Source organism: Coloeus monedula (assembly GCF_965178545.1).
Source record: "Coloeus monedula genome assembly, chromosome: 4".
In the NCBI taxonomy this organism is placed as follows: Eukaryota; Metazoa; Chordata; class Aves; order Passeriformes; family Corvidae; genus Coloeus; species Coloeus monedula.
In genome coordinates, this window is record NC_138784.1 from 33,304,473 (window position 1) to 33,592,830 (window position 288,358).

Below are 288,358 nucleotides of genomic sequence, written 5' to 3' on the forward strand. Positions count from 1 at the left end.
GCATTGATCTAAGGCAGTTTGTGCCTTCTTTCTACCAAGGTACAGTGCAGGATGCTTTCAGGAAAGATGCCAATCCTCTCATAATGGATAATTGTTTTAGACTATTCTGTTGTCTACGAGTGCTGAATCTCATCTTAATGGCAGCTTGAGATATGTGGTCTGCTACATAATAGGACATTATCTGAGAAGTTCATTCCTCTTTTTACATTCTCAGTAGGCTTTGGGGAATAACAGATGCAGACAACTGACAGAAAAACATTTTTGCTTCCTTTGCCCTTCCTCCCCTCCCAAAAGAACTGCTGGGAAGACACCCATTACCTCAGTTTGCAAACACACAATTGCCTCAGTCAACCAAGCGAGATGGAGAGGAAATGCAAGGGCAACCCACGAGTCTGAAACATAAGCTGTCCTTTCTCTGGCTGGCTACGTGGCAGAGATGAGAAGCTGTCTGAGACAGACATAAGTGATATTTCAGTACCATGAGCTCGCCAATCATTGTCACCTCTCTAAGGCAGGTTTACAGTGTATGCCAGAAAGCTGCTTCTAGTGACTGAACTGGTAGGTCCAGTGCAATGGGACTAGTTTGGAATTACTGGCTCAAATCCAGGACAAAAGTATTTAATCCTGAACTATCTCCTCTTAGTCTCTTGCCTCTGTAATGTCTTTAAGTGAAAGACATGCACAGTAGCAACATGTTCAGGCCTTGCTGGTGGTTAACGCCATGAGTTTCTAGCTCAACAGAGCTCAACACTAATTCAAAGACAAGCATTAGATACTGCTGATTTACTTTTCTGAGCATTTTGCCTTCCTTAAGGGAATGTCAGAAAATATCATTGATAAATGAATGTTTTTTCTTAATGCTCTAAACTTCCAAGGTGATTAGAGGTTCTAGAGAATATTGTGGACATGTCAAGAGCAATGCCAGCAGCACTGCATAAAGAAGCACATCATCCAAATCAGTAAAGACCTTTAACCAAATGCTTGAGTCTCTCAACTGTGAGGAATAAAGAGCTAGAGTCATGATACTGGAGGTGAGAAGGCTACTGAAGGCATTCTTGGGGATGATCTTTTATATTCTCCTAGAAAATAAAAGACTTCCAGGGAGAGGAAACAAAAGACCTGAACAGCAGGAATATTTTGGGACTGAAGCCAGGAAAAAGAGTCAGTAACAAAGACTGGTAATTTTGCATGAATTGCTGTTTTGTGTTGTTGAGCACCAGGACACAGCTGGTGTACTGGCGAACCTGAGGTTTTGTATTAACTGTATTGAAATGATAATGAAGTTTTTATTTTATGATTGCAGATGTTAGTGGATTATTGTTATTAAGCCTATTAGTGTAATAGTACAAATATGAGTTTCCTTTTTCTTACCATCTTATTTGTTGTAGGCTAAATTAAATTTAGATAGGTATTAAATATTTAAAAACAACATAAAGGTCAATTAAGGAGATAAAAGCACAGAGAAGAAGGTAGAGTATTTTGTTTCAAATTCTTGAGAATTTGGAGTGAACTTACTGCCTTCTGCTATTTCACACTGGACATGCACTTAGTGGTTCTGGATGGTGATCCCAGGGACAGTTCAGGAAAAAAGGTTATTTCATGAACCATTGAAAGAGCAATGGTCTGTTTTGCAAACCTCTTCCTCCCTGTGCCTCATTTGAAAAAAAACAACAAAACAACTAGAACTGCAAAGTATCTAACTTCCTGGAACATCTAGATTTCTGCCTGTCTAATGTGGAAGATCTCAGAGCTGCTCCATTTTCAGAGAGGAAGGTCTTCCTGTTCACATTTTCAGTGAATCAGTCTTTGTCTGAGTATCTCAGCTGAACACCCAAAAGGCTAAGCCTGATTGTCAATATTAGCTTATTTTCAGAATAGAATCCCAGAATCATTAAGGTTGGAAAAGACTTTTAAGACCATTCAGTTGAGCCATCAAAATACATCACTTATTATTCCAATTATTTATTGGCATTATAATACGTAACTCATTAGTCACCATGGGTATAATATAAAACATGTCAAATGGATGTAGCATGACATTTGACTTGCTATGTATGTTTTAGGTATACATTACTTACATTAAGGCAATTCACTACCCTTATGAACTTGCAATCTCTCTGACCATTAGACAACAGTTAAGGACTTTCCCTGTACAACCCAGTGGTTGCTCCCCGCTAAGCAGCAGGATTTTTTTAAGACAGTACTTTCTGCCAAGTTACACTTACAAATGTGAAGCTCTGTTTTTTAATACACCTTTCCAGGCTGTCATATATGGCCTTTGGCAGCTAACCAACCAGGCAGTGACAGGTGGTGGGGCACCAGAAGAAAGTCATGCTGCAATACAAGTAAGCACTGCGCTCTGACATGGGAATCTAGTACAGGAATCCTCAATTATGTTCAGAGCAAAGAAAATTGCAAAAGGATAATTCCACCCCCTTGTTTGGCTACAGGCATTTGGCTGTGGCTGATCCAGTGTCTGCTGATTCCCCTGAAGCCTTACCTCGGGCACAACACCCAGACAACATGTAACTTAAAATGAGCCTCTCTCTTTGCTCATGTGTGTGATCAGCCAGTTCAGCCACAAAATCACGATAACTGATTTCTCCCAGAGAGTACTATGGTTTACTCTTCCTCTGAGCTGTAAATAAGGCCTCTGCTTTCAAAAGGAGGAATAAACTCTTGGTTTTGAAGACCTTGGGAAAGAACTTTAAACTCTTGTCTGTCTATGTGTGTACCTTGAGACATATAAACAAAATAAAACAGACACCGAAAACCCAGTTCTTGGAAATCATAAAATAAATATTTTCCACTTCCTTTTAACTATAGGAATTTATCAGATGTACTTTGTACACCACTCTCTCATGAAGAAAATTCGTAATGATAAATACCTTGAAAAACATCTGGTTAGACATGAGGTTTACAATTCTTAATATTATTACTTTGTTTTTAGCAGTTCTTAATTAGTTTTATTCACTTTGCAATGAAAAAATGTTACTAAAAAAAAGAAGTGAAAAGGTTGATTGAGAGGTGATAGCTGTAAGGTGCAGGAAAAGACTGGTCAGACTATTTTTATTTTCTTGTGAATCCCCCTAGGAGCAGAGCCACATAGAAGAGTCTGTATGTGTGTGCTGTGCACATGTGCATGCATTTTATGTATACTTGAGCATTTGTACAGATATGCACAAACAAACTTTTATCCATTCTTAAAGAAGCTGTAGCCCAGTTTGCCACTTGAAGGCAGTCAGAATAAAATAACCATTAATCTTCCAGCACAGCATAGGCAGTGACAGGGTAAGCTCCCACATTATGCTGCCAACAAGCTTCCTGGACTGAGAAGTCCTTTCCTTTTTTGCCCTCTTGGCTGAGCCTACCTATAGACATGCCAACAAGCATTAAGAGTTATAGTGTTTTCTGTTATGACACCTGACTCATCAAGGTACTAAACCACCTGCTTGATTTTGAGCATGGGAAATATTTAATTATCCAGGCACATTCTCAACTCCCGTAGCTGAGCAGGCATGGGATTAGTCAGAAAACATAACTGGCAGCACTTACTCTCTCATTTCACACAGACTAACAAATGGTGACAGCAAAGAGTCACTGCTTTCCTGGCCTGTATCTGGATTGTTGCATTAGAGCCAACAGGCAAATAAACATTTTCTGTAAGTCTTGTACTCTCAGATTTTTTTATACATTCATTTTAATTCAGGCCAAATTTCTGTTTCCAATATGTACAGGCAGTTTCCATTGCTTTATAAAAGATTGTATTTGCAACCATGGAAGGGATGTATATTCCACCTCTTACCATCAGTGATGTTGAAGCTGCACTTTACTGTAGCAAAGTTTATGGCTCTTTAGCAGGTCAAAGCCTAACAGTAAAGTCCTACAATCTTAGTGAGAAGATCATGTTAAAATGCAAGTGGAAATGGGAATAATCCTTTCCTTCAAAGTACGGAAAGTTATACAAAAATTATTGACCTCAAAAAATGTGGACAACTTTGACCTTTCCCTGAAGTATATGTCTGTCAAGAGGCAAGGTTGAAAAGGATTATATCAATTTATTTTTGTTTCTTTCACTATATCAATTTATTTCTGTCACATACTCAGTACTGAGAAGCAGAGTGCTGCTCCAAATGGTTTCAAAACGAACAGAGGAGCTTAGAATCCCCACACTGCAGACAAAAAGTAAAAAATAAAATTGTGAGATGAGCTGTAAGGGCATGCCAAGGGATTCCGTTGAGTATTTAAGGTGGTCTTGCATTTGTGTCAACAGACTCTGGTTGATTTAGCATGATTATACTGATACGTAATTTAGTTGATGGCAGTTTGGAGCTAAAAGTGCCTTGTGATTTCAATGCATATCGTAGTATTGAAGCAAGGCCAACAGAAGATTCACATACCAAGCAGTTCTGCAAAATCAAGTTTTATTGGTTCATTTTGGAAGTCCAGAAGACATTCAGTGAAAATATAAGGACTGCTTTCCGAAGCTGATGTTACATGACTCGAAACAGCATGTATCTACCTTAATATCAAACCCACGCAAACGTTCTCTGTCACCGCTTAAAATTATACTGAAAAGCTTAAAAATTAAAATCTTACAAACAAGTCAAAGTAAAACCTTGACATTAAGTACATAGCTATTTCACTCTTCAGTTGATTTGGTTATGGATGCTAGGACAAAAACATGGATCTGACTAACTAGAAATAAGTGGATTTCTTATTAAAACACATTCACAGAAAGTTCTGCAAGGAGCTAAACCTGCCCAAATGCAATCTTGACTTGGGCACATGTCCAGTAATAATTGAACAAGAAAATGAACAAGAGATTAACCTTTTAGAAACAGTCTCTGAAAGCAGAATTTCCAGTTTCATACTATGGCAACATGAATCAAGGGACCACCCCTCAGTTATACCTGTAATGACAGTGCTGCTCTACCTTTATCATTAGCAATGACTTCTCTTCTGCAAAGGGTTTAGATTTCAGAGTTTGCTTCTGGCAGAGTTCACTGCCTAGCTGGAAGTACTATCTTCCATAACAAGGAAGATGCACATCAGACTGTGCATTATTAACTACTCATGACCCTCAAAAGACCTGCTCAAACTTTTCAGATTGATACTACATCTTTGCCTGATTTCTACTAATTATAGTAGAATAATTTGCTTTACTAGCACTGCAAAATTAATCTTATATTTGAAAGAAATATTGCAAATTCAACCAGATGCATGAGAATGTTCTGTGTCACATATATATAACAAACTTATCAAACAAATATATGTTAATTATCTTTTAAAAACTGCTTGAATCATAATTTTAAGCAAGTACAAATAAGAAAATTAAATAACAGCAGCATCAACAATCCAATAAGAACTGGGAAAAAATATTGTCAGTATTGTTTTCTGCTAAATTAGCATCAAAAATATAATCCAGTTTTTAAAAAACAAGACAGAAAATACCCAGTGCATGGTGTTCTTCAAGACCCAGGGCTCAGAACAGCAGCCAGGTGAAAGAGATGTTACAGCACCCTGGGATGCCAAAAAGTTCTGTATTTACTTCTTCTCTTTCTGAATAGAAATTTCACACTGGATATGAGCTGCCCTCTTAGCAAACGTTTTTCTCAAAAGAAATGCATTTTATGGATTTTTTCTATATTGATAATTTAGTATTTTCCGGTTTCAAAGCATTCCACTTACCTCTCTGCAGTTCAGCACGGTTTCTTGTCAGCCATTTCATCACAGTGCCAAAAACCCAACCAAACAGGTGGCCACCACATCAACATGGCACCAGACCAACATTCCTCAGGCCAAATGTCAGCCACCAGCTTATCTGAAGTCACTGTGACATCTAATCTTCTGAGAAATCACCTTTACTTGTTAAAATAGAGAGGGTAATGTTCTACCCAATTCTCAAAGATTTGACAATGACACTGCTTTTAAATTTTTAACTCCCAAGTTTTGTATAACCATATCTCCAATTCTTTGGGAAATTTTAGTTTATTTAGAAGTATTCTATAAATTTTCTTATACATATTCCTTCCAGAGCTGATGCTAACATAGAGCTACTGGATATGTGTGAATTTTTACAGTTTTCTTTGAGCAGTTTCTGAAGGTTGAGTTTATTTTGTTGACAGGAGACTGAGCATGTGCAGATGTTCCTGTTTTATATGAGTAGCAGCTTTGGAGTGTTAAGACTAATTCCAGTTGTGTGAAGGATACAGAGAAAGCAAAACAAAATTGCATTTTTTAATTCACTGCAGGCAAATTGCTACTGACCTTGGGGAAACTGTAAGAGAAGTGAGTTTGTGGGAAGTAATTTTTACTTAACCACCATGTGTAATTCTGCTTACATTACTGCAGAACCCTGTGAGGAAGTCAACATGAACCAAAATTTAATACACAATATGAGAACTATTAACATTTAATTTGGGATTATTTTATATAGATTCGTTTTGTATCAACAGTAATGAGTGCTTTGTTTCATATTGTGGCAGTATTTATTCTTCACTGTACGCTGACTGTAGGGTGATTGACAACTTCAAACTAAATGCCAGTAGCCCAAAATAATGTACTCCCTCTCTCAGCTTGTGCTTGAATATTCAAAACTGCAGATGTAGGAGTAAATTAGAAGACAGAGAAGTATAAAAAAGATTCAGATCTTACTGAGATTCAAGGTGCCGGATGTTTGACATTGGTTCACCTCAATGAACTCTCTCTCCTTGGATAATTGCAATCGGACATTATCATGCCACAGAAAGGTTTCAAATTTAAGATTCTAGGCTTGAAAATTCTGTTCCATAATAATTCCCATAGAGTAGACCAATGAACTACTATGCTTTTCTCACCCTCTATGGACTTGCTGGATTAAATCCTGAACATGCATTTTTAAGAGATCCTTATTCAAATAAATAAATAAATAAATAATCTAATTATTTAAATCAGAGAGCCCAGTGAGGCTGATTCCTTCAATGTGAGGTTTTTGACCAGAATTGTATCAGCAAGGTTCATTGTGCATATGCCTCTCCACATGTCCAGTAGGCTGCAATCACAGCATTGAGTCCACGTGGATATGTCAATATTAAGCAATATTAATAGGTGCAAAATGAGTTTAAGACCCTATTATCCCACTTGCATAAGCAAACTACGTGCTTGTGCAACAATTTAGCATCTGGTTTTACAGCAATAATAAATAATTCATGTTCATTACTGCACTACTGCAATGGATAAAAAAGGAAAACCCACTTCAAAATGAAGACAGTCTGCAGTTACATCTTAACAGCCTTACACTTAGCACAGAAGAATCTGTGATACTTACCACTTCTGTTAAGTAAAATGGAGGCTACTCAAAATGAAAGAAGAAATGTTCCCCCACCCTCTATCATGGCTGATCACCTAGAGAAAAGGCTTAACAGACTTAAATTTAATCATTCATGAATGTGGAGCATCAGTCAAAAGCTACAGCCTCCCCCACTGAAAATTAACTAACAGATATTTTTGCACATATTCAGGCTGTTAGGCTTTGCAGAAGATTGCAGAAATAGTATCAAGTGACTTCAGCGATTCTGTAGACTCCATGGTCATGCTGTAAGTATGGAATATTTGAGTCTTTCCAGTCCCTAGTTAATATCTCCAGGCAATAAATATCAGTCTGTAAAGAAAGGATAGAATCTGGCAAGTACAGTGAGGGTGCCATGGATTCCTTCTCTGAATTGCTTCATAATGTTATGGAGACTAATAAGACATTGTGAGACCTATAAAAATAATTTCCATCAATATATTTTTTCACTGCCATGAAGTATTGCACCTTTATGATTAATCCCTTCATCACAAAGAAAAAAATTAAAATGCTGACCTGAAACAGATTTACTGGTTTCTTTGACATGTCAGTATGTGAGTAGAATAATGGTTGTTTTGCACAGTAAGAAAAATGCCAAACTATTTCCTTCCCACTTCTGCATTTCATTCTAGGTGTAGGATGAGTGAATGTTCAGTACATAGAGAACATGCAAAATACAGGTCAGATTATCAATATATGATATCTGGCCACAGCCCAGCACAATCGAGAATTACTCCAATTTACACTAACTTAAAAATATGTCCTAAAAGTAGAACTATCTAAAAGATTGATATCTCTGTGCCAGTGGCAGAGGAGAAAACAAATAACAGATGCAAAACAGATTAAGTGTATATCAGACTTTTTCTGACATGTGAAAATTTAGTGAATTAAAAAGCAAAATGTTTCAGAATGGGGATTTTTTTTCGTATTTCAGGTCATCTTTAGTGTAGAGCTAAATGAAATTTGGAAACCAGCCTAGAATTGCAACAGAATAAAAGAGAAACAGAACAGGGAGGTGGCAGAACTGTTGATGGTGTGATAACTCCTCCCCTGGAGCCATGATGAGGGTCTAAAGACCAATCAAGGAGGAAGTGGTAAGTGTTCAATGCCCTAGATAGCCCAATAGAAACTTTATGTAAGCTAATTTTTCTCTTTAAAATGAGCAGCACTAGAGTGTTTCCTTTCTTCACAGGTATGCCATGATTTGGGTGATAGAAATAGCAGTAGCCATGCTAGAAAAACAGGAGGCCAGGTGGGTTGATTTTTCTCAGGAAGAAATTATGGGAAACAAAGAGATCTAAAAAAATAAGTAGTAGTGCTACCATAGAAAATGACAAACTAATAGAAAGTAAAGCATAAATCATAACATGGCACAGAGTGCTTTACGTTTACAGTTGCAGGGGTGCAATGCAGCCCTTGCAGACACACCTAGTGTAAATTTTAAATTTTATTTCAGGTCCTGATCTCAGCAGTAGAAGAGGCAGTCAACAGCTCAAAGGAAGCTGAAAAATACGCCCCAGAAGCAGACCAATACAAGGGCAGCTAGCTTGAGCTGTCATGATGATGATAGCAGGTCCTGAATTAGCCAGCTTACAGGAAGATCAGTTGTTTGGCCACAGCTACTATATCTGAGCATTTGAAAAGGTCAATGCAGCTGTGACTCAAAGCCCACCAGGCTACAAAACAATTCCTCTCTCAACTAAGTACTGTTTTTACGTTTTGTTCAGCTGTTGGGTTTTCATAATGGTATGTATGAGGAAAAGGGAATAAAAAAGGTCAACTTGAGGAAGTAACCAGTTATGAAGGATTAAAGACCTGATACTGTAACGTTTTAAGTCAAAAATGTTTGCTTCTTTGGGTTTCAATAAGTAGCAGCTCCTAGGCACGAGTCAGCACGTACCTTTGCCTTGTGCAGTCCTGTATTTCAGTGTCCCCAGGATAAATGGTAGAACAACGGCAAGGCGAATGATCTGCAACTATTCCATAGGTTGTACCAGGCACAAGAATCCAAAGCAGAGTTTCAATGTGATACAGTATGGCAATGCCAGAATTTCTGCATCTTCTAAGCCCTACATCAGATCTGGGCCAGCATGATTTGCAAGAAAAAGCAGCTGCAGAATATGTGCTCTCCTACACTGTTAAGTTTATTCTGAAAAATACTCTATTCTTTTTTTTTTCCCAAAATGAAAAACAGCAACAACAAAAAAACCCACCAAAAAAACAAAAAATCAATCAAACAAACAAACAAAAAACATCACAAAGTGGTGAGGTATAGGAAGACAGCATGCATGTCTCAGGAATGATCAGTTTACAAACAGGAAGAACAAAGAACCAGTCTTACTTATACAGCTTTAACAAGCAGACTCCAATTCACATAGTTAATCTAGACTTGTCAGTGTACTTTAATTCTTGAATAGAAGTCTCAGCTCTCTAGAATCACAGGTCCTGACTTAGTGGGTTTGAAAATTAACACTAAAGCACTCAGCTAACCTTCTTTTCCCTGTTTTTAAGAAACTTTCAGTTCTACATCTCCAGGAAATGTGACCAGATATCTTGAAATGAACATAATTCTTAATTATTGCACTGACAAGTTGACATTTTTAATGAGTTTGATATTTCATTTCCATGAGCCTGATGTGCTGAGAGAGGCTATGTCTTGTCTTTATTTCAGAGAGCAGGGGTCATCATCCAATCACCAATACATCCCACACATAGTTAAATAAGTCCACCACAGATCTTTCTCCTATAATTATAATGCAAGGTAACTATGGTAACGATAGTTGGCAAATCTTGCCTTTTAAATGGCTTCTGTTGCACAGGTTTTTATATCTTCTTCCCCCTCCCCCTTCCTACACACATTTTCTTATTATAACAAGAAGATATGGGTAACTATTATGAGATCTATGGATTCCTGTCCTCAGCACTACTGAAGATCATGGCTTCATCAAGATTGACAATTGCATTGAACCCAGTCAGTTTAGATTGCCTTCATATTTTCTGTTCTCAAAATTCCTACATCTAAGATTCCTGCTTATTAATACCTTCACTACATCAATTTGTATTCCCCTTTTTCACCAAGTTCTAACATTACTGAGCTGAATCAGCTTCAAAAAAGATTAAAATCATGACATTTCATGAATGTTTGGCATCTCCATTTAGAATTAGAATGCATAGAAATTTTCCTCTTTATGTAATTACGGGTGCTCATACTCTGTCTGAGCTAAGGAGAACTTAAAAGAAGGCTACTCAGATTCTGTAGAGAGTGTTGTCACTTACTAGTATTTTGACCTGAAGGGAAGACTGTGGTAAAACGCTGCTGCACCCAAAGGTCTGTGTTGCCTGTGAGCTCACTGGCTGCATCTCCTGTCTTAAACTTTTTTCCACTGACTCACCTTTGATTTTTGGCAGATTCTGAACACACTATTCATTATAACACTGGTGATGTGATCATAGTATATATGGCACTACTTGCTTTTTAGAACAAAAGAGTACTTTGTTCTTCTGACTAGTTTAAGATGCATTATGCTTCTTCTATCCGTCTAATCCTTCATTTTAAACCTGTACATGATGTCAAATTGTGCTTAAAAATTTTGGCTGCACGTTACTTGTAGTCAAAAGTACAAAAATTCAAGGGCAGACTTAAAGGGCTAAGAAGAAAGCCATTGATCTTCTAATTATAAAATGCAATGCTATCAGTTATCAGTACAATGTTATCAGTTCCCTGATTATTGGAGGAGTAAAGCTGAAAAACATAAAAATAAAACTAGAGCTCCAGTGTGAGAAGAGATATGAAAAAAAACATAGGTACACAACCTGATCTATTAAATTATCTCTATATTTGGGGTTTAAAAGGCTTAAAATTACAATGATAAAATTCCATTGGGTTAAAAAATTAAATCTATGGACTAAATTCAGCTGTGATATAAATCTAGAGTAATTCAGCTGTAAGCAGTGGTGATGTTCCAGATTTACACCAGTGTAATTGAAACCAGAATCAGCATCATTTATTAAACTCTAGAGGCCATGTTCGTCTCTCAGTATGTTTATTTAAGTCTCATTAGCTACTGAGAAGGAACTGTATATCTAATGGCATGCAATGGATAGCAGGCAGAGAAGCAGGGAAGGCAGAGGGATTTTCAGGGCTCAAGAAAGGCGGTCTGTTCCCCAGGAAAGGGATAGTTGTCCCTCTCTAATTCAGTCATGTTATTTATTGCCATGGTTTTGTTTGGAATAGAGTTAAAGCTGGTAGAGTGTGGTGATTTGGATTTAGTATGAGAATAATATTGATAACACAGTGATGTTTTTAGTTGTTGCCAAGTAGTGTTTAGACTAAGTCAAGGACTGTTCAGCTTCTCACGCTCTGCCAGTGAGAAGCTGGAGGGGCACAAGAAGCTGGGAGGGGACATGGCCAGGACAGGTGACCCAAACTGGCCAAAGGGATATTCCATATCATATGGCATCATGCTCACCATATAAACTGGGGGGAAAGCTGCATTGTGCATCACTAGTTTTATATATTACTATTATTATTAATTTTATCAATATTTTATCTTCTTCCTGTTCTGTCCCTTTAAACTATCTTTACCTCAATCCACAGTTTTTCTCACTTTTGCCCTGCCAGTTCTTTCCCCCATCCCGCTGGGGAGGGCAATGACTGAGTAGCTGTTTGGGGATTATTTGTCAACTGGGCTTAAACCACAACATTTACGGAGCCATAGAAAAATAGCAATGACAACATACAGGGAGATAATAAAGTTACAATTATTATATCTGCATCTATCACATTAAAGTGTAGCTAAAGAGTTCTAGTTTACTTTGATAGAACACTGCCAGTGAAAAGTGCAGCCTTTTGAGAGGATTTTGGTCTCTTCTCCTACCTATGCCTCTTCTATTCAGACCTATAGACACCTATGTTTGAGGGCCTATGTTGAGAACAAGTTCTTCTGGGAACAGGACAAAAGATGCAATTTAACAGTTGCTAGATAGGCTCTGTGCTCTTGGATCTTGCTGCTAGAATCATCGCTCTCAATAAAAGAAATAGAAATCATTTGATATCTGTACTAGTTACAAATACAGCTACAGTAAAAAGTAGAGAACCCAAGAAAAGAAGAGAGAACCCAGGGAAATGCAAAATTAACAAGCCTATGTGGCTAAAGAAAGACTCAAATTTATCATAAGAAATAGTTCACAGCAAATCCAGAGTTTCTTATTTTATGGACTCAGAGACTTCAATTCCTGTATTTCTGATGTAGATCTCCCCACATTGAAAATCATTCTCTCTGAATTTTGTAAATATGCACACATTTTATAGCACAATCTGAGCACTAAATTGGAGAGATAGAGAAGCCTTACATACCCATCTCCTTCATCGTGGGATTGTCTTGTCAGTCTGAGTTAACCTAAAGATACCCTGATGTTGTTGCAGAAGATAGTTCAGCCTTGCTCTTTCTATTACACTAGCCAAAAGATCACTCTTATCTGAAGATTTGGAAACCTCTGAGGTCTAAGTTTTTCATTTGTTTTATGTGAAACTCCATGCTTCATTGCAACAAAAATCACAATAGACGTGTCTCAGCAATGCACTTTCCTTTCCTTGGCTTAGGTTACTTTCACCTTCCTAGTACTAGCCATTCAAGAAGACCCCTAGTTTATTTTACTCTAAGTCATAATTTGCAGCACCAAACTGAGGGTTTTAGTATATATTCCTTGAGCACATATAATTCCTTATGCATGAAAATTACATGCAGTCACAGAAGCCAAAATGTAGTCTTGCAGATGTAAATTCCTTAAGGAGGGCATTTTACTTTGCTTTTTGTACAGGCCAGAAAGTAAAGTCCTAGTTCTTCTATAAACCACTCATATTGGTGAAAGGTCTCAGAAATTACAAAATATATACATAAAAAGGTATTTTAAATCTTTCCTTCCCTCCACCCTCTCTAAAAATTATGTTTCTGAGCAGTTAAATCTTGTTGGCCAATGGTGGAAGAGCTGCGTTTTGAGTTGCCTTCTGGCAAGGCCCAATGAGCAGAGAAGTTCTAGAAAGACCATCTTAATTGGCCCAGCTCAGGAGAGCCTTTGGTTCATTTTAATCCTGAGATCAATGGAAAACTTTTCTTATTTCAGTTTCTGCAACAAGTATAATTCAGCTAAAATGAGAGTCTGGCCAAGCAAGAAAAATAAAGGCTTTAAAAGTACAATTCCTCTGCCACATTGTTTGTCAGAGAAAAATCATTTTATAGGAGATTCAAAATCAGCATCATGCTTAATCCAAGGTTCTTTCTAGATTTTTAAAAGCCGAAATAATATATAACAAAGAGAAAGACTATGGATCTCTGTACAACATGTAAAAATGTCAAAGCTGGTATTTTGGTTTTGAAATAACAGCATATCTTAGCATAAAGCTGGTGAGTTATCCACATGCTAAGCATTTGGAAAGTCCAGATGCTCTTGAGAAATTTGTTTTTAATAACAGGAAAGATTTTGTTTCCTTTAATTTTTTTAAAAGTGGAAATAAGAATTATTCCTTCTACTCCAGGTTCTGAACCTGGTTCACTGAGTTGCTATTTTTTTCTGAGGTATCCTAAGCACCTTCTTCCAACACTTGAGCAGAAACTGAAGCCATACTAAAGTCTGCCTACGAAATGGATTTTTTCACACTCACTTTGACAAGAATAACGTCAGCAACCAGATTGAACTAGAACAACATCATTATTTTGCTGTTCTTTAGACAGTATTCCCACTTAATAATAGGGAGTCCTAAAGATAAAATTATTCCTGGGGAATGGATCTTCTGGTGCTACGTGCAGCACTCTTACTTCAGCAATCACATTGATGACTTACCATACATTTTTTCATTGCCAAAAATGCAATTGGAATATTGCAGGACTCATGGGTTTTGGATTATACTCACCCAATTTTTGATTTGGCAGTTTATCCAAGTAATAACAGAGATGTACAGATAAGGGATGGTGAGAAATAAGATAAACTTGTTAACCTCAGTACCTACACTGTACTTCTGTTACGTTGATCATTAATTATTTCTGCCTTCATTAATTAATTACTTGAGACAGAAACATAACATCCAGTATTTCTAGCGTGTAGGCTTCATGCAGGAAGGTAGGCACAGCCTCCCAGGGCTCTGCTCAAGGCCTTACACAACCAGCCCAAGGCTTCCTCAAGCAACTCCCATTCTGCTGCATGGCACAACACTATACCATGTTCCATGGCTGGTGTGTGCCTGGCACCGCCAGGAAGATAAATAGATTTGGAATTTAAACATTTTCCTATTGCATTTATCGTGGAAAGTTTATTGTCTCTAGGATAAACTATTTCTTAGATTACAAGAAAGTAGAAAATAATCAAGGAAGGAGATACCTTCTCAGTGGCATGGACACAGGACACAAGTTGTCCGGATTAAGGAGATATATTGAGCTGTTATTCAGGCACATTTTTCACTCACTCATAACCAAGCCTTGATTAACATTAACTTTTAAAATGGATGCCTTGCAGCCATAGGTCCGAGAAATTGTATGTCAGGATTTACAGTCATTTTATACTATTGGAGAACTCACATACAGCACATGAAGACTTCCTCCAATCCATTTGGAAAAAAAATGCACCGGTCTTTCAAATAACAGTTATACTTTCTCAGATTCTAACGACTGTTTTGGTTAATGCTCCAGGACTTAACTCAGCCACCTATTTATTAAGAAGTCAAGCCAACATTTTCTACTAATGGTAGATGAATGAACAACTTTCAGAATTTCATCACCATTCACCTTTTGCATTACCAAATTAAAAGAGATCACCATTTTTGTACAGTGTTTTTTGACTTAGCATCTCCAAATGCCAAAGATGAAAATGAAACCTTATCTCCCAGAATACACAGTAAAATATTTCAGTATCTCTCCTGTACCTTTAGGATACAGATAGAGGGAATTGTTTTCCCTGCTAAGTATGAAACACAGTAAAGGTTAAATTGGCTAGTGGCTTGAGGTGACACATTTTTCAGATGTTCTGGATGAGATCGTCCCTGAAATTCTATTCTAGAGGTCAAAGTCCTTTTTTTCCTCATGGTAAATAGGCAGTGACTAACTGAAGAACAAGAATAACGCTCAGGTTTATTAGGTGTTCCACAACTACTTGGAAAATGTTTACATCTTTACTTTAAGTGAGTTTGATGGTGACTGAAGCCAGTGATCAAGCAGAGGGTTTGGTAATGCAGAGTGCACTCTGAAAGAAGAACTGCACTGACTGGAACATAAGTGATCGCTTGTGATTCTAGCAGAGGAACTGCAGTCATCATTTAGTCAATGATGTTTATTATTAAATGTGAAGAATGAGCTTTAGGCAGCGGAGTGGGAAATCACTGTGGGTGCAGTGGAAGTAAATGAAGATTTTTGTCCACTCAAGATAGGTTCTTAGATATTTTTGTTAGATATTGATTTTAAGCCTGAATAGAATAAATTATGTTAAATTCACTCTGGCTTCCTATAAATATCATAGCTGCTGTATGGTTCTGTTCCTTTCTTCTACCAGCCCTTTATTGCTCACAAACCTACATGCAAAATAGGATTGATAAATAAAGTATAGCAATTATGAAACAGTAAAATGGAAAAAATTTTCCTGAATGTTACTGTTAAGATAAGAGAACACAAGATGGTCTCTGCTTTAGTGACACTGTCAGCAATTTACTGTAGGATAAATAAGTTTTGGGAAGGTACTATAGTTTTTTACATCTTTCTTAAGCCATATACTATTTACATCTAGTCCACTCAAGTGCATTCCATGAGTGCTGGGGGACTTCTAGATTACTCCAGAAGGTAAAAGCAAACCAACAAAGATGATGTTATGCACTTTCCTTGAGCTTCTGTCCTTAGGAAGCATGAAAGTCAACTTGTGCCTGTGCCTCATTCAGAATCATTTTTCTTTTATGCTCCACTGTACTCTAAGCAATTTCAGTTATAATGTGATACATTTTCTCAAAGTCAAGGTGACATAAAACAGTAAGTGTGTTTCATAACAGATAATTCCTGTCCACTGTAATGTCATATTAACATTTTGGTTATCTACCTGAAGTTCAGGGACCCATTTAAATTGAAATGATCCACCTAACAAGATATTAATCAGTGGAGAAGAGATACCAGGGTCTAATATCATTCCAATGATTTTATGTTATAGCAGCTTTATTACAAGAAATATTTTAACTGTAAATGTTATGCTCTCAACTAAAATTTTGTAGAAAAGTTTTTCTGTTTATATTTCAAACATTATAAATAAATAAACATTATAAACAATATAACTCATTTTACAACAAAAGTGATTGATAGAATTATAGCTTCACAATTACTAAACTGCCATGGTGGCAGATACTCTAGAGATATATAAAACCCACAAAAATGTAAAAAATTATAAGATTCAGCCTTAGTATTTCTCAATTATTCATCAAAAAATCAAAGCTACCTCCTCTTCAGGTTTGTGTAAAGAAATACTGCCCTAACAGGAGTCACGGAGTTTGCTGTGGAGCACTGTAAGTGTACCTTAAAACAGATGGCTTCTATAAGTTGCTCCCAAAATCATATGAGTTCTCATGCTGTCATGTGATTCTCTCACAAAAGAACAAAGCTGGATATTTATACAAAACTTGGGAATTACTTAAGGCTACAGTCTCAGGACTTAACAAATCTCAATCATTATACCAAACACATGATCCAAATAAAAATATATCAGATGTTTCTTAAGCACATGGTTGGCAGGCACCATATGGGAAGTGGGCTTGCCCATGTTCCCATTAGTTTCAATGGGCGTTTTGTCCCTTGGTTTCAACTGCAGCAGGGGGAGAGCCCGCTCCAACCAGCATGAGGAGCACAGACACAGCACATGTCCTTGGGACACTTGTTGGTGCTGCCTGGAGTTAGGAAACAGTGACCCCAAAGTGATGTCTAAAGCAGGAGCCTGAGGTTTCTCAGCCACTGCAGCTGCAAATGAAGTGCCACAGAGAAGTAATGACAGTAAGCCATGACAGCCTCTGGCAGACACGTCTCACTTCACACACCGCACAAGTTTTGTGACTGACTCCTGCCTAGCAGCATGATCTGCACTGCTCCATTTATGCAGCACAAAGCCAAGGTCTCTGTCCCACTCCATCACTCTGTGCCGCTGTAGGTCAGTCTAGTCTGCAGCTGCTGACCAGCTGCTGGCATCACTGAGCAGAAGCAGATGTGCTGACCTGTTTAGTACATGCATACTTAGGAAATCAACAAGGTCAAGTGCAAGCCCCTGCATGTGAGCTGGGACAATCCCAAGCACAAATACAGTCTGGGTTGACAATGGATTGAGACCAGAAGAGAAGGACTTGTTGATGTTGGTGCATCAATGAGAAGCTCAGCGTGACCTGTCAATGTGCACTGGCAGCCCAGAAAGCCAACCATGTCCTGGCCGGGTAGCAAAAGAATTGTAACCAGCAGGTTGAGGGAGGTGTTTTTCACCTTCTACTTTGCTCCCATGAGTCCCTACTTGGAATACTACATCCAGTTCTGTGGCCTCCAACATAAGAAAGACATCAGCCTGCTGGAGTAAGTCCAGAAGAGGGCCATGAAGATAATCAGAGGGCTGGAGCACCACTCCTATGAAAACAGATTGGAAGAGTTGGGGTTCCAACCCCTGGAACAGGGGTTGTTCAGTCTGGAGAGGAATAGGCTCCAAGATAACCTCATAGCAGCATTACAGCACCTGAAGGAGGCCTACAAGAAGGCTGGAGAAGGGCGTTTGACAAGCATGTAGTAACAAGACAAAGGGAAATGGCTTTACACTGAAAGAAGGCAGGTTTAGATCAGGTATTAGACATTCTCGACTTTCTGAGGATGGTGAGACACTGGTTGCCCAGAGGAGCTGTGGATGCCCCATCCCTGGAAGTGCTCAAGCCAAGTTGAAAGGGGTTTTGAGCAACCTGGGCCTGTGGCAGCATTCCTGCCCATGGCAGAGGGGCTGGAACTAAGTGATCCTTGAGGTCCTTTCCAACCCAAACCATTCTATGATTCTGTGCCTGGACACCTGCGCAGTGTGGATGCCACCTTACCTGTGGCTGCCCATTTAATATACAGCTGAGGTTTTCCATACCATTGAGGCAGAACCAGGTTTTTTTCCAGGATGTACCAGTGTGGCAAGAGCCCTGGATGCAAACTCTTGAAATGTGCCTTGAAATGCCAGCTTTCACTCCATCCGTCAAAACAGTACATATAAACAACTTCATGTTTGCTCAAGATGCATAGCTGCAATAAGCAGAACTTGCTCGATTTGCCAGGAAACAGCTCAAAGCAATGAGAGCAAATGTGACAAAATATGTTTGGCACAAAGAGCAAAGTCAAAGACTAGAGACCCTATAACAGACCTACCCCTTTTTCTCAAAGTGAGAAAAACACTTTGAGTTCTTGTTTGAGAGTTGTAAAACATTTTGCCTTGTTTTATAAATTCATTCAAGTATCAGAAATGTTTTTCCTTTCCAGAAACAATGCTGTTGAACATATAGCCATCGAGCATGTTTGCCTTCAGTATGGTTTCTGAGAAATATTGCTTTAAATATGAGGGCTAGACTAAAAAGACAGGCATTTGTATAGGCAGCTATTGCTTCTCTCTATCTTTTGAAGAATTGCCTGTTGAAAATACATTAGGCCTCTATTTGCTTGCACCTTGAGTCATCATAGAGGAAGCTCAAGTTTTATTGGGCAGGTTCATGTAGGAAATATGTTGGCACAACAGAGGTAGAAGGTGATAGTAGGAAAGGGACAGATTTTATAGCATTTTAAGAGAACTGAGACAGACAGTGAATATCAGAGACTTCCACTGGTGGGTTAATTTCCAGCTTTGCCAGCTCAGGTTGTTAAAAGCCCTTCTGAAGCTGAACTCCCTCAGCTTCTGACCTGCCCTTCTATTCTCCTTTCTTGATGTCATACGAATGTGATACCTGGTGAGAGGACATTGGCCTACAGGCTGTTCTGACATATCTGACTGAGATGAGTCAAGGCACATGGGCCAGACAGCAGCCACGCCACTCTTCAACCTCATCTGAGTTTTACTTGGAGTAGTGTACTGAGGGCAAGGCACAGCAAATAGAGCTTCTGCTCATCAACAGTTATCTGCATGTCATGCAGCTTCAAGGCTGAAGCAGGAGAAAAGAAGCTTATATAAACCTTTCTGGGCTTGGTCCCTTCTTAAGAATACTGAGGTAGGTACCACCATGGTCCACAGGAGCTGATCTCTTCAGCACAGGGGGATTCCTCAGGAGACTGATAGCAGTGATTCTAGCCAGCATATTTTTCATTCACAACATGTGGTATCTTCACAACACACACGTGTACATCTCATGCTTCACTGGTTTAAATTTTTTTTTTTTTTTTTTTTTTTTTTTTTTTTTTACCATTTGGCATTAATGTACAATGTCTACCCTCAGAAGTCCTCATAGGGCTGGAAGAAAATCTTTAACCAGATGGCAAACTCTGTGGGTAGCAGACAAGCAGTTACAGTGAAAAGGAGGTTTCTAGAAGGCTGCCAGCAAAATAACACTGAAGCTTCTTCCTCGGCATGTGCTTAGATTTGCTTCCCACAAGGCAGTACAAGCAGTGGTGGAGTGGGCTGGATTAAGAATGAGCAACAGTGAGTCACTAATCATTGTCAATTCACTGATAATCACCAGAGCACCACTCCACAATGACAACCTGGCACTGCCATTGATGTCTTACTGTTGTTGAGGGGATCCTTCACAGGACTGCAAGCAGCTTTACTGCAAATATCAGGTAGCTGCATAGTAAGATTAAAAAAAAGACCGGCACTTTTTCTAGCCAAATACAATTCAATTATAATGAGTTCACTTTGTGTGTCATTGCTAAAGGAAGGAACAGTCTGCAATGTGACACGTGCTGTATCCTACTTAGCAGCCTAAAATTTCTGGCTAGTCTTCCCTTCTGCTTTTTTTTCCTGTTGTTTACTCTGGTTTTACAGTAAGTGCATGATGAATATACCCCCAATTAAGTACTTTTTAACTGCCCCACAAAAAATTAACCACTCTTTAAAAAAGATTTTCCTGGAATCCTAGCCTTTATCCATTCTGAATTTAACATAAACACCAATATCTCTGATGTCATCTTCTAAACAGTGTCAGACTGGGGCAATGCTTTAGTGAGAAACTTCCAAGAAAAATCTAAGCGCTGCAGTGACTCATTCTCTTCCCTCTGACTCAGTACTAGATTGCTTTCCTAAGATGCTCTCCTGGAGGTGTTATCTTCCAGATGAGATAAAAAACTCAGAATCTGACCACATACAGGAATTTTTTTAAACAGGGGGAGGAGATGTATGCTGCATTTTGCTATATATCCCCCATATCCCAACGGAAATTAACTCAGAAACTGTCTGGAGCGGATAAGGCACTAACACTCCCACCTCAGATGTTTGTTCCCACTCTCTCGTTGGAGGGTTAGAGGACAGAGGGATAGCGCACATACTGCTTAATCTCCTTCAGCCAGAGGCAATTTTAAAAAACAAGAGTAGGTGATTGTTAGCTATTCCAGCTTCCTTCGGGTGAGTCAGATAGGGAGAGAATTCACAAGTCCTCCCACAAAGAGAGACCGGGGCAGGATGACCCTCAGTGCTACTGAGCACTGATAATGGTGCAGAACAGTGATGTGAGAATGAATGTCACTCCGGAGTCTCCTGGATGTATCCCAGAGGAAATTTTCTATTATTTTTGATTTCTTTGTGATAGTACGTCACACCATTCACATAATTTCTTTCCACAGGCAATCAGGGAGTGAGGAGTTGCCTGATCAGCTAAATCATAATAACTAAATAGATTTCATTTTTACCTTCTCAACCCATATGCCTTTCTTCCTTACCATTTCTAATTTGCTTTTTACCCAAGCCCCCACAAAGTATCTTGCTATGAGCTTAAGGCTTCCAGACCATACCTAATGAGCCAGATCACAAAACATCAATGAGCTGCAGTTCAATGAAGATTCCATTCCATGGTCCCAGATATTTTCCTTAAAAAAAAAAAAAAAAAAAAAAAAAAAAAAAGTCACAAACAACCTTTTCTACTCCACCATCCCAGAGAAACTGAATAAACCTCCAGCCCTCTGAATTATGGAAAAAAACCCCTCATGGTCATTTTAGAAGTCAACTGATAAACTGATACCTTTAATTGCTGCTAATAGGCTGAAAAAAAACCCACTCTGAAAATGGAATTAGCTACTCAAGCTGTGACAATAGGTGATGATGATGATGATAATGTCTTGACTTTTCAGTCTGTGTTTGCTAATCATTGTACATGCATGTACATGGGAAGAAAAAAAGAAAAAAACAAACCCTAGAGGTGTGCACAGGTTTTGGCACTTCCCAGAATTTTTCTGCTTGGGCAAGCATTGCTATTTTCCTTTACTGCCTCAAAATTTTACCCAGGACAGCAATGCAAGAGGAGACCCTGGTTCACGGGTGCTGCAGCACCCTAGAGAAGGGAACAATGCTGACGAATCCCCTTCCCCGCCAGTGCCTCAGGGATCAGTCTCTGCCCTACTGAAAAGCAGCCAGAGTATCTATTCACCCCGCTGCGTGTGACTCCTCAAACAGGCAGAAAAGAAAGAACAAGCAGAGTTTGGCAGGGTAACCTTGCCATTTGCACCTCTCCCAGTTCAAACTTAGTAACTATGAAGGCTGCATTTCTGCAATGAGTAAGGAAGACTGTGCTGTACACGATGATTCATTTCTTAAGTCTGCCTGCAACTTTGAAGTCTTTCATTAACTATGTAATATGCATTCAACAGATTAGCTAAATGATCTAAGTATTATATAATTAATCAGCAGGGTGCAGGATTCCCCATCTGACATTTAGTTGGGAGCATAGAGGTGCTTGTACTTTATGGCCTTGTACAGGAAACTCAAAGCAAATATTCACTAAGTGAATAAAATACCTTGCCTAATTAAAACAGCTCTGGTAGAACTCCTAATGTATCACATTGCATCAGTCTGATGTCAGGCACAAGGCTAATGTGATGTAATGGTATGCCACAGAACACCTTAGGTGCAAAATAATTAATTGTATCCAAGGCAAATAATAGGAATACTTTCAGATAAATACAGCTACACTGTGTGGGTAGGCAGAACCCTTTTCCAGTTCTGCATTAAAGCAAGCTACTAGCAGCTTCACTGGTCTCCAAGGAGCCTGGAGGAAAAGTGTTTCTCTCATCTGCCTCCAGTTTTTCTAAGTACAATTTTATGAATAATGGCCTTTTAGGTTTCATGAAAAAGATTGGTTCAGACTGGTTCAGAAAGCAAATATGTTTATGTTCTTGTTTGTGGAATCTCTTTTCTTTGAGTAAAAAAACCTTTAAAATAAAATAATTGCAAAATGTAAAGATTTACAGACTAGAAAGGTACACATAATTCTTTAACTATTGAAACAAGTATTTTGGGCTTTTCTGTCCCCTCTGAGACTCTTCTGTGAATTTGACCCATAATTTAATTCCCACCAATATTCCCATAGTGGTTTTTTTTTTTGTCATAGAGTACAAAAAAGTAATAATTCCTCTCCTGCATTAGTTTTGTGAGGGTTAACATGACCTCTTAAAAAAAATATATAAAAATATAATCCTTAATATTCACTATTATATTATATTCAGGCATCTTTGAGAGAGTGAAAGAGAGATTGAGGAAAAAGAGAACCATGAAGGATTTACTCTTCACAAGGAGCAAGTGGCAGTCAGAAATTAACTCTTCCCATAACCCTCAAGCCACATCCCACCTCCTGAGATTAGTTATTGAAATGACAAGAAGGCCTTTAAGTACAATTAAGTTTCTGAGGGAAGCAAATTCCTTCACGATATTTCGTTCCCTCTGTTCCTAAGGGAGGCAGATGCCTACTTGTACTACCTTCTACTAATTGCTACTTATCACAGTCTTTCAAGTAAGTGGCAAATAAAAACTGCAGCTGGACAGATGAACAAGGAAAGAGGATTTATCCCTGAGAACACCTGGTCTGGAAGCAGGTGTTCCTTGTTTTTTTCTCGGGTCAAAGCTAGCTCATGTCAGAGACACCAGAAGCAGCAATCAGCAGAGGTGTCAGAAAGGCCACAGGCTCAGAGCATGGATTCCCTGTGCCAGAGGGCTGGAGACCAGGCTGCCTGCTGCAGCCAAGGGAGATGTCAGAGCATGGGGGGAGAGCTGACAGGAGTGAAATGGTGAGATTATTAAGCCAAGTCCTCTAAATTTTCCGACCCTGCCTTGTTCCTTCTTGTGCTGCAGACCTTGCTCTGACTGTTCTTCCCATTACACAGAAATTTTCAGTTTTGCCTCAAACTCAGAAGCTGTGACTCAGCTCTGGTCCAAGACTGGCACACAGAAGGAGCAATTTGTGCATATTGAGTGAGGCCTTTCAGAAGGTGCATTTTCTTCAATCCTTACAGACCTGACACTAAAAAATAGGACAGAGTTGACAAAATGCAAATATCTATAATATGCACATCCCCATCTGAGCTTGTAGGCTAAATGGGCTTTAGAGTTAAGAGGGAGAAACAGGCACTTACAGGGCATAATCTCTCCCATCTGAAAGAAAATGGCTAAAATAGGGCAGTTCTTTTCATTGACTATAAAAGGAGTAGCATAACTTGGTCAAAGGAGATATCTACAGTGTGGGTGTTTACAGTTAGGTGAGATGTCTCATATCTCCATCTAATAAAGAAAGCAGAGTAGCATTGATTTTAGTTGCAAAAATCATCCACACTTACATTCCCTTTCCATGTGAATGAGTATTCTAGCATTTCAAATTTATGTGTTTCTCTAATGGTATTGCCCAGGCTAAAGATTTCCACAAAAAAATTTGCAGTCAGGAGAACAGTAGCAACCTACTGGTATACGCACCAAAAAACAAAAATCTTCTCTGACGTCTCTCAACCCATATAAAACCCTTAGAAAAAGCTGTTATTGCTGTATGAAAGTAGTGTCCCATGTAAAGACAGAAAAGTAGATGCTAAAAAGAATGAAAACAAACAAACAAACAACAACAAAAAATGGCAAAAAAACCACAGAAAAATTAACTACCTTGCCTCCAGAAAGTTACATTGTAAATTTGTAGTATTCTGTTTTTAAACTATTCCTTCATGTGATATGTCATCTCAAACATTAATCTAATTGTTTGATATGCTTCTTTTGTCATTTCTGTCATGAGTCCTGCAAGGGCACAACTTGCCACATTAGAATGATACTTTTTGCTTGGTTTCATGACGATATTTAGCTCTTGTTAAAAAGGTATATTTTGTAAGGAAAATAAGTGGGTGGTAGACAGCAGAAAGCAATGAAATAGCAGGACTGTGCTGAAGCATTGTTCATAATGAGTGTTCTGGTCTCTCTTTGCTTTGTTTGTGTTGGTAGGACCCAGGAAAGACAATCTCTCATTAAGAACAGGCACATTTTTACAATACTGCACTTAATTGGAATGCCTTTCTTATTATGGTAATGCCTGAGGACAAACCAAGATTAAGTCTCCATTATTTGTACAGCACTTAGCTGAAAACACTGCTCACAGTGTACGGTCCAAGTAGACAGTACAAAGGAGAGGAAAAGCATGAGGTATGTAAGCAGAGTTAGCAGCAGTAGCAACATCAGGCCAGGTGGTTTGTTTTTTTTTTAATTTTTTTCTTTTTTCCTTTTTTTCTTTTTTCCTTTTTCTTTTGTGGTAATGATAAACAAAATGAAAATTTATTCAAGAACTGAAGAGACCAAGGAAATATGGCAGGTCAAGAAGGAAAAAGTGAGGACTGTGAGGATAATAGTCGGGGAAGTTTGGATCATAACATCTTTCAGCACGGGGCACAGCAGGACAAGGTCTCAGCAAGCCTTCAGCTTCCGTCTTCAATTGCTCCTTCTGCACATTGCTGGTATCTAGAGTACTCTGCCTTCACATTTCCATCAGAGGCTTTACTGTCGGGGGACCCTAGTGCCGCTGATGGTGAAGGGAGGGATGGACTTGAACTGGGTAACCCTTCCACACCTAATGGAGTGGTTGCTGCTTTAATTGTTTCTGAGCAACTCCAGCAGGTTAAACATACCTATTTAACCAGGTGCCTGTTGGCAGGTTCGAGTACTTTAGCAAGCATAAATTAGCATAGCCTTAATGACATTAACAAGATGGGACTGATTTACAGTCACTAAGGAGCCTCAGCTTTGTATCCAAGTAGCCAGTAACACTCCTGCACCTTTCCATAGGAAAAGAAAGCTTGTCTGCAGGAACTCCTTCAGAGAGCATTTGTCAGTAAAGAATTGTTTTGAATGTTAAAAAGTCTAATTTGTTGTTCAGGGCTGCAGGGAAGAGTGATTAATCGAGGATATGTACAGCATTTTTTTAATCCTCATTGTTCTGTTGTCTCACTTTGTATAAAATATGTAGGTGATGGGGTTACAATATCTCCATTGTCATGTGGGTTTGAATCAAAGATACTTCCATTTTTTTCCAAATATATGACTCTTTTTTCGTAATTTTTGTGAACACTCTAAAAACAATAGCAATTTCTGTCCCTCCACTCACACTCTCACCATACATTTAGCACAGAGAAGAGCTGGAGCATGTCTCTGCCTGTGCGCTTATTTCAACAGATGAAGTGTAATAACAGGCCAGTTGCACAGCAAATTTACTATTGCCAGGGTAAATGCAATGCTTTCAGAACCATCAGATGGTGAGGCTCAACGAGCAAGTAGCCATCTATAGGTACAATACAAGGGGAGTTGTACAAGCACCCCTATGCTCACCTGCAGTAGCCTCCCAACGTGGACTAGGCGGCAATGTCTCTGGAAGGAGAAAAACACCATCAGACAAGGAGTCCCTTCTTGCATTTTGCACAGGTATGAAGTTTGTGTGGGTGTGTATGCCACTTAGTAGTTTGCAAGTCCCAGAGATTAGCTAAAGCCAGGACATTTTAGAATCTACTGCTATTATTGTGTCATTGTTTTTTATTTGACAGTCACAGCAGTTTCCTATCTCTTTGTAAATTAGTAGTTAGCATCTGAAAAACTCTTGAACACTGAGTCTGAGTGTCTGTATGATTCTGAAGAGACAGGAACAAGACTGTCATTGACAGACTCTGGTTCCTCTTAATTCATTCCTGGGAGCTGATGGATTCCTGTGGTTATGGATAGGAGAGGTTAGCATTAAAGTTATGGCAGCCACTGTGTGTGTCAGAGCCCACCTTGTGCCTCTGTGCTGCCGGTTTTCAGTCTAGCCTGTAATCATTTGGCACTTTAATCACAGCACACATGAGTTCCTCTCGCTTTGGAGTCCATTCAAGTTATCGAAGTGTGCTCGGTGCTACGGATGCACATGTGCTTCTCGGTCTCACACGGCTTCAGTTTTATCTCTGGTACTTTGGGACACATTTTATATGTGAGCACAAAAGGGATCAGAGCAGCCCTGCAAGTGAAGCACAAAATTCAGTGGTTCACACATACCTCAAGCACATTGCTGCTCGGAGGTCTTGGCAGCCAGCCGGCTCCTTCCACGGCAGTCCCATGTCATGCAGCTGCCTTCACTCCTGACATCTGCCATTCAGGACTTGTCTTATCTCACTTGTGTGAGCTTGGCCAGCCACTGCAGAGTCTTAGCCAAGAGTGCTGCTTGAGAAAAGGCATTCATGATAATAGGATATTCATGCAGGAATAAATGAAATTCTTTTACCAGACCTTCATCATTAAACAAGGTCTATGCAAACTTGACATTTCATGGCCTGTAACAAAGTAGATGCATGAGCATTTTGGTTTGTGGTCAGTAGCCTAAAGTAGTGTTGGAAAGCTCAATCAGTTCACTGGATGGTTTTGTAAAATACTCCCTTATTGATTTACTTACAAAAAAAAAGGGAGAGTTTCTTTTCTGCTTCCATCCCTTTAACCCTTGCCACTTTCTCTATAATGATGAGCATTTTATACATATATGTAAAATATATAATTTCTTTCTTCTTACATATAGAATAAATTATTCTTGTATGTTTGTACTTCCTAAAGGACATTTTTACATATTTTAGGACACTTCTGCAGTTAAGACTCCTGAACCATATAGAATTTATTGCCAGAGACCTGTAAATGGTCAGTCAGTACTCACTTGACTGCATCTAGAATGCAAGGTGTTTGTGATTTCTTGCTTCAGCCATTGCATTATTTGAAATTTTTGCAGCCCACATTAGTCAAACAAAACTGTGTACCCATACAATTTGAAATTAAAGGGGGAACTGTATTTAAGGCTGCCATTATTTTATCTGATTGGGATAAACCATGGAAACTTCTTATCTCTATATATCTATGCTCTCCAGTAGACTAATAACATTATACAGCCACAACAAACTGGCAAGTTAGCAGTAAAGGAGAAGACTGACAACTTATATCAGCCCACAACATTTTGGTTCATTAGAGGATCCTTGACTACACAGTCCTGAGTGATGGATTTTGAAGAATCATTTTGTCCATCTGCTCATCACCTTTTTTTAAGGTGTTCATTGAGGGAAAAATAGCTTTCGGTGACCTGGAACATTATAAGCAGAGTTCTCAGCTATCACTTTGCTAACAGCAAAGGGAAAGTACTTATCTCCTAGGCTATTCCAGGCTATCCCAGGTGAATTGTGATTACAGTTCACACACTTCCATGACATTATTAACAATGATGTCTCTGTATCTAGAAGGCCTCAGTCTTTCCTATGTGAAGTGATCTAGCCCGATGAAGTGTCAACCCATGATCTTCCCTACCCTCCACATCCATCTTGTCTGGAAGAGTGTCAGGGTTACCTGTACTTCATGTGAGAATCCCAAAAGCAGTTTTCTATTACCTCTTTCACTACAAAAAATTCTAATATCACATGGTCAGACGTTGATTATTTGCTACTCCAAGTGCTTGATGCCTGTGCATGAAGTCCAGCATAGGACACAGGATGAAATTTCAGTAAGATGCCTAGTAGATATCTAAAATCTACTTTACTGCCAGCTTTCAGTGTCACAGGTTGTAATTTGGTTGTAATAAGGATTAGGAAATACCTTGTTGCCAAAATCAAGTTTGATTTGTTCATTCATTTTATAGCAGTGCCTATCTTTTGGAACAAGCTGCACAGCACTGCAAACTGAAAAGCCAGCAAAGATCTCTAGCTTCAAAGCCAGCTAATGAAGGAAGAAAAGCATGGTTTAGAAAGGAACTTTGTCTGGATAAAGTCTAGGAAAGTTTGTAACCTTCCAGATCTATCATCCTCCTTAATGCTTATCTTCTGACTTGATTACAAATGGATCCATTATCTACAGGTTTTAGCTCCCAGACTCACTGTCAGGGATTGCAGTTGTGGTTTGCAGATATTGAGGCAAAAGGTATATTAGTAATTTTGGCTTTCAAAGTGTGTGCTTTATCAGAAATATAGTTTGATTAACTGATTTCAATACCGTCATCACATAAACTCATGAAAATAAGATTCCCAAGATTTCACTTCATGTCCCTGGAGTTCTTCAGTAGGCTCTTAGTGGCCCAAAATCCAAGTCTGATTTTCATAAATTACAGTAAAATGAAGATCGTTTAATTCCAATAAGATTATAAAAGACGTGTTTCTAACTCCAGCATCCATCTGACATCCATCCTTGACTATAAGTCTCAGGTATGTAACAGGTACTAAGAGCATTGGTGCACCACTGGTCTCACCTTGGAAGGAGAAATGAACAAGTCATTTTGTAGACCTAGATAGGAAGCTTTTGGACCATTCCTCATGAAAGCACACCAATTAACACTATCTAATCTTCAAATGGTACAAGAAAATTCTTCCAGACACTTGGTGTTGGTTAAATGGCTCTTTCCGTTTAGCTGTACTTAAACTTTATTTATGGAATAAGACCTCAAAAGGTAACCAATCCCTAGTCACACTGGATCAGCACAGATGTTGAAATCCTGGCATATCATTCAACAACTGCAACATTAAATATATTACATTCCACATTTACAGAAAAGAACAGTCACACAGACCTCTTTTGTAAAATGCTTTGAGGACAACTTTGCGTGAGTACCAGGTATTGTGCTTTTAGTAATAGATAACCTGTATAACAGGTAACCATATGAAACAGAATAAATTATTCTTTTCGTTAGACCACCTCATTGGAAAACTTGACAAACCACATGTTGATGACACACCTATGTTTTAGTTGTTGTCCAGTAATGCTCACCCTAAGTCAAGGAATTTTCAGTTTCCCGTGCTCTCACAATGAGCAGGTGCATAAGATGCCAGGAGAGAGCATGGTCAGAACAGCTGGCCTGAACTAGCCAGAGGGATATTCCATACCACAGAACACCAAACTCAGTATATAAACTGTGGGGAGTTGGCAGGAGGGGCTGATCACTGCTCCGGGACTGGCTGGGTATCAGTCACCAGGCAGTGAGAAATTGTACTGTGCATCATTTTTTTTTCTTGGGGTTTGTTCCTCTCTTTTTGTTATCTCCCTTTTCATTACTATTATTACTAGTTGCAGGAGCTTGGGTGGGTTGGACGGTCGGGATGGATGGAGACGAGAGATCTCTGTAGTCAGATCTTGGAGCATGTGGTTTATTGCAAAGGGCGTGGGTACAGGGGCACTGCTTAGAGCTGCAGCTGGCAGCTCGGAGCAGGCCCAAGAGAGCAAGAGAGTAAAAGTAAGAGCAAGTAGGTAAGAGCGGAGTAAGAGTGAGAGAAGAGGAGGTAAGTAAGAGAGTAAGGGCAGAAGTCCTGGTTACAATACAATAAATCATCTTCTGTACTGAATATTCTAATTTTCACTAACCAATCTTGTACAAGATACAAATCCTATCGCATTTACATACAGCCTATAAGAATTATATTACCATAAAGTGTTACATTTTAACTCCTAAAAACTACTCTTTGGACCCCTTCTGCTGAGCTAGTAGGGTCTGCTCTGACCCTTGGACCTGCCTGCAAGCAGAGGGTATTGTTCAATCAAGAGGGGATTACCTTCAGTCGGCCATACCATTGTTTTCCAGGTGTTCAGTAACTAAGACTTGGTATCTCAAAGGTGGCTTTCATTTCAATGTCGCTTATAGTTTTCATATTCCCAAAATCTTTTGTCAGGCAATCATATTTATAAGGCTTTCCTGTTTCATCTTCCCCAACAACTAGTATTACTAGTATTATTTTTGTTGTTATTATCATTATTACCAGTATTAGTATTATTTATATATATAGTTTTCTTTAAATATTTAAGCTGTTCTTAACTCACGGATTTTACCTTTTCCCAATTCTCCTCCCCATCCCACTGTGAGGTAGGGGAGTGAGCAAACAGCTGTGCAGTGGTTGATTGCCAGCTGGAGTTAAGCCATGACACCACATTGTATTATTATGATTATAAGAAATACATACTTTTACTGCAAAAATAATTTCTTTCGTGATATTAACCATCTCAAAAAGCACAGGGTTGTTCAAATCATCTAATCATCTTGTCATACTTTCCAAACTGAAGCATTAGTAGCTTGATCAAGGGTCTGAATGCAGCTGAGACCTTCAGCCTTGATTTAATCTGACTCCCTGCTGACATTGAATGGAAACACATAAATCTTATTAGACTTACAGTGATTTCCTTCAATCATTAATTTAATAAAGCAGGTTGGTTTCTTCTGGTGTGCCAAAAACTGTAAAGTTCCAAAAGCTAAGTACCTTTCTCTTAAGTAAACAGAAAGTCAGTCTGAAGGAGTATATATAAAAGTACAGTATACAGCACCAAGACTGGAACTTGAGGCATCATTTGCAAAAATCTGAACCTATTATGAATTTCACTTCTTGAAGGGAAATACTTGTGCATTGGCAATAAAATCCTGTTATCATATCTGGAAAGATATGAATTTTTTATTAACTGTGCCAAGTTAGGTTAGTATTAAAATATAGTCTAACCTACACAGTTGTGTGCACCATTAGAACAGGCACACAAATGTTTCATACTCATCTACGATGTAGGAAATAGCAGAAGAAGTTGTGCATTCAGTGATCCCAATCTGCTCTGCTATAATGTGGGACAGGTTTTCCTTCTGCTCAATGCCCCTGTAACTTAGAAGGTCATGTAAAGACACAAGATGCTTGCTTGACTGGAGCTGAAATTTCTTATGGAAAACCAAAGCCAATCTTACAAATGCAGACGTGAAGAGATAGAAAAATTGTTTTATATCTTTTCCCCTTTAACCTCAGAAGAGAGTTGCCATGTGTGTATCTGCAACTGCTATACCAGGTGACAAAAGAGACTGATGCCTTTCTGCTGCTTGGTCTGTTACTATAAATGATTCTGTATTTGAACTTTTAACTGGAACAGTTAAAGTTAACCTAAAAATCCTTACAATTAATTATTAGAGGACTCATTTAATCCTCAGGTGAGCTTCATAAGCCCCACTGAAATCAGATGAAGTGGTATGTGCATGTCCCAGAGGGAAGCTGTATCCTTAGCTAAATACTGCTTTTATTTTCCAGAAGAGCAGACCTACTGACAGCCAGAAGGAAAAAATTCTTCACAGTTCATGACCTCTGAAAAAATGTCTGATAGATTTACCATTAAAACTTCTGACCTATTTGAATGGATGCTTTAGCAGAAGTTTTATCAAATCTGACATAAACGCCCTGAGCAGTTTTCTTCATCATGAGTTGCTGGAGCCACTGTGGATCTAAGTGGGTGAATCCTATGATGTGTAGTTAGGTTAGAAGATTGCTTCCATATTCTGGCTGCATCAAAATTACCATGGCCAGCAGGTCAAGGAAGGTGGTTTTGCCCCTCTATTCTGCTCCTCTGAGACCCCACCTGGAATATTGCATCCAACTCCAGGGTGCTACACACAGGAAAGACGTGGACCTGTTGGATTCACAAAAATTGTTAGAGGGATGCAGCATGACTCCTATGAGTAAAGTCTGACAGAGTTTGAGTTGTTCAGCCTGAGGATGAGGAGATTCCAGGGAGACCTCATTGCAGCCCGCCAATATTTACAGGGGGCACAAAAGAAGGATGGCTGCAGACATTTTAGTAGGGCCTGTAGCACTAGAAGAAGGGATAATGGTTTTAAGCTAAAGGAGGGTTGATGCAGACTAGATATCAGGAAAAACTTTATATTGTGAGGGAGGTGAAATAGTGGAACAAGTTGCCCAGAGAGGTAGATTTATCCTAAACTTTTTCCTATAAAATATCTTAGAAGATACATTTATTGCAAACATATGTAAAAACAGGCCTGCATAAAACATGAGAATACATATTTGTGAGTGCTGAAATCTTGAATTCAATATAGAGTGCATTAGATACATTCAAAATGACCACGTATATTACATCAGAACACAATTTAGAAAACCTTGCACACAATTAAGTGTATATAAAAGTATGATTGCATTGTTAAAATGAGGGTACAATATTATTGATGACCAGTTACTGTCATCAATTACTGTTATTTTCAGTGAAAAGAAGGGGCACATATTGCAGAAGCTACCTACAAGTGTGGGTAGAACCTGATGAAAAATGTTAGATAAAAATATAAATAGAGTTTTTTAAAAGCCAAAGGATTTCTGAAATTTTTATTTTGGAAAGGTCAGAATTATTTCTTTGCTTTCTATGCTTTCAAAATAGAAGAATATCATAGTAGATTAAAATGAGGAAGAAAGGGTTAAAACTCTTAAATAGCCCACAACCAAATGATATTTTATTTTATATTAAGATTGTTTTTTGACTGATATGAAAATGAAGCAGCATGGGATTTCCTTTCATTTTGCAGAAATCCTCTCTTATCATGCCAAATTTATTTTGACTTGAACTGGCTTAATTTTTTCAATGTTGATGTTTCAATGACTGTATATATTCATAAGAGTAGGTCATATCACATTACCATTACAAGACAACCGTGAGTAGTAAATTTCATATCTTTGAGAGTCTAAAGATTAAGGAACGACATATTCTTCATTCTCTTTTCTACTGAGTGTTTTCCTTGGACCACAGATATTTGCTTTTTGTCTTATTTGCTGTTTTACAACATAAGTGAGAAATAAGTAGCTCAGACACTTCTTCAGAACATTATCTGTTTTAAAATATATATGTATTAGTTTTCATGATGTGCTAAGCCCACTGCCATCATCCAGAAATAGTTGAATGCTATTCCAAGATGCTCAAAATCTAACAGCCAAAAAGACAGAGAGAAGGATGGGAAAAAGAAAGGCTGCTTTAAAAGGAAACTTAGTGGACATATTAAAAGTGAAAATATAAATTGCCTTATCTAAAGACTCCCTCACTTTACACATGGATGTCAGAACATCTAGTGTCAGTGAAAAGGTATCACTGAACATGTAGGCATAAAAGAATCCAAGATGTTACACAGGCAAAACTGCCTTCAAGTTGGAACAAAGGAAAATAAGAATAATCTCACTATTCTGCTGTGAGGATTATGCAAGTTGCACTGTTAGAGAGCTACAGTCAGATTCAGGCCCACAGCTCCTCTGGCACAATTTGACAGACTGAGGAAGGAAAGTAGCAAGTGCAATGGGAGCTGTGCTTGTGAGCATGAGCGATACAGTGCCTCAGTGATTCACATGTACACCATGTGCGCACACACACGCAGAGCATGAAAGTCCCTGGCCAGATCCAACTGCAGCAGCCATGTGCATGCCTCAGTCACAGCACCATTTTATTCCCAAGGCATTTCACAAACTGTGCCCATCAGATCTGTGTGGGTAGTACATGTGGAGGAGGTTCTTTTTCTTCCCAGTTATTGGTATGGCAACAGTTAGTTATGTCTTGGTTGCATTCAGAAAATGATAGAAATTCTTTGGCTGGATCACAAACAGGCAAAAAAATGTGACAAATGTTAAAAAGTGTTTTTATCAGATCATTTTTAATTGGATAATAGCCTACTGCATTATGGCAGGGAACTGTTTTTTTTCCCCAAATGTGTTTAACTGCTTGCTGAATAGTGTCACCCCTGTGATAGAAAAAGACATGTCAACCATGTACTGTCTGAGTTTCTATTGATAGATTAGGTTTACTCCATACAGATAGTTTTTAAGATTCACAGAAAAAAAAAATTAGATAACTTTTCTGCTTTGAACTTTGGCACCTCTTGGAAACCATGGAAGAGAGCATCCAAGCAGAGTGAAACCTGAGCTTCAGCTTCCTCCCCTCCTCACATAGTGCTAATGAATTGAAGCAGATCCAAACGTTCTAATGTTATAAGAAACTGAGCATTTTTTTTAGGCCAGAAGTAGCATAAAAATCCTCACAGAATCATAGCAGATATATAGTTTAGGAATAAAGTCTCATAAAGGACTGTGTTGTACATCTTGCTTTCTGCAGATTCAATTTTCTGGAATGTCTCTTCTCAAGAAGTCTCTTGACCATCCCAGTCTGAGATAACAACTTGAAATATGTGACTGTAGTCAACCCTGACGGAGCTGAAACAAAACATCCATGAACTCTGTGGAGGGTTGGGTCCAGGTATAAATGCTATCACTGGGAGACACTATGCTAATTTTTGCCCAGACATGCCCTGATAGCCACAGTGCTGTAAACTGCAAAGCTCGTGCAAGGCTACCTTCCCTCGACCATCAGGGCATTTATCTACTTCCATCTTATAACACTTTGGGAAGGCTGACTCTTTTCCAGTGATTACATCCTGAATCTTGGGATATATCCAAAATGCATGGGCATGTATGTGTGTATAAGACATTTAATCTTAGTCCCACAAGCTGTTCCAAAAATCCTTTCTTAAGAGAATGTTCTATCTGCAAGGAATCATCTTGCTTTCTGATTCATTCTGTGAAGCACAGATTGGCTAATCAAACTGTAGATTTTTATTTTATGATTAAGGAAGCAGACCCTTGTTTTTTATGCCTAATAACACCCTTTTTAGATGATACAGTAAAGTCTACCTTCAGAATGAATTAGGAAAGAATGAGGAAAATACCACATATCTTCTGCAATGAAAATTCTTGTTCTGATACAAGCTGTTTATAGTATTATACATCTTTTTAATTATATGGCCTTCAGAAACAAACACAGATTTATTTTCTTCTCCAATACCATCCAGCACTCCACAGCACTGGTTAAATTCCAGGCTTACTGATACTGTTTCTGGCATCACTTCTGCACTGCAAAATATATCTGTTAGATGTTATTTCCTAGACAAAATGGTGCTGATCTGCTACAACCAGTCAAAATCATAAACTATGACATAATTAGTTGAATGCACAAGTTTTGCTGATTAATCTTCCCAAAATATGTGAGATGGATGTATTATTTTTAGATAATCACTTTTCAGCATATCTAGATACTCAAAACATCAGAGACTAAAACTCAAGTGAAAAATAATTCCGTATTTCTGGAAGCCAGAGAGTGAAGTCTAGATAGCAGTGATCAGGAGTAGCAAAATCTGTGTTTAGAGAATCCTTTACTTCCTACAGAACTCTTGATCACCTCTAGTTATAACAGTAAATCAACTGGCCCTCTGCAGTGTTCTTCAGGCATGGTTTACAATTTTTTTCTTGAGTAAAACATTGCTTATAATAGACAACAAAGGGTGTTTGTGAAGGGTGTGTGGTGAACAAAAGTTACTTCCTAAGCAAAGTGGAAATCAAGAGAGAGGTCATTCCTCAGATATGATTTTTCATATTGTTAGATCCTTGATTACACATGCTAACAAATACAATTTTGTAAAACAAGAAGACAATACCAGACGATATGATAATGGGCACTGATCATGCAGGATGGTGTTAGTTTTGTAACAAAAAGGGTTGGTGAGGTCTTTACATCCTTCTCACATGGAAAAATTGTCCCCATTTCTCACAGACCTTAGTGAGAGACCTGAGGAAGGTTTCTGAAGTGATTGAAAACCAGGTATTTTCTGAAGAACTTGTCTGTGTAACCCAGACAAAGGAAAATCTAAAACAGCTTCCCATGTGTAGTGTTGCTTGTAAGGGTTCTCTGAGGAGCACAAACTCTGAGGTACAGCACAGCTGATAATGACATTGTTTTCTCCTGAGCTATTTCAAAACAGCTTAGGAGATCAGTCAGGTAACTGTAACTGACATACATATGTTTGTAAAGTATTCCTCCCTTATTCCTATCAAAAACCTTCACTGATTCGTCTCCTGCAGAACTGGTTGAGAAACAAAATTTTCTTCCATGGTAAATTAGTTTCTACTTCAAAACAGGATGAAAAAAAACAAAGTATCAAAAAAAAAATAAAAACAAACACAAAAACCTAGGATGAAAAACTATAAGAAGTTTCAAAATGAAAATGTCAAAGTGAAACATTACCACACCTCTGATTGGAATAAATGTTCCTGAGCAACTTGACCTGGTTTTTTGTTTATTTGTTTTTAATTCAAGCAATTATTTGGAAGAAAAGTATCTTTGTTTCAAACTGTCACTTTGAAATGTGGAGGGTTTTGTTTTGATTACCCAAATTGTAATATAAAAAAATATGCATTGAAATTGACGTTTTCTCACAGAAAGTTCTTATTTCAGCAAAGCCACATTTTCCAAGAGGAAAATTTTTCAACCTGCTTTACTTGCTTGCCAAGAAATATGAAGCTGTCTAAAATCAGCATCTTACTAAAATTTTTCCAACATGAAAGCTGCTGCAATTTTTCAGTTGAAACTTTTAAAATGTTCTGTTGATGAAGAGAATTTGGCCACGAAACAGAACAGTGCTTATTATAGCACCAATGCACGGAAGTCAGTTTGCACACTTCATGGCTATCACATGTTCAATTACAGTGGCAAATTCGAAGCATGGGTCAAATGCAAATAAACCCAAGCATTTAAATTCCTGCTTCTTTAAACATTCCAGATGTAGGGGTTTTCCATTTACTTCACCTCAGTCAGCCGAGTTCAGTACGGTGGGATAATTAATTCCCTCAAGTGTTCTGCAAATATTTCAGTCCAGATATAGCTTTACCTCTTTGTGAAAGTGGATATACTTTCTAACAAAGGTATAAGAATAAAGTGATCTAAATCCAATTGACAGATTAGGATCAATACAAAATCTTACCAAAAAGTCTGCAAAAAAGCAGAATATAAATAACATGCTTTAGAAATATTTGTTGTTACTACAAAATGCAATGCTACATAAGCAAGATTGTTATATAGTCTTATTTGTAATAATTTTCTGGGCACTAGTTGTAATCAAGCAGAACTAGATGCTTTGGTATACCTCAATGTTTTGATATCCACACTGATAATTTTACAGATGTTAGTTTTCCATAAAGTCATGAAGATCTACGCTCAAAAAAATAGGTCTATTCAAGGATCTGAAAGTAGTTAACGTCGAAATTACAAACAGCATCATTCTTCCAATTTTACAGTTTTGTTTGTTCTTAGTACTTTAGCTCCATATAAATGACTGACCAATACTGTCACAAAGGACTTTATTTTAAAAACTAGGCTAATATTGGAAAATTTACATTCTGAATTAAACGTTTCAGTAGTTACTTAGGTACACTGAGATTCATTAGCCTCCTTTGTATCAAGGTTTATGATTCCACCACTACTCAGAAGCATGTGAATATCTTAATATGCACATACACACATTTACAAACAATTCTACCAGTATGAATTCCAAATCCAGCACTTAAGACACCAGTATAGGAAAGAAATACATATCGCAAAATAAAGCTTTGACATTTCTGGATAGAAGCTCAAGTGTCTTCTACACTAAAAGGCTGCCTTTATGCCATGTTAACATACAAGGTTAAAGAAGGACTTCTCACAGTCCTTTAACATTTTTCTTGTGGTCAGAGCACAATTATATGGGCAATTCAAACATATAATCCTGGGAACACCATGAGTGATGAAGTGAGATCCTGCCTTGGAAGAGATCTTAAAACAAGAATCCTATGCAGTATAGGATATTTTGTCTCCAGCATACTGAGATTTCTCACTCTGAACCAATTCTTCCCACACAGTTACCTTAATTCTCTCTCCTGTGAAGTCACTAGGTTAACCTTTACAACATGAATAGAAGAAGAGGTGATCTTTGACAGCAATAATAAGCACAGACCCTTAATTTCAATTATGCTGAGAAAACCGTAGAAACAGCGGAATGAAGCAACCTTAGTCTAGGTAATATCAGGGTCAGTTGGTACCAAAAACATTCAATTTCTGCTTCCATAAAATAAAAAACTTCATGAGGAAAAGGCTGGAAAATTAATAGCAATGGAGTATGGAATACTAGGGGAATGCTGACTACTTTCTCAACTGGTCTAGAATTACTTAAAGAATTAGAATACATTCAATTGCACTATAGTTGGGGCAAGTTCTACATAAAGGTAAAGGAGTAACTTGTCCACAGTAGTAGAGCCAGGGACAACAGAGGAGTATTAAAGTCACAGAAAGGCAGGTCTGCAGCAGTTGCTAAGAAGGAAGCATCAGAGTATGCTGGTCAGCTGCGGCTGCAATCATGAAAGGACGGGAGAATCTGGGATTAGGAACAGAAATATTTGTGGCACCTTTTCCAGGCAGAAGCAGACTCTGGCAAAACTGACACTTTATAATACTCCTTGCATTAAAAAAAGGCGCACTGACTTCAAAGCTCTCCTCTGGCATCTTCCCTTTACATGGAAGAACTGTCCAAGTCTGAATGCTTCCAGGGGATGCAATTCAGATATTTCCACATTCCTGAAGAACTTTGAGCTATTTGTGATCATGGTTTACACAAGAACAGGCTCTTAAATCTCCTTTTTGATCTTCCTCAGTCTGGGGTCACTTTGGGAATAACATTTCTCTGGCTGCCCAAGACTACAGCAGATTCACGAGGACCACTCCACCAGCCCAGAATAGGATGAATCCATAAGGCTGGGGCTCAGATTTCCTCATAATCCAAACCTCCAATTAAGACAGTTCCTTTAGGCAGAATCATGGGGATGAGTGCTGTAAAAGCTGTCTATTCCTGATTTAGCATTTTGCAGCTGTAAGGAGAAGGGAGTAGGAGTCTGTAAAAACAGGGATTAGATTGTACTAAGAGCAGATTCCTCATTGTCTTGCTCTGCTTGAAAACCTTGGGGCGACTGGACATGAGGCCAGGGACCTGACCTTTAAGCACAATGGAATATTATATAATTATTTCTCTGTGTAAGTCCACTGCTTCTCTCCTCCCAGCTTTTCCACAAGCTTGGCTGACTAAGGATCTACTTTGAGATTTAACATATTTTAAAAATATTGTATTGTACCTTACACAGAAGTTGATTTACTCACTTTGACTAACTCATGTTCATACTATTAATTTGCAGGTCCAAAGCTATCTTCTAGTCAGACTGCTTTTTAGGGATCACCCATTTCCAGTTGGAATATAAACTAGTTTTCAATTACTAACTAATGATTTTTTTATATAGATTTATTTTTATATCTATATATATGAAAGTAATGTTACAAAATAAATTGTTCAGACTTTGCTAGCTCTGAGCATACAACTATGTACAACTCTGAGTATATCAAGATAGACCCTGCCCACAGTGGATGAGAATTAAAAATGTCTACTCAAACAAAACAAGCATACAAATAACTCCAAAACATTCAGAAAAACATTTGGAAATTAACAAGTCAGAAAAGTAAAATTGAATTAAATTGCTATCCCTTCCTAAAAAAAAAATCTTTGAAATATCTTAAATTTTTAAAATTACATATTTAATATCCAAAGACAATAAAGAGAAATAAAAAAGAAACAACAACATATGAAATTATTATTATGAGTTAGACAACATTAAAACTCAGTGCATTGTCACCTCAGTGAGTTAAGATATGGAATATTTTCTCTAAGAATAGCAAAGGACCAAATAAAGTACTCGTGGTTCAGGTCTCATCATTAGTTTATCTTGATTATTAATTAAGGACCTATACACCTCGTAGGTCCCTAACTCATCTGAGGAGCCTACATTCCAAAGAACTGGCTCCTTGTTAAATCACTAAATAGCCTTAGGAAGCCATTGCCTTAGTTTATGGGTCCAGGTTGGAGCATAAGAAGCAAACATGCAGTGAAAATTTTTGGACCCAGTCAGACTTGCTGTTATGCAAGTTTTTATTGCAAGCCCTAGGTGAAGTCAACACCCTTAAGGACAGATGGTGGTGTAAGGCAGCAGGCGGTGTTGGAAGGAGCCTATTCCTTCTGTTAGAATCTGTCCTTTGTCTCCTACTGTTATTGGCTACTTGCAGCCTCAACATGATTTAAAAACTTTGTTTCGAGCCTTTCACTGTAATTCACAACTGCATGACTTTCACAGGCATTAAAAAAAAAAACCAAACAAAAAAAACCCCAGACAAACAAAAACGCAACAACAACAACAACAAAAAAAAAACAACAAAACCAAAAACCTCGACTAACAATCTTAAGTGGTTTCAGGATTAATGGCTACATTGTTGACCCGCAGCCATGTCCTGCTCATGTCATCTGAACTGGGTGGCATCTGTTCTTTTCCACATTCTCCGCAGATGAAGAAGCATGTGTCTAGAGTACCCAGATCAGTGTATTAATCAGGTGTGTTAGTGACAGCACTACCAACCTCAAGCATGTAAAATTTATGAATCGCTTCTCTCAAAAAAAAACCCTCAACTATTTTTTTCTTAATTATGTATGTGCATACTTTTATCTATCACTTTCTGAGCCTTCAGGGTGAAACTGCATTGTTTTCAAGTTTCTCTTTGAAAGGAGAAGGTTAGGAAGATATTGGTTTTTCTGTTTTAAGAAAAGTTGAAAATTCCAATCATTGGTTTTCAAGAATTTTGCTTCTGAGAAAAATACATGCAATGTCACTCAGACCCATGATGAAATATTAATACTTGCCGTTGCTTTTGTAGCAACAGAAATTAGTGGCTGATCTCCTTATTCATCAGATCCATCACCCCTGTGGGCTGAATAGGAACAGGATTAACATCCCTCTCTACCCCCACATTTCTCCTTGGTATTATTAGGAGTTATGCAGGCTAGGAATCGTCTAGCAGTCTGCTAAGTGTAATGACTGATACTTCTGATCCCTGCTAGGCTACAGGACTTTTCTCAAATTGTTCCTGTTTGAATTACAGCATGTTTAAAAGCAAAAATCAAACCAAGCAAACCTTCTCAAAAACTATCTAATATTTAAGCTTTTGTGATGAAGAATCCACCTTGGTAAATAATTCTGATATCTAATAATCTTTTCTGAAAAAAAACCAAAACAAAACTAAAAAAAAACCACAAAAAAACCCCAAACCAAACGTGTTCATTAATTCAGGACATGTTTTACTTCAAATGCAGACAAGGTGTCTGCTGAAAAATGCTTTGCTAACATATTTATCATCCTCTCAATAACTATTCCTTTCACTTGTTCTCAGTTTCCAATACTTCTCTTGACCTCTGAACACATGAAATGGATACATGATTCCAGAAGAAGTTGCTTGCACCAGCACCAAGGTGATAGAGCCTCCATGGCAATGGGATTTATTTCTACTGTTAAGAGCCACACCAGAGCTTTTAGCTACACTGTCACATTGGGGGTTCATCTTCAATGCCTATAATTCCATGTAAAGAAAGCCCCTCTCCCTCTTCTCCATTCCTTCCCTCTCTCCACCCAGGATATCAAAGTAATCTCCAGGACCATTTGAATAATTTCTTACTTTCCTTGGTCTTTAAACAGAGTATGATTCTGTTATACATTACCTTTAATTTGAATTTCAAGTGGAGGTCTTCAATAACAAAATCAAGAAAACAATATCATTCCTGTCATGAAAAAGTCCATATTTACAAAAAAATACCACTAAATAGCAAGTTTTATTTTGCCTAAACACTCATTTCATGAGTGGTTAATCTAATCAACCAGTTTGCAAATGAAATTGCAACTTTGAACTTATCTTACACTGAAAGCAAAGTACATGGTGAAATTCTTTAGCATAGCTCTCCATAATGACTTTATAAATTTCTGAGACAGAAGCCATGAAGTGTTGTAACAAATGTTATTATTATCACAGTTCTCTTCAGTTTGGGTAGCAACCATTCTTGAAATTGAAAAAGAAAAGAAAGATCACGTCAGGTATCTCGGAAGCAGAATGATGTAACATATATTAGCAGAACACCTCTATTGCACTGTAAAAACTTGTGTTTAAGCCAGCATTAACCTACTACCTATTTTAGTTGACAGTAGTCACCTCAATAGAGGGGCATAGGGCTCAACATGGTACTCTTGATGAGGTAATTAGATTATTCTGAGCTCTGTGCTTCTGTGATAGGTTTTACAAGAATAGGACCAAATACCTGATGAGACAAATAGAAGAAAACTCATTCTGTGGCACTGAACAGGACAATAGAAGAGAAGGTGTTATGGATCAGCTGTAATGAGAAGAAGAAGAAGAAACTATGACAAACTATAGTTTTCTTCATCTCAGCAGGCAAACCATTTGAGAGGAGGAGGTTCTACAGATTCCAGGCAGAATAGAAACATGCTATCAATGCTATCTCTTATTTCTCTGATGAAAGTAAAATGGACAGGAATAGCTGTCAGGTAATCAGGCACTGACATGAGGATAGCTGAAAGAAGAAACTAATTCCATACTAGAATGGGTAAATTGCAAGACTTTGAGTATTACTGGAGATTCGGTGAAGAGACAGGTGGTTCACATCACTGAAGAGGACTCAGTCAACAAACAAGGAACAATTGCACTCTGTTTTGTGGCATTTTTTACATATGGCTTTCAGAGGGTGAGAGGTGAAGAGAGTTTTTTTCAGTGAGTTTTGACTGTAAACAGAGTTTAGCATGTATGAGCCCAAAGATCTCTGTGTAGAGCCACTTCTAAGGAATGTCGGCTTATGAATTTAAAGGCTTGGCTTAGTTGAAATATGGATGTCATATGTCTCTAATAACCAGACATCTAGCTAATCATGAAAACTTTCCACAGGCAGAACAGTCTTTTCTATGCATTTGCACCCACAATGAATGAGACACCAGTCCTGTTTGGAGTGCATATACTATTCTAATAACTAACCATAAATAAATGTGATTCTCACCTAGAGCTACAATAAATTGAAAGCAAGTTTTTGATGACATGCCTATCACAGATGAGGGTGTATAAATGATTGGCACAGTAAGTTAGCCCTTCTCTAAGATAGAACATGATTTGATCCTATTGCTGAATCAGTCTATGTATTAAAAAAAAGAAATGAAGGCCTTTTCTATTAAAAGAACAGATTTAGTTAAAGATGATTTTTTTCAATGGGGCATTTTGAGCACAAGTGTGTATATTATAGAATAAGTGAATTGAAAACCTGTGAGGACCATGTCTTCACAACTAAATTCAAAATAGAGTGTGGCCCAAGAGATTTGAGCTAATTCACTCTGCCACAGATTAATTGAACAACCTTGAGCATTTAATATCACTCTTATCTGCTTAATGGTGCAAGAAGCACACAGATATAGATGTTTGTTCAGAGAGAAATTTCCTCTGAGAAACATCTTAACTATTGTAATCACAGCCAGAGCACAAGTAATGGCAGAATAGTCTCCCATTTTTCCTTTGTTTAAGTTGGGCTTAATTTAGAGTTCAGTATAGGAAATGTGTTCATCCATGTAGAATCAAAGAATCATAAAATCACAGAATAATTCCAGTTGAAAGGCATCTCAGGAAGTCTATAGTCCAAACTCTCACTCAAAAAGGATTCACCTTTGAGATCAGACTGTGTTACTCAGAGCCTTATATTCAGTCAGGCCTTGGAAACCTCACAGGATGGAGACTGCACAACCTCTTTAGGCAAATGCTGCTTGGCTGTCCTCATGGTAAAAAAAAATATTTATTAGGTAGAAACCTTTGATAAATTGCCACTGTTTTTTGTCCTTCCACCATGCACCACCATGTAGGGCCTGGCTCGGTCTTCTAGATACTTTGTAGGTACTGAGCATTGTGGGAGAGGAGGCAGCTATTAGGTCTCCCTGAAACCTTCTTTTGAAGCTGCTGAACTAGCCTTGGTTCTTCGGTCTCTCCTCACAGGCCAGGTGCTCCAGCCCCAACCAACTTGGTGGTCCTCTGCTGAAATTGCTCATGATGTCTTTCCTGTATTGGGAGGCCTAAAACAGGATGAAATATCTAGATGTTGCCTCACAAGTAAGGGAAGTAAAGTAAAGGAAATAATCAGTTCCATCTACTGCCTGTGCTCCTGTTAGCACAACCCAGGATGCTGATGGCCTTCCTTGCAAGCAGGGCATTCCACTGGCTCATCCTCAATACTGAACTGTTTGATGCTAAATCTGTTTTCATCTGTCAGCCTGGTACATCTTCTCATACATGCCAGGACGTAAATGCAAGTGTGAAAACAGGTATGCATATACAGGTTTAAAAGCACAGGTTTCCATCTTTCTGATACTTCCAATACTATCTCTCTCAGCAGCATTAGTAGTGCCAGTGGAGGCCCATGGGATTACACAAGGAAAATGTGAAGCAGTTTCTGCTTTTATATCTTGAGTATCTGATATAAGACAGGGTAGAGATAGTAAATATAATCAACTGTTCTTAGGTAAGGACAGCAATGTGGCAGCAACAGGATTTCATTATTCCTTTGGCTGGCTACGGGTATCATCAGCCAAGCTAGAAGCATGTAAGCCAAACATGATATGGTTGAATCAGTGTCCATCTTCAGTTGGATGATGGTTTTGTTAAACTTCATGGTTGACCATTTAACATCCAACTGCTCGCTGTCAACCCAATCCAGTGATAATCTAGTACAACATTTTTTCTTCCTCTGGATTCATTCTTTAGGCATGAGTGTTCATACATCCTTTTAGCATAGTTCAAATGAACTCAGCTACCAGCTGGGCTTGAGGAATTTCTGTTCACAAGTTTAAAGATTGTATACACTTCTGAGTAGTTCAAGATGCTGACTATTGCAAAAATAATTTAAAAAAATCAGTAAGGGGAATTACAACTTCATATGAAACTCCAGTTCTCATGCCTGTCTCATCCATAGACAATGCTGTTGATGTTAACAGGAAAAATAAACAAGGAAGTAAAGATGAGAATAAGAGGAAGAGAATGTTGGGTAAAAACGAGATAAGTATCGAACTACTTCGTAAACACATGGGCCATATGGTGCAGACATAAACAGTGTGAGCTTTCTTTACCAACATTATGCAGTCTGTAACCTTCCTTTCAGATAACTCCTCTCTGCCAAATGTTTTTCGTCTTTAATACTGCAGACTCTACAGACATGCATGCTTATATATACCAGACCTAGATTAAGCAGACAAACTTTCCTAAACTACATCCATTTTCTTTTGAGTACCAGTAACAGCTGGATTGCCTCAAAAAACAAACAACCAAGCAAACAAAATGCTTCTGCCACTTTAAAAACAAACTAAAACATTAACTTTTACTGAACTGTGCAATGTCTACTAAAGGTATAGATTTTTTGCATAGATTTCAATTGTAGTATAACCATTGCCAGGTCTGATGTTTGCCATGGATTGCAATTGCAGGGACACATTAAGATTTTTATCTGGTTTTACTGTACCTATGGGTTTGAAAATCCATGCCCAGCTATTTGGCAGCCTATTTTTGATCTCTAGACTTTTGTGGCTAATTTGCTTTAATGGCTTTTGAAGACCCAAGGATTGCAGGAGAGTACTTTCAGAAGCAAATTGCATGCCTCTCAGTCACTATGCTGATAAATATATAGATGATGATGTTGAAATATCAAGTGTTCTTAATGTAGCAAGCACCTGGTTTTAATTTCATCATCTAATATATCATTTTGTCATTAGCCCATCTTTTACAACTCATTTTAGTAGTATGTACATGGATACTTTGCAAAATTAATGTAATAATCTTAAAATGTTTTGGCTTTTTTTTCTATTGGCCTGTCTGCATTTTTTCCCAAGAGTTTTGCAGCAATGAAGACTTCTGCAAGGTTTTCTTTTTCAAATGACACCTTCTGCATAAATCAGCCTATTTCTATTTCAGTCAATGAGTGTTATACCAGTTTGCACAGTACAATGGCCTGCTGCAAAAATGCAGCAGTCCCTTTTAGGACTGTAGGAGAAGTCTAATGCTCCATTTACTGTGCTAGTAAGAATGAGAGGACAGTTCTAGAGTAGTGCCATGTTATTACTGTCTCTCTACAGACAGATAGAATAGATAGATACCTTCATCCCAAGTCTGGTAGCTGTATGGTTGAACACATTATGACAGCTGGATAATAAGTCAATGTTTTCCCTGCTAGCAAGCAAATTTTAGGGATCTAGTCAGGCTTTGTATAGTTCAAACCCTCATAAATCAAAGCCAATGTAGAAGTAAGGTTTTGTTAGACAGGTTCTGTACTTAAACACCTTCTGAGAGCAGCCAACAAACTTATCAGTGACTGCAATGAGGGTGAGAGCCATCTGGGAATACCATTAGGATTTACACAACAGTGTTTGTGACATTTTGTCCTGTTGCCTCACTTTCATTACAGCAGCTACTCCATTTTGTTTCTAAGTCAACAGCATATTGTTTGAAGGATTACAATATCATCTGTTTCCAGGAAACTTTCTGAATTTTACATTACTTTTTATTCCTGCAATGTACCCAGCAGGGAACTGAAGCTGAGTAGCCCCTTCCCCCTCACAGGATATTGTGTTAACTACCAAACTGCATGTCCCTGCATGGGACTTTTTCCAGGAAACTTAGGTTCATTAATAACTTGAGGACGCTGTTCAGGTAATACAAGTCTATTTCTGTATTATTTATTTTAATTTATTCTATTTACTATAGATACCTGAGCCTAGACTGCATTTCAAGTGCCAAACTTCTGATACTGCTCTTTGTGCCCATTTTTTTGAAGTTACTTTATTTTCAGTCTGTGAAATACTTTTAAGTGGAATCTGCTGTATCATGTATACTGAATGCTAAGCACATCCAAACCAGGTTAACCTAAAGGGCAGGTATACTCTAAGGATATGGTGACTCTACCCTGTTATCAGGGTTCAAGATACTAAGAATATCCAGGGACAGTTCTACACAGTTTATGTTCTGCAATTGCTATTTTAAGACATCTTTCATTCCCTTTTTCCCCTCAAAAATGCGGACCCAAATCCCATTAATGCCCCAATTACATCTTACATTAGTAAGATGTAAATATTATTCTCATTTCCAGCATATAGAACTTACTATTTCAGTCATTCCTTTTCATTTTTGATCAAACTCAACAGTTGTTCAGCAAAACACTGATTGTGGTTTAAATCTCTGTTCACCTGCACAACAGTTTCTAGAAACTGTACCTAGAAACAACCTCACAAGACACTGAGAGCTGATAATAATGTAAATCTTTTTACCCTAGCAGACATTAAATGCTCACAGCCCGTAACCATGCAACCAAATAAGTGTTGTCAGTTTCTAACCACAATTCCTCGTTTGTATTTTTAGCTTTTTTTAGAAGACAGGAAAGGTGTGGTCAAAACTGATCAAACAGCATTTTGCAGAAAAGAGTTCACACATCTGCAAAATGAATCCTCAGTCAATGCATGTTTTCTCTATTCTTTCTAGCACCAGTACTCAGGACTAAAGAAACCATTAAAGCCAATGAAGTCTTAGTAACTTGAATTTTTTGCTTATGAGCATGCACTGTGGTCTTATTTTATACCCAGCTCCCTCTTCTGCACGCTGCTCTGGAGAGGCCACAAACTGTGGACTTTACGTCTGAGGGTAGAGATCACAGAACTTACTGCAATCAAGGAATCGTACTAATTTATATATGACTTACTTTATACTGTTGTAGACAAAGCCATATTGAACATTCAGAGGTGACTCAAACTCACAATTCTGTGTCAGCTCAAGTCTCACTTCTTTCTTCATAGCTTTTATTATGAGAAGTAAATCATGCCAGAAAAGAGGAGTGCTCCCCTTGGGCATTGATCAATTATACAGTTTATGCCAGTCAAGTAAAACTGTTACAAATATATTTTTCACAATCTCTTGAATCTGACCTTCTGCCTTCTGACCACTTTTTTCTCTCAAGTCTAAACAAAATTGTGTGATCTCGTCAGTAAAACACACAGTAACTGAAATTCCTTTGCTATCATATGGTTAGGATGCATTTCTAAGAGTAGGGAAATATGCAGACAATCTGATAATGCAGGAAATATACAGATAATAACAGGAAAATATGCCCTGATATAACTTTTAAATTATTATCTGATATATTAGTTTTTATCAAATCTAGCTTTATTTTATTTAGCAATATGAAGCCATGTAAACCCAGATTAATCAATCAGTTTTGCATTGTTGAAGAGCAGTGGTCAAGCTGGCTTTGCACATTAATTTCCATACCTTACTTCTGTCAGGGTGGCACAATTCACATACACTTACAGAAACATGGTTTAATTCACGGTTAAAAGTGACCAAACACATAGTCACTCAGCTGAAAAGAAGCTAGAACTGCATCTCTTTTCAAGCTGATTCCTGCCCTGTCATTTTACAAATCTGAATGCTGCTGTGTGACATTTCAGGAGAGCATGAGAAGAAGAAAAGCTGAGCTGCTGAGTTTGCATGTTACATGCAGCCAGAGAGGATTCTCTTACCGCAAAACATTCAGCTTAAGAAACAGATGCAAGATATCTCTCAGCAGTGTCAAACAAAATGGGGGAAAACCCCAAACCACCTAGAGCTGAAGGCTAACATGCAAATAAACCAAGAACATGGAATTGATTACAGACAAGCTAGATTTGTCTGCTCTGTGCATGATACCATCCAACTCTCACCCTGCCTTTCCCTCTCTCCCTGTCAGACACATGCCAAGTGGAAGGGATGGTAGTGGTCTTCAGGGCATTAGCTGTACCAGTTATTTAGTCTAGTGGAAAACTGACCCAACAACCCATTCCCTTTTTGTTTGGAAGCCCAGAATTCTGTGACTCCGGTGCAAGATAATTCCTTTATTGCCCATTTTTCCTAGTACAGGATATCCAGGCTTCACTCAGCCTCCTTTCTCTTGCTTTTCTCAGATCTGCTGACTGACACAATTGGCATTCAAATGTTAGGCTTTCGTTAGCACTGACAAACAGATTTGGTGCTGGTGACGGGTCCTGAGGTCCAATCTGGAGCCCAGGGCAGGAGCACCCCCCTGGACAGTGGGGTGTCCTGGCATCCCACCTTGCATGGCAGTCCCACAGAGCTCAGCCCCAGGCAGCAGCAGGTACACAGTTACCTCTGCCCTGAGCCTGCCAGTGGCATGCAATCTCAGAAACCATTTTACAACTCATTGCATCTTCAATTGCAATGTGTGGGCATAAAAGATACAATGGAAAAACTTACTCATGAGAAGCTATCAAGTAATTTTTTCCCTCCATAGCCAGTGATTGCTGTGGTAAACAAAATGAGCTGGTAACCTTTACTCCTTGCTTTTGATATCAATATTCCATATGACTTATTTCTTTTTGAAACAGTGTTTACAACTTGCTTGTGATTCACTGCAAACCTGTGCCAGTTTACATCAGAATAGGTGTACTGACTTCAGGGATGATTTTTGCAGCTTGCATTTATGTTTAGATTTATTTTATTTAAACTACGTTGATGCCTGCCTATTCTTTGCAGCTAGATATAAGCAGATTATTGCATGGACTCTGTTTACAAAACAAATATATTCTCAGTGATAATCTAGGTCAATTTTAATCCAACCAATTTCTGGATAGAGCATCTGATTGAACTACAGTATCTATGAAATAGAAAAACAGTCTGTAAGAGCTGAACAAAAAATCCACTGTCTCTTTTGATAAATTATTCTAATAGTCCATCAAGCTTGCTTAACATGTATCTCTGTATCTTGGATTAGTTTTGCCCTCTTAGGGAAAACTAGTAGATCCAGTCCAGCAGAGTGCATAAAATGATGGCCAGAGCAATTCAAGTGCCTTCTGAAAGGAGGGTGGTAGGAGGCTGTGGTTGTATAATCTGTATGTTTCTCAGTTGTATAATCTGTGTGTTTCTCAGTAACTTGAAACTGCACCAGATTCAAGAAGCTTCCTTTTAGTAAGTGGATAACATCTGCCAGGATCTTCTATATATAAGAAGTGGTTATATGTGATATGACATAGGTGTCTCTAGTGCTGCAGATGACAACAGGGTAAGCCAAAATTACTGTATGCACACAGTAGAAGCAAGAAGAGCTCTGAGTGGGTGGCTATGGGAAGATATAAAATGAAGTTACATATGCCTATGCATTCTAACATGCTTTTGGTGTCATATACCCTTGCAGTAGGTATTCATGATACAGCTTCATGCTCTCATCTGTGTAGCAGTCAGAACCACGCAAATCTACGCTGATTTAGCAACATGCAAACTTTATCACCATGACACATGCGCCGCCTCTCGAATCGCTGTCTGTGTAGGCATCCTGAAATTTACATTCCCATGAACTCGCAGCATACTGATATCACTGAGAAGTAAAAAAGTGCTGATTTAATTCTCTCTCTCATGATTTCATTAGAAGAAACATGGGGAAGTAAAATGGAGGCAGCTCTTCCCCTTTCCACTATACCCCAAGTGAAATCTGCTTTGCGGTCATGTTACAAGTGACTTCAGTTGTGCAGTTCCTGCATATCCATCTGCGGGGCAGCAATAGCCAACAGCAGCCAAGTTACCTGTTGTAACAACCTCAAGACAGGATCTGACCCTGATTTGGGAACCTAAATACATGAGCAGGACCTTGCTTATCTTCACAATAGCTAAAAATGGTACTTCTAAACACCTTAAAATTGTTTCCTCTCAGCCTTCCTTCTGCTTTTCCCTAGACTCTGATACAAATACAAAAGAAAGTTTATTAATTTATTGAAAACAGGAAAATCAAACCTAAGAACTATACACACAAGCAATTTTTTTTTCATTTAAATCACCAGAATATGTTTCACTAGAAAGCAAACATAATGCAAACAACTGGAACAAGACTGCAGATTAAATCCATGTCAAATGTTGATGTCCTCAGTGTTCATATCCTAATGCATTGACCACACCTAGCATGACATTTATGCAGATAGTTTATTAGACTGTGATTTAATTTAAAGCATCTCTAAAGAGACTGGAACAAGAAATCTGATATCAAAAACCCCACAGCTTTTAAGCATCATTAACAGTACCAGAATATATCCATATTGTTCCAAACACACTGACAAACTCCTATCACATATAAACAAGCTGTTATGAACTTCTGACTTCAACACTATCTGCAAAAAATCCTCCCTGTTTAAAACCTAGAGGAAGCAGCATGCAGTGTAAACAAAGATGATGTTTGCGTATCAATATTTAATGAAAATGTAAAACCTGCCAAGCCAAGTCTCAGATCAATGTATTTTTTTTTTCCCAGCTAAAAAGGAGTTGCTATTCAGGTTCTGAGTCACAAGTCTCAGATCTCAACCTTGTTCATTTTGGCTTCATGAACAGACAGAGAAAATTGCTTTTAAGTTCTCTTCCACTATTGAAATAAGGAAAAGAGGGAGTAGAATTGGTACTTCCTAGTGGCTTTAAACACATATATATTGAAATTAATTTTTAGTACATAATTCATTCCAAAAGGAAATGAAAGTGGAGAAAGACAGTGAAAAGTTTGATAACTGAAGAGATGGAGATTCTGACAGGGTAAAAAACATGAATATTAAGTGTAATAGAACTGTAAAACTTCAAGTGACCCTTTGTGTCCCTATACTTTGGCTTCTTTCTTCATTTCTTTTATCTTTGTGCCTCTTTCAACTTTAAAATTCTGTAATGTTGTTTTGTACTTCACTCATTGTCAGCCAAGCATCTTTCTTTGATTTCAAGCCCTATTTAAAACTCAATACCTCACTGCACCTTTACTACCCTACCCAGTTTTTGTTCACGCCTTCCCCTTCCTGAAATTATTCCACAATCTGTGCTTTTCAAATCTCACCTTTGGAAGATCTCTGTGTTTGGAACCATGCTCAGGTTTTTTTGGTTTTTTGGTTTTTTTAATTTATTTTTTGCAAAGCATGGAAGAACAAACCAGTTACTCAGCCGTCTGGGTGCTCGAGGGTTTTTGTGGAAGCATTCTGCTACTCACAGCATATTCCTGAGATTAGTTGGTGTGTCAATAAAGGGGGAGGGGAAGTCAACTGGTGCACATTTTTGCAGGTAAAATATCCATTCATCAGACCAGCTAGTGACCTTTTTTCCCACTTCTCCATTGTTTTCCAACATCTATTTCAGGATGAGCAAATTGACGGCAGCTACCCTGAGGTCTTACCAAAATCTTTGCACAGGCTATAAAAGAGATGTAATTTGCTCCTTCCACATCCTTGTCTGTCTTCTACAACCATGTAAGGGAGAGCAAGACTGCCTCTTTCTCATCTTCCTTCCTCCTACCCATATTAAGTATTTTTGCAACACAGCTAATACCTACAATATGTTGCCAGAAATTAAATACTGCTTTAGTACTCCACAAAGCATGCTTAGAACTATTCTGTTTTCAATCATTGCACTAAATCTAGTCAGAACACAAAAGTACATAGAATAAGTGAAACAATGACACCATATACGGTGGTGGGAACTTAGCAACAAATTAAACTTGAAGAGAAAAAAGAGACAACTCTGCAGTACTTTGAACTTGGCAGAGTAGCAATACAAAAGGTCAGTGAAAAATAATTTCTGCCTAGACTAAATCTCCATTTTTAGGAATGTTATCCCAAACTTGAAAGAGAAATGCCAGTTGAAGTGAACTGAGAGTTTCCCCAAGAATCTCACTTAACACACTAGAAAGGATTCCAATCAAGATTTGAAAGTTTACACTCAAGCCTTTAAAGTTTACACTCTGATGATACTATGACAAAATATAGTGTGAAAGACATACAAATAACATAAAGGAAACTAAAGCTTAAAATTAATTTATTAATATTAAAAAAAAAAAAAAATGCAGTAAAAGTAAGACAACCCAAAGCAAACATAGCAAGTCAGTCAAGGTACTACCAAGGGCCTTCACCAAGCTTTCTGTCTTTATTACCCTACGTTAAAATATATTTTTATGTCATGTAAGGCACAACAGAAGGCACCATGCAGTTTTCCAGTTGTGCTTTATAACAATAGTTTTTCCTTATCTCTGACTCTTAAAAAGATTTTTTCTACTTTGCAGTACAATGCATATTGAAAAAAAAAGTGGTTTACAGTGCAAACCAGCATGTGTGAGGATTTACAGATCAAAATATGATTTATGTCACAGAAGCTAAGACTTTGACACACAGAACACAAACAAAAAGTTTTAATAAAGTCATCTATAGTTTAAAACTGTGAAAGTTTGTGTGTTCTGACCCAGCTGAAATCCACAAGGCTGTATGTATGCCGTCTGGTTCATTATCTAGCTTAAGGTTAGGAAGAGCAGTTAATTTACTAACTTTTAATTGAAAAAATATATATAATCATTTTTATTCTGCTATGACAGAAGATTTGTGTTACATCACTGGTGATGATTGATAGCAATTCTCAAACAGCAGCCTCCTGCCTAGATAAAGATTATGATCAGGTTTTCTACAGGGCTTACCACATGACACCCCTTGCATTCCTTCCAAACCTCCTATGCTTCTCACCATCATCCCGGTTCTTAAGGAGCAGCTAAATGTGTTACTACACTCTGTAAGCTGCAAAGGCTCTAAACCATGTCAAAACCTAAAATCTTGACTGATTTGTCTACTCAGAAAGCTGGGAGCTGTAGCACAAACAGAGCACAGAGTGCCTCTGGCATTTTAAGCAGTGTTGATTAGGTCTGGTCTAAGTAGATAAGTGTTGAAAATACTGGCAGCTTTGTTTACCCCAAGGCCTCTAAATGCTGCCAACACCTGAGGACCAAAACAATTGTTAGCAGCACTTGGGACCAGTTTGAAGCATTTGCCTGTGCTGAGGAGAGCTAGATCTCTAAAAATGTTTGACCCACCTCTCTCAAGCAACATCTGCACCACCTTGGAGGAGAGTTAAGAGTGCCTGCAATCCTTTCATTTAGATTGGATTGTGTCTTCTCTCAACTTTATTTTGGTTTTGAATGAAACACTAACCACTTATTTATATAAACATAAGGAAATAAAACAACCTATCCCTAAAAGAGTAATATTCCAGAATACTTTAAAAGCAAATTTAAAATCTTCTCATCATTACAACAACTGAAGAAAGCCACTTTTGGGAAACAGGACAAGGAAAATCTCATATCTTTTCTGAGAAAAATGGATGAGTTCAAAAACTGAAGCACCCCAAGTAGAAGGAGCCCCCCTTATCAACCTGGGAGGAGAGTCACAACATATGTTCAAGCATCGACCAGTGCTGCTGGCACCCTGGATGTGGCCTCACCTAGGTGAATGCTGTGTTTCCACAGAATTACTTTTCGTTCTTATTTTTCATCTGAAGAGGCTACAAGGACCCAACACCAAATATCTTAGTGGTTCATCTTTCACCAGGAAGTAGCAGGCTGAAATCTCCTGCAAATGGAAACCAGAGTCATGTGCCCTATCTAGCAGGTAAGGGGTTTAACCATCAGATTAGCAGTTAAAGGGGACCCTTTCATCATCACAGCTGGGGTTTAGACTAGGTTTTCCTCAGTAGGGTTCTCTGAACAGGTGCAGTGGGTTAGATGATTTGGGGGCCAATTCCTAATTTATGCATTCCAGTGACTCTTTCAGTGCTGTGAGTCTGTCAGTACCTCTGAGCACACTCAGGTCAGACCTATGCCCACTACCAGAACTCTGCTGGTAAGAACAGACAACACAGGTGACAGGCAACGGCAAGTTTGAATTTCCATATTTTGGAATTAACTAGCTACACTTGCAGCCTATAAATAGCACTTCTGCATTGATCTACTTTCCAAACTCCACAGGAACAAGGTCAGCCCCTGGGAAGGACATTCACATCCTACAGAATGAATCTAGACTCTGCTAGAGTAAACCTTAGGCATATGTAATGTAAATGGCCAGCAGATCTTAGCTGGGGGTCACCAGCGGGGTTAAAAAAACTATCAGTGAAGACACACATAAATACATGATTTCTGGATCTAGGGTCAGGTAATGCAAAGAAAGGGATCTAGTTAAGATAATTATTGCATAAGATGCTCATTACTGCAAGCCCATTTCAAGTCTGTCATGCTACATACTGTTTAATATGTCATATAAGGTAACTATCATGTAACAGTTTCTTAAATTGAAGGTTTCCAAGTTATGGTCTACATATTCTTCTTAAGCTGATGCCAGTATCTTTAACAGCAGCAAACTGCTTATTGACAGTCAGCTTAAATCAACTGTGCAAGACCTACACTGCCAGCGGAGCCAAGAGCACAAAGAAATAGGGGCTGAAAATCTTTCACATGAGTGACTGCTTTGGATCACAGGCAGGAGGGTATGTTCAATCTGACATTCCAAAATCTGTTTAAAAGGAGTTCTGACTGCAAATGCTGAAGCTCAGGGTATTTGTTATACTCACTGTGCAGAGAAGATGATCTACTAAAAGAAAGTGCTTTTAAGCCTGATCACCAATGAGATTGCCACAAAACTTCAAAGCACAAAGAAATGTAAGTCATTTAATTGGTGCAGATATACCTAATTAGAGCACATTTACATCAAACCAACCTGCATATTAAGACTATTATTTAAAAGAATTGACTCTTACAGAAAAGGCTGCTAGTAGACTAAAGGCATTTCAGACTGTCAAGATGGATGGGTCCTAACCCTGTCTATTTTGTCAGCCACAAAACCCTGTGCAGTATGGATAACAAGGTTTCATGCTGTCCTTACCTAACCTAAAAAATTCCATTTAAAACTGGTTTCATTTTCTTTTCACTTCTCTATTGGCCCTTTTCAATGATCTCAGCTCTTGTACTCACTTCATTCTGTCTGAAAGTTGAAAATAAGAGTATGTATTCCCCCTCCTATCTGTTATTTCAGTCAAACTTTCATTTCATAGTTCCATCTCAATTTCTTCTTCAGGATACAAATTTTAGGTATTTTCTTTCCCACTAGTACACAAATATGTCACAGATATTCAACTTTCAGTTGCACTGATCTAAAAGTAAGTGTTACTACATAGATGGAGAAGACTTTGAAGAAAAATGCATTGATTGTAGAATCACTTTTTTATCAATATGACAAAGCCACCATTATTTTATTATTGCATGTCCCATCTTACATCTCAAACTATTTTTTTCCATAATTTCATGTTTAAAAGAAAATTAAATTTGCTTTACCATCATATGACTGGAGGAGACTATGTAATCTTGGTCTATTAACCCTAAGTGCCTAAAGGTTTTGTTTGTGTTTAAGTATTTACATGTTTGAATTGTGATAGTTTCCCTAATTTTCTGCAGGTCCTGTCTTAAGGCACTTAAGCTGGTAACATGCTTCTTCAAGTACAACCATACAACCCTTACAGACAAAACAGAATTGCAGTCTGCAACCCAGTTGTGTACAGCTTCCAGTATTAGAGACATAAATCATCACAGATACATGCTTTTATATGTGTACTTGAAAATTAAATGCAGGAAAAAAACAAAAAACAAAAAACAAAACAAAACAACAAAAAAAAAAAAAAACCAAAAATGTACATGATTATTGGAGATATTAACATAAAACTGAGATCCCAAAGGGAATTTCATAAGCCCAATGATAGAAGCAACAGAATATATGGTACAATGAGAGTTCTCACAAAGGACTGCTTATCCAATTTAACTGCTCTATTGTACCTTGTAGGGGAACTGTCAATCAACCTTTCTTTCCATGAAAACTGTAAGTAGGGTAAAAGAAGACATAGATTCCGTGCAATAGCAAAGAATGTGCAGATACAAGCTGCTTGCTCTTTTCCAAGGAAATTGATCTTAAGATTGCTGTGAAAGAACAGTGCAGAATTTGGGAAGTGGCAAGCAACCAAGAACACATTGTAGCCCACTTTGCTTTGTAATCCCTCTGTCCAGATGAACAGGAATAACTAACACCAGAATAGGCTTTAAAAAGCAGGTTGGGAAATGCAAAGTTATCCTATTAAAGAATTAGTGATGCAGAACTCAGAATGAGGTATATTATCCTCCAGATGAAAAGTACAATGTTTTTTCCTGCTATGCTGTCAATAAAAAGATTGTCCAATTTATGGAGTTATTTGTGAAATTATTTTTAGAGCGTTGTGGTGAGAAATATTTTTCATTGCACTGAAATATTGTTTCCATGGAAATTTTCTCACTAAACGTCTTTTTTATTTGCCCTGACACAGAAGAACTATTATTTTAATGTCTAGTTATATAGTTACAATCAATTCAGAAATCTTACTGAATTCCTTAGTGGTTCTACAGACAGGGAAGTAGAGAAGAAAAAGAAAAGAAGAGAGGAAGGGAGGAAATGTGGGACAAAAGGGAGAAAGAAGGAGAAGAAGGAGGAGGAGAAGGGGAAGAAGAAGGAGAAGGAGAAGGAGAAGGAGAAGGAGAAGGAGAAGGAGAAGGAGAAGGAGAAGGAGAAGGAGAAGGAGAAGGAGAAGGAGAAGGAGAAGGAAGGGAAGGAGGGAGGCCTGCTTTTAGACACAACTGATTGAATTCCAACATCCTTCTTCAATCTCTACAAATGAAAAGGAAAAAATACAAAAGCACAGGTGTGGCTACAAGTAAACAGTGTTCTCTGTCGTAATGGTCCTAATGCTATGCCTGATGAATGAGCCGGTTGGAAATAAAAATGCAAGAAAATAATGGCTTGAAGAAAACATTAAACTAAATAAGAAATAAGATCACAAGACTTAAGAAAATGCAGAAATTAAAAATGAAACCTGAAAGATGGGAAAGTCACTGAACTTTCCTGTCACAGATAAGGTATATCAAACAGAACTTTATGTAAAGCCTTGAACTCTTGAACTCCTCCTTAATGTGGTTCTGTTTACTGAAACTATAAAATCCTGCAGGTCAACAAGTTCATATAGGGTTCATTGGGGTACTTGAAACTATGGGTTTCAAGTACCTACTATGCACTGAAGTGCTGCAGAGCAAAGAATGAACCAGCATGGTTCAACTGCCCCTAAAGAATTTTAGGATTCATTTGTCATACTTCTTTCCAAGGGCTGGGAGAAGAAAATGCCTTATCACAGCCAGACCTGTATAGTAAGCATCCTAAACACACGTGTGCACCAGCCTAGAAGGAGAGCTGAGTCTGTGACTTGCTAGCTGGGCAGCCCTGGGTGAAAGATTTGTGTCTGGTTCTGGTGAGTTGAGCCCAGCTGGATGACAGGTGCCCATCAAGTCATTCTATCACTCCCTTTCCTCAGCAAGGCAGGGTAGGAATTAAAAAAAAAAAAAAAAAAAAAAAAAAAAAAAAAAAGGTGGAAAAAACAGGTCAGAAGAACTCAGTTTATCACAGAATATTCTGAGTTGGAAGGGTCCCAAAAGGATCACTGAGTCCAACTTTTAAGTAAATGGCCCATACAGGGATCAAATCCACAACCTTAACATTATTAGCACCATGCCCTAACCAACTGAGCTAATCTCAGGGTTGATAAAGCAAAAGTAAAGGCCATGAACAGAACCAAGGGAAAACAAAACACTTCTTCTCTACTTCCCATCAGTAGGAGATGTCCAGTCACTTCCTGGGAAGTAGGGCTTCATATGTGTAGCAGTTGCTCCAAAAGACAAACCTCATAATAAATGCCTCCATCCCCTTTCCCTTAGTTTTCATTGCTGAGCAGATGCCACAAGTTATGGAATATCCCTTTGGTCAGCTTGGGCCAGCTGTCCTGGCTGCATCCCCTCCCAAGAACTGGCCCACCCTCAGCCTGCTGGTGAGGGGGAACGCTGGAGAGACAGCCTTGGTGCTGTGCCAGCACTGCTCTGCAGTAGCCAAACACTGGTGTGTTATCAACACCTTTCCAGCACCAACACAGAGCACAGCACCAGGGGAGCTGCCATGGGGAAAAGTAACTCCATCCCAGCCTGACCCCATGTAGCCATAAATTCTGTCCCCTCGTATGTACTGATCGGCCAGACTGAGTCTTGTGCAATTGAAACACTGTAGGCAAGGCTGGGGACTTCTGCCTGGGAACACTTTTAATGCCTTAAAACACAGGGATGTTGCATAAAGAAAATAAATGTATCAGGCCAAGGATACATAAGCACAGATTAATATTGCTACATTTCACTAGTTGCAACTTCTTAACATTTCCTGTGTTTAAGTGTTTCAGTAGTTCAGATGTGCTTTTCGTGGGTTTTTTTTTCCACCGGAGTCCACCCATCACACAAGACACTTACTTAAAAAGTGATCTAAAAGGGTCTCCAACAACACCTATTAGAACTTTGGCAATTCTGAAAAATTACCAAGCAAGTATGGATTTTGTTTTCCAAATTAGCAAGGAAATGAAACAAGGAGTTAAATGAACCAAAGAATATATCACAGGACAAGTAACTTGAGAAGTACTATTTAAATCAAAAGTAGTATTTCATGCTAAATAGTAACTTTCCTAAACTGCATGGAATAAAAGTACTAAAATCTCATCAGTGACGCTTCTTTTTCCACCCCCCCCGCCCCCACCCCCTATTTTAAATATATGATGAAAAGTGACAGAGCCATTGTTTGTGTGGAAATTGTGAAGTGTGCTAATTTGCTAAGCATGTAATAAAGAGGTTATGAATTCCCAGCCAGCTGACAGAAATTTAGGTGTCTGAAAAATACATTGCAGACTTGTGGCTATGAGTTTTCATTTCCGTTTCTTATTTCTTTTTTTTTTTTCCCCTATGATAACTGAACATATGGAGATTAATTTAAGTGTGGGAGTGACAGTGTAGATGCTTAATGAATTACCCTAGAAAATAAAAAATGTTTCTGCCTTACCCATAGAGGCAATTTGCTTAAAGTAGTGTCTTACATTATCAAAATCTGGATGCAATATGCAGTATTTTATGTAAAAACTGGGCAAAAGGCAGGAAAATGTAGTTAAGAACCCATCCTAGCCATTTGCAAACATTTCAAGTTGGGGTAGGTAAACTGTGCTGACATATAAGTGGTTTGATTACTGCTTGTTTGCTACTGAAGAATTATGAATATGAATAGGTACAAGTAAAATAGCAATGAATTTATAAATAACAAATATTATGATCAAATGGACATGTAGGTGAGTTTTCCTTCTCAGCTTCAGCAGAGGATGTTTTCAGGAGAGATAAGGGTGAAACAGAATGTGGTTTGCTACCCTCATATAGCTCTGGTAGATACCAGGTTTACATTTTCAAGATTTAGGTCTTTATGCTTTGTCCGTTCTTGCCTTATTCTTTCCGTAACATTTTTTCCCCCATAGCATAAACAATCTGGCAGATAGTTTTTAGTAAAGAATTTCCTGAAAGCTCTTCAGTGTGATGTTACCTACACTATGGGGTCTGGTTGTTTTTTTTTTTTTTTTCTGAAGAGGAGCTGATGGATGTTGTCATCACACTGTACAAGTCCCCTCTCCTAAAGGGGGAATACTCTGTAAAGATTTTCAAGCTGCTAGGGGAGAAAAAGGTTTTTCATGGATAAAGCAGCTCTGACAACACACAAGGAGAGAGTGTCTGAAAAACCTCAGAAATGTGCAGTGGTCTCTGTCAGATAGGCTGTAAGGCTGGTGTGACACCGCTCTCCAAACCATTATACAAGTGGTGGTGATTACAGATTTCATGAGTAGATATTGCTCTACAGACAGGACACTTGAATGACTACCTAAGTTTGTAAAACTTACAAAACTTAGTAGTAAAAGACCACGTAACTTATTTTATAAGACAGGTGCAATTAAAGGAAGACAACCATCCATCATCAAAAATAGAAACTTGAATTACTGTACTATAAAGCATCTCCTCATTATCCTGCAGAGGCATAGCCCTCATATGTTTATATTGGCTATGAAAGACAACTTATATTTGATTCAGTCTTCAGAGACAACATTATTTTTTCTTATGTGTTTTCCATTTCCAAAGGGCAGCGCCCAACGAATCAAATGTTTCGAACCTTGCAAACCTGTCATCCAATGTCCAAAGTCTGGGAGAATGCTTAAATCAGCACTAAAGAAAAGGATAAGAGAGTGATGAAAAAACAAATAGTTTCACCTAAAATTTGGCAGCAATTCAGTGGACTTAAAAAAAAAAAAGAAATCATGGAAACCTTTTGTGGGTAAAGCAAATTGTTTAATTGCAAGGTTATGCTATCACTAAATAGGCAGTAGCAATTATATCAAACTATATTAATAAAAATACAACAATGTTATTAACTTGAAAAATTAAATTTAATGAGTGAACAATATATGAAACAAAGTGTAACAAAGAATAATGAATATCTCTTTGGAGATTAGATTTCATCTCTAGGAAAAAGGATTTTAAACTTTATTAAGGACACTTGAATTTTATAATTTAGAGAACAAACTGATATTATAAATGGTTGATACATATTTTCTTTCATTATATCTTCTCTTTGTCAAAGCAATATGAAACCCATTGTTGAGATAAATATTAACTATGAAGAACAGCAAATATCAGAGGAGACAATAATAAAATGTGGATATTTTTTCCCCAGCATTTCAGACTGTAGGAAGCTTGACTCTGCCATGTTCATTCTGGTGAATATTGCTTTATTTATTTACCACCTAAACTGGTACTATCTAGCATTTAGTGAATTAGCTTTTTTAAAATCTCTTGCACAGACAATCCATTAGAAGGCTCTTGTCTTTTCAACCACAATAAGAAGCATATTGTCTTTTCAATGTACACAAACATTATTTAAGCTCATCTGAATTCTCATGAAACTTTGCTATGTCTTCCACAATTTTCACAAATATCACCTTTTATTCCTTCTTGCATTTGATTTTGACAATATAAAGTTCCTCCTTATTATATTTTGACACCTAATTATATTTTGAATTTTTTTTTACTTTGTAATCAGATTTATACATAACAGATATCATAATATAAGAACACTGTAGAAGTATAAAATGAAAGCATCAAATAATAAAAATTATCTCTCCTAAGACATCTAATGTACAGCAAAATTTGGCAACTATTCTTTAATCATTGTATTAATTAAACAGATCCTCCAGTCATCAGCTAAATGTAAAAAATTTAGAAATAACAATAGAAAAGCAAGCCAAAAGTAGAGAACAGATAGTCACTATCAGGAAGGAAGAAACATTGTCTAAGCAGCACACAGAAACCTTATGAGTAGTGTGTAAAACCAAAAAAAAACCCCAAAACCCCCCAAAAAACAAACAAAAAACCCCAACCCAAACCAAACCCCAACAATACTCCAAAACATACGTCACTAAAGACAAGTGGAAACATACCATACCATACAGATTATGGCATAAAAATGAAACATTTTTCTTAAACACTAATAAAATATTTTTGACATATAATTTAGATACATTTGGATGTACTATACCTCTTATTTCACTGCTGGTCCAAAATACAATCTAAAGGAATTGTAACACAGGTGAATGTGTTTTATATGCTTAATTATTTGTACTTTTTGCTCAGTTAGTTTTTAATTCCTGTAGACTAATAGAGTTCCTTTAAAGACAGCCCTGAAAAATAGGAAATGGCTGGATTGCAGCAGTCCACTAATGAATATCTAAGATACAATGACTCAGGATCTGCTTGAGATACATTACCACTCTAATTTCTCCTTACTCTGAAAAGTTAATAAATGGCTATCTAAATCCCTATACTCCAATAGGTCAACATACACAAAGTGCTAACTGGGTAAGGGTGTGTGGAACCAGGACTTCGTTATTTAATTATCTTTCTTCCTCCCTCCCTTCTTCCTACCACTTCGGGAAAGAGGTGAGCACTCAGCAAAGTTGTTCAGCCTTTCCACCCAGTGAGCCATAGGTAAAAAGTGAGGAAGTTGAACAACAAAATAAGTTGGACCTGATTGGTGATTTCTATTCTAAAAAATACTTGCTGATCCTTGTAACCCTGCTGAAAATGACACACACTTATGAGGCTTCAGATCAGATGCTTCTTCAATGTATTTCAGAATTGCAATAAAGTTGAAATATATTAAGAGAAAAACCCCAACAAATATTCCTTTTTCTTGTAAGGATGGCAAATAAGTGCACTTGTTTAAATTTTCAAAGGACAGACTGGAGTTCTGGTAAATGCTTTTTAATATTGCACATGGAAGACAATGTCTATACTGAGAGAGAAAAAGAAGCTCCCTGACACAAGTAGTATAATTTCATGAGTTTCTTTAGGCAGTTTATGTCCTAAACCTGCACAGTCATGTACAAGTTAATTTACATACCTGTTCTGTTTGGAGTTTGCAATACAATGATTTAAAAAAAGCCCCATCTAATACAAGTATGAGATATATATTATATTCATCGATTTTTCTCACATCATTGTATTTAATTTTGTCAACCATGAAACCAAAAATATTATAAGGATATCTCCCAACGTGCACATTGCAGGAGAAAATAGAAGTGTTGTAGTAAACTATTAAAAAACTCTACCCCTCAGCCTCAAAACAAAAGTTTTTGAAGGGAGGCAAAAAGTTGTTATTTTTATCTGTCTCAGTCAACAGAGGGAAACTCCACACAGTAAAAGTACTGCAGTATGGGATAAGAGTATTATTATAGCTACATCTCTGAATTTCCTGGCATTAAGGGTTTAAGAGAGGTACTTTATCTTAGCTTTACTTGCCTGCCAATTTAATGTTTCATGGAGTTCCTTATCTAATTTAGAAAAGAGGAATAGATCAGAGGAAAAGAAAAAAAAACCAAACAAACCTTATCTGTACAATACTATCTTTTTTCTGGCTCTAGAGGTCTTAATTAACTCCTGCTGATTTCACTTCTTATGGTTAGCATCCATGGTTTACCATAAAAGTTCTGGTTCCTTTTTAAAAACAAACAAACAAAACCACAAACAAACAAACAAAACTCAACAACATTTTGTATGGATCCCATCTAAAACCATCAGATTTCCTAACTTTTTTTCTAAAATGGATATTTTTGCTTAACTTCACAACAAAATTAAAATGGATAGGGATATGCATGAGGAAAGAAATATAATAAGGAAAGGAACAATTTTTGGTTTAGGTAACAAGGTGGATTTTCTAATACTGACAGAATTTGTGGTCATTTTACTGTTGTCTCACAATTTAAATTTTTTTTTTTTTTGCAAATTATAATACTGTTCTAGTTTCAGCTGGACATCTTTTTAGATTGGTTTCCTTCTTAAGCAACATCTCTATATGTATTTGTATATTTTTATATTTGTTTATACATACCAACACTATTTTTGAGGGGGATTCTTGACCTTTTTCCAAGTGCTTACATTTCCCTGTACTTTGACAGAGCATCACAAGCTTAAACAGAGCCACATAAAGGTCGGAGGCAGATAAATATACGGTGATTACAAAGATCAGAGCTTAGGTCTCAGTGTCATTTTCAAAACATGTTGTGAGAGTCCTGTCACTTGGACCCTGCAACTCAAACTGTATTCCTAAGAAACTCCATGCACCGCATCCATTGCAGGACCCACAGTTGTTTTCTTCCTATGGCCTGCTGGTCATGCAGCACTTTTAAAGGCCACTCACCTATGCTGTCAAGGACGTCCCGTACAATCACTCTTATCTGTAGTTTCACAGAGCAGCTGTGGGCCCTTTCTGCTGTCCTGGGGGCCATTCTGAGTATATGGCTTGGTAAAAAAGGCACTGCCCGGGCTTGGGGGCTTGAACGTGAAAGGCACTGAGAATTAGTTGAACAGTGAAAACGGCCTGGTTGTTTTTAACATCAAGCTGAGCGAAACACAATAAATAAACAAATTTAAGTTTTACTGTAAATCTAATATTGAATAGATCTAAACACCTTATACATGTATCCACTTTAAAATACCTTCTAATAATCCAAGATATTTTAACTAAAATAGGCATCAGCTTTAGTAATTATTAAGTATGTGCAGCTCTCACCGAATCCAGTCAGAACTGAAGATAACAAATTGTCAGTGTTTGGACTGCTGACACGTACAAAATATTTTTTTTATTTTTTAATCCACTTCTCTCCTAAAACAAACTGCCTTTACTGCTACCTAACATGTTGTAGCCTGAAGATATCCTACAGCAGTACTATTACTAGATGTACCCTTAACATGATATATTCAAGCTTCAGTAGCTCAAGACAAGGCTGCCGTGTTATCATATTGAGAAAAGAGAACTTAAAGGAAAATTCTATTGATCTTTTCTACTAGAACATAGTAGAAATGTAGTTTATGTTATAAGAACTTAGTTAATTTTCCTCATTTTTATGAGTTGGCAAGCAATATTCTGAATTATTTTTAAAACTTTGTTTCCACTTACCCTAATATTTATGATTCTATTATTACCTGATAATAGAGACAACACCCAAGGCAAGATTCATCTTTTGACTGCTCATAGTCTACATTTAAACACTGTAAGCATACTTGATTTTATGTATACAGAAGTATAAAGATTTTTTTAAAATACTTTTGTTATAATTTATACTACTGTGGAGAGTGATTTTTTTTTTTAAGCTTTGATACTAGATATTTTATATCCTCACCTTTTCATAGATATCCAAATTTTGACCTTGAAAATCTTCAGATCTGTATTTGTAATCTGAAAAAGATTATTTCTGAATAAATCTTACAAGGCTGAGCCCAGAGGTTGAAACTATTTAAAAATGCATGTGAAGTAGGTCATTAGTAATATTCTTTAAATGCAATTTTAGGTAGGTGGAATAATTTTCTGAGTATCTTAAACCTAGACAAGATGATTTAGAGCTGTATGTGATTAACAAAATAAACAATTTGTTCCACTGTGTTCTGGTCATCATTTATCATTTGAATGATTAATTCTTGACTAAGGTAGTAGAAATAAGGTAGTGCTCTTTTCTGTTACTCCTCCTTAAAAGAAATGCAGAATGGGAACTGTTACCTCTAATGACTCTTAAATGTTTCAAACCCGTCTTGAGCAATCACCAAGGGGGAGAAATGCTAAGGTTGGCTGAAGGAACCCAAAGCGTAATTGAGTTATCTATTTTCTTATCCAAAGGACTTTGAACTAGCATTGTTAAGAGACATTTTGCTCCTTAAGAAAACTTCCCAGCACTGATGAGATCAGGGAGGGGCTACTCTTTATAAGACCAATTTTTGTGAGTCAGGAGTGTGACTCAGACTGGTCAGTGATGTTGATTTTAGTTAGCATCAGAGAGAGATAGCTTGGTTACCCCTTTTGCTTCTTATCTGGCAGAGAGGAGGAAAAACAAATAACTCCCTTGTCACTTAATCACATTGAAGAGGAACACAACAATTTACAAACCAAATATTCAGTCAGCATGAACTGGAATAGGTCACAAAAAGAAGTGAAATCAATGAAGCCTCACTAACATCAGCTGAAAAGAGGGTCTCAAAGGTAAGGCCACAACTTCATCAGACAAGTTAGAAGGCTTAAAAAGCAACACGTCTAAAAGTACACACAGTATCATAAATCTAATGAACTAACATTTTTATTTCAGTCCAGAATTGTACATACCATGAACCCCCAAAAGGTCCTCTGTAGTTTGGTAAGTAAAATAGTCACTCCTACATTTTGAGTCTTGGGGTGATAGGTGAGCAGCAAGAGCAATGCATGTCCATACCAAGGAGTTGACGTCTAACAGCAGCTCCTGGGAAATGGAAACAGTAGCTTATTTTTAACAAACCCTTCTAGTCAACTGGACCAAACTGCCTCCAGGACAGCCCTGCTTGAAACTTTGGCCATCCTTTAGGGATTAAAGAATGAATTTGCCTTGGGGCAGAAAGTATCAGCTCCAAACTGGGGAAGTACTACATAGGAAGTCACTTCCATGGAGGTAGCTGGATGCTCGCTAGATGCATTTTTAGTAGTTATTTACTGAGTGATAGCATGCATCCATTTCCCAGTCATTTCTCACTTTCTAAGAGGCAAACATGGTCATACTATGTCACCACCATACATATTTGGTTCTAATGATTTATGTTTTCTCATGAAAGGCTTCCCAAATGGTTTTATTTTTTCCTGCTCTTTATAAATGTGTCAGTTATTGCTATCCCACCCTGCTCTGTTTCCCCCTTCTCTCTCATGCCTGCTCAAATTCCTTTAACTGGTCAAATTCTTCATCAATTTCAGGATTTATGCTTTGTTGGTTTTTTTTTTTTTTTTATATTTGCATGTAGACATTGTGCCCTTGTTCATGAAATACCTTTCCACTCTTTCATCTGCTCTAGGACTGTAATTTTGCTGGGCTACAGAGGTGCCTGAAAAGAACATAAAAAGAAGAAACAGTTAATATATTAAGTCCAGTGTATCTTTTTTTTTAGATATATTTAATATGCAATATCCATGAAAACCAGTTTGTGCAATAACTGTTACTCCTCACATTGCCTTGTTTATTCTTTTAATCTTTCACCCTCCTGATCCTACAGTATCACAGTAAAACATAAAACTGAATGAAAAAAAAATTATCCAAAATTGTTGAGGGGGAAAAATAGAGAAAATAAAATCAACTATTTGAAATTATCATATGCATTCTCGAGGGGAAGCACATTATGTACAAATCCTGAGCTCCAGAACAGTCAAGAGAAAGAATTTTGAGCTCATAAAAATGCAAATGTTTACAGATAGTCATCTTTCCTAAGGGCGGGGTGGAGTATTTCAAGATTAAATGGTGATACTGTTTTGTCACACAAGGTCATTGCTAGGCTGCAGGGGTGAATAATAGAACAATTTGGTCATTGTGCCACCTACAAGATGAGTGAGTGGTCTACTGTTTGTCAATCTAGATGGCTGTTTAGTCTTTTAGGCAACGATTGATCTTTTAGGATGCAGGATACTGGAACAATCACAAGATGCAGCCTCCAGGGCCTGTCAGGAATGAGCTCAAGGCATCAGCCAAGAGCATGGAAAACAGGAATCTTCTCCGCGGTGGACTGAAGAGATTGGTCAAACAGCAGTATTGAACTGAGAAAGGCAACTGGGAGAAGTGTACCTGGTACAGAAACACTTGGTTCTGCAAAACCCGTGGAAGCTTTAGACACTCGTATCACCTTGCTCACACACAAATATTCCCCTAACTTGGCATGCTTATTCTGTGCTCTCCACTTCCATCCAATTTAATAAACTGACTGAGTTTGAACAGGATTAACACTAACAGAATAGTCAAGAAAACAGTTTCAAAAAAGTTAAGATGTAGACACATATTATGAAAAGCCTGTTTTCACTCTTCTCCGATCAAACCCACCATGAGATTTTGCCAAAAGTCCCCTAGTTGATACAGGATGGTGAGGGGGGCACTCAGACCTTGGTCACCTTATTAATTTTTGACCAAATATTGTAACGATCCAAATACCCTAATTCTTACTCTTATGTTAAAAGTCTCATAGTAAGGAGATTAGACACAGGCAATCCGCTTACATTTTCTGTGACACATTTTCTGTGTCTATTAAAATGTGTGATGCTTGTGTCATTAACATGTTGGTCATGGAACTGAGCTGAAGTACTGGCACTGATTTGTCAAATCTGGCCTTTCCAAATGGTCTGCAAACCAGTCTGAATTTTCCTGAAATGGTATTGTTTCCTCAAAAGTTAAATGAAAGGTTTCCAGAAATATTTCTTTGTGCATCTTGGTTTTGCTTGCTTTACACCATTAGTGACCTACATTATATGGAATGTTTTCTGTTAGTCAATTATATACACTAACCCCTAGAAACAGCAGAAGCATCTATTTTGTCACAGAAGAAAAAAATTATGAAATCTGTTGGATATTGAGGATTAATTTGGAAAAATTTTAAATCCTCAGGAAGAAGATTCTGTGGAGATATAAGAAATTTCTCCTTATTTTCAGTCAATGTGTTGCATGTTTTTGTGCTATCCCTGTGTATCAATGCAAGAGGAACATTGACTATTGTGTGCCTTGAAAAATGTATCCACTTAGAGAATTCTACCATAAAAGATAATGATTATATGTACCCCTCCCACCTTTGCTTCCTTTCTGTGAAGAAAATAGGACATTATTCCAATTTCATAGAAAAAGTACTGAAGCACAACCTACCTACCTTCCCTCAAGACAAACGGAAGCAGGTACAGATATGTACCCAAACTGCAGTGCTTTAAACACATCATCTCCTTCTTAGCTGTACCAAAGCTAATTTTATCTGCCCGAGAGCGAGGAGATATGACAGAACTGTGCAGAACACATCTGCCAGGCTTATAAAGCTGTACTGAGAAATGCAATTTCCAAGTGCCTGGGGAAAGGAAGCCTCACTGAACTACAGCCATAAGTACAGAGGAGGATGCTGAACTGCAAACAGAATGCAAGAGAATTTGTTTTATGTATGTTCAGGTAGTTTTATATTCTCCTTCTGGGAAGAAATGCAAGAAATGTCCTCAACAGAACAGTCTGCAGGATTGCTTACCTCATTATTTTGATTTTTCAATTGACCTCTAGATACGGAGAGGTAAGGTAGTATTTTTAGCAACATCCAAAATGGGCAGGAGCCATTTACTGCTCACAGTCTCTTTTGATTGCTTCTCTTGAACAAGGAGAAAAATGTAACAGACATTCAGGTAAGAAAGAAAGAGACAATGAACCTCAGGCAAGCCATAATAATAGCGTAGTTAGGATGATTTATTTATTTGCCAGTCCTTGTGGGCTGCTTTGTGCTGACTTCATCCTGTTGCTTTAACCCTCTAGGCTCTGCATCATCTCGGGTACAGCTGCATAAGCTTCTCCATTCATTTCCTTTGCAGCACTGGGATTTGAACGATAGCGAAGGTGAAGCAGGATATTTATGGCAAGCTCAAAGAACCTGACAGCTTGGGACACAGCTGGCCAGTCACTCCAGCGAGATGTCCAACAGGGGAGGGGGGAGGATGTCAAAACACAGCTCAAAACCCCACACAAATAGGTTATAGAATGGCATACAGTTTACGGATGGGTATTTTTCATTGGGCGGGGGCGGGGGAGCGGGAGCGGTGAGAGATCTACTGCACTGGAAGAGAACAGAAATCAGGGTTTTCATTTCCAGTTTAATTCCCAGTCCTGTTATTCATTTCCAGCATCTCCCCGGACAACTCACTTGGGCTCAAACGTTGATAAACCCATTTGTTTTTCTTTCTCCAATCGAAGAGCCTTCGGCTGTTGACTGGGAAGCGCTGAACACCTGCGGCCCCCCCCCACACCCCGTTCTCCAGAGGGAGCTGCCAGGGTTCTCCGAGAGGCGGACACGCCTGACGGGAGGCTGGACCCGGAGCTCCCTGATCCCCACCGTCGGCAGCGAGCGACACGCTCGTTCCTGCCGCTCCGGACCCGCCAGCGGCCCCACGCAACAGGGACCTCCTGCCGCAGCGCACCCCGGCAGACACAACGGAGCCTCGTCCGGGCTCCACCGCGCTCCCCGCGCCCTGTGCTCAGCGTCGCCAGCGCGGCTCCCACCGGCTGCTCTCGGGAGGGGGAGGCCGTGGGGGGACACCGCCCCGGGCCCCGGCGGGCACGGCACTGCACGGCGCCCCCGCGCCCCCTGGGGCAGGGGAGGACCGCGCCCTGGGCGCCCGGCGGTCCCTTAGGGAGCCTCCCCCGACGGCGTCGCCCCCGCCTCCGGGACGGCTCCGGCCCCACGCACGGCCCCCGCCCACCGGGGCAACAGACGCGTCCCGGTCCGGACGGTGGCCGTCCCTCCCTCGTGGGACCGCGGCCTCTCCCGCCGCCGGGGGATCCCCGCCCCTTCGAGGCAGCCCGCGTCCCCGCTGGCGGCGGCCCGCGACCCACAGGCGGAGGAACGCGACACGACAGCCCGCCTCGCCCCGCCCCCGTCCCGCCCCGCCGGAGCCGCTCGTGGCAAAGTCACCGACCCCCGAAGCCCGCCGGGCTCCATCAAACGCCGCGGCCCCGCCCGCCGACGTCATGGAAACAAGCGCGTCAGCCTCCCGCCCGCCAGTGGCGGCGGCGGCGGCGGGCGGGCATCCGCGCGGGGCCCCGCCCCCGCGGGCGCCGTGCCTACCGGGGCCCCGCCTCCGCCTCCCCCATTGAAGACCCCGCACGTCGGGTCCCCCCTTCCTCGGTCGAGAGAGGGGCCCCGTCACGTGGCCCGCACTCCGCAGGCGGCGAGGGAGGCGGCGGGGACCGGCGGCCGCGGCGCCGGGAGAGGAGGGGGCGGTGGGCGCGGGCAAGTGAGTGACCGCGGCGGGCGGGCGGAGGCGGGAGGCGGGCGGATCGCCGCGCTCCGCCCCGCCCCGCCCTGCCCGGTGGCGCCCGGCTCCTGTAGCGGTTGCTCTGCGGCGCAGGGGCTCGGCGGCGCGCTCGGCGCTGCCCGGTGCGTGCGGGGGAAAGGAGGCGGGCGGGCCCCGGGGAGCAGCGGCGGCGGTGGCGGCGGCGGTGGGAGCGCCCGCGAGGAGGGCGAATCGCTGATTCCTGCCGGTGAGGCGACGGGGGCGGGGCGGGCGGTCCGCGCCCCCCTCCCTCCCTCCTTCCTTCTCCTCCCCCGGCTCTCCCCGCGCCGGTGCCCCCTCCCTCCTTCCCTCCCCAATTCGGTCGCCGCTTCACCCCCCCCGCCCCCTCTCCCGCCCTCCTCGCGCGGCCGCAGGGCGGGGGCGGCGCGGCGGGGCCGGCCGGCCGTGGGCAGGGCGGGGAGCGCGGGGACCTTGTGCGCTCGGCGAGCGAACGAGCGGGCGGCGTCAGGTTCACGGGCGCCTCGTCCTGGCCCCCGGCTGGCGGCTGTGTCGGCCCCACGGCGCAGAGGTAAGTTCGGCGGCCGCGGCTCGGGGCGGCTCTCCTCCCGGCTGGCCGACCGGGGCGGGCAGCAGCGTAGCGGCAGGTGCAGCGCTGCTCCGCTCCCGCCGCGGGGCTGCGAGCAGTGGCTCGGGGGGGCGGCGCGGCCGGAGGGGCTGGGTGCCGCGCTTCCGGGCTTTCGCCGGTTCTCCCCGCAGGTAACCGGAGCGTGCACCTGGCCGCCACCGTGCAGCCGGGGCACGGCGTGACCTTGAGGGCAGCAGATGCGGGGCTGAGCCGCCGCGGGAGCGCACCGCCATACCGTCGGGGACCCCGCGGCTGGACACGGGCGGCACGCCACGGTCCCGCAGCCGCCGGCGGGCGGGCGCGCACACGCCGTGGATTAAGGTGGTGCTCAGCCCTCGCCGCCCGCCGGGTTAAGTAGCTGGGATTAGCCCGCTGCGGCAGCACGACACCGACATCCCGGGCGCTTCGCCGCCCCGCGGGGGCTGGGAGCCCGGCACCCGCACCCGCGCAGCCTCCCCCGCCGCTTGCCTCCCTACCTCCCTCGCCCGCCCGCCGCGCCCCCAGGGCGGTGTTTTTGGCCGCGGCTGAGTCGTACGCAGCTTTCCGTCGGAGCGGGCGGGCTGCTTTGATTTATCGATGCCTGGCCGGGCTGCTCATCGACCGGCGCGGACGAGGAGGGGATGCGGCACCACTTCGGGTGCCGGGAGAACGAAGCCCTTGCGGGCGTTTCGCCGCGGGTGAGCCTGGCCCCGCGCGGGTCCGCTCCGCGGTGGGAAGCGCCTCTACCGGCGCTGTCATCCTCGTCCCAGGGGTGCGTGTAACCTTTGGCTGTCGCACCACGTGAGTTTGGGAGCGGACTGGAGCCTCCGCCGGGGATGGCTGGCCGCTGCGAGCGCGGGAGGCAGCGCTCGCGGTGGGGAGAAATGGGGTGGGTGTCCGCGCCGCCGTCTGCCCGGGCTTCCGGCCGAGCCTCTCGGTCAGTCGGTAAAGGCTGAAGTCGGAAGGGACTTAGGATTTCGAGAGGAAGATCTCATGAGAAGCTGTCGGGCTGAAGTGGTCTGTGGTCCTGAGGAGCGTTTCCTTTAGAGCGGCCGTGCGAGTGGTGTTTACCGGGGGCAGGAGGGGGCTCAGCCTGAGCCCGGGGAAACGTTCAGAAACCGAGAGCTGTGGTCGAGTCCGTCCCAGGGTTCGCAGCCTGGGGGGCAGTGTATTAGTTCAGCTGTAATAGGCGTTTATGTAGTACTGTGCATGTTCCATACTCCACAAAAATCTTTTTTACGTTTGACTTTTTAAACGGTCGCGGGTGGTGACGAGAGACACGAACAGTAACAAAATTTCGGGGACTTTTTTTCTCGTGATTTTGAGATCCGCATTACAGAAATCCGTAAATATCTGTTATATACGGCATTCGTAAATTTGTAACTCCAGATGCGGGGGCTTTCTTCTCAAGGTCCGTTCAGAAGGAACTGGTGATAGTACCTTTTGCTGTGTCTGAAACCGTCATTCTGAGAATGTTTGCTGGTATCTTGCCTCACAGTGCTTGAGAGGTGACTAGCTAGGTGGCCATTCAAATCATATCCCTTCTTAGAAGTCAAGTTCCAAGCCCACTTGTGAAATATCTTCCATCATTAGTAGCTGGCAATCTTGACTTCCTGGGGAATGAAGTGGGTGTGCCTTTGGAAAACCACTGCCTGTAGAAAAGCTGCTGCATCTCTGAAACATTCCTGGGTCCTAATGAATTTGAGTTAAAATAAAGGGTTTAGGTGCTTGAAAAGGTGTTGGTTAGATAACTTGCTAATTCCTTGGTTCACCATACAGTGTGTTCAGAAGGTGGTAGCTGTAGCTATAGCTAGGGCCATTTTTTCCCCCGTTTGTTGGTGCTTTTCAAGGATTTCTTCCAAACACCACAAATCATGAATTCCAATAGAAGTAAACTTGTGTATCTTTAAGCTATTGGCTCTTCTGGCAGGAATAGCTTCCAATGTACTAGGACTTTAATACTTATGGCATAATGAATGGAAACTCTCGGTGTCAGTGGAAAAAGTGGTCACTGAATTCAGTGAGGGGAAAAAAACTCATACACTTAAATGTGAATTTTCGGTCTGGAACAGCATCACTGTGTGGTTCGGTTAATTGCTGCTCCCACTGTTGATTATGGTAACTGACCCAGGTTGGGTTAGCTGAAGGAAATGTGAATCCTGAGTTGTGTACAGACACTTGCAGGTTTTCCCAATCAATGTTCCTATGTCGGTGCTAAATTGCAACATTATTACTTCTATCCACTCAAAGAAAAACGCTGCTTTCCATGTGGATCATTAAAATGATACAAGTCAAAAATAATTTTAAAGGGAATTGTGGATGTACTCTTTGTAAGAACACATACTGTTACTACTGCATATTAAGCAAAAGTGTTTGGGAATTCAAAGCAGAAAACAAGACTTCTGTCACATTAGCATTGAGTAAACTGTGTATCGGTTTCTTACACAAAGTTGCATTACATACAGATAGTGGTACAAGGAAAGGATCCCCATTCATGTAATATATATTCAGCTAATAATCTGGGGGTAATCCTGCAAATTAAAATCCACTGTTGTCTAAAATTAGAGTGTCATTTAGAAAGTCAAAGTGTCCTGTAGCAAAGGCACAAAGGTCTATCACTACTATTATCTTTAACTGCTTGAATTTATTTGGAAAGAAGAATATGATAAATGAGGGGCAATCATGAGATGATACTAAGAAGGAAGAAACATAGGCTGGATCTGCTAAAGCCACCTCAAAAACAGATGCTTTGGGAGAATTAACTTCACCCACATTTAAGATTTTAGAGCTGGGAGCTTACTATTAACTGCCAAGTTCAAAATGGACCTGCTGAAACAATCAATAACATGCCATAGCAAGCAAGTCTCCCTTGACATGAGGGTGGACAAGATAACCTAAAGTATCTTCTAACTCGAATTTCTTCCATTAAGGTAGACTAAATATTAATGGCATTCTTTACCACTGAAATATGACCTCAGTAATGTCTTTCAGTGTTTGAACTGTTTATTTTAATATATGTTCTCTTCTATTTTTAAAGAGAAAATAATACTAGTGCCACACATTTTGCTCAAAGTCAGGTTTCAGTTAGCAAAATTTAATGCAGAATAACGAACAGCTATGATTAGTCCTGGTCGTTTAAAGGTAAATATCTTTTGAGAAACAAGGGGGACTGCTTGAATCTCTAAGAGATCTCTGTTATAGAAGTTCGTGCTTATTTTATTACAAAAGGATCAATACCATTGCAGTAATAGTCTTAAATTTGTATTCTCTAGTATTCTCTACTTGTCTTAAAATGAGTAATAATAATAAGACTTGTTAAAAGTTGCAGTTCAGGTGATAAGGATCTTTCTCTATAAGGTATTTTAATTAAAAGCTAGATAAAATCTATGAGTTGCAGTATTGTGTCTAAAAAGCTAAGATTAGCTCTGCCTACTGCCTTTCTAGAGTGTGTGCAATGGTCTCAAGCAGGTTTTTGTTTTTTTTTTTTTTAATTCAAACCTGTTAAGTTTTTTCTGAAGACATTTTTATTTCTTCTTGCAAAATTTAACAGATTGAAGAACAAGGGAGGCAGGAGAGAGGAGGTGATACTCTTGCTGATTTGAAAAAGAAAAGTGAGCCTATGATGCTTTATGTAGAGGATGGGTATTTCTCACAAGCATTAAGATTTACTAATTTAATTCAAAATAGCTTGCCTTTATAAATGTTGGATTCCTTCACTTTTCACTAACTAATGTTAGTGTTCTCCTAACTTAGGTTTCAATTAGCTGAAATGACCATGTTCATTAATTGAACAGCAGAGTGATAAAAAAGTAAGAATTTTTTGTTAGTGAAGCCCCCCAAACATCTGTTATTGCATGTAAAAAATAAAAATGTGTTCAGCAGTTTCACACAGAAGATGTAAGCAGTGATAATGAGCAGTAGAGAAGGAGGATTTCCAGGAGGTGACATGTACAATGAAATCAACAGGCAAAATATTAGACTAACCCATCTTGAAACAGTTGCACCTAGTCACACTGAATGTAATTTCTGCACAAATACATGGTATTGTCCAGTTTGTCTTTTATTTTTAAATTATCAGGCGTTTAAATACAGTTAATTAAAATGAATTTCTAGTTTTCATGACAGATTTCACTTGATATGAGCAGTATCTTTGAAGGATCTGTCTGTTCAAGCTATTCATATTCCAATACATGTTATGAAAATTATTTCTGCTGCCACTTATAAGTCTTACTCTAACTGACAGATGACAGCAGGAGGTATTATTAGTTTAATTTTGGTGAATTGCAAAGTAGGAATGAGGCTTTCTCCACTGGTATTGCAAAGGTCTGCTGGGAGAAGAAATCTAAGGAAAATGTAGGAGGCATTTAAAAAAAAAAATCAGAAATAGCTCTGAAAATAAATAATTTTTTTTTTCCAGTAAGAGATAAAATGTAATTGCTGTTACAAAGCAGACAAATAACATCTGCCTTGCCTTTGAAGGGTAATGGACTGAGAAACAGAATATATTCCTCCTTACTGGTGTTTGCAACAGTACTGTGCAGTTAAAGAGTGCATGGATGCATTTGGAGGATGACATTTGATAAACTTTGTTGCTGGCCACTAAGTCTGGCTGGTTCTGCCATTTACAGCATAACCTCTCTCAGCACTAGGGGTAGCCCTGGCTTATTGCTGGCCATAATCTGATGCTGCTTTGGAGAAGAGAGTTAGGTAAGTTTCTGCATGGCCTCCTATTTACAGTGGACTTCAGTGGTTTGTATGTCCAGTTTTCTTAATATTGTGTATGAGCTGGCTGTCGCCTTAATTCCCAGTGAGCGCAGGAAACACCATGTTCTTAAAACACACTTTGGGGAGCCTATCACTTGTAATCTGCTACCCTTACTTGTGCCCTTATATTCACAGAAAGATAAGGTAGCAGCAGGGAAAACAACACTATTGGGTTCTCACCACTTGGTGTACAGTGTCTGGTCAGAGGAGCCCCAGGATGTACCATGCTCTGCACAGTTGATAGCAATAAACCCCAGCTCAAGGCAGGAAAGATGATTCAGCCCACTCTGCTTTAAGCAACTATCTAACTTCTGGGGCTCAGCCCAAGGGTCATAGTGGTGTGCTCTTTTTCTGCTTATGTCTGCATTAAAACTTAAACTTTAATATTGACTTTAAGATTTTGAATCAAAGATGAACTTAATCACCTTTACATTAAATACACCAGGGAAAGAAAACTCAAGTGCTGTTTGCTGGAGTGTTACAGATGTGCCCTTATGTAGAAATCATGTAACTTTTCTTCCACTTGTTGTTTGACCAGTGACTGGTGGCTTGTCTGCATGGCTCTTTCAGGATTGCCCCTGTGTCTCTGCAAATACAAGGATGTGTTGCTTGTGGTGTGTATTTTGGCTTCTGTCTGGATTTTAAATAAATCAAAACAACTGGTGGCTCCTTATGGGGATAGGAGGAAGAGTCACTCGCTGTGTTTGATGGAGTTTTTCCACTGTAGAAAGAAATAACCATAGTGCTATGGTCTTTATTGAAATAAGTAGCTTAGGCCACTCGCAATAAAAAAGTCTTGTAGTTACAGCACAGGTTTTTTTTTTTTTTAAATACTTGTAGAGTGTTCTAAAACGTTTAAAGGTGTTCACTGTGACTCTCCAAAAGCTTGGAAAACGTTTGGTTTTGTATGGTAGGCGTTTCAAGAGATAGGGATTTAAGACTCCTATCAAATGATTGGTTAGTAATTTCTGTTAATATGCTTGATGCTTTTTTAATATTCCAAAGTTTTGTCAGGCTTTTATGAAGGCCTTCTAAAGCTGCCTATTGATCAGCATAATCCAAGTGACTGAGGACAGAGAGAGCATCATTTGTAATTGCCTATTTGGCTTGTCACTGTGAGTGTGTCATGGGCTGGCTGAGGTGGCCTCATGGCTACTTTCATTTCCACCTTGGACTAACTGCAGTAATTCCCCCCTCCTTTGTGCCATCTCTGCCACTTTGAGTCAACTCAGTGCACCACTAGATGATTTTTTACACAATCTTTGTGCACAAAGTCTCTTCAAGGTGAGAAGTGAGGCTCACGTGAGGGAAGCAACATGAATCTTTGGATTGGTGGTTGGGAATGTTCCTCCTTGTGTCACATGAAACAATTCCTCGGAGAGTATTAACCTTTTCACATAGGAGAACTTGAGGTTATTGTTCTGACAGTAGATGGGAGAGTGGTTTGAGTGCCAGCCTTTAACTAATGGTGTTCCAGAAAAGTATATTTGGGTTAAGACACATGAATTATATTCCTAGGTGGTTTCTGATACTACAGTGGAAGAAAAGATAATGTGCTTATTGTGTTGTGCATCCAGACTTTCTTTCAGATGTTTTTACACAGACAAGCCTGAGTAGATAGTAATAAGAAATGAGTAGAAAAGGTGGCAGGTATGGTTAGCCCTTAAACTATCTGAGAAAGGGTGGTATTTTTGAATCTCTTCTGGTTATTTAGATGTAGTAGAGAGTAGATCAGTATCTTAATATGTATGTTGAACAGGAGTTTTTTCATTTCCATCTAGGTGCTGCTGCTATCGGTGCAGACATTGCACTTCATATTACTTTACATTGCTTGGGTCTGCCAATTTTTCTCTAGGGAATGAAGCTGGTGCAGAACTTCATGAAGCCTATGGAATACAGTGCAAATCAATACTTAAATTAGAGCAGTGTCTAGCAGCCTCACTCGGTTGAGGTTGTATGAAATGTGAAATGATTTAAACTGGCTGCCAGGGTCTGTGCCAGATGGCTTTCAAATATGCATAGTTGAGAATGACAGCTGGAGAGGGTAGGGAAGGTGCTTTACCACTGCTATCACAACTGCTTTACTTCTGCTTTATTAATAACGCAAATCATTTCAGCTTGCGTTCACCTACTTCTGCTCCGAAGTCCATGTAGTTAACAGTGATGGTGATTTTTCATATTCTGCAATGAACTTGCTTTGCACAGTGAAACATCTTGATGTCTTCACAAGAGTCTGCTTTCAGATGCATTTTGATAATAGGCAGATCTTGTTGTGGTGACTGCAGATCTAAGGATTTGTTCCTGAACTAGAGCTGTGTTTCTAAAGTGAGTTGAAAGAGATTTGGGAATAAAGGACTAAATTCTCTAGGATTTGAGGAAAGCATGGCCTCTTTTTTTCCTGGATTTTTGTGTATGTGTGTTGTTTACTGGTAGTAGAGGCACTTACAGTGGAGTTATCCTTCATATAGTCAGCCACTCTGCAATGCATACCAGGTTATGGGAACCATTTGGAAGAACTTCAGTACAAACACACATATCAAAAAACCCCCCAAAAACCAGCATATACAGCAGTGGTACATACTAAGTCTTGCTTGTGAGTGATCAATTTGTGTATGGCTTTCTTTTTTTCTTATTGATCCTGGTGTTGCAGGGCAATGGACAGCAGCTCCTCAAATTATATTAGTAAAATAGTTTAGAAAAAGTCTTGGTTGTGTGAAGTCTGACACCCTAAAGCTGTGTTGTGCTACCTTCTAACACAGAAAATTGGTTACCAGATGGAAAAATACAACGGATGTGTGCTTGAGGGGAGTACTTCATATTTTCTGGGAAGATAGTAATAACATTTTTGATAGGTGGACCTCTCATTTCAAAACTGCAATGCTGAATTTGCATAGGCTCAAAACTTTATATTTACCTTCTATTGATAGTCAAAACTAAGGCTACAGAAATGAATATGGAGAATAAGGTTATATACATAAACCCTGGGCAAAATGCTTTGAACTGGACAAAGTAAATACATGTTACCTTAAGGCAGTGATTGTAAAACAGGCCAATTTCAAGCTCCTGATGGGGAGCTGCCAAAGGCTCCTCCTGAGCATTACTGAGCTGACAAAGTAAAAACACTTCTGACCCGCTTTCCTCTTCACTGTCACAGCTGACAGTAGCTGAAAATGGTGCCGTGGTGGTAGGGCTACTGCATGGCCTTAGATTCCTGGAGTGAGGGTGAACAGGAGACCTGAGGCTGCCTGGCACCTGTACCCTGCTGTGGGGAGGAGGATGCCTGTAGGAAAGGTCTTGGCCATCCTGCAGACAGAAAGCCTGAGCCAGCTGCAGGGCTGTCCTGTGCTGGCAAAGACTGGCCCATGCTGGGGGCAGCATGAGCAAGAGTGTGACCAGTGGGTTTTAGTCATGCTTGTGAGGCCACATCCAAAAATGGTGCCTTGTTTTGCACCTCTCCTGACAGTTGATGAGGTGCCATCCTGCAGTGTGTGGGGAGCAGTAGAGTGAGGTGGCTTTGCTTGATCTGGAAGGGGGAAAGCTAAAGAGGGACCCTGGTGATGGTCTGTAGTGGGGCCTTGCAGGGAAGGTGCAGCTAGGCTTGTCTTTTTCCCAGGATGAGCGTGGGGGTGTGGAGAAGAGCTTCCATGATTGACTTGAGCTGGTGAGGCCTGTGCTGGCTGGAAGGGGCAGTCCCGACACCGTGTGACCTTCAGGAGGAACCGCTGGTGTTGCTGCTGTCTTCCTTGTCACCAGTTCTCATCTAGGCTGTCCCCTGACCTTGAGGTCGGGAGAGCAGTGGTGCTGGCACAGGGCTGTACCTTCTGGCAGTGGCACAGGCTTGGGTATTCCTAAACTAACTGTGAAGCCACATCCTTCCTCTTGCTCTGACATGGTAGTGCAGCTGCTTGATATGTGAGTTCAGCCCAGCCAACTGTGCTTAACTTTGGCAGAGCAATCCTGGCCACTTACATAAGCATCTTAAAAAACTGAAACTAGTCACTCTGGGCTGCTTCTGTTGCCGAAGCGACACAAGCGCATCTAAGATGAGATTCGTGTGACTATTTTAGATCATGTCCTAGGTGGCTAAATTCAATGTTTTGATAATTATGTTTGAATTTATCCATTGCCTATTTACAAAAAGCGCCTGAAGTGCCTACCTGAGAGGTAGGTGTTCCCATTTGGTCACGTGAATCTTGCATATGATGGGAGGAATGTAAAGTTTTAACCCGTGAAATGCACACAGGCTTCAGAACTTGTGATAGACCCTTCAGGTGGTGAAAATAGGTGATGGGGAAGAGTACAATTTCAACACTGACTTTTAAAAAAGCTCTTACATCAGCTGCATGCTGTCTATTACCAATTATTGAAGTACTAAATCTTGGGGAGTGATTAATGCTAGAATCAGTAGTTGTTCAGCTGTGTACTAAATAGAACGTTTTCAGGTTAAAAACTGAGATAACAACAAACCTCTGTAGATCCTTAAAGACAGCTGTAGTAATTCTAAAGTGTAAAATTCTGTAGAATTTGCTGTAGAAACTTAACCAAGAGGAAGGATGTTCATGTTTCAAGGGGCTTTTCAGCCCTCTCCCCTGCACCCTACTTACTTTATATAAATGGATCATGTGTCTTAACTTGCTGATTAGAAGCCTAATGTCAGCCTCTCAAATGTAAAGTGTGTTATAAACATAGTTATTTGGGAGCTTAGCAAGGGTTCAGTTGCGGAATGAATTAGAATTTGTGGTATATTTCTTGCGAGTATGGTTTCATATTTGCTTAACTCAGGCAGGTTCACTGTAGTTCTGTGCTGTGTTTTGAGCTGGCACTGGTATTGGATTATCTGTATGGTGAGTCTGGTTAGATAACCAGTCTGCCTGAAAAAAAAAGCATTTTTCCTATCTGTATAAGCTTTTCATGTATTTGCAGGAACTTCACTGTTGTCACAAGAGACTGCAATAACCTGGGGAAGGAAAGGATGATCAGAGTGGTTGGGATGCATCCTGATACTTGATCATCACCATGTTTGTGATGGAAGAAGCATGGCTTTCCTTGCTGTGGTTGCTCTGCATAGAACATAGCTGGGGTCCTGGGAACCACCCAGGCACAGCACACAAATAGCAAATGCTGCAGGAGCCCTGATTTTCAACAGCAAAACCGTGAGATGGCCTTGTTGCATGATGGGGGTAAAACTTTTTAGTCAGCTATAAAATATCATGTAAGCTCTGTAAGATGGCAACCAGTTCAGCCCACTCTGACTTACTAATTTTGTGAATCTGCCACGTGAAAATGAAGCTGAGAAGTGAACACCACTTTCTTGTAGATGGGGAAAAGAAACAGCTATCTAACTTGCTGAAGGGTGGTTCTTCTATTTTTAAAACTTGAAACAAGTGAAGGCTAAATTATGTAGCTACAGGCACATTCTTCTTTGGTAGGTAGTAATCAAAATCTAATGATTCAAGCTGTCAAAGCTTTTTAAAGTTCATGTGAAGTTTAAAATGATGGGAATTTATCTTTTCTTTGGGAGGAGGAGTGTTTTGCTGCTCTTCTAGAGGAAACTTTGAGACAAAGGCATTTATTGCACTTGCGTGAGTTTCTCATATACAGACTTCTAAAGAGTGAAACCTAGAAATAGCCACCCAAAAATTATTTGATAAATGCTTAAGATTGGATAGAATTTCATATTAGCTTAGCCTCTTACCAACAAGTTAAGAATTGCTGACTTTATTTAAGAAAAAAAATCCAGTCAATTTTGTAGACTAAAAAAGCAAGTGGGTGTCTGTCTGTGGAGTTTTTGCAAGGAAAGTATGTTGTCTGATGTTGGCCTAGAGTTTTGGGTTCACCTCCATGAGGTGGCAACAGAATATCAATCTGCCTGCTCAAAGTCTATTCCTCTTTCCAAAACTATTTCCTCAGCCACCTCTGTGTCAACACCGTTCGGTCATAATTGTCAGCTCCAAAGCAGGCTGATCAATGGAAATGCTAAATAAAGCACTAGAGCTCTTGCCTCAGAGGCTGTGTAAAACCAGATTTGCTGGTAGGTGTGTGCCTCCGTGAATGCCATCAGAAAGGTTTGCTGTTTGTTACCTTCTAGTCCAACGCTGCTATCTGCCTTCCTGGCTCCTTTGCTTGTGGTCGTCTTGAACTCTGAGTTTTTCCGCCTGTTTTCCATGTGAGGTTGTTTTTTAAGAACTGGAAAACCAAAAGTTTTAGCTTTTCCAAAACTGAGAAACAGCAGAATCCATAGGAATAAAAACTTGAATTGCAGCTCTATAATGGTTATGGTTGTTGAGTATTTTGGTTGGTTTTTTTCTCTTTTTTTACACATATGAAGCATCAGGCCTTATGGTACTTGTTAGTACTGTTAAAGTTTCTCCTGCCATTTGTCAGGTATGAGACTTTTAAGATGTGACAGCTGGTTGAGGATCAGAAACAAAACACCAACTCTACTGCCCATTGACATACATGTCTATGAAAGACCGAGGAAGTTCTTGGCATGCTTTAAACCAAGTGCATTAGATTTGCAGGCACAGCTCTTTTTGTGCTTTCTTACAAGGTATCTTTTTCACAGCTGATAAGTGAAATGATGTCTGTACTCCCTCTGCTGGCTCTGCAAATGTAGCTTTCATGAGCTTAAACAGCTGAGTAGCACCTCTTACATATATGCCTGTGTGAAATTCTGAGTTAAGAACAGTGTAATGAATGGAAGAGGGATTTTCCTGAAAAATGGGTCAACAAATAGTTGCTGAAAGCTAATCAGGTGTCTCAGATGCTATCTCCTGCTATAAGGGTAAGCACCGGTGTTGTGTATACCTTTGTAATTGTAGTCTGATCTGTTTTTGTGTATCAACAATTGGATGGGGCTATCCATTAAAATACTTGTACATCTAGTCATACACATAAGCCCTACTTCTATAGGTATTGTGTGCTATATGTACTTGAAGAGCTATGATTAGAAGCCTCGCGTGGGGGAAGAACACTTATCTGCTTCCATAAATTAGAGTGCCATATGCATTTATTTGCTTATTCTGAGACTACTTGTTTCTTTCTATGTGAACAGATATTCAATATAAAAATTCTCCGGCACAATGGAAGAAGTTTGGGCTTGAACAGTCTTGGTATAGATAGGGATTATGTACATAATCAAAACCATTGCACTTGGAAGTCAATAGACATCTTTACATGCCAATGTGGTTCATTCTGTTATCTTGTTTTCTGATATTATTATTCTATTATATTATTGCTCTAGTTATTTTTAGTCTGTGGAATTCAGTGACAGTTTAACAGTTTTAGAGAACCAAAGGGATAACCCACCCTAACATACTGGTCAGTAACCGAATAAGTGGAGAAATAAGCCAAACTGGCTTTTTACCATTTTCTAGTTCAAACTATCTCTGAACAAGAGCCCTTGAGCCTTGTAATGTGGAGTCTGGATCCTTGTTGTGAAGTCTGAGGATATTTTGTGGATTTTTGACCCTGCAAGGTGCATTTCCTGGAAAGCAGTCTTTTGTCCAGATGCTTTACTTGTATAATTCATGACTGTCAAATATTTGAGAACAGTAAAACTCAATTAGGAATTCAGGGCAGCCACTGTAGTTTCTCCTGAGGAATTTCTCTTTGGGTGTACCTGTGGCTGTCTGCAGATGTCTTCAGGCATTGCTGTACTGAGAAGGGACTGTTTGGCTGCAAAAAACCAGGCAGTTGACCAGGTCTTCACACAGAGGTTAGAACAAGTAGTCTTCTCCTAGCAAGTGTGTTCCCCCTACTTAATATCCTCCTCTTCCCCCTGCTATTGTGGATTGAGTTTTTGAGGTTTATCCCTGTGACTTGGCTTATGATCAGAATTCAGAGTTTTACTGCCATGCTCAATATTTTTTTTTTAATGTCCAAAGTACTGTTTTAATAAGCATGTAAATTGACAAGTAAACCAAAAATTGTGGACCTCCATAATATAGGCCATTACATTTAACTTAGCAATGTCTGCCTTCAACCCTGGTCTTGTCAAACAAGAACAATGGAGGATTCTCAGTGCACAGGGAAATGCATCAATTTTTTTGGAACATCTAATAGTAATGTTTCAGAAATCTCCAAATTAAGGAGTCGGAGTTTCCTGATCTTAAAATAATAAAATAACTTGGTTTAGGCTTCCTGTGGGTAATTTTACCATGACGCAATTGTTTAAATACTTGAAAATATTTGCTCTGTGAAAAGTACTTTGTGACAGGTAATGGCTTATTTTAATAATAATTGCTCAACAACAAGGTAATGTTTTAGTAACTACCTGCTTTTTCAGTTTTAAGGAAGAAAGCTGTCTTGAACGCTGTTTAGCTTAATTATGTGCCTGAGGCATCACACATCAAACTAGATTGTGACTTTGACAGACAGCTGTGTAGCTGCCTAAAATTGTTTGTTCCTTTATACTTAGTTTGATTCTGGATTCTGACTCTACTCTTTGATCACATTGCTGAGTTCCTTTATAAGATAACTGCTCTACACTGTTCAAATACTAACAAAATTAGTTATTACACCACCACCCCACCCCTACCCCCTCCCTCCCAAAAAAAACCCCAAACAGAACCCCAAACAAACCAACCTCTACCCTAATTTCATGCTGTATTGGATAGAGCAAAAGATTTCAAAGGCAATGGATACATTTGCAGAAATCTGACTCTTGTAGCAGGAATATGACACACTAAGTAGCAACTTGCTATTAGTAATCCAGAGCAAGCTATGAGCTACTGGTAACAAGTCTGAGTGCAAGATACAAAACTACATCTAAATGTTCAGTATAATGCATGGGTTTTTTTCTGAAGGTGAGCTGGGAACATTGTTAATGAGCTGTGCTGCTATGTCTGAATAAACATGAAGGAGATTTAGGCATCCGTTGGTATAAATTTTTGTCTCTCTTAAAGCACCCCTTTCCTTGAGAAAAGGAGGAAATGGAAAACAAATGTTGTAAATCAATGGAAGTAAAATCAAACTAAGAAGTTAATAGGTTAGAGACCATTGTAGAACCTGGCTGTCAGTCTGCTTGTCATGGTGTACAGATCTGAACATGTGTGTAACTTAAATGAGCCAAATTCGTAACACCTTTGAAATAAGGTGTGTGCTTGGTTTTCACTGTGTAGGACAGTTCAATAAGTTTCACTTCATCTGCCTTACCAGTGTTTTCCTTACCTCAGATCTCAAAGTGTGAATAACAAGTCTGCCACTTGTTACTAGCAGACTTCATGCTTGCACCAGTTTTTTCTAAGTCTTGTCTACCTCAGGTAGATTTTTTTTTTGGAAAGGCTACTAAAATAGTGCTTAATTATTGAGGTTTTCAGATGGCTTTTTCTATACTCCCCTTGACAAACTAATTAGAATAAATCATCCTTAATGGGACTGAAAAGCAGGATTTTGGAGAGCAGTCCTAGCACAGCTGCTTCCTAGTAGTCTGCTTCCTCTTCTCCTAATGCTAGATGTCCTTCAAGCTTAAGGGTCTATTGACAGTGCTGAGAAACCAGTTGATGGCATCCTTTGAGGAAAACAGGGATACAGGAGTTTGCTTAGGAAAGTCTAGCAATAGGAACAGAGAAGGAATCTCCCAAAATTACCTTCAGAAAGACCGAGTCCCTAACTGTGGGAGATTGGGTAACTCATGTTATATTTTGCTTCATGGTGCAGCATAATTTTTTGTTTATTTCATGGTACTTTATCTTCTCTGTCACTTCCCTCCACTGGGGAAACAGGCATTTCCCTGAGTGTTACTAACCTCAGGCTAGAGAAAGCTCTTGTCTTCCTTACTCTGCTTTACCTGCCTGCTGCATAAGAGAAATTTGTGAGTTGCAGGGTTAAGATTAAAAATACAGTTGCTTTCTGACTTAACAAGGGTTTGTCTGTGAGCCCCTACTCAGCTGTTTGGTCAAAGAAACTCATGCTGAGCTGAGGCATGCTACAGTCAGACGTGCAATGGTGCTGGTCCTTTGAGGAAGTTGTTGGAAGCCATGAGCTGAACATACAAATTTAGTTTATTTAAAGAGTTTGTGCCATGAGCAGTGATGGCATGCACAAATACAAGCAGGATGCTTGAAGTTTGTCACCTAAATGGAGAAGCTGATACTCCTTTCCCAATTCCCTTTCTTCAGAGACACTGTATGCTTTTGGTATTGCTAGAAACAGAATGACTGCGAAAGTTGCACACCGTTACAGTGTGCCACTGTAAAACAAACACTTGTGGGAAGTAGCTTTATGCAGAAGGAACAAAGTATGTCTGACTTAGCTGAGTCAGAATAATGATCTGTAGTCTTCATGGGTGGATAGACTCTTGGCCCTGAGGGTCAGCTGCAGCTGAACTATGAGCATTTAGCTGAGCTAAATTCACTTGGCTGTCAATCTAGACACCATCTTTTGGAAGGAGAAATACTAAGCTTATCAAATCCACTAGCAATTGCTGCTGAGGATTCAGAGCTACCTTAGCAGAAGACTGACACCTCGCTGTGTTTGCCAATGGTGTTATGCTCCAGGTATCTCAGTGGCTGCTGATTTACCACATCAGTTCTGCTAGCCTTGCGCTTTGATAGGGCGGGGGAGTGAAGGGAGTCTAATAGCTGATCCTCAGCACTGAATAGGTTCAGCTGGTTGCAATGAAGTTCTTCAAGGCATAGCATTTCCCTACCTAGGGCAGTGGTGCCAGAGCTAAATTAGACACCTAGCTCACCTCATAAGTTGAATGCTTACTGATTAGACTGGAAGCACAGCTGTTTGCAAAGTCCATTAGGATCCATTGATGCTGGTGAAGACTTAAGACCTTTGGTTTATGGGAAACTGGAGAAGGGATTTCCTTTACTGGGTGGCATAGGACTTTTAAATATTATCATGGAGCATGGTTTCATTTGCATTTTTCCTGAGGGTTTTTTTTTTTTTCTAATTAATTAATCAATCATGCACTGATGTCTTTGTAATCTCAGAAACCTAAAGAGCCATGCACAATAAAGATCTTCACACCTGAAAACTTCAGAAATGAGTATTGTTAATTGCACATAGCCAGTTTGTATAGCAATTTTATATAGCCCACCAAAATGGAGAAATTAATTAAATTTTCTAAATCTGCTTGAGCCATTGTCTGACAGTCAAGTGAATTTGCTGTTCAGTTCAAACAAAGTGTCTGCCTTTCACCAAAAAGTGATGCATCTTGCTATTTGTTTAGTGGCAAGTCACTTGACAACAGAAGGGAGATGAACCTTTCCTTGAGGGGAAATTTAATGCCATCTTAAAGGTGGCAGCCACATAGTTCCACGATAAAGATGGTTCTAGCATTAGCTGAATGTGTGTCCTGTCCCTTAAGCTGGCATATGCACACTGCTTGTATGACTTCTACAAATAAATGAGCCTTTCTGGTATCTTGTGGAAAAACTTGTTCAGGCAGTAGAAATGCTGCTATTTAAATTTTTTCACGGGTGGGGGGGGGTAGGGGGGAGATCCTTTTTGGATGACAGCTTTCTGCACCACACAGCTACAAGTAGCCCACTCACAGATGTAGAGATACAAAATGCATGGCTACCATCGCATCTAGTGGAAGGATGGAGGCTTGTGAACATGGTGCTTTCTTGCTCCTTGGATCCTGCAGGGGGGGCAGATTTCATGGCTAAGAAAAAACTATGTTTTTAAAGATCATAGAAGTACATGGAGAAAGCAAGGCCAGTGAAAAAAAAACCAAACCAACATTAGTAAAGGAAGAAGTGCCAAAACCATTGGAGTACTGTATAATGCATGAGAGATGGACTTAGAGCAGACCCAAAATGAAGCACCTTCTCTCAGTGGCTGAGGTGCTGTAAAGAAGAGTAGAAAAGCACACAAGAAGTTACCGTTCTGGGCCTGGGGTTGCCTGTGTGTCTGTTCCAACAGCAGACTTCCCATACTCTATTACTTCATTAATGCTGCTGGCAGAGTCACTGGCTTTTCCCAGTGCAAAAGGATAAGGGTGGCAGGTGTAAGTTGCAGTGTGGTTAGTGTCAAATAGTGAGAGCTGCTTCAGGACCCCTGTGAGTGGGAGTGTTCTGCCTAGTGGGAGTGTGCTACCTACTGTAGCACAGCCGTGCCTTTGGTCACCTGAGGATGTGATGGAATTGCTGCTTTGCTAGATTTACTAAGTGCTGCTAAAATCTCAGCTTTGTGCTTTCTGTCTACTAACACTGCTTACACATTCCCTGTCTTTATTAAAGAAACAAACTGCTGAGAGAAGTATTTATTACCTTATATTAAATGATGGACCAGGGATTGTCATGTGTGTGCTGATCACAGAGCAGTTAATTTACCATCATTCTACAGGCAGGTGCTGATAGCTATATTGCAGTAATGCCTCAACGTGTATAAAACAATCCCAGACCAGCAACCAACCCTGCATAAATGAGGAAGTTTGGAGTAGCTAGAAGTGTCTGACAGTGCAGGGTGCATGACAATTTAGGCTTGAAGTGGGCGTCAGACTTCAGAAAGATGGAAGAGTATTATCATGAGGAAAGACTAGTTTTGAAACCGGAGAAGTTCCTGAAGTATAAAGCAGTATGTAGCCTCACTAAATGGTAAAATGTGTCAGATAATACCATGAGATGAAACCTACTGAACATGCTTCTTACCCTGTACCAGAAAGAGGAGGCCAGTATCTAATCCAGTAGAATGGATTAGTGAGCTAAGCTGTCGTAACTTATCAAAAAGAGCTAAAGGGATGACCAGTATAATCATAATGAAGAATTTTGCAAGAGATTTCACACTTGCATTTCTGCAAAGCCACACACTGAATTCTCAAATTCAAGTATTGAGGTAAAAGAAACATAAAAAGGACCCCTGAACTTCTTGCCAGAACCAGCAGGAGCAGCAAACTTGTGAAGTATTTCTCAAAGTGCTGCTCAAGTGTGAGCTAGTTATGATATTTGAATTAAAAACCCCTCCGTCTCCTTGGAAAGAGAAGACAGCAAACATAACTGCAGTTTTTGAAAGGGATTTTCTCAGAATGACTCTTTAGCCAGGTTATTTGGTGTGTTTCTGGCAGGCAGGAATTAATGACATGCAGGGGAAGCTAGCATAGCTTTCAAAATATGGGTTTCTGAACAAGTAAGGCTCTTTGAGGGTTTGAGGATAAAGGTATACTGTGGTCTGGTATTTCCACAAGACTTGTGAAAAATCTGAAGATGAAGGTTCTCAAACTGGCTTGTTACAGGATGAGAGGGAAGCTTCTTAAATTTTGGCCACAAGAGGACAAAACATATATCCAATTTTAGCATCATAATGTGGGCTCATTGAGATGGGTTGCCAGAGCTGAGGCTTTGATTTTTTTTTTTTTTTACATTCCAGACCATTTCTGGGTGGGGATGGTGATTTTGAGGCTCATAAATGGATCCTTTACCACATTAATATCACTATTTGTATATTATCTGTTTACAATTCAATGAACATATAGACCATATTTTGTGGTACTGTTTGTACATAGTAGTAAACTAGTCCAAAGTAGCAAGAAAAGCCTTAAAGCTTTACCTAAGTTTATTTTACTGCCCTAATAGAAAGGAATTGGTTATATACAGAGTGACTTTATGGAAGTAATTAGGCTTAATCTCATAGGCATAAATATTTCCTAGTAGTTTTAAGACTAATTTTAAATTTCCCTTGAAGTTCTCTGAATACAAGAAAAATTGGGTAAGAATGGACTTTTGCTTTAGCCTGAAAACTCATAAATCTAAAACCTCTTGATATCATAACGCATGGTCACAGTCAAAAGCATACTGCTCTGCTTAAATGGACACAAGCATGAAAATTCTTCCTGAAAGGAAAAAACGGGGAGTGTTCAAATCAGGATGAAATGGTAAATATAAGTTCTGTGAAAAAAAGGTAAAAAGATTTCTCAAGACAAGTCATATACCTGTAGCTGATAAAGTCAGCTGCTGTTTGCTGACATTATTGTCAGAACTGACCAGCTGGATGCATTGCACTGAGCTTTAAATGCAACAAGTAACTGAAATCCAGGAATCCGTTCCAACTCTGTTTGATGAAATTTGGTGCCATCTCACTTTACCTTTACTTGAAACTTAGTTGCATATAGTGATGTCATGTGCCTCATTTAACACATACCTGTCAGGGTTTGTGACCAGAACACTTTTTGCATTTTGGGAATGTCAGTAAACTCTGTTGTAGTCTTATGATGCATCATTTTAGTGAGTAGGTTGCCATGCTACCATCCTATCTTTCTTTTTTTTTAAGAAGTTCAGCTTTGTCTTGTAATTTTTGTCTATGGATTTGATAAATGTTGATGAGAAAAGCGTGGTAAGTTGTTAATGAACTTAGTAATGTTAATGGATGACTTTACTACCTTTTAAAAAAAAAGCACTTTTAGGTTTATATATTAAGTTATTAATATGACATCTGATAATAGCACTTAGTTTACAGCATAATTATCCCAAACTGTGCAGGATTAAGAGACTTGAAATCCTCAGTCATTTATTTAGGACTCAGTGGATCTGAAGGGAAAGAAAATATTGATGGCCATTGGGCAAACATTTTTTTCTTGCATTTTGAACCAGCAGCAGGTTTGCCTTCAGCCATCAGCTGCCTTAGTCCAAATTTTGGCAGCTTCACTCACCTCAAGTTAGATGAGGAAGCTGACACACACAGTAAATGCATTCTAGGTACTTGAACACATTCAAAATTATTCTGGAAGGGACTGAGTCCTATTTAGAGGTTAAAACTTTTGGTTTTCACTGGGATTATAGTCTTAAACTGGAATAAGCTTGTATCGCAAACAGTCCTTTTGAATGTAGCCTTCAGTTTATGGTGTCATGGAGCAGAAAGTAGATGAACCTAGGAAAAGGAAGCACAGAGGAGGAAGCTGCAGGGCCTGTGGGTGGAGAAGAGAGAAGCTGCCTGAGTGTTGATCAGAGCTGTGCACTGCAGGAAAGTTTTAAGTGGTTACGCTTTTGCAATGTTGTCTCTTAAAGTGTTTGTCGTCTTGTGGACAAACCAGCAATGTAATATGAAATAGGACACTATAAAAGCCTAGCATTCTAAACACATGGGATACTTGATGCTTTCTTTAATGATGATCACGTGGTTTTGTCCTCTGGGGTTTTCCAGTATGTCTCAAAGTCTGATGCTACTTGAAAATGTTCATAGGTTTTCCTGAAGCCCTTCCTGTTGTCTCAGTCTGTCTGTTTTTGGATCAGTAATAACTATTTAGTTACCTCAGAAAGCTAATAATTAGTTATAACTTTGGATAAAATGGTTTCCTACTCAGACTATTCTATACAGCACTTTCTCATCTTTTTTCTTAATCCAGCTGTCACTACAGCTGGAGTTAAGTTGTGTGGTGAGTGTGGAGAGGCCATGGCTTGGACAAGGCAGGGCAATACAGGCCTGTGCAGATGGTCGATGGCATAACACCATGTCTGCTTGCTTACTGGGCTCCTGGCAGAGGCTGTGGACCAAGCTGCTTTGTAAGAGGAGCTCATGTCCTTCATGCCATAATAACTCACCTTCAAGATTTGTACAATTTTTCCTTCCTGCTACCAAAATAGGAGGGAAATGATGCAGAAACCTGTGTGAACACTGCTAATTTGTACTACTACCAAACTGACTTCAGACTACTGAAGTCCTAATTTATTAGCTATCATTTCAATATGAAATAAATTAGGCGTCTCAAAGGAAAGGAACCACCAATGGATGAAACTGTTACTACAACTGTCAGTCACAGTAGGCAGCAGCAATCCCTTAGATTAAGTGCCATAAATCACAGAATCACAGAATAACTTGGGCTGGAAAAGACCTTTAAATGTCATCTTGTCCAGCTTCCCTGCAACGAGCAGGGACAATACCAGTGTTTAGACCCAATGCAGAATCTAGGCCAGTTTTTATTTCAGATAGGTAAGTACATCTGCTTCCCAGGAGATTAAGCTTCAGGATGAAATCAGATTTCTCTTTGAAAATGAAGCAGAAGTCGTGACCTTTGATGAATTTACCATTTATAGCACATAAGCTGTGATAGCTGAAACTTGTCATTACAACACTGTTGGGCATATTTAAGGCTGAAGATGATATGATAAAAACTTTGTGCCCTTTCTCTCTTAGCTCTTCAGTCTACTTGTACTCATCTCTTCACAAACCAGGCTGAGATGTTTGCACTAAAACAATAGCGTGGCACAGAAATGATTTAGCTCCTATTTGTTCGGTTAAGCACAGTTTAACTTATGGAATAGTGACTTGTAAATGCATGCTGTTCTGTGTTAATATTTTGCTTTATCAGCATTTATTCCTTTTTCTTGTGAAACAGCTGGTGAGTTTCTGTCTCCTGTCAAGTAGATGGGAGGGTCTGTCTTACAGTAAGAAGGCTGACCCTGCAGAACAGACCTGAGTCAATTGCAGCGTGATTTCCAGGTTACTTTCTCAATTACAGCTACTTTCCATTGTAATAACATTCCATTATAATAATATTACAGACAGCTTCCCTTTCTTTCTTCCCCCCACCCCTGCAATGTTATGTGATGACGTGAAGCCGTGGATCATACCCAAACTGAAGTACGCAAAAGCATATTATGTTTTTTCAGTATATTCAAAGCTGCAAGCAGGTTAAAAGGCATGACAACTGAAACATACGGGGACAGTTATTATCACAGCCACCTCTTGGTATGCAGATCTGTCTGGTATTCATTGAACTAATTAGATTAAACAAAGGCTTTCCTGAGATAATCACTTTGCAAGCTCTTTCCTATATTACAGTGTCCAGTTCTAGTGTGTTGTTGGAGGTCAAATGCTAGTACCAGTTAATGCTCAATATTTGAATGCATACTGTTGTATAAATTAAAGATGTATAAGTTAAATTGTATAAAGATGTATAAATTAAATTGAATGACACAAGATTTATATTTGCTGGAGCTTTGACTCTTAAAGTATGAGTTTGCTTAAGTGTTTTAATATTGATTAAGAAAATTGCATTTCCTTGTAGGTTAGTGAAGCAAGTATTAAATGTAAATGTAATCATAGGAAAGGCTTGGATAGGGGTCTAAGGTATGCTAGGTCCTGTGCATCTGCGAAATAGTAATTGTGCCACTTTTGATCTCTGCTGTTCACCCTTGTCAGTGCATAGCCTCTGTAAACTATCTCTTCAAGGCAGCCTTAATTTTAATGACTGTAGAACACAGATTATAGCTTTCTTTAAATAGAGGGAATCTCTACTAAACACTAAATCACTAATTATGAAATACTTTCAACTGTGAAGGATGTTTTCTGGAGGCCTTGCTGAAGCATAATTAATGTTCAAGACTGCCTCTATAGTAGCAGCTTTTTGGGGCAGGAGGTTAATGTGGGTCTGTGTCTAAAGTGTGGTCACAGGAACACTTCAAGAAACATGTCACAGCTTCTAGTTTGGTCAGCACAGAATGTTCTGGTAGCACTAAATAGACAAGTAATCTATAGTCTCTCCATGCTTTGGTAAGCATCTCTACATGTAGACTTCTGTTTAGAGCTTTTCCTTTCTCCAGTCCAACTACAGAAGCTTATGAGGTTGTTGAAATTCTAGCATTGGCAAAATTATTTAACCTTTGTTTCATGGGTGATGAGTTTGAATTAGTGTCTTTGTCTGGTAACAAAGCACACTCCCATAGCAATCAACAGTAATTTGATTTGGGTAAGGAAGTTACTCCTCATAAGCAGCTACAATGAGGTGATGTGTCAGTGAAGTTACTACAGCCAAAGAGCAGCAAGGTCTTCTTGAAGGGATTTACACAAGTATCCGAATCCTACCTGTGAGATTATGTGCTGCTACTGAAAGGTGCCTCTGCAGTTCAAGTTTTTTTGTCACTTGAGTGTGACAGAGAATAGCTTTTAAAGTTATTCCTAGTCTCAGTGGTATACAGTGGTAAACAAAAGTGTCATTGGTAAAGGATTATCCAAAAGTTGATGTGTCTAATGAAAGATAGACATCTTAATTATTTTGTGTGCAGGTTGTTTAAGCTGGACACTAGCATAAAACTTCAACTGAATTAAACTTTAAATAGGCTGGAACTTCAGCAGTGTGTATAAATGAGTTTTAGCTTGATAACTATTTCTTTAATTTAAAATTTGAGATATTAACAGATTGGAAGTTGGAGGTGAGTTACTTTAAACTGTAGTGCTTCAGAGCTCATGCTATTCAGTTATTTCAAATGGCTGATGCAATAATTGAGAACTGGAACATTGGTAAAAACAAATAAAATATTTCATTAATTGGGAAGATCAATACTATTAGATGGTCTGTGTAGCTTAAAAGTGCACTTTTTTATGCTACCGAATTTCACTGTTGATAGTTTCATTATGCATCGCCACTAATGTTACAGAAGTGGACTGTTGGAACTTGCTGTAACAGGAAGTGATTGGATGTTGTGAGATTTGACATCAAAACTGCATTAAGAATATTTCTTAAAGGAAATTTCTTTGCTGATTCCTACAGAAAAATCTCTGTTAAACTAAGTCCATCCTGTACCTGTATGACAAGAAGGTATTGTGCCCTCTGTTGAAATGTCTGGTAAAAATGGGCTACTGAAGCAGATTCTGGTCTGATTTTGCGTAGCAGCTGATAACGTTTAATCGAGTTTTTATGATCTGGAGCAAAACTGCGCTCATGGAGTATTCAGAATTTGAAGTCTTCACACTGTTCCTTTCAATTTTCCTCAGTTCTTTCCTAAAATGGATGCGCCAAACAGTTCGTATCACTACTAGAGCTGATCTGTAGAACTGCACTGTTTTTGTAGTGTTAATGCATGCTTATTGAATTTGCCTGTGAACCCTAGGGGTCCATTGGTGTGTTAGCATGTCATTTGGAGCGTATGAGAACCCCCTTCAGTATAAACTTAGTAATGACCAATCACTGGATTATTATTTATTAGTAAAAATTGATATAGATGCATAAAGAGGCTAAAACTGGAGTGCAAAGCACGTTGAGTTATATTAAGCAGTGTTACTACTCTTAAGTTTACTTACATATGAAAGCAAGTCTTGCTCACTCTACACATATATATATGGAGAGAGAGAGAAAGTCTTAAAATGTTTGATGTCAACTGAACGGTGACTAGAGGTGTAGTTTTCCTATTCTTTTCTCTTGGATTTGGGTGTATTTGGGCATTAAGTACAGAGCTCCTGCTAGAGGCTTGAACAGAGCTTTTCTTAATTAAAATTGAATCAAGTTTGATGTAATTGGTTGTGGGGCCTTCTGCTTGGTCTATTTTTGCCTAATTAGCAGCTGCAGCATCTTCTCCATAGCTATACAAACTCATTTGCCTGATCTGCTTCTTGTTATACTGTCATAGCTTATGATCAGATGCCAGCTGATAAATCCTCCTAGGCTACCAGCTGGACAACAACATCCAGCTTTTGGGCATTAGATAACAATGTGGCATGTCTTTCATACATGGTTTGCATGAATTTCTTCACTTGCAGGATACTCTTAACACATTACAGTCTTAATCATAACTACATCCTAGCATGCAGGCTAACAATATCATCATGAACTCTTCAACTGTTGTAACATTTCCTTGCAAGTAACAGAGAAAACAATGAAGATGTAAAATTAATTTTTACATTAAATGCTTTGTTGATGTTACAGAATGTTGGAAGATTTATGCATGTGAATATTGATTGCTTTATGTGTTTTGTCTCTGGAAAACAGCCATGGACAGTGGTTTTCTCAGAATCTCCTGTGATGGGAAGAGAAGAGCAGTTGTAGTTGCAGAAATTGTAGTTCTGCCAGTGATGGGACTGTCACTTGTGATTGTGTGGCATCGGTTAAGGGACTTAGTGTCAGTGGTTGTTCTCAGTGCAAATGAAGTACTGTGGCATGGTGCTTTAAATGGTGGATTTAGTAGAGCTGAAACTGATTATTTCCAGAGCAGAAATCTGAGTCCTTCCTGGAACCCGGACCTCAAATTTCTGGTAATTGGGTTCTTATACCTTTACTTCAACATAGACTCAGCAGTTCAGCCAAACAGTCCTCTAACCTGTCAGGGCAGTAGCTAGAAATCTTTTGTTTGCTGATGCTTTCCCTTTGTATTTTTGCCTTTGCTAGGCATATGACACCTGAGGGTCTTGTTGACCTGGAAGTGTCCAAGTTATTGTTCCTCTGAGACTGGGAGTCATAATGTTTTGTGGGGGAATATATTGTTACACATGCTCATCGCACTCCATTATGTCAATAAAGCTGACTTACATGATCAGATGTCTGTTTTTGGCACACAGCAAATCTTCACATTGTAATGAGGAGTTTGTGTGTGCACTTCACTGTTGTGTGGGTACGTGTGTATGTGCAAAATGCGTCACCTGAGCAGGGATTATGTATAGAATGCCTGTGCAAGTTCAGAGTCCTGTGGCTAGATGGCAATTTCTCAGCTACAATGCATTGATCATCAGATGGAAGAGCTGCTCTCAGTGTCCTTATCCCTTCTGTAAGAAGGTGGTATTGTGCAATTTTCCCCTCTCTTCGAAGAATTAAATGGAGATACTGTGGGAGGCTTGAGTTGTGATGAAATAGGCTGGAACAGGGCTAAAACTGTATGGATGTGATAAATTTATTAAGCGCTAGGTCTGCCTGAAAATATAATCCTCCTTGGAGTGCAAAAGTACTTCATATGTGGGCTAGATTAGTGTTGAAGTGTTTTTTCTTCAGGTTTGCACAAATGAATTAATGGGAACACACAAAAGCCTGCTCTTCCCAAACTCTGAGGTGAGAGTGTCATTGGAAAGTGGGGATTTTTAACTTAAACATGTTCCTTTCCCCATGTGACACCACTTGTGGATGTTACAAGATCCATTTCCCTGGAAACAGATTTAATTTTAGGTATTTTTAAAGGTTCCTGCTTGATGATGAACCATATGGGCATGTGAAGGAAAATGCCAGTGTTAAAGGCAACAGCTGTTAAAAAGTTAATGACTTAAGGAAATCCAATAATGCAAGGTTGTTTTGAGATGGGAAACATTCATTTTTTCCCTTGTCACTCTTGCCTGCGGAATGCAAACTAAAAATATTATAGGAAATTAAGAAATTTGTTCTGTAACCTCAGTACAAAGAATTAGGGTTGTCTTGCAATGCATTTCAGTATAGTTGTTATGTAACTGAATGTGTGTTTATTCTCTCCCTAGATTGTACATGCCTTTTGGCTTTGGGGAACAGAACGCGCCATGGGACAACCTCAAAGATATCTCTCCAGACGGGGTCTCTTGCTTGGGTGATGTGTCTGCTCTCCTGACTGTCTTCATACCCAAAGGATTTATTTTCCTTTTGGAAATATTTTAAGTTGAAATCTTGTTCCTTACTGGAAACTGTCTGCACTAAAGACTGCATGCATCATGGGTGACATGGCAAACAACTCAGTTGCGTATAGCGGCGTAAAAAACGCAGTAAAAGAAGCTAATCATGGAGATTTTGGAGTTACTCTTGCAGAGCTCCGTTCTCTTATGGAACTTCGAGCTGCAGATGCACTGCATAAAATACAGGAATGCTATGGCGATGTACATGGCATCTGTACAAAGTTGAAAACTTCACCAAATGAAGGTAAGTCAATTTTAACACTTATTGAGGAAACTCCATTTAGGAAAAGCCTTAGTCAGCAAACTGCTTTTTTTAATAGAACAAAGTTTGTAAAAGTATTTTAGTTACCATAACAAAATATTGCTTCTTGTTCCTCTAAGACAGAGGTATTCCACGGTAATAAGTAATCTAGAGCTTTTTTCAGTTGGTCTAACTGCATGTGAGATGATGTATCAATGAAGTTGCACTTTGAAACACACTTCATTGATGTAGGCACCCATATATGAAACAGCAGTGCGACATAGCAGTGTTCAGCTCACTGTGAAAGCTGTGTGAAAGCTGATGGGAAAGCATCAATTTTGTGAACAGTTCATATGACGGATAGTTCACAATTCAGATCATGCTGTTGTAGACCCAAAGGTTTTAGTAATCTAATGCAGGGCTTATTAATGCTTCTGTGTGGCTGCTTAGTTCTTGCATTTGCTAATGCAGCAATTTTTAAAACTGGTTACGTGTTTTCTATTTGTGCTACATTGAATTCTTAATAGCAGGATCTAGTTTTTAAACCTACAGTATTTCTGTAGATTCCGTTTAAGCGATGCAAAATAACTATGAATATGACTTGAAGCATTAACATGTACTCTTAGTGGAAGGTTTGCAAAGTGACTACAGGATCTTATTCTGTAGAAATAAGTATCTTTTGTGGAGTCATTGCCATGTTGCTTTTAGTGGCATTCTGTAAAGTGTGGCTACATGATGCTTTTGTTATCTAGAGTTATTACTCCAAGATAGATGGTACAAATGTGAAGAAATAAGTAAATAAATTTGTTAAGTCTCCTTCTTGAGAACATTCCAGAAGTTCTCCTTAAGACTTGGCTGTTTCTTACTGCTTTTTTCCAATGTAAATGAAAGCTATTAAGTGTATTTGTGAAAGATAGAATAATATACTGTATTATTTACAGTAAACTGTACTTAGATAAAAATATGTAAAAACATTAACTGAAACTTATTGTGAAGTCCTGCTGTTAAGAGTAATTGAGAATTACCAAAATCAAGATTCTGGCAAATTGTAGTGTCTCTGCATTGAAGGACTCACATAGCTCTTAAACAATGTGGTGTCATGTTGGTGGCAGTAAAGTACCTGCTGTCTTAATCCTGGAGAGCCGTTGCTTTCTGTTCTTCAGAAATGCTATGGAAAGATTTGTCTTCTTGGACCAAGAGCAGCCTACTAATGCCGTAAGGTACCTCTGGGTACATCTGCATTTAGCATGTTTTGACTTGATCTGCTTTTAAAGCCAGACTCCTGATTTCCAGACTCCTGAAATTATCAGTACATGAACTGGGCTCCTCTTACCAAACTGAAAGTAGCCAGCTGACATAGCTGAACTACCAGTGAATGGGAGTAGACCAATTTCAGGATGAAGAAGTTTGTAAAACATAAAGAGTACAAACCTCTGTTCCTTGGCAATTGTAAAGTACAGTGCATGTGTGTGAAGCACACAGTGTAACACATCTCAGATAGGAGCAATAGGATCTCATTACCCTGTTGACCTGTTGCATAATATTGAAAGGCAGTTTCCTTTCTCCGTGAAAAGGGATATAGTTTTGTACAACTGGGAATTGAACCAAGAGTTGAATCTGTTGTACAGTGATCTACAAAGTTAAAGGTCCATTACTACTGCAAGCTAGGTGGGCATACGATTTTAGATAGCCACAATGCACTAAGCACCAAGTTCCTCATATACTGCTGGATTCACTTTGTCTCTTAATGTAACAAACACACAGGCTAACACATGGGAGTGATGAGTGTCAGTGTATTAATACTCAAAAAGGTTGGATGCCCTTTCCTGCAGATTTATTGTGTTGTACTGAGGGCTGTGTGATCAGGGCCTCTCCCTTTCAAAAGGATTTGACATTTCGATGTACACTGCAATCAGTTAAATGCAGTTGCTGACTTGATAAAAGGGCACCATTTTTTTAAAGTGTGAGAGAAGCTCATAAACACACCAAAGCCTCAACAGTTGAACATGGTAACTGGCTCAGAAAAGGCTAATTAAGATGAGTTGGAACATCCAACAGAGGTGTCATTTTGGCTGTAAATCACAACATGAAATTTTAGAGAATCAGGTAACCTGCTATAAATTTTTCAGAGGTAGTGCTGGAGAGCTCTTGTAAAGGTAGAACTAGGTCTCTGCTTTTGTCAAATTCAAATCTTAGGTATAGAAAGGGAAGCAATACTAATGGAAAGAAAATCTAGGCAAGATCTTGCAGGAAACTGTTATGTGTTACACTAGTACTAGCTCTCTAAAATCTTGTGGCCCTATGACACTTTTTCCTAATCAGACACTTTCTTTATGACATGACACTCTTGCCACTATGCAATTACCAGGAGCTTCACAGGAAAAGTACAGGTACTTCTGACATGGTACTCAGTGAATGAGTTCAGCTTGTTCTTTGCTGTGAAGTTGTTTACAATGTAAGGCAATGTCTGTTTTCAGGCAAAATTTGAATCAAACTTATCTGATTTGAAATGAGAAATGGGAACAGTCCTGTACCAGTATTACTTAAAAAAAGGACACCGAGCAGACTTTACTGCTTACATTTATACAAATGTGCAAAATGAATGTTAGACATATTGTTAGTAGCAAAATCTGTCTTACATTCTGGACAGATACAGATATTTCCATAAGTCTACATAATTTTGATTGTCTAGTAACTTATTTCTAATAAAATTTGTATATGAAGCATAAATAGTCCCTTGTCTAATATTTTTCGAGCTTAACCCCAAGTAACATAAATTACCCTAGTTAAGACACATAATGAAGAATATAATGACAGTAGTTTTGACCTCAGGACTGTAGATTGTGAACTGTGAAATTGCCAGCTGTGTGGTAAATGTAGCAAGTTCAGTAATGGTGCATGGTGTATTATGGTGTATACTAAAAATACAAATGGTTTTTGTCTTTGCTAGGCTTATTTACTAATCTTCACTAAGTGGTTCTGATAGTAGCTTGACTTTATATAGCCTCATTGGGAAACGCTTTTCATTCTTCAAAGACCTTTGCTGTATACTTCTGATGTTCTGCACTGTGGTACCCTGTGAAGGGAGGAAAAAAGTGATGTTGCTATGCTAACATTACGTAAATAAATTTCCAAACTCTGCTGTGTTAAAAGAATAGAGAAGTGGTATCTATTGCACAATAGCAGTATGGCCCAGCCTTTTGGAATGACCACACTGTCCTGAGTTTCTCTAGATCCAAGTAATGGATAGCTTGATTTTGAAAACAGTCTTGCAGTGCTCTTTGAGTTGAGAATGAAAGTAAGCACCTTAAAGCTTGAACTGCAAGAAGTGTAGGGTTATGGCTAATGAGTACAATCGCTCCTTTGTATTAAACATGAATTCAAGGTGAATTGAAGAGTGTTAGAATAAATGTAATTCATTATATACACAGAGTATGTTTAATTTGTTTCACTTTTGAAAAGATCTCATAATTTGCTTTTCGGTTACGTGATTATATAACAGTTGTTAGCATATAAAATTGAGCTTTGCAGTTCAGTAGTCTTTTCAAAGTGTCTTGAAATATGTGATGATTCTAGGAAATGTCTGTTAGAGGTGTTAAATAGCTCCCTTGTTATGAAAGCCAGCTGCAGTGACTGCTGTTCGTATTTATTACCTAGTATGTTTGCAATGCCTTTATCACTAAGCAGTTGGGTTAGCTACTAAAAAAATTTCAACTAAGAAAATAGTTGTCTTAAGCAGGGGTTGATCACAACCTTGGGCAATATGGTTGAAGTATCCAGACCTTTGCTCTGAACATGCCTTGAAGTTTGGCAATTTTGCTTTGAAAAATGAGCTAGTAGCTTAATTCTGAATGGTGGGTTAGTTAACTGGAAACTTTCAGAGGAATAAACAGGAGGTGTGCTCACAGAAGACCTTGAGTGCATGACCTTGCACTGAAAATACTTGGTATTCCTTTATTTTTAAGATCTTGGCAAGTTCTTGAAACATGCAGTAGCCTTTGGTGTAGACCCCTCACTCTTGTCTGCCTTGTTTCCCTTAAGGATGGTACAAGAATTGAGACAGAGGAGGACTCAAATATGCCATATAAGAAAAAAGATAGATACAAAACTGAGGTGACAGACCCTGCGTAGTTCTAAACATGGGCTCCTCTCTGTGTGAGAGGAGATAAAGTGAAGCTTCAGAAGAGCAAATAACTACCACCAATCCAGGTGGAAGCAGCATCTTTCCACATGATGCCTGCATAGCTTCAACAACTTTTAATAGTATTTTATATAAAAATTAATATGGAAATATAATAATCATAATAGTTACATTATTAATTATAATAAATATCTCATTATAAATTTACATTACTTTTAGGATCCTAGGATGTTGTCTCTGAATACAGAATCCCTACACTGGGAACCAGAGCTGCCTTCACAGGCTGTGGTCTTGCTAAAGCTTTATGGTGCTACTCAGTCTCAATAGTAGTAACTCTACTAATGATCTTGTCTTGCAAACTTGTTTACTTTGAACAAAGGTATGTGTGTTATTATTACTCTGTTCCTATGTCATATTAAGTGACATATTAAGCAGGTAGACCATCAGCTTTATTTCGGCAAGGTGAGAATTATAAAATATAGCTGGCATTCTATAGTGATTCTGATTTAAGGATATTACTTATGTTATTACATTTGAGATATGGCTTTTTGGTATTGTTACTGAAATATGGAGTGGGACTTGATTCCATGAGTGGGAAACCTCAGTCACTTCTAATGTGAGGGTGAAATGCATGTAAGTGTCACTAACTTTGTCTTATTGTTAAATAGGTTTAAGTGGAAATCCAGCAGATATAGAAAGGAGAGAAGCAGTTTTTGGGAAAAACTTTATACCTCCTAAAAAGCCAAAAACATTTCTTCAGTTAGTATGGGAAGCACTACAGGACGTTACACTAATTATATTAGAAATTGCAGCCGTAGTATCCTTGGGCCTTTCTTTTTACCAGCCTCCAGGAGGAAATGAATCATGTAAGTAAACTTCTTAAAAAGTAGGTATCTACTTTTATTGTACTACTGACTTTCCTGGTTCAACATGTCTATACTGTAAATCTGATGGGAGACAGTAAGTCAGTGGAAAAGCAGCTTATTGTTCCTTATTGAGAGCACATTACTAAAACTCTAGCTTGCCTTAAAAGGGCAACATGAGATTTCCTTGGTCATGATCTGGTATTATTCTGACCAAAATAATGCCAAAGGTAAATTGCAAGCAGGAGGAACAAGGGGACTTGTTTGAAATCCAGTCTCTGTGCAAGTGGTTTTTTTTTTTTTTTTTTTTTTTAGCTTTGCCTCAAATATTTAAGCAATTTATAATTTGCAGTCATGGGCTTTCTTTGTGGAGTCAGCAAGTCCTTAAATTTTCCTTGATTTGCAATATGACACTGGTAACTTTCTAATTTAAGAAATGAAGCTATGTTTATACTCTAAACAAAAAATAGAGGGATTGGGCCTTCATTTAACTGAATTTTTGCAATAACGTCTCTGGCTTGCTAAGACAAACGTAAAGTGGGATATGTTGAGAAAGCAGAAGGTTGTTAACCAGTCTGGCATTCTTATGCCATCATTTAACAAAATAAGGACAGGTAACTTTCTCTATATCAACTTCTCATGTGTTCAGATAAGCAGGGTGGTTTAACTTCCTCAAGTTGCTCTAGCTTTCAGGTTCTTTAGCTTCTTTGTGTGCTACCCTTATGGAAAATGAAGGTAAAATTGCAAAGAAGGGTAGCATGGAAAGTGTTTAGCAACTATTAGTTTTTTCTGTTTGCTAAAACTTTTCATTGTTGAAATATCTTTGTGAACTTTCTTAAATCTATAACCTGTTTTCTGCAGTATGTGGATCAGTAAATGTTGGTGAAGAAGAGGAGGAATCTGAAGCAGGTTGGATTGAAGGAGCAGCAATCCTCCTATCTGTAGTTTGTGTGGTATTAGTAACAGCTTTCAATGACTGGAGTAAAGAGAAACAATTTCGGGGATTGCAGAGCCGGATTGAACAAGAACAGAAATTCACAGTCATCAGAGGTGGCCAAGTCATCCAAATACCAGTAGCTGACATAATTGTTGGAGATATTGCACAAGTGAAATATGGTAAACATATTTTTAAAGTTGAACTTTCTTTTATTTTTAAAAAAGGAACTGCAGTCAACATACCCAGTGATCTCTCGTAGGTGACCTTTTACCAGCTGATGGTGTACTCATTCAAGGGAATGACCTCAAAATTGATGAAAGCTCACTGACTGGGGAATCCGACCATGTTAAGAAATCTCTGGACAGAGATCCTATGCTGCTGTCAGGTGTGTAGTATTTGTCAATTTTTCAATAAGGTAGTTTGTTTCCGAAGTAGGCTGATTATTTAAAATTCTGAGGTTAAAACTAGCAAATTGTTTTTTTGTCTAGGTTGACTCCTAAAAGTATCCCAAACCAGTGCAACAAGTACAAAACTTTGTTGGAGTGATCAGACCCATAAAACTATCTTTTGTGTAGTTGCTTATGGGTTTACTTTCCAAATAGCTTTGGCAGCTAAAGCTTTAGGGGAGCACATGTACATATACACATCTCAAGGTTTCATCAAAGTCAAGTTTGGAAACTTATTTCCTTGTGTCCTCTGCCATATAACTGCTCAAGTCTCAGTGGAAAACCGGATTCAATCTTTCAGGTACACATGTGATGGAAGGCTCTGGAAGAATGGTGGTTACTGCTGTAGGTGTGAACTCTCAGACTGGAATCATCTTTACCTTACTTGGGGCTGGAGGAGATGAAGAGGAGAAGGAGAAGGAAAAAGAAAAGAAGGAAAAGAAAAGTAGGCATAATAATCTTGAATACTTTGGCGGGAGAGTGGGGATGGTGGTGTACTTTTGAATGTTACTGGATAAAGGCATGTTCCAGTCATCCAAAGCCAGAAATCTTTTTATAAAACTCATACCTTCTGTAGGTTTCACAGGAAAAAAACCAATGCAGGTCCAGTGACCTGAGAGTGCACCACTACTACTAACTTTTGTTACATGGAATTTAATTAAACTTCAGATCTCATTGATCAATCAGAGTTTGGAAAGTTTGCAATTCCTAACCAGCCATACATACCGTGTATAAATTGTTAAAACTGTAATCTTGTGTAACTTCAAGGTGCACTGATGTCTAATAGCAAATACTTGTTTATGGAAAACAAGTTATATAGTTCAACCTAATAAGTATCTAGTTCTGCATTTGACAGATAGAAAATGCCCCTTATAGGGAGTTTTTCCATAACACCTGAAGGCGAGAAGCTTAGGTCTTTCATACTGCTGAGCTTGTGGGTAACTTAGACATATCTGACTGATGTTAAAAAATGAGCACACAGCTTCTTCTGCCATTTCTTTTCTTCAGAGTAGAAATTTTAAATGCTCAGAGATATATGCAAGGCAAATTCCTAGTGGCACTTTCCTGTAATCTTTATTTTTGGAAGGATGAGAGGCTTGTAACTGAGCATATTTTGGAGCCCTTCTGTGAAGAGTGAAATGGGCTGTCTTCCTTATTATAAGGTTACTTATCTAACCTTAGCCTTTATCCTGAGAATCAAAGCTTAGAAATGTTATGCAGTAATGTTTTGGTGCTAGTGCTCACAAGGCATGTTCAGGACTGAACTTCATGGTGAAAATTTTTCATGAAACGGTTATGAAGTCTTCTGGATGGAACTGAGTCTGCGGCTTCTTGGCACTAGAACCAAAAAAATAAATATAAACCAAAGTATACTATCTTTTATCAGAGAGATATGAGACAATAATGGAAAATTCATACAGAAATGTGTTTAAAGATCTCAGGACCCTTCAAACTCAACAGGCAATTGTTAAAATGTGTGCTCTGTGCAGGAATTGGGACTAAAGGTTTTTTTGTCTTGTCCTAATCCACAAATACTTTACAATTCTGACCCTTCTTGAAACTTGAAAAAAAGTAGTGAGTTTCTTCACAAGTTAGAAAAACTGTTACAAGAAGAATTGAAAATTCTAAGTTAGTTTCAAGCTCAAGTGTGATAATGAAGAGTAAAAGCTGACCTGCAATGCTTGCAGGCATTAGTGTGAAACAGTTGGCATCCTGTGCTCCTCCCCATACAGAGGAAGGAGAAGGAAACAAACAACAGTACCAGCTGCTACGGGAGATATGGAGAGGACTATAGCTTTTATTAATACTCTGCCAGGGTTTATTGAATAGTAAAAGCAGAAGTCTCTTTGACAAGTAGTGTTTTGATGTATCCTAGGACCCAAACACTTGTGGGGTTTTTTTTGTCTCCCAAGATAGACAGCTTCCTCTTTCCCTTAGGTTAGGTGCCTAATAAGATTCTCCGTGATAAAACTCAGGTTAAACTAAATTACCTTCTCTGTGAATGTTAAGGAGATTAAAGGGACTATATTTAGCTGGCTATGCACGGCCTGGTTCAGAGTGAAAGCAAATGTATGTACACGGAGTTACAAGTAACTCAAATGTAGAACTTCACTCTTGTAAGAGGAAGAGGGGAACTAGGGGAAAACAAGTACAAGATTAGGAAAGAATGATGAGTCTTAAGAAGTCTGAGGTGTCATCTTCTGGAGAAAGTGAACATACTTTTTCTTCTGTTCAGCTGTTGTGAGAACGCTGGGAGAAATCTTATGTATAGAAATCAGACTGTGTCTACAGCAATACTGTAGTGGGCATATTAAGTGTCATGCCAGACCAGGCTGCTTGATAATTTGATCTTCTACCTGAATACTCTTGTAAATTTCAGTCTACATAGCCTAAGGCCAAAGACTTGGTGAATTACCAGTGATACTGAAAATGTCTGGGTTTTGTTCTAAGTTCCTCAATTTTGTGCTTTCATTTCAGGTTATCACAAACAGTAGTTATAACCCTTGTTCTCTCTACTTAGAAGTAAAGTTTTTGACTTGCTAAGCCCCAAAAAACAACATATGATGTGTTGGTCTTCTAATTACCTTTAATATTTCACTTGTTAAATTCTTCCATTATTTCACTGTCTTTCTTTATGATCTCTTGTTGAACTCCATTTCTGAACACAGGTAGGAGTGATATTTTATATGAACTTGAGCTGTTCTCTCAGTGATATATGGTATGTCACCTACAGATTATGCTTATGTTTTTGTAAATAGGGTTAGCATAGATCCAGTAATCCAGTGCTGTACCTCTGCTAAGCTTTGCTGTGGATTTATGAATATTTTATACTACAGTGGCTTCTGCAATGTTGTACAAAAGCACTGATTCCCAAAGTGACATCCTGTAGTTTATTTACAGAGGTAGTCAGATACTAGTGCACATATTGGAAGAACAGAGCAAGGTGGAGGCCACCAGAATCACTTGGCACAAATATCTTTCCTAGAAAGATGTGTCTTTTGTAACGCTTTCCTCACAAGCCATAAGTGTCAGTATCAGTAATTTGTACAAACTTAACCATGGTAGATTAACGCTGCAGCTGTGTTCTATGGGAAAACTAAAGTCCAAAAAGTGACGAGAGCTGTTTCTGTGAGCTGACTTACACATTTTACTTTTTTTTTTAATGCAGTTTATTGTTTTAGCAGAGTAATGTAGTCATTATATAAAAACATATATAAAATAATGAATTCTGCACAGCCAGCTTAAAACACAACTTGTTCCCCTCTCTGACAGGTAAAAAGCAAGATGGAGCTGTTGAAAACCGTAACAAAGGTAAGTGCAGGTGCTCTGACTCTTTCTTGCAAGTATCTGTTTTCTAAGAGCGTAGGTGATGAATACAGACTTTCCTATAAAAATGCATATTGAATCCTTAGATCCAGAGTGCTTATGGTAAAGATGGCATAAGTGAATCTGCCCAAAGCAAATGCTTCACTGAGCCTGGTATTCAAGCACCTATACACAATACACTTCTTTAAATATTCATGTGCAATATGGCCTCTTTGGATACAAGACAATATTCAGTACTATTATATTTAGCGGAGCTGGATATTAAGCTCTTTAGGTATCCTTGATTTGTGAGACTCACCAATGACTAAACTTTTTTTTGATCTTAATTTCTAGCTAAAGCTCAGGATGGTGCAGCCATGGAAATGCAGCCACTGAAGAGTGAGGATGGTGGAGATGGAGATGAGAAAGACAAGAAGAAAGCAAACTTGCCAAAGAAGGAAAAGTCAGTTCTCCAAGGCAAACTCACAAAGCTCGCAGTTCAGATTGGCAAAGCAGGTACAATGTCTCAGTACTCTCCTTATGCTGATGTCATGTTAAAAAATGTTGGAACATGCATAGTTTGCAAGGACATAAAATTATCAAACCACTCAAGGCTGACTACTTAAGTGCAAAATCCTAATGCATGCAAGTATGCTATTGTGCCTGAGTATGCTGATGGCCTCTCAGGCTATGTCATGTGGATGGCTTTTATTTCTCCTTAATTTAAATAGATTTAGGCTTTCAAGTATCAGCTTCTAGGAGAGGAAATTCCAGCTTCATAACATTTGACAACTGTTACGAAAGACCTTTTTAGGTCAGATATAGTATTTAGCAACGTACCAAGAGAACCGTAAGTTGAGTGAAGTTTGGAAAATGTGGTACTGTTAACCAGGTTATCTCTAGTACTTTCAGAGGTTTAGAATTTTCCACTTAACATGTGCCTTGCTGATATGTAACATTTTTATTGACTTCCTACATTTTTATCAGCTAATTTTCAGCTGCTTTGTCAAAATATTTGGTAGGTTGAAAGTAGACTAAAACAGCAATGAAGTTCAGTGTAAATTTTAGGCTATATTATCTAGTGTGTAGTGGTTTAATTCAAATATTTCAGGATTTATTTTGGTCCATGTAAAATTGATGAAAGATTCAGGCTGGAAGAATTTCAGGAAGATTTGGAGCCCAGCCCCCACAGCTCAAGAAGGGCTGGCTTTAGCATTTGCATCATTAGACAGTTACAGCCTGAAATGGAGCAATTGAACTTTTAGCTGTAGCACTCTGCACTTCTGTATGGCAGTGGTAATTTTTCAGTGACATTAACAAATTCCATTATATGTTTACTGTAAAGTACTCTCCTTGTCAAACATTATTTTTTTTTCCCATATCTTCCAAGAGGTCTTGTTTTCCTTTATGTACCTTTTGACCCATTGTAGTTCCCCACACAGCTTTAATACTCATCTACTTCATGCATTTATTTTCCTGTCCCTCTGCTTTGAGACCGCACTGAAGCACTCTACTGAATCAGTCAGCATAAAACTGGTGAAGGACTCCTGAATTTTTTCACTTCTTACTCTGCTTAGTCAATTGACTTTATCTATTGGTCTGTCCTGTTACTAATTAACTCTATGCTTTTCAATTGAATTGAAGAAAAAAAGATTTCTGGAAATTTCTAGGTGAAATGCATGAGGAAATACTTGCATTGGAACCTGGAACACCTCTGAGAACTACCTCAATGTTTCGACTTGCCTGTTTAAAACCTTAGTTCTAAACTATCTTCTATAATGGCAGAAGTATCTGCATGTATCCCCAGTCTGTATTGCCAAATATTTGAGATAATTTCTTAAAACTGTTTATTCTCTTTTTAACAAGGTTTGTTGATGTCTGCAATCACAGTCATTATCCTTGTGTTATACTTTGTAATTGATACCTTCTGGGTTCAGAAGAGACCATGGCTTGCTGAATGTACCCCAATTTATATTCAGTATTTTGTGAAGTTCTTCATTATTGGAGTTACAGTCTTGGTGGTGGCAGTACCAGAAGGTCTTCCACTTGCAGTCACTATATCTCTGGCTTACTCTGTTAAGGTAAGTGGGTAGAGGGCAAGTAGATTTTAAAGGCAGGTGGGTGTATTGATCACCTGTTTAATGCAAACTGAGTTATGCTGCATCACAGATATATACATATATAAATAACAGACTGGAAAGAAGCTTTTCATGTTTCCATGAGCTGCATGAGAATTCTCCTGTAGTACTTTTCTTCATCTTTGAATGAATTCTCACTAACAAGAACAGTGAGCACTGCCCGCCTGTTGTCACCAACTAAAGATGAATGGGTTCAGTATGTAGCATTGTACTATTTGTTTACAATAAATAGATGTCTTAGAGTTTGTAAATAACAAATGCCTCTGTAAATCTGAACTTCTACCTAGCTGATGTGTTAAGCAACTGCTACGAAAGCTTCCAGATTGTTTTTTTGAAGACTGGATAGTGTAAAACATTTAGCTTTCTGTTTATTACACAGTATGTTTTTTAACTTAAGCTCTTTGTGTTCTTAATTTTCTTACTGCTTCATCATGCTGAGACTTATTATTTATCTAAAATCTAATTGTAAAGGCAATGGATACTTAGGCTGTGTTTTAAATTCTTAACTTACAGCACTTACTAGGAGTGGCCTTATGGTATTATTTGAACTTCATCTTCCTCTTAGAGGTGAAAATACTATACAAGTCTGTTAAGAAAAGAATTTAAAGTGATATTTAACCTATGAAACGCGTGTATTTTAGTTGAAACATTAGGCTTCCAGTTGGTATTTGATAAGTCTGAATCTAGGATCTTTGAAATCTGTATTATCTGATCGTCAGATAGATCAGATAAGCTGTGTTAGACTTTTCTTGCAAGCAGAAAAATTTTCTGAACTTGTGTCTGGTAAAGCTCAAACCTTACCTCTCCTCCTTTTCTAAATATCACCATAAACTGTTTGGTCCTAACAGTCTGAATAGTATCAGTAGTCAGTGTGACATGCAGTTACAGGAGATTCAGGCTGTATTTATGTACCTTGTTCAAAATTAAGTTGACAGCAATTTAACAGACTTAAGGGAATCTGTACTGAAAGTGGCAGCTGCAAGTTCTTCCTCTGAAATATGTCAGATGACTTCATGACAGAGTATTTTCTGAAACTGCTGTGTAAGACTGGACTCCATAAATGAGAATTTCTGAAGTAATGGTCATGGATTGCTGTTAACTGCTTTTATTTCCTTAGAAAATGATGAAAGATAATAACTTGGTGAGACATCTGGATGCATGTGAAACTATGGGCAATGCAACAGCTATTTGCTCAGATAAAACGGGAACATTGACTATGAACAGAATGACAGTGGTCCAAGCCTACATCAATGAAAAACATTATAAAAAAATTCCAGAACCAGAAGCTATTCCAGAGAAAACTATGGCTTATCTTGTGACAGGAATTTCTGTTAATTGTGCTTATACTTCCAAAATACTGGTGAGTGGATTTCTTCATTCCAATCAAGATAACCGAAAAACTTCCTCAAAAGATGCAAGTTGTCTGATAGCCACATAGCAGTTTCAGTGTAAATGTGTGGCACAATGCAGCGTAAAGTATTTTGTACCTGCTCTAAATTGCTCAACCATTCATTTGAAACTCAATGGAAAAAGTAGCTTATTTCAATTAGAACTGATAATTCAAAGTTACAATCTCAAGATAATTTCCTTTTAAGTTCACAGTTGTTTGTTTTTGTAAGTGAGCCTGTTTACCCCACTTAGAGAGTGTCTTGGCTGGCTTTAAGTGCTACTTGAAAATAAACATTAAACAATAAATATTTAAGAGTAGTACACTAAGTAGAATATAATGAAAAAATGTAAGTACAGGTAAGGATTTTAATGGATTTTTATTCCAGATGCTGTTGTATAAGTTTGTAAGCTTTAGAATTGTAACATATTTGCTAAAATCTTGTTTGAAGCTTGCAAAATATTTTGAAATAAAAAGAATAATAAACTGTTAAACATTTAAAATAGTGGATTATTTAACATTTTCTGTGCGTTTATTTTTTAAAACTCTAAATATAGCTTCCTTGCTGTAGTTATTCCAACATGTTGTATAACTTTCATTCTTTAAGGCAGTAAAAATAATAAGTAGGATTTAGTAAATGAATTAGCATTTCAAGGTTTTGTAGAAGCCTCCACTATGGATGCTTTGTACACAAATAGCAGTGAAAACTCAGTTCAAAAGCTACTTATCAGCCAATAAAAATGGTACCTCTGCAAGAATTTCCACAATAGCAGTACTTGAGGCAGCACATAAAGTTTGATTTCTCTGAAACAAGATGGAAATACTCTAATGAGTTACAGTGTGCTAGGAGGTTCACAGTGTATTTTCTAAAGCTCTTTCTATATCAGGAAAAAGGTAGCTGCATGTAAACTGACCAAGTCCCTTATTACTACAATTTTAATTGAATTATGTCCACTGCAGTAGAGTTAGTCTACTTTACAGAATCAGAGAGGCCTTCTCTTGAGAGAACCTCTGATCCACTCGTCCTGATCAAAGCAGGGTCGTCCAGAGTACGTTGCTCTGTGCTATATGTACTCAGGCTTCAGAATCAAGAAGTATGGAGACTTTGCAACCTTTGGGCAGCCTGATCAAGTATTTGATCACCCTTTGAGTGATAGGTGTTTCCTTATCTTAAAATGGAATTTCAAAAGCTTCAGTATGTATCCATTGCCTGTTGTCCTCTCACTGGGCACCTCTAGGAAGTCCGCCTAGACAGTCTTTGCCATTGTTCTACCCACCTGCCTTATTCAGGCATTTAAAAGCTTCTCTCCCAGAGTGTTGTCTTCTCCTGACAGAAAGGCTTCCCTTTCAGCTTCTCCTCATATGTCAGGTGCTTGAGTCTCTATTATCTTTGTGTGCCATGGATGTACATACTCCTGGATGTTGATATCTCTCCTACTGGGGAGCCCAGAACTGGACATCTTAAACTGCATGTTAAAGGGAACATTTTGAAAGTGCAAGTATTCAGTGCAGCCAAATTCAAAATCTTGCAGCTCTGAACAATGACAATGGACCACTGTCTTAGGATTAATGTAGTTCAGCTCTAGCCACCTGAGACATATCAGTTTGAGTAAGTGCTTCTCCCTATTTTGCTGCAAAAAACCCTGCAGTGTTATAGCTAAATAAACTCAAATATTTTGAGAGAAATACTCCTTTACTTCTAGGACCAGTATGTGCATATTCCACATTGTTGAGATAAGAAACCTTTTCTGGTATTAAAGGGTTGGAAACTTGTTTCTGAACTCTTTTCAGTTAAATAGGCCATGGCCTGGGAAACAGAACTTGTAGTGAGACTTAAGAAGCTTAAAGACTTAGTTTGTTCAGAAGAAGGCTAACAGGTGATGTGATCATAGTCTCTAAGTCATTGAAGAATTATTACAGGAGAGGATACTTTAATTTAGCAGAAATAATGCCATTAAGCTTGCTAAAGTCAGTATATGCGAACTTATCTGTACTTTTAAAATCCAAAATAATTGTTCAGGTTCTACACTCAATTGATCAGATAAATATTTCAAGTAATGGAAAATGCCTTTTAGAAAGGTCATGTTGGGATTGATACTAACTTAATGGGTGATTTCCGAAGGACTGAAAGATCCTAAATAGGTACAGAAGTTACTTCGGTATGACTTTGGATCGTGACTCATAGGAATTTATAAAGTAATTACTGAAAAAATGAAACTTCCCCACCCCAGAACTAAGCTTGTCCTTCCTTGTTTTCTAAGTGCTGTGCTTCAGTGGTTTATAAGTTAAGCTAATCAGTGATGGTTCTTACTCTTCTTGCAGCCTCCTGAAAAAGAAGGTGGCCTACCACGTCATGTTGGAAATAAAACTGAATGTGCCTTGCTGGGATTGCTCTTGGATTTAAAACGTGATTATCAAGACGTAAGAAATGAGATACCAGAAGAGGATTTGTACAAAGTGTACACCTTCAACTCTGTTAGAAAATCGATGAGTACTGTGTTAAAAAACTCTGATGGCAGTTTCCGGATATTCAGTAAAGGTGCCTCTGAGATAGTTCTTAAAAAGTAAGAACGACTACTATTGTAATTGATCTCTTAAGTCTGGCTAAATGTCGTGACACATGGGGAGTCTGACATGCTGAACAGCATTGCGACATAATCTGTGAAATACTTGTCTCTCTAATCACAGATAAGCGCAGCAGTCCTACCCTTGTGATTGCAGCTTCGAAGCTTGTCTCCTTCAGTTGTTTGACTTTCTACAGAAAGATGGGCCATCAGCACTTTAGTTACTTTACTTCAGCCCTGCCCCTCACAAAAAAAGAGATGGTCTCATACTTTAGTTAAACTATTTTACTTTTAGGTGTGGTTGGTCAAAATGCTCACCTGTCTCCTAGTAAAATCCCATCAGTTGGTATGCCTAAATTCCAGGAAGGGCTTGTACCTTCCACAAGTGATAACTTTTAGCATATGACTGCTTAAACTGTGCAACTTTATGTTCAAGTTGATCATTTTAACAGGAGGTTGAACTTGAATGTTCGAGCAACTTGAGGGGTTTTAATGTGACAAAGCAAATGCTTCCTTATCCATCTGCCCATCTATAAAGGATTTATTACAATGAGATTAGGCTTAGTGAGTGATTAGGCACCACTGGGACAAACCTTCATAAGTGTGATGTCAGCTGTGGTAACTCCTAACTAGGTGAGGAGAGACGTCAAACATGTATGCATCATGTTCTCTAGGAACAGCTGTTGGTAGCCAGACCCATTTTGGTTCTAATGTCAAACTGGTTTTAGTCTGAGTGGCACATAGATTATATTCATCAATTTAACTTACTTTTTTTGCTTGCTAATAGCTCCCCAAATCATTATCTAGGAAAGTACTAATGTACTAAAGAAAAAAGATTAGATCTTCCTTCTCCTCAACTTTTGTGCTGAGAGCAAAAAGTCAGTCTTTAAAGAGCTCTTGTTCTTCTTGGTATGGAACTTAAAATATGTACTTTTTTTGTGTAGCTAAATTTTTGAGCAAACCTCATTAATGAGGTTGACTTAATAACTGAGATAAGAAAATAAATGTTAAGGACATTTGGCAAAGAACAAGAAAACCTAGACTGACTTGGATATTATTGTAATACTATCCAAATAGGAAACTACTTCAGAGTATGCACTGAATGGGAAAAACACTTAGCCATCATAAGCTGCTTCCTATGCAGTACTTGTAACCTGGTTTTTCTGTTGTGCTGCTCCTTCTCTATTATAACATATATAACTACACTTGAATACTGAAACTTAAACATGAACATTTATAAGACATAAATGAGTCACTAAGAAGTGTAGAAGAAACTTTGCAAGTAGAGCAGTTTCTTTTTTTTTTTCCTTATCACTGTCAAATATTTGAAGTGTTTCAATGCAGTCTTTGCATAGAACTTACTTACATGTACTTAGTCATTTTAGAATGTTTGAATTTGTCACCAAGCTTTATGATTGCAGCTAACACTAGATATCCTTAATGATTGCTGACATTTGAACAGATAACCAGAATCAGAAAATTCACATGGACTTCAAACTTCAGTTATGACATAAATTTTGAATCTCTAAGGGACTGCTTCATTTCAATTTTCTGTATGAGGTGGAAGCTTTTAGGAAACTCCCTAAGTCCTTGCACTAAACACTTAACTGTAACAGTAGTCATCTTTGCAGATCTGCAAGGTGTGAACTTGATATTTAATAAAAGTCATGAATGCTTTTTTTTTTTTTCTGGTGCTGTATTAGTACTAATTTGTAAAACTAATGCATAATGGTGTTACTTTATGGCAAAACTTTGTCTAGGACACACAAACAAGACTAAATTTCTCGTTCAAAATCATCTGTAGTGTAATATTCAATATTGGTAAAGTATATATGCTGTCTGTGAAAGCAGTGGCATCTTTGGCGTGAAGAAACGTAACTAAGAGAGCCTGTATTGAAATGCTAGAGTGCATAGTGGTGCATCTAGTCTCTTATACAAACATTTTATTCAGTTTAAGTATCTGGTTTTAATTTAATATTTCACATTGTCTCACATACCAGATCCTCTCTGAATTCTCTGCACTTCGATTGCAGGGGGTAGGGGAAAGGCTGCAAACCTTTCTGTTCTGAAGGGCAGCAGTCCTTGAGGTTTGTTTATTGTGCTGCAAGTTTAGTGCTTGCAGCTGTTTAAGCAGCATGTGCATGTTCTGAAAGTATACTTAGTTCTGAGACTGTTGCTGTTAACAAGGTGGGATTATTTTGTCGAACTTGAAACTGGATTGCCTGACTCAACCAGTGCAGACACCAGTCTGTTTATGTACAATGGAGAAATGGATACTTCTGGGATGTTTGTATGTGAAATTCATTGGGCATTACTTTCATCCTAGGATGACTGGCTCAGCTAACTTTCTACAGAAAGTATGTTTTGCAACTGAAGAAATAAGGTATATGGAGAAGATTACCTTAGAGATGCCACTACTGGCTTTTTGTGTGTGTGTAGCAAAAACAAAGGTTATAGAAACTTATTGGAGTTCACTAATAAGCCAAAGAGTGGGTTGAACTTCTGGTTAAAATTGGATAACTCTTTAAACCTTTCTTTCCAGGTGCTTCAAAATACTGAGTGCTAATGGAGAACCAAAGGTATTTAGACCTAGGGACCGTGATGATATTGTGAAAACTGTAATTGAGCCAATGGCTTCTGAAGGTCTCAGAACCATCTGCCTGGCATTCAGAGACTTCCCAGCAGGGGAGCCTGAGCCGGAGTGGGACAACGAAAATGATATCGTTACTGGTCTGACATGCATTGCTGTTGTTGGGATTGAAGATCCTGTGAGACCTGAGGTAGGGTCACCAGCTAAGCTGCAGTGATTCTGTTACATGGGATTCGTGTTTTTCATCATGCAGAGTACAAGAAGCTGAACTGCTATTGTATGCCTTAAGCATAGTTAATAAATGAAAATCTAATTTCTTGAAGGGAAAGTTAATGGAGCTATAAAAGCTGATTAAAACTACTTAATGTCACTTATGCTGTGTTACTGAAGCTCTGTACAAAGTAATAACTTAAGGTGCTTACTATGCAGGGTCTCAGCAAATGAAACAACTTGTTATGTTTTTACCACTTGAAATATTAGGACTTTTAGCTTGGATAAGATTAGCCATTGTGCTTTTTACCAGCTTCTCATGGGGAATGATGGAGGGAGGTGAGCTTGTCACCTGAGAACTGAGGGCAAGGAGTTTGGCTTGTGGTTGAGGTGTAAGGCTTTTCAATAGTGAAAGCTTTAATGTCCCATGTACGAGGAAATCAGGGCTGATCTGCACAATTGTCACTTCACAGTAAAGGTCATGGGTGAAGCAGTGGAGTATGAGCTGTAGTTTATTTCACATAATCATAAATAAAATGCCAGTATTCAGTACAGTCTAATATGTTATGAGGATTTTTGTAGTATTTTTGAGTACTGCAGTATTTGAAAAATTGCAGAAGGGAGGGGAACTGACAAAACAGAGACACGAAACCTCTTGCCAGAATTGCCAGTTGTGTGGCTTTTATGAAAAGAATTGTGGTCTGTTACTTAATTTTTTTTTTAAATATTCCATAACGGCAGTTTTTATTTTAAAATAGCAGTTATCCTGTACTGAGCCATAAAGATTCCTTTCACTCACATGTCTAGATTTATTTAACTAATGTACAGTCTCTGAGCCTGTGGGGTTTTTTTCTTGCTTACAGGTACCTGATGCAATAAAAAAGTGTCAACGTGCAGGCATAACTGTACGTATGGTCACTGGTGATAACATTAATACTGCTCGTGCTATTGCATTAAAATGTGGTATTCTGAATCCTGGTGAAGACTTCCTGTGCTTAGAGGGCAAAGACTTTAACAGGAGAATACGCAATGAAAAAGGAGAGGTAAGCGTACTGACTGTGTCATCAAGTGGATCAACAGATATTCTGTCTCCTAGCTGTGTGAAATACAACCAATGTTCTTTCTGCAGATAGAGCAAGAGCGAATAGATAAAATTTGGCCAAAGCTTCGTGTTCTTGCAAGATCTTCACCCACTGACAAACACACTCTAGTAAAAGGTAGGTAAAAATTCTCTGAGCTTCTAAGTAAAGCTAGATTTTTTTTTTTTTTCTCGTGCTTCTAGGAAAAAAAATTAGGGCTGAACCATGAGAAATGTCTATGAAGTTGTTTCCAACAGATTTTTTTCTTCCTGCTTGAGAAATGGAGCCAATGAGACCTTTTTTTGGTGACTGTTGTTTTTGTTTGTTTGTTTTTGTTTTATGACTGACAAAGACAAAAACTGGGTTTCTCTTTCAGGTTAAGTCTTTGCTGTGTTTCAATTTACAACTGTAACACTTCTATGGCATTTTATTTTAGGTATAATTGACAGCACTGTCTTTGACCAGAGGCAAGTTGTAGCAGTAACTGGTGATGGTACTAACGATGGTCCAGCTTTGAAGAAGGCAGATGTTGGATTTGCTATGGTATGATTTTTTTTTTCAGTCTTCAATATTTTATCAATAACTTATCAAATCACTTAAGATTAAAGAACCTTATTTCATGAGGCTTATATACAACTGTGTTAATTAAGTCAAGATTCCGACCTAATAATGTTTTTATTTGATGGAAAATAAATATGAATGGTGAATGTCCTTGTGGCATTCACCATTGAATAAAACTTTGAAAAATGCAGATTGCCTATTACTTGCAAATTAAAAATCTTTTACTCAAAACCTTGTTGCAAAGTATTGGAACAGAATACTGAAGATTTCTGAAACATTTTCAACATAAAACAAAGTCACTTTAGGCAGTAAATAGCATACTATGTGTTGACTTTGAGCAAAGCTTATATGCAGTATGGAATGAGCTTAATCACCTGTTTCCCCTTAAAGGATACATAGGTACAGGGGGACCATAGTGAAAGGGACTGCCAGTTGATGTTTAAAATGGCTTTCGAGGCCATATCTAGTACATCTGAAGTACAACTGAAGCAACAGAATTTTATGACAGTGTAGGATCTGCACTTGTCTGGATGATTCGTTAGATTACATGGCTTTCTCAGCTACCCTTTCCCATGGCTGCCAAACCATGTCCTGGTTTTAAAGTGCTAATACTGGATGGCCTCATGCCTTAAGTATGTGGGTTTCAGCTTTCTTTCAAGACACACGGTTAGGACAGAGTCCTCAAGCTTCTTTTTGCCACAGGATTCCTCCTCAGCCTTAAATGTAATAGGTACACTTTGGTCTTGGCAGGTAACCGTAGCCTTAAAGCATTTGAAGGGAAAGAAAAAATGAAGACCACACTCTTCCTATGCCACATGCAGAAAAAGAAACACTGAGTCAGATTCTACTCCTGAGAGAAAAAATGGGAAAGAGATTTCACATCATTCTCAAGGAGCTTTCTTCAAAAACATAATTTAAAAATTTGACAGCTGCATATGAAATGTTTTCTAGACTATAGCAATCTTGTCTTAGCAAGTATTCTGTGCTCTGGTATGGTATAGCTGCTGTAGTTGCCACTGTCAGGGGCATATTTGTTTATCTGTTTTAAATGTTTCCTGCAGTTGCTGTGTTCATCCGTGTAAGGAACTATCTTCTCCAACTGCTTATCTAAATAGCACTTAAAATATACCACCCAGTATATGATATCTAAAGGTACCTTTTAAGGTGTACAAATAGCTATGCAGGTGACTCATTTCCTTGACAAAATAATATATCAAGAATAAGAATTATTAAATTTGCTACTGATTTAGTGGGTTTGGAATGCCAAAAGAAAAAGAAAATCTTTGAAGTAGCTGTCTTCAAGCGACATTACACAGAACACAACACTTTGGATACTGTAGGAGACTAGAGGTGCTTAAAATTTAAGAATGTCTTGTTGCATTGCAATGCCTATGCAATGACATTGCATATTCTACTGTTCAGTGCCAATGCCCTTCTGCAAAAGGTTTTCGGTAATGTTTATCTTTCTACTGTGTTGCAAGCACAAGTGTTGCCTGCTGCTGGAATCCATACAACAAATGGATTAGGGCAGAGCCTGAACTGTTGCACTGCACCATCTGGTGGCCTTCAGCTTGAACAGGGTTCAGTAACATTTCTTCGGGAGAACTTAATATGTCTTTACTGTCAACTCTCAAATTCATATTATGGTCTTTATTTTAAAGACAACTTAATTTTGTTTGCTAGTTTACATTTTCCCATGCTTGAGCAGAACTTGCAAGTAGAACTTGTTTCAGTAGGCTTTTAGATGCTTACATTAAAGGAGTCCTTCAGACGTGGTGCATCCAAGTGAATGCTGATTAAGGACATGACAGCTTTTGTCATAAGAAGTCAGTGCATCCTGTTATATTTCGTAATGTTTTTCCTTTTCTACCAGGGTATTGCTGGAACAGACGTAGCTAAAGAAGCTTCTGATATTATCCTTACAGACGACAACTTCACCAGTATTGTTAAAGCAGTTATGTGGGGACGAAACGTCTATGACAGTATCTCCAAATTTCTTCAGTTCCAACTTACTGTCAATGTGGTAGCAGTAATTGTTGCTTTCACAGGAGCTTGCATAACACAAGTACGTGCCAGTGGGGGATGGGTTCAGCTAATAAAGTTTAAAAAAGTCATGATTGATTTGAGTTCAAACTTCCAGTTCAATTGTATCAAAGAACATAATGCTCTTCAGAACATGCCAATATTGTATAATAAATGCCTTTAATAGCTGTAACCTGTGCACTTCTATTGGAGAGTTTATGTATCTATCTTTATAGGATTCGCCACTTAAAGCCGTGCAGATGCTGTGGGTAAATCTTATAATGGACACATTAGCTTCTCTTGCCCTGGCAACAGAACCACCCACTGAAGCTCTTCTGCTGCGGAAGCCTTATGGTAGAAACAAACCTTTGATTTCTCGTACAATGATGAAGAACATTTTGGGTCATGCATTCTACCAACTTGTAGTGGTCTTCACGCTCCTGTTTGCTGGTAAGAACACTGAGGCTTTACAGAGTTATTCTGAATGCTGTAGAGAGATGAGATCTTAAAATTATTTTTTTGTTGTAGTGTGTGTGTGTAAAGAAACTAATTAAGCTGTTCGCAAATGCCTTTTATATACAGGTGAGAAAATTTTTGATATCGATAGTGGAAGAAATGCGCCTCTGCACGCTCCTCCTTCAGAACATTATACTATAGTATTTAATACATTCGTGATGATGCAGCTTTTTAATGAAATTAACGCCCGAAAAATTCATGGTGAAAGAAATGTTTTTGAAGGAATCTTTAACAATGCTATCTTCTGTTCTATTGTGCTGGGGACGTTTGTTGTGCAGGTAAGCAGATTCTTGGAGAGGTGGGGGAGCTGCATTTAGTACACTGATGTACTTGCTTACCTGGGAAATGCCAATCAGCTAGCACCAGAGATCTAATTTCTGCAATGTGGAAAACCTTCAGGGTCAAGCACACAATAAGTTAGTCGTAAGTGCAGTTTGATGGGGTTTTCGGGTAAGAACTCTTTAAAATTGGTAATGCTTGAATGTAGTATCTGTAGTTACCTTTTGAATTTTCTAGTTCTTCAATTTTATCTTAGTCTTCTAGTCTCTTGGCAAAATATGAAGACGTTATATGTGACAGCTGTTCATTCATCCCTTGCCCCTAAATCTTCCTCATAATATTTGCCTGTGTATCTGAATGAGAGTCCATTTAAACAATTAAAAAAAAGGTAAAATTTCTTTTATTTTTTTAATGAGGTTAGGACATGAATAAGCTTTAGAAATTTAAGTATCAGTTTTTACCTTACTGGCACAGGAATCAGTGATACCTACTGTTAAATATTGTAGAGGTGCTGTTTTAGGTGAAAAAAACCTGATGCCCAGGGACATTCTGTTGGGGCACGTAGGGGAATTCATAAAAGCTAGTTAGTTAACTCAGTATATGCTAACAAAGCAAATGAAATTATCTTCCGTTGATGGGTTCACATGCTGGTGTTTAGAAACACCAAGTTAAAACTGAATCTACAGAAAATCATTTACAAGAATTGTTTTCACTCTCTAAATAGCCTTTGCTTTAATTAATCAGAAGAAATAACAAACAAATCAGTATAGCCATTTTCATTTTGGATTAAGTTATTTGGGACATATAACCTAAACATTAAGCTATTCCTTAGACTTGATAATTCATGAAGCTGATGGAAATCATTTCAGTTCAGACATTGGAAATGTATGCACTGCTGTTCCACATTAAGCCAGGGCACTTTCTCAGGTTTAGATTTTTATAGATGACACTTCTTCAGAAAGCTACTCTTGTTTTTGGGGTTACATATGCAGCAGATTGACCATTGTTTTGCAACACTGTGTTCCCTTTATAAATTTGGCAGACTGAATGCATTCCCAACTCCTGATTTGTCATTTCAGTGTTTTATTCTGAGTTAATAACAGGAGATACTCTCTGCCTTTTCAGCTGGCAGGTGTCCTACTTAATGGTCAATACTGTCTCCTTTTCATGCCTGCCCTGCTACTTTGAATTGTTGATTCTCCAGGGCAGACTTTCATGCATATAATTCCCATGCAGAGAGACACCTTGCTCATTAGGGCCCATACAGCTTGTTGTAACAGCTAAGTCAGTAGGACCTCATTTAATTTAGCTTTTGAGATCTCTGCCCCCTTCCCCCAAGGTTTACTACACTTGGTGATTTAAAGTCTGATATTTAACACTGATGTGATACATAGTAATATCCTGTAGAATTACTTCTGAGATATTTCGTGTCTTATGGATCTGTGAATTCTATTAATACAAGTTTGTGAATCGACTTAGTTCCACGATGGGTGTTCATAGCAAAAGTAATCACTGTACATTTGTAGCACCGAATACGTGCTGTAATTGCAAAATCAAGGGGAAAACACTGCAAGCAAAATTAAAGAGTCAACAGGTTTTCATGAGTGTGACATTTGAAGAATAAATGGGTAGTTCTTGAAATACTGAAAAGCGTAAGATTATGGCTTAGGTTTGGAAACTTGCTCAAACTGCTGAGGCAGTGAAAGAGTATGCTTAATAAGATGAGAAATCCTGTGTCCTCTTGCAGAGCTGTCTGTCATGATCTTAAAGCATTAGGGAAATTTCTAGTAACAGGTCACTGATGCATGTTTAATTATGTTGTTCTTCACAGATAGTTATTGTGCAGTTTGGTGGAAAGCCTTTCAGTTGCTCAGAACTCTCAATTGAACAGTGGCTGTGGTCCATTTTCCTGGGCATGGGCACACTACTTTGGGGCCAGGTAAACTAACATTTTTCAAAATGCCAAATGTCTACCTGCAATAGTATACTTTAAATGGAAAATGCAAATACACTATCTTTAGCATTCAGATCTTTCAACTGGACTATATGAATATATGTAGCCTAACAGTAAATATTAATTAAAATTGACTCATTCAACAGCTAGAAAGTCCTTAGTTGAATATTCTTTTCTCGGAGTTGGTAAATTATTTACATTTCATAACTAGATGCTGTGTCTGGTTTGTTCAGCAATTTTTAACTAGAACCAGCTGTAGTTACCTTTTAAACATGAAATTATGTCTTCAGCCAGATAGGAGTACCAGAAAACATTGGAAGAATACACGATGCAATGAACATGCTAATGTTAAAATATATTTAACTTGGCGCTTAATGGTTTTCTTGAAAAATCAGAATTGTTAAACTTGCCAGTATTTTCTTGATTTAAGAGCCTCCTGGAGTAGCAAGAAATTCAGCAAAACTCCAACCAACTTTCTCTTTAATCTTCATTTGCATAATTGTGATATAATTGAAAAGTCCTCCCACCTATTAAGCCATTACATTTGGACTTTTATTTCCTTCCCCCTCCCCCCCCAGAGTGTCATTACTATTGCATGCACAACAGTGCTTGTAAGCAGCGAGCTTATTTACGTGAAACTTTAGAGCTACAGAGTTTTCTATTATTTAATGACATAGTTGTCTAAACTTTTCATACCACATGAAGAGTTTTCCATTACAGTTTCTTTCCTTCCACTAAGTAAAAGACACTTCATGTTTCACCATCAAATTGGTAGGATGAATTTTAGTTGTAAATAGCTACACAGGCATATATTCTAAAAGTGACTAAGCTTTTTAACAAGGTTCTCTGGAAAATTAATTATTTAAAAAAATCAAATAGAGTCACTCTGAGGTTTAAAAGCAGCCTAGAAGAGAATCGAGATGGCTTGAAATACCTTTGACCCAAAGTGTCTTGCAAGGGCAAAGCTTCCCTGCTGCAGTTCATGCTGCTCTAGCATCTCATTAAAGTTGAAGAGCTTCAATTTTCTGAGAATAATAGAAACTGAAGGGTGAGCTGGGAGCATTCATAGTAGCAGTTACAGCATAAAGGGCTGTTTATCTTGCTTTTGGAGCAGTCTTTTTTCCTCTGCAGCTGCAGAAATGGTCGTCTAGGTTTGTGATGATCAAGCAAAGCAGTCTTGGAATTGATCTGGATCTCCTAGATATAATGTATTAAAAGATGACCCCCCCCTTAACCACATGTAGCTATTGTTTAATTTAATATACATAAACTGCTAGACATCAAGTAGCAAAGTAACAGCTTGAGATGCATACAATTTTGGAAACATCACTCACCTTGCAAATAGATTGATTATCTTGCAGGTCAAAAATGAATGAATGTCTCTTCTGTATTTCTGAATTAATTGTGGTTACTTTAGGTGATGGAGGCCCCATGTGAGGTGACACATCATGATCATCAAACTGATGAAACTCTAAAAGCTCTAGATACAAGTATAATCTACAGGATTGATGGCTTTTGTAGCTTCAGTACTTCTCCTTCCTGGCATTTTCAAGTAATGTTAATGTGGAATTCTTTGTCCCTGGCAAGGTTGTTTTGTAGTCCAAGTTTAATTTCACACCTTGGTTGAGGTAGTAAGTATATTCACAGCTATTCAGCTGGAGTGATTGTTTTACATTGATACACTCATCCTGTCTATGTAATTAGTTTTTTCAACTTTGCTAATTGTATGCAGGATATCATGTTAAGCCTTAAGACTGGTATTACTCTTTTTTTTTATTGCCAAAAAAAGAATAATCCTGATTTATATATTTCATTCACTGTTAGTTGATTTCAACAATTCCAACCAGCCGTCTGAAATTCCTTAAAGAAGCTGGTCATGGAACACAAAAGGAAGAGATTCCTGAAGAGGAACTAGCAGAAGATGTAGAGGAGATTGATCATGCTGAGAGAGAATTGCGTCGTGGTCAGATCTTGTGGTTTAGGGGCCTAAACAGGATACAAACTCAGGTATGGCCTTCAAAAAGGTAGGATGCAGTGGGTGTTATGAGGGAAATCTCTCCATTTCTGACTAAGGTGGCCATTCTAACTGGTGTGACTGAGACTGTCAAAAGGGGGTATGGATGGATGTGTAATCCCTCAGGGTCTTCTGTTTTCTTCAGCTTTAAATGCGACTCTTGCCTGTGTATCTGCTCTGTTTTTAAAAAGTGCCTTTTTTCTTTACTTTTTGTGTGTTATAGATGGGATGGTCCTTTCTCTTGTTCTCTCTCTCTCTTGCTGAGCAAGCTGTCACAATCTCTGATTCCTTGCAGATGGATGTAGTGAATGCTTTCCAGAGTGGAAGTACCATTCAGGGGGCTCTAAGGCGGCAACCCTCCATCGCCAGCCAGCACCATGATGTAACAAATATTTCTACCCCTACACATGTAGTGTTTTCCTCTACTACTGCTTCTACTACTGTGGGGTGTGAGTGTGTGTTCCTAAAGTGCATGAAATTAACATTTCCTAATTCACGTACCTAACGTTTCTCATTTTCTCCTTAGTACTTAAAATCATCGTTCAGGCTTTTATAGAGCTCTTCCACAAAGTGGAGTCCTCAAGACTTTTTTTTCTTAGAGGGCTGAGAACAGGTGGAACAGTTTCAACAAAAGACTTAAATGCGAAAGCTGTGAGCCTGCACATCCTGTGCCTTCATCCATTTGTGTACAGAGGGACTATTAAGATAAAATGGGAAAACTGTTGTAAATTTTCGAGTATATGCCTCTTAGGGTGACTTGCATTGAATAAGTGAATTAACTGCATAATCATGGACCCAGGTCAACAAAAATAGATCTCTTGCACTTCAGCACAAACAATACTTAAGTAAGCAAGCTGATTTGAAAGCAAATGATATGTTGAAAATATGAATGTAGGTAGAACACTGAGCACTAAATGCATTTTCTTTGTAGCCTGTAAGGAACTTTTAAGAATCTCTGCTTTCCTTGGACCCTATTTACTGAATAACGACTTTTTCAACATCAGGATTCGGGTGGTGAAACAAGGCTTCTAAAATGCATACAAGTCAGAAGAAATATGAATTAGCTAATATGAAAAGGAAAAAAGTTTTAAGCAATAAATGGTGAAACTTTCATTCGAATCTGAAGGGTTCTTTTTCCTCTCTAGGTTCTTCTGGGAGCAGTTCATAAGCCGTCAGTGAAAGAGAAGTTTGCCTCACCTCAATTCTACCCTCTCTATATTGTGCTCTAAGTGGCATTTCAGTTTCAGCCTTCCTCTCTGTAGAGGCTAGAGATTTATTTACTCTTGGATGTAGGCCTAAACTATGGAACCAGAAGATGCATAGTAGTTGTAGTTGAATACTGATAGCCAATATCTTTGTTCAGAGTTTTCCATCTTAATATATGTTTAACTTTCTTCTCTAACTTCCTAGGGAGTTCCTAGGTTTTTAAAAATAACTCTGAGAGGGCTGCTGCTCCCCCTTCCCCTCCCTGCTTAAACTTTCAGATTACCAGATGGATGAAGACCCTTAATTTCAGGAGCTGTCTTAAGTGAAATGGTCTCTTCAGATTTTATTTTTTTAATTTATTTTTTATTTTTGGGCTTGGTCAGAATTCATGTGTGAGCTTGCATAAGTATTTACCTCTGTATTTGTTCCATTGGTGAGACAGCTATTTCCCTACCTTGCAGTAGTACTGAGAAGCTCAGCTCACAAATTTGCATACCTCAAGAACACAAAATGAAAAATAGATTTAACACTTAAGGATGCACAGGATTGCATCTCCTAGTTAAAATGCTAATTAGTAACCTGTATCCCTAACTACTCTCCAGAACATTAATTAGACATTCAGAATTCTCTAGAGAGCAATGTCATTCCATGCTGCTATTTGAGCAGAATCTACCGGGCACTGCAGCATCTCATTGCATCAAATGACCAATGCAGATACAGAGCTACCATAGCAGAGAACTAGTTTTTTTATCCTCACTATTACAGCCTTCTGCTGCACCCTCCAGAAGAACAACTTTTGAGAACTAATATGGATTAATGGGAAGCAGATGTGTTATTGTCTCTTTTTTGGAGCTGTTTGTTGGAAAATACTTCCTATGAAGTAAAGTTGCAACTCTTAAGCAGCCATCTGTTTAGGAGGATTTGGAGTGCCAACTGCATTCCTTGCTATTCTGGTATTAATATGAGGAAGGCCTGATGACAGTATGAATTACGCTTAACAAATTGTCTTGTTTGCACCTCAGTTACATGATTTATTTATAGTTATCCCTCTAGTTTAATTATCTTGACTGGTTGAAAATAGAGCTTTCAAAACACTAGATTTTCCCATTTAAAGCGCTGAAAGTTTGATTTCTGCCTTTGTGGTTGGACTCTGAGGGTCCTGGTCTTGCTGGAGTGTCTAGTCCACTTGTGTAGTATGCATTCTGCATGGGAACCAAGCCTTTATTGTGGGTATGCTTATAGTCCATGATAATTACAGCTGTCCTCTTAAGCCAGAATTGTTTTTCATTGCTGCTGATGTTCTAAATTCTCATCTGTAGGCAATGAAAAACCAGTCCCATGAGACATTCATATTTCATTTTGCCACATAAATGGCACAGTGGGATGCAACATGCCAAATAAAGTCACTGCGAACTTTCAGTCTGGCATTGTCACTGCTGATTTTCTTGGTAAGTGCCAAGACAGTTTAGGCAGCTGGCTGGACTTATTTAAACCTCATAGAACGCGCCAATGCCTTGACAGCATGCTCAGTTTTTTCATGTGATGAACAGTAAAGCACTAGGTGCTGTTGTAATCTTTTCTCCAGCACATTCACTCTGTTTCTTGTCCTCCCCTTACTGGTAGTTACATCCTTCCCCTTGAGTGCGTGCCCCATCCCTGTGTCCCCTTATGCCCTGTGCCCTCTTCGCTTGCCTCCACGGTTAATTGGGCTCAGCATGTACCTGTAGTATGAAAATGGGGACATTATAGCTTTGGAGTAAAATTCTTTGTGCAAGTAGTCTGAGGGAACAGAAGTGGGAAAACAGTGCTACTTCTAGAGGTCAAAGAACACAGTCAGGACATAAGACTTTATCATGTGTGGTGGTTCTATTTAACCAATTTGATTTAACACATTGCTTTTGGGAAGCCCTTCTCTGTTTACAATTAACTTCCCTGGTGTATCTTAGCTGTTTTGAAGTCTCTGCTTTTGATCTGCTGACCTTCCAGCTTCATTCCTTTACCTGGAAGTCACTTTATTTTTTCTGTCAAGGAACTCTGGGAGCACAAGTCATGATGTATTTCTCAGCTTGAAACAAGTAATCTTGGATGCACTAAAAAAAGCTTTAAATTTGACTAGCTGTTTGTAACAGCAAGTTCTTGTTTACTACAGAATTGCTCTGCTGCTCACTATTTAACACTATTTCACACTGCTTTGTTGGAGACATGCTCAGGGTAGGGATGTTGAGAATTGAGCAGGGAGTCAACAGTAGGGGGAAACTATCTCTGGAAAAGTGTTGGACAAATGGGTCAATGACTTCTGCCTCGCCTTACTTGTTTTATCAGTTCAAGGATGAATCCTGAATTTCTCTAGTTGGTCAGGGAAACATGGGGTATGGGAGAGGGGGGGTGTGGGCAGCTGGTTTCATCATTCAAATAATAGTTTGGAAGGCTTAAATTCAAGTCAGCCTGGACAAGCACAATTTGCAAAACAAAGCTGTATTTTTTTTCGATCTAATTTAACTATGAAAGGTTTATTTATGAATTCTCTTAGCTTAGCTTTCTTATTCAAAAAATATTTAACAACAAAAAGACACAAAACAGTCCTCAGCCTGGGAATTTTGTCCATGAATTCAATGTGAATTGAAGACTCGCGCAAAGGCTGATCATCCTGCTTTTCTCATACTTGGCGCTACTTAAGTACTCTCTTCAAAGTTACAACCTGTCCTGGCTACTAAACTGTACAATACAGTATTCAATTTCCTAGTTCTGGTCTTAAGTTTCCAAAGCACATTCACTAAGGAGCTTTCTCTAGCATGGTAAATGGCTATATACTCGAATATTTACAGCTGTTACAGCGGTATCCTTTTTTTGCATGACTTTGTAAATGTTCGTTCATTGTGACATTGGCTTACAACTTGCTTGGCTTTTTCATAGTCAGTTGACATCCTAATTCCTAGCATGAGAATTAGTGACCCTTTTATCCCCTAACTTATTTTCAGCCTCTCCCCTCCTTCCCTCCCTCCAATCTCACACAAATATTCAATAAAAATCACTCATTGACATATATTTAATTTGTGAATAAGTAAATATTTGTTGGCCTTACTTCTGAAGAATGCTTAGCCCATGTTACATAATTAAACAATTCTAGTGCCATGTCTGAATTTTTAGGGCCCTTCAGCTTTTTGCAGTACTTTCACAATTTTTATTCCTACTGTGTACTGGCAGTGCTCTACTGAAATGCTCTTCATTTTTTACAGTTTATTGCAAGTTCCACTGCATCATACAAATTTGATTCACTCATGTCTAGCTGTTTGTGGATTCAAACTCATAAGAACCATGCCATTATCAGTAAATCTGCAGCATTTTAACAACACTTTTTCTTTGTTTACAGATCCGAGTGGTGAATGCATTTCGTAGCTCCTTGTACGAGGGGCTAGAGAAACCTGAGACGCGAAGTTCAATTCACAATTTTATGACGCATCCTGAGTTTAGAATAGAAGACTCCGAGCCTCATATTCCCCTTATTGATGATACTGATGCTGAAGATGATGCTCCAACAAAACGCAACTCTAGTCCCCCTCCCTCTCCCAATAGAAATAACAATGCGGTTGACAGTGGAATTCACCTTACAACAGACAAGAACAAGTCTGCTACCTCTTCATCCCCAGGGAGCCCACTACATAGTTTGGAAACATCACTCTGATTGTAAGCTGAATGTTAACACACTAGCTGCATTGTAAAGAAATCGAAACTGGGTCTCTTCACACATTATGATGGACAAGATGATATTCTTGTCTTGGACTTCAACAGAAGAAACACTTGTACGAATGTAGATTTATTTTTTTAAAAAAAGCTTTCTGCCAGACTGGAGGGTGCTTTTCTGGGGGTGGGAGTAATAATGAACTCTGACAGATAAACAGTAACTCAGCATAAGTGACCTGTGGATCATCTCTTGTACTAAGAATGGTCCTGAACAGTGTGTTAGCAGAGCTTTAGTTTATCATGATCCTTTTCTGAGGGGAAAGCTGGGATGGGCAAGGAGGCCCTGGATCATTGAATTGATACTTTAATTTCTGCTGTTGGCTGTTAATAATTTGGATTATTTATGTTTATAAATGATACAGATCTGTTTACAAGGTTTGTAGATACTTTTTTGTTCCTGTTCATAGATGGGAAGCTTCCTTATAAATGATGCAGAGAAGAAAAAAACAAAAACAAAAAAACCAAAAAAACTAGTCCTTCAAATACTGCTGTATTTTCAGGAAAAGGGTGTTTCTATTGAAACTGTACTAAATTTTGCCTGCAATTTACCTTGTTAAATATTGTAGATAAATTGCTACTACTAATAGCCAAATAGATAACACTAATGCTTTGTAAAAACATGAGCAGTGGTGTTCTAATGAAGTTATGGCCTCTGTCCTAATTAGTTTCTTAAATACATTTACTACTTAATGGTTTTGAAACAACTGTTTAATTTTTAAAAATTTTGAGAAACTTAATGAATAACTTTTGTTCAGAACTTAGTAGGATTGTTTAATGCAGGACATCGATACGTGATGGAACTTGCTTGAAATATTTCTGTTATCTCGGGCAAAATGGATTAAATCAAAATACATCAGAATCTTAGTCCTTTGTTTTTGTCTAATCATGTTAGTTTAGTGCTGTCTTGGTGAACTGTGAGTGGAACTGTGATTTTTTTTCTAATCTATAGAATCCTTCATGCAGCATGAGGGCTGTTGGCATTTTGAAAGGTTGTTAGTGGGTAGCATATGTGTTTTCCTTTTTGTTTTTGAAACTTGTTTGTAAACATGAATAAATCTGCCCTTTTGTTAAAATAAAATTGCAGCAATGGTTTCTTACAGATTTTTTTTTTCTCAGCTGCCTCACTGGAAATACAGAAAGTACTCTTGTGTTACTGGTTACCTTTAAACTGCAATTTCAAGATGGTAACAGCCCCACTCCAAATAGCTCTTTGCATAAATGGAATGATGGTGGCTGCCTCCAGAATGAATGTAAGTTAAGGTTCTCAAAAGCCTTCACTGAGCCAAAAGGATACTCCTGGGGAATTAATAGGTCTGCCTGTAATTCTGAGACTTACTGTGAGTACTGTGTAATAAATGTCTCCCTGATTGCTTAAGTGAGGGAGACTGAGAACTGACATAAAGCACAGGTGAAATGCACCAGAACTGACCGACTAGAGATGGACTGAAGAAGTTATGATCTGCCTCTGCTGTATTGCTCAAACAGTGAAGGACAATGAAACAGTACTTGGTCTGGTACTTCCTCATGTTTTCTAGGTACAATACTACTTAAAAGAGCAAGAGAAGACATGAGTTGTAAGATTTTCTTTTTCCAGCTCTGTACTCTTTAAAATAGCAAGTGAATCTTTTTGTCAAGTAATCCGGAATTATGGACATTTTTAAAGTGGTCCCTTCAAAGGACTGCAAGGATTAAGTTGGTAATGAGGAAGGAGATGATACTAGAGCAAACTGCAGAAATGAGCAGGTTGGGAAGCTCAAGCACATCTTTCTTTTGTGGTGGGATACATGCATGCTTGGGGTTGTCCTTCAGTGGATATTGTTCAACCTGTAGCACTGTATCCCACTGTCAACCACTCCAGAATTCCATCTTTTCTATTGTACTTCAGTAAATACACTGAATTCTAGGCAAGGGGGTCGAGGGTGGGGGGTTGCACTTGACACTTTGTATAGTAATTTCTCCCACATGTTTCTAGCACTTTTCTTACATCATAGTTCTTATCTAGAGCGCTTGGTAGGGGGGTCAATTTTTATGTAAGCTATTTTCTCTTTACTACAAAAGTCAGATGAGCATTGGCTTAAAATAAGGGGAGTTTTCTTTACCTGTAAAGTACACTGCCATGTGAAAAAGTATCTTCATTTAACTTCATTAATAAGTAATAATTTGACTTCATTTCAGAACAGACTTTAATTTTCCCCTCTTCTCTAGGTGTGATCATGACTGCATGTTATCTTTTTTGGAATAAAATCTACACTTAAGCCTTTTGTGGGGGGTTGGGAGGGTGAATGTAGGCTTTGTACATCGGTGGTCCCTCTTGATTCTGTTAACATCAGTGTGCTGTTCTTACAGGAAACTTCCTTACAGAAAAAAGGAAAAGTTGTTTAAGAGGGGGGTATGCTTTCTTTGTGATCTCAAGAAATCATAACGTTGCCTAGATAATGAAATGGTTTTCACTAAGCTCATGAGGCCTTCATTGCCTTGCTGGTTGTAAGGTTTACTTGTCTTTCTTCTTGTAACTGAAATAAATAAAAGTGCTGTTCATCTCAGTCTGTATGGGGACTGAAATTCTTGTATGTCAGTACAGTACTGATTTAAACCTGAAATGCATGCCAGTTCTATGAAATAGCTCTTACTACAATTTTACTCTCATTAGCTTTCAAGAGGTCATGGTATATAGTGTACGTGGTGGAGCAAGAGTGACTTTGAACAGAAACTCATTTCTAGATTGACTACTATTTGGACTGGCTTAAAATGTGGTTTCCTGGGTGGGATGTCTACTGTAGTTGTGTATATGTTAGGGCACCTCATCTTGGCCCTGAAGGAGGGGTGAAAATGGTAATACAAGAGGACTCATTTTTTTTCTTCTGTATTGGCCTTAACAGGAAGAGGAAAATGCTGCATCATGGAGTAATCTGGAGAGAATAATGGAAACAAATGCCTTAATGCTAAATCAGTGGGTAAATGCAGGGATCTGTAGCAAGTACAATCAGCCAAAAAATATGAAATAACATACTTGGAGGCTTTCTTAGAATAACAGCAAATTTTTCAATGTGTTTTGAAGTAAGCAAGCAAATGTAATATTCATGGAAGGATAACTTGTGTATGGCTGAGTATTGGAAAGTGATTCCAAAGGTTTGATAAGTTCGATTTTTACTGCTAGTGGTTCTAGCCTCTGTAGAGCTTTAAAACAATCCAGATCATAAATTTATAAATTATAAATCATTAATTAAAGTAGAATATCTTAATGTCTGTACTACTTTTCTGATGCAAATACTTGGTTTTAAAGCGCTCCTGTTTTTTTCCACCTGCACCGTCTCCCCCAGCAGTGCATCTCTTCTGATGTTACAGATTTCAAGCCCTCACTGAAGTACCTTAATTTTGTTGGATGAGCCTGGCCAGCATGGAGGGTCCAGCTCCAACGTATCTCCAGAGTGATTAGGCCTGCTTATTCAGGGCCATATCATGAGAAATTCTGGGCCAGAATAAAGAGCCTTAGAGCTGTTTCTGCCATCTTCTCCCCAGAACTGTATACAGAAATACCTAACCACCTTCCTCAAGAGTTTGCAGCATCCATCAAGGAGGTGTGACTTAGTGTCTAAAACAGAAGCCTTCTACAAGTACTACTTGTCCATTTTGCTCCAAGATGAGGGTTTGCTTAGAAAATGATGGGATGGGCTTAGACAACTGAAAAAAGACAGCATTTAGAAGGTAGTCACTGGATAGGGACTCTTTACTTCTGTTATGGGCACCTAATGTAGAGTTTTCTACAAAATCTATACAATTATTAGTTTGAAAAGGGTTCCTTGACTTGCCCCAAATGGAAGACAGTGGGACTTAAAGCTTGGAAAAAAACCTAACAGGAGTATTTCTGGGAATTCCGGAATAGCTTTTGATGGAAGTGTACATTCTGGAGCACTGGAACATCATCTCACATTCTGGTGTAATGACAAGCGTCAATCCAAACCCAAAGCAGCAGCTGCTCACTAGAATGGAAGTCTGCATTCTGGATCCCTTTAAGCCCTTGCACAGGTAGTAGCATCTAACTATTCTGAACATCTTCATCTGCTTTCCTAGGCTGCCTCTCTTGCAGGGCATGAAGCTGAAGTATGCTGCAAGACTGTAAGTATGATCATACAGTAAACTTTTCTATGGCTTCCTCCTTAGCAAAGGCACGGTCTTGGATTCACTCTATGGCAACTGCTCAGGCACCAAGTGAATACTGGCTTTTCCTGTTTTAAAGCTTTCAGTCTCTTGTAGAGAATCAGGGTGTACAGTTCAAATGCTTTGTGTGAAAAGCCTCCCAAAGCTTTTGATTTAAGCTACAATGAAAACCACAAAGCCACTCTACAAATAAACCCTAGGAGATATGTTTGTTATCTTTGACAATTCCAGTTTTACAAATATAGGATTTAACTTGACATTCTCGGTTTTCCACAAGTTATTTGCTCTGATGGCTCTTGGGTACAAAGCCTGTTCAGCTATGACCTAAGGTAGTGGCAAGATCTCCTGAAGGTAAGCCTGTATTTGGCAGATGTTTGTGGGGAAATACTTAGCTTATTTTGAATATGGTGCTGGCAGCTAGTGCATAGTGGTTTGTGCTATGTATTTTAGGACAGAATCTGCAAAATGAACAATTTACAAAATTCAGATCCTTGTCATAGGATCTGTCAAAGGATACACGAGTCAGGCACAGAATGCATGAAATAGGAAATTCTCTGAACCCATACTTTGGTAGAAATGGGGATTTGGTTTTGGACAACACTGCTTTAGAGATGGGAAGATCTGTCTTTAATCACTTGCCATGTATTGGTCATTAATATTCTGATCAGTGCAACAGTTTAATTCATTGAGGACCATCATCTAAAAAGCCCTTGAATAAACAAGTGTTTTTAAATAAAAAGAAAATTCTGGAAAAGGTACCTTTGGTCATATTTTAATTTCCGCAAAAGATGAGTCATTCTTAGCTTCTTTCCTTTTGCCAAATCAACTAGGCTCTGTTCTAATAAATCTAGCAGTATATAGACATGATTTACAACTTGGTATCTTCTTCCTGTCTTCCCCCTTCCAGTCTGCCAAGGAGGATTTTAGGGAATCAGTGAAGCACAGATGGGATAAGACGTGCAGTTGTGGATTTATCTCCTTTATCATACTTCTATCTTGCCTTTTGATCTTCTCTTCTGCTTTCTTCTTCAAGATCTCACTCACTATCAGTAAATTTTGGGAGTGCTTTTTATATGGTAGCATCTTTCAGTGCTGTAGCCCAGAGCAACTCATAGGAGAGCTCTTTCAACAAGATGTATGGAAAGAACTAGCTTTGGGAAAAGGAAGAATTAAAGAGAGAAGGACAGCTTTTTTCCCAATTAGAAAAACAACAGTATGAGTTTCGTTGCAAAATTTTTAAGCCCAAAAGAATTTGAAGCCCAAATAACACCAGAATGGCTTGGCTGGTTACTTAACACATAAAGAGTCTAGAAAGCCCTTCATGTCTTAGCAGAACATAGCTAAGTTGATGCCATTTTAAGAAATCAGTTTTCTGATTTTCCCAGCCGGGCACAAGTGACAGCACATGAAACACTGCCTGAACACAAGGAAACACACAAAGTTTATGGAGCCTTCATCCTTGGAGACACTTGGAACTTAGCTAGACACAGCCCTGAGCAACGTGCTGTAGGCAATGCTGCTTTTAGCAGGGGTTTGGACTAGATAACCTGCAGAAGCCCCTGTCAACCTCAGTAATTCTCTGATTCTGAAATTCTTGAGCAGGAGGTGTACTTCTATAGGGTTTCTCCTTATCCTCATGGATATTATTTCTATACATAGATGGAATTCAACAAAGAAACCAGTCACTGGAATGATCAAATCTGAGGCAAAACAAGAAAGCCACCGACTATTTTCCTTCTCTTATCTTAAACTGGCCTGACCAAAAGGCTTGCTGATATTTGCCTGCTGTAATGCTTACTGTGATAGCAGAGCTTGAATCACTTCTGCTCTAGTAAACCTTTTTGAACAATGACTGGCTATCTGTAGTTCATAGAAAAGCCCACAGATTTTAACATGATCTCCAAAAGCTGCAGACCTGTGGAAATCAGCTGCTTGTCAAGAAGGGAGTTTCTCATTCTGTTATTTGATTCTTTCAGCTGTATTAAAAAAAAAAAATTGTAGCTGTTTCTAAGAAAAATGAAACTCTGGTTTATTTGAAGATTTGTGTTGTTTAATTGCCCTGCTCTCTACTTAGGACTCTCTTAAAAAAACCCGTTTTTTTCCTGGTTTTAAGTGTTTAAGATCAGCTTCCAAAAAAAAAAGAAGGTTCTCTTGCAGGCATATAAAGTTAATGAATTCAATATTATTCTAATGGATCATAAGAACAAAGAGCACTGAAACGTATGTTTTCAGTCATGGAAGACTATAATTTACATGGGATTGAGAAGCTGACTTTTCTTCTTATTTTAGTTCATGGACTGGTGGTGTTACAGGCTTCTATTTAATTGAGCAAAGTATTGGTGAAATTAAATGAAATGCCATATCAGTTCTTATGTTGCATACAAATGCTCCCTTCTTCTGCCTTGAGTTGCAGAAATACTTTGCTACACTTAAAGAACTTAGTGTAATATCAGGGGTGGATTCTCTTTTTATTGGTTCTCACATAATTCCCTATAAAAGTTTAAATGCTAATGTAGGAAGACTGACATTACAAAACTGCCATTTTGATCTTAAAAATGTTGCAGTGGGAAAAAGTTTCAAAGAGTCCACATATAGGCTGCATAGTAAAACTACTGGCTGGCTGATCAAATGTTATAGTAATGAGATGATTCAAACTGAAATTTGACATTCTAACTGTTGAAAAAATAGCTGAGTTTCAGCAAAATGGAAACATGGTCTTTCTTTTTGTTAGAAATAACACGTTGCTTTTGAAACTAAAACACATTTCACACAAGTATGTTTAGAGGATATGGGGGAGTGCCTACAACACTAAGTTCCAATATGCTGTGTAATGGCTCTACCTTAAAGGTGCAGAAATTTTCTGAATTTTCATCTGTAGAGTCAATATATTGAAGCATGTTTCATTTCAGAAGTATTAATGATTCAATAAAAGATAACTCTACAGCAGGAGGTTAAAAGTATTGTGAACTGCTGCTTTTTAAAGAGCTTGGGCTAGCAGGGGTGCCCAGCCAATTCTGTAGGTATGTCAGTATTTGAATACATTTATTATAGCTTTAAATCTCACTGACTTCAATCTTTTTCACAAGGGCCATAAACAGTCCAAGTCCAAATATCAACTAAATGATCAAGTGTCAGCTTGCTACCAATCAACACAATCAGCATTTTATATGTTTGACTTGAAGAAGTGCTACAGGTTTTTTGATCACTGGATGAGGAGTGTGAGCTGATAAAATACCACTTGAGAACACTATTTCACATTGGTTTTCTTCATTACTGTCCCCAAAGGCAATCAGCACAACCAATAGACCCCTCAGTGTCTGTTTTCCAAAGTCACTGCTTCATCTCTGACAACCATTGTCAGAGACTTAAATGCTGGGACACACTCATGTGTGCTGTCATAAACCCAATTTGAAACATTGCACTTGGAATCAATCCAAGTCCAACAGTTAAGCCATAGATAGCTGTTTCCAAACTGACTACATTTGGGATGTTGCCAAATACAACAGAAGTGCTCCTGTGGCTTTCTTGCCTTGTTTTAGTCCTGTAGGGCTTGATGATTGTGCTGTAACTCAGAAATCAGGCCTTAGAGGAAACTTCATGGAAAAATTTATTTAAGTACTAAGCATCCCAATAAATATGTACTATAAATAAATAAATATATAAAGCTCAAGAGGTTTGCTTTTGTGTTATGAAATGAAAGGATTAGCCATTTTGAAGAATGAAAATTGTTATTTTTCTGTTCATGCCTATTGCTGTTGATACTCTGCCATCTCCAATCTTTTGAACAAGCTTTGACACCTGTCAAGGAGGATATCCTGTTGGTGTTGGGGATCTCTTTTGCTATCCCAGCAGAGACCATAGACAACTTCAACTTATAAGTATCTATACAGTCAGCCTCATCAGCTTTCAAGCAAAACTGTAGCTTTTCTAAGCAAACTGCTCTGCCACATTGCAGGGATGTGATTGGGTTGCAGCTGAGCCTTTTACACAAGTGGGGTTTGTAGTATGTGATGCTGGCCCAGGTTACAACTCCTCTCTTCCTGCAGTGTTCCCTCCGTTGTGCCATTTCAACAGCTTCTGTGACAGTGTGGTCAGCCACACTGGAACCACTTCTGGGTAGATTGCTGCTGCAGGCTGGTGTTGGGAGCTGTTCTCTGCACAGCAAAAGCTCCAGCACAGAAGTGCTCCCTCTGTGACTCCTGCTGCCCCAGCCTAGAGCTGGAGGAATGAACCACCACAGTACTGTAGATGAAGCAAGCAGGAGTTGAAAGGTGAGAGTGGAATGAAATATATGAGCAACGAGAAGGTTGCTGAAAACTTTGGGGGAAGAAAACTAGGGTAACAGGATAGGAATAAGAGGAGCAAAAGGCATGAATATACAAGTTGAAAAGCTTGTGTTTTAAAGCAGATTTATTCAGGCTGAGGCACTAACGTCGGGAGCACTACAAACTATGCCCTCTATCAGTTCATACTTATGCTGTGTACTTATTTCAGTCACCTTTACTTCTTGTTTCGGTTGGGAGAAGAACCTACTATGATCTGTGCTGGGAATCTGAATACCAAAATTTCACAACTACTATGGATCATTCTAGGACTTCACTTAAGGGATGAAAGGTTTGAGGGAGCGTAACAAAACTAGAACACCAGCTATTCTAGGTAAACTGATATAAGAAACTTAATCTAATGATTTTTATTTAAAATACAAAATTAAACATGGATAACATAATTAAGTGGTGTGTCACAGTAAAATGTGCCTATCTGCAAGTGTTCTATATTTTTGGTGAAGACATAAAGTTTCACAATCATATTGAATACTAAGGCAGGAAAATGTCCTTGCAGCAGGAGTGATCTTGAAGGCAGCTCTTGTAGCAAGTATGTAGAACCCTTTTCTGGCAACAGCTGGGAAGTTCAAATAACAGTGTCTGTTTTATGGATGCAAGAACAAGCTGCTTACACTAACAACAGGCTACATTCCTCAAAACAAAAACCTAGTTAAAGATGAATTCTCTTAAACTAGAGTAAAAGTAGCTAGCAAACAATTTCTACGTAAGAATTAGGGAAAAAAATGTACAGAGGGCACAGAGTAAGTCAGTGCTATTATCTCCAACAGGCTTCCTTCTGATCATTTTAGCCTGAATTTAGTATTTTGTCTCCATCAGAAAGATTGTGTGGTGTGAAAGCACTTTTTAGGCTGCAGCCTCACAGCATATTGATGGAAAACTGCCTGGGTCAGTTCTGAACAGGCAGAAGCCACCAGACCACGCTCCCTGGGTAATTCATGCTACTGCACCTGCAAAAGCTGTGTCACCCAGGTATTCCTTTTAACTTTGAATGGGAATTTCAGGGATTTGCTGCATATCTCATCTGCTATGTGGCCCTGTTGACTCTCCCTGCAGCTGGGACCAGTCTCCATGGTACCTGTATTGCTAATTGCCACTGTAAAACACCCTGTGGAATTGCAATTGGATTGTGATGGAGATTCTGCATATAGTGTGTCTGTATGCTGCAGCCTTGCAATTAGTAATCTGCAAGATGACAAAATCAGGTAACGTTCTGTGATACAACAGAATGCTACTGGGAGCCTAGGGGGTTCTTCGTAAACTTGTTCTAATGAGAAAATCTGGGGCATTCTTCCTGGCTGCATATTGTGATACTAAGCAGATGCCTCCTTCTGCTTCACTCCACTCTATGGTACATGGCTTATTCAGCCATTCAGAAGTTGTCCTTCTCTGAAACAAAACCTGTCATTATGTTCAGATCAGCATAAAATTTCATAATATTAGAGTCCCTGCAAGAAGGCATTGACACAAGCTGACACACATCCAGCTATGTATGTATGCAGCCTTCCTGCAAGAGAGGAAAGGGAGTTTAAAAAAAGAGTGTGTGGAATGGGGAAGGTATTGGCAGTTTAGACTTTCTACCCCCAAAATGACCCACTATATGTGCATAGGTGGAATAGGGCCTATTGATTAGATTTTAACCATTTTATAAGCATAATTCGACAAGATGTAACAACACCACTCATTTTGGAATCAGACAAGTGTCTCATCTATGGTGGCAGCTTTTGTACTTGATACAAGCACACAAGCAGAACAATGTATTTAATTAATAAAACGAGAGAGTCTGAAACTATTACCACTCCATTTTTATCTGTGCATCAGCCACACAAGTAATATTTAAGAGAAAATCTATATGGTAGCAGCAGGAAGCATCTGTGGTAGTCTGTCATGTTGTGGGTTTTCCAACTGTCATGCTGGAAAATTCTTCCTGCCCAAGCAGCCAGCACTGCAACAGAAAAAAAGAAGCAAAAAAAAATGAGTACAGATGAAGGCTTTCCTTGTCCAGACACAAGTCCCTGCCCTGCTCTGGTAAAGCAGTGATGAACGCAGATGTAATTTGTAATATTGTCTCTCTCTCATGTCTTCTCTGCAACTATCCTGAACTGAAGCAGCTGTCACTGCTGCCTAGAAACACCTTGCCTGACTCCTGTCCTGATGGACGGGTAGCTAACTTAGGAGAATCCAGTTCTCCTAGTTCATTTAAACATACTAACAAAAATCTAGGTAAAATAAACTGGTGGCTCAGTCCTTAAATAGATGCCACAAAGCAGCAGCAGAGGAGTGAGCAGTGACATGTCTAAATCAGCGTCCAAGTTATGTCTGGACCAGTCATGAGATACAGAGTCAAGGATCCTTTTAGAGGATGCATGGATGGTGTGGAGCTGGGAGACTTACATTATGACATTGCCAAACAAATGCATAGAGCACGGCTCTGTGCTATGCACCTGGAGTCCCTGGTGGGTCAGACCTTGCCCTTCAGAAAGCACTTAGCAGAAAAAATTGACATCACGGATCACATGTGATATGTGCACCAGGCTGTGCAGCTGTTCTTCAACTTTCTGGACACCATGTTTCCCCTCCTTTGCCACCATAAAAAGACCTGTTAAACAGGAAGGCATAGTGGAGGACCCAGAAGATACTTGGCCCACTGATTTCCTGTTGTGATTTTTTACAGTTACATACTCTCTTCCTCCTCTTGTAGCTGCAGTTGTTCAAGAACCATTAGGTTCCTTATTTTTCAATAATTGTGGCATATAGTTTTTCCTCACTTGTCTTTGTAATTACAATTGTTATAATTTGTCTTATTTTGTACCTGACATTTGTAGACATTGGTTTCAAGCACTTGCTTTGGCTTTACTACTATTGGAAGACTGCTGTTGAAAACGTACCCTGTAAAGAAACTAGTTTTATGGAGCATTATAGAAAAATCAGAAACAGGATTAATGTCTAACTCATAATTCTCATTTCAGTGCTCCAAGAAATTACTAGTGTGCTCCCAGGGAATACTTACCCCAAAAATTATGTATAAATAAAATCCAGAGTTATAAGAGTTGTTTTTTTTTTTAAAAGGCCGCTTGCTAAAATTACATATAAATGTGCATAACATAATTCCACTTGGCCAATTACATTTTTTTCCTGAAAATTTAAGTGAGCTCTGATATCAAGAGCTCATTTTTCTAGTTAGATTTCTTATTTTAGATTCCTTGTTCCTGTTTATTCTATCCCCTGGATCATTCTCCTTTAGGTGAAATGTCGCCTTGTAGTACATACCTAAACAGCTACTCTACCAAACTAGGCATCTCCATACAATTCACCAGTTTTCATTGACTCACCCCTCGCCCTTGCAGTTAACATCCACATTGTAGCAGATGAATGATGCTGTTATAAGATGTACTAAATGAAGAGGCTCTAAATCATTCTATATAGCATCTGCTGAAGGATTAATAAATTTGTATTAACCTTTGCTACAGTGTACTAAATTCTTCCAAACTTGTTCTAGCTCTCATGAACCCGGTAAGACACAGGACTAGTTCTTGATTTTTAAGCACACATTACCAAACAATTTGCTAAAGTAATTTGATTCCAATACATAGAATTTTGCAACATGACAGAATTTCAGGTATCGTATGGCAAAGACACCATGCTACACATCTGTTTAGAAAAAAACTGCTTTACTTATTTTTAGAAAAGTTGGATGCAAGTGCATTAAAATAAAAGTACATTTACCAACATACCCGTGTTACTGACAACACGTGAACCTTACTTGTATTGATCATCCATTAAAACATTAGGGGGAAAAAAAAAGGAAGATGTTCTTTAATTTGGAATTGCCTGTGGGTATTCATCCACATAGTGATGCTACTGATACAAAACACCATAATAGGATTATCCCAGAAAATTTCATAGTAAAACCCATTCAATTATCTGAAAACAATCCGTGACTGCAAACTTTCTGAGATTCAAATAATGCACATACATTATAGAGGGCAAGAGTTATAGTCTGACATTTAAGGCAATACTAAGACACTTACATGCAGCTTAGCACATGCTGCATATTACTCTGTCAGTGTTTTTATTGTGCTGTTTGGGTACTAAGGGAGGAACATTAGGGATTTAATCCCCACAGTCATTATAAAGATATGTATCTGTTACACAAAAGCATCTAATTAAAAGGAACAAACAAAAAAGACCTTTGGATAACACACCCACTTTTATACAAATTCTAATGACTTTAAATTCTTTGGCAGAGTAATTGTCACTCTCTGCTTCTAATCCAGATGGTTATTTGTTTTAAAGTGCCGGTTCTGATTTATGCAGTTTTCTTTCACACGTATTTCCCTTCAGGCATCAGTAATAAGAGATAAGTTCTCTTATTTATCCTTCAGTACAGATACAATCCCTACACTGAATAAGGAAAAATCTCAAACATCTACCAGCTTCAATAGCCTACTCATCATTATTGTGGCCCTCCTCTGGACCTGCTCCAACAGGTCCATGTTCTTCTTATGTTCCTAGAGCTGGGCACAGCACTCCAGGAGGGGTCTCATGAGAGCAGAGCAGAGGGGAGAGTCACCCTGCTTGATCCAGTGGTCATGTTACTTTTGATGCAGCCCAGGATACATTTGGCTTTCTGGGCTGGGAGTGAACATTGCTGGGTGTTGTCCAGCTTTCATCCATGGGTATTCCCAGTACCTTCTCCACTGCTTTCAATCCATTCATCCCTCAGTCTATTTGGATATTGGGCATTGCCTCAAGCCAGGTGCAGGACCTTGTACTTGGCATTATTAAAATTCATGATGTTTGTACAGGCCAACTCCTCAAGCCTGTCAACGTTCTCTGTATGGCATCCCTTCCCCAGTATCAACTGAATCACTCAGCTTGGTGTCACCCACAAACTTCCTGAAGGTCCATCAATCCCACTATCTATGTCATTAATAAAGATGTTAAATACTATAGGCCTCAAAACAGACCCGTGGGGGAGATACCACTCAGCACTGGTAGCTCTTTGGTTGCAGTCATACAATTCCTTGCCATCTAATAGTCCAGCCATCAAATTCACATCAATTTAGAGGCAAAAGTATTGGGAGGAACAGTATTAAAGGTTTTACAGAAGTTAAATGACATCACTTACCTTTCCTTTGTCTCCTGATGCAGTCACTCCATCATAGGAGGGCACTAGATTAGTTTGGCATGACTTGCTCTTGCTGTAGCTGTGTTAGCTGTCTAATCATCTTCACACAATCACTTCTCAGATGCTTTGACATAACTTCCAGGGGGACCTGATCCATGATCTTGTCAGGCACAAAGGTGAGGCTGACTGGTCAGCAGTTCCCAGGGTCTGGGTGTGATAATCCCTTTCCTCCAGTGCCTGAGAGAGTTACAGGTAGTCAGCATCACTCCAGTCACTGAACGGTAGTTACAGCCTGATTATCATGACTTTTCAAATATGATGGAGACATGGCTCAGCAATTACACCTGCCAATTCCCTCAGAACCCCAAGATTTTTCTTAGACTAAAAGTAATATCATATGTATTCCAAATTGCCCTTGTATTTCAAATCGTTATGCACCTAGTTGATATTCTTTTCTTCTCCATTTTCTTGCTGCTGTTGGCAAACAGACTTTAATGGGATTTTGACAGGAAAATTTCAACAGAAGCAAAAAACCAACACTACTCTGCAAGTTATTTTATAGGTTTAATATTTATTTTATTTTCATAACCATTTTGATGGAGGAGAAAAATTTGTAGGATCAGAGGTTGGAAAGATGCCGGGTGCATAAGGTACAATGGTTCTGCAACAGCAAGAGAGCCTGCAATTGAATCTTTGTGCCCTTGGACTACATTCTCTTCCTGCATGTAGGCGGATGAATGCCCAACACCACGCTGGCAAAGCAGATCTCACACTCCCCTCTAGTGACAGAGTAACACCTCCTGCCAACAGCCCAAGGGCCAGAGGCCTCTTGGCAGCCTGGACGGCTCTGCTGCTAACACAGCTGCTCCCAATAGGATCCCACATAATCACAGTTTTATTTTAAAGTAGGGTTAACACTAAGTTAAATGACTCATTTTAGACATAAAACAATATTTGGTGGGCTAGTATATTACTAATATATTTGCTCCTTGTGCTCATGTATTGTTTTACATCAATTATTATGAAATCATATGTGATCAGTGTAAGTAATGTGTGCATTGCAGCATACATGCTCTGAATTTACCAAGTTTGTCCATGTGTCCTTGAATTCTACACACCTTTTCCTTCAATGACCATGCAGTCAGCACAGGCCTGGAATTACCATCTTAAAGTGTTCTTCTTTAGACACAATTTTTGTTTGGACATTTACTACCTAAACACAGTGTCTGAGGAAAAAAAACCTCCATAGCTGCTGAAACAACAGCCTGTTGACACATGATGCTTGGAACATATTTTCTGAGGCACCATTTATCATTGTCATCACAGTGCACAGCAACTTATTACAGTAAATTGCTCCTGCATATCACAACATTAAAAAGACAATGCCAACTCACAATTTTATTATTAGGAGTTACAATAATCTTAAAATAATTTAAAAAATAAAATCTATACACACTAATGAGGGAACATAATCATCATAAAAACTATTACCTTCCAGCTTTATAACTACAGTCACTATAGCTAATCACATGTCTGCAGTAAAGGAATACTTTGCTTCCTAAGAGCATTTGGGAGTCCTCAAAGCACTTTTGGGAGGAGAAACAGCAAGGAACAGACTAACTTTGTAAGCCCTACAATTTGAGAAACACTCGTCTATCAATTTGTAGAAAGAGAGATGCCACCCCCCTTCTATCTAAAATCACAGCCCTTCCTTTGCTTTATGCCTATCACCTGGAAATTTATAATCCAGGAATTTTGTGGGCAGCTAGAGATTCCAATCTATTGCTAGCATCCCAAAATTAGTAAAATATACTGAGCTGCTGGAAGAATAGCAGCTCTAAAGAAGGCAAGAAAAGGATTCTGTAGGACTGGGAATTGTCTTTCAGCTCAGTTTCTAAAAAAAATAACATGTTTCTGACCACTGGGTTTTAAGGAGCTTCCAGAACAGATCCAAACCTGAAAAGACAAGGTACAAGAAATACCAAAATACCGCAGCACACTTTCTCTCATTCAGGAGATGAGAAAACACAGAATAAATTAAGATCACACGAAGTTTGGTACTAACCCAGAGGGATAGAATCTAAATGTAGTCTCCCTGAGGAAAGAAATCATTCTCAGCTGATAAAACCTGGGTTAGAAAGAGGATAGTTGGAAAAAAGGTTGAGAAAGGCTGGAAGACTTTAATAGTGGTGAAGAGGTCAGTTTAAGTTTAACTAGTTAACTTACTGTTCCTGCAGTGGGGTAGAGTGCAGAACATTTAAGTCTTATCATTACCAACTTTCTTTAATGCTACATTTTACTTTGTGATCTAAACCACAGGGAATAAAATGAAAGGATGGGAGGGTGTAGAAGGGAAAAAAAAAACCCCAAAACAAAACTCCACCAGCAAGCCAGACCAAAACCAAATAATGGCAAAAAACTGTAGCTTTTGCTAGGTCCAAGTCAATGTGTCTTGTCCCACAAAGGGTTTCATTTTGTGAAGTCAAAATGGCAAATTATCAGCCTACATAACCTCAACGCAAGGAATGCTAATAGATTTTCATGGAAACTGCCTTATATACTTGTGATAATCCTGCTTTTTTCACCACTTGCAAAATTATTATTTCAAATGTGCATTTCCTGGTTAAACACAATTTATTTGGAACTGTCCTGTAAGTGACAATTCTTATATGTTGGCCTAATTACTGACCTGATTCTGTAGATGTAAAAGTTTAATGTCAGAACAACCAGTAAAAGGCAGACTGGATTTAAAAAAGAAAAAAGGGTAATTGCAGTATGAATTACTTCTTCAGGAACACTTGCATATCGAATGACAGCTTTGCCATCACAGCCCTTCTTTTTGCTAATTGCTGTCAACTGTGGTTTTACTAGCATAGCTATGGGAGCAGTGAGGTTGGTTCCCTCGCCTAGCTTTCCATGAAGCTGCACAAACATTCACAGCACTACTAACACTAACGTTACAGCGCTGGGGTTTTTGGAATGTTTTTTAAGGTAGGTGTAGGTTTTTAGAGCATTAAAGGTCTGTTTAAAGACCAGTCTGTATAACACAAACGTGTGTGCCAACTTAGGAATCTAGAAAGTCTTACCAAAATAAGAAACAACTGAAGAAAAAAAAAAAAAAGACAAGAGGCCAAGCTACCTAAAGGGGCTTAATACAAAACCAGTCTGACATTTTAAACGCAGCTGTCCTGTATGAATTTGTAAGCCACAAAATCGAGGTATCATGGGCCAGACCTCCCGCTAGTCGAGCGTTCCACCTATGTCTGCGGCGCTCCGCAGGCTCCAACACCCGCACCTCGCGCTGAGAACAGAGCCCTCCACAGCCACTAAGACGCCGTGTCCCGATTACCGGACAAACTCGGAGGGTTTAATTTCCCCGTCTTGGCCGGGGCAGCCTCCCCGCCGAGCGGGGCACGCGGGGGCGCTGCGGCTTTAAGGGCGATCCGCGCACCGGCCCCGCCCCGCCCCGCGCAGCGCGGCCGCGCATGGGCGGATGGGGAGCCGCGTCTTGGCGCGGCGGATGAATCCGGCGCTCGGCCGCCCGCGCCTGGAGCGCGGGGCTCTGACGGGCCGCTCCTCCCCGCTCCGCCCATGGCGTCCCCGCTGGTAAGGGCTCGGCCCCGGCAGCCAGGGCGGCGGGCGGGCGAGCCGCGGCCGGCGGGTATCGCCCCGGCGCCGAGGGTTCCCCGGCCGCCGCCCCCCGCTGGTGGAAGCGCTCCGAACGTCGGGACCGGCGGCTCCCGCCGCGCGCGGGGCGTTAGCGGCCCCTGAGGGGCGGGGGAGGGTGAGCGGGGCCGCCCCCGCCCGCAGCCTGACGGTGCGCACCCTCTCCCCAGGAGGACCCCGTCCTGATCCGGTCCTTCCGCGGCCACACGGCGGCGGTGACGGGCGTCGCCTTCAGCGCGGACACGGCGGGGCTGGGTGAGTGCGGGGCCGGGCGCCGTTTGCTTTCCGGGCGGGGCGGTCCGCTCCCTCCTCCCTCTTTCCCTCCCTGGAGCCGCCGGGCGGTTCCGGGCGCAGGTCCGGGTGCGGAGGCGGGGCGGGCTCCCGCGCCTTCGGGCGGACTGGGGAGTCTCTGCCCCTTCCTTAAGCGACAACTTTTTGAGCAAACCACAAGGCGGGAGGAGGGGTTTGTCCCGCGGAGAGAGAGGAGGAGGAGGAAGTAAGTGAGGGGAGCGCCGAGGACGGAGGGGTGGGGGGGCTGCTCCGTGCCTCCCCTGCCGGCCCGCTCCCCCGCGGTCCCCCTGGAATCTACCGGGCCCGCCACGGAGGGCTGGCTGCAAACTCTGCCGGCGGCCCGAGCCCGAGGCTGGGAGTGCCTGCAGCTCCCTCCGCCCCGGGGGCGCGGGGAGAGCCGGCAGGAGTTCACGGAGCCCCTCTCTGCTGGGAGCTGCTTTTAACTACCCACGATGAGGATCCGTCTGGCGAGAAGATGGACGTGGGTCCGCAAAAGCTGCGTGTTCCTCGGCTTTTTGATGATCGCTTACTTTGTGGTCGAGCTGTCGGTTTCGTCCTTCGGTGCCTCCCTCGCCGGCGAGAGCATCACTAAAGGGAAATGGGAGAGGCGCTTTTCTGACGGAGCAGAAAAAGCTGTCGATTTGGCTCGTCCAGTTTATGACAAACCCCCGCCTGATCCTTATGCCCCAGGAGAATGGGGTAAACCCTCTCGCCCACAGCTGAGTCCTGAGGAAAAGAAACAGGAAGAAGAGCTGATTGAAAAGTATGCAATAAATATTTATTTAAGTGATAGAATTTCTCTCCACCGGCACATTGAAGATAATCGACTGAGTGGTTGTAAAACTAAATCTTACAACTACAGAAGACTGCCCACAACATCTGTTATAATTGCTTTCTACAATGAAGCCTGGTCAACACTGCTAAGGACAATACATAGTGTTCTTGAAACATCACCTTCAGTGCTTCTGAAAGAAATTATACTGGTGGATGACCTGAGCGATAAAGTGTATTTGAAGGCTGAACTCGAAAAATACATAAGCAGTCTGAAAAGAGTTCGTTTGATAAGAACCAACAAACGAGAAGGATTAGTTCGTGCACGCTTGATTGGTGCTACTTTTGCTACCGGTGATGTTCTCACATTCCTAGATTGTCACTGTGAGTGTGTTTCTGGCTGGCTGGAACCACTGCTCGAGAGGATTGCTGAGAATGAGACTGTTATTGTTTGTCCCGTCATTGACACCATTGACTGGAAAACATTTGAATTCTACATGCAAACGGCAGAGCCCATGATTGGAGGGTTTGACTGGCGGCTGACATTTCAGTGGCACTCAGTGCCTAAACACGAACGTCTCAGGCGCAAATCTGAAACCGACCCAATTAGATCCCCAACTATGGCTGGTGGCTTGTTTGCTGTCAGCAAGAAGTATTTTGAGTACCTGGGAACCTATGATACAGGAATGGATGTTTGGGGAGGGGAGAACTTAGAATTATCATTTAGGGTTTGGCAGTGTGGGGGCATGTTGGAAATTCATCCGTGCTCCCACGTGGGCCATGTGTTTCCAAAGCGTGCGCCCTATGCTAGACCAAATTTCCTTCAGAACACCGCACGTGCTGCTGAGGTGTGGATGGATGAGTTCAAAGATCACTTTTACAACAGAAATCCTTCAGCAAGGAAAGAAAACTATGGAGATATTTCTGAAAGAAAGATACTTAGAGAGCGTTTGAAATGCAAGAGTTTTCAGTGGTATTTAAAAAATGTATTTGCTGAGTTACATGTACCAGAAGATCGTCCTGGCTGGCACGGTGCTATCCGCAGCACAGGAATACCTTCAGAGTGCCTCGACTATGTCTTGCAAGAACATAATCCTACCGGGTCTCACCTTTCTCTGTTTGGCTGTCATGGTCAGGGAGGCAACCAATTTTTTGAATATACGTCAAATCAGGAGATTAGATTTAACTCTGTAACTGAGCTATGTGCTGAAGTCCCTGAGCGGGAAGACTTCATAGGTATGAGGAGCTGCCCAAAAGATGGATCTCCTATCCCAGAAATTATTATCTGGCACTTCAAAGAAGATGGGACTATTTATCATCCTCACTCGGGGAAGTGCCTTACTGCTTATCGTACGACTGAGGGGCATGCTGATGTGCAAATGAGAACTTGCAATGCTGGAGATAAAAATCAGATTTGGAAATTTGAGAAATAATCGCTGCTGGTAGTATGAATCGAATGGACTGTGTTTGATCTTCAAGCTTTTTACACGTGTGAGCAGATAGCAATGTTTGATTGAATACCTTGGAATGTTTTCAGATGTGTCTGTAGTGGTGTAGAAACTGTCTACTGTGATGAACTGTATGGAAAGCAAAAGTAAATAGTGGGGTTTGGTTTCTAAAACATGGATTAGAACATCTAATGCCTTTTATTTTTGTAAAATTATGATCCATTATTACTTTGTTCTGTCTTGATTATGATAAAACAATGGCTTCTGAGTGGATTGAGGAGGGATTTTTTCATCTTAAAATTATGCAATAATCCTGCAAGATAATGTTACATGTAAACAAAGAATTTTTACTTACAGAAGTTAAAGCTAAGGTTCTTGCAGTGGTATTAGCTGACCCATGTTCCAGATACATTATAAAATATGTATCTAAAACCCTAAGTAATGCTACAGTAGCATGTGATTGAATGGACATTGATGTGGGAAGCCGAATCTAAGCCTTGTAATAGTCTGCATTTTTCTGGGAATGTACATGCTGTTAAGGGTACTATATTATATAGAAGAACAGGAAGTTTATTTAATTAGAAGGACTTTGGCACTGCTTTGCAGTGTTGTACTATTGCAAAAATCTTACCCCATGGGGGGTTAGTCAGGAGCTCTCATGCATTTAGAGGAGAGTGTGGTAGCAGTGGAACCGAGGACATGTTGGTGATACCACAAGTGGAAGAAATAGGGATGGCTACAAGTAAGAATTCTGTTTAAAGGTAATTGAGAAGGAAAGGAACCACGAAATTGCAGTTACTGCTGTTTCTTAGCTGTATATTTAATGTATACATTGTCTCTGTGTAAGCTTTTCCATGTTCAGCCCCACATCCTAGGGACACAAAAGTTATGTAATCTAGAGCGTGTTTGGGTTGTTTGTTTCTTGTGGGTTTTCTTCATGTGGTCTGTCATCAGGGTAGAGGAAAATAACACAGAGGAACATTTGGGCTGTTTTATTTTGCTTTTTGTGTTTTGGCAGCAGCTGGCATGGGTCAGCCCTAGGTAGAGTTTTGAAATAATACAGCATAAGCTGCCTCTTTCTAGTCAAAACAGTACCACGGGAGACCTTGGGTAAGGCTGGGAAGCTGAAGCTCCTGACATGAGGGGAGTTGAAAAGGCAAAGGACAGCTTGGAGGAAACCAAGATTTGTTGGTAAGGTGGTTCACAGAATTACTTATTTAGACTGTTTTCTCTTTTCTGTTATGCTGAGGTTTGAAGAATACTGATTCTTGAATCATGTCACTAATCTGTTTTGATTGTGATTATAGATGGTAGATGTGATAGATATATTGTGTACTTGAAAAAAAATCTTGTGTTAGTGTTTGTATTTTAGCTTCATATGATTTAAGTTGAACACTTTTTCTTAATGTTTTGGGCATTCCAGCTTTTTTGATTACTCTCACTGAAGTGATAAATGTTCTTCAGTAACCACAGTGTAGTAAGTCTTGACATGGGCCTGGTAGGTACAAACTTAAGCTAGCGAGCAATAGGAATCTGGATACTTGAGGAATGTAGTAGATGCACATTTGCTACAGGTGTTAGTAGGTAGAAGGGTTAAAAAGGGACACGTGAGACCTGATGTAGTGGAAGTTTTGCCAAAAATAAAGTAAGAGTAGGTTAGAACATATTCTTAAGTCTTAGTGGCTTGAAAGTTTTGAGAGGTTTGGGTGGAAGCAGGCTAAGATAGAAGATGAACAGAAGAAGAAAATTTGGAGCTTGGAATGCAGCATTGAATCATGCAAAAAATGCTTGCCACTGTGTGGCATGGGTTCTTTTAAGTCTTTAATTTATTTTTAGGTAGTTACTTGCAATATGATTTTTTCCCCTTTTTTATCTTCTTTTTTTCCCCTAAGTTGTTTTTTTTGTTGTTGTTTTTGGTTTTTTGTTTGCTTAAAAAAAAAAAGAAAGGGAACTTTTTACTATGTAAGGAAAACATTCATGAAAAATTCCATTCCACTTTGCAGCAGGAATTCTTTTGTGGACCTTCAAGTTATGAACCATTTATCAAATTTTAAGGGGCAACCAGTCATTATGTACTGGGGCAATAAATTATATAAAGTATGTGCTTTTGTGAAAAGCTTGCTGTAGGCTGTTACATTCAATGGAAATGACAGGAAAAAGGCCTAGGTTCTCCTGTATGGCAGATCATAAATAGTATGTGCAATGCATGTTTCTGAAGATGAAAGTAATTAAATGGTGTGAATATAGACTATGCAACTTTTATACAGTTAATTTTTTAGCACTTGGCAAAAACTGCATTTCATATAAAGAAATACCTTCAAGTTAAACCTGACATTAAAGTGTTCCTTATCTATGTAAGCAATAATTATAAGTGAATCTGCCTCTTAGTTTGAAAAGTTATTCTCTCTATATGTATCTGAACCCTTCCTTCTCCCCATGACCTCCCTTTCTATTTTTGGAATTATTTATAAACAAACTGGGAAGAACAAAAAAAACCAAATAACCTGTCCCTAAAAAAAAAATTTAAAAATATTCCCAATGGGAATAAAAAACATGTGAATAAAAGGAAGAGGGACTAGAGAAAGAGAAAGAAAGAAGGAAAAAACAAACAAACAACACCTTGCCATTTCAATACTCCTATCCAATTATTTTTCGGTATGTCCAGATTTCTGAAAAATCTGAAACTGAATGGTTTTCTATTCTGTTAGACTTTGAAGATTTGATGAACACTTGTATATATTTTAAACTACTGATTCTAAGTGACTTAAAAGAAATTGAATGTAAACTTAACACTGAATAAATGTGGAGGGCTTTGGGATTTCTTTTGAAAAAATAAAACCCAGAAAATTAAATGTTGGCTAGTGTACTGACTCTTCTCAGTTCTTTTCCTCTTGTGTACATGCATACAGAATGCAACAAAAACTGCCATGAACTTGAACTTATGGGAGTTATTAAAAGTTCTTCATATTTTATCCATTGTGCTTAGAATTCCAGATTGGCTTTCTTGACAGAGGTTCAATTAATAATAATTTTTCTCCAAGTAGGAAATCTTGCAATTCATTGCAAAATGTGTTTGTATTGTGACATTGCACCTTATCATTGAGAGCTGCAGGGTTCCTGTGAAGTGTTTTTGGTGGGTTTGTTTTGGGGGTTTGTTGAGAGTGGTGGGGTTTGAATATTCACACACCCATCATGTGCACTGTATTCCATCTGCCCTGTAATTCTTGCACTGAGTGATTAATTATATTGGGGATGCTTCAGTATTTTGAGAGATGTACATCACACCGTTAAAGCCTGTCTCTGTTTGTCTCTTCTGAACTTTGCACAACTTTCTTAGTCACCACTTTGTTATTGTGGGAAATGAGAGTGAAATGGTAATTCCGTATTATAGCGACTTGTGTTCGTGTATTTGTGTGTGTATATATAAAACTGTGTACCATCAATAATCAAAATTCATAAATGGAGATTTGTTTCATTGCAAATACCATGAAATCTTTTTCATGGCATATGTGAAGCTCAGGTATCTGTTTACACACCACTTTGCTGTAGATCTCTCAACTTGGCCTTTGCATAAAGGCAAGTCTTTATTCTTTGGTGTTCAGTCCTGTAATGACTCATTAGCAGAGAAGCAAATTACCCAGTTATGTACCTGCTATATGTAGGTGTGTACAGAAGCATTGATGTTTAAAAAAAAAAAAGGCACTCAGGTTATAAACTGGAGTAAATTGTGTATTGGAGTCAGCTCAGTGTGAATTTTCAGCTTTCTACATTTTTAGTTACATTTTTCAGTTGATCAAATGTTTTCATAGCAAGGACAAATTGTCTTTTCACCTCTAAATATGGTTCTGGTTATGTCATGTATTCTCTGAGGAGCAACAGGCCTGTTTGTGCTATGGCACATCTTTTTTTGTTTCTGATCCAATACTTCAGCGTTGGAGATCTGTTGTGAACTATTTACTGGTGATCTGGTAATTGAAAGTCCAACTGTAGTGTGCTGGTATACTTGGTAAGTGCTGTCAGAATGCATCATGTGTGTCTGGTCTGCATTCCTGTAGAATCTCATGTGTAGTCCATCTTGGAAGGTTCTTGTTTCCCTCTTTTTGAATGGAGAGACCTTGAGGGGATAAAAATGCATAAAGGATTAAGAAGTAATCCTTAAAGTACTGTGCTAGAGTAAACCGAAGAAGCAGCATTGTTATAAAGTAGGCAAATCCCTTAGAATGGAATAAAAAGAAATAGTGAAGTTTACTTGATAATAGTACATTGTCATGAACAAAGCTGTTTTTAAGATTAGTATTTCTGGCAACACAATTACCCTATGGCTTCTTGTATTTTCTGCTTGTGGTTTGCTAAGGTAAAGCAGTTACTATTACAGTGAAATGCTTGGGTGCTAGCTTAATGCACCAAAATTGTTTTCAGTTTGCTTGAAGAGGGAATAGCTTGGCTTAACTGAGCCTCATTATTGGTAAAGGATAAGGGCCAAAGCTCAATATAGATGCAAAATTTAGGCTTAGAGTTTCTTTTTGTTTGCCTCTCCCATGCTGTTCAAACATAGTTACGTCAGCCTGTGTGCCTTAGGAAAATATTTCTACAACAGGTCTGTCGGTTACTCACCCTTTCCTGTGCAAATTTTGAACTTCTTCCCTCCATCACCCCTAGGGTGGTGTTGGCTGGGCTGGAACTGCGGCATTGGAGATGGAAATAGACTTTGTGTGTCGAGGTAATGGGCTGGTGGCTTCAAGAGAGAAACATACTTAAGGATGGAGAGAGGATGCTGTGGAGCATAGGCAGCAGGGAGTCCAGAGGGAAAACAAGGAAGATGGTCATGGATGTCCCACGGAAAGGAGAACTTCAGGTCACTGCTTGTGTCTCATTTACCTTGGGATAGCCTATCTATGAGAGAGCAAGCTACAAGAAACCAGGCTTTGAATGTATTGTGCTGTCATCTTTCAAAGAATATTTCCCTCAGTTTTTAGAACTGAAAGCAAAGGCAGCTTGGTAATGCACAGCCTTCTTGCAGTTCTTAAGATACCACAGGTAGTTCGTCAATGATTTGTTTTAGAAACCATAAATCTTGTCTGTTTCACATTTCCAGCCTGATGCCTTCAAATTATATTTTAGCTTATGTTTCACTTTTTCCTTTTAGTTTTATTCCACTGTAGGTCACATTTTTCAGAATCAAAGGGAAAAAAGAATTCTTTCAAGTACAATTAGAAAGAGCCTGCTGTAAAACCGGGTTTTGAAAAGTTGAAGTGGAGGGAAAATACCCTGTATTTCTTTGTCAAATATAGACCTATTAAGGGGGGCATAGAAATAGTCTGGTCTCACATCTTTTAGCAGAAGCTAGTCTTTTGGGAATAAAAATAATATCTTTGTATTACATTAATTAAGGGAATTTAATAGTTAATATTTAGTATTCTAATATGCTAATATTTTGTTTGAGGCTTGCCTTGACATGTGATAATAAGGAGACTCAATTTCTTTGCGCTATGTTGGGGCTTGAAAGAGACTGGGAAGAGAAAAGCCATTCTCTTCATGTACTCTTCCAGCTTCCAGGAGGCCCCTGTTCTTCCTCTCCCTTCTTTTCTCTACTAGGGTTAGGAATTTGACAACTGAGAGATGAGAGTGTGAATACCTTGTTTTATTTATGTCTGCATACTAGCATTTAGCAGAGATGAAGATGATAGGGCACTTAGGAATATCACATGTACCAGTTTAATTCAACTGCTTATTGTCTTCTTATAGGTTCCTGAAAATGATCAAGCTCTGTTAAAAGAGCCTTTTTGAGTGTAGATAGTGTAGTTCATCTGTAAAGTGACTGCAAAAAACTCACCCTCCAACATGCTCTTTCTATTTTCAGACTGACAACTTTATGTTCTCTTTTGTACTAGACAAATGTTAGTATTATAAAGTCAGTACTTAAATAGGATTACAGAATTATCATATGTCGATATCTTCACTCAAACATAGACATCTGAAGTGTTAGAAATCATGTCTTGAGTTTAAGTTGGCTTGTTTTTTCAGAGTTAAACACTTGATGCTTGAAACAAATTCCATCTCAGAGATCAAAATGAGATTACTGAAGAATTTGTCTGTTGTTCTTAGGATCTGGTAAAACTGAATCTGGATTCATACTTAACTGATGTGCGTGGTGTTTGGCTTTGAAATTTTTGCTCTATGTCTTTAGTTGGCTTAGTATGTAGGAGAGCTACCTGTTAAGAATTATCCTTTACTCTTCCCAGTCTTGTGACATCCCTCCAAAAGCCTGGTGTTGGCATTACTTGCTACCAGGCTTCTGCTCAGGCTGAGTATCCATTAAAATCTAATAACTCCTCCCTCCCTCTAATACTCATTAAGTTCTCTGTGAATCCAAATCAGTAGTCATTAGCTCTGACTTTCATAAGAACAGTGAGCAGACTCCTAATATCTTTTACTTCTTGCCAGCTACCTGCTCTGTGGATAGGTTTCTTATGTTGTGGAAGCTGAAGAATCAGCGCAGAGCTTACAGATTTGCGGGCCACGCAGAAGCGGTGACCAGTGTAGAATTCTCACCCGATGGGCAGGTGCTGGCTTCAGCTTCTCAAGATCACACGGTCAGGCTATGGATTCCTTGCATGTGAGTATAACTGGGCAGTGCTGGCTACGTGTTTTGTAATTGTGCAATGTGAATATTGGAGGCTTTACTCAAATTTCTTTTTCCTTCCCACATGCCTGGGCTTTGACAAAACAGAGATTGGGGAGCACAAGCAACACAGTTCTTTACTGTATTACTTTGTTCTTTTCTGAATATTTGTAGTTTCAAAAGAAAAACAGAACAATTCAGAGGTCACAATTTCATGTGTGTACAACTATGCTTCGTAATATTTCTCTGGCTTATATTTTAGTAAGTACTGCATGGCTGCACTTCATTTGGGGGAGACAAGTGATGATGCAAACAAAAAATAGTTTCTTGGGAAAAAAAATTTAATCGACTTGCCTTATTAGACTGTTCTTGAGTAGTAGTGATTATAAGTTATTCAAAGTGATCTTAGACTGATGTTACTTGAACTTTCAAGCATTTTGTAGATTACTATATTAAAAAAATAAGTTCTCTTTCAAATACTGGTGCTAATGGGCCTAAAGGCCAATGCTGCTACTTAACTGCACTGTTCTCTAAAACTGGTCATGTTAAACACAACTTGAGAAGTGTTATTCTAATAATATTTAAGTAAGTAAAAAAAGTAATGGTGGCATTATGATTTGGCCTCTATTATGCTGCTTTTTTGTTTGGGTAAGATTCTAAATATGCTAACATTGAGTTTTATGGATTTAAACTCTTTACGTCTAATATAATTGTGATTTATGACTTGATATTTGGAATGTTGTTTCATTTTCTTTACCCCCCTTAGTCACGGAGAATCATCAGTACTGAAAGGTCATACAGCATCTGTTCGGAGTGTGAGCTTTTCCCATGATGGCTACTCTATAGTTTCAGCATCCAATGACAAGTCAATAAAAATATGGAGTGTTTGCTATCAGCGCCTTTTGTTTACCCTATTCCAACACACTCGCTGGGTTCGCTGTGCCAAGTAAGTGTTTTTATTCTCTTGGTAAAGTAGAATTCCTAGCAAAGGGAATTTTATATCTCAGGGTAGAACTAAGAGAAGAAAAGTCTGTGAATGACAAATTATGATCTCTCAGTCATAATTAAATTTTATTAAATGAATCTTATGCACACAAGTTTTGTATATATCTCCTAGCTGAAGTATGAAAGCTTGCTTTGTGGTAATATATGTACATATTAAATCAGTTGCTGTGTGTTCAGTCTATTACATTAAAGGACAAATGGGTTCTTCTGTATTTATTTTCAGTCAGTATCCTGTCTTTCCTCAGTTTTGTTTGGTTATTTCTTTGTATTAACTTACTTCCCAGCATTTTCCCAGAGGTATCATGCATTGTAGGGGTTTTCTGAACTGTTCTTGGAATAGTAGTGGCGTAAAAGAATGGTCATGAATCCAGATGAGTTAAGCTTACGCAATTGGAAAAGGTGAAATAAGTGGCCTTTGGACTGCAAGTTAGGATTCATGCTCTTTAAAGACAGGACAGCTCTTCAAAGACAAGAAAAGATTGTTTGCCAATTTTTTTTTTTTTTTAATTTTTCCTTTCCTCCATATTAATGAAAAATCTGCAGCTAAGAGAGGCCTGATATAAATCTCTTGGGAAAGAAATTTCACACTGGTGAAGTGCAGAGCCCTACAAAGTTTCAACGTATCTAATTGTTGAAAAGAAAAAGCTCTAGGAAATCACATGTGGAAGTTCTTGAACAGTTTTCTAATGTTGTTGTGCAGTTGCTCAAGAAGTGAAATAATAATGCTCAAGGAAGCTATAGACAAGTCATTTTTCTTGTTTAAAAACCTAGTCTGCTAGTCTAGGAATAATTGTGAATGCTTTGCCCACTATTTGTAAATCTAGAGAGAACTCAGAGAACATAAATATAGGTTAAGATTGAACACAAGATTCTACTGTGTCCTGTCTTTTTACCTATAGTTTTCTGTAATATCTGTCATCCTTAGGTTGCTGATACCTTCCCCCCCAACTCCCTCTCTTTCTCTTGCTTGATTTTTAATTTTAGTGTATTGTGAAATGAGGCAGGGTGGAATAGGGGGAGAAGCTTTTCTTTTCAATTTTATTACTCCATGAGAAATACTAGAAGTTCAAATGTCCTTTAAATGTTACGCATCCGTATTTCAAACAGGCTCTCTTGGTTCTGGTGTTTTGCTACTTATGTCTCTAATGCTAATCTAGGCAGTATCAGTTTTTTGGTAATGTATACACTTGTGTGTTCCAGATTTTCGCCTGATGGAAGAATAATAGTATCTTGTGGTGAGGACAACTCTGTTAACATCTGGGATACAAGAAGTAAAACTTGTGTTAATAGCTTCTCAGATTATGAAGAGTAAGTTTTACTAGAAAAAAAGGAGAAATGTAATAGAGTAATTTTATTTACATTAATTTAATGTTCTGTGGTATTAACATCTATTGTGTTAAATCTGAAAACAGATCAAAATTCTACCACCCATGTGAAGTAAAATGATTCATATAATGTTTTTCTAAAGAGGTTAACTGTCTGCACTTATCCAGATGTTTTCCAGCAATCAAGAGCTAATCCAAACAGAAGTGAGATTATTCTTAGATTTTGGAATGTTTCCATGTTTTTCCTCAATTTTGATAATATTATTTTGTATTGAATGCTTCAACATGAAGAAAGCTTGAAGGCTTTTCCACTTGTTGATTAAAACAATGTTTTGTTACCTTCAGTGGTCTGCCTTATTTAAATTTAAAAAATATTTGCTTTTATTTATATGCAGTTTTCTTGAACATCTTGGATTCAGAGTTTTAGTTAACAAGTCAGTGGAGTATTTATCTTGCATATGTGCTTTGCTGATTTCATGGCTGCCTTCATCCTTTTTTGAGTCCCAAATGTTGTTATAGCTAGATGCTTGGTTCTTAGACAAAATTATTTTACTTGTTGCTTACAAACTCTTTGTAGCACTATCTTCTAGGAACTTTGTACTCTAGCACAAACTCTGAAGATTTGACTTGGATCAATTATACTGTATTTTCAACAAAAGTGAGATTATGATTTATCATGCACATCTTGTTTTCTTATGCTTATTTCAGTTACTTGAAATGCCTTATTTGAGTTTCCATACATGTGGATTCCACACAAGCAGCTCAGTGTTAATATTGTGGGCTTTATATATATACACACACCTAAATATTTCTGTGGAAACATATTATAAATCAGTTTTCATTAATTATATTTAGATATGCAAATTTTGTGGCTTTCAACCCAAGTGGAACATGTATAGCTTCTGCTGGTTCCAATCACACAGTGAAACTATGGGATATTCGAACGAACAAGCTACTGCAGCATTTCAGAGGTAAAAAAAAATGTAGTTTGTTTTATTTTCTTTACAATGGGACTCTTTACAATTAAATGTGATTTATTAAGAGTATGTTATTTCATTCCTTACTGGGGAAAGTGGACAAACAAGTCATATTGACGTGTTGTAAGTATCTTTCTGTAGTCTAGCAACCCTAAAAATCCAATCTGAATCCTTTTTATTTCTTTGCTTCTCTTAAGCAAATACTTTGAAGAGTCTTTTATGCCGCAGAACTTTGGTTGTTTTTCCCTTAAATGAAGTAGTTCTTTGGGAAGTAGAAAAGAGCAAAGAAATAAAGTGCACATTTCCTCTTAGTAGATATCTACAGTCTTTGAATATTGTCTTCTGTAAATTAGTTCACAGAGCAGGGGTTAATTGTATATCATTCCATCCTTCTGATAACTACCTCATCACTGCTTCTTCTGACGGTACCCTTAAGATTCTGGACCTCTTAGGAGAAAGACTTATTTACACTCTTCATGGACACCAGGTATACACAATAATCCTCTTTAAATGGAGATCGTATTAGGTTGTTATCTTTACAAAGGGAAAGTAACATTTATGCCATTGTCTTTTATCTTGCAACTTGCAGATAAAATTTAGTGGACAGCAAGGTGTTGTATTAATGCACCTTGTCACAAGTGGTTAAGGAAATTCATCAGTTTTACCTGTAACCATGCTTTTTAGCTGTCAGTGTTACATGCTTGATGTTAAGTAATAGCTCATGTTCTGAATTCTTTAATAATTCACTTGATTTTCCAGATCATGTTATTTGGCACTTTAGTGTTTTTGTCTATTGAAAAACAGTGTCTTCTAAGGAGGGGGAAGCTTACAGAAGATAACTTTTGTGAAAAATGGCAGAAATTTCCTCTTTTTCCTGTTAATGCCAAACAAACCCTATTTTTGATAATAAATCATTCAAACATATTGCCTTGAGTAATGCAATATATATTTTGTAATCTTTCATTGTAGAACTAAATATAAAATCTAAGGATAATACTCCTATTTTCCTAGTATAGATTGTTGTAATTGTAATGCAGCATTATATGAAAATGTGCAGTATTAACTCTTCAATCAAGTTTTGCTGAAATTCCACTGTAGTAAAATAGTTACTTATTTTATTAAAATTGAAAAATCTATTTTATTTGGTAACGGCATCAGTGTTTTTCTCTTTGCACTAAAATACCATGCTTACAGTAATAGCCTAACTTTACTGTATGCTATTTTTTTTTTCCAGGGACCTGTACTTTGTGTGGCTTTTTCAAAAGGTGGTGAAAAATTTGCTTCAGGTGGAGCAGATGCTCAGGTTTGTGGTATTATCTCTTTAAATTAAATGTCTTAGTGTTTGTTACAGTGGAGGGGAGTTAAATATAGTATGTCACTGTAACATGCTAATTACTCACATGCATTCTGTCTACTAGTGTGTTATATAGACTTTCCATTGGATGCTACGATGAGGAGGCCACAATACTAGCCACTTCTATTTTACATATTAAAATAAAGAAATGATTTTTAACTTAAAATATTTAAAGTGTTGCAATTCAGTGTCAATGAAGTTGTTGTGTTGCAATTGAAATTAAGGTTCAGCTGCTTTGTTAGGTTTTCACTTCTTTTAAAGTCCTTACTCTGTAATTGTAGAAATTAAGGTGTATTACTGGGAAAACGATGGTTAGAATTGGGGAAAAAACTCCTGTGTTACCTTTACTAATTTACTTTGGTGAAATAGTAAAGTACTGGATTTTATAAAGGGAAGAATCATTTGAACATTAAAAAAAAAAAGTTAACAGTAATTCTTATAATTAATCTCCATCTACTGTAATAAATCTCATAATTAAGAAAAACTACTATCAAGCTTGGAATCATTTCTTTAAATTTTCCAAAAAGAATGAACTTTTATAGTACAAGATTTAAATTTTCAGTCTGAAATGTTCCTTAATATTAGTTGTCTTTTTCATTGTTTCCTGTTACAAAAAGCTAAAATTAGCTCAATGTAGGTATAAAAAGCTGTGGTGTAGAAATTCAGATCTTTTGAGTTTACCATAAGTCATGGTTATATTCTGTTTTGTGGAGTTTGAAATAAATTTCAGCTGGTAGCAGAGATGGTCTTGGGAAATAATAAAAAAAAAAATTACTTTCTATCACAAAGTGTTAGGTAAGAAACACTGCCAAGACTGTTATCAAGCATCCAATAGTAATTTTACCAGCAGGGAAAAAACCCACAAAAACCAACCAAGAAAGGGGGAAAGATATTTATTTCTTGACCCACTAGTATGATCTTTTATTTTCCATACTAAAGTTTTAAATAAGATTTTAAGTTCCAAAATGTGACTTAGGTCCTAAGTAATTCTGAATTGTTGGCCTTACCTTCCATGACTATATTATTTTGAGTTTTATGGCTGTTGGTATATTATTCTTAACTTGAGAGGAACTGAAGTGTGTATATTAACTAGGTCACATGACACAAGATTAGTCTGAGAAGCTCTGATGGGGGCAAGGACCTACTGAATTAAGCCTAACACAGCCTCCCACTTGAATGCCTGTCTTACTTCAAAGTTCCTTTGAATTTGGGGCCTCCTGAATGACACGTGTGTTCAACGCAGTCATGTCATTGCCTTTTTCCTGCCCTAATTTAATGTTGTAGAGCTGCTGGGGCATGAGAGCATGGAGAAAGTAGGTAAAATCTATGTCTCGTGTTCCTCAGCAGTTTGATATAGTGGGTTCATGCTGAATACATGAGAGGGAAGATGCAGTTTCATCAGGAAGCACTTTCTTAGTTAAATGTTGAATTTAAAAAGTAGTCATAGCAGGTCTTGTAACTGTTTAAGTTACCTTAAAAATGGGTCTTCCTGTGTTTGTTGAAGTTTTTCTCTTTGCTTTATCGAAGTTTTGGTGGGAGAGGAGTACTTATTTTGCTGCAGCTTTTACTTTTCTAAGTTTTAAAATGTGCAGTGCTAACCACTGTTGGGTAACTACCAAGGTGTACATCTTCATCTATAGTAAACATAAGAACTTTATTTTTCAGTGTCCATTTTCTGTTGGTGCATACACACATGTTCTTCTGAAATATCCTGTTTTGCTGACCTGTCCACAGCCTTCTTTCAGGTGTGCTAGGAGGATGGTTGTGGGATTTCTTCTCAACTCACTGTGATTGTTGGTTTACTGTAATTGTAGTGTGTATTTGTAGGAAAAGTTCTGCTGGCAGATCACCCATGTCATGTTTATGGGCAGAGGCTGGCCATAAAAGTATCATCTTCTATCCCTCATTCAGTATCCAAAATATATTGTCTGTTGACAGCATGAGTTGGAGGCAGCTGATACATTCTAAGTTTATGGAAGACTGCTTCTTTCATGCAGATATTATTTCAAGACTATTACGTTTTCAAAGAAGAGATCCTTCTGTACCTTCCCATCAAAGAAGGAAAACCAGTATCTGCTTCTTGTATCAAGTTTCTGGTTGGTGCAGAACCAGCTGACAGCTTTGTTCAGAAGCACATTAAATATTTGAAACAAACACTGGCTACTTTTGTTTCTTTCTATTTGCTTCTTTCCTCAAACAAAAAAAAAAATCTCAGTATGCAGTGTTCTGAAGTTCATGTTCCTCACATTTTTTGCTATATGTGCATGTGGTAATTTATTTCATTAACCTTCTGCCATGGAAAACATAAGACCTTTTATGTGAAAGGAAAATTATACCTATTCATTTGGAAAGTAGTAGCCTGTGCTGTTAATTCAGTTACCATATAGAAGAGACAACTCATTGTGTTGGATGAAGGCCTTGATGTGAAGGGAACTACTTCTTTATGAAATATCCTTTTTTCTAGGGTTGTGCATATTTGCATTTACACTTTCGCATTGCAGTTGAGATACTCAAGGCATATATGGATGTTTCCATTCTGGTTTTATTCTTACTAATTTTTTTTAATCTGTAATGATCAAGCTGCAGGAACATGGCCCTTCACTTTAGAACAAAATTAAATATATTTAGAGCTTGAGCAACTCAAAAGCTCACCACTGTTGGAAGGTGAGCTGCCTCCTGCCTATACTGTTGTTTACACTCGGTGCTGAAATACTTCAAAGTACTAAATCAGCAGAAAATTAGCCTGAAAAAAAAATGAAGGGAAAGTACTAAAAAAATGTGAGTAACTTTATTCTGGACTGAGTAATGGAAGTAGTAGAACCTACACAGCTGAGGAAGGAGAGAAAGTAGGAGCTGCTGTGAATCAACTAATCTATCACCTAGCAGTCCTGCAAATGCCAGGTTTTAAGGAAAGTTTAAGTAGTTTGGCTGAGATCTGTGCATCCTCTTTTACTGTTACTAATGTCTGAGTTAGTTTGGGTTCACCTTTATTGGTGCACTGTCTCCCAGTGTATATTCAGGGTCTTTGACTCAAGGGAGTCATGAAAGATGTTGAACCTGAAATGAACTTGTAGCAATGCAGGTCTTCAGAAATATATTAAAAATATGATTTAGTGCACTTGAAATTTCTGTGAACAAATCTATGATTTGTGTTGCTTAATAATTATTAATATATAAAAAATACTTTTAATGTCTGTCACAAATATTATTGGCTGGACAGGGAAGTAATTTTAAGTCAGATTATGGTCCCCTTTTTGTTTTCTTTAATTTAGCTAGCAGGTGTAGATATCAACATTGGACTTTTGGTAACTTCCAAGTGTCTCAAACTTTTTTCTCTTCTCTTCTCTTCTCTTCTCTTCTCTTCTCTTCTCTTCTCTTCTCTTCTCTTCTCTTCTCTTTTCTTCTAGTACAAAAGAGCTCACAGATCATGTAAACTTAAATTAAATATGCAATTATTTTGTGACAGGAGAGATTATAACATTGTGTGTTATAATTTCATTTCCCAGAATATTCATAAGACTGGGTAGAATACCTTTGGACTACCTCTACATCCTATGACCTTCTGCATTAGTGTGACTGTTGTTTATTGTTTCTACCTAGAATATAATTGGACAAAGTTCTGAAAAGAGATTCCTGTTGCTAAAACACTGGAACTGGAAGGTGTTTTAGAGTTCTGTGGAACTCTCTCATTTCTCTTATTTCTTCAAATTTTCTTGTTAGACCTGCAAGCCTTTTTAGGGGGCAGGAACTTAATGGTATATGATCCCTTGATCTGGCAGAAAAGTAACATGGGACAATTCAGTGGGACAGGATTTTGCTTTGTTTTATGATTGTAGACGTATTGTAGAGGTTATTTTTTTAATAGATTGAACCACATCTTTTAGATTTGAAGTACAAATACTCTGGGGAAGTGCCTGTGTTGCAGTAGAGATCAGACTAAGACATCACTGCAGTCTCATAATGATGCAGTGATCTACTAGTAATAACAGACTTTACTGAATAGTTATGTTTTGAGCACTGAATAGCCTTCAAGTAGTTACTGAGGTGAGGATTTCTTACAGGTATTACTATGGAAAACCAACTTTGATACTTTGGATTATAAAGAAGTTCTCAAACACAATTTTAGAAGAACACATATTGATGATCCTCCTCATCTGCTTGATATTTACCCAAGGTCACCTCATCTCCATGATGGAAAACTTGAGTCAGTTGAGGTGAGTGCAATAAATTGTCTAATATAGGAAACAAGAAGCTTCTGTGAACACTGTCTGGCATTTATAGTTAGATATGTTTTATGTATACCAGAGAGCTTTTTATTGTTATATATAATACTTTGAAAGCAACCATAATTTATGAATCCACACTAGAGTTACTAGGCAAGCTGGTGCTGGCAGGTTTATGCTGAAATTACTTTCATGCCTTTGTATGTCTGTACTCTACATCTGATTTAAGCAAAACATAGGTGATAATCTGGTCTCTGAAATAATGCTGCAAGTGTTGCAGAAGGCATCTGAATCTTCAATGAGCTTTAGAATACTAATCAAAAGACTTCATTATAAGCAGGACAAAGTGGTGTTATTACTGAAAGTTTAATACTTGGTTCTCACAAGCTGTCCCTCTTTCCAAGACCTTTAGGTATTGTGAGGAGATCTTGATATCTATCTAAAAGTTTAGGAAGACTTTCTAGGCTAGCAGTGTGTTTTATGTCACTATGTAGTCTGATTTCTTGATATTTCATTCTTGAACTTCTTTACTGTCAAACTATCTATTGGCATCCCTTGAAAGTGTCAGAAATTAGGGAACCAAAGGACAATGTCAAATGTTCTGTGTCAGTATTAGGAAAAATCCTGTGTTTGTCAAGTTGTCTGGAAGTTATGCTCAATAGGTAAACAGTGCTATGTCGTCGATGAGGCCATTGTTTACGCTTTATCTGTGACGGTTTGTGATAGAGCTGGCTAGCTTCTGCATGGTGATTACCTATATTTTTTTCTCTTTTTTGATGTTCTCCAGGTTCCTCTAGTGTAGAAGAACTGTATCTGAGATAAATCTGGGAACATTCTGATAACTGATATATGCTATCAGAGTACTATAGAAATTCACCACTGCCTGGGTGTGTCCATAGAAAACATAGATATTGCTGCCATGGCATTTGTTTCCTGCTCAGTTTTAAAACATTGACTTTTGTTGATTTTGAGCTTTTTTTTTTCTTTGGTGGATGGGTGTGTATGCAATATTAATATATGCAACATGAATATATGTAACATGAGTAGTATAAAGATTGAAAACATTTTCTGGAGGCAGGGAACGCTGATAAAATCCATGAGCAAGACTTCTTTTGTGCCTGGTTCTATTGTAAAGTTGGATGTGCAGCTTTCTAATGCTTAGCATTTTGGTCAGAACAGGATGACTGCATCTATGACAAGGTTCATAAATAAACTTCCCTACTGGAATTTCATACTTGTTGTAACATAAATGAATGAACTTGTTTACTGATACTAGCCTTCAGTGTAGTTGGTCAGTGCCAGAACAAACTCAATCACAGCATTTGCCAGCAAATTTAAGCCACTCTTGCTGCAGCAACATTTTGCTTCAAGACCATTCAAATTGCAATAGTTATAACATGTGCTAAACGAACACAGTAGCTTATAGCTGCAGGGTTCCATTGCTTGCTTTTCAGGTCAACATTTCCAGACCCCTCTGCTGCTTACATGCCTGGCAAAGATGGGAATATACTTTAAAACAAATTTTCAGCATTTTTTTTTCCTGGTCCTGAGTAATGAGAAGCTTTGGAAAAACATTAGTGAGTTCAGGCTAAAGTTAAACTAAGGCTAGGAAGCACCTCATTATCAATACTGAAAGGGCTCATCAAGTAAATCAATAGTTGAATGTCAAGAAATTATTTAATAGTTAGCTTTGACAGGTTTAATTTAGCTAAATGTCTGCATTTATTCATGGCTGCAGTATTTGTAGCAGCTTATAGGCTCCTGGGTTAGCTGCTCCATTGTAGTGAAAGGGCTCTGTGGCTTTCTCATAGCAAAGTTTTGGACTCTTTGTGGTATATTTACTGGCCTGATTTCAGGATTTTAAGAATAGAGTTGCTGTAACCTCTTTCTAAGCCAGAGGCAGTAGAGAGAATTCTAGCATTAGGCTGTTCCACTGCAATCCCACCCTCATCTTTCAGTGACTCATCATGTTTCTAATAAATAAGGGAAAGGAGGAATAGAATTAGGCATGTCAGAGGGAGCTTTTGGAGGCCATCTATTCTTCTCATCAGTGGTGCATCAGTTCAGCTGTGTCTGGTTAGGGTGCCTTGAAGAAGGATGGAGATTCCCCTATCTTTCTGTGTGATCTATTCCACTACAGCACAGTGGTTGTAATATTTTCCTAATATCTTATCTACACCTCAGATAATAAGCAGAACTGCTTCCTTTCTCGTTATTGTCTTCCTTTCTCTTCATATTTCTGTGGGAACGGGTAAGGTGATTGATCTTAACAGAAGTAACACTATTCTAAGAGACTTGGTAACATATGCAAGAGTTACACGCACACAGAGGAGGCAGTTCAGCTGTGGGATTTTTAAAAGTATCAGTGACTGCTTAAGGTTTGCTACAAGCCACTACAATGTCATCTAAGTGTATCAGTGGCTGCTGGAGGTTTGCTACAAGCCGCTACAATGTCATCTAAATTCTTGAGCTGTGTTGTAATACATTGCCTTCAGTTATGCTTAGCTGGTTTAGTCACCTCTGTAACAGGAATGAAGATGGATTGCCTTAGGATAAAATTAAAGGTGATAGTACACAAAAAGTTCAATAGATGTGCAGGCAGAACTCAAGAGGAAAGTAATTATCTCCCTATTTTTTAAAATTCCTAATGTTTCACACCTTCACACCTCTCCTTTTTTTTTTTTTTTTAATGCTTTTGGTTAGCTATTGCATCTCTATCCCTGCTTGTCTCAGTATGGCAAAGTCCCTGAAATTCCAGAACATGATTCTGGGGAAGTAGTATACACAGAAATTGAGCTGGCTTAGAAGTTTTTCATCTGGGATCAGAGGCACAATTGCAGTATTTTCACACATCACCTGTTAGAAATGCTGCTTTGAATAAAGCAGCTTGCATAAGGGCATTAAGAATTGCAGGTGTCACCTGCTGTTTTCCCTTCAGGATAGTGACAGAAAGATGGAGCTTGACTGTATTTTGCCTTTTCTCATAACTTTTAGTTATTCACTCTTCAAAGCTATACATTTGAGATATCTTGGCTATTTTTTTCTCTCTACCAACCTGTTTTTTTGAGACATAATCAACTTTTACAAGAAAATTATTAGTTGTGTCTCCTCTTTAGCCCAGCAGTAGCCTGAATTTTAATACAGTGTTGAATTTCATGTTCTTGACTTACAAATCTTTACAACTGTTCTTCAACTGCACTGATCAATGTGATTATTGAATATTCCAGTAAGTAGAGATTTAATGCTTGTAATCATTGCAATTTTTCAGACAACTTGGAAATGTAAGTAAATGATTTGTTCTCTAAAGACACCTACTTTTTTCTGTTGATCACAGAGGCAATCTTGGGTGATAACCAGCTCAAATACAGGTGTCTAGCAGTATGTCTAAATTTAACTGAGATAAATCCTAGTTATTGTCACTGTTTGACATAAGGACCTTGTGGAGTTATTTGAAAACAGTATGTTTAATCAGTTATGCAGTTTTAGTAAAATATAATAAAAAATGCATTCCACTTGATGAGAGCTGTATTTCTGAATTTACGATGTTTGTACACAATTGACCTTTTCATATGCTAGAGACTTCTTTAAAATAAATGGAAGATTAGGAATAAGTTTCTTTCAAAACATGGCTTTGAGGTTTGAGCATATTAAGGTGCACAGAGTTTATATCTTGTGCACAAATAGCTTCTGTTGATTTAATTTCATCTTAAAATTTTCAGTGTAATTTCAGTTGTAAATATTTTCTTAGATGAAGGAAATTTAAATTACACTAGGTGGCAGTAGAAAAAAGAATATATGGCTTGCTTGGCTTGAGGGCCCTAGTCTAGAACAAAGAAGAGCATTTAATCAAATGGAAAGCTAATTTTTTCTTGCTATGTTTGGAGAGACTATTTCACAAGTAGCTACATCACTTTGCTAGGAAATACTTTGTGTGAGTCATTTAAAACTTCTTCTTTTAATTTTATTAACTTAATTTTTCTAATTCATGAAAGATTCTGTGCAAACCTTCCCTTCAAATATATTTTGTTGTACTATGGATCAAAATGTGATAATTGTATTATTGTATTAGAAGATGATAATGAAAATACTTATGTATCAGCTTACCAAAGCAGGGCTTTGAAAGAGTGTTTTTGAAAACCTGTAGTACATGACAGTACTGCTGACCTTGCTTTTTCATGTTCTGGTTTTTCTGTCTTGTTTCTTAAAGCTAAGTCTTTCCAAAGACTTCTTTAAGACTTACCATGGTAAGATTATTTTACAGCTAACTACATCACCTTGTCAGGAAATGTCAAGTAATTTGAAACTTTTTTACATTTAGCTTCATTCCGTTATGTCATTCATTTTTAGTGCAATATTAAAACTAATATTTGTATGGAGGACTTAGATACAGCCTTTATATTTTTGTGCATTTCTTTAGACACTTTTTAGATGCTATTTCTGACTTCTTGCTTAATAATTTTATATTTAATTTTTTTTAGTATGGCTTATGACAGTTCCTTCACTCCTAGTCAGTGTTTACAGTTCTCCTCATCCTCCCCTTATCTCCCCTGAAAAAGGAGTAGGCAGAAGTATAGACAGAGGAACTTCCATTGTAGCTCCAGGATATGACACTTCCACAAAAAGGGCACATTTTTTAAATTTAATAATACCATGTATATATTTACCAACCTGTATCAAGAATTTGACTCATTCTGCAATATCTCTGATGTATATAACAAAGAGATGTTATCTCAAAGATGTTTCAAGAGCTATTAGTAATAATACTACAGTAGTTCCTCCACATTAGAGTACTGATAGGTAATAGGCACCTACTGTTCCTCTTCTGCAGACTCCTGCAGGTGCATGGTCCTCTCTTCGGTACCCAAATGATTCAGGTCAGAAAATTACTTTAGTCTTACCTGCCCATAGTATGGTTGGCACTTGGAAAATGCATTGATTGTGTTTATTGTAGGGCTGACAATGTCAGAAGCAACTGACTGGTTATGCTGGGCACTGAACAAATGTAAGCTCTTTGGGACAGTTGCCTGTTTAATCTCAATAGACATGGTATATATTGAGGCGAAACAGTAAAATTTGCAGTTCCTCTCTTCCTCACCTTAGCAGTGAAGAAGTGATAAGATATACTGTATTCAGAGGAGATTTTGATTAATTGTTTGCAGGGAAGATGCTAAAGGAGAAGTCCAGTTAAAATGGTAGAGTTTTCAGCTAAATAGAAGGTTATTACATAGACTGTGTTACCTGGTTTTGGTTGTCCTCTCCCCCTTTCTTTTCTCCAAGTCTATTTGACAAAATTGGAAGAAAGGAAGACTTGATCCTAATATCTACAAATGAGGGAGAATTTTAAGTGTTCAGCTGTGATGACTGTGTAGCGGAATGGGTTTTCTTGATTGTCCCTGAGTCCCTGCTCATTCTCGATTGATGCACCTGTAATCTGAAGACAGAAAAAAAAAGAGATCATATATGAAGAATGGCTTATTGAAACTGAATAAAAGAAAGAGCTAAGCACTGCTAGTCAGAGAACTGAACAAGCTTAAAATCAGTGTTGAGATCTCCCCTTAAGGAAGGTTTGTCATCTCTGATTTGTAAGTGCTGCAAAGTGTGAGAACCACTTTCACTTTGAATAATCAGGTAATGTTTTAAAATGTTTCTTTACCTTCTAGCTTGCTAGTAAACTTTGGTCATTTTCTTCCACTTGTATTTACTGATGAAAATCCTGCTTCTATTAATTTAAACCTAAATGTCTGCATGTAAGTTATGGAAATCTAAATAAACTGAATGAAAAGGCTTCAGGCAGTACAAGGTACTGTTGCCCTCCTTCCTTGGCTACTAATTCCAGATACAAGATTGTATTCTAGCTGCTTAACAAACATGTCTCTGGCCTAAAGGTTTTTATACCAATGTATGGACCCTAGCATCAGGGATTTTTCCTTGTGGAAATAGCACTGAAGCAGTTACTGAGTGAACAGCTCTGGCTGAGCCAGAATTTTGATGGTCTTCAGGTGAAATAATAGGATCTTCCTCTTGAAAAATCAACATAAAGTGACCCTTGTATCTAAGAAATGTTTAGTGACTAAACTTGACCCTGTCATTAGGCGAGTGTGAGATTTGGGGTGTCTGTTATTCTTTTGCACTTTCAATAAGGTGTTTGGAATGAATACTGTCTCCGGATTACTGATAAAAAGTTGGAAGGAGAAAAGTTAATTTCTCTTTATTACATGAGACTTCTTGGTGATTTGAAAGTCATCTAGTCTTTCTGTAAATTTCATCAGTTCATAAAATAATAAGAATAGTACTTCCATGCATCATGCTGAGAGGGCAAACATCTTAGGCTGTGATACACCTAGATAACATAATGGTAGGGATAATATGCACACAGATTTTTATAGGGAGGTTATTCTGATCCTTATGTGAAACATAAGATAAAAGCAGCAGCTTTCTCAAACTTCATATTCTCTAATACTTTCTTAATGCTTCACTTTCAGGAAAGGACATTAGCAAAGTATTGCTGAAGTTACAGACTAAGTCCTATAGCCAAAAATAAGCAAGTAGTAGCTGTGATACTAAGAGCAAAATTTCAGGTATTGTGATGACATATCTGATCACTCAGCCTCTGACATTATTCCAGTATAAAGCAGTTCTTCCTGTGGTTTCAGGAGCAACATAGTTTGTGTTTGGTCTATTAACTTATCACAGATTTCAGTGTTACCTCCTACCTGTTTTCCACAAAAGTGCTTTTCAAGTTATTTGGCAATCAGAGTTGGTACAGAAGTGAGCATATCAACAGTCTGTTAGTGGTAGATGGCTTGAGGAACTTGAATGGGGGTTGGGAACCGATCAATCTGGGCTGCTAAGTGTGTTGTCACTTTTTATTTCAGTCTTATTTCCCTTTTTATGTTGGTGCTGAAATAATAATATCATAATTCATTTTCAACAGGTCAACCCTACCTTTGATGTGCCTGATACGCTAACACCTGACCCAATTATCATAGGGATTAGACCCTCTTCAACTATCAGTACTCCTGTAAGTTGCTTCAAAAAAAAGAAAAAGGGTAGGATATAGCTAACATGTTACAGAAATGTGCTTTTACTATCCATATAAATGAAATAGATTTTTTAACAATTGTCAAGTGCTCGGAGCTCAATATTCTACATTCTCAACTTAAACTTTCTATCACAGTTCCCAAGTCTAACCAGAAGATGGTGTAATAGCAAAGCTTTCATTTTATACCTGTAATTTTACCACTATACTAAGCACAAATTCTATTTATAAGCCCATGCTAAATACATCTAACTATTACTGTTAAAATTTGTGGCCTATTCTCAAGCACTTCTTGTAACTCTGTCTTTATCTGCAAATAATGGGAAACCTAAAGAATCATTGTCTCACTGAAACTATTCTAAAAGTGATGTTTTATGTTTTCTCTTTTTAAGGTATTTAATAGTTTCCTAGAAGAAAAAAAAAGTAATACATTTTAAGACAGATTAATAGGATTAGAGTCTTCTGGTGTTAGCTTTACATGTGACATTGGTATGGCATGTGGGAGGAGAGGAAGGCAATGTTTTAGCAGTAGTTTCGTAGGAGGAGAAATATGCTCTCCTGGTATGAAATCTAAAAGACATGCTGTTCTAGAATTAGGTTAAAATGAGAATTTTTCTTTTAGCTCTGAATCTGCTCCAGTGAAGGCACAGATTGTGTCTTGAGCAATTTTATTTACCAAAAAAAATTTGTGTGGTTGAAGGGTTAATATTTATGAAAAGGCAGCAGGTGTGGTTTCTGCTGTTCTATTTTGCATGAATGCTTTATGAAAGCTATGTTGTGAAGGTACTGTGTAAAGTTCTTTAAGATCATTTATCGAAGACCATGATACACAGGTTGATGAGAAACCTTTACTTCAAAATAAATAATCATAACTTGTATTTGAGAGGTGATAATGTTATATATTTTAAGGTTTATCAGTTGTGTCATGTTTTCACAATGGAAATATGTTTTTTTGTAGACTTATATCTGTTTAGTAGGCTTCACAGATAGTGGATTGTGGTAGATATAATTTATTGACTACCTATCACTTTTAAATACTCTGTGTTCATTACTTACTGCTCATCACAGAGTTCAAACGTATGGTTGCACTGTAATTCTGTATTACATGCCTACAAATCACTTAGTTTCCACTAATTCTTTTGATGTGAAAGCAGCTTATAAAATGTTATGCCCAGAACTCGGAGGAATACATTGACCCAAGAGATACAGCGTTGTTTTGACTGCTGTCTGTCTGGCTTTACAATGTTCATTATAAAAATTACAATGTTGCTTCAGAGTTTATGCTTTTTGACTGTGTCAGTAACCACTACTCTTTTTTTTCCCCAGTATCTTAATCTACCATTTATCACTGATTCTCATCACTGTTGCATTTCTGCATTCTCCATCTGCATATTTTTCCATCTAGAAACATTTTTATACCCTTGTGACTTGGACTGTAGCCTTAAGGGCAACTGTCCTGTTCGACACACCACTGTCCACACAAATTCAGGAATCATTTTTCCTGTTTTCTTTGCCACTAATATCCTTCCTCTCCAACTTTGCCAGCCTATCTGGTGCTCCCTGCTTTTTAATGTCACCTCATCCTTTAGTATCACCTTCTTGTCCAGTGTCTGCTGCATTACCAGCTTCTGTCATTTGTGGAATTAACACCTGTTTCTTAATCAGGCCAGGCACCTAGACTCTTTGTGTCTTGTTTCTAGAGAGTTCTGGATCTCAGTGAATTGGTCCTTTTCATCTGAAGCTGTCTCAGTTTCCCTAATGTATGGAGACTGTCTAATAGAGGCTTGATGTGTTCTTCGTAAGAAACAAGGGGAAAAGGGCAGATGCTGGCTTTATTCCCATCACACCTTCACTGACAGATTTCCTCTTGATACAGTTTGTCCTCAATTGAATGATACTGCTTTTATGCATTATTTGTATTTTTTTTTTCTTAATCCTTCTCCAACTTGAGGTTGCCAACCTCTAGTCCTAGTCTAATTCATCATCCTATCTCATACATATCCCTGATTCCAGCCCCAATAGGTTTCTCTTTTTCTACTGATTATCAAAGATGTTACCACTGTGCACTTATTTTTTCCCCGCAAACATGTCAAGACCTATTTTAAAACTGTTTATGGCTTTTTGGCACTACTTCTACTGAAAGAACGCTGTTCAAATGACAAAAATTTTTGATCAGATTGTTGGGTTAATTTATGCATGTCCTGTCTATACCTACTTACTCTTTTTGAAGTGTTTTGCTCTGCCTTGAGTTCTTCTCTCCTTCTGACATGTGCAGAGAGAAAAATGCACTCTGCGCTTAGGTATCTTTATGCATTCTTGTTCAATGCATTTATCACGCACATTACACAGCAGGATCTTAAGGGTTATTTATGAAACATATTGGCAAGTCCCTAGACCACTGGAAGTAGCTAATCCACGTATTTAATTTTTCTACTGAAGGAGAGAGATACTTGAGACAGTGGTCTGAGAAAATGCAAGTTTTTATATACAGCCTTCCTCTGGGATGAGTAACAACACTGAAGCTTTTGTAGGATCTCTGGTGAGTTCCTTAAAGCTCCCTGAAATGTCTTCAGGAAGACTGGAAGTCTATGCAAAAGCTTGTAATGTTTTGTTGAATAACTACCAAAATTCCTTACAGTAAGTGGTCACAAACTTCTGTAGGTCTCAAGCTGGTCCAGGAGAACGGAGAATAGGATAAAGTGCTCTTCTTATTGAGAATTTTTTCTTCAGCTGTAATTGTGTTCTGTCCTACTCCTTTATGGGAAATACATTATTACTGCCCCTAAGGTGATTTCTGACAGAGCAAAAAGTTATTTCTTTTTCCTTCCTTCTGTGAAGATTTGTTAATGAAAATTATAGAGTGGTATCGGTTGAGAAGGATGTCTGGAGTCATTTCATCTAACCTTCCCCTTAAAGCAAGGCCAACTTGGATCAGGTTCTTAAAAGCCTTGTCCAGTTCATTTGTTAATAGTGTGTAGGCGTAGAGGTTCCACCACCTTTCTGGGCAGCTTGCTCTAGTGTTTGACTGATGAAAGTATTTTTTTTTTCATAATATGTAGCTAGAATATCCTATGTTCCAACATGTCTGTTGCCTTCAATTCACAGTGGTCCTCTAATATGTGTGTGTGTCTTCTTTCTATCTACCCATTAGATATCTGAGATGGCAGCAAGATGTCCCTGTATCTTTTCTTCCTTAAGGCTGTACAAATGTAGTCCTCTGCCTTTTCTTGATATCACATGTTCCAGCCTCTTTGTCATCTTGTTCACTCTCAACTGGACTTGCTCCAAGATGTCAGTGTCTGTCTGGGACCAAGAAGCCCAAAAGAGGACACACTACTCCGCATAATTAAGGTGCAACAAACTATCACCATCATCTATTCTTGGCAGCAGTCTGCCTAGAGAAGATTTTAAAAGCAAATACTTAAAAATATGACAGTCTTGATTCTTTAGTGTGAATTTAAAATATATGTTTAGATATTTTCTTAGCAGTTCATTTATTTTGAGCTGTAGCTAAGAAAATGCTAGTATTATCTCTTCCTCCCACTCTTCCTCCTCTTTTCAAGGAATTTTAATTTCTTGCTTCATCAAAACCAACAATCCATCACAGCTTCCACACTTAAAATGCCTGCGTTTGTGTGTGCTTTTTTTTTTTTTAAATTTAGTTGTATTTTCTTGCTTCAGAGGTTAAGCTAAGATATGCAGATATGAATGTTCTTATAGGGATTTTGCTAAAAGCACTTACATTATTAAACTGCCTGAATTGTAAACACCTTATCTTTTCAGCTTCTGTTCTATCTTAGTACTAAGGCCAGTTGTTTTGAACATGGTGAAAAATCTGTTTTCATCTAAGGTTCATACTAATGCAACTTTTGTAAACTCAGTGAAGGGAGTGTGATCGTTGTGTCAGTGGAAAAATTTCAGTGTAATCTTCAGTGTGGAGTTGCTTTCTTTTGGACTACAGTTACAAAACCATTAAGAGCTCCTGTGTATTATTATGGTTAGGAAATAGCTTTGGATTTGATGATTAATTTATTCAGTTCTCCTGTGTATTATTGAAAGCACTGTAAAAATTATCTGTGTATGCCTAACAAACTGCTACTTGTGTAATGTCCTAACTTTTTCAATGCTAAGAGTCCTCACAGTTACTAGAAATTAGGTGTGTTCTAGCCTTTTGCACTCTGAAAATATTCACTAAATTGAGGTCAAATTTGGGGGCTGTGGGTGATATTTTTTTCTCCTTCCTATTTCATTGAAGACTCTGGAAGCATTAATGCCTCTCTCCCGCCCCTTCTTCTCCATGTATCAAGCAGCTTAACATTGCCTTTGTTTTCTGAACTATTGAAAAGGAAAAATTGATAGTTTTGTTTCCCTTTGGGACTACTTCCTTCTATTTTATCTTCTGACTTTAGTTTTAGTCATGAGGGAGGTTGGGTCTTTTGAATTCTGTAAGGCAATACACTAGTAACCTCTGGTCCCTGATAAGCTGTTGGAAACAAGGGAAAGTTGATGGTGGCTCTGTAGTTTTTAATGACAGCAGCAGGAAATCACTGTAGAGGCTCTCTAATGTTTCATCCCCTGACCTTGCTCGTGTAAACAGGATTTGGAGGAAGCAAAGCAATGTACTGTAATCTGGAAGTCAGAATGTCTGCGCTGGCTGGGAGATGTTTGCTGTTCTTTCTCTTCCAGTGCCATTTAACACTAAAACCAAAACACTCTTAATGTTTGTTTACAGTACAATTTCTACAAAGTTAAGATCGGGTTAATTACTGAGTGAGGAAAGATACGGATTGTTTCTGTTTAAAGCAAAAAGAACATAGTAAGTTTTAAAATAGAAAGTTTATCTGTACTGCATTTGTAGTAGGTGTCTAGAGGCAAAAAGTAGAAGTATCTATACTCTCAATTTGTTCTGTGCACATTGTTTTCACAGTTTGTATTTCAGGGTTTAGATATTTTTGATACACTTTTCTCTGCCTTTGTTTTGAATACAAAAAAAACCCCCCAAGCTCCGCAATCAAAAAAACATGCCATGTATTTAGAAAGACAGCAATTATGAATGAAAAATTTGCATCTATTCTTCCATTTCTGCACACATGAAGGCTTAGTCAACTATTCTTCCTCATGGAAGCTTACTTTGAAAAGATCTTGGAGTAATGTCTCTTCTTGCATGGCTTAACGTAACTCCAGGATCCAGTAGGAGAGGATGACAATAGAAATTATATCTTAAAAACTAATTTTTCAAACACTTGATATTTTTCTTACCATGCAACTTCAAATTTATTCTGATTTGTCCTTTCCTGGCTTCAGCCTTATGTGGAAATAAACGCCAACCATCTTCAGGGAGGTTAAGGATAGGGTAAAAGGAAGAAAGGAAATAATGGCAATTTTATACATAGATCATCTCCTCTGGGGCCTAAGTCCAATTCAGAAGGGAACAGCTGGTAGAACAAAACTCACATGGCACTTCATTGTGCAGAGTAGTTACCTTTGCTGTTTGTTATAGTTCATTTGAAAGCACAACACCTTTCTGTAGTTCATGGATATCAACTTTCCTAAACATCCTCAGACGTTTAACCTTTCACTTAAATTCTGTTCATTGCATGATATGCATGTATTTTCTCTACCAAAGACAAGTTCCAGCAGTATTCCCTTTGAAAGAAAGACTGGAATCACTGCTCTGCTTGTGTTCCTTGTCCAAAACTCAGTTGCCAGGTAAACTGAGGTCTGCACTGAGGAGTAATCCCACCAGTAAAACAGCTTTGATAAGAATTGACAGTTCCCAGCCTCTTCCATCACCTTACCTTCTTTGTTTCCAGACAGAGAAATAAGAAAGCCACTCTGAATAGCTATGAATTTTCTTCATATACTGCCATTCTACTGATTACTGGTAAATGCTTATTTGAACTGTCAACTCCCTGAGCTCCCAATGACAAATACAGAATTAAATTAGGAAATAGTGTGAAGCGATCCTGTGTCTCCAAAGTTTTGAGGTAAAGCCATCTGCACCTTTTTCATAGATGAGCATACCAAAAAGCTCTCAACAGGCTCTGAATCTCTCATACTAAGTCTTATATAAACAGAGAATAAATACTGTAAATGGAGGAAGTCTGAAGTGTTCAGTGCAGCAGAATAAAAATAAGAATTGTGCTTTTGTGTCTTTACGAATGAATCCCGTTCTCTGTCCAATCTTGCTTTTAGACAGGCAGTTTTTAGTATCCTCTTGGCTTGTAGTACAGTCTAGACAGACCTTTTTACTCTTTGTTATGCAGGTACAATATGTGGGGCTGGTGCAAGAGGATAGGCTGCTTTCTCCCTAAACTCTGCAGCTAAACATGTTCAGCTGCTCTCACGGAAGGAATGTCTCCCATTCCCCCCAAATGCTATCCCTAATCCATCTGGAACAACCATGAAGCAGTAGAGTCAGCTTTTTCTGTTGCCCAGCTGAGAGCCTTCTAAAGAAGATATGGTGTATATGAACAAAATGACTCATCACAAGTGCCGAAAAGATGAAGTGTTTTGCATGTTGAACAGTGAATTTCTAAACTTGAATTTTGACCTGCTGTAGCTGTCTAGGCATGTTTAAAAAGATATGTGTATGTAATCTTAAAAGCAGTGTGCTTTGATACCACTAGCATCAAATAAAGCTTGAAGATCAAATGCTTGTAGGTGAACTCAACGCTTGTAATAAAAGAGGAATATGATCCAAATGGTCCTTGCATTTTGCAGTGATGTTTTCTAACACAGCATGTAACTGCTGGTTTACAAGGAGAGAACAGGAAATATGTTGTGCCTCTACATAATTAAGTAATAATACATGTCCTGATGTTCCTTAATTGTCTTCATTATATACTCCAAGTGAACTGGAGCTGGAGAGAAAGTCAGGTTTTTATCAGAGACTGAGTTCTGAATTTGGGCACTAGAGAGTGCAAGAATATAATATTTCCTATACTGTTTTTAGCCTGCTTTCCTGAGAAAATGTACTTTATGAGATTGTACTGTTTATTTGTCTGTCACTGTTCTGTCTCCCTAATAATCTTATAATCAAATAATTGGTGGATTGGTTTTTTAATGAAGCTTGGAAATAAGCAGTTAGAATAAGGAAATATGTAGTGCTATCACTAAAGAAAAAGCCAGTGGGATGTGAACTGATACTGGAATAGGCATGGACTAGCTACTGGTGACCCAGCCCATAACAGTGTGTCAACACATATGAAGGGAGCTTGAGTTCCTGTAGAACAGGAAGCCTAGAAGAGGGACCTAACAGGAAAAAATTGTACACATGCATGCATACACAAGCATTTTGTAAGATAACAGGCCTTTTAAAACTGGCAAAGTTTTTCTTTGTGTGGGGTCTTACTCAGGGTAGCTGTGTTTCAGGAATGCTTTTCAAGTTGATCTGTGTCTGTATATTGTTCCTTTAGCACATCAGCACATTTCTGGGAACTAGAGGGATGGAAGTTCCAGGTATTATTTCTCTCTCCATTTCCTGAGATACTGTACATGTACGCTCTGACCTTGTCTGCTCAAGCAGTGTTTTCCTCTGCTTTGACTGGAAATTCAAGTTGTGTTCACAGTTCTCACAGCTGATTCTGCAGCATGCAGAAAATGCCTGACAGCTATCAGCCCACACATCCAGTAACAACTGGTTCCTTCCTCTTCCTGGGGAAGAGTAACATCCTCTGAGAAGAAGTGTCCTCCGAGGAATGCAGGAACAGCAGCAAGCCTTTCACACAGGAAATTGCTACTATAGCACTTGTAGAAAAGTGTTTCTGTCACTTGGATTGTCAGTCTGTAATGAGCTTCCTGCTGACCTAGATGATGATTTACTACTGATCTAAATGCCATTTGTGAGTCATTTAGCTTAATGGAAGTTAATGAAATTATCATTCAGTGGCTCTGTTACCCTGTAAGCGCCTGGTTTAACTTTTTTTATGCAGTAGTACAAATAAAGTTTCCAACTTCTTAGTACTCACAGGACTTCAATAATTCTGAGATGGCACATTTTATGGGACTAAGAAGCAAAGGGAATGCTTGGTTTAGCTCATAATCCATGTCTCTTAGAGAAGGTTGCAAGATTTATTTTTGTTTATCTTAAGTTGCATAATAAAGCTGAGCTACAGATCAAGTATGCCAGAAAATGATTGTAAAGCTAAAATACTGCCCTTGAATTACCCTTTATTCTTAAACACAACTGGAGTATAAGTTAAGCACAGCATGCTTGCAACTGTGTGGTAGAAACTTGACTATAAAATGAAATTTATTTATATATAAAACCCATATGTTAATCAAAATTGTTAATGCAAGTTTGTTATAAAAGCAAACACTGGAATACTGCTTCAATATTTTCTTTTTTTTTCCTAAATGACAGTGCTTAAACAAGTGCTAGCAAATTCTATTTATCACTTAGATTAGAGTGGTATCTAAGCCCAGAGGATGCTTTCTGCCTAAAGGCTTGTTTGAGTGTTTCCCATATATATCAGCTGTTCCAATACAACTCATCTCTCCTTGAAGCTGTGCTGCAGTACTATGTAGTTTGCAGTAAGAGATGTAGTTACTTGCTTAATGTGTGATAGTGGAAACACTGAGTCACGTCCAAAAATTACATAGGTTGCTTAAAACAAGGGTGAAAAAATGAGATTTTTCAAATGAAATTCAGCAGCTAGAGTAAAAAATTTTCCTTCAGCAGATAGGTGTTTGATGTAGAAAAACATCTTGGCTTGTATCTCCCACCAAAACAGTTTGGGGGTCAGAAATGAGATAGAACAATGCTAAAGAATGATTTCACAGTCATTGTAACTTAACAACTGTTTTTATCTGGTTAATTCCATCCAAGTCAATTACCTGACATGTTCAGCTCTCCTAACACTTAATATGAGCACAAGGGAAATAATGAGAAAAAATTATTTAGAGATGAAGGAGTAGATCAGAGCTGTCTGTAGCTTAACTGAATTGACGGATGTCTATGGAGCCATGTATCCAATGTGATTGTGTTATAATACGTACAGGTGTGTTACATGCGTGCCACAGCTGAACATCTTTCTTAAGCTGCAATGGAAAAAACTAGGAGGAAAGGAGGTGATAGTAATGGTTTCCTTTTGTTCAGGCAGTACATATGTTGGATTCAGGTTTGGTTTTTTTTCAGCCTAAGAGGATTCAAATTTCTTCTGTCTGCAATGGCAGGTAAAAGACTGAATGGAGGCAGCTCTGTCCTTTTTGCTTGAATTTGAAGCATTGTAAAGTAAAAGCTGAGAGTATATGACATCAGAGGAAAGCAAGTGAGAAACATTCCATGGTTAGTTATTAGGGTGCTCTGGAAGAGGAACACTGGATTCTGTTGCATTTTGCAATAAAATCTATTTGGGGGGGGAAAAAAAACGAAAAAAAGGAGTAGCTCTGTGAGTGATACCATCAGTGGAGATTGCTGGTTTGAAAAGTTGGTTGGTTGGGTTTGTTCTTTTTTTCTCTGTATCCCCTGACATATGGTACTCTGGTTGTAACAATTTGGGTTGGTTGAATGAGGGAGGTGGAGAGGGGAGAGATGCTGTCCTGTGGCATGTTCTAATTGCATGGATATTTCCTGTACACCAAGGTGTGAGTTCCACTCTGCATGTCAGATACCCGAAGTGAAGGCATTGCAGTGCAACTCAGTTTAATATTGCAGTATTTTTATTGTAAAGGAAGACTCCTTACTTGCAACAGAGATTTAAAAGAATTGCTTTATCCTTAACCTATTCTCAGGTTAACCAGTATCAAGTGTTCTTGCTGAAAAGATTACTCTTCCAAGATGTTTCCTCCTTACTTGTATCTCTTGGGAAAGGAATTCAGTGTCCATGCTTCCAATTTTTGCCAGTGTAGTGAAATAGTACAATACTATTTGCTTAGTATTTTCAGTTAGTTGCAAATAAGATACTGTAAGTCTTCACTCAGTAACCTTATCATAAAATTTTATCATTTTATCCAGTTATGTGTCATTGTAGATCTTTTCAACACCTCTGCTTTCTGTAGTGTATTCTTCTCTGATGTCTTGCATGTGTACATAAAGTTGCATTTTGACAGCTGAATGAAGTCAGAATGCTAAGTAACCCTGACTGTTTTAATAGTTTACAGGATGCCTTTTTTGTCACCTGTAAACTTGGTTTTCCAGATTGCTGGTACGTTTTGTATGGGACTCAAACAAGAGCAGATTTCAGTGGAATCACTGAAACCAGCATAATTATGTAGTGTCTTTCTGATTTAGCTGTTTTTGAAGAAACACTAGCTAGATTATTGAGTTCATGCTGCATTACAACCTAAAATGCATTAATAAAATTGTAGCATGCATATTATGGATTTTTAAACAAAGATGCATTTATCAGTAACAGTTTGACTAAATATTTCATTAGAGAGGTCTTCAGTTTGAAAGACCATTTCTTTTTTGTCCCCCTCAAACTGTATTGACATTAGGCATTAAATATTTGCTCTATATGTCCTAAGTCAGCTTTTTAATTGATTTTTTGACTTTTTCCCTGACACAGTTCTCAAGCTGTCTGTGACCTGTGACCACACAATTATCCTGTTTACCCTTTCTGATTACTGATGGAATTTCAGCTTCCCCACTCCCCTGGTGTTTTCTCCATTATTGCAGGATATATTGAAAATCAGTATCATTACCTGACTTGTTAAGTTATTTCAAAGCCAATAGTCATTTTTGCTGTGGTTGGAATAGAAAGTATTTTGCCAGAAATACAATTACAGCATTTATTATCTTCTGAAACAGAAGATAAAGATACCTCATTAAACACATTAAAAAATATGCATAATGCTCTAATATCTCTAGCTAATAAGTATGCTGTTGCTGGGACTTCTTTTGTTTCTGATACTTGTACAAATAATCCTTGAGTTATAGAAGTAACGTTTCCTTGCTTCCTATAAATCTGTGTTTCACAGATAACTATAAGGTTTTATTTGAAACTGTTCTCTTTCCTTGAAGTAATTCTAAGTTCTGTTTCTTTCATGCAGTCTCTGGGCTCCAATAGTGTGTAAACTTATGCCAGAGCCTTTCTCCCCATGGGATTACTTACTGATTTCTCTCTGTTAGCTGGCAGTCTAGTCTCAGGGAGCTTATATGAAATCAGCTCCCTCTAGGGTATCTCTTCCTCCACCATACTTTCTTACATCTGCAACAAGTTCAAAACCTGTAAGTGAGGTGAGGTGAAGTGGGGACAAGCAGACAGAAATGATAGCCTCAGTATTGCTTCCTTAGGGCTAAAATGTCCTTTTTATTGGTGCTAATTCTAAGGGCTATAGAGCTTTTGCTGAGACCTTCAACTACCCCAGTCAGCTGTGTTTCATCACTCCTCGTTTATGGTCATTTGTATTATTCTGCCTTTTATAGTTGTAAAAAGCAGCAGTATATTTTGTCTGTGAAGGCTCTAAATCCCCAACAGGAATTTGACATTTAGGACTGGAATGCCAGCTGTTGATCTGGGATTATAGTGCCAACTGCTTTCGTTTTATTGTCATTTTAACATCAAGTATGGAGTGCAGCACGCAGTCAGGATGTACATTCTTCCATGTCCCACTGAATGTGGCATCTCCATGTCTTGACTAGGCCACTGCCTGTCACAATGGTACTGTACAACTGATTGTCTGGTGTTTAACTCTTCTGTGCGGTTACAAGAGCAGAGTCAGCCTAAATCAAATGGAATTAACAAAGGGGGTGGAATTCTATTTTACATACCTTTTAGCATAGTTGTATTTATATTTCTTATCTGTACTCAAGTGGATAGTATTTAATGCAGTATTCCATTAATGCTAATTTAGTGAATATTTATTTTTATATCTTTATATATCTTTCTTTCAATTCAGTAATATCCATTGTCCAATTCTAACCCATACAACCAAGCTATGTAGAGAAACATGCTCTGCTTTCAAAGAAAGTGTCATGTGGCCATGAGTATAAGGAAGTGCAAGCACATTTAAAATCTGAGCTGTTGTTCTTAGCAGGAGTGTCTTACATGTAAGTGTTACGCACTTAGCGTTTGATTGATGTCTACAAAATACTTATGTTAATGTTGTCCCTTATAATTATAAATTACTTAAGTTGCAGGGACATAGATGACTGGGAGTGCCAGTGATGCTGTGTTTTTATTAGAGTGTGAGAAATGATGCATCCTCTTGTACCTTGCATGGACACACAGTTTCATAGATTCTTGCTATCACCACGGTGCTGCTGGTGATAATAAAAATTATCACCGAAGTGATCCTGCTTTTAGAAGTTTTAAAAGATTATAGTATTAACATGAATAGGGGAGTTTTTCCTAAAAACAGAAAAGATGTAGGGAGACTGCAACTTAGTCTTCATTACAAAGCAAGTGAACTTTAATTTGAAATGCATGGTGTTCATGGACAAAATTTCTGTCCTGTTGCTCAGTAAAGCATCAGACCTCAATGCCAAAGAAATGGCAAGCAGGAATAGAATAAAAGTTTGTTGTTTTTCTTTGTCCTGGTCTTACAAGAGGACCAGATTTCAACAACAGACATGTGGCAGTTTATTGAAATACAGTGACACAAGCAAGTTCTGGTTGTGTGCTTCAGCTCCAAGTTGTACATGTACCCATGGCTTCCAGTCCTGTGTGTGGAACATACTGCTGCTCCTGGTTTGGTCTGCCAGTGTGAGTAGTCATGTTGAAGAATGCTCCTTAACACCAGAAAGAAGCCATTAGCAATGTAGATTAATTTGTTTTTTGGTCAGGACTTTGGTAAAGCATTCATAATGAATATATTGAGTTACATAGACCTATATAAAGACAATTGATATTGAATGTTGTTTTAGATTGTGATGGTTTTGATTGGGATGTTACTAATACAAATATAACTCCAAGACACATTTTGTATGCTAGAGCAATAGGAAGAGAAGTTAAACAATGACTTAGTGTGTGTGTGTGTATATATATATATATGTATAGTTGTCATATGTTTTGAATGCATAGAGAATACTAATGTTAATCAGTGTTTTAAGTGTGGCTGTTAAAAACAAACAGAAAGTTCCAAACACGCCACAAGTGCTAACAAGGTAACAGCAAGCATAATTAAATGTGGAATGGATGCAGAAGAATTGCACAAGCATTTAATGAATTAGTATAAACCTGGATGGATATATGAATAAAATAATGCACGGAGACCAGTGGAATTTATTTATTCAAAATGGTAAACCCTTTATTTAGTGTTTTTCAATTATTTTCCTAATATACACAGTTTTTGGGCTTTGCATATTATAGGGGACAGACCCCCACAATCTGCTACTTGGAGTACAGGGAGTTTGCCTACATGCTAGGAAAGTCCTAGGGCTTTTATACTTTTGTTTTTATTCATTAACATTTGTAATATCAAAAATAGCAGAATATTTTATTTATAGTGGTAGAAAGGAGGCCTTGTCCACATAGGGTTGTTAATTTTCATTACTTCATTCAAGAAAGTGTTTCATTATGTTTCCAGTTTCTGTTACAAGTATTCCTCCTGCCCTCTTTAGCTTTTCCCTGCCCTGGAATGGATAAGAAGTTCAAGCAGAGTCTGCAATATAATTTTTATTAGGACTCTATGTAGGTAAAAAGAAGCTATAATGGAAACTTTTTATTTCAGCCATAAGATGTTCTCTTGGGTATGCAAAGTATATAAAACGGTCCAAAGTAATTTGCCTAAATTAAACTTGGCTACTTTATTTCATAACTGTAGATGGTAGAAAATGCTTCTACAGTGTTGTGTTATCTCTCCTTAGCATGGCAGAGCTTCTTGCTGAAGAGATATTGGAGGTAATTGATTACCTTTCTTTGCCTTTTTTCCACAGGGTACATTTTTACATTTTAGTGCCCGTGGAAGTGTGCAAGTATTTTTATAACTTATGAAGGTGTTTGAATATAGTCTTCCTGAACTGTTATTTTAGAATTGACTTCCTGACAGGGGATTCTCACCTTTGGAAATTGAACCTCCAATGATTTCTGCTTGGTTTGTGTTGTATGTTCATGACATGCTTTGGGGTTTTTTTATTTGGTTGTTTGGTTGGGGGCTTTTGTTTCTTTGTTTGTTGTTTTGGGGGGTTTTTTTGTTTTGGTTTTGGTTGTTGTTTTTTTTTTTTTTTTAATTATCAATTCCTAACTTTTCAGCAGTATTGCTTGTTTTTTGGAGGGAAATCCTTAGTTTTTTCTAAAAGCTTAAACTGATGCAGACTCTGTGCAGGGTACTATTAATGTTAGAAACTAACATCAATGAGCAAATTAGAAGGAAAAAATCACCTGGTTTTAAGTGAAGTTTATTACTGATGATCTGAGAGTTTAGAAAAAAGTATTTCAGGAATATTATTTATTTCCAACTGGATGCACCCAAATATTTGTGGACTTCTGTGAGTTTTTATTAGGGAAATATAAACAATTTTTTCATGTTTCTTGGAGAAAACAAGGCTTACTTTACATTCTTTTTCCATGCTTTCTTGACATGGATGGAATATGGAGAAAATATTTTTGTTCTATATTAGATTCTGTATATGTAAAATACTCAATGCATTGGATATACTCTGTTTTACAGTGTTTTCTCAAGAAGCAGCACTCTGGGAAAAAGATGATGTAAGAAAACCATGTAGTTAGTTTCTCATTATGTGTGTGAAAGAACGTTTGTAAAGTATGATATAATTTCTTTGCGCAGAGCTATCAGGATATCTTTAGATGTGCCTGTGGACAGGAGAGTTTATTATTTCATGCCATCACAGAAATGCTAAATTCAATATAGCTGTCATCCTTATAGAAATAAATAAATCAGATTAATCAGACCATAGCTGTAAGTGCATCAGGATTTCAGTTAATTTTGTACAGATAATAAAATAAAAAACCCCACCAAAGTAAGCTACTAGTTTTCATTGTTTTGTACTGGCCTTCTGGCCTCTATAAGCTCAGTTAGCTTCAGGCTGAATTTTCTATTTTCAAGACTTAAAGTGTTATGCTCTTCCATCTTGGGTGAAAATGCCTGTTTTGAGAAAGAATACAGTCTGATAGTCTGGCCTCTTATATTGGCTGTGAGTTTGTAACCTGGTGCCACTGCTCGTGATCAGGCTCTAAACTGGAGGGTGTGCTACCTTCAGTGGTGCTTTAAGGTGTTTCCGTGTCAGACTGGGTGGGATGCACTTCTGTTAAGGGCTTTAAATTTTTTATTTTAGCTTGGGCATCTTTTTAAGAGCTGGAGAAGACTCTGATGTGTAAGATGACATGAACGACTTTGATTGAAGTGTGACATTCTGTGTTACAAGTTCTGAAAGCGGACCGCCTGAGCTAGAAATGCTTAGTAGAACTTTGTTCTGGATGTGCCACATAGTTTATGTGACTTTTACTGCTTGAATGCAAAACATCATTGAAGTTTGCAAATAAATGATTCCGGATAACACAGAGCAGAAAGCCACAGTTGGCACATGGCAAGTTGTTGCTGTGCTGATTCATGTGTGTGCAAGAGGAGAGGAAATGAAGAGTGCTGTAATCAGCTGAAACTGCAGGGAAGTTTCCTTCAGTGGAACTGATAAAACAGAATGTCATTTAACATACTCAGTGTTAGCCTAATGTATCAGAGAGCTGTTTTATGTGGATCACTCATTGACTGAAAAAAATAATTTCAAAGCAGAAGAAGCAATCTGTGAATAATTATGGCCTATAAAAAAACCCAACCCAACCCAAAAAAAAAAAACCAGAGAAAAACAACTCTTGAATGGCTAAATTTAGCATTTCCACAGTGAACCATTTTTATTTGAGGGTAGGTTCACAAGAGGAGGAAAAAAACAGTGATAATGATAGTACTCCCAAGAAATTCCCATGATTTCAAATAACCAAAATATACAGGAATTCAGTGTCTGGTAAGGTGGGAGACTACTCTGTTATTCCTTTGCTCTTTGGTCTGTTTGAGATTAATGCCTTACTTATGACTAATTATATGTAGTTGTTTTAATCACAGTATCAGAAATATTTTACTATTAGTAGGCAAATGTACCATGTGTTCAAAATTTTAAGGATTATTTTTAAAAAGCCGACCATGCCAATTTTTGTGATTCATTAGGAAGCTTACCAATGTCACTTTTTTATAAGCCCATCTTAATTATGAGATCTCTAAGATATGCTTTTAGAAACTGTGGTCTGTAGTTTCTGAATTTGGAGCTCATAGAAGATTGAAGACTGTTGATATCCAATTGAGTGACAGAGACTTGTATTTTTTCTTTTTTTCTTTTTTTTTTTCCCTTGAGGGAATTTTTTTATTTCTATAAAAAAATCTGCTCAGGCATCCTTATATATGGATGCATTTTACTCAGATTCTATTCTTAACCATCATGAAGCAAAGGGTGCCTGGGCTGCAGTGCTTGTTTATATCTGCTCTGTGAATGTTTCATGGGAAAACATTTGGGAACAGGCAGAGGTGATAAGGTTATGTGTAAGGATTTTTCACAAATTGATCGAGTACCACCCACAGAGTTTTGGCTATTTTGCTTGACGGCAAACAAAGATGAGCAATTATGGTTTGCTGTTTGTGACATCATTTTATAAGCTAAATTTAATTTTCTGCTCAACATCTGCTGGTAATGTCATCGTAATAACTTCCTATTGATTAATTAAATCTGTTCCTTCTCCTCCTTACTTGTAACTTGCATGAAGTTGCCCAAATGTGCATTCATGTTATTACTAATGGGCTGTGAATGGAAATGCTGTACACATTTTAATTTTCTTCTTTGCTTTGCTCAGAAGTAAAAATTTAAAATTGATTGCCTTATTAAAATTTATTCTCTCAAAATAAGATGTAGCTCTGATGACTGTCAGAATAGTTTGGTTTTTTTGAATTATGAGACTTTTACTACATTGCTGGTGACATATATAATTGTTGTTTATGAATTGGTAGTATTTCAAGTACTTTAGAAAGGGGCTAATTTGAAGGAAAGGTAACATCTAATTCTTGAAACACTTCATGTGAAATAGACTGTGAGTAGAAAGACTTTCTTTAAAAAGAACTTTTTTTAAAAGTAATATATTATGCTGAATGAGAGTGTTGTACATGAACTGATTAGTATCTAAAAGTAAAGGAAATCTATTAAGACTCATGTCACTGCTTTACAGCAAGGTTTTTGGCAATTGAATGTTGTGTTAGATTTCAGCAGTTTTGGACCCTTTGCTGAGCTGGAGGAGATTGTAAAGTTAAATATTAGGAAAGGTTAAAATATAAAGCAGGTAACCTTAGAGATACAGCAACATACTTGATGTCTGACAGTGTTTAAAATAATCTCTACAAATTTCACGAATATGATAAAAATAATCATTTTGGACACAAGTTAGATAAGTTAAAAATTTGAAATGGTATTGTTTCATTTCTCTCTTACAAATTTTGAAAGTTCAGTTATTTGCTTATGTGTTTGAGTTTTGACAAACATCAAGGTCTTTGCCTTACTTCTGCAAGTGCTTTTGTTGCATTGTGCTCCTAAGTCTTTAAATATACAACAGAAAAATCGCAATTTGCTGCTTAACACCCTGTAAATGACAAGAAGACTTTTCTACTACTCTGACTTGCAATGCTGGTGGCAGTTTGCTGAGATACAAAAGATTTTTTCATGACCTGTTTGTCTGATATATTGAACTTTGGATCACTTTTACTGTAGGCAAGAAGTGTGAGATTTTTAGTAGCTCAGCATATGCGCTCTTTACTGAATTGACAGGTTTCTTCCTTGGGTTGAAAGAATCTCTTTAGGTTGAGTTTAAGAGCAAAATTTGTAATCACTTTGTGGGAGCGTAAACTGAAATTTGTACTTAATTTTCAGTCTGAAGTGCAGTCATCTTGTTTGAAAAGAAACTGAGAAACACCACCCTCAGAGTAGAACTGTTCTTAGAACTTGGCAGTGTCTAATAACCTCAGATTGTTTTCCTCTCTTGCTCCACTCATTTAAATTAATTTTAAATCATAATAATTCAAGACACAGACAGCAATTTTTAAGTATCATTGAATGTTAAATCTATTTTTTATTAATAGATTTTCCTTGGGACACTGAACTTGCAAAACAGAATGCCTTTAAGCAGAGAGTATCAGTTTGAGTTTACAATTACATCTGTTTTGGCTGTGCTAATGAGTTGCTTTTATCATTCAAAGGCAAGAAAATGAATGTACTTCCCAGAACATTAGTACAAGTAGCTTTGTGAACATTAGGCAAACAATACTAAGTTTATTTTAGTGAGCTTGTTGTTATTGGTGTCTGGGAAGACATGGATTCCAGACTGGGTCTTATTCACACTTTCTTATTTCCTTCAGAGTTAAGGAGTGTGAATTTGCAGAGCTGTGTTAACCTGAGGTGGGAAATTCTGGCAAATGGTTTCCTGAAACTTTCAGCAACTGAATTACTGAATTACTTCTGAGAACCCTACCTCTTCCTCAGGTTTGATTAAAATCATCAATAGATGCTATAATTTTCAGAGAACACATACAGGTGTCTACAGAATATAATTATGTAAGATTTAAAATTATCCCGGCACCAAGTGATTTTCTCTGACACTTTTAACTTCCTTTATCAATTGCCTGTGTTTTGTAAGGCATGTGATAACTGGGCAGGTTTACTGTTGCCATGCAGAATATATAATGTTTGAGTTCTACCTGGTTTGCCTGGACTGTGTTCCATCTACCAGGCCTCTGATTGTCTTAAAATTTGTTGCAACTTAATCAGTGAGTTCTTTGTGTCTCTGTCAAATTTAGCTAATCCTGGTTGAGGTTTGAAATCTTCTGGGCAAACAGTCAAGATTTACAGACAAAAGCAAGGTTTTTGTAAGCTCCCTATCTTTCTGTTTTTCTAGAAATACCACTAAGAAGTCTATTCTAACAGACTCTCACATTGTAATTAAATACAAGAGTGTTCTTTGTTGTAAGACAGGAATTCTTTAAAGTATGGCAATATTTTATCTTTAGCATTTGAATGCCAAATTGAACTTACTCTTTTCCTTGTTAATCAGCATTTGAGATTCATCTCGTGATTTAGTAAACATGTCAAAGCCTTCCATTATTACTGTTTCCCAAGAACCTCAGATATATCTTCATAATTTGGAAATAACACAGTGAATATGAGTTCTTCTAGGGTTGAATTAACAGTATCTCCTATTACAAAATTTTTGTAAAGGAAAGATATGGACAGTCTTAAGATGCAACAATCCTATAATATACTTCATGTTCATCTAAAAGTACATAGGATACTTTGAGAGCCAGAATATTCCAAGATACTTGAAATGCCTTGTTTTGAAGACTTCTAAAACTTTAAAGCAAGGATCTAAAGCAAAGTAAAATTAAATGAGAAATTTATTTTCTGCCTATCTTGTCCAAAAATCAAGCTATTTGTATTCTATTTCATTTTGTGCTAGCAAGTTACTCCTTCAGAGTATACAAGTCTTTGGAATAATTTGAAGTTGACATAACAAAAATTTTCATACTGAGAAGAAAATTGAATTAATGGTATTGGAGAGAGAGATATAATTAAACCATGTAGTTAGGAGTGGGAAAGTTCTGGGTTCATATCCTTTCTCTTTTGGGGTTTTTATTAATTTTATTCCCTTATATATAAAATATAAAGCCTCTCATGGGAACAAGACTTACCTGCTCCTGGCTGAGTATTCTAACCACTGAATTAAAGCTTTCTGTTGGCCAGTGACATAACTTGAACAGCATGGCTGGAGAGAGAACCCCTTCTTTCACAGGTTTGTGCATTTAAGAGGCAGCAGCCTGGCTGACAAAGCATTGCTCAGAGTCATGAGTTTAAGTAGACTTGAACTAAGAAGGCCAGTTCTCTTAGTCCAGTGCAAATGTTATGACCCCCTGTCTTTCTGTAGAACAGCTTTGTATGCTTAATGTTCGAAATCCCTAGTTTGATGTCTAGTACAGTTTTATTTTTGCCACACCCTGGTATCAATATGCATCCCTGATAGATTTCAGTATTAGTTGCATTGGCCATTTATTATTTGGCATGACTGGTTCCTAAGTCAGTTACTTAGGCACAGAAAGGAGGGCTGAAAGGAAACTGGAAGTATCTTGCTGTGAATTTATCTGTTTCTTTTTTCATAAAGATATCAGTGAAAGTGATATCAGCAAGTACCATGGTATTATCAAACCTTGAGATGGGTTCCCTCTAGTTTTCTAACATTGTCAGTTAAGGTCTGAAGTACATGCCCCTGGGTATCTGCCCCTATCAGCCTCATGCTCTGCACTTCATGGGTTCTTGCTTGAGGGCTTGAGACCTGTCCTTACAGAATGTAACTGCACAATGGAACTTCTGAGACAGGATGGTAAGACTTTCTTCTTTGCTCTCTTACCTCGCCACAGTCTCTGCTTTCAGCCATTTCCCACCACACAGGACTGTGCAGGATGGCACCAAAGACACAGGAATGTTATTGTGGATAATCAGCAGTATAAGTTCATAATAATATTGATATGATTTAGTATTACTTCAATTTGAAATAGTTACATTATCGTAGTGGCAGTAGTTCATCCATCAGTCTCTGATCCTACTTGATTCAAAGGCAGGGTCAACTGCATGTAAATCATTCTTGACAGAAGCTCATCAGCATGCCTAGGTAATCTTGTGAAAGTCTGCCAATAATTCTGCCTAGCAATTTACATTCTATAAGATTATTTTAGAGACTTAGGAGATTTTTTTTTAATGTTTGACAATAATTTTAAGACTCTCTTTTGAAAATCTCTTCAGCCTTACAACATAAATATATTTTGGGTACACTGTAAATATTGTGTATTTTAAATACATCAAGTGAGATTAAAATATCCCCTTTGCATAGCTAATGGATATTTTCACAGGCTGTCAATAAATTCCAGAGAAACAGTTTAATTGTAACAGTTTAAAAGGTTTATTTTGTCAATGTAGATCTATCAAATGTAATTAGAAATAGTAAAACTTAACTACCACAATTTATTTTAGTGTAAAAATAAACTAAAATTGTCTGAAGATATAAGAAGTTTTCATCTAAAATTGTGTGAAGATATAAGAAGTTTTCAAAGAAATCTCAATAAGTCATTAATCAATCAGATAAAGTTGTTGTGAAGGACTTGCTAATGAATTAGTGATAATTTAACCTTTCATGACTCAAAAATACTCTTAAGAACTTCAAGACACCGACAAAACCAAATTGATGGGGAAGATCGTGCTCTCTCACTTAGCCTGGAGCAATGTTTATATATCAAAGTTATTTCTCTCAACTTTGCATTGTGTGGGTCCTTTCTATTGTTTCCTTCTCCCATTTTCTGAAGGAATCAGTTTCTCAAAAAGTACTACCACTGAACAAACAACTAAAAACTACTTTTTTTTTAATGCTGAAATAAGAGGTTAATTCATACTAAACAAAGGTTCCATACTATGAAGTTGGAAGGAGCCCTTGTGATCCATCTAGTCACATACGGATTTTTCATCCATACGACTACTCTGGGTGAATGTCTTTGTCAACCAGAGCTATCTTTTTGAAGAAAATGCCCCTCATTAATAGTATTTATTCAAGCTTTAATTCAATCCCTAGTGGTACAGCACATAGCTCCTCAATCATATGTACTTGAAACATACACCTAAAGACTGCTGAGATTTCCCTTATTGCCTCATCCATCACAGCTGGAATTCTCTCTTAGGTCAGAACCAACTGAAGTGTTATGAATTGGATCTGGTACAAAAACCAAATCTGAAGGTCCTCGTGTGTATACATATATGTGTAAATAGATTTTTTTTAATTGGAAGCCTGAATTTTCTACCTATCTTATGGTATGGTTCCACTTAAAGGAAGACAAAGGCAGCTGAATCTTCAAATGGTGTTTCTGTGTTCAAGGTTAGTAGCAAAAGTGAAGAGCTGCAGGGTCCCTCTGCTTTTCCCTCCGCAAGACGTTCAAAAAGGAAGGCAGAGAACGAGAGCGGGTCAGCTGTGCGCAGTGGGGAGAAGCACAGAGACATCTCCTCCGCCGTGGACAGTGCTTTGGACCACATTGTGGGGCAGCTGGATATGTTAACTCTAGTAAGTATGCAATAACAGATGGCACTTGCATTGCAAAATGACAGTACTGTCAAAGGGCAACAATACCTCAGAGTCATGTTCGTAAATCAGAACATTAAAGACTATGCAGTTCTTTTGAATAGTTGTCAAGTGACTATTTTGGTGTTTTCCTTTCAGAAAGTATTGATTGCATGTATTGTGTTTGCTAAAGTGAAAGCTTCCTGATAAATAATCATAAAGGATGTTGCTGTATTTTTAACTCTGGGTGAAGAGAATCACTATTTTCAGTAGTGAGATCTAGGGTAGTTTTGTCAGAAGCCAGTTGTTTAGCAGGCACTGTTGGATTTCAGCTGGAACAATCATGCACTAGCAGGGGATGAACAAAGTAAATTGGCAATGTGCTGTTAAATCCGTTTTCCAACTTAGTGTGCGAGGTGTTGGCTTAGGTAGGAATCTAAGCCATGGAATAAGTCCTAGTGTCAGTGAAACTGCAAAAATAGTCAGTGACTCTGAGTCACTTGTTTGCAAATGCTCAATACTTCTTTGTAGTAATCCAGATTTATCTTATGTTTTAAGATACTGCTTTCTAGTCTGTAATATATTAACATTAAATCACATCAAAATGGAGTGACTCAGGGGTTTTTTCTGTGTTCTTTTGCAATATGTACGTTGGAAGAAAAAGGTTTTGGGAAGTATGGAATCAAGCCGTGAGTTGAAAATTATTTGTGTAGTAAGTTGGATGAAAAAGAAACTGCCAGCCTGGGTCCAAAAAACTACTTTTTCTGATGAAGATAATCTCGTAGATAATGAATGCCTTATAACAGTGTATTTTTTTTCTCACTTCCTTTTCTTGGGGAATGCCTTAAAAGTTTCTTTTAGGTTTTTGAAAGACATCATTTGTGGTCACAGTGATGGCTTTTTTTCTATTGAAATATGGATGCAACTTTCACATAGTATTTCAGAGTAATTTACATTATGCATGTATGTATTTCTCTCTCTCAGCGAAAATGTTCTGTGAAAACAATTGAAAACCTTTAGACAATCTCCATGGGTACTAGGCCATAATTTTTGAATATAGTTGTAAATAGTGGAATAGCTAAAGAGAAGCCATCTTAGTATTTTTTTCCTGTTGAGTTAAAATTACTTTTCCTATGTTACTATGTTGCACACTTTTATAATACTGTGTAATACAAAACCAATTGAAATTATTCTCTTCTTCATGCAGACTATTTCACTCCTAGAACATCGTCTGACTTGTACTGAAGATAAATTGAAAGAATGCATAAAAGAGCAGCAAAAAATGTTACTTAAGGAAAACCAGAACAAATAAAATATGAAAATGAACTATGTTGATGAATAAGTTTCATAAAGTCACAAGGAATGTTTCTCCACTGAATTTTGATGTAAGCAGAAGCATCAAATCAAAGTAATAAAAACTGAAGAAATGAAAAAAAAGTTTCAAACATTGTGTAGCGGGTTGAGTTCGAAACCAGGCAGAAACACCAATTCAATGTAGTGGTTTTGGTTCAAAATATTCATTACTTACTTATTTTCCTTCTGTGAGATAAGAATTAGGAGAAAAGCAAAGCAGACACGAATCTTAAACAGTTGCAGTACAATGAAAGAGTTTTATTACTAACAGAATTAAAAGTAAAGAGACAATAACAAAACAAAAACAAATCCCCCCCCCCCCCCCCTCCAGCCAGCACTTCTCTCCTTTTACCTAGCTCACACAAGGGATAACAGAACATGGGATGTTAGTCAGCGTTCCAGTTCTTGAAAAGTCTCTCTCTTATGCTTAAGGGAAAAAAGGGTTTTTCCTTCAGTTGCACGTGGTTCCCAAACTGCCACCAACAGCAGATCCGCCCGGAAACAAACAATCTGCTGTGTGTAGAACATCTCTCCCATGAAAAATCTCACAGTTCCTTCACACTGCAAAACATGGGCCATCACATGGGGTCATTCATCTTTTTAAGGATAAGTTCTTTTGGCCTGCACACAAAGGCTCTTCTTCGCCACAAGTCTCTAACAGCCTCTTACTACTATAAAGCCTGACATCGGCATTCTTCACAATCTTCACAGGCACACGAAGATACTCCATCCCCCCATGTTCTTCAAATGGATTAAAGAGACAAACAGTTTGTGGTATTACAATTTCTTACCACGGCATGCAAGAAGGTTTCTTTTAAGCTGCGCGCCAGAATCGTGGCACCGCCCTCTTTTCTCCCAGTCGCCATGCTCAGCTCTGTCCCATGTGACTCACTTCTCTTTCTCTCTGACTGACACCGCCATGCTGAAGAGTGTTCTTGTTCAGCCTTTACGGTGGGGAAAGCCTCGCTCCCTTTGTGCTGCTGGCTGCGTGGTGTCTTCTTCAGTTCAGCACGAAGTGTGCTGGCTGCAGACAGGAGGCTCTGCCGGCTCCCGTTGGCTCCGCCGGCTCCGCATGGAGAGGAGAGGGACCCGCCTGTCCCCAGAAGCCGCGCTGGATGGGTTTAGCTGTGAGCAGTCTATGGCTGGTTTTAGCTGCCTGTGGCTCTGAGGCAGTCCCCCCAGCCACCCAGGGTCCGTGCCGCAGCGTTGGGAAAGGGGGAAAGGGGGAAAGGGGCAGTGGCCCCGGCCCGGCCCGGCGGGGCCGGGAGGCTCCGGAGCCCCCACCTCCCAGCAGGCGAGCTCCGACAAAAAGGGGAAGTCCCGCCTTTCTGGGCGGTTTAAATATGTAAATTGTGAGAAGCGTAATTGGTCTTAAAGACTGTCCATCAACTCAGGGTCAACCCAATACACATTGCTAGCAAGCAGATATTCTGTTTATATATTTAATGAAGTGTAGCCCAATCAAAACTAGTATTTTCTAAATCATTTCCATTGAGCATTCCAGGACTCTTATTTCAACCTAAGAAGATCTGTGAATATAACTAAGCCACTAACTATGTATTTTTAGATGAATAGCAGTTATTATGCAGGTTATCACTATGCAGATTTTTAAACTTGGGCAAGGATTGTGAAAATAATGTTCTTTGTGCTAAGACAATATTACTTAAACACCTAAATTAAATAAAACATAATACCAAAAATGCCAGAGGTTTTCTTTGTCCCTTACATATTCTCAAGTATTTTACCAAAAAGTAGTGAGTTATTCTATATCTTCTCATCATTTTAGTAATGATTGCAAGAAGATGTAGTGTGAAAACTTCTAGTTACAAATACAAAAATTAAGTCACTTAAACTTTGATGCTATAATTGCATCTATGTGAATTCGGCTGCAAGACTGATGCATTTGAACACTTCTGCTTATCTCATCCCCATCAAAATTATTTTTTTATATTTAGAAAAATAAAAAACAGCTATATACTTCTGAGGAATATATTTGAACCAAACACAAAATGATGCAAAATCTAGGTCATAAATACAAAAGATTCTTATCATATGAGAATGTCCACACGTGCTGTGTCTTTGCATGCTATGAATGTACCCCATCAGGTAATGCATTGTGAATGCTGACGTAAGTCAGGAAAGACTTTGCAGTGTATGATGATTCTGATTTTATTTTTAATAAAAATGCAATTCTTAGATGATTTTAGGTCTTGTTCTTTAATGGAAAATATCTATTTTCTTTACGTCTATCTATTATTGTTTTAAATGGCAATTGCAGAACACCTGTTGTAAATCCATAGTCAAAACTAGGTAATTATCCATTTCTGTAACTTTACATGTATGTTGAAAAATAGGGCACTTGAAATGGGGGAGTGTTTTAATCCAATTCTGCAACTGACTGTATATAGATAAAGCCCATTTCCCAGGCTGAACCTCATTAACATCAACAGAGTTCAGCTTAAGTACAGAAGCTCACTGTACAGATACGATTCCAGTTCCAGCCACAGAAATGTGCAGTCAATTTTTCTTGTATAACTTATTTTCTCTCTCAGCAACCACCTTCAGATAGCCAGAAATCACCTCACTCCCTTGGTTAACTCTGATTTTTACCAGTAGGTACTCCATATTTGCAGCTCAATCTTAAGTACTACTGTTGATGGCAAAGAAGCAGTCTCTTGTAAAATTTTTGGATGCAACTGTTTCTAGGCAGCATCTTAGCCACAGATTTTTTGTCAAAGAGTGGTCTTACGTATTCCAGCCTGACCTTTGATTATGCAATTGTTTATACTACTATCTAACACAAAGTTATGTAAATGCTCCCTTTTAGATCAAATGTACTTCACTTTATGAATTTGCAAATACTCTTGTGGTCTTTGCCTTTTCTTGTCTCCATTAGAAGACACAAAACCATGTAGCTATTAAAATTTTGGCTTATTTTTTGTTTTCTCTTAGTGGACTATATATATATATGTCTTAAATCTGCAGATTTTTCTAAGTTTTTTCAGGATTATTGATCAACAAGATTTGGATATTTCTTTTGCTTCCGTATTTTTAAATAAAATCTCTGCTGAAATTTTCCCTTCTGCCTTAGCTCCTATCACTAATCCCTCTTCCTTTTCAGTACCTATTATCTGGAGCATTTACTACTTAGTCCAGTTTATTCCTCTGCTGTTTGTGAATCTGGTGAATCAACATAACATTTCCAAATTAAGACATGTAATTGTCATTTTGTCGGGTGTTCTGTTGATACTGAAACTCAACATGATGACACTTGGGAGGATGTCTGCTCAAGGTTGGTTGAAAACAGGATTGATGCATTTTCCTCAAGCTGTGATGGCTCTCCTTAAACACAGCCACAACCATCTAATATGATGTTTCTTTTAAGAGAGCATTGATGTAGGCAAGTTATCTTATTCTTGATCCATATAATTTCTAATAAAGTTATGGAATGGAAAATCTTCCTTTAAAAGCACCTGCCAAGGTTGTTAAACTCTCAGAAGCATTTGTTTTAGGGTTTGTACGCTGTCAAATGACTTGACTAATTTGAATTATAAAACTAGAGGAAAATGACTGCTGTTTAGTCTTAGTTGTGCTTTTGCACCATGTGAAAAAATAATTGCATGGGTCTTTAAATTATGAAAATTATATCTGTACTGGAGACTGCAGTGAAGTACTGAGAGCCCATACTTATTCTGAACAAGCTGAACAATGTACCTGATGCAGTACAGCTTTCCTCAGGCTAAATTATCCCTCTGATACTAAATATAAATAGGCCACCCTGTTGGAGAACAACTGCTTCCAACATTCAGGGCAGCTACTGCAAAAATGGCTCAATTACTTATTAAAAAGAATGACATGTAGTAGATCCCCAAGGTTTGTGTGTCGAGAGAGAGAAGGTGGTGGCAGGAATAGTTGTTGCTGGGAGACTGTCTCTGGAGAAACCCAACTTCAAATTCCTCAAGTGTCAAAGCGCTGTGCAGTAGCTCAGCAGCTCATTGCAACGTGCAGACATTTGAAACCAAAAATGCTCTTCCAAATTGAAAGAAATGCTACTTCAGCATTCACTTTTTGCTATTGTTGACATATTTTTTATAAACTTAGTGTTTTGGAAAACTGATTCCCAGAGGTGAACATATCTGAACAATTCCCTTGTCTTTGGGGGATTGTTGTTTCTTGCTTTTACACATGTAAGATAATAATTAGTTTTTTCTTTGTCGTCATCATGGTGAGAAATCTAAATTGTAGTTTTAAATTTTTATTATATAAATCTTCTAGCTGGAAAAGTGGTGGTAGAATAGGTTCTCATTGCCATTTTAGGATGTCCTGAACAGATCCATATAGCATGAGGCATTTGAAAAATACAACTTATCAACTTATAATCTTTATTTATATTTATTTAAGTAAATAAATGTGCTGTACTATTTTTAGGGTAAACAATATTCTTTTTTTCTTCCTAGAAGTCTTATTACAGTGTTGCTGAATTACTTTCATTCCATATCACAGCATAAAATCACTCGATTTTTTCCACTGAGCAACAGTAGCCAGGATGTGATGATTTCCAGGGATGTAGCTTTATGTAACCTGTTTACCTTGTAAGACTTGTAAAAATCAGAAATTCTGTACTCATTGCCCCAAACAATTAATGAATATGTATGTTCACACTGGATCCAGGAACAGTATGTTTTAGTCAGAGTACCCCCTCAGGGACTTTTGCACGCTTCGGATGCATAATACAATTGAAGCCGCTTCGTATGCATAATACAATTGAAGCCGTTTCTTTGTGAGAAAATAGGTTAATGACTTGCCAAAAGGCAGATGTTAATTGGAAGAAGTGCATACAAGTCCTTTTCTTTACAATGTATAGAGGTTGCATTTGTTATGACTTGCATCCAAGAACAGGTGCAATTTCAATTGACTCAGCTAACAGGATGTGCTGAATGCACTCCTCACCAATTTCACCAGAAATTTTAAATCCGGCAGAAAAAAAGAATTTCTAGACTAGTCAGTGAATGATAAGCTGCTTTTATTATCTGTTATAGAACATATTTATAACTTAATATTGTACTTACGATTAAACATCTTAATAGCATGAAAATAAAATCTTTGATTGTTTATTGGTATTGTCAGATTTTACTGGTGAGCACTGAGGAACCTTACATGGGACAAAATGTGTCAACCTTTCCAAATTATTTCTTTTTAAGACAGTCATCAGTTCCAGACAAGGTACCACCCATGTATTTGTAAATAAAACTTAAAGCAGAAAAATTGTCTTTTTTGCTAACACATTTCCTGCCATGAAGCTACACAATCAGGTCAAGGTCTTCGCCATGCCTTGCTTCATTTTCCCACAGTTCAGAAGCAAAAGTTAATGAAAGAGGTGGTAAAAATCTGTCTGGGTGTGTCAGGGTCAGAAGAGCTGCTGTTGGATAGTTTAATAGTTCTGTTCAGAGGGCTCTGGGAATTTCTAGGCTACTCGTACAAGTCCGCGGCAACAGGAACTTCAGTTTGGATCCACATGCCTAGCCTAACCTCACCCTTCAAAGGTCTGAGGAGGGCTGGATGTGAAATTCCTCGGCCTGGGATGCAGCAACAGTCTAAACCAGTGCAGGAAAATCTAGTTCAAGATGGAGCATTGGCATTAATGAGGGTACTGAGACTGCTGGTTGACTGGCATTATAGGATTTTCCCATGCCTGTAGCAAGGGCCTGCTCAGTGCACTTGCAGAAGCTGGAGTGGACTGAGAAGAAATACTGAGAGTCTCAATGCCATATAAATGTAGAATTCTGCAGCTCCCAGTAGCCATTAGGTTTGTAAGTCCATAGCCTATGTCCTTACAGACCTGGGTAAAAGAGAAGGACTCGGTTTCTCTTCAGAGCTGCTGAAGAGGAATCTATTGCCAGACGAGAAGGAAAGACAACCACAGTCTTTTTTATCCATTTGTGCTTTGTATTGTAATTAAGTAGTAGCTCTGTCTTGGGTTTTTATCTCCTCCTAATCCCCAGAGGAAATCCCTGCTTCTTTTAGAGAGATAAAACCTTAGGACACAGAAGGTAGCAAGAGCTGGGAATCTCTGTGGTAAAAGGTGTCACTGAACCCTCTTCTGGCCACAGCAGTGAAAGCCAAAGGCCTGCAGTGCTTATTCCAATACCTGTTTCAAATGTCAATTCTCTCTTCAGATTCAGAAAAAGATTTATAACATTCATAAACAAAGCATGTTTGTGTAAATCTGCTGTTTACTGGGACTTCGTGAACAAGTGTCAGAGAGATGCAAGTCTGGGAAGGTCAAAGCAGTAAAATTCTCCTATTTTTTCTAAGAAAGATTCAGGTGAGCCATATGCAAAAGATCCTGCTGCTTCATGCTACCTGCATCTTGCACATCGCAATTAGAAACATTTAAGATGAAATGTGCTTGGGTGGTAAAAATAACAGCTGCAATGCTTTCTCATGAGTGCACTGGTTGAACATTTCTAAATTAATGTTTTCACCTCATGACACATGCTGGGACCACAAGACCCAGGATGTTTCCTAAAGCCTAAAAAGAGTAATTTGAAAGAGAAAGATGAGATGATTTGTGATGATTTCTGACAATGTCCAATTTCTACACTGACTACTGGGGGTATTCTGTTAAACTTCAGTGATGCCACACCTAAAATTTGTTGTTGTGAGCAAAAGCAGGGCTTAGCCTTTAGTCTATGACTTGAAAATTCTTGTAATTTACAAAAACATTAATTTCTAAGAAAATTATATAAATGTGTTAATATGCCATTAACTTTTCAGTTAAGCAGTGGATCTAATCATGCAAAACATAGATTATAGTATTTGACTGTATGTAACCATACTGAGTGATTTCAGTCTGCTCTGATGTCTCTCTGCAGCTTCATTGCTGAAACACTGTGAGCTTTTGTGCAGCTTCTGCAATCTATTCAGTATAGACCTAGCCTATAAATAGCTGCATTATTGAATGACTGTGAGACGTTCATTAGGGAAGTTGTGAAAGTCTCCTTCGAGCCAGGGCCGATGTAGTACCACTCCAATTTACCAAAGAGTTTCAGCATGTGGATAAGACTAAGCATGAAGCTGGGCTTTTGGCTATGCAGCAGCAGCAGCAATGCCCCCAAGCATCCCCCCAGTCAGCCCGGCTGCAGACTCTCACAAAGCCCAGTGCACTTCTTGCTGGCTCTGGGCACAGGGATGAAAGCACGGCGTGTGGGAACTCGTGGTCACACCAATCTTGACCCAAACCAGAGGCAGGACGTAGCCAGGGCGTCTGCTGGGGACCAGAGCCGCAGGACATCCTGCTGATGCACCTCCCCACCAGCGCGGGCGCAGCCAGGGAGATTAGTCATTTTACAATCACACGCAGGCATAAGTACTTTGCTGACTCAATAGGAAGTCACTGGCTGAAATCAGTGGGACTTCTCAAATGATTGAATTTACATGTCTTAATCTTGTGCACTGTGTTCACATAACTGGGGGGCAAAGAAAGAAAATTTGAATTGCAGCTGATGTCTGTTTCCTTTAAAGGTACATGAAAAACAAATAACAGCCATTTAACTTCAGCTTCTAGTTAGTTTAAAAGGGTACTTTGCTATTTATTTCAAAGCTATCTGAATTAGAGCTGCCCAGGTCTGGCTCTGGTTCTCAGGTGAATGAAGAGAATGTGAGGAAATGAGAGGACAAGGTCCCCAGTTTGTCTGCACACCTTCTGCAGCCTTTTGGGTACTTCTTTGGAAGAGATGCTAAAACAAAAAAGGTTTCCAGTATCATTCAAAACCATAAAAGAGGAAATATGACTCATCTTGTCTTTTTTTATTTTATTAAGAAAAATGGTGTCAGCTATCCAGGTATTCTAAGTTGTGTATATGTTTTCTACATTTCTCTCTTTTCTCTAAATGCTCTAGTTAGTAATTTCAAAGTGAGAGAGTTATGCCCCTGTTGCAGAATCTGGGTTTTCAGGAGAAATTATCGATATTTTCCTATCTAATGGATTTGGTAGGAACAAAGAGGAATTCAGAACTAACAACCTGTAATATCTGAAAAATGCTATTCAGAATACAATAAAATTGCTCCATCTTCACCCAAAATCTCACCATTACTTCGATGTTTGTGTACATTGTAGGGTAAAAGAGCTGAGCCTTCAGCACTTGTGGAAAATCAGACTGAAATGCCTGAGGGCTCAGTTTTAAGATTTGCTCCATATAAGGAGTCCCTTACAAAGCTATGTATAATGTAGCCCGTTAACGTTAGCTGTGACACACCCAGTTTCTCTTTTTTCCTTTTTTTTTTTTTTTTCTTTTTTATTATGTAAGGAACGATTATGCTGTCAGGAGCAGGGGCTGGGAGGTTTCCGTCAGCCCAGGTTTTTGTCAGAGAATGCCGATTTGTTGTAAGCAAAATGTTGTGCAGAAGCGTCTCTGTTTGAATGAACTTCCGATGAAACACAGGGCAGGTTTCCATCACAAGCCCGCCTGACTTCCTGCCAGCTTGCCTGGCAGCTCTCCAGGCTCCACGGCTCCAGGATGGCTCTGGACTGAACCTGTGATTCTTCCTGACTTCTTTTACTTCTTTTTGACTTTTTTTTTTTTTTTTTTTTTAAATTAGAGGGAAAAGGTCTCGACAGAAATACACATTGGCTCTGCTTGGCTTTTTCTGATTGTCCCGAATTAGACATTTTGATAGTAAGGGCCTTGCATAGCCCAGTCCCATGTTTTTTATGTGGGAGAGCCAGGGCAACTTTCCTCCCTTCCTGGAGGATGGTTTAACCAGAAGGCTGCTCCAGTTAAACTGCCCTGGATGTGAAATATTTTTCATATCACACTGAACTTCATTTCTGAGCATTTTCAGGATACCTCCCAGTGCCCATATTGTCTCTTCTATTTTCTAAAATGCCCAGTTGTGCTGTGCTTTCTCCATGCTAGCAGTGCCCTTCAGCACTGTCTCCTTCACTCCTTCCAGGCCGGTTTCTGGGACAAAGGCTGACTGTTTTCTGGTCACTCTGGCTGCTAGAATTGTGGACATGAGGTGGTTTCTTGGGACACAGAGGTATATTCTGGAAAGCCACCTTGGTGGCCAGATGCAGGTGGTTTGGCTGCTGCTCCCTGGTTTATCTGCTCCATCTTCCCTTGGAGCCAGAGATGGTTCTCTGCAATGCAGTCTGAATCACCTGGGGGGTGATTTCATTCCTTCTCTTTAATGTGGGGTGGTCTGAGGGCAGGGCCTTGTGCAGGCATGTGCTGGGATCCTGGGGGCTCAATGGGTGAAGCAAGCTGTGGAAGGCAGATAACTTCCCTTCCACCTCACAGCTCATGCCATAGGCAGTCACCTTTATCTGCCTTTGTACTCCAAACTCTTAACCTCTAACAACATCCTCTACTTGTTTCTTAACTTCAGTCCATGACCATCAGTATGTTAATTGTGTCAGTGTACTTGGGTTAACTTGGCTTTGAAAAGCATTTGACTGAGAAGAATCATTTGGCCAACATCAAGAAGATCTGGTGATTTAACCTCTGAAGTTGATTTGGTGTTGGTGTTGCCAAACAACAAAATCCAGCTGTAAGCATCATTTTAATATTCTCTTTAAGCATTAGGATATTGCATTTTTTCCAGACCTCTCAGTTTTAGTTTCTCAATCAGTGACCCATTACATCCAAAAGTGGATTGCTCAAGAAGCTGGCAGAGCCAACAGGATCAGCCTGTATTGCTGTTACAGCATGACCAGGAGCTATAGAAAGAATTGGGAAAGAAAGTGATGTACCCCAGTGTAATTTTCTAGGCGATGTTGTAAGTCCTGCCAGACCCTGAAACTTCCAAGAAGAGGCTTCAAGTTTTCAGGGTGTGAGAGAGGAAGAGACAATACCAGCAGAGGCTGAATGCAGGCAGAGAGAGAGATAGGGAGAGGACAGATATGAACCCCATTCTGCTTAAGTGCAGCCTCTGAGAATTTGGTTGTACAGTCTTCACAAATGGACCAACAAGCTCTGCCTCCTTCTGCACTAATATTTGTCATGCCTATATTGTCTGTCCTACTGTAGCCCATCAGTTCTTTGCTTATCTCTTCCCCAGTGTGTTTTCACCCTCCCTTCTTTCCCATCCTTTTCCTCTGAAAAATTGTAGAATTACTGCACTTGGCTGAAGTCTTGTCAGGCACATCAGGAAGTTTTCTGGATCGCTCATGGGTGGAGTTTCCCAAAAGCATCAATTTGGTATTAATGCTGTATAAACAATGGGCCTGTCAAACCCTGAATAGTGTGAGGCAACCTCAGAATGTTGTGCCTTCTTGCAGATTTCCCTCTTGATTATCTCACGTGACAGAGCCAGCATGGTGTCCACAGTCACACAGCAAAAAGTGACCACAGGCATAACCTCAGCATATGCCAGGAGAAACCTGCCTCATGCTCATGTGTTTCTTTCTGTTGGCCTGAAGCATCAGTACCAATCCTGTTCAGTAGATGCCTGTCCAAGCAGACATTAAGAAGTTATGGTGAGTGACAGAGTTAAAAGTGCAGGCACGTTTTCAAAGTTGCACATGAATTACCAAGCTCACTTCTGCCAGCTGTCATGGTATAACATGCTGTATAATAATGACATTGTTTGCAGCAGCTATGGGATCCAGTTTAAATCAGGACATTGTCTGTAAGAGGGTTTTAAGTAAATATTACAGTTCATACAACACTAATATGGCTTGACATAGAAAATCACTTGGGAGCTCTTACTCCTGGTTAGGAAAGCAGTGGGCAAGAGCACGTATAATTAATTCAATCACAGACTTGGGGGTGCCACAGATAGCCCTCCTTTCCTGTGTTTCCTTTTGTAAGAGGCTGTTTGCACACATTTCCCAACATTTGAATGAAATTTTCGATGCTAGGTATCCTTTTCAGGATGAAATTTTCTAGAAATTCTCTGCCTTCTTAAAGAATAAGATGTGACCTCCCCCTTTAGACTTTTGCTGGAGCCTTTCTAGCATCAGAAAGCCTTAAGACAGCTGATGGGAACTAACTGATGCAGGAGATGTATCTTCTGAGGAGACAGGCAGGCAGCTCACTGAAAGCTCTCACAGCGAATGAGCCAGGCCAGACCAAATGTGAATACAGTGGGACCAAGACTAGCTCAGCATGGAGGGGAGACCAAGGTAAGGAGATGAAAGAGTAAATCTGAGAACCACAGAGTGGCTGGGGACTGGACAAGACACTGAGAAGTCTGGAGAAGGACTGAGGAGATTTTAATGTTGGGAGAGGTCAAGCTTGGGGCAAAGAGAAGAAATGGCTCTGGTCCATTAGATCCTGTTTCCTGGCACTTTGCAGAGCAGCCCCTTGCTTGACATTTTCCCCAGCTGCTCACTTTCTCTGTACCACAAGCAAGCATGGAGGTTAACATCCTGATTTTGTTGTTGATTTCTTCACCTGTTCAAGAGGCAAAGATTGATGCGGTGAATCTAAAAGCATAAAGAAAATGCATACAGAGAAAACTATCTGGAACTGTATGTTTAAATCTTTCTACTGAGGCAACTTTTGAGAATTGAATTTATCTCTGCATCTGTATCATCAGCCTGGCAGCTGTACTCTGTGTAGGAAGCAGTGGGATGGAGATCTGAAAAGGCTGGCAAGGAGCGGGATGTAAAACCCAAAACCTGGCGACTGCAAAGTTATTAGGAAGTGTTTTGAATTCTTATTGAGATCTGGGATACCCTACAAGGGAGAAAACACGAGAGTTTAAATCAAGAGACAGTGAAAAGCAATGCTGTGCTTATGGGTCCAGTCAATACCTTTTATGTCAGTAGGAAGATGAAGAGGACAAGGAAGGACCTTTAAAAGGAAGTAATTACTTCTGCATTAAAACTGTGAAAAGTAGGAATGAGAAAAGCTGCAGATGAAGTTGCCTGTTCTCCTGCCTGAGAAAAGGATTCTGCTACCTAACAATGGTTTTATGAATTGTAGACCATGTTTATTTGTTGGTCTTCCTATTTGATTTTATAATGGCAAGTGCATCTTTTTGCATTTTTCAAAACAATTTTGGTACTTGCAGATTGATTTGCCACACTAATATTCTCTCTCTTTCTCTATCCATTCAGCCTCTAATAAACAGCTCATACTGCCTTCATCTCATGTGTTCATGTCACTACTGACTCCAAGGTATTTTCCAGTCTTCTAAGCACCCTGCAGCATTTTCCACCTTCTGCCTTCCTGCCAGTGGCACTGAGAAGGTCTCACCTTGGCTGCCGTGCCTGCTTCTCCCTGCCTGTTGAAGGTCCTGCTCACCTTCTCAATGCTTCTCCTGCTATATTGCTCAAGCACAGGAAGCTCCATGCCTGGGAGACGTTCTAAGCTAAGCACAGCATCATCAAGGAGCCTAAAAGGTTTGCTTTCCGACAAAGCCCAGCATGGCCACTGAGAATTCTTAACCTCAAGCTGTGTCTGCTGCTTCCCATTTTGCTCCCTTGGAGTCCCTGGCAATGTGTGCAATGCCTGGCTGTATGGTAAGGGGAGACAGGGCTTTCTTTAAAGTGCACGGTGAGGGTTTGGAGCTACAGCCTCAGGTAGATGCAGGGGCAAAGAGAACGGAAATCTGCTCAGTGAACTAGAAATTCCCACACTCTGTTGTCAAACATGCTTGTTCACTGGTGTGGAAAAGGGAAGCTGAGGAAAAGAGAAATGAATTTTAATACATTTTAATTGGGATTACTGGCATATGGTGTGGTGCCATTTGTTTTCCTCTTCCTGCTTTGCAGTGGGGCTCTAATACCTTTGCACATTTGCCTTTATTTGCTATGTCAAAAGAGAAGACAGCAAGTGGCTTTTTTCTCCCCTCTTTTGGGGCCACACTAAATGCTCTCACTTTACACTGAACTTTGCCAAAGGAACAATCATGATTTTCAGAAAAAGTGCAGCCAGATCACAAAAACAGATTAGGCAGCTCTGACTTACTTTTATTAAACTTTTCAGCTGCTCCTTGGAGGACTTTTTGCTATTTTCCAGCAGCAGAAAGGGATGGATTAAAGGCAGGAGAGGAGACATGATGGACACAGTACCACATGTACATAATTCACCAGCAGCTGGATAGTTAGGTTTTATTGTTATGATAGTATATTTAGTGTTTTGTAAAAAGCTACTTAGGGAGCTGTTTCCCTTGTTGTACAGCAGTTTGATAGATGTAAGATTCAGACATAAGCCTTTAATTATGCCCAGCATCACCGCAAAAGCAATTTCAGCTCTCTCCCCTGTCTCATGCAGCATCTTGGGATGCTCTGCATTTGAACATGAAGAAGCTATTGTTTAACATGGCTTTAAATCATTACAGAAATATCCTGCAGCATCCACTGGGAAAGGCTGCTTCCATCTGTCCTGTTCATTTCTCACAGTTGCTTTGGGAACCAGGGCCAGCAATCACAGAAATTTTGTTTAAAGGTTAAGCACAGAGTAGCATGATCTTTATACACTGTGCAAGCTAATAACAGGTGAAGGTGTTGCTCAGAAACATTTAAAGAGGAATGCAAAGTTTAAGATCAAGCATCTTTCCCAACCTTTACATAAGTGTCTTTCCACTTATTTTCCAGAACTGTGTGTTACACAGTATAGGATTTGCAAGGGGCTTACAAGCCAATGCCCACTTAAAATAAAATGTCTTTAGCAGAGTTGTAGGCAATCAGTCTCCTCCTGGCACCCCTGACACAGCTGCTCTGCAGTAGACTTTGGCCAGCTCAGTGCCATGGCATCACAGCCTGACTAAAACTCTAAGTCTGTAGCTCCTGGAAAAATGTCAAAGTTATTATTTTTCTTCTGAAAAATATATATTTTTTATTATGGCTTAGACTTGCAGAAAAAGTATAACACACTGCCTAATGTTCTTCCATACATCCAATATTTGATGCTCCTATTGTCCCAGAGTTTCTGTTTCAAATAATGGCAGAGGGGGAAAAAAAAAAGTTGTATTAAATTTACATCAAAGGAAAGCTGGGGAAGCAGAAACATGAATAACAAACACATGCATAATGTGATTCTGAACAAAGAAACCTGTGCCGCCAGTGCAGGGATGGGCTGGGTGGGAACACGTGTGTGTCATTGCAGTGTATTGCTAACACATGTGGGGGCATCCAGACATGCTTGGGGGCAGCTGACATCACTGTTTGAAGGTAAATTTCATAGAATATAATTTGTAGGTGCTGTGGCACTGTCTGCAATTTACATCGTTATAGAGTGGTCACCACAATCCTTCACGCATTATCCTGTACAAGCTTCCCTATATAGGGTGAGCCAAGGGGAGAGTGTATAGAATATGAAAAAAAATTAAAAATCAGATGATAATGACATTCTGAAAGTAGTTCACGCACGTCTTTAAAATGAATGGAAAAAAGATCATTAAATTGTAATAAATTTCACCCACTAAGAGCTCCAAAACGGTTCAGCAGTTTTTCTTCTTCATCAGCTTGCAATATTACCAGCTTTTCCAGTGAAATGCAGAGCATGGCCAAGGCAGCACAGCTCTGCATGGAAGTGAGGATGCGTTTGCCCAGAGCAACTGGAAGGTTCTTGGTTCAAAACTCTTCCACAAGAACTGAGGACATGCTAGTCTCAAAGGTGCCTCAGATTGTTGTGGAAGTGATTTAGTACTTTATACTTGCTACGCAAAAATAGGTATGCTTGACATTTTTCAGTAATATTCCTGTTTTGGTTTGGTTTCACCAGATACTTGGAATGTTGAACACTATTACTCTGAGCACATTTTTGCTTTCCTTTACAAGCAGCTTTGGCCCCTGTTCTGCTGTCCTTCACATCACCCTCAAACCGAGGCAGCACTGCACTGCCTGGCTGGCCTTTATCTTGGGATTGTCCAAATGTTCAGCACCCGTAACATTGCAGCAGATTTTCAGCAGCAGGCAGCCATCAGTCATGGTAATTACAGCTTAGGCCAAATTCTCAAAAGAGCTTGGCATACTGCCCCAGATCTGGTCCCAGACATGGATACATAATGCTTTCCTGCAGGAATCACAGCTCTGATTTTGGGAGCCACCTAATTCCATGCTCCAAGAGCTGGAATGTGCAGTCAGGATGAAGGTGGCAGCTAAGTGCCTGTCACACGTGGTAATGCTGGTTTGTGGTACTTGTGGTGCAATAGAAGGATGGAAAAATGAGAATCCAGCTATTAGAAAATGATAGTTATGAACACTCATTTTCTGTTACTAAAATCAGGTGGCTGGCCCACTGAATGCAGGGATTGAGGTGAAAATAGGCACTTAAGTTTTGGCACACTGTAGCTAAACATACCGGAGCAGGTCTTTAAACCTTGGTGCCCTAAATTTCTTTTAATGGATCTCCAACTAGTACCTAAGGAAACCCAGATTTATATTCATTATGTTGGTATCTTAAATTTCCATCTCTATTATCACTGAAAGATGCTTAGAGCAGCAAAAATTCAAAACAGTTGAAAAAAATTCACTGGAACAGAATTATAATCAACCTTAAAATAGTAGTTTCCAAGACAGTAACCACTAAAGTCAGTTGTAATTTTCTTGAATTTCTGCCTCCGCAAGGTCAGACTCAAGATAAAATAAGCTAGACGAAATCAATGAATGGAGTATCAGGGTTATCCAAGGGCTTGTTGGCCTTTCTAATTGACCCTCAAAAACTATTCTACCTATTTTGAGAACAGACTAAATGAAGGCAGTTCACCAACTTTTAGATTAATCCAAACACATGTTAAAAGACAGACAACGAGGGAAAAAAACCTCAAAGAAAAAGTCCCCAAGGCAAAACCAAACAGGCAACAAAAGTTCCCTGCCAGTGCGTTGAGGTGGGCAAGGTCACTCTCTGGCAGTGCTCCCGTGACTTTTGGGCAGTCAAAGCTGCCCCAGCCCAGATGTGAGGCAGGAAGCCGTGCCAGCTGGGTGATGAAGTGTGGGGCTTGGCTTGAGGACAGGCCCTTCTGCCCCAGCTGTGCTTCAGTGCACTGCCAGAATGGCCCAGGTGCCACCCCCCAGTACTACAGTGAGTAAATGTGCTCAGTGTGTCTGCCTGAGTGCTTGCACAAGGTCCCACCACATGCACAGAGAGCTGCTGAAGCTCTGCTCTGCCAGGGTCAGTGGGAATTTGTTCACTGAGTGGTGCAGGCAGGATTTCCCCCCACGGACACACACCTCCTCCCGGATGCGTGTGCATGTGAGTGTTTGTATATGTACATACACTTTACACTACAAAGTACTTACAGGAAGGCATCTTCTCTCTTTAAATATTTTTCTTCAACTTCATATTGCATGAAGTCAGGTCCTCACTGTCACAGTTTCTCACAGCTTAATGGTGTTAAAGAGCCCTTTTTGCTCCCGACTGCTGCAATAACAATCAGGGTGGGAGGAAGGGGAAATGAGCATGCAGCACATGCTGTACCTTCCAGCCACCAGCTATTGTTAAGAGCACGTTGCTCCAGACAGAGTGGCAGCAAGGCATGGGGTGGGAAGCAGGTGTAACCTGCCAGGAACACCAGTCTAGCAAAAGTTGATTTTCAATTCAGATGAGTACTCCTACTTCCCAGATGCCTCTTGTCACCAAACTGAAAGAGGTCTTGCATTCCTGTTGCTCAACACATGAAAGTTTAACAAACACCTCTATGGCAAACCAAGAGCTCATTTTCTCATGCTGGCACTTTGGTCATTCACCTGCAAAGTCAACAATCATTTTTTTTCTTCAACTCCCTATCACAGCACAGCATTTCATGTGCAACAGTTTGCTCTCTGGAAGCTTGTTTCCAGGCACTTTGCCATCGTTGGGTTCTTTACAGAATAGTCTTCAATCTCTCCTCCTTGCTTGCCCTGCTTGTCCAGCTTAGTATTCTTCCATTCTCTTCAGAACATCCCACCAGCAAAGGCTGCCCAGGCTGTGGTAGCCCCAGTGCAGTACTTTGCCCAAGATAAGTCTGCACAGATGTGTAGCCTGGCATGACTGACCAGGTTTGGACTGCTGCTGGTTGGCCCAAGCCCAGTTCAGGTCCGTCACTCCCTGAATTCAAATGCAGTGTGTTGGAGAGCAAGTCAGCCCTTGCTGAACCCCCGTGCTATTCACAGATGCTCTTTAGGATGTTTTATAAACATCAGTGTGTAGGTCCTTACCACAGTGCATGAAGCCAGCAGCCCTCATGTTCAAATCTCCTCTTTGCTTCAGTGTGGGAGTTACTGTCCTGCAGTGCAATACCAAAGCCTATTTGTGACCATGTTTAGGTCATTCTGCTCCTGATCTCCGTGAATACCTTGATTTCAGACACCTGCCTGTGTTTGCTAAGCACTCACACACTGTGCAATGCAATACAAATGAACGTGTTCAGCCCAGGTCCCTCACCGCAAAAAAGTATAATGAAAGAACATCCCATCTACACCTGCAACTACCCATCAGGACACTCTTTCTGCTTCCTTTCCTCCAACAAAGCCTGGAGACGAAGTACTAACATCATATACACCCTGCTCTTGAAATGCCTTCCATGGCTAGCTATACTCTGTGCAGGGTTATCCTTCTGCAGTAGGACACAGCTGCTTGGCAAGGGAGTCAGTGGGCCATGAGAAGGCCTGGAATTTCCTGTGCCTTACTAAGAATTTTCTTCACTTGTCCTTATATTTCTTTTTTCCTCATGGTTATTGGTCCTCTTTTACCAGAGGATCATTTTTGGGAAAGAGAATCCACCCCAGTCTCTTGTCCCTCATGCAGCAGCTCTCAACTCCAGCTGAACATTGCTTGGTTGTCTTCAGGAGCTAGCTCAATACCCTGCCAAAACGCTGAAGCAACTGATCCCTGTCTTCCTCTCCTTCCTCAGCTGCTTTTGCATCACTTAGAGGTGATATTGCCCTGTTCCTGGTAGCTTGGCTTACTTGACTGGGCTGAAATGATGCTGAAAAATAATGGAAAAAAATGCTCAGAAATGGTCGTTCCCCCAAGGAAAATTCTTTTTAAATAGTCCACTTGCATTTTGGAGGAAAAATAAATTTTTTATCTAATTAACATGAGTTATCTGCACTTCTGAGCTCTGTACCTAATTTATGTTCATTCCTAACACATATGATTTAACCTGGAGCTATAATGTACAGATTCAGACTATGAGGAAATGACTAGAGACTCAGTATTAGTAATCAATTCAGCTTTATTCTACTCAGCAGTGACTCTGGATGACTTACCAGCAGTTTCGGACTGGACAAAATACATCCGTCCTGCGCTGCGGTGGAGTGCATCTGTCTGCCCTGCCAACAGACCTTGAAAACGTTCTGAATTTCATACCAGGAAAGGCCACAAGATGCACTTCCTATGTCAAATGCTTCAGAAACTGTTCCTGTGCTACCATAAAATCTTATCCAAAATACATGGGGATAAAGTTCTATGCTGTTTGTAGTTTTTGCTGCATTGTTTTTAAGTACTGGTATAATATACCCTAATAAATCTTTTTATGTTTTGCTTTGCATCTTTAGCATTGCTTCTGTCTGATTAAGAAATGAAGATGGGAAGGGTAAGATCCATCCCCATGTGGGACTGGGCTGCTGCAGTACAGGCCACAGCATGTAAACACAGTGATGCAAAGTCCAATCTCCCGTGTACTGTAAGTGCCCCTGTAAGAATAACCAATCTGTCTAATTCTTACAGGGGTATGATGATGACAGCCAGTCTCAAATCTGTTTCCACCCCAGTGTCCAGGCTGCTGAGCTGTCTGGGGGACAAACAGTGCCATTGGGATGATGGCTCAAAGCAGCCAGGAGTCCTGGCTTGCAGGAAGCACAACAGAGCCATGCCTGTACTGCTGCCAGAGATTAGGCAAGAAGTAGGATGGCTGTGTACCCATGGGGCTACGCCCAAACCCATCAGCTCACACAGAGCTGGCTGGGACATGAGAGTACCACCTCCCAAGACAGAAAAGAGAGTCTTGAGCTGTCTCCAGTGTGGCTCCATTGGAGCATGAACCCTACACCCATGCCAGCTCTTCTTCAAGCCACTGAAGTGCCAGCTCACTGCATTGTGCTACCAGCCTAGTTCCCAAAGGATTTATTAGCCGGAGCAGAGAACCTGCCCACAGACCACTGGCTCACTGCCACCACAGCCACCCCATTTCTTCAGAAACCAGAGTGCTGGGAAGCCCTCTGTGAGAATTAGGTATAACCTGTATTATTTCCATTACCAGGAGTAGCAAAGGAAACCCATGTCATTTTATAATGTTAGGAAAACAGACAGCACAGCAACCCTTGCACTGGCTCCTCCATCACCACACCTCGCTACTCAGGTGTAGCTGATCATGGAATCATTGAGGCTGGAAAAGACCTCTAAGATTCAAGTCCAACCATTAACGCAGAACCCCTGTTCACCACTAAACCATAGCATAGATGATCCCTGTCACTGGAGAGAGGCTTACCCACAGCTCCCACCTTCAGAGCATTTCCTTTTTAACTCCTTGTGCTAAATAGCATCCTTCAACATTGGCTTTGCTAAAAGCACTCATATTCTTGTCATGTTCTGTACCCAGAAGTCAAGGAAGACTTCAGAGGGAGCAGTAATGCCAACTCTGAGACTCTTTACTCACTGAATATTTTCAGCATCTAGATGGCCAAAAAAATCAAATTTGACTTTTATGGATTGAACTATCTAAAATAATAAAAGGAAATTATCAGTTAATATCTTAATTTTAAGCAGTTTTTATAAAGACTAATAAAACATATATTATACAAATCCATTTCTGACAAGATTTCTGATTTTTAGGAGAACTTGACACTACTGTAGCTTGCTAGATTGAAAGGAAAATGAAATCCAACATGTTGAAAATCCCCCTAAAGTGGAAATTCCCGGTTTCAATCTACTCTGAAGATCACACAAACAGCATTTCATATTTTTATGGCAGCAGATCAGAACAGCACCATTCCTTTCTTCCATATGGCAAGGATGATGCAAAACAATATCTGGAGCAAGAAGAAAAAAATAAAATGTGACTGGTTGGAATACAAAGAAAAATAACTTCATTGGAATGATCTTTTTAGAGCATTATCCCACATAGCTCAGAACCTATCAGCACGAGTCTGGCATAAGCTGTGCTATGCCAAACTTCTCCTTCAAGGCTTCCAACTTCAGACTGAGAGCTAAAGGTGCAGAATCTGGCTCTGGGCATCTGGTTGACCCTGCTCTGAGCAGGGGATTTGGACTGGATGGGCTCCAGAGGTCCCTGCAAGCCTTGTCCCATTGCTCAAATAGCCCCTTTTTCTCCAAACCTTAATCACAGACTGCAATCCCCATTGCTCTCTTCCCTGCTGTCTTCTCTCCAGAAGTTTCCTCCCTGCAGCCAGCTCAGGTGAACATAGGAGCCACCACTGCCATGGAGGCCTGCACTGGGCTGCTCCTCTCTCTGACCAGCACAACCCTTGAGCTGCCTGGCCACCCTCACAATGGCATTGTCTCCCTGGGGAGAGGGTGGTATTGCAACAAGGCTGTGTTTTCACTACCCAAAACAGTGAGCTTTTTTCACAGAAAAACGGCTGGTTTGGATGGCTTTTTTGTCAGTCTGTGCTTCTGAGAATTTGTGGGGTGCAGGCATGGCAGCTGCTGAGGGAGCAAGACTGGGCTGAGCCAGAAACCCTGCTGGGCAGCACCAAAATAGCCAATTACTTCATAGACCATTAAAGAGTGAATAGCCTAAAAATTATCTTTCACTAATGGCATCACTCTTCTATGACTCCCTTCCAAGAGGCTGAGATGAACCACTCATTTGCAAGAGTTAAAATGTCCTCAGATGGAAACACCAAAAACCAAAAAAGCTCAAAACATCCAATTTTCAAATAAAAAGTGACAAGCTAGTAGCTGTTACTTAGAACAGAGCTATGGAAAAAAAATAATTTGCAGAAAGTAGCTGCCCTGAACTCACCATTTTTTAACAGAAATGAGACATCTGTTGCCATGTTAGATCTTCAGTGATGCTCCTTCTGCTGTGCTCTTTTGGCAATTTGTGAGTTGAATTTGGAACCTGGGACATCGCACTCAATTTGGATTCATTTTAGGGCAGAGTTTAAGTATCTCTTGCTTGTGGAGAAGGAATTAACTTTTTTTGTCTTCCCTAATGATGTAGTTCAGTATCTTGCACACTAATTTTACAATCTTTTGTAAATCAAGCTGTCACAATGTTGGCATGTCTACTTAGAATTATTTTTTCTTAGGCCAATACAAATGATACAAAGTCTTTGCTTGTCTGAGGAGGACAAGAATGTCTTGTAAGAATAAAATTCTCAAAATTCTTATACAGACATACTTGTCTACACCCTGCAAGTAGATTTTTGTATTCTGTATTCGTTGTGAATTTGGAAGTTAGAGAGGCAAACTGAAGTATGCTGCTATAGCTGTGTTCCTGTGAGCATGTGTATGAGTATCAAATAATTAGGTAATCAGTAGATTAAGCAGCTGGTATTTCTATTCATTTTGATGAGATAAAAATTTATTTGGCTTTAATTTCATTTCTTGGAAATTGGAAATTTCTCTGATCACTGTTTCTACTATGTAACTCGGTCTCAAGTAGTGCAGTGCTGGAGGGTGCAGGTTACAGATAAGTGCTTGATCTATGGGCAGCCACATACATTAACAGCAGCAAACCACCTTTCATTTATACTAAAACAAAGAAAAAAGAACCCAAGTCCATTATGTAACAAAAAAGTGAGTGGATAAAAACCGCTGCCCAAGGCACCGGGCTGCCTGAGAAGGCCGGTGCAAAACCAAATGCTGCAGGTGAACCAAATTGAAACCAAACAGCTCCAGAGCAGGAGGTGTTCGGCATCAGCCGCAGGGGATGAAGAGGCGTGTAGGGATAGCTGTCACCTCTGTGACCGGCTGCAGAGTGGCCCCAGTCCGAGATGCCCAGCTTCAGGGCGGCCCCTGCGCCTAGCGCTCCCCGTGCCTGTTCTCCTCCAGGGCGAGGAGAAGCTGTTCTTTGTCTGCCTTAAAGCAATACCCAGAAAAGGGTGGAGACGCATGTATTTTCCATTATCAGAAAAGCTCACAAGCAAGTGTTGCTTCCCTGCTCCCTGCCACTCAGAAAGGCTGGAGCCTCTCTGGAAGGCTGCCTCGTACAAAGGAACACGGAGGCACTCCCAGGCCAGAGCTGGTAAACACCCGCAGGGAGACAAGGGAGTGCCAGAGGACCCGATATTCATCACCAGGGATTTAGGGCTGCATCCAGGGGAGGTGATCCAAAAGCCTCTCTGCAGCTCCCATCAGTGCCTGTAAGGTCACAGGCATTTGTCTGAACTGCAGTGTTTTCCATGGGACCCAATGAAAGAGAAAAGCTGCGCTCTTTCAGCAAGTGTAGGAGCACGGCTGTTGGGGCTGATCTGTGTCAACTCTCTGGTGCTCAGAGGGGAGCAGCTTCCATCCTAACAGCCCCAATGTGAAGCCAAACCATGGGCACCAGCCCAAACCACTCGCATTTTGGTAGGGACTAGGACCTACATTTCAGAGGATGAATCTTTTACTGTCAGTGTGTTTTATGTCCCGCTGAATCCTCCTTTGGCCACTAAGGTGTTATTTCAGTTCTGAGGAAGTGTTTGACTTTGGAGCAGCACTGAGGAGAAACCTGTTGCAAATGATTTTGGCATTCATTGTGGCCATCCAGTACTTACAGGGGCTTATAAAACAGAGGGAGAGTGACTTTTTATATGGACAGATAGTGATAGGACTAGGGGAAACAGCTTTAAACTAAAAGAGCAGAGATTTAAATTAGATATGAGGAAGAAATTCTTTACTCAATGGGTGGTCGTGCACTGGAGCAGGTTGCCCAGAGAAATTGTTGATGCCCCATCCCTGCAAGAGTCCAAGGCCAAGTTGGATGGTGCCCTGGGCAACCTAATCTAGTCGGTGGCATCTCTGCCCATGGCAGGGATATTGGAACTAGATAGTATTTAAGGTCAATTCCAACTCAAACCATCCTATGATTCTGATATACCTGGGCCTGTACCTGATGCTGCATACTTATCCCATCACCTTTATCTCTATAGGTGTCTCACTAACAGTATGCTGGTTCTAATGGAAAACCTGCTTAGTATTTGAGCCTGAAAATTCTGCCAAAAAGCAGAAGTGGTAATGTGATCAAGCCCAAATATCAATATACTAATTCCTCAAAATAGTATTTGATTTTAAAATCACCATGCAAAACATAACAATAATAAGGCTTTTGTTTTATACATTATGCTACACTGCCTTTGATTTCAAGATTTCTCTTTCTAAGACATGAAGGCTAGAAAGACTGGATTCAGATTCATGAAAGGTGAGATTATCATGAAACTGCAAAACTTGAGGAGCTAGAGCTTAGCAGAAAACAATGTATGTCATGAGATTCATGCTAAAATTAGAAAAGTGAGTTGTACTGCAGTATAACTGCACAGGTGTGCAGAACTGCAGTCACTTCATTGTCAGGAAATACAGTTACGCAGTAGAACTGTCCCTTAAGCCTGTATTTCAAGCAAGTCAGAACCAACACTTCTTTATGGACACGGAATCCAGCCAACAAAACCTGTGGAGCATGTGCTACCCTCCCACACCCTCTGCAGTACCAGAACAAAGGCACACAGGAACTAGTGGGCAGCGGCCACTCCAAACTGCGTCGAGGCTTTTACAGGGAGTTTGTCCTGAGGAATATTAAGAAATCTTTCCCTTTAGTTTCCATATCAGGTTTTCAGATCAGCACTCTTCCCAGCGTCTCCTCCTCTAGGCTGCTCACAGTGTGGAGTGCTCTTTTCCTGTTTACCCTCACATCCCTTTTTATTACTAGGCAGGATTTTTTTTTAAAGCAGACTCAGGCGCCTGCTTGTTTTTTCTAAAGCTCTACAGGGATTTGTCGGCGTCTTTTGCAGCAGGTCATCCTGTTTTCAGACAAAGTTCCTGTCTTGTTAAAAACAATAATTTCTGGATGTCTCTGCAGGTCTCCTGCTTTTAATCATCCTGAGTCCTTGAGCCATGCAATCCACACTCCAAATATTTAGTGTTTGTTTGTAGCTAAAAACAAAAAGGAAAATAAAGGAAAAGCCCAGAGAATATTTCCTTCTGCAAGACAGAAGACCCCTGAGCACTGCAGTAGTACAGGTCAGTTGAGCACAGGCTGTGGCACACTCAGGACAAAGGCTGTGACTATCAGACTAAACAGTGGCAGCAGCAACTTAACCATCACTCAAAATGCCTTGCTGCTCAGAAGCAAGTTGCCTGCAGGTGCCTGAGTCACAGGTAAGTGCCAGCCAGCAGGACTCTGACAGCCACACTCAGCCCTGGAACAGACCTGCAGGGCGCAGAGGATGTGCTGGGCCAAAGTAGGGCTGGCCCATCTTTTGGGCCCAGTCTGCACTCTGAGCACCTAGAGAAAAAAAAGAGTAACACTGTCTTGTGCAACAGCAATAATTTTCAGACTGATCAAAGCTCTACATGGCTTTGAAACCCACTGATAGACAGCAATAGGGCCAGTAGAATGCTGTATTATTTATTGGGCTTTAATTTTATGTTGAGAGAAAAACTCAGGCAACCATCTGTCATTTTCATCTATTTTAATTCTGTACACGCCCCCTACTACTGCATTAAGGACAACTATTCTAAGAGTACATCCATGCTGACAACACCTCTTGTGGTGAGGGGACCACTATGGTTTCATGTACATTTAGGCTAGGACAGATATTTTGCATGGCATCATTTGAGACAGAGGCAGGAGATTACTTTTCATGGCTCCCTTTACAGCCAGCAGTAGAAGGTATTCTCTGTTAGGGGGCAGCTAGCACCCCTAAATGAGAATCCCCTGCTGAGCTCCTCTCTGCGCAGTTTTTCCTCATTACCCTGGTGAAGGGGCACAGTGTCTTCCCTTTAAGAGTATGTGAACAGACCCTCAGTAATTGGTGATATAAGATGTCAAAGTGTTTAACAAGTATATTTAGTACCACTCATATATAAATAGTTGGACAAAGTTGGTTCACAGAAGGTGATATGTGTCACCTTAAGCTGGGACAAGCAGTCAAGTCTCTTTCATGTGGCCTCAAGGAAGGGCTGGATCTAATCTGCCAGCGCTGTGAGGAGGACTCATGAGAGCACAGGACTGAACTTCTGAGATCCTGAAGGTGCACTTTCCAACCTCTTACCTATTGGAAAATGCTGTTTTTACAATGGCAAAGGGCAAGAAAATAAAGAAAAAGACAAAGACAAATAACTTGCTCTCCTTACTGGCTCCAGGTTTGCACTATATGAAGCTGCATCTTAAAGAATCTTGGGTCGCCTCCTTGGAGCTGAGGGAGAGCTCACCTTCAAGTGCACCTCCAGGGTTTTGTGTACTGTTATGTTCAAGGAGGTGATGAAATGTGTTTCAAAATATGTATGTTTAAGAGGCCACAGCCTGTACCTCCATTAAGAGAAGGGGTTTATTGTGTGCTTCCTGATGCTGAACACTCATGCAAAGTGATCATCAATCAAAGTTTCAGGCTTTGGTAAATTTACCCCTGACAGTTCTTATAGGAAGATGTTACACAATCCCTAACCAAAATGCTTTGATCTCCTAAGTCAAAGTCAATATGTCCAGCTGGATAAATAGCATTAAGCCCAGCACTGCTTCCTGTGTAAGTGATAAAAAATTGATAAAATCCTGACTTTCAGAAGCACAGGTGCTTTAAATCAATGGAGCACAGTTCACCAAAGCTATTAATACTACCCCTGGATGTCTCGACTGGAAGCAAAAAGCTTTGAAATTTTCATGCTCCTTAGTTCAGAAATGGAGTTTAAATTAGATGGTTTTTAGTCAGCCACAACCGCTGAGCTGTACTCTGTGCCAGTATCAGTCAGAACCATGTCATTTGCTTAACTAGACCAGAGTTCCAGAGCCGAGATTCAGCCTCCTGCACTGCCAGCCTCCCCGCAGGGCAGCTGGATTAGCTTTCAAGGATGTGCTCACAGAAACAATTTTACAGACTTGTCCCTACTCCCTGTCCTAACCACTCCTCTCTTCAGACACACTTAATGTGTCACCATCCCCCTCCCTTTCAGGGTCCTACCATTTTTCAGACCCCACTTAGTCTCCTCGAACTCCTAACTGACCGCAGAGAGAACATTTCCTCCTCCTCCTTCCCCTTGTATTATCATGGCCCTACAGCCCCTCTTTCTGGGCAAAAGCAGGGCTGCTGAATGATGGGGTTCAGGCAGGTTTCTCTGCCTCCAGTTCATCTGCTTCCCAAAATTGATAGTCTATTACAGATTCTGTCTTACTGCCCTTTCCCCCCCTCCCCCAATAATAATGACATTCTTGAAAGCTTGAGATAAATATCCTGTTACAAAACAGATGATCAGGATGAATATTACTTTCATCCTCTAAGTCACTACCCGTGGGGGAGTGCAGATAGGTCTGTTTGGCCATATGGATGGTTTTCCATCATTCACAAATGTCACTGACAGTGGGGCATTTTTTTTTTTTTTTACATGATCTTTAGGTTACTTCAGCTGAAGTTGATTTTTGGAAAGTAAAATTCACCCTGGTCCAAGGGCCACTTCATGGCAAATATGGCCCACATGTTCTTATGGAAGTCCTGAAAACATACACGAAATTTCAGAAAAACATGCACCTTGTGCTAAGGAAAGCCTTGGAGGAAATCTTTGACATAGTTATCTTAGAAATTCATTTTGAATGAATGAAATGGTACATCCATCTTCTGAAACACCTATCTGACATACCCAGCTCCTCTCTTCCAAGTATAGAATGACTGTAGGCTCCTAGAAGTGCTATGTCTTCTAAAAAAAACCAAACCGACAAAAATAAATTGCTTCGTAGAAACTCTTCTTTGGACCTGAGGGGAGGAAAGGAGTCAGGAAAAAAGTCCTCCCTGCCACTTCTCAAGAAGCATTTCTTAGTTCCTCCAAATGACTATGCCCACAAAGAGGCATGGGGTGCCCTCTCACCCAGCAGCAGAAAAAACCTTGAGTTTCAACAAATGGCCTGGCTGGGAAAATTACAGAGCTGAAAAAAACAGTCTCTATCTAAGAATACGTCAGCTAAGGCACTTTCTCCCCAAGCCAGCAATAAGAGCTCAGACCTGATGGGCAACCTGTTCTCAGAGAGAGCAGAGCCAGTACATTTCATGGGGAGCTGTTCTCTCAGGTTCGGCAGCCCCATTTTGTCCAGACCTTGCTCCTTCCTCCCTGACCTCAGCCACAATTCATAACACCACCCAAGTGAGCAAAAAGTCTCCTGGCTGCTCCCAAACATGTCCCTTCTCTAAGGGGTGGCCTTAGGCAAAAGGAACCTCAGCAAATGCTTAGCTCCCTGCTCGCCAGCACATGTAACCCTCCCATCACTGTGCCTCACAACAGGCCAAGTAGGACAGGCATCAGATGCCCGGGAGTTGCTCGCAGGCAAACTCTACAATCCACGGTGAATGGTGGCAGTCCCATGTTTTTGGAGACTTGAGTATGAAGGTCAGGTGGGAATTTGGGAGGTAAGGAGACAAGGGACATGGGGCTGAACGTGTACAGATCCACAGGGCAGCTGTTGGCCTAGGGGAGGTTTTGGGGTCATCTTTGCCTTACTTGTAATGCCTGGTTGGAGCTCAACTTGCCACAGCTGGACCTGATCCCTCTGACTTGTTTTTCCCATCTCATCTGTACTGTCTCTGTGGTCAGAAGTTCATCTTCCCCTTCTTTCTAAAGGCAATGTGCTGAATCCAGCTTAATGGATGATCAGAGCAACTGATCAATTCCAAACCCTGAGAATAAAAAGTCCTTGGTTAATTTATCTGCCATTTTGGCCTCACTTTCCTTCCAAAGTAATAGGCAATATATTTTTTTCAGGGATTCAGTTGCAAAATCAATATAGGCTTTGCTTTTAAGAGCAAAAAGACAATCAACACCCACCATAGGTCCAACTCCAGGCACTACTTTTGCCTTTCTATGTCAGCTAAACCTAGCTTGGAAAACTGCAGTAACACCACTGATGATCTTACTCAGATGAGATAGCTTCAAAATGATTGAATCAAATGGTATGTCCTCAACAGAGAGGGATGATTAACAGGTAGTAATCAGTATTTTCCAATAAAAATGTATCTCTTAGCTTTACCAACTAATAATGCAGTATCCATACATTTACTACTGCAGGTTTCAGTAAGTAAAAAAGTCCAACTAACAAAATGGTTCAAAGGAAATCCCTGTGGTACATTTCTGCATTGCCCTGAAGATAAGTGATGTGGGTCAGTGACCTCTCCCTACCTGTTTCTAACAGTTCTTGTCCACCTTTCATAGCAGAAGCATCACACGTGTTGTTGATGAATTTAAAGGAGTGGGAGCAAATGTTTTTAAATAATTAGCCTGTTTCTGAATCTAAAAGAGATTAATTTTATCACTGAGTGTAGAGAGGCCTTTGAATGTGAGAACTCATGCTTATTTGCCTCCAGTTTTCTCTGAGTAACTACATGAATCAACAGGGGTGGCACTTGAAAGTACTGAGCTAGAGTGAAGAGCACTCTCATCTCAAGTTCTCAATGCAGAAGACTTGGTTCCTCTTTGCATAAATCCTGGGGAAGAAATATGAGGCACTGAGAGTCCCTTTGTTTTTGCTCATTGGATTTAAGCAATTCCTCCTGCACACATCAGAACAATGAATCCCTTCAGTCTACCAGACTACTAGCAATATAAGGCCATCAGTTCATGCTGCAGATCTCTAGAGTTTTCTAAGTTTTGGGGAAGCAAATGGGATGATTGCAGCAACTTCAGATTCAAACTTTGATTCTGCGATTTTAAAGAGAAGTAATAAGCAACACACCCGCTGAACACACATGCTCCTCTGTATCCAATTATTACCCTCACATAATGTACACATCATTAAGACAGAACATCCAGGCTGAAGTTGTCCTCACTAATTAGAAAAATTCCTGGCCAAAACTATATTGGTTTGAGCCCAAAGAACCCAGGTTCTTTAGTGATTCCTCACCACATGCTGTCACTGGTGGAATGCTCACCTTACATACTTCCAGCCTCAGAAAGGACTGGCTACCACAGCCAATACACTGAGTGTGGACAAGCATAAACACAGCTGGTAGGTTGTTCTTGCTCTGAACCCACACAGCATGTAACAGAGCCCTTCTCTCTGACTTCGGGAAATATACTTTTTTAGATTAAAAACATCCTGCAGCCATTAGTTGACTCTCCAAAATCCACTGACAAGTGCTGTTTTGTTAGATGTTCAGGCATGTCAGCGGGATGCTCAGCACCATTCAGAGCTGTGACTGGCTCATTAATTGTTCCATGTAGAAGAAGAGACAGTATATCAAGGTCATGATAATTTGAAATATTTCATATTTTTCTGGATTAAAAAACCCATAAATTCCATTGACTAGTTTGACTACAGGGTTTTGGTACCATAGGCACAGTTTGGATTAAATAAGAAAGAAAACAGTTACCATTTTTTTTAATTTCATATTTAATCTCTAGAGAGAAATCTTTTCTGAAAGTGCCATTTGGTCACTGACCTGGTCTGACTAATTTTGCTATATTGATCTTGGCAGACAAACCAGTTCTTCTTTCCCTCTGCAATACATGTAGGAAAGCAGTTGCCTTTGCGGTGCAATCCACCATTCTTCAGTGGGGTACTGAACCTGCTCACCTTGAATATAGGACATAATATATTTCAAGGGTTACTTTGGAGGCTGTGTTATCATTCTCCATCTCAAAAATTACATAGGCAAAAAAAAGTGGCAAACTAAAACTGAAAAAATTAAAAAAAAAAAAAAAGAAAAGACAAGGTGTTGAGGGTGGGTGTGATGAAAATGCTGATGGGCCCTTGCATTCAGTGGCAGTAATTAGCTTTACCATAGTAAATTCCAGGCATATGGCATATCAACTTTCGCACCCTCTTACATGATTTAAATGGTTCTCACAAATGTTTGTCTCACTGTAACTGTGAAAAATCTCCTCTTTTCTCAAGAATAAAACTGCTCCAGTATCTTGCCCTGACAACTGACGTTTAAAAAAAAAGCCTCCCAAATCCAGTTAAGGCAGTGATGTGTGTTTAATGCAAGAGAACAACAATTAGTGTATTTTTGACTGAAAAGAACTCAGTTAAGCTGCCAGAAATGTCAAAAGTTCCTCGTTACCCTGACACTTACGTAATTGTTCTGCGAACACCCACACACCGGAATAGACCTACTCCACCAAAAATTGCAGGGCTGACTCACTGAGTGTTCTTCTACGTATTGAAGACCTAACCATCTAGGATACATCATCCATAGCATAATTCTAATGTGATTTCCCTGATTAAATAAAGTTACACTTCACTCAGGGAAAAAACCCAAAACCCTCCATATCTTCAGGATCCAATCACAGAGGAAGCAGCCAAAAATGGCATCACTGCAGGCAGTGTCTCCTCTTCAAAGACTTGCCTAAGTCCCATACAAGGGCAAGGCTGGGATTAGATGCATCTGGTCATGGTCTTCAGGATTCTCCTTGCTGAAATGCGCTACAGAAGCAATTGTACCTACAACCCACTTAGTTTTAACCTCCATGTTGTGTAACATTCACCTTTCTGAATCCAGTTATTACAGCTGGCCATAAACCTTCTTATCTGAAGGAAAGTGCTCCCCTCCAGGCAGCTCATCCTAGCCCTGTGCTAAGGCACTAATCTGGTGCAGACTGGAAAGGGAGCAGAGAACCACTGAATGCTGGTCCTTGCTTCCTGCACTTTTCTTATTCCCATTCAAATTCTGTTGTGATCCAGAAATGCTTGACTTCTCTGATCTGATGGAACTGCCATATGAAATGAAGCAGATTGCTGCAAACTGGGACTAGAAGCAAAAAGAAAATAACCAACCAACATTTATAATGATTACCAGACAAAAACCTCTAAGAAAGAGCAGGGAGGCTCCAGTGTGCCACTGGAAAGCATAGGGCTGTAGGTGTCTTTACAACAATGTCTTGTGAACCCTTGAACAGAGATTTATGCCCACAATTTAGCCAGAATAGGAAACTTTGTGAAAATGGTTTGTACTTTACAGTTCTGCTACAAAATTGCTCAGAGAAAGCAGTATTTTAATATAATTTACCTTTGTGGTATGTTGGTGACACCAATGTACCAAATAAGTGACAGAAACTGTGACCATGAACAGTACAGTAATCATCATGTCATTGTGCTCTGACATACCCAGGGATGACCTGGTATTTGGCTGTGACAGTTCTGCTATTCAGTCCTCATAAATACCTAAGCATACTGAAGCCAGAATAAACCTGACAACAGTAACTGTCTTGCCAATATTTGCAGAGATTACACTTGCACACACCCAGTCTTCGAGGTATATTTTATACTGCAGAGCTCTTAAATACCGAATCAAAGATGAAGCAAGGACTACCACACCCATTTATGGCTTACCTTGAGATGTGTGTCTTTCAAAAGGACTCTGCACCCTCAATATATACTTTTCTAGTAATGTATACAACCCAATATTGCCTCAGATATTTACAATACTGCTCCACATTTAGGGCATTACCCTTTCCCCACTTGCTCTATTTACATCAAATTCCTTCTACTGGTTTCCCTCTCCTACCAACTAAAGTCTCTCAAGCTTCCAAATGAAATAGCCAGCCTGAACTGTGGGACTTAGGAGTTGTAGTGACTGACCCCTTAAGACCACTGTAGTTTGGCAGTTTTATTTTTATGTTCTGGTTTGTCTGTTTGTTTGTTTTGGAGGGATGGAGGTGCAAAATGTAGCAAACTAAACCAGAAGGGTTTGGGTGACTTATATGTCATTCCAGTGCCTGGAAGCCAGCTCCACGGGTGTTTCAAATTCAGCATGTGACTTGAGCCCTTTGTTTTTTTTAAACAGAGTAGGACATTTTAGCACCTAGGTCTGGCCATCAGTTTGGTACTTCCCCCTCAAAAAGCTTTTACCAACCTTTTTTGACAGCAGCAGGTCACCAGGGAAAGCTCCAAACTCAATAGTAAGGAAACTCTTACCTTTGTCAGTCAGTGTGTGTAGCTGGTTTGGTGCAGGTCCTGCCTGGCCCAGGAGAAGTCCCTATGAGGGAAAAGTGAAAATGAGTGAAAATGAATATGAGTGAAAAGTAAAGCAGAAGTGCTAAATGGAAGTTGCAGGTGCCAGGACACATAATTGTCCATGTGTCTCTTCCTGTGACGTCCTGGAGCCAAACTGTGTGCCCAGCTCCATGGGGTCCCCAGGACACATTCCAGTGGCCATATGAAAAACAGACAGTGGAAATGGAATTGTTCATGCCTGGGTTGGACTACTAACTGACTCTCTTTGGAGCCAGAATATAAGATAGCTGCATGGCATTTCTTCTCCTGAATATGCCTGTCCCAGGATGAAGATATTTTTCTTACATAATTTGCTGTCCCTGCTCTGCTCTCTGCACAGCTGATTTACCCTGCACTGTGCAAACGCAGCCCTTGTTTACTCTTTTCATGGTCCAGAACAAGCCTTCAGTCATCCCAGGGGCAGGGCTTATTCCCATGGGCAGAACAGAGAGATTTGGTAGGAAGGGATTTCACAAACACAGAGGAAAATAAATCTTTAGCATTGGGAAGAGAGAGCTGCTTTCTACAGTTCCTTGATGCTGTCAGGTTTGCTTCCTTGTAGGATGAGTGAATGGGACGAAAACGGGACAGTGCTTTTGAAGGAACATACTTTAGTGACAGCACTAATGCCTCCCCAGGTAAGCCCACGTTAGTCCCTAGTAAGCCCTTCAGTCAAAATGGGCAGCGTTAAAGAGATTACAGCATTTTCTCAGCAGCCTCATCTGGTGTGATGTATGTGCCCAGTATAGTGTGATACAGGCTGCCACTAACAGCAGACAACAGCAGAGTGAAACACCAGCCTGCACAACATGAAAACACTCTCTGGACACTACTGAACTCTTTGGTATTGGCAAAGAAATAATATAAGCACATTGTGGTCTGTATACAAATAGCATGATATTTCTGCACCATGGATCAGAAGTTTTAGCCAGGAATTGCTCTATTCCTTAGCTAAGATAACAGAACCATATAAATCTGCATTCCCACCAGTAAGAAAATTTATTAATTTAATCACTGGCACCAAATTTATGGTGTATCTGTATTTTCATGCAATCATACACACAGTACCACTTCTATAATTTAATCTGCTTCTGGTTTTTGCCTAATTTATTATGCAGTCCATTTCTTATTTGAAATCTATCAAATTAACATCTATTTATAAGAAAAGTGTGCAGACACGTAGGCTTCTGTTCTCTTCATGTTTATTATTTTTAACAGACAGCTGCCCACCTGTGCTATGTTTCTGTTGCCAGCAGATTGTAAACCACTGTGAAGTGATGCACAGGTCAGTGCCACCAAAAGTGTCACTAGCAATAGCAACATGTGGTGGGAAGGAAAAAAAGAAAGAAAAAATATTACAGCACTTGCCTCTGTGCTTGGCCAATACACTGTGAGCCTTGCTAAATGTGTGCCTTGCACTGCCCTCCTACAAGCTTAGTTTTATCCCCTAAGAAGAGAATCTGACAGCCAGTAGTGATCTGCTGTCAAACAAAACTGCTCACTTTGCACACCCTAAGGAACAATTTGGAGAACTCACATACGAGCTGTGTTCAGAAAGGAACCTTGTTTGTACCACAAGGAATCACAAGAAAACAAAACCTCGTAAATGACTGCATGTCTGTGGTAGCCGTTAAGTATTTTAAAGCATCATTCCTAAGTAATTGCTAATTACATTACTTTATTACAAGGCACAATTAAATATGTGCTTGAAGTCATCCAGCTATTTGCTGTTTCAAGGAAAGCACTTGAGTCAAAAGGATTTCCTAAATGGAGTCATTCAAGTGTTTTATTTCTCCAACTTCAGGAATTATTTTAGGTGTGAATAATTGGACATTGAATAACCAGTTAAATGTCATTTCCATAAATTGTTTGTACTTTACATAAAACAAATGAAATGCTTTATAGGACACTTTTGTTCTCCTTTTGAGACACCTTGCACTAACCACTTTTACACCAATGGTACTGTACTTCATGGAGAATTTGGTCTAGGATGATTTGTGTATTTCTCTTTCCAAATAGGTCATTAACACAAACAACACAGACATACACTGATTCTTCACTTTTACTGAAACTAAAAGGAACTGTATAAAGGACTTAGAGATAAACCTGAAGGCGAGAATCACAGACTGCAAGGTAAGCATGTAAAAGTACAGCCTGGTTCCACTAGGCACAATTTAGAGACAACAATGGGAACTTAGCAGCTCCAGAGGGCAGTTTGTCCTCTCTGAAGACCTTCTGAAAGTGATAAATGAGAGAAACAACCAGGTAAAATGTGAACCTCTTACTTCCAGCATCTAAAGCTGAATAACTCTTTAGCTGAATCACAAGCATTTGCTGGTTCAGCCAAAGCTGATAGTCATCCTCAAAATTCATGCCTAAGTGTGACCTGTCAGTGGAGAAACCTGTCTTCACTATGTTTTCCAAGCTCTTGCACTTCCAGAGTTGAGTTGAGTTGGCATCTCACTCAAAATCCTGACGCCAGCATGTTTTATATTCCTTGGCCTTCTCCAGCAGGCAATCCCAGAGTGTTCTTTGCTTGCCTGAAATTAAACAGTGAAGATACACAAGGTGTCGCTGCCATTTTGATTCAGGTCATCAGTGGGATGTGGAAAATGAAGGCCAGAGCCCCTGCTCTAGTAAATAGTGATTGATGCAACATGGGAAAGGTGTCACCAAAGAAACAGAAAAACCTTTCCTATATATTTTATGTCCCATCCTCTCATAGAAAGACAGACTCCTATCAAATTCTGCTTCAATTAAGTAGAAGGGAGGCATGAAGCTGTATCTTTAGAGGAAGAAAGCACTTGTATAAAACAAAAAATTCTCATCCATGATGTCTAATGCAAGAAGAAATTTCATCAGTACTTAGCCTTCTGAGGATGCCTCTACATCGCTGACTTAGTATTCCAGACTGTGAAGTGTCTCAGAGTGACCCAGTTGGCCTGGTTTCAAAATGTCATAGATACCTGCCTTTTTGGTACTTCTCTCTCCCATTACACTATGTAGATAGCCTGTCTAATTCAGGGCAAGGGCTTCTATTACAGGGAGAGATATGAAAGAATTGGGCAAAGTAACACTAAATTCTAATCACTGTCATCCATGCAATGCTCTTGTCCTCTGTGTCTGCTCCTCTGGCCAAGACAAGCTCAGGACTCATGGAGATCTATTGGGACCACTACACACACTAAAAATGAGCAAAATGGTCCAAAAGCCAGCAAAATAGGCTATTTGTTATTAATAAGCTTTGATCTGGACTGAAGAAATCTTATTTGCAGACAAGGAAGTAAAAAAACAAAACCAAAATTTAAGTAAATATACACATTCCCTCCTCATCCAAAAATAAACATGTCAGAGTTGAAAACCTAACTGCCAATGGCTGGGTGAATGAAGGGATCATGGTTGACAGGAATAGGCTCTTCTTACTGCTCAGGTACTACAAAAACTTCTGGAAGTTGAAGGATAAATTATCTCCTGGTGAAGCTTGGGTTGTACATCTGGTCTCTGACAAAGCATCAGATTAACTGAATCTGCTCCAGCATCCCTCAGTGACTGACAGGACAGAGCAGTTCAGACAGAAGGAGGAAAAGAGAGTGCATACATGCATGCAAACACAAAGACAACAAGGTGACACACAGTTCTCATTCTCCTTTAGTGTTCTTCAGCTGGTGTGTGCTGAGGGAGGTACTACTGCAAATTCAAAGGGTGCTATTTGTATTTGGTTTAACTCTCCTGCAGTGCAAAATCTCCTGCCTAGGTCCCAGCTCACCAAATGCCACCCTCAGACTGCTGCCATGCAATGAGCAGGCTATAGCTACCATTATTACAAGTGTGTCTTCAGCTTCACTTCAGAAATTCAACTCTCTGGAGCATGCTCCATCTAACATCTTACTGCTTTCATATACTTAACCTTTAGTGCTCATAGTATTTCCATCAAATCTGAGTGTACTAATGATAAAAATCTCTTTAATTTAAAATGCTATCATTACTTATTGTAATAGTATTGTTATACTACTAGGCAGGTATCCCCCCCAAAAATGCTTAAATAAATTAAAAAAAAAGACTCCTGCTTTCTAGTTTGTTCTGCCACTGCTCTGGACATTTAAACAGCATACCCTGAACATACAGAGCTGAACAGCAAGTGAAACACCTCGTAAGAACAGCCTAGAAAGTCTTTAATGAGAGAGGGCAAGTCTGTAGTGGGCAAGGTGGGCTGGACAATTTGCCCTCGCTGAGCCATGGGACAGGGTGTGAGGTGTGCCCAGTGAGTTAAACATCAGTTCAAGGAAATCTCCCGGCTAAGGGCCAGGAAAAGTTTGTGTAACACTTCAGTCCCACCTTCAAGCCTCTGAAAAAGGCAGCAAGAAGGGATCCTCTCAAAATCCCTGCTGGGGAGGATGTCGTTAATGCCATCTGCGTGTCAGCCTTGCTTGAAACTGCAGCGACTGATGTGCCAACTTTAATTAACATCACGCATGTTTTCAGTGCAGGACACACAGGACTGTCCGTGCCACTATCTGTTCCCAGGGTCACACTCTCCAGCCACTCACTACCTAAAGAATCTCCTTCAGCTGGGGTTAAAAATAGTGAGCCCTGAAGCGCAGTAGCAGTGGAAGAGAGATTAGCCTCTCCTGAATAATTTTACTTACAAGCAGATGTTGGCGGCAGGATTAGCATTTAGGCTTCTCCTGATTTATTGTCGCTCCTCGCTTTTCCCTTACCCATTTGCTAACCCGCACCTTTGAACCACCGCTCCCGGCTCAGCCTCCGGCTCCGCCGCGCCCCCAGCCCACCGGCCCCAGGTCGCCCCCGGGCCCTGCTACCCCGGCGCCGCTCCGACGGCGCACCGCAGCCCGGCCCTCCCCTCTGCCTCCCGGTGCGGCGGGGACTGCAGCGCCCTTCCGCCCGGCCGGACCGGGGGAAGCGCAGGACGGGGACAGCGGGGCCCCACCCGCAGGAGGAGCCGGTGCGGCGGCCGGGGCCGCCAGCGCGGGCGCTGCCAGGTGCGAGGGGCCCCTCCGGACCCCGCCGTGCTGGCGGCGGCCCCGGCGCTCCCCGCGCCCCGGGGGTGGCTGCGGGCTCGCTGCTGGCGGCGGACTCACGCCGCGGCCGGGCGAACGCGGTTCAATCACAGACTATCTGGAGGAGCCGGCCGGGCCGAGGCGGGCCACTTTCCCTGCTCACGTTTGTGGGGTGGCCCGCCCGGGCTGCAGCAGGAGCGCCTGCGGGCTGCTCCTGCGGCGGGGCCGGCTCCCCGGCTCCGCTGCGTGCAGCGAATAAAGCCGGGCCGCGTAGGAAGAGATTAGCTCGGGGTTTATTCTTCACCCCCGTAGGGATCAGCCGAGGACAGAGCCTACCCGCCTCCCTAAAAATGGGATTCTCGGAACGCCGTAATGAAAACCCGGGCCACGATCAGCGAGGGGGAACTGGAGGGAACACGGCCGGTCCCCGCGGGGTGTGATTGAGGGAGCGAAAATATCGAGGGAGAGAAAAGAAAAAGTACTATTTGTTCCGCCCGCTGCGGCGGCCGCCCCGCGGCTGGTACTGGCGGAGGGAAGGGGGGAGCGCCGGGCCGCGCCCCCTCACCTGCCCCCGCCGCCCCCGCCCGCCGCGCCGCGGCTGCCGCTTGTTTGCACTCGGCTTATCCGGAGCGGAAATTCCTTTCCGTTTTTTGTGAATGACAAACTCATTAACGATTCATCAACACAACCTGTTCCAGCCGGCCCGTCGCCGCGGCAACAGCCCCTTCCGCGCGCCCCCATTGGCTGCGCCGGAGAATGTATCCATTGAGCGGAGCCGCGGTTGTACCCATTGAGGAGCCGCCGGGCTGCGCGGGGCCGCGGCCGAGGGGCGCTGCGGGCGCTGCGGGGCAGCCCAGCAAAGGAGGGCAGCGGAAGGGAAGGGGCACCGCCACCGCCGCAGTGTTTCCATGCTGAGCCGGGGAGCCCCGCTCGGCGGCACGTTAATTGGATTTCATTCAGTCGTGGCGGAGGAAAAGCCCAAGGGCTCGGGCTGCAGCGGCGATTAGGCAGGTTCATTCAGGGATTCATTGACAGAAAGAAGAGGAGACAGGGCAGGCTGGCTGCGCGCACGCAGGCACACGCGCTCACACTCACACACACGCCGGGGCCAGGGCTGCTTCTCCCTCCCCGTGACTCCACCGCCGCCCGGCGTGGGGGAAGCGGCGCGGGGGGGGGGCTGCGTGATTCATTTTCCTGGGGCGGAGGGAGATAAGTTGTGCGGAGTTAGAGGGGTGCAGCCCGCCCGCCGAGCCAGCCGCATGCCTCTGTGAGAGAGAGGGGCGCTTCCAGAGCACGCTCCGCTCCCCCCGTCCTTCCTCATGCTAGATACGTTCAGACCCGTCCCTTTCGCGTCGGAAATGGCGATTAGTAAATCCGTGGCGTGGCTGAACGAGCAGCTGGAGATGGGCAACGACCGGCTACTGCTGATGGACTGTCGGCCGCAGGAGTTGTACGAGTCGTCCCACATCGAGACGGCCATCAATGTGGCCATCCCCGGCATCATGCTGCGGCGGCTGCAGAAGGGCAACCTGCCCCTGCGGTCCCTCGTCGCCAGCAGCGAGGAAGACCGGGAGCGCTTCGCCCGCCGGTGTGGCACCGACACCGTAGTGCTGTACGACGAGCACAGCCGCGACTGGAACGAGAACACGGGTGGCGAGTCCGTGCTGGGGCTGCTCCTCAAGCGCCTCAAAGATGAAGGCTGCAAGGCATTTTATCTGGAAGGTGAGAAGGGCCGCCCCAGGGCTTGGGGGAGAGATCTTTGCCTGGGGCCCGGGGCTGTGGGGGACGGGGAGCCGAGACCCGTGGATCTCTGCCTGGGGAAGAGGGAGGGGGGGATGCGGTCTGCAGCGTTCCCCGGGCAGTGAACTGATGCGCCAGGAGAGCACCGAGCTGGGTAGGGGGCTTTTCCCCCTGCTCCACATCTCTTTCCCCTCTCCCGTCCCCCCTTCCCCTCCCCTCCCCCCCCGCCCCCCCCCCCCCCCATCCTCGCTTTGTTTAAAGAAACCTTGATGTCTGAAATCACTATGGCAGCGTGGGGACGACAGGGCTAAAGGGGATTCCGGCATGAGCCTGGCAGAAGGAATTGCCGCTGAGACACCTCTCCAGAGGTCCCCGCAGGGCGAAGCGGTACAGAGCTTTAATCTTGAATGCGCTGAGCCCTCCGCCGCAGCGGATGATTTTCTTAACCCTTCCTTTAAGTTAGTCTGTCTGCATGAGAGTGTGACTTTTTTTTTTTCTTCTTTTTCCCGGAGCTCGAGAGGGTGCAAACCAGACGCTTCTTTGCAGACAGGGCCGTGCCAGGGAAGTAACTCGACGTACCATCTTATATCAGGTTGCATTTTCTCCTCTTTGCTTTTCCCTCCAGGTGGTTTTAGCAAGTTCCAGGCCGAGTTCGCCTTGCACTGTGAAACTAACCTAGACAGTTCGTGTAGCAGCAGCTCTCCTCCTTTGCCAGTCCTGGGCTTGGGAGGCCTCCGAATCAGCTCCGATTCATCATCTGACATTGAATCTGACATTGACAGAGACCCCAATAGTGCCACCGATTCCGATGGCAGCCCTCTCTCCAACAACCAGCCTTCCTTTCCGGTGGAGATTTTACCCTACCTCTACTTAGGCTGTGCCAAGGACTCCACTAATTTGGACGTTTTAGAAGAGTTCGGCATTAAATACATCTTGAATGTTACTCCTAACCTGCCTAATCTCTTTGAAAACGCCGGTGAATTCAAGTACAAACAGATTCCCATCTCTGACCACTGGAGCCAAAACCTGTCTCAGTTCTTTCCTGAGGCCATCTCCTTTATAGGTAAGACCAGGTTACTTGCTAACAGCTATATGTCAAGAGGCAGAATTCAATATCTTTTGCAGAATTCGTGAGGTTTCGGGCGAGAATCGGTAGCAGCATTTATGGCTGCCTCAGGGGGATGCCCCTTTTTCTGATTATAAAACCGGCTTAAGTTGAGGGGCTGCTTGGGACTGTTTGGAGGGTTATTGAGAAGTCCCGGTGAATTGTAAGCGACCTTTGCAGGGTTGCACACGCATACCTGGTTTGTCTGGCTGTGGAATTCCTCCTTGACTCGTTTGTTTTGGAGCTGGGGACTGAGCCCTGCGCAGGTTGGGGGATCTTCTTAAATCACTTCCTGGCGGGTGGAGGTGGGGGCAAATGAGCCTGGGGTTGATGGCTTACTTGACCTTTTTTTGTTATTGATGTTGGTTTTGGGCTTTTTTTTTTTTTTTTTTTTTTTTTTTGTTATTCTCTGTGGTTACTGGAGAGCAGTATAATAAAAAGAAACGATCTGGGAATCTTACTTTAGCTTTTAAATGCAAGTTATGAATAAGCGGTGTCCCTGGCAAATATCTAGCCAGAGCTTCAATTAAATCTCGTGGTAATAATGATATACCTCTCGGGCTCGGTGCCTCGGTCAGCCGGCCCTCAGGCATTACCCGTCAGCTCTGGAAACCTGTACCCTTGGGCCCAAGGAGTTCTGGTTAAAATCTGCACTCTCCTTCGTTTCGGAGAAGACTCAAATCGCCCCATCGGGTTTCGGTGGGGTGGACATTGCATTATCTGTTAGGGAGCTGTGCTGTAATCCGGTTGAATGATACCGGTAATAGTGGAGAATGTAGGTAATCTGAGCCTAGCAGGAAGAAATGTGGGCTGGAAGCCACAAAGAAACTAATCTCCAGGCATTGTAATGCATTTCCTATTACAAAGGAACCCATTTTCAACCAATGTTGACATCCTGTTCCTCCTAATGGGCTGTCCCCTGTGACTTCCCTCATTCTTTTAAAATGCCTGAATACCTCCATTGTTAGCTGCACAACAGCTGGAGAATAATTTAATAGACCTTTGCAGTCTGCTGGTCTGTATAAAGCCTTTCAGTGACATATTGTAGGATTTCCATGCCGGGGCAAGGGGACTGTAAGAATTTAAAGGCAAATCTCCAGGCAAAAGCCGGTCTTTCAAAACTGACTTTTAAAACAGTGTTATGCAGCGTGTCCTGCTCCTTTTGTCTCATTCTTAGTTTTCTCTGCTCTTGGACTTGGGTAGTAGGGGGAGTGGATTCTCCACTTGTCCTGGTTTTAAGCCACTAAAGTTAACTCCTGAGTTGCGCGGCTGGGCACTGGGATCAGAACTGTACTTTCTTCTTACTTGATACTCATTTGTTTTGAGAGATCAGTTACCAACCCCCTGTCTTATATGTCCTTCTCTGCCTCTTTGTACAGATGAAGCACGGGGGAAGAACTGCGGCGTCCTGGTGCATTGCTTAGCAGGGATCAGCCGCTCGGTCACAGTGACGGTGGCCTACCTCATGCAGAAGCTGAACTTGTCCATGAACGATGCCTATGATATTGTCAAGATGAAGAAGTCCAACATTTCGCCCAACTTCAACTTCATGGGTCAGCTGCTGGACTTTGAGCGGACTCTGGGACTGAGCAGCCCCTGTGACAATCGAGTGCCGAACCAGCAGCTGTACTTCACCACCCCTTCCAACCAGAACGTCTTCCAGGTGGATTCCTTGCAGTCCACGTGAGCTCCCATCACCTCCCTTCTCCTGTCTGTTTCATGGGATCACTCCTCAATGGTTTCTCTTTGGCAGTGATAAAGAAATGCAGCTTTCTCTTTTTCTGGCCTCTGCTATTAAAAAGCAGCTGCCAGTGCAGGCAAGGGAAGGTTACACAGTATGAGTAATTAATATGAATTGGCTATTGCAAAGGGAGGGGACGTGGCAAGCTCTCTGGGCAGGACCGTGGTGACCAGGCAGCAGGTGGGCAGTACGTTCATCCCTGCTTGGGCAGTAGCCAGGGTCTGAGGACTTCCAGTGTGGTAGGGTGAGGCTGGACAGGCTGGGCACGTGTTCTCTAGAGACTGGAACTGTCCTTCTGCCCTCTGCTCTCAGATCTGTGACACGCATCTTTGTCTTCAGTGAAGACTGGTTATTTTTGTTCATTTGTTTGTTTTAATTTAGAGGAGCCAAAGAAAGAGATTTCAGCTTAGTGTATTTGGAGTACTTGTTTGCTGGGAGCTTGGTAGTATTCTACTTGATCAATGTAAATAGCTAACCTTAAATTGATTTGCATTTTTTTTTTTTCTTAATTCACATATACTCAAGAAATCAATCCAAGGGATACCTGTGTTTTTGTTCTTTTCAAAACTTCTGCTTTGTTTGTTTGTTTGTTTTAACTGTAAAGAACATATTTGCAGCATGCTGAGTTTTATTGATGCAAGCTTTCCATGAGGGAGAAATGGCAATGATGAGAAGTTTGCAAATCATATTTTGTGAGCAAGCAGAGTCTCTACTTTCATATATCTTTCTTTTCCTTGTGGTGATTTTTTTTTTCCTCATGCTTTTGATGTAGGTTCCATTGATATATATATATATATACATACATATATATATATTTTTAAATTAAATTAATTTTTTGCCTTACCTTTTGTAAATAGATCATCTGGGAGGAGGTTTGTCTTTGAATGCGAAAGATTTTTTGATCACTTTTTAAAACTTTCAGATGTGCTAAACAGTGCATTACCTCTGTACAAATTCTTCAGGGAGCTTCACCTCAAATGCAATATTTTGCGTCTTTTTTTTTGTATAAAACTGGAAGTATGTGTGAGCATTTGTACCTGTGTGTACGCACAGTGAACCTGCACATGGTTGCCAATAAGGGAGAGTCTAATCCACGGTGTAAAAGTTTTAAGATGGAATTTATTATAAGAATGTAAACCCTTAAATTATTAATAAATAAATAACTATTTTTGGCTATGGAGAACCTGGCTGGTTTATTCCCCCTTTCCCCTCTGTGTGGTTGTGGTTAATTGCACAAAGCCATATGGTTATGTTTAAAGGCAATGATTGCTTTCAATAGCTTTTGTACATCCCCTAAGACAATAAAACCTTGATTTGCCCTTTGGTCCACTGGTGCCTCAATGAATAAACGGTGAATGTGCTGGATTCTCGTCTTGCTTTGGTGAAAGGAATGCTTTTGAAGCCTTTAGGTTAATTACAAAATATTCCAGCATTCCTTTGCTATACCAGAGATGCACCTGACTCTGGGCCATAATGTTTTTTCCTCATTACTATTTTTTCTTCTATAATTAAGAGTTAGGACCTGCTGTTTTCTGGATTTGTTTATGAATTTTGGCCACTATTGCAGATGCCAGGAGATGGGTTCATGTTCTCCTTAGCTGTCTGGTAGGAACTCATTTCACAGAGATTCATCAGCAGTCTGCAGCCTGTAAATGGTTTTTCTGTTGCCACCTTGCAACTTAATGAAGGCAAGTAGGAAAAGTCTCTATATACCCTTAGTCACCTCATTTCCTCTCTGGATCCTTCAAGCAGTTCAGTCTCTGCAGAAGGAAAAAGGGGGCTTATAGCAATTGCTAAACTTCCTGCTGCAACTTACATTCATTAACATCCTTCCTGATGATAACTGGCCCAATGTAGCGTGGTGACAAAATCTGTGTGCAGTACCACAGTGAGGGGCTGATGCTGCAGCTGGGGCTGTCGGCTGAGGTTCTGCAGAACTCCTGGCAGCCAAAGCACATTTGAAGTAATTTTAGAAACTGCAAGTGTGTGAAATGAAATGCAAACAAAACATGGGAAAAAAGTGAGTCAGTGTCTCATGCAGTAGTGGCCTAGATTGAGTGCATAAACTGTGAAAGTAGAAGTGGGTTGCAGTTAAACTTGGCTTGTGCTAATCCAGTTTTGAACGGTTTCCGCTCTTGGCATTCCCTATGCTGTTCTGTTCAAAGTGGAGATTTGCAAGCAGCTCTAGCAATTTCCTGTCCAGCTGCAGCTCAAGTGACTCCCTTGTTTTTTTTTTTTTTTTTTTTTTTTTTTTTTTTTTTTTTTTTTGTTTTTTTTTTTTTTTAATATGGTCTGTGGATAATTTTAGCCAGTTTCCTCTTTGTGGATTATTAATCTGCTTTCCTTGTAGAACCTCCATAGCTGTGTCCCTACTGTTCTGCTGAAGCTAACAGATGGCCTCCCCGCCACTTCCTCTCGTTTCGCTATGGGTTTGTTGTCAGGCCACTTCTGAAATTAATAGTGTTTTCTGGCTGGCTGCCACAGGCCATTACCACAAAGGGGAAGTAACACATCTGAATAGCAGGAAGCCGGGCAGGGTCACAGCGTGAACTGAACCTGTTGAGTGCAATCAGGCCTCTCCCGTTTGGCAAGTGTAGGGCTCCTCTTCCCTCCCCCCTTTTAAAACGTCTTGCTCAGAGAAAGGGCTGACACCAAATACCTCAGCTGTTTGCATCAGGCAAATATTTCCGGCTGAAGGAGTTGCGAATGTTGGCTGTGGCTAGGTGCCCCTTAAGGTGAGGAGGTAAAGAACAGTGTGTGGCTATGTAGCCAAGGGGAGAAGAGCCTTGGCTTTTTTTTGCAAACTGCTTTGAAAAGTTAATGCTCACAAGGGCTTCCTGCTTCCTTCCTGCTGCACCGAATGACTAACACCAAATGGGTACTTCTGCAATTCATCATTTTTTGTGACAAGCAAGCACAGAAGAGCAGCTTTGCTCACAGACACACACACACACACACACACATACCGCAGTCAGGCTGAAAACTTGTTCCAGATTTTTCCTTGAGCAAGACCTGAACCAGGGCTGTTTCAGACCCTTGGCTGAACTTGAACCAGACTGGGTGAGAACAACTTTGGCCACAGGCAACCCCGAACTACAAGTGGAGCCAACCCAAAACCTAGTTCAATGTCTGGTTTTGCTGGGAGTGTTCACAGTCAAAGTCTGGCTCCGAATTACAAGTGGTTTGGAGGAAAAGTGATGAGGGCTTTTACCAGCAATCTTCACCTTCTCCACAGAGATTCCCAAATAACTCTGTCCAAGCATGGTGCAGGGAATGGATCACTCTACATCAGCACTTGCCAGCTTTTCCCAGGCTGGGTGGTGCTTGCTTCTGCATTGTGTGTCCTGGTCACTCCATCTACCCACTCCCCAGCACTCATTTCAAAATAATTCACTTCCTCTCTCCCCTGCCTCATTTCAGTTCTTGCTGGGATGGGGCAGAGGTCTCAGGCTTCTGAGGGGTTTGGCAGCTATTGCAGTTCCTCAGCTGGTAAAGTAATTTGTAAAGGGAAGAATAAATCCTTTGTGCCTGTAGGGTCAGGCCTGGTGTGTATAGGAGGAAAGGGGAGAAATGTTCGCCCCTTGCAGCTAACAAAATCACAACCTGCTTCTTCATATTATAATGTAGTAACGTGAGGTAAGGAAATCCTCCAGAAGCTGTGGAGATACTAGGAAGGAAAACTGTACTCTTAGGAGCACTCTCACATGACCCATCTACCGTTAATACAAAGGATGAAATCGTGTCCTGTGGCATCCTGTCCTGTTTGCCCTGGTAAGGCCAAGGCTTCCTTTTGTGTTCGCGTGCACACTTTGCTTTTCATTTTCTGTGCAATAGCAACATGAAACTCATTGTGTTGGTTCCCCTTCTTGCATTTCCTCTTTCCCATTCACACCCTTTCAAACCACTCTAGGTCTCTCTTCAAAATGTCCTAACTCTCTCTGGTTTTTGTTGTAGTAGCCATAATTTTATCTTTCCCCATATTCTTTCTTGTGCTTTTTTAATGCTGCTCTTCCTCCTATGCCTTCTAATTTTCCACAGGTCTTTTACTAAGCTCCGTAGTTCTGACTTCTCCTTTGTTTTCTTACCCTTTCTCTTTTCTGTTATTCTCTTGCTGTTTTCCTCATATTTCCTAAATCAACTCATCTTTCTGCCAGCCTTAAGCCTGCCTGCTCCTCTTTGTTTTCACAGTGAAAACCAGAATGAGACTCATGGACTCAGTCAGTTATAGTGAGCTATAGGAAAGGTGTATTTTAGAGGAAAAAGTAAGAAAATGCTACTGCTGTCCTCTTGCCACTTCCTAGCAGATGACATTACTTCTCATCTCTGCACCCTGTCTCTGTGTAGATTTGGCTCCACATGGCTTCCCCGGGTTCTTTTTGTAGCTGCTGCTAACAGAAAAGGCAGGCATGAGGAAGCAGCATTTCCTTTGGGCCTATCCAGTGTCAGAGGGGACTGACTCCCCATTTGAAGAGAGGGGAGTGGTGAGGAAAGTGGGGTGAGACAGAAAATGTGTCCAACAAAGGCAGCTCTTCTATCAAAACTGAAGCTGGGTTTAACAATTGTGTCTGGATAACATTTCTTCAGCTTCTCTGAAAAGCTTATCCAAAAATTTTTCCCTGGTGAGAAGCATGATGACACTTTATTCAGAGCTCCAGGAAAAACAATTTTATGTGAGTGTTTAAACAAATCTACAGCCTAAGCCCTCTCTCCACGCTGCTATAAATCACTGAAAGCTTTGCCTGAGTGAAGATGGTGGACCAAATTGCTAAGCTCAGTCTGGTGCCCCCCTAGACCTTGGGTGTGCATGCTCAGCATTCCTCAGTTACCCCACAAACACAGGTATGGGTCCAGCCCCCTCCACTGCACAGCAGCACTTTTGAGAGACTCTGGGACTTCAGTGAGATGCTGCATTCAAGAAAGGTCTCTGAGTTTGCTCCAAACAGCTTGTAGCCAAAAGGAAGTAAGGGCTACCCACTGGTGTTCTCTCATGGTGTGGGATGACTTCGGGTTATACAAACTCTGCCCTTTTGTCCTCCTGCATCAGGCAGAAATGGAGAGTGCAGCATCATGCATCTTTCTTCACTGCCAAATTTGAGAGATAAGCATGTGCTGTAACTTAGTAGATAGTACAGACAGTAGGCTGGTATGGGAGCTGCCCTCTTTTGAGCGAAGTGCTTGTCTCTGTAAGGAAAGGAAAAAGCCATGTTAGATGCTTTCTGTTGTTTGTTATCGTAGGGATCTGCAAGCACTGAGGGAATTCTGAAGTGCTCACAGCCATAGCTTTTCCTCATAAGGCAAAGACGAAGGATGTTGACTTACCACAAACACAAGGAGATGATTATCAGATGGAAAGGGGGGGTACGGAGTCTGCTTAGGAAATATTTCTTAATGACAGAAGTTGCATTCAGGACTTTATTTGAGAGATGCAACAGAAAGTGTGCCCCACTCTCCTTCACAGCTGTGATCCCCAGGATGCAGGAAGTGTGCAAGAATGCTGGCACTCTCCCACCCCTAAGCTGTTCCAGCACTGCAGATATCAGCACACAAAATGATGCTACATGGGAGGTCTGTTTACCATAATGTGGAGACCATTGTGAAGCACTTTGCTCATTTTGCCAGTGACACAAGTGTTTTGCAAAGTCCTGCTACCAAGGTCTTCCACCTCCCCAAATGGGCAATGTCCTTGCTTAACTTCCAGACTTTTACTTTAATGAACTTCTCTGTTTTTCTGTTAAAAACTCATTTTGGGGCATTACGGAAGTCTGTTTCTTCATCTTTTTTTTTCTTGCTGACCTCAACTCCGTAGGAAATGTATTTCCATCTGCAAGTGAAGCCATCTGAAAAACATTGCTGGCTGACACTCAGTTTACACAAGGGAAAAGTTCTTTATAGTTTGAAGGTAGCAATTTTTGCCTTTGCTGGGAAATGGCGTCTTACCAAAACCAGGCTGGAAGCACTAGTATTCAGTATTTGGGAAAACATGTTTGTTGTTCAGTAGGTACATTGGACACCCAAATGATATAAATCAGTGTAATAGTAGAGACTACCAGCTAGGCTCTGCCACAGACTGGTGGCCATAACAGTCTTGAACCCCTTGAAGACATTATCTGCCTCTGTTTGGAGACACTAAGAGCATAAGTGGGGTTTTTAGTTCCTTTTTTTCTGCGTAATGTTACAGTATTCTGAACTAGATAAAGAGCTAGAAAGTCAGATGTCTCAGTGTGGTGAGAGAATTTTTTCCTTATTTATAAAAAAAGAGAATTTTAATGTCCTGGGGAGCTACTAACATTAAAAAAAAAGTCATGGTCACTGAGACTTCCACTATTGCTTGATTGATTAAGATTTCCTGTGTTATCAGTGGTCTAAATTGCATTTTCTGTGCCAGTATTTCTACCAAATTAATTTGTTTGAGAGGTTTCTAGGCCAGCCTGGCTCTTTGTGAAGAAACATACCACAGCACCTCTCATCTAGGCTGAAATTCAGCCCAGCATTGAGCTGATATTCTATTTAAGCATTTAGGAATTGGGTAACACTTGGGTTCTGTACATGATATTTTTGTTATAAATAAAGACAAAATGTGTCTGATTTCTTGAATATGAATCAGGAAAAAGAAACTAGGTTTTCATACACCTTTACAATCCTTCACTTAGGTTTTTTTTTGTTCAGTGAAATTTTGCAGGCTACTGTATGTGAAGAAAATATTTTTTATATTTGCAAGTTGCTGTCAGAACAGAGAGTAGACCATGCCTATTATTAATGTGGACCAATTCTTCTTAAAAGAAACTTTTCAGATGTTTACAGCTTTGCTAGACTTTGTTTGGACTTGAATATAAATGCCTCAGGCTGGTCTAAAAAGATGAAAAGAAATTAATATCCCTCTGAATATGTCATCCTGAAAGACTTGGCCCTTTTTTTCCTGAAGAAAATCCCTTGTTGTTTGTCTGTGTAACAAAATCTGTTACTGTTTCCTTAAACATCCTCAGCTTTCTACGCCTGGAGGAAGGAACTTGAAATCTGGCAGGGTGTGCCGAGAATGTGCCTGGTGCTGCTCCCCCGAATAGCTCCTCTTGCCCGAGATTTGAGCTGTTGGAAGATGGTGATCTGAACATGCCAAGCAACTGAATCTTTATGAGCAACTTTCTTTATAAGTTAGCAGTGATAAAATTTAGCTGAGCCTGCCCTTGGTGCTGAGCTGCCAGGCCTGCCAAGCAGGGACAGCATGGCACACTCTGAGGAGGGAGGGGATTTGTGATGCTGTGTCAGTGAGGTAGAAGACTGTGCAGTAAGTCTGCCCCAAAACTGGTAAGTTTGATTGGAGAGCTACACTGTGCCTCTGTACCTGAGCAGTACCAATCACAGCTGCCTCAAGCATCCCTGTACTATAAATACTTTTTACATCCCTGTTTTCCCTGAAAAAAATATTAATGGAGCCAGTCAACTAAGAACAATTTTGGTGTTACGCAGAGAAGAAAACACACTTCAATCAACAGAAAGCAGAGCACTTTGGTGATGTTGCTGGAAAGGCAAGAGATGAGAAAATGTAATTGTTTCTGGGGTTCATTGTCAGTTAAATTTTGTACATGTTGAAGTGTCTCAGGTGGCAGCTAGGTCTATACATTCTTCTGTAAGATTCAAAGTGCTTGACATTGCAACCTCAATAATATTCTTCTAATAGTGTTTTCACTTTATGCCAGCAGTAATATTTCAACCTCTCTGTTGAGGTCTAAATGAATGACATTCCTATGGCTTTCCACAAGAGTAGCAGAGATCACACTTGAGCAGTGTTTGTTATTAAGGTTTTAAAAGACTGCCAATGATGGTGAAAAAAAATTAACAGGTTTCTTGTTTTTGGTTTTTTTTTTTTTTTTTTTTTTTTGTGTGTGTGTGTTTCAAAGTGTATGTAAGCTTCCTTTGGCAGGGATTTAATCATCTGGTATCTTTATGTAGTACCTTGGCTAATGTGAGCTGGTTACAGCTATGGGATATTATTGTGATGTTAATAATAAACATAATTATCTGAGGTCAAAAGAAAATTTCCTTTTTCTCTGAGTCCTGCACAGCCAGGTACAGCGTGGAACTTGTCTTAAATGGTGTGCATGTTGCTATATTCCATAATTACCATTCTACATCCTTGGATTGCTGAGTCTTACTGCAGAGTTTAGTGAGCTAATCCTGGTCAATAAAGTTATTCAAATGCTTAACCATTGGCAAAATCAGATACTGGGGCATTCTTTTGGCTGTGAAAATACACTGCACACTGCTGGCTGCATAATAATTGATAATATCCACTAATGATTGAAGAAGTTAGAAATTCTTGGGCAGGACAATTTCTCACATTACTAGAGATTTCTGAATTAACTGAGGAACTAAATGCTCTTTTGTTCTGGCTGCTCAGTGTAAGGGAAGAAGAAGCAGGTTTTTTGGGTGGTGCAGAGCTCTCACAGCCTACTTGGTTCCACAGAGGAGAATCAAACAGGGAACTGGGGCAATTGAGTCCTATGTCATGAGCCACTTCAAAGACCATCCTACCCTTTTGCTTTTGAGAGTGTCACAGACAGGACTCATGGCTCATGTAGTTGCTGCACTATAAATGGAGTCCCTGAAGTAAAGCTGAAGTAATGCAGGGATGAATCAGGACCAGGAGCTGTGCATCTTAGTGCCATTACTTTAGGGAAAAAAAGAAAAATAGACTTTCTAATGTATTCCTGTAAATGTGAGTTACTGTTAGTCAAGAAACATAGAAATGAACCTGTATTATTCCAAAGCAAATGTCAGATGATTCTGTTCCTTGCGCCTTCTACCTAGAGTGAGGGTGAAGATTGATTCATTCTCTGAAGAAGCTTCTAGCTGGCTTTGTATCTTGTGTGTCTGCCTAGAAGTCTCAGTTTTTGCTGGGCAAATCTTTAATCTGTTGATAACCACAGACCTGGATAAAGACAGTGGGTCTGCTCCTTTCAGGCTCAGTACCAAAGAATTTAATAAATGCTCTGGTAGGAAGCAGACGTGGGTTATGGCCCAAGGCAAGGAGTGCATGAAAAAGCTTGAGCAGTACTAGAATACTGGGTCTGTGCATGCAAAAACAAGAATATGATGGGTAAGCTGTTGTTTGTACAGAAAAAAAAACCTCACCAGCCTAAAAGGGTAACAGTCATGGTCATTACATTGAGATGGAGCAGACAGTCAGGGTGCAGTGCACAGCCTAATGCTAAGCTGGGCAATCAGATGACCAGCTGCCTCTGAAAAGATAGTCTATTCCCTTTCTTCTTTTTTTTCATTTATGTGCTCATTTGTTCCTTAGCTATGAACACTTGCTTGTCTGCAAAGCTCTATGAAAAGTATCAATATTTCTTCTGGTGATCTAGCCCTGATGTAGCACACCATGAGGTTAGGAAAGCACCAGACACAGTGCAGTGGTGGGAATAGGAGGATGCAATTAATAGCAATAGAAGGATGGACAGAACCAAATCTTTTGACATTAGTTTGAGCTGTGATTGGCTTAGCTATAAAATCCAACTATGGCCCCAATGTCTGAACATAGAATTAATTGGAAAGACAGGCTGGGGGGTGTCTAGGCAAGGAAAGTGCTTACTGATATCTGCTTCTGTTGGGTTCATGGAGAAAAACTTTTAGAATTAAAAGGCAGTGGTACCAGAGTGCACACCTGACTCGCACACTTGATTTCCTTCCTAAAGGAAATGAGCCTGCAAGATCCCCAAACCAGCTTGCCTGCTGTCCAACAGGGTAACATCCATGCACAAATCTACAAGTTCCTCACAGAAGGCGGCCAGGTTTTTATTCTGCAGCATCATTTTCTGTCTACTTTTTCTTCCCACTTTGAACAGAATTTTGTGAAACATTGTCGCAGGTTCGGTTTGTAACCGGGCGGAAACACCAATTTAGTGTAGTGGTTTGGTCCAAAATACTCATTACTGTTTATCTGCTGTGAGATAAGAATTAGGAGAAATGCAAAGCAGGCACCAAACTTGAAAGAATATAAAGAAGTTTATTAACAACTCTAAAAGAGGGAAGGGAAAAAAAAAATTATACCACCTTCAGAACTCTCCTCCTCCCCCCACCTTCCTCCCTTCTCCCACTGACAATGGAAAAAGACAACCCTTGAGATGTTCAGTCTGTTTACCACTTCCATAATAACCGTGTTCAGTCCATTTAGAAAGAGAAGTCTCTTCTTGCTCATGCTATGAAAACATTATCACGAGACAGCCGCCCACTTCCAAATATTGTTCAGTCCATTTAGGAAGAGGAGTCTCTCTGCCTGCGTGTGAGTCCTTTCCCCCGACTTGCAGCTTTTCCCGCAACTGCTTTCGAGGGTCCACTCTTGAAGTTTTTTGGGGTACAATTTTAAGGTTGAGCCGTTCAGAAACAAAAACAGAGGCCCTTCTCCTTCCCTGGGAGCAAAGGGTCTTCATCATCTTCATCGTTAAGACTATCTCTGGGAGCATCTCTAGGGACTGAGGTTTTCTCCTTTCTCGTTTGGAGCAAAAAGTCCTCATCTGGTCCATCTCTAGGGACTGAGGTTTTCTCCTTTCCCATTTGGAGCAAAAGTCCTCATCTGGTCCATCTCTCCCTGTCCAAACTTCTCATGAAATTACAGCTGCATCAGCATCTGCCTATCTCAGTGCAGGTGCTTTTGCTCACGAGCTGAACACTCCACCCCCCATATCTTCATGAAATTACAACAGGATACTCGGATATATCATAGCTTCACAACAGAATTTCAGCTTTAAGCATCTCCTCTCTCTCTTCCCTCAGGTTTTCAGCTCTTCACAGCAGTAAAAGGGTTAATCTCACCTTGGCCTTGCAGTTTTGCAGCTGGAATGTTGAATTTTTCTTATCGCAGTGGAGAGGGCGGAGAGCCGAGCCGCTCCGGCTGCCCACGGCAAGGCAGTGGGGGGGGTTCCACGGCTGGAACAGGTCCATGGCTCCAGGATGGCCGTGGCCCGGCCCGGCCTGGCCCAAGCAGGGCCTGGCCGGGCCCGCTGGCCCCCACACGGGGCCCGCAGCCACCTGTGCCAGCGCCGGAAACGAGAGAGAGCTTGGAGGGGGAGTTTGCCTATTCTTAAATGTGGATCACAGAGGTGTTCACAACTTTAAGTGGCTTAGAGAATTGTCCATATTCAAACTGGCCAGCTGATAGGTTCTATCAGTTCCCAGAGGAAACTGTAAGCACCCCTTAGCAAGGACATCCCTTCCGGGACTATGTTTGCTAACCTATGACAAACATCCATAATGTTCATACATATATTATTCTAAAACCAACAGCTGTCCTAATCGAAGAGCTATTCTGTGGTATTTTGATGGGCAGTTTTCAATAGTGGCCACAAAATTTCATTTTGCAGAGTTGAAACAGAAAAGAGTGTGGATGGAGGTATTTGAATTAGGATACAGGCTTGCATTTTAGTCTGACAAATATCTGACTAAATACCAATTTGTTATATTCACACAAGTACAGGATTGCTTCATGGTACAGTTACACTGGTTAGTTTAATCTGTGAAGCATTTAAACTAGGCAAAATTTGTTACTAGTGCAGCGGAGAACAGTAATTTCTAATCTGAAACTTGAAGAAATATATCCCAATGCCTCTGGTACCAGAGACATTGTTCCTGTTCTAAGTTTCAGAAAAAAAGTCAGGCTTCATTTTGGTGCATTTTAGCATTGATGTTGTACCATCTATCTGGTCTAATTCACATGGCCGTAATTAACATAAAAATGCACTTGTCATTTTCTCTTTCCATGTCAGAAGAATGCTTCAAAGAAAAAAAAAAAGCTTTGTGCCATGATTAATCATTACCACTAATTAATTTTATTCTGATATAATTAAAGCAAAATACATGCAAAACCTACCCATAATGAAAGAAAGCTAATATTGATGAGCCTGTGTCATATAGTTCATACATGGAGAAAGTTTATATTTTCATGAAGGTAATGGCAACCTGGTATTTCTAAAACCTCTAGGAAATGCCAACAAAATGGGAACTAAACAACACTGGCTATTGTCTTTTTCCTGGAGAGGCTGGAAACTCTCCTGTCCACAGCTCAGGGGAGAGCTCTAGGATACTACCTCCTTGGGAGAAAAGTGTGGGGCTGGAGATGTCTTTCCCTGCACATTGAAGTGTTCCACCTCAGAGCTGAGGATTGTTTTTGCTACCACTGGTCTTCTGCAAAACACTTTTTCTTCCCATGATGGTAGCTGTACAAGCTACTCTGGGAACCTTCAGGTTAGAAGTCGTCCCACAAAAGAATTCTTCTGATAGCTCAGCTTGGAAGCAGAAAGCCATATCCACTTTACTGTGCTTGGCTTAATCCAGTTGGCAGTTGCAGCACGGTTAAATACATCTTGCCCTGAGAACTGGACTGTGAGGTAATTCCACTGCTGTGGTAATTGCCATCACATTTCCAAAGATGCCCCTTGCCTATGTCAGCTGAAGTATTTCCATCCATTTCCCAAAAATTAGGGAGGTGGCTGGGGTGCTGTGGCAGAGCCCAGTTGAACCTGGCATGGGAAATAGCTGGCTTCAATATTTCTGCTGCTCCCTGTCCACATATGGACTTAAAATCCACTGGCAGCAGCAGGCAAAAGCCTCCTCACAGCAACGGGGGAGAACAAAGTGCTGCCCATCCTGTTGGAGCTGTCAGCTTTGATACTGGTGAGGGGATAGAGGCGTATTTGTTATCCCAGACAGCAGTGAGTGGAATTAATTTTGGAGTGACTCCATGTGGTGGAATGAGGGCTGTCCTGCTCTGCGACGAATTTCCAGGCAAAATCTGTGATTTTGTTTTGAATGTTTGAAGGTTTTAAGTGGTTGGGCTCTAATCCCTCAAAAAACTGGAATCTCCCCCTGACCTATGCTATATGCAAGTACCAGAGGCACAAAAACCACCCTTGTGCCATACCCAGGGCACTTCATGGACACCACTCTCTTCTGGAGAATGATTCCTCCACATATGTGTGAGTCTGTGCTTGTTTGTCCTTCATATCACCCAGCAAGTTCCATTTGTCCCCAGGACTCTTAAGGGCAGAAACCCTCCAATTTCTAATGAATTTTTGCAAGGGGGCTTTTTGAGGAGAGAGAGAAGATATTTAAGAAACTTAACTTACTCAATTTAGTAAACCAAACAGCTTTAGAAAACAGGATGACCCAGGATGGCAATGTGACACAGAAAAAAAAGATGTATTACTTTGTCTTACTGAATAAAGAGACTACAAATAAATTCCCAAATGAAAGAAAGTCAATAAATCTTTTATTTGCTATGTTTTCACCTTTTGAAAGAACTGCTCTAGCCTTCCCTTCATGTTGTTCATTCAGCTAGTTTTCAGAGCAAAAGCAGTCACTTCTGCATTATCTCAGTAGGACAGTTTTAATTTTAACACTATCTGCCCTGATCTCTCTTTGTCCAGTTAACATTTCCTTGACCTAGAGTTCAACCCCTTTCACAAAGTAACCTCAGGCTTTGATGGCAGTAATTCTACCTTCAACGGGTTCTGAATACACAACCTCCAGGCCCAAAGGAGAAGATTAGCAGACTTAACCCTAATTACTTGTTATTGTGTAGTTGTTAAAAAAGATTTTGGCTCCAGAAAATGAGGCTGTAGCCAGACAGAAGTTAGCCTGGGGTTCAAAAGTCTAGCAATCTTTGGCTCCACAGGCCTATAAAAGCAGAGTGTTGACTGAATGCAAACAGCCTGCATGGTGAGAGGCCCCCTCGGAACGGGTGACAGCAGGCCATTCGTCACGGGAGGCAGTGGGGGTCAGAGGAGTCTCTCTAATGCTTCCTCGCCCGCCTGCTCTGGACAGCTCCATTTGATTCCTCTGTCGGTGGGAATGCCAGACTGTGTGATGGCTGCAATGAGCAGACCTTCATGTGCACACTCTCTTCTTGGGGCTTTTTGAAAGGATGAGCCGTGTTTGAGGCACAGCCAGGAAAAGTACCCCTGGTGCTGCATTGGGTGCCTGCCACCTCCTGATCTGCTGCTTCTCTGGATACTGGCTTTAGGCCGGTGTAATGAGCACCCATCAACAATTAATGATGGTTGTAGCATGGGAGGAAGGATCCGGAGTGTCTTTAGTGAAGTGAGAAGCAGTCAGTCAACTCCTCACCTTCGAGCATTAAATGTCGTGAGAGGTCAAAAGGTTTTGCCAGGAATGCAAAGTTTGGAATATTTTTAATTAAGCTACATCCTTTGAAATTCTTTCAAGTCAATCTTCAAACAAATCAGGTCTTAAATCAACACCCTTTAAAAGCACACTCACGTCTGGTAGGTGCCTTCATGCAAGCTCTACTGGGTATCACAGAAAGCAGTTAATTTAATTTTGAGTCATTAAAAACCTCCACTTGTTATTGTGTTCATTCACTGAAGGATATATTAATATTCCTTTTCCCTGAATAGCCAAATTCCTTATCCTATGTGAACTTGGTGTGTTTGTGTCTGAACGGGTTTACTATCTGAATTTACCAGTGTCTTAAATATATGGGTTATGAGGAGAGTTTGGAATATGAGTGTTTTGATTAACCTAAAGCATGCCTGCATCTTTGTTTGTTTTCTAGAATCTATTTTTATGAAATGCCTGTCTCTTAGACAGTTACTGATTGGGGGATATTTTCATCATCCTATAAATAGAAGCCGCAGTTGACATAAAAATAACTGTATTCCGTCACTAGAGTTTAAGGCCGTTTTGGAAAGTTTTACTCGCATGAAAAGATTCAGCAGCTGGATAAATCTCACAACAGACTACATAAACCAGCAAAATCAAACTTGACCTAAACATTTAAAAGACACTAAATGCCATTAGAAGGTTGTGGCAGACTCGGTTTCCATCCTGGCTGTCATTTTCAGGTCTGTACACTTTCACTGTTATTTCTGTGACCGGCACACATGGGATTCAAAAGACTGTCTGCTAACAAAGACCTTTGATCCCTGGATTAACTCTTCTAACACTCTCCTTAAGCAACTAGAAAAATAAAATTATGACCTCATTATCTATTTTGAGAGAATATTTTAACCGGCCTCTGAAGAGAAAGGCTGGAGAGGCCACCCGAGTCTCCCGGGTGAGAGCTGATGGTGAGGGGTGGCACCTATCAGTGTGAATAGTTCAAATTCCATCTGTAAGCCTGGAAGCAAAGTCCTTCTGTTGAGAGCTCCTGCCTCTGCCCGGCTTCTCAAGGGCCGTGACTGTGCTACCAGAGCAGCTGCCCCAAGGCTAATCTCTGACCCAGACCAGGTGGTGCAAGACAGCTCCTGTCCACATTGCTCAGAAGTAACTACTCTCTTTAGGTCAGCATGGCCAGATTTGGAATAGTATTTGGCCCAGGTCTCCACTGGCCCCATATTATTCTGCAAGCTAATTATTAAGCAGTAGTGATTTACTAATTCAAAGCATGTTTGACTGCTTGTGCTGTCCCATGACAGTGTGTAGGGAATTTGAGGACATAAGGCCTATTGAAGTAAGATCAGACAACTGCCATGGACTGAGGGGAGTTAAACTTGCTGCAGTCCAAGTCCATTTTGTTTGTCTGGAGTGGAGCCTGGCGCAAGCTATTCTGTTAACTGTGTCCAGACTTCCTCTCCAAGAAACTAGTCATTTTGCTTCAGAAGGGAGCCTGGGAGGGAGTGAGCATATATGCAGCATGAATGATGAGAGGATCAGACGCCAGCAGCAAACAGGGAGCTGAAGTAGGTGACTCTTGAGACATCTGTTGATCTTTGACAGGGGCCTGTTTCAACCATGGCAAGGGTATAATTTATGCTTGAAAGTAACCCACATTCAGTACTTGATGCAGCTGACGTTTCCTTAGTTTAAGCTCAGATACCCAGTTTTCAGCAGTGGAACCACTCAGCAAGGGCCTTTATTGGAAGCTTAGCTGCGTGTTCCCTTCACTTTGAGTATGGTTACTCCACAGGCACAGCCGTTGTCAAATTTGGTCTAATCTGGAATGAAGTTAGTAATGAAATTATGGCTTGGCTGTACTCTGAAAGTATGCCTTTTTGCCACTATATTTTGAGCTGATTGAGTCCTAACTATGTCTCATATCCTGTTTCATGAGAAGCAGAACAAGGAAGCCCAGCTTTCTATGGATTTTCATTTGACCTTCCCATGATGATCATAGTTTCTCTCAAAAGTTCGTAAGACTTCCCCAGTTCCCTCACGTCTGCTACACATCCTCACATTAATCTATTTCCTCCATTTCCCTGTTTTTTCTTCACCTCATTTCAGCCCCCTGTCCCTTAACTATGGGCTGAGGTAGCTGTACTGAGTATCTGAGCTGCAGACACTGTGGCCCATCTGCACGCTGATCAGAAAGCAGACGCATGCAAGGTGATTGTCCAGCCAGAAAGTCCTGGGGCTCTCATATCGAAACTTTTCTGTGGATCTCCTTTCTCCAATTTGTATTAGTTGCTTTCCTCTACCCACCTGTTGTCTTTCACAAGTCTTGTAGGAACTCATATTTCACTGGAAATTCTCCCTTTTTGCCCGATACGATTGTGAGCAGTTGTCAGATTTAAAAGCTACTAGGGTAGGAGACAAATGACAGGCAATCTGAAATACAAAGGGATGGACAGGATGACTAGAGAAGCTCAAGTTCCTTAGGAAATGAGGTTATAAAGAAGGTGGTGGTAAAATCACCTTGGATCTCTGCTGGCAGCTGGCAAATAACACAGGTGCCAAGATGGGCAAAGCTGTTCCTCAAGCTGGTTTCTGCCAGTTTTTCTCAAAAATGTAGCATGATCAAGGTGAAATGGATGTTCCTCTAAGTGTGATTTCTTTATGCCTTCCTATCAAGTTTGTGTATTCACAATGAATGTCACCACAGCATCCAGGAGACACCAATACCATGACATCCCCAGTACGGACAGGCACAGTTCAAACAATTAAGCCAAGAGGCTTTTGTGCAGGGAACAACAAAGTGTTACACATTATTTACCACTTTAGCTGCACTTACACTTTCAGTACTTAAGTCAGCTGAGGTGGGTTAACTGATGATAATGTGTATAAAACAAAGCCATTTAGATGCATGTGGTGAAGATTTGGTATTAGTTACATGCCTCTGAAGTCAGCAGGGTTCAACATCTGACACAGTGCATATCCAGAGGAACACCCTTCAGAGACCTTTTGAGTTTGCACTGTTTTTGTGGACAAAGCTGACAATTTATGCCTATTTTTTGATATTGGACATTAAAGCTAATGCATGTGCCTGGACCAAAATCTTTGTGCCACAGAGGATTTTAATCCTAAAGAAGGAACAATGTTCCTCTGAGGAGCTTAACTTACCATAAATCATGATAGAAAATCCTGTTGGTAGAAAAAATGCTGTCAATATGTGCTGAAATAACCTGAAATTCTCCTGGTAGTTAGAGTTATATGCTTGTGCTTTTTCACAGGTATCTCATTTGAGAAAATGGCCTCACAAGTCTCATCTGAGACCAGCAGTAGCTGTTCTACCATTTAAGTTCCTTGTGAGACTCAAGCTCCTTAATATACTCTGGTAGCGTAAAGGCTCTCAGAAAACAGTGTTGTCCCCTTTCTTCTGAAAACACAGAGATTTAGGAGTCTAGCTTTTCTATAATGGCTTACACTTCCTGTCTAAAAGATCTGGCGCCCTTCTCAGCAATAGAGACTTAAAACCCCACTCGCAAGAAGATCCTTCTCTTCTGTCAGTGATGCCAGTGTTCAGAAGGGACCAGGTCTGCAATGACTTCGTAATGCTCACTTTGCAGAGCTCTCCTACAAGGGACAGGCTGACTACTAGGAGCATAGAGCCATTCATTCCCTTTCTCACCAGTCTTTGTTTCATAGTTAGTAGACGTGGAGACGAGTCTTCTCAGGTCCAGCCTAATCGATAACGCGCTTATCCATGTAATCCCACTTTGCAGGGGAGATACAGCTATAATCCTGTGCAGGCAAAGAAAAAAAACTACGCTATAACCACTAGGCAGTAATAGAAAAGATCGTTTCGTTCTTCATGTAAGGAAAAGTGCATATTCACCCTGTTCACAGGTGAGGATCTGGGAATTTGAACCTCAAGGATATTGCAAGAATTTTCTCTGCAGATGTTTCACAGGCACAGCTCAATGAAAAGGTAATTTAAAACACAACACTATTTTCGTTGTTTCTTAATGATTAACTTTAAATGACTGGATCAGTAAGTGGGCTTACAGTTACATATCCGTCAGAGGTATGTAACTCTAGCAGCTGGTCCTGGACATTCATGCATCTTATAGACTCATGTCCCTAAAAGGAGCATGAGTATAACCTTATTCCATATTTCTAATAGGTGCTTAAGCCTGAACAGAGGACATAAGCCAAAGCTTGAGAAGCGACAGAGAGTATCTCATTGGAAAAACTTATTGATGATTTCTACAAGGCAAGTAGGCAAAGCAGATAACTCAAAAACATAGTCAGACCATTCACTCTATAAATCAACACAGCCCAAATCACTCATCAGAGAGGAACATGAGGTCTATAAACAATGGCTCCTTGCCACAGACAAGTTAAATCATTGATAAAGATCTGAAACACACAGTGCCTCAGAGGTTTCCTTCTTTAAGATCTCTTGTGTATTTGCCTGGGTCCCTTCTTACTCGGCTCCTTTTACAACAGAAACAGAATGCCATTTTTGTAGGAGAGCACAAGCCTTTATTCAGAGAGCCAAAATTATTTGGCTTCAGTGCCAAGAGTCCTTCTGTAGCTACATCTCTTCTATGTCGTAGGAAGTATTGATGGCTTTTTGTTTGTCATTTCAGCTGCACAGGCGAGAAATGTATGTGGTTGCACTGTGTACTTTCTATTCCAGGCATGAATCTCATTGGCATTTTACATGCAGGAACCTCTGGTAGCCTCAGCTGAAGTTTTCTAGGATGAAATTGAAGGTTTATTCAATGGCTGAAATGCTATTCCAGAGCTTAGGAGATCTTGCTTGTAATTTCTTCACAGTATTTCTGTACTTTTTTCCTCAGTAACTCATATAGTATAGTAAGAAAAAGGTAACAGTACTTCACACAACACTATGAATGGCACACAACACAAATGTCAGCAAAAGAGAAGACTGCCAATGAACATAAACTGTACAAAAATTACTGCTGGTATCTGAATCCTTCCAACAACCTGTGAGAATTGTTGCTTTTGCAATTAAACCACACAGAAGCCCAGCAAGACTATAGATCTGAACAGAAGTATTGGCGATACCAAGAAGAGTTTATTGAAAAAACACCATTATCACTTCAGTTTCTACCTTCGTAAAGCATTTTTAATATTCACAGAAAATCATCCTAGGTTCATCTGTTAGCAGGAATAAGTTGAGAGTATGAATTACTCTCTCCTTTGAAAATACTTGTGCGTCAGTCCATGTAATGGGTTACATTTATGAAGGTAAACATGAAAAAAGAATTTGTTCCATCTTTTCAATGCAGTTCATACTGTGTGGTGCTGCAGCAAATGAAAATCTCCCAGCAAAGATTACATCCATCCCACCTCTGGCTCTTCCACCCAGTCTGATTGCTAATCTGTTCTTGAACTTGCTGTAACCAGTCATCAGCCTCAAGGGCTGGTGGCAAAACTACAGCTAGGCCCATGAGTGACCCAGATTCACCTAACCACTCATCAAAATCACCCCAGGAGATTTTAAGTGAAGGGAAGACTGAAATCAATGTATATAAAACTTTAGCAAGGAAGTGCAAATCTCTGCTACCTCGGGTGGCCATATTACATTCTCTTCTTTACAGACTCTTTAAACTCCACTGCAAAAGTATGGCTCCACACTTGTAGGAAAAAAGCTGTTCCAGGTCATAACATTCTCATGGTTACAAAATTTTTCCTAATTTCTAGGCTATGTTCACCCATGGCCAGTTTATACTTAATGGCCTTAATCATCTCGACATTGTCTAGCTCTACTACTTTTCTCTCTTTCCTTGTTTAACCCCTGAGGTGCAGCAAACATCACCTCACAGTTCTTGTTTTGTTAGAAAAGTTAAGTGCTTTCAGTTGCTTGTCATTACTTTGTTCAGTATATTTCTTTCAGCCTGCATTCAACTTTCTTGAACACAAGCAATCAGAACTAGATACAGAAGAGGTTTCACAAGTGCAAAGAATCTTTCTGATTCCTTCCAACAACCTGTTAGTTAATAGTTTCTTATCTCTTCAGGAAAAAAGATTTATGCGGATTGTGCTGCCTTCTTCATAGTCAGATCACATTGATGGATCATAATCATCCTGTGAGCAACTAGTGCTCTCAGTTATTTCTCCCTCTCATTCATTTTGAAGTAGTGTGTTTAAGAAAAAAAATCTCATTAGTAATTGAAAAGCTTTGCAATAATAATGTTGGATTTTATGCCATTTCTAATACTCTAGCACTCAAAGTTGTCCAGCTCTTCCTTTAAAATAGCCTGTTCCCTCACTGTAATGACAAATACATTCAAATAAGTATTGTCACTAGCTTTCAATAGCTCATTTCTGTTTCTGTGCCAAATTCTCTGATGACAGTATTGAAGAAGATAGGCCTTTTTAGAAGGGCCTGACTGATCTTTTGAGAAACTCCTTTGTTAGTCTTCCTCTAGCCAGAAGTTCCCCTTTCAACGCTATCCATTATCTCTTTGTTGAATTAATAATTTCCCAGTGACACTCCTCCAATTATTTACCCACCTTTCATTCATCCTGAAAGACACTTAGCAAGTAAAGATATCTGAGTAGACTGGCACGGTAAACACATATTGTGCCTTACTTGATTTCTTCATTTTTCCCCACATATCTGACTAATATTTCGTCAAAATACTATTTAGATACTATTGCTGATTCAATGAAAAACATGAGAAGTGTTGGTATTTGGTTCTAGACAAAGGTGCATTTTATCTAGAGGTTGGAATCTTTTTAACTCCCAGCTCTGGGAGGCAGTACAAAAGAGTGAGACATCTTTTTTCCTGCATTGGCTTCCCCACAGCTACTCTATTTGGGTGACTGTATTTTATGATCTATGTAAATGTCACCTTTAAAGAAGGAGAGTATTCTCTTCAGGTGTAATAATTAAACACTGCTCTAAAGATCTCAGAATATGATACTGTGTTTGCTTTCTGCACTGATCCAGCATGTCTCAGTGACACTTATTTTAGGTACTTGTCATTAAGAATTTATGGGGTGTTCTTTTCAATAACGTTGATGGCATTGAATAAATGAGATGTTTGTCTAGATATTGGTGCTCACATTATCACTCGTAATGCATGCTACTGCATTGCCCAATGGGGCTATGAATTACAGGAAACAAATCTCCAGTTTCTGTATAGCTCCAACCAAATAGTTGTAAAATCCATCCCAGAAGAACTTCACATATAACTAAACAATGATCTGATAATTGATCTTTAGGGATCACTTTAGTTCCCACTGAAATTACTGTAAAGGTCCCCATCTATTTTGCTGAGTGTTGGGTCATGCCCCAAGTGAGAAGGGACATCTCCCAAGGGAGATTTGATCAGAAATATTCATAAAAATGAATAGCAACTAAAATTAAGTTAAAAAATACTATTAGAAATGTTCATGCTAAAAGACTGTGTAACCCACCATGCTTTAGAGGTACTGTGTTTGGTCAAAATGACCTCATCATCTGGAGACAAACTGGTTTAACTAAAGAAAGATCTTGCTATGAAGCTTCTAATTTCCTTTCTAATTTCCTTGCAAAGTGGATGTTTTGAGAATCAAATGTGCAAGAATTCAACATATCAAATATTATCCACAGGCTGAATGTTGTGTGTAAGCAAGGATGATGATTCTTTCTTCACCATCCCGCCAGGACCTTGAGCTGCTACAGTTCAAATTAAGGAGCCAAATCTCTATGGCAGGAGTCTGCAATATGTTTAGCTTCTGGGTTTTGTCACAAAGAGAGATTTGTACCACTCACTCACCAGAAAGTTAAACAATCTAATCAGAAGTTTGTAGAGCTGTCCAGTTTGCATAAGCCCACAGAAATTTAAAATAAACATTACGTATGTGGAAAGGAGCAGGAAGTAGAATATCCTTTAAAAGCCAGCTGTCTGTTTACTGCTCAGCTTGTAATGAAGCTGTTTGTTTTTAACTTGGATGTTACTTGTGTTTTCAACTACTCGGTAAGTATTGCATATATGTGAAATAGCCAGTAACATAAAGGTGGTGTTTTATGTCTTCAGTATTTCTGTTAAGACACATTTATATTTGTGGCCATTCTCTCCTTGAAATAATTGAGATGAAGAGCCATAATAGGTCAGCTACTATAAAGTTCAGAAAGGCATGAAGATCAAGAATCAGTTGTTCTGGCTAGATGAACTTGCAGAGGCTAGTGTGTGATATTCAACAGAAAGTGCAAATATTTGATTTCAGAGGAATCAAATTATGAAGACAAAAATAAAGATTGTTTTACCTTGTTTATACTTATAAATTACAAAAGTAATTCATCCCACATGGGAGATCTCACCTGGATTCGGCACTTACACAAGAGCATGCATGCCAATGAAGTTGGTGACCAGACACCCTTTTAGGATGTACTGCTTTGGGGAGGCTCTGTGTCATTATCAGGTGTATTTACCCTCAATGTGTAACTCCTGACTCAGAGAGCTTGTTTTACAACTTTTCTGAGAACATATGGGGAGTGCCGGGGTGTGGGACTAACCTTCTGTCAAGAAAACAACCAAAACAAAATTTATAACAAGGAGTGTTCAACACAGGTATCCTGTGTGAATGAATATCCTGTATGGGCTGGAGGCCAGTTACATCCTTGGCTTGTTAGTTCCTAAGGTGATGTGGTTCAGTGTGTGCATTTGTTTATTTTGCATTTCTACAAACAGAAAGTGGAAGTCCAACCTAATTGACCTAGTTTGATAGGTAGTTCACTAGTTCAACAACTCTGGCCAATTAAGTTTTTCCACAGAGATATGCACATCCGCCTGGCCAAGTTCCACCTGACGACCTGCTGCTGGTTTCAGCTGGCCACAGGTCAGGATGGGAGGCTTTGAAGCAATGCTGCTGTTTCTGAGGCTATGCAGACCTTTGATGGACCAAACAAAAAGAAACAACGTAAAGGGCTGTAATGGCCCCAATGGCATACGCCACAAGCTCCTGGTGCAGACCTTTCTGTGCATCCCAACAATACTGATGAAAGCTGTGGCATCAACATCCACACACTGCAAGAGGAGAGAGTGGCTGGGTTAATCGGGATTCAGAAAACACTTGCTCAATTAGCTTACCACAAAGCTGTATCCACTTTCTTGGGTCAGAACGTATGCTGCAATGGCTATCCACAGGGAGCTGCATGCTGTGTGGTTACACAGCTTCCTGGGGAGATGCTCGCTGACCAAATGGCTGTCAGGCTTTCCAGGTTAGGCTCTACCAGGAGGAACACTTGGCCTTTCCAGCAGGCCAGCATGTCCATGGGCCAATGATGTTTGAACAGGGGTGAAGGGGCTCAGTGGCACAAAAGCAAAAGCAGAGCCACAGGGCTCAGGATTTTTCTTCCTACCATGTAAAGAAGGAATAATTGAAGGTGTGAGAGCAAGAAAGATGTGAGTCTTAGGCTGCAGCTACTGCTTTTCTATTTTGCTTCAGAAGAGGACAGTGCCGCACATAACAAATAGCCCCTCCATCTGATCCTTGGACATAGCAGGGACATGGCTTCAGCCCAAAATACCCCTGATGTGGCAGGGACTCATGCAGAATGTCCCCCTCAAAATCAGACAGAATTTTCAGGCTGACATTTTGCATGAAACATTCCCAATATTGGATGGAAACCCAGGCTGAAATCTGTGGCAGTTCAGCGGCCTGGGGTTCAGGGCAGTGGTGTCCATCGAAAGGGTGGTACATGTACACAGCAGGGGAGTAGCTGTGTCAGCTGCCTGTGTTTTATCTCCTGGGACAAATGTGTCATGACCCTAATTTTCACCTTTTAATTAAAAAGCCTTTTAAGGTTTCACATTTTTGACTAGTATTTTAATGGGTTTTAAAATTTCTAATAAACTCTTGGCATTATTGTGTCAATTGTATCATTTGTGTAAGAAGCTTAACCCAGTGTCAAAAACTGAATGCATTTGTTGAGTCTATTTTTAATCCTTAGACATGAAATCGAAATATGTTTCTAGACAGTCAGAAAAGTGATTATCTCTGTTCTCTCCTTCTAAGGCAATGTGCTTTCCTAATAATGTTATTTATAGCTAGAGGCTGTTAAAGTGTAGCACAGACAGTCTGCCTACATATCATGTAAAACTGCTTGCTGGAGTAATTGCACGTTTTTCTTAAGCAATGTGGCAATAGAGAGATGGCTGAGTACTATATAAATGTTTGCTTGGCTGCTTACTCATGTGTCCCAAAAGCTCAGTTCAGCTCCAATGCCTCAGATCTGAAGGACCTTGCCATGTTGTGCTGTGCTCTCCTTTAAAAATTTTTGCTAAAGGTTCTGATTCACAGCTTAAAGCTGCAAGTCTCCTCTGACAGGGTAAGCTGAAAAGCAACCCCACTCTTTTGAGACATTAAAGAGCCTGTAAGAAGTCTAAAAGTGAGTCACACAGGTGGCTGGAGAGTGATGCAGAGCACCATTACGTGTCTTACAGATGAGAGGTGGTGTTTGGAAACTGAGCATCGGTCCCCAAATCAAATACTCAGAGGGTTCACTTGACGTGTTCCTGTATGCCTTTTGGTAATGGTTACTCACCTCCTTCCAGGTAAAGGAAGATTAAATGGATGAGGACTTGAATTTAGAAAGGAACTGGGTCTTATGGAAGAAATTCAAACGTCGTATATGGCAAAGAGAAAAAAACTTGGAACTATAATTCAATATTTGCAACAGCAGTTTGGAAACTAGAGCATACCCAATTAAGTGACTGAGTTTAAAACACACACAGAAAAAGGAATTTTTCCTGCAACATATTGTTTCCACACAACACATGCATGCATAGTGGAACTCATTGCCAGAGGATACTCTGAAAGCCAAATGCTTACATGCGTTCTAAAAGGGATCAGACAAATCCTTGCAAGAAGACACTTGTCTACTAGACATAACCTCTGGCTCAGGCAATCCATAAGCTGTCAGAACCAGGCTGGATACCTTGGGAAAGATCACTGAATTAACTGCATATGCTTCTGCTATTCTTTAAGAACTTTTGCTATGCATTATCGAGATTGGTAAATTGGGCTTGCTTGATTTTTGGTCAACCAAAGTACATCACTTATACTGTAATGTTCTGCTATTTGTCTGCCAATGAAACAACTTCATCCAGACGATGTTTTTATAAGTGGCAAAAAAAATTTAGAAAAACGGCAGACTGGAAACTGAAAGACAGAGATTCCCAACATAAAATAACTTATGAAACTAGGAAATAACTGTCATTCAAGCTGAAAACAGGATGAGTTGTTGCTAAACAGTTAGATAGATAATGGGATATTAGTGAAGTCATCAGGAAAATTAAAACATGGACTTTGATCAACAGTATCCCAATAAACCAAGACTACAGAGGATAATCATGCCTAAGAAAATCTCTAACTCAATACTGTTAACCATTTTGTTCAAGGGTGGGGAAATATAGATGAAAGAGAATTCTAAAAGCCACAAAATTGTCTAGGGCAAGAAAAGGAATTAGAGAAGACCCATTTCGAGCAACTGGGGGAGAAAAGAATGAATAATTTGTGATAAATTTAAGAAAGCTAACAAGATTTTTAAAAAGAAAAAAGGCAAAAATAAAGCCAAAGAATAGTCATCTTCCTTGTTTTTACTCCTTGTTCTATGTTCTTGGTAGCTTTGCTGAAAATGATGAACAGTGCTAATTTTGAAAGTTGATTTTCAGATAGTTGTAATCACAATTCAGGAACCAAATGTTAGAGGATAAAAGAAGACACTGAAACTTGTCTGGAATGACCTTAATGATAGAACAATGAAAAAAAGCAATAGTGAAATGAAAGCATGATCTATGGATTAAGGTATTGGGTGTGCTCTGAGTGGACTTTCCCAAGCAGTCATAGCTAAGTTTGCACTGTATTTGGCCTTTGGTACTCTGTGTGTGTGGTCTGTTTGTACTTCAGGATCAACAGTCAGCCTAAGCAGACTGTCACTTTAGGAGTGACATGGTGGCATAGCTGTAAACCAGGTGGTGCTAACAGAAAAACTGCACAGGAATCAAAAACACATCGAGTCATTTTTATTATAGGAAAACAGGAAACATCTGAAAGAGACTATCAGGGTTCCAAAAGGTGACAATGTCTTTGTTTGTAAAGACATTGCTAAAACATTACAGCAATTTTCACCATATAAGGGAAAATAGAGGAGTAGATACAAGAAAGATTTTTTTTTCTTCTATTGGAAGAAGAATAACTCAAAGAAATTGAGATGTTACCAGAAGCAAACTGAAAAAAAGCAATGTAGGAGAAATAAAGGTCTTATACCAGAAAGGCTTCTTGTTGTTGTCCCCAGGCAAAGAAACAATTTTAAATACTTTAACCACTCTTGCAAAAGAGGGATGTTTCAACACTCTCCAGAAGTTAATCTTTCTTTTACCATGTGAATTGCTTCTATGGAATAATGAGGAAAGTATTGACTGGAGTAACTATCCTATCCAGGAAAAGCTAAACTGTTCATGTAGATCCCACTTAAAGCACAGGATAAATTATGAATTAATTATAGCTCTTAAATATGAAGCCACACATGACAATTGGAAGAATTTCCAGAAGAATTTTAAAGGAAAGCCAAGTAGTTCATAATCCTGCACTTCTAAAAAGTTTTCTTTGGAGTGTGAGTGAAAAATTATGCTACCGATTTGTCTAGAGAGCACAGGTACATAAACTAGCTCTGTGTATGACTTATCTGTGGACCCCACCAGCAGCACAGCTATTAGCCCACTTCTGTGCCCCTGAATCAGGGCTAATTAGACCAAGGGGAGCCTTGCAGTACCCTAACACACAATGCTGCCTCCCGTTTGGGAGTTGTGCTGTTTAGCCCTCTCTGGACATCTCTGACACTGCAATTAAGGTAATGACCCTCTAAGGATAGAAATGAAATATGTTCAAACAGTGTGAAGAAGTGTTTGGGTAATTTCTATTACAAGACTTCGTGTAGAAGATATCCCAAAGATATCTAAAAGATGAAGTCTTTAAGAGTTGAAAAGGTATGATTTTGGGCCATTTTTAGCAGAATAGGTTCTTGCTACAAGACAAGCATTTGTCTCATTATTTTCAGGGGAAGACATATGTTGAAGTCTATGCAAAGAAAATTAATCACTGACATGGCATAGACAGGGGTTTTTTTGGTGTGCTTAAAAGACACTTCTGTAGTCTTACCAGTTCTAGATTAATCTTTAGGGATTTTTCAGACCAGGATGAAGTACAGGCATTTTTCCAACTATGTTAGCTCAACCTACTCAGCATAATTTAAGGTAAAAATTACCATTGCTGTTGCTATAGCTCAGTATGTCCTCAGGTCTAGGCATTTGGGCAGATGAATATCAAAAAATTGATTTTTAAACCAGAGAAGACCTTACTGATGTTCTTGTGCTGATCATTTGCTGGACTTCTACTTCATCATCAAGTTTTTCAGATTATTCTGAGGTAGAGTCAGTCAGGCTTCAGAAAACTGCTGGAGTGGCATCATAGAGTAGAGCTGGATAAATGGTCTCTGTATTTGAAACAAGCAGAGATGCTTTTATAGGAGGGACCAAGACAGTTGAAGGAAGGAAGGAAGGAATGGCTGCACTAGCTGAAAAAATAGAGAGGAAAACAGTAGGTGTGTAGCAGTCTTGTGGAGTCTGAGTTACTGATCAAAGTGATATTTGGGCTGTGTGTTCCCAGTTTGGAAGAACTGAAAGTTTTGAGAGCAAAACTGTACCTGGAGTAGGTGATGAGGCTTAGTTTTTAGTAACTGCTCTGTTCATGACCAGTATGTATGGGTATATGTGGGGGAGGTGGGGGCTGTATTTTACCTCAGTGTGACTCATCTTCTATAGCTGTGACTTCATCTGTTAAATCGTTCCTCCAACTTTACCAAATGGCCATAAACTTTCATGGGTTTAAGATGAGGAGGCTGACTTCTATCTGTGGCAACAGACAAGATTCAGTAGACTGCTCCAAAAGCAATATAGAAAAACCAACCTATTAAAAAAGAGTAGAGAAAGAAACTCTGTGGTCTCTAGGGAAAAGTAAAAGGATGGGAGGCCAATGTTTCTAAATAAAGAGTAAGAGAGATGTTAAAAGGCTTTTGAGAGTGATGTTAGAGGGAAATGAGTGAGACGAGTTGCCCTGTTAAGATGATGTTTCTTTAAACAAAAAATTTTAAAACATGTATTATAAATATAATGTTCTCTGGAGAGAGGAAACTAGTATCTGCCCACAGTTCTCAACAGAAAATTAAAAAATCTGTGAACTCAAAAACACAGTTGGTGAAAAAAGCCACCCCAGCTCAGGCTTGCTGACATATCATCACAAAATGTGCTGGCACCTTCTAGATCACAATAATAAATAACATGTAAATAGCTGTGTGATGGAGATAAAGTCCCAAACCACGCTTGGGACAATAGCAACATTAGCAAGCTGTAGTAATGCATTAACTTGTGGCTTAAAGAGCTATCATGACATATTTCCATGAGCCAGTACCAAAGCTAATTTCTGGTTTTGTGCTAAAGCAGTAGCTACGAACTCACAGATCGATGGCTTAGGGTTACTTGCTGGAAAGCTGCATGCCAAGACACAAAAATTGGGGAAATGGAAGGTGTTACTTTTCAGAATGTGTCATCGTTTGGAGCTTGTCTGATGCTAGTTTCCTGGCACCTCATGTCTTGGAATTGCTACAACAAAGTATTTGTCCTCAGATATCACTAAACTGATTATTTCTCCTCACATCATACAGCAGAGAAGAAAAAAGGAATCTCAGGTTTTACTTCTCTTTTTGTTTCCATGGACACAGCTTTCTAATTCTGTAAGGAATCAAGATCTGCTGCCTTCATTAACTTCAGTCTTGGAATGAACTTCCCTATCAGCTTTTACAAGTCATTGAAATAAATTGGAAAAAAGAAATTGAAAAGAAAAAAACCACAAGACTGGAAATAAATCACATACTACAATTCCAGGCTGAGACTAAATAGAAAATATAATTAAATAAATTATCCTAGAGGGAATTTTATGAGGACGTAACATATTTTTAAAGATAGATTTCAGATGTTTTATGGCTTGCTAGCACAGTTTGTTGCATACACTCTTGTGTGCCTTGCTTGTCAGCATCTGTGGCAATAAGGTAGCTGTGTTTATTAAAAAAAACTAACAAACAGAAAAAGAGATATTCAGACATTTTCATCCAAAATTCTTTCCTTCCTAACAACTTGTTAAAGTAACTCTTAGCAATTTCACATTATTTTACAGTTTCTAAGGGTAACTTCTTCATACTTGCAGAAGCTATTGTTCCTCATGACAGACTAAACCTCTGTCAAGTCTGACACTTAAGAAAGCAAATTTTATTGTTCGGTTGTGCAATGAGATGTTCACTAGCCTTGGGTCTGCAGCAGCCACAGAAAGAGCTGCTCAGGACTAAGGAAAGGATTTTTTCATTGAATGGCAGGGCCACATGAACACAATAAGGTCAGGCTCCATCTGCACCATTTGCTACAGAATTTCCTTCCTTCCCTGCACTGTGCATCTGCTGGGAGCTGCTGTTTGCCAGCTGTTAGTTCCCACTGTCCCCCTTCTACCAAAAACCAGCTGAGGTAGGTGGGATGTACTGGAAAACCACGCTCTGGGAAAAAGCAGGCTCTGGGCAGTGAGCCAGACATAACAGGGATCAGGGAGAGGTGAATGAAAAGGTGTGTGGTTTGGTGTGCACCAGAGAGGCCAAGCTTCACTTTTGCAAGGGGTGTCTTAGCTGAGAATTGAGGACAGGAAACAGAAGGATTTGTGAGAAAGGATTTAGAGATGGGAACAAATAGTATTTAGAAAAATGACACTAATATTAAGTAAATTTTGAATTTTACAAATATATTTACAACATATTTCTGTCCAGTGCTACAGTTCAGTTACAAGAATAAATGCGCAGCAGTGTTTGAAAAATTTTTATGCTGCATTGCCACTTCTGTTTACTTGGCAGCTGAAAGAGTTCTACATAAGAAAAATCCAAAACTTATTCTTAAACTGACACATTGGCCACAAGAATGGTGGCTAGTGAGTGTGCTAAATGTTATTGTTTCTTTTACTGTAAATTTTATAAGCGGATGATTAAAACTAAAATTTAAGTAACTTTTGAGACTAGTAAGTATTTCTGACAGTAGAAATTCAAAAAGCAGAATTCTGCCTGTTCTTTGTGCATCTTAAAGTAGACTTTATCAAACTTTCAGAAGTATTTGGTTTTGACTAAAGAACAAGAAGTAGTGGCACGAAGGTCAATTTATCTGCAAGTGGCACTGCAGTGCCAGAGAAACTTAGAGCAAAACCAACTCGTCAATTAAAATGATTTCTTCCCATCAAAATGTGCACTGCAAATTGGCATCAGCACAGCACAGCAAAATTCATTTAGTGGAAGATTTGTCTTGTTCCACAGAGGCTTACTCCTCTTCTCGTGGCATTTCAGATACCCAAAGATTTCTTGGTGTTGCCCAAAGGAGCTGCTCCTTTTCGGGCATTCCTTACTCACAGCCTAGTTTCATTGTCAAAACCATCCCACCCTTATAGAGGGAGGCTTGGGGTCCAGTGCTAATAAATATATCCAATGCATCTAACATTAGAACTCAGAAGTCTTGCATTTCAAGGGACAGATAGCATCAGCACCCCTCAAAACCCTAGAAAATGTGACACACTTTTATCTTATCTTTTTGCCATCTCCTGAGCCAGCAGATGTTCAGTTCCTTCTGGGCAGGAGAGTAAGAACCAGATAAAATGTGTGCAGCAGCTGGTTATGCTCATGCCTCCACCCTGGAGGACCTGAGCTGCTGCTGACAGCTGCACTCTTAAGTTTTGCAATCCTCCCTTCCCTGAGTCATCTTGCAAACCCCAGCGGAGGCCACAACCACAATTTGAGCAAAATTAATACACAGACATACGTCAAGCGGATATTTAGAAGTCCTGTTTTGGGACCTACTTGTCTGCAGAGGTTTTAAAGAAAATGCATGCATAGCTAGTGTTCTTAAAAGGACAGGCTGTATTTCTACTGGCAATTTTCATATGTGTAGGCATATGTACGTGCACAGATACAGACACATGTGAATGCACAGGAATATTAAACTTACAGCATCCAATTCATAAAATAGAGTGTCTTAAGTTTAAAAACCAAAAAGAAGTCTTTAAAGTGTTGCTTAGAAGAGGCTTTGTTGGTCCATGTGTATTCCTTCCCACTGTGGTTGTGTGTTGCCACCACCAGATCGGGAGAGCCACGACTGTTTAGCCAACTCCTGAAACCACCAGGGATGAAAAGCCCACATTTCTGTGGGCAGCCTTTCTCTGGCACTTCACTGCCCTTCTTGCGAAGAAGTTTTTCCTAAAATTCAGTCTCAATTTGTATCCATTGCCTGTGATATTTCCAGGCAAAATAATTAGATGTGAAGTAAAACTTGTAAAACGTTTTTTGCTGCAGGTTGATAGGAATCTGTACTTTAACACAACATTACCAAGCCAGGTACTAAATCTCACCTGAGCATGTGTTTGTGGGCATAAATCAGGGATCAGTCCTCTTACCAGCTGCTCCCTAAATGACTGAAATAATTGTGGATGCTCTAATTGTCTATGTGCTACTCTAACCACCTGGGATTTTGAAAAAACAGGTTTGAAAGTGTGAACATGGGATATCTGTTTCCTTTAAAATCATAATTGTTCCTGACTTCAGTTTACTGTGCCAAATGCAGCAGGAAGCAAATGTCAATAAAGGGGTTTTAACTGGATGTAGACACTGCTGCAGTATACAAACATTTATTAGACATAGTCATGGTAACTAGAACAATGTATTAAACAGACTTAATACGCAATTTTTATAAATGAAGCAAGTATTCCACCACTCCAAAAGCAGAAATTTTTGATTATTCCAGGTTCTGAACTTGCTATTCAAAACTGGTGACAAATACATTACTGTGAATAAACCTTTAAAATTCAAAGAAGAGTTAAGACTAGTTGCAGGATTACTTAAATTCTAGAATTAATTTGAAGTTCACACTTCAGGGAGTGGGAACAATCTCATTCTTCATCAGAAAATGATAACCTGAGTTAAAACATCACAGGCAAGTCATAAAAATAATTCTAGGATCAGATTATCTAGGATTTATACATTTTCTCTTCCTTTAAGCCAGAAATTTCTCTCTGTTGGCAACAAGACTTGAATTTGTTAGTTTATTGATTGGTGCATTCGTATTTCAGTTGACATCAACACTTGCTGTGAAAATTGCCTGCAGATGCACAGTTGGGTGTTTGTCCCTGAACTTATACCAACGGACTGTACAAATCTTTCAGTGTTGAAGAATCTCTCCTGTGTGACAAATAACAGCACCATTCTGGTGACAGGGCTTTAATTAAGTCTCTCTTCTGTGATCAGCAGAACCTGCTCTGCCTGACATGAGAATCTTCTGTCACCTGCTTTTGCCTCTGGTCATCATTAGAAGAATGAAAGTCACAAAATCAGTCAGAGCGAATGAAAAGGAAAAGTACTTTCCAGAATGCTTAAAATAATTTCCCACTTAGGAACATGAAAACTCTTCTGGTTTCTCACTGAATTTTATTTTGCCCAGTATCACATAATGAATGCTGAGCTGTTATTACTAGGTGCTTAAGAAGCTGACAGGTTTGTCACTCATCACAGAAGAACAACAGCAAAAGCATATAGTCTAAGAGGAAAATCCCCTCCATCCAGGTCATAGACTCATAGAATGTTAAAGGTTGGAAGGGACCTTAAAGATCATCTACTTACAGTCCCCTTGCCATGGGCAGAGATACCTTCCACTAGACCAGGTTGCTCAAGGCCTTATCCTTATAAACACTGTCAGGGTTGGGTTGTCCACAACCTCCCTGGGCAACCTGTTCCAGTATCTTATCACCCGCACAGTAAAGAATTTTTTCCAAATATGTAGCCTAAATTTCCCCTCTTTCTGTTTGTGCCCATCACTCCTTGTCCCATCACTACAATTCCTGATGAGAGTCCCTCTCCAGCTTCCCTGTAGGCCCCTTCAGATACTGGAATGTTGCCATGAGGTCTCCATTCAACCTTCTCTTCTCCAGGCTGAACAGCCCTGACTTCCCCAGCCTGTCATCATAAGGGAGGTAGGTGCTCCAGCCCTCTGATCACCTTCACAGCCCTCCTCTGTCCTTGCTCCAATAATTTCATGTCCTTCATATGTTGCAGAGAACATAGGAAGCAACAGAACTGCACACAGAGCTGCAGGTGGGAATACACCTCCCCTCAGGAGGAGGGTAGTTATGGTTGCACAAAAGCATTTCAGATCATAACAAAAGCCATCCCCAACCAATTCAGGAAAGAATCTAGTCCTTCAAGTCATGGTAAAATATTAACATAGGTTAGAGTGTAGCACCTACCACATCTGCTATGATCCACTAATACACAATGCAGGAACTAACTGAGCCTAAGGCAGCTCTTCTGGGATGAACATCACTCAGCATGCTGGTCAGTATGATGCTCACTAACTCACCCCTGTGCTAGTTCAGACAACACTGCCTGCTATAAAATGACTTTTTTTCCTCAGGTTCCTGCTTAAATCCTGCATGGCAGCCTAGCCTACTCTGAGACTCTTCTAGGCCCAGGAAAAAGAGGTGTAAGATTTTTAAGAGCAAACCTTAAAGCAACTGTTACTCTCTTCGCCCTGGAAGAAAAAATAGGACAAGTATTGAATGCTCTAGAAAACGCAAAATTGGAAAACAAGATTTAGACCAAGGAAAAAGAGTGCAGAAAGTTTCCTAATTATTACAAAAAGAAGCTGAAACACCGCATTTTTCATAACAACCACTAGGAATGGAGGCTTGAGTTGCTTAGTTCAGCAGGCCCTTAGAATGATGACATCAGCCAGCACTATTGGGCTCCTACAACATTGTGACAAACACAGAATTGTTTAACAGCTTCATTAGGCAAGAAATGCCCAGTCCCCTGTAAAATGAGGGTAAAATATAAGCAGGCCAATCTGTGATTAGTGTTGCTGTTTGTATTTGCACAAGATAGTGCAAACAAATTTTAGTGACAATAAAACCACCCTGTTATAGCTATTGTGAAAAAGTGGCAAATATTTTTGATAAATCATTCCAAATTAAAAGTAAGGTAAAAAATTATAAGTAAAAGTTTTGGTGACATGGTGTCACCATGACTTCCCATAAGCTTGAAATGCTGATTGCTCCCATGAATTCCAGACTACAAAGTTTCTGATGTTTACTCTGAATGTTTGAGAAGATGCGTATGGTTCAGGCCTGCCTCAAGACTGACGTTTGCATGCCATGCTGTAAATTCTGTGGCTAGCTATCTGTGCACAGAGAGAAACTTCTAGACAGAAAGGTATATTTTTATATCTGGGAACATACACAGATAAGTGTACATATTTATAAAATTAAAGGATTGCTGTGGTTGTATTACTCAAATATATTGCAGATATAAATGGGAAATCATCATTGAAACAAGAGAAATGTAGTGTGTAAGTCATCTCTTGAAACATGTTACAGGAGTATACCTTCTCCTATTCCATAGTCAAAAAACACCCAGACCCTTAAGTGTGAATTTTCTTCTGCAAGAAAATTCCAGAGAATGCAAAATGACATCCTTATTGTTCATTGCAACTCTTGTCGAATCACCAGATGCAGCCATGGAGATAGTATATGTTTCCCAATATCATCATGGGCATAACAAGCAAAGTTCTTTCAATGTTCTTGATTCTGCCAAAAGCCAAATGTCTTTGACTTTCCACTTTGAACATCATTTTCCACAAGCCAAACAAAAAGAACTCGGGTTATGATTTCACTCATCTTCATTTGATAACATTTGCAGTGTACAGTGGAGAATCAGATTGAATGGCTCTATGCAGTTGGTTAAATAATTCAGGATTTTACTCCATGTCATTCTGATTACCTATAGAAAATTTGCATGTGTTTGGGGACTATCTTTGTATAAAAGCAAATAACAGACCCAAATGGAATATACATTCATGACTGGAAAAAAGTATTGGCTTGTGCATGTGTGATTCACTCTATATTTATTCATCTAGCCAGCTGGACAATATATGCAAAAAAATGTATTAGAAATCAAATAGAGAAGAATCTGCTCCATCTTTTCTAGTGGTAGAGTATAAAATGATGCACGTAGGAAATTTTAAACTGAGTCTTCTTTTTTGTAAATCTAGGAAGAAATTAAAACCCTACAATAAAGTTTTATAAACTGGAACAATTTTGTGTATTTTTAGCCTGATTTGGAAACAATAAAGATACATTCCTAGTTTCTTGCCTTCAGATTTTATGACAACCTATTTAAATTTATTCAAATCCTCCCAAGCCCCCAGTAGCACTTATTAGATGCAAAACAAAGAGCCAGATTTGGTGGTTATCCTGTGACTGGTTAGAATGTAGACAGATGTTTATTAAATCCCAAATTGCCATCCTGCTGTCAGGAGGTCAAGTGACTTGGGTTAACACTTAGATTTACAGGGCAAAGCCCTTGGATTTTGAACTCTGAAGGTATTTTGGTACCCACAGGGCTGCTTCCAGCAACCTTGGCAGAGGCAGCCCTACAGCCGCTTAATTCCCCAGGCACCTGGGCCATCCAGTCTTGGAGATATCTCCCCAGCAGTGCCCTGACTGCACTTCCTGTAAACCACATGTGCACAGCTGTTCTTGTGTTTTCAGCAAACTTTTTGGGTGTCTAGAGGAGAAGAAGGGGGTGAGGACAGTAGTGAGGATTCAGCCATGGCAGAATAGGAGAGACTGGTAACCCAACTTCCCACTTCCTAGGTCAGAGCCTGCAGGATGAGTGATCTCCATTGCGTACCCCTGCAGAGAGATAGACAAAAGGTGTAATTTTTTCCTCAGCTCTTGCTTTGGTTTGGGGATGGTATTCTCCAGTTTGGTACTCCCACTGAGACTCCCCAAACCGTGTGCCACTCACTCGCTCCCCCTCCCCCTGGATGGAGAGGAGAATTTGAGGCAGAAAATGTAAAGATCATGGGTTGAGATAAGAAGGACTTACTGGAAACAGCAATAAGGTAAGAAAATTATCAGTAACAGCAACAATACTTATGTTAGAGGGTATGACAAAGAGGTGACCACTCCATTAGGAACCTCCCTAATGGTAGACAATACCAGACCTTGAAAAGAGTCCTTCTCCCATCCTCAGAAAAGATCTGAGGTGGTATAGAATAACATCCAGGTCCTCTCCATGCCCCCTCCTGGCTACTGCAAAAATTAACTCTGTCCTGGCCAGAACCAGGGCAGTTTTTGAAAAGAGATCTGTAGGAGAAAAAATGTGGGCTCCAGATCCTCCTAACTGCTGGTTGTTAGCTCTGAAGTGGGATCTCAGCTTCTGAAAAGGAAGGGAGTTGAGACACTTCTCTGTGCAGTTTCTGATTGGCTGTATTTATGTCAGTGCCTAATCAGAGCTGGGATTCATCTTAATCAATGTCAGTTGCATAGGAGAGGTAAATACCTAATCCTGGGTTTGGGATTTCCCTCTGGGAACCAGGCATGTAAAACACAGCACGGGCATTACAACACCTGACTTAATGTGCATTGGCACCTAATGAATTGCATCCTCTAGATATTTAGCTAAGCTTATTCGCAAAACTTATATAAATACAAATATAAGAGATGTACCTTCAGTCTCCCCTGCCCCATTTCTTTTCTTTACTTGTAAATGGGCATGAATCCTCACATATAGGATATTATAAAATAATAACAATCCAATTCTTTTTATCTGAATTAGAATAATCTTTGTAACTGAAGTGTAATTCTTAGAGTTACACTGCTATTCCTGTGGAACAAAAGTGATACACGTGACTTTTGTAACCTGTTACAAGGACACAATGGAGTTCACATTTCAGTATTTTCAAGATACTGTTGAGATGGCCTTAGTCTGATACTTTTGCTGATGTCTCTTTAAAAATTAAGTGGTGAAATGTCTGCTGAAATCAGTTTGTCTTACTTTGTGAAAACCTTTGTAAATCATGTGAACAAGGGGCAGAAACGACATCATTCAGAATCAACAGAAGTAGAGATAGCCACTGAAGTACTGTGTTTACCCCTTTACCTGAGAAAGACATTTGCTCTTTGTCAGCTGAAAGTTGAAATTTGTCATTCATTAGCCTTGTTCCAACCAAGCATGTGACAGATACACCAGAGCTGTGAGCACAAGGGGAGAACAATGCAAAAACTATTAGACAATAATTCTTATTGTTACAAGAATAATATAGTTGTTATGAGCACTAGAAGCCATTAGTCTTTGTAGCAAAGCACTAAAAGCTGAAATCCATCTCTGTTTTCCTTTCCTAAGGCACTAAAAGAAATGAACTCGGATCTCTACGGGCCCCACAGAGACATGTTACATTTTCATTTCCTCTGTCTCCTTTAGAGATAACAATGGGTCCCTGAAGGCTGTTCCTCTTGTCTAGTTAAGGCTAATGGCTTGTGCTTGATGATATTAAAATCTGCTTCTAGCACTGTTTCATCAGCTTAGATGGATGACTGACAGGCTACCAGAGCATAGTGGAAAAAGAAACCCCCCCTGCTGCCTGCCTCACCTGTGAATCTGAAAGCTAAACTCTGTCAGCTGAATATCAGGGAGCAAAACTACACCCATGCCATCTGAACTCTGACCTTGGTGCTCTCTTCTGCTCCATGGTCCAAGGAGTGGAGGAACTGAGCCTGCAGAAACCTCTGCAGGCAAGTGGGACAAGGCCCTTGGGGCTGGAAAGACAGCTGAAACAATGACAGGGGACCATGAGCCCAGCGCTTACTACAGAGGGTCAAACGGGGTGGTCATTTGCCTTTGTGCTGGTTTAAGTCACTTTCAAGGAATGTGAGAAAACAATTTAATTCTTCCAATGACTTCCACTGATGTTAAAATTTTAATAGAGGGGGCCAAGCAGAATTCTCCATAACATTGACAGCATTCTTCCAAGAATAGTTAAAAGTGTGCTCTTCCAGCTCCTCTTTTTCCTGGGGTGGGGCTGAGAAAAAAGCAATCATTCACACATACTTTTGTTGGATAAAATTTTCTTCCATCTTGATCCCTAAAGATTACCATGTCACAGGCATCTCTGTTACCTAGCAACTATGATAAAGCCAAGAAAAAGGCCTAAATATCAATTCCTTAGGAGTAATATAAACACTAATACATTAAGCTTTAAACTCTAAGGAAGTCTTTCTTTTATTACTAATGAAACTACCATGCTTTTCCTAACATAATAAAGAAATTGTCATCCTAATGAACTCTGCCTCTATTGATCCATGTCGATTTTTGAAGCAGACCTTGTGCACTTCAACTGTTTTGTTGGCACACTGCACGTCTTTCAAGTTAGCCACTGAACATCACAATTACTTTGGTGACATCTGGAGTGTTGAAAGTAAACAAGATAATTCCTTTTCTAGAGGCATCTGGAAGAAAAACCTCATCTTTGAACAATCCCAGATATTGTGACAACTTGCAAACCTGATCTGTAACTCACATCTGATTTTTCTCCTTTGTAAAGGATGATGCTGTTCTGAGAAACTGAGGAACAGAAGTGGTATCACAGATCCTTTTCCCTGTCTTCATTCATAAAGCCATTCTATGCAGTTAACAAAGTTTCTATTCTAGCTGCTCCAAGAGTAACCACATATGGGAAAAGACTACTCATTAAAATGGTGATAGGAGCCAAGTCTCTATCAGGCTCCATGTAAAAGATGCAGTCCCTTGGGGACCAGCAAAACTTGTAGCAGGCTTCACAGTAATAAATAATAAATTCCCACAGGTTAAACATGACCTGATTCACTTAGCTTGCAAGCAGCGCTTGTGAATAACAGGTTTACACAGATGCAAGTAAAACCAGAATTTGACATTAAACTCCCCTGTGCTTGTATTCATAGAATCATTTAGGTTGGAAAATAACCTTTAGATCATGAAGTCCAACCTAACACTGCCAAGTCCACCACAGAACCATGTCTCTAAGCACCACATCTACACATTTTTTAGAGACCTCCAGAGATAGTCACTTCCTTGGGCAGCCTGTTCCAGTGCTTAACAATGCTTGCAGTGAACAAATTTTTCTTAATATCCAATCTGAAGGATTCTTGAAGCATCTTGAGGCCTTTTTCTCTTGTCCTGTCATTTATAAACATGAAATAAGATGCTAGGGCACCTAGCCAGGTTCTTTTCCTTAGTTTGGTTGGTAACTCCTCTAACAGTCTTGTTTTGTTTGATTGGATTAGTCCATTGGTCTGATGGAGCACAACTTCTGGGTCAGGCCAAGATGATTAAGACCTGGCACCACTCAGAGTCTTAAGTGTCAGAACTCTTAGTTCTTGCATTTGCAAAATAGTTTGTGCGAGCGCTTGCAGAAAGGGGAGTTCCACAGGTATTGTATGATATAGATGTATGAAAACTGATTTTCCCATTCCCACATTCCCCTTCCCAACAGATCTCAGTTTGGGGGAGATAGCAGATATGTGCCAAGGACTAGGTTTACTACCTTTGGCTTCAGCTTTGTGCAGTGTTAGGACAGCCACCTGTAACATTCTCCCTGCAATTCATCTGGGTCATGACTTGATAACATGGATTCCTCACCCCAGTCTTGCTCTTGGACCTGTCTTGCCCATCTAATGGGTAGAATCCATAATGTTTGAGTAGCATCTTCTTGGAGGGTGAGGAAAATTGCAAGGCCTAGGTCTAAATCTTCTGCCTCTGTCACAAACAGACACTCTTTCTGCCCTATCACACCAAAGTTGGTACAATCACTGATGGATTCCCCAGTGTCCTGGGGTGATGGTATGATACTGACTTCCCTATCGTCTACCCTATGCCAGACATGAATCCTGCGCCTTCCCGTGTCTTTAAGCTGTTTCTCAGGAGAGGGGTGAGAGAAGCCAGGCGAATTTTTCAGAGCGGTTTGTGCTCAAGGACACACACTCCCCTGCGCTCCTGGTTGGTTGCTTGTTTAATCAGATGTTTGTTCAGTACAGTCCTGGTTGCTACAGAGCCGAGGAAAGCATCTTCCTGCTTTTAGCCAGCTTTCAGCTCCTTTTCTCAGGAGAGAGACAGAGAGTTAGACTCTTTTGCTTTTTAGCTAGCCTGCTAGCTGACGCAAGTTTTTTTTCCTTGGGACTTTGGCTTCTTCTTCTTCTCTTCTGGACTGTTCAGCAACACCAGAACATCACTGGGAGGCCCCACACCACGGCCCGGAGGGACCCAAGCCGAACCCCAGCTCCAGAGAGGGCAGAGCCACACCTACAAAGCACTCTGAATCTTCCTAGGTCTTCTCCACAGTGAGAGGTTTTATTATTTAACATAATTCATTCTTTTTTCCGTGCATGCGTGCACTTTACTTGTTAAATAAATAGGTTTTTTTCACTTTCCTCTGAGGAATTTCTTTCTGAACCTGGTGGGGGAGGGGCTGCTGAAATCTGCCTTCTAGCAGAAGCATTCATTTCAGATGTTTTCCGCCAAAATTTGTATCAAACCAAGGCACCCAGGTTACTTGCATTTTTCACAGAGCACCTGCATTAAAATAATGAACTTCAGTGGTATTCCATCTCTCTGGTTCATTTCCAAATGTGCAATCAGTAATGATTTCTTGTTTAATCAGGCGTTAGTTTGGTATAGAGTCACTGGCTTTACTGGCTTCCTCATTAGACCCAGCTAGCCTATTCCAAATGTCTCCATCTCAGTTGCTATCATACAAAGCTGTGCAGACTTTCATGAGGTCTAGACTGTGTCAGAGACTGAAATATTACAGTATAAACATTTTCATGAAAACTGTATTACAAAAGCTGCAGAGAAGACTACTGCACCCTGAATGGGGCTCTGAGAGACCCTACACACCCCTCGGTGATGAAGATAAAGTAACAGCTCAGGGCTGGGGACATTCACAGAGCACAATCTTACCACCTTAGGAGCGGAGCTCACAGCCCCAGACTATCAGCTGCCAGGCTTGCACAGACCCTCGAACCAAAGGGTGGGGGAGGAGAGGCTTTGGCTGGGTGTTGGAAAAGTCTGTGGTCAGAGGCGCAGTGACTGCCCATCCTCCACTGGGCAGAAGAGCCCATCTGAGGGGCCCTCACCCTGGGAGAAGCCACATACATGTGAAAGACAGCAGAGAGGGTGTCATGGCCCATCAAAGGTCCCCCCAAGGGGTCCCCAGACCCTACACCAGAGATGAAGCAACAGACCCTCAGTGTTGCAAGGGACAGTGTCAGACTGGCCCCCTGAGAGGGAGGCACGTGGGCATTTCCACCTGGCCCAAACTGTGTATTAATCCACGGGATTCTGTACTCTTTGGTGAGTGGTGGAGTGTGGTATGGTGGCAGGGCCCCTCTCCACCAGAAGACCAGATGGAGGGGAGCAATGAGACATCGTTGGTACCCCTGGAAGGGTGATGTGCTTCCACCTAACCCCTGCCACCTCTCCCTGTCCTCACACTCCCCACGCACACTTTTTTCTCTTTTTTCTCCTTCTTTCTTCCTTTCTTTCCTTCATTTCTTTCTTCCTCTCTTTTCTTTTCTTCCCTCCCTCCCTCCCTCCCTCCCTCCCTCCCTTCCTCCCTTCCTCCCTCCCTCCCTCCCTCCCTTCTTCCACCTTTACTAATCAATTTTTTGGCACCAACATCTAACCTCGTTCGGTTTTAATCTTGTTTTTGGATATATTTTGAACCTTCAAAGTTCTTAATTTTCTTTGCTCTTCTGGGTTTAAACTGGATCACAACAGATTGCTACCTTGCAATTCAGTTTCTCGGTGTTTTCTTTCTTTCTTTATATCCTGTGACATTAGTTTTATTTTTTTTTTTTGAGATACCCTTTCCCCAGATTTGCTGCCAGCCTTCAATTTACCTTAAATTGTCAATCCTTTGCTGAAAATTTACTCTTTCCCTTTTGAATTTCTTCTGTTAACTTTTCAGCCTGTTGGTTTTCAATTTTCCATACTGCATCTAACAGCCAGCACATCCCTTCCTCCCTTGTGTTTTTATTCTACACATATCATTCCAATTACTGAATTCATTCACTAAGGCTTTCAGATTGTGGCTTATTGCCCTTAGTCACTCTTTATCTCACTTAGGATCTTGCCAACCATTTTCCATAAAACCCTTTTGCAACAGATACCATTCAGCAGGGGAATCAGTCCGTATTCTAAGCCAAGGATCCTGCTTGCCATGCCAATTAATTCTGTCACCCAATTCTATAGGGACATGCAGATTCTTTTGGGCTCCTTGGCAGACAGTGTCACAAAAAGTTGTTACAATCAAAGCCTGGCCCCTCTGTGAATTACAAAACATAGGTAATCAATGAACTGTTTGTATATAAGTGGAGTTTTAAGTCCCTTTGAAATGAAACAATATTTGCAACAACTTACTTAGTTGTTATCTTCTTACTGTTCTTGATTTTATTTATATTCTTCTTATTTAATTGCTTGGGACATATTGATCCAGTAGCACTTGCATGGAAAGGGAAAAGTAGTTCTCCACAAACCCCTTAGTACCTTCCTTATACAACGCTCTTCTGTTATTTGTTTGATTGGTACATTTGGTTTACCTGATAATTTAACCGGGAAATTTGAGCTTTAACTAGTTTTGAACTTCTCTGTGAAGGCAGACAAAATAGGACTTGGTGGTTGGGGATAGTGTTTACAGTTCTTTTTCTCAAAATTTTTCAGGGGAACATCTTCTGGGAGTTGAAGTTAAGTCCTCCTACAGTTTTGAAACTACTTTCTCACTTTGTGAAGGGAGGGCGGGTTTCCTGTAGAATATAGCTCAGGGCAAAATCCACTCTTTTTTCCCCACATGTATGTAGGAAGTTATGAATCAGCAAGCATAAATCCAGAATGCCTTCTTAAGGCTGGCTGTTTCTCATCCTTATGAGTCAGTAGCACCTTTTCCATCCAGCTTGACTGTCTCTCCACTTAGTCTTCTGGAAAATAAAAATAATGTGAAAAAAACAAAAAGGAATTCATATGATTTAATTCAAAACCCCCACAATACTCCCACACAAAGATTGTCCTTGCCAGTTTTGACATACAATCACACAAGATAAAACTCTGAATAAGGCAAAGATTTGCATACTGTTTTTAGAATGGAGTTTTGGCTTTTTTTTTGAGAAGTCTGATATTGCTACAACAGTTGCATGTTGGCTTTCTCTTGCAGTGTGCTTGTGTTACTCCTCTAGCTCAACAATAGGAATTTGCCTGTTCTCAGATTTGGAAACTGTGACAGAGGAGACAGGCTTGAGCAGGATACAGAGAGGAAGGCTTGAATAAACTGGTAAAATGGTAAAGGTACTTCCTTTAAACTCCACATGTACTGTAATTGCAGAGGCAAGTCATGTCTACACAGAAGTGTTTGCAGTACAAGTGCATGATGTGAAAGTCTACTGGGCCATGATGAGGGAAAGCATCTGTAATACCCATTGCAAACCTGCTCATCATCCCTTCAGATGCCATTATCCCATGGCACTTAATGCAAATGGATGTGGAACCGGAGCCTCTGGAATGAACAGAATAAATGGTACCAGGCCATCAGGGTACGAAGTATGTAGTTTTCTCTGAAAATTAGCTTTGATAGGGATGAAACTTGCTTTAGGACTGTGTTTCTGTGACAACAGGGGAAAGATGCCCTTTTAGGCTTCGGGGCAGAGGACAAGCTTGTTGACAAAGGCCTTCTTGTCCTCTTGTTTTCAGTCTAAATCCCACTTCTGCTGCCCCTTTCTGCTCCTTCTCTCTCTGTGCCTATATATATGTGCATATAACTTCATCTCCTTACTTCTAAGTCCCTTTTCAAACTTCATTCTCATTCAGTCTCACACTTCACTCTCGTTCTTCTGTCCTGTGTTCAAACAGTCCAAATTTCCCTTTTTCTCTCTCTGTCCTGATATCATGGCTGCTATCCTCTTCCTTCACTGAATTGTATTTGGCGTTTTGAAAACTGTCTATTAAAATAGAAAGTGCTCATCATTCTTCAAATTTGGAGACATGGTAAGTTCCACCTGAGTCACATTTGTGTGTCACACAGTGGAAACTGGAGAGTCTTGAAGCTTCACCTCTGGGCTATTTCAGCCCAGCCACTTGAAGTTGTATCTGACCGTGCACCTCTCAGCTCTATTCAAAAGCTCTGGAGAGGAACAATCTAAAACTGAGAAATTTCAAATTGACATGTACTCCTGAAACATCACGGCCAGACTCTACAGCTCTGATTCTAAAAATAGGTATGGAAACACTCATGTAGATCACATAGTGATGCATGTGTTTGCATGAAAAGAAGCTCTAAAGTATAATCTTTTTAGGCTGCAGAATCTTTTTTTTCCCTCTGTTCAGGCTTAGCACACATTGGCACATGCAGAAGAAACAGTATAAGGAGAGTAGTAGGACAAATCAGGGTACGCCAGCAACTATGCTACTAGCTTTACATTTTAGGGACATAGATGACTCCTCTGAGAGTCAAGTCTTGGCACAGAAAATGTCAGAATAGATATCTGCTCCATAAAAGATGTAAATCTAAACACTCCTCCAAATGTTTAGGAGGAAAAATATTAATATTGAAGACACTGTAGAGAAGTTTCAGACCGGAACAGCTCTTGTCATTCACCCCACAATTGTTAGCAGTAAGGGTTTGCTTACATCCCCTTAGAGGGAAAAGACCTGTTGTATGTACAAGGTAATTAAGACTGAGTTAATGAAGTGTGGGTATTACTCTCTTGTGAACTGGTAAATCCACTTTAGAACAAATATGCTTTTTCTGCCTAGTAAGAGATCAAGATGTCCTGCTAGCTGTCATGGGAAATAAAATGAGATCCTGCAATATTAGTATGGATACCACAGTTCTCTTCTAGAGGATATAAAATGTTAGTAATACTCATAGATATGCTAGCCTGTACCATAAAACAAAACAACTAAACACTGTCTTCCTCTCTTAGAAATATAGTATTTAAAAATGGCTGCAGCCACGTTCAAGAACGATTGCTCAGTGAGTCATTCATCACTGTAAAAAATGAATTTAGCTTACCAAGAAAATGTTTGTTTCCCGCTATAACAAGAATTCAGTATATCAGCAAGGAAATTGAATCATCTCACTTGGCTGCAATAAACAGCTGAGTTATACTGAAATCATAACCAAGTACCTTGAGAAACTAGCATTGTTTAAGGTGAGCAACTGAAACTATTAACTCCTGAACGAAAAATGGATTTAACCAAAATCAAACACAAGTGACCACAACACAGATTTGCAAGTAGCAGTATGGGTAATACATTGGGTGATGATGTAGGAAAAACAGACTAGAAAAAAAGACTCATGAGGAACTTTCAGAAGCTGAAAATAAGCTCTGTGTTACAACCAGTTCTTCTGTAATTGGATGATACTTAAATGAACAGGTTTCATCCAAGTCATGTTAAGGTCTTAGGGACCAAAGCTGACGAAAGAGAAAAAAAGCAATCCTCACAGAGAATGAAAGAGGATAAATGACACTGTTGGGGCTGCCTGAGGCAGCACAGCATCCAGCTGCAGATGTCCCTGGTGTCAGATGCAGCTTGCAGGGAGCTGGCTCCTTCACAAGGACCGAGCCCCAACCAAAGATGATGTAAAAGAGTCAGTGGAGGCAAAGGACAAGAGAGGGGTCTTTGTATAGGTTCCAGCTGGCTCACTCCAGCTGGAGAGTCCAAGGCCAAAGACCAGGAATAAGGGAGAACACAGTATTTTATACGGGGGTGGAACAAAGGGAAACAGCCAATGGGGATCGACTGAGGAGGAGGGGACAACAGGGGACTATCCAATAGGGATAACTTAAGGGAGGGAATTACATGAGTAGACCAATGGAGCACTGAAGAAGGGAGAACTTTCCAGAAGTTGTACATAAGCAACTAGGGGAAATGCATAAACATGAACTTATACATAAAACTGGGTGGAGAACTCCTGAACCAATAAACTTAAAACATGTAAACTAAGAATCACTCGGAACATGGGAACTTGCTGTAACCATGGGGTGAGGATTAGACCTTGGTGTTCTGACCTTCGTGTTCTGGAGGCCTGTCTGTCCATCCTCCAGATGTTCTGCTGCTGTGGCCACTGCCACATGCATGGCAACAAATAAAAGCGTAAAAGCAAAGAGAGTGTCGTGAATCTATTGCTGCTCTTTAAAGCGCTTGTCCTTCATGTTTGTAACCTAAGTACTGAATGAAAAAATAATAAAAGACAACAACAAAAATCCAAAGCAACCAAATACAAAACCAACCCAGACACCCAACCAAACTGGAAAAAAAAAAGGCGAAAGAAAAAGCCAAAAGGAAAATGGGGACTGGAATGCCAATGACCGATATTAATTTCTTTTCTTGTCAGCTTGGTAAGCTTGTTAGTGAACAGTAAAAGCAAAAAAGGACTATGTACGTGAATGCTGGTGACCTTTAGAGAGAACAGTTATTGAAATCAAATAAAATCAGAGTGCAGCATCAGGTGAAAGTACCTGAAGCAAAATAGACAGAGATTACTTTTTTTACAGTATTTGTGAGCTTCCTCAGGTCATAGAAATGATCTGAAGGGCATTATTAGAACAGACAAGAATGGCTGCCTTAAAAAAATAAACCTCCCCTCTTACCAGAAGAGAGATGGTGCTCAGATGTGGTAGTGCTGTATTACACAATAAATGTCTGCTTAAGGATGACACAAACAGTAGGCAAAAGCAAGCCAGCATGACAGTAACTCAGGGACTTGGCAGTAATGGTGTCTCTGTGTGATGCTCTATGATCTTCCCTGGATAGAGACTCATACTACACAGTTATGTGCTTCCGGAATTTTTAACTAGCTGAACTCCACATAGCATATCAAAGCATGTAATACTCTACTAACCTGAATAATGCAACTTCATTTTGAAGAAAAAGAGGGAGTTAGATGCCAAATGAGTGGTGAGGACCTCCTCTGATGTGGAAGAAATGGAGACCAGGGCTCTGCTTTTCAATTTGTATCTGTGGAACTGGATAATTAAAAGCCTTGCTTTTTCTGAACTGACAGGAAAAAATGCCTATAGCAACCCTTCCTGCCCATCACTGCAGACCTTCTTGAGGTGTGTGGGTAGGGACTTGATGGTTTGGGGGATCCCTTTCTTCTCCCTTTGATTTTTCAGATTTGGTCCAGATACTCCTTTCACTTTCCCCTACCCAAGGTTCCAGCTCTGTGGGTTGTGAGCATTCTGACAGCTTACCCAGTGAGCATCCTGTCTGGAAGTAAAAATCTGGAGGGACTGGAAAGAGAAATACAGAAACAGAATTGGAAACATAGGGATAAGAATAGATCGTCACACTGTTTAGAAGAGGCAATAATTGTGGCCTTGTAGAGGAATTAATAGAATGGAGAAAAGTTGGGCAATGTGCAAATGAGCAAGAGGAAAGGGCCAATTCTTGGTATTTGCATGAAGACTATCTCAAACATCACTGTTCTCCTGTTATATCACCTCTTGGGAGAGACCAAGAAATTCTCCATGCTCTCTACAGCAAGATTTGCAAAATCTCAGTTAACAGAAGTGTTCCAGACAACAGAGTGACTAATTTCCCCACACCACCTCAAATCTGTCTCCTACCAAGTTCCTCACTTTGAAGAGAGTTCTCATCCCACCACATGGCAAAGCTCGCCCACGTCTGTGATGCTTTCCCCGGAACAACAAAAACAGTAACAAAGAATGACAAACTGTACAGAGCCTGACCTAACTGCGTAATCAGTCCTTCTGTAAGCACAGGGGTAAATCTGAATCACTCACATAAAAAATTAACCCCCTGCCCTTTAATATTAGACAGCAACTGTCCACACAACACTGAGACCATAAGTGCTCTTCTCAAGGGGACATAGCTGTTAATTAAGCTGAAGTTGCATCACAGTCCAATCAGCGTTAGGAAATCTTATTTCATTACAAAAGATCACAGTTGGTTTTATTTTTTGCCTTGACCTTACCTTTCTGATCAATCTTAGTTCAAATCAGCAGTGGTCCATCTCCAGCAATACCCAGGCTATCACACAGTTGTGTCTCTGGCTTCTCCCAAAGAGCAATGAGGCCAGCATAAGACATTACAAATTGGATGACTATGTTCTTTGGAGAAGGCATGGAGAAATGTTCGCTGTGGAACAGACACACATGCAGGTGAACATTTTATTTAAAGTCTCTTTAGACTCAAAAAAAGTAACTCCGCTTGACTTGCCACATGGAAGACATGCTGTTTTCCACAGGAAAGATTTTTCATCTTGAATATTAGGTGTGGGAGCGAAGACAGGGTATGAAGACATTGGTCATTGCAGAAGACACTGAAGTCTGTGCTTTATCACATTTATCCCCGGCTAGTGTTAGTGACTAGTGAAATAGGGAAATTAGAAGCAATTTCAGCTGGAGATTCTGGGGAAAATAGATTGGAAAATGTCAAGGTTTTTGTAGTATTGCACAACAAATGCTGCTGGTTCATTTTCTTCTGTGGGCCAAATGGTTTGCTTTGTTTTTTCAACTGATTAGGGAGTTTTTTTTAAAAAGAAACATAGATTTTTTGCCACCAGTTATATTACATGTAGAGTAATATACCTATCCCTGTGATAGTACCTAACAGCAGATCCTGAACTGAGTTTGAACACCAGGAGAACATGGAGGATGGCAGAGTTTACCTGTCCCACCAAGGCAGTTGGGATCCCCAGGCTGTTTCACCCTAAGAAAGCGGCTACATCAACCTGCTCTGTGCTATGCTGTATCATGTGCACTCATTGGCTTCACCACAACTACCTCAGGGGTCTGTGTCTGACATGAACTACACAGTCCATGTATGCTGAGGATGTCATTATGCTCTTCCCAGCTATAACAGGACAAAAGAAGCCGAAATTATGCTGAAGGTTAAGAAGGTTTAGAGTCAGTATTGGGTGCTTACACAGGCCATTCAGTGCCAAAATTCATGTAGACCATCCAGAAATCATATAAACATGACTATGTGCAGCAGTAGTATGTTCTCCAGGAATGATATCTCTGTGTGTACTTTCCTACAAACAAAATATCCAGTTATGTTATTAAAAAAAGGTGACATTTAGACAGTAATGAAAATAAATAAAGAATAAGAAATGCTGAGTCCTGCTTTTAAGGAGTCATTCATATATTTTAATGGTGTGTGCATAACCTTACAAAACCTGAAAAGCTAAGCCACTGCCAAGTAATTGGATTTGGCAGCCAGTCAGCATAGGTATGACTAAAAATGACCATTGTTACTGGCCTGTAGTCAAATTTCCTTTGAGTTATGGACATAGAGCCATGTGCTTTTAGTTCTGACGGGTCCTAGCAGGGTATGCTTTACAGCAATATTATATAAAACCAGTTCTAAAGTGACCTAACAATATGTGACACTCTGGTTGACTTAACACAACCTGAAAAAATGCCCTAAATCAGTGGGATTTTTAAGTAATGGTGGAACTTGAAAGAAGCTGGTACACTTCACATTTCAATAGCTGTGTTGTTTGGTGGTGACAAATTCCTTGGTGAGCAATGTCAACCAAATCCAAAATGCATTACAATCTTGCTGGAGATAAAACTGGAACCCTATATTTGTGTCCATGTCCTATTTTAGCAATATACATACATATTTCCAGAAAACCTTGCTTTTACTGAAAGGAAGGCAAATTGAAGGTTTTGCCTTCCTTCAATAGACTTATGCCAACAAAATCTACAGAAATTAAAGTGGCAATTCTATCTGGAGGCTGTCAGCTTTTTCCTTTGGAGAACACAGAACTGGAAGGGACCTCATGGCCTGTGTCTTCTAATCCCCTTCCTGTTTCCAGTTGCCCTCCTGCCTCATACACTGGAAGTCTTTGTTGCTGTGGATGATTGTGGCAAGTAAATTCTAAATGGCCCTGTGCTGTAGAAAGGTGCACAACACTCGAGCTCTTAGAGAAGGTTACTTCATTCTCTGTGGACCATCACTGAAATGGGAGGAGGCACACATTTTGCCAGCAGTTTCTGTGAATATTTGGTAGGACAGGAACACTGTAGTTACAAACTCGTGTTTCTTTTACACCCTATTGAGGAGGGTCCCTGATGTGTGCTTCTGTGGTGCCAAAAATGAGGGTCAGTGGGAGCAGCAGCTGTTTACTCTCAGCTTCCCCTTCCTTCTTGGGAGCAGTGACTACAGAAATGCTACTTTTTGTCTTTATTGGCTTTATAGGGGATGGATTACATACAGCTTGGGTATGCAAACCTGGAGTTTGTTCATCATTTTGCTACTTTTTTTTTTTTTCTAAACTACTAAGCAAATCAGCTGGCAATATCTAAACTGGATTTGGTCAGTCTTAAAATGCAGCCAAATTTGGGAAAAGGAGTTGTCACAAGGGTGGATTTGCTGCAGTTTTGCCCCACATTATTTAAAATTGAAGCCACTTGGAACTTAAACCCACTGTTAAAAGAGCAATGAGAAAGAGTAGAGACAGGAAGAGGCAGTTGGTGCCTCAAAAGTAGGTGCACTTTTAAGTTTTAGGCATTTAGAAATGATGGTTATTTACATGACCAGTAAAGATGTTTCCTCTCAGTTCACTGTGTCTAGTTGATAGTGTTGAATAGCATTATTAGAATCATAGAATAAGAGAATGGTT

General features: G+C 39.7%; 4 protein-coding genes across 9 annotated transcripts; all 4 read left to right on the top strand.

Annotated features, from left to right (window-relative positions):
- Positions 1-71,537: 71,537 nt before the first annotated feature.
- ATP2B1 (ATPase plasma membrane Ca2+ transporting 1) lies at positions 71,538-131,386 on the top strand. 6 transcript variants are annotated; one of them, XM_082279603.1, is made up of 22 exons: positions 71,538-71,695; positions 97,937-98,348; positions 103,155-103,352; positions 104,211-104,465; positions 104,546-104,671; positions 105,034-105,177; positions 108,006-108,044; positions 108,393-108,554; positions 109,905-110,119; positions 111,294-111,536; positions 113,886-114,127; positions 116,670-116,907; positions 117,791-117,970; positions 118,057-118,144; positions 118,443-118,549; positions 120,441-120,632; positions 120,826-121,039; positions 121,172-121,383; positions 123,216-123,323; positions 125,163-125,345; positions 125,576-125,734; positions 129,929-131,386. In XM_082279603.1, exons 2-22 carry the CDS (start codon positions 98,144-98,146, stop codon positions 130,238-130,240), a joined length of 3,822 nt encoding a protein of 1,273 aa, XP_082135729.1. In that variant the 5' UTR covers positions 71,538-71,695; positions 97,937-98,143; the 3' UTR covers positions 130,241-131,386. The 6 variants fall into 6 exon arrangements, with proteins under 6 accessions (XP_082135729.1, XP_082135731.1, XP_082135732.1 ...); XM_082279605.1 differs by having other exon boundaries at positions 125,648-125,734; XM_082279604.1 differs by lacking the exon at positions 71,538-71,695 and adding an exon at positions 71,904-72,016.
- A 16,045-nt stretch (positions 131,387-147,431) lies between these two features.
- Positions 147,432-196,249, top strand: POC1B (POC1 centriolar protein B). The gene is made up of 12 exons (XM_082281060.1): positions 147,432-147,534; positions 147,765-147,849; positions 156,549-156,720; positions 157,493-157,672; positions 158,932-159,039; positions 159,912-160,027; positions 160,387-160,520; positions 161,268-161,336; positions 165,449-165,601; positions 172,545-172,631; positions 194,492-194,674; positions 195,879-196,249. Exons 1-12 carry the CDS (start codon positions 147,520-147,522, stop codon positions 195,981-195,983), a joined length of 1,407 nt encoding a protein of 468 aa, XP_082137186.1. The 5' UTR covers positions 147,432-147,519; the 3' UTR covers positions 195,984-196,249.
- Positions 148,338-150,361, top strand: GALNT4 (polypeptide N-acetylgalactosaminyltransferase 4; the record flags this gene model as incomplete). Its single annotated transcript, XM_082281059.1, has 1 exon — positions 148,338-150,361. The coding sequence occupies one exon, from the start codon at positions 148,338-148,340 to the stop codon at positions 150,087-150,089; it is 1,752 nt and encodes a 583-aa protein (XP_082137185.1). The 3' UTR covers positions 150,090-150,361.
- Positions 196,250-233,865: 37,616 nt separating the features above from the next.
- Positions 233,866-238,809, top strand: DUSP6 (dual specificity phosphatase 6). The gene is made up of 3 exons (XM_082279628.1): positions 233,866-234,777; positions 235,421-235,858; positions 237,280-238,809. The coding sequence occupies exons 1-3, from the start codon at positions 234,375-234,377 to the stop codon at positions 237,585-237,587; spliced, it is 1,149 nt and encodes a 382-aa protein (XP_082135754.1). The 5' UTR covers positions 233,866-234,374; the 3' UTR covers positions 237,588-238,809.
- The last annotated feature ends 49,549 nt before the right edge of the window (positions 238,810-288,358 follow it).

Bases quoted from the DNA above. Each gene is read 5' to 3' on its own strand.
- ATP2B1 (XM_082279603.1), top strand. From the start codon at position 98,144: ATGGGTGACATGGCAAACAACTCAGTTGCGTATAGCGGCGTAAAAAAC. The intron at 111,537-113,885 runs GTGAGTGGATTT...CTCTTCTTGCAG, and splicing joins CTTATACTTCCAAAATACTG to CCTCCTGAAAAAGAAGGTGG. The intron at 117,971-118,056 runs GTAAGCGTACTG...TTCTTTCTGCAG, and splicing joins TACGCAATGAAAAAGGAGAG to ATAGAGCAAGAGCGAATAGA.
- POC1B (XM_082281060.1), top strand. The intron at 147,850-156,548 runs GTGAGTGCGGGG...ACTTCTTGCCAG, and splicing joins CGCGGACACGGCGGGGCTGG to CTACCTGCTCTGTGGATAGG. The intron at 160,521-161,267 runs GTATACACAATA...TTTTTTTTCCAG, and splicing joins ACACTCTTCATGGACACCAG to GGACCTGTACTTTGTGTGGC.
- DUSP6 (XM_082279628.1), top strand. From the start codon at position 234,375: ATGCTAGATACGTTCAGACCCGTCCCTTTCGCGTCGGAAATGGCGATT. The intron at 234,778-235,420 runs GTGAGAAGGGCC...TTTTCCCTCCAG, and splicing joins CAAGGCATTTTATCTGGAAG to GTGGTTTTAGCAAGTTCCAG. The intron at 235,859-237,279 runs GTAAGACCAGGT...CTCTTTGTACAG, and splicing joins TGAGGCCATCTCCTTTATAG to ATGAAGCACGGGGGAAGAAC.